We start from the raw sequence: 242,853 nt of genomic DNA, 5'->3' as shown, positions 1-242,853 counted from the left end.
GCTCACTCTTTGGGTCTGTGCCACCTTTAAGAGCTGTCACACGGTGAAGGTCCACGGCTTCATTCTTGAAGTCACCGAGACCACAAACCCACCAGAAGGAACCAACTCTGGACACAGTACCTTGATAGGAATAATGTTTAGGCTGGGTGTGGTGGCTCACACCTCTAATACTAGCACTCTGGGAGGCCAAGGGGGGCGGATCACCTGAGCTCAGGAGTTCGAGATCAGCCTGGGCAAAATGGTAAAGCCCTGTCTCTACTAAAATACAAAAATGAATCAGGTGTGGTGGCAGGCATCTGTAATCCCAGCTACTCAGGAGGCTGAGGCAGGAGAATGGCTTGAACCTGAGAGGCGGAGGTTGCAGTGAGCCTAAATTGCACCATTGCACTCCAGCCTGGGTGACAGAGGACTCTGTCTCCAAAAAATAAATAGATAAATAAATAATGTTGAATCTGTAGATTGCTTTTGGCAGTATACCATTTTAACGATAATGATTTTTCCAATACATGAGCATCGAATGTTTTTCCATTTGCTGGTGTCATCTAAGATTTCTTTTTTCTTTCTTTCTTTTTTTTTTCAGATGGAGTCTCGCTCTGTAGCCCAGGCTGGAGTGCAGTGGTGCAATCTCGGCTCACTGCAAGCTCCACCTCCCAAGTTCATGCCATTCTCCTGCCTCAGTCTCCCGAGTAGCTGGGACTACAGGCGCCCTCCACCACACCCGGCTAATTTTTTTTTTTTTTGTATTTTTAGTAGAGATGGGGTTTCACCACATTAGCCAGGATGGTCTTGATCTCCTGACCTTGTGATCGCCTGCCTCGGCCTCCCAAAGTGCTGGGATTACAGGCTTGAGCCACCGCGCCCGGCCTTTTTTTTTTTTTTTTTGACATGGGCTCTCACTCTGTCACCCAGGCTGGAGTGCAGTGGTGCGATCTTGGCTCACTGCACCCTCCACCTCTTGGGTTCAAGTGATTCTCCTGCCTCAGCCTCCTGAGTAGCTGGGACTACAGGTGTGGGCCACAATGCCTGGCTAATTTCTGTATTTTTAGTAGAGACAGGGTTTCATTATATTGGCCAGGCTGGTCTCAAACTTAGGACCTCAGGTAATCTGCCCACCTCAGCCTCCGAAAGTGCTGGGACTACAGGCATGAGCCACTGCATCTGTTTTTTTTTTTTTTTTTTTTTTTGAGATAGAGTCTCACTCTGTCACCCAGTCTGGAGTGCAATGGCATGATCTCGGCTCACTGCAACCTCCGCCTCCCATGTTCAAGCAATTCTCATGCCTCAGCCTCCTGAATAGTTAGGATTACAGGCACATACCAACACACCCAGCTAATTTTTGTATTTTTAGTAAAGATGGGTTTCACCATATTGGCCAGGGTGGTCTTGAATTTCTGGCCTCAAGTGATCCACCTATCTCGGCCTCATGAATTAACTTTTTGATGTGCTGCTGGATTCAGTTTGCTAGTATTTTGTTGAAGATTATTGCATCCATTTTCATCAGGGATATTGGCCTGTAGTTTTCTTTTCTTTCTTTCTTTTTTTTTTTTTTTTTTTTTTTTTTTTTTTTTAGACAGTCTCACTCTGTCTCCCAGGCTGGAGTGCAGTGCTGCGATCTGGGCTCACTGCAACCTCCACCTCCCAAGTGCGAGCGATTCTCCTGCCTCAGCCTCCCAAGTAGCTGGAACTATAGGCATGCACCACCACACCCGGCTAATTTTTGTATTTTTAGTAGAGATGAGGTTTCACCATGTTGGCCAGGCTGGTCTCGAACTCCTGACCTCAAGGATCCACCTCCCTCAGTTCTCCCAAAGTGCAGGGATTACAAGCGTGAGCCACCATACCCAGCAGTTTTATTTTTTCATTGTTTTTGCCAGGTTTTGGGATCAGGGTGATACTGGCTTCCTAGAATGAGTTAGGGAGGGGTCTCTCCTCAATTTTTTGGGAATAGTTTTAGTAGGTGATGTGGTTTGGCTCTGTGTCCCCACCCAAATCTCATTTTGAATTTTAATCCCCATGTGTCAAGGGAGGGAAGTGATTGGATTATGGGGGCAGTTCCCCCCATGCTGTTCTCCCAATAATGAGTCTCATGAGATCTGATGGTTTTATTTATTTATTTATTTATTTTTATTTCTTTTTGAGATGGAGTCTTGTTCTGTTGCCCAGGGTGGAGTGCAATGGCATGATCTCAGCTCACTGCAACCTGTGCCTCCCAGGTTCAAGCAATTCTCCCGCTTCAGCCTCTCAAGTAGCTGGGATCACAGGCATGCATCACCACGTCTGGCTAATTTTTGTACTTTTGTAGAGACAGGGTTTCACCATGTTGGCCAGGCTGGTCTTGAACTTCTGACCTCAGGTGATCCACCCACCTCAGCCTCCCAAAGTGCTGGGATGATAGGCATGAACCACTGTGCCCAGCCTGATCTGATTTCTGGTTTTAAAAGTGGCAGTTTCTCCTATGCTTGCATTCATTCTCTCTCTCCTGCCACCATGTAAGATGTGTCTGCTTCTCCTTCTGCTATAAGTTTCCTAAGGCTTCCCCAGCCTTGCAGAACTGTGAGTCAATTAAACCTCTTTTCTTTATAAATTACCCAGTCTTGGGTATGCCTTTATAGCAGTGTGAGAACGGACTAATACAGGAGGATTAGTCTTAGTCTTTGTACATGTAGTAGAATTCAGCTGTGAATCCATCTGATCAGGGGCTTTTCTTGGTTGGTAGACTCCTTTTAATGATTCAGAATCATAACTTGATATTGGTCTGTTCAGGGTTTCAATTTCTTCCTGCTTCAAAATTGGCAGATTGTGTGTTTCCAGGAATTTATCCATTTCCTTCAGATTTTCAAGTTTGTGTCCATAGAGGTGTTCATCTTGAGGATCTTTTTTAAATCACTGTGGACTTGTTGTAATGTCATTTCTGATTGTGCTTATTTGGATATTCTGTCTTTTTTTTCTTCGTTTTTTAAATTTTTTTATTATTATTATTTTTATTATTTATTTATTTATTTATTTTAGATACAGTCTCACTCTGCTGCCCACGCTGAAGAGCAGTGGTGCAATCTTGGCTCACCACAACCTCCACCTCCCAGGTTCAAGTGATTCTCCTGCCTCAGCCTCCCAAGTGGCTGGGATTACAGGCGTGCGCCACCACACCCAGCTAATTTTTGTATTTTTAGTAGAGACGGGGTTTCACCATGTTGGCCAGGCTGGTCTCGAACCCCTGACCTCAAGTGATCCACTTGCCTCGGCCTCCCAAAGTGCTGGGGTTACAGGCATGAGCCACCACACCCAGCCTCTTTTTTTCTTTGTTAATCTAGCTAGTGGCCTATCGATCTTGTTTATCCTCTCAGAAAACCAACTTTTGGTTTCATTGATTTTTTGTATGGATGTTTGTGTCCCAATTTCATTCAGTTCTGCTCTGATTTTAATTATTTCTTTTCTCCTGCTAGCTTTGGGGCCATTGTGTTGCGGGAAGTCAGGGACCCCAAACGGAGGGACCCGCTGAAGCCATGGCAGAAGAACGTGGATTGTGAAGATTTCATGGACATTTATTAGTTTCCCAAATTAATACTTTTATAATTTCTTATGCCTGTCTTTACTGCAATCTCTGAAGATTTCATGGACACTTATCACTTCCCCAATCAATACCCTTATGATTTCCTATGCCTGTCTTTACTTTAATCTGTTAATCCTGTCAGCTCGTAAACCAAGGAGGATGTATGTCGCCTCAGGACCCTGTGATAATTGCGTTAACTGCACAAATTGTAGAACATGTGTGTTTGAACAATATGAAATCTGGGCACCTTGAAAAAAGAACAGGATAACAGCAATTGTTCAGGGAATAACAGCGATAACCTTAAACTCTGACCACCGGTGAGACGGGCGGAAAAGAGCCATATTTCTCTTCTTTCAAAAGCAAATGGGAGAAATATTGCTGAATTCTTTTTCTCAGCAAGGAACATCCCTGAGAAAGAGAATGCACCCCTGAGGGTGGGTCTATAAATGGCCCCCTTGGGTGTGGCCATCTTCTGTGGTCGAGACTGTAGGGATGAAATAAACCCCAGTCTCCCATAGCACTCCCAGGCTTATTAGGAAGAGGAAATTCCCCCCTAATAAATTTGGTCAGACCGGTTGATCTCAAAACCCTGTCTCCTGATAAGATGTTATCAATGACAATGGTGCCCGAAACTTCATTAGCAATTTTAATTTCACCCCAGTCCTGTGGTCATGTGATCTCGCCCTGCCTCCATTTGCCTTGTGATATTCTATTACCTCATGAAAGACGTGATCTGTGACCCACACCTATTCGCACACTCCCTCCCCTTTTGAAACTCCCTAATAAAAACTTGCTGGTTTTGCAGCTTGTGGGGCATCGTGGAACCTACCGACATGTGATGTCTCCCCCAGATGCCCGGCTTTAAAATTTCTCTCTTTGTACTCTGTCCCTTTATTTCTCAAACCAGCGGATGTTTAGGGAAAATAGAAAAGAACTTACGTGACTATCAGGGCAGGTTCCCCAATAATTGCAGTTCCTCTAGGTGGGATGTTACCTCATTAATTTGAGATCTTTCTAACTTTTTGAGGTAGGTGTTTAGCACCATAAACTTTTCTCTTAACACTGCTTTTGCTGTATCCCAGAGATTTCCGTATGTTATGTCTCTGTTTTCATTTATTTCAAAGATTTTTTTACTTCTGCCTTAATTGCACTATTTACCCAAAAGTCTTTTAGGAGCAAGTTGTTTAATTTCCATGTAACTGTGTGGTTTAAAGAGATCTTCTTGGTATTGATTTCCATTTTTATTCTACCGAGGTCTGAGAATATGGTTGCTATGATTTAGGTTTTTTTAAATTTATCGAAACTTGCTTTATGGCCAGGCATGTGGTGGAATGTGTTCTATGTGCAGATGAGAAAAATGTATATTCCTGTGGTTGATGGGTGGAGTATTCTGTAGATGTCTATTAGGTCCAATTGGTCAAGTGTTGAATTTAAGTCCAGAATTTTTGTCAGCTTTCTTTCTTCTTTCTCCCTTCCTTCCTTCCTTCCTCTTTCTTTTCTTTCCTTCCTTCCTTTTTCTTTTTCTTTTGTCTGAGACAGAGTCTCGCTCTTTCATCCAGGCTGGAGTGCAGTAGCGCAATCTTAGCTCACTGCAACCTCTACCTCCCAGCTCAAGCGATTCTCCTGCCTCAGCCTCCTGAGTAGCTGGGAACACAGGCGTGCACCACCATGCCCACCTAATTTTTGTATTTTACAAAACAGAGATAGGGTTTCACCATGTTGGCCAGACTGGTCTCGAACTCCTGGCCTCAAGTGATCTGCCCACCTCAGCCTCCCAAAGTGCTGGGATTACAGGCATGAGCCACTGTGCCCAGCCTATTTTTGTCAGTTTTCTGCCTCAATGATCGGTCTAGCAGTGTCAGTCAGGTGTTGAAGTACCCTACTATTATTGTGTGGCTTTCAAAGTCTTTTCATAGGTCTAGAAGGACTCATAAATCTGGGTGATCCAATATTGGGTATAAATATATTTAGGATATTTGTCTTCTTATTGAATTGAATTCTTTATCACTGCATAATGCCTTTCTTTGTCCATTTTTATTGTTGTTGGTTTAAAGTCTGCTTTATCTGATTAAGAATAGTGACCCTGCTCTTTCTTGTGTTCTGTTTGTGGCTAGATCTCTCTCCAATGCTTTACTCTGAGCATATGGGTGTCACTACATGTGAGATGGGTCTCTTGAAGACAGTAGATGGATAGGTAGTGTTTTTTTTAATCCAACTTGACACCCTGTGCCTTTTAAGTGGGGCATTCGGACTATTTACGTTCAAGGTTAATATGGATGTATGGAGGCCAGGCATGGTGGATCATGCCTGTAATTCCAGCACTTTGGGAGGTTGAGGTGGGTGAATCACTTGAGCTCAGGAGTTCAAGACTGGCCTGAGCAACATGGCAAAACCCTGTCTCTACAAACATACAAAAATTAGCCAGGCATGGTGATGCATGCCTGTAGTCCCAGCTACCTGGGAGGCTGCCCGGGAGGCTAAGCTACCCAGGAGGCTGAGGTGAGAATCACCTGAGCCTGGGGAGGTTTAGGCTGCAGTGAGCCATGATCATCACATCATAGCATTGTAACCTGGGCAACAGAGTAAGACCCTGTCTCAAAAATATACATTTTATAATTATTTTAATGCTGGTAGAATTTTTTCTTTTTTTCCCTATAATTTTTTTTTGAGTCTCTGTGGCCCAGGCTGGAGTGCAGTGGTGTGACCTCAGCTCACTGCAACCTCCGCCTCCTGGGTTCAAGCGATTCTCCTGCCTCAGCCTCCCGACTAGCTGGAATTACAGGCACATACCGCCATGCCCAGCTAATTTTTGTATTTTTAGTAGATACAGGGTTTCACCAGGTTGGCCAGGCTGATCTCCAACCCCTGACCTCAAGTGATCTACCTGCCTCGGCCTCTCAGAGTGCTGGGATTACAGGTGTGAGCCACTGCACCCGGACTCCTATAATTTTTTTTTTGTCTTTTTTCCCTTTCATCTCCCCCATAGGGGGTGTGACTGTAGAGAATGCTGGGTAAGCTGGTGTGGTGGCTCATGCCTGTAATCCTAGCACTTTGGGAGGCCAAGGTGGCCAGATCACTTGAGGTCAGGAGTTCAAGACCAACCTGGCCAACATGGTTGAAATCACATCTCTACCAAAAATACAAAAATTAGCTGGGCGTGGTGGCGTACGCCTATTTTCCCAGCTACTCAGGAGACTGAGGTGGGAGAATCACTTGAATCCAGGAGTCAGAGATTGCAGTGAGCCGAGATTGCACCACTGCACTCCCACCTGGGCGACAGAGCGAGACTCCGTCTCAAAAAAAAAAAAAGTGCTGTTTTGGGCTGGGCACAGTGGCTCATGCCTTCAATCCAAGCATTTTATGAGGCCTAAGCAGGGGGATTGCTTGAGGCCAGGAGTTGGAGACCAGCCCAGGAAACATAGAGAGACCCTCCCAATCCCCCAAATCTAAAACATATTTTAAAAATTAGACCAGGCGCAATGGCTCACGCCTGTAATCCCAGAACTTTGGGAGGCTAAGGCGGGCGAATCATGAATTCAGGAGTTCGAGACCAGCCTGGCCAACATGGTGAAACCCAGTCTCTACTGAAAATACAAAAAATTAGCTGGGCGTGGTGGCAGGCGCCTGTAATCTCAGCGACTCAGGAGGCTGAGGCGGGAGAATCACTTGAACCTGGAAGGCGGAGGTTGCAGTGAGCCGTGATCACGCCATTACACTCCAGCCTGGGTGAGAGAGCAAGACTCCGTCTGGGAAAAAAAAAAAATTAGCTGGATGTGGTTGGGTGTACCTGTAGTCCTAGCTATCTGGGAAGCTGATGCAGGAGGATCGCCTGAGACTAGGAGTTGGAGACGAAGTGAGCTAGGACTGTGCCACTACACTCCGGCCTGGGTGACAGAACAAAACCCTGTCTCAAATTTAAAAAGAAAGAAAGAAAGAGAAAGAAAGAAAGAGATAAAGAAGAAAGAAAGGAAGGAAGGAAGGAAGGAAGGAAGGAACTATTTTACCTTCTCTTCAGTGTGAAATACTCTACACTATAAAAAAGATATCCATGCATAGCTATTTAAACTTAAAAATAAGGCGATTGGCTGGACGCGCTGGCTCACGCCTGTAATCCCAGCACTTTGGAAGGCCCAGGCGGGCGGATCACGAGGTCAGGAGATCAAGACCATCTGGCTAACAAGGTGAAACCCCATCTCTACTGAAAAAAACACAAAAAATTAGCCGGGCGTGTTGGCGGGCACCTGTAGTCCCAGCTACTCGGGAGGCTGAGGCAGGAGAATGGCGTGAACCCGGGAGGCGGAGCTTGCAATGAGCCAAGATCATGCCACTGCACTCCAGCCTGGGCGACAGAGCGAGACTCCCTCTCAAAAAAAAAAAAATAAAATAAAATAAATAAGGCGATGGCTGACGCCTGTAATCGCAACACTTTGGAAGGTGGGGGTGGGCGGATGGCTTGAGCCCAGGAGTTCGAGACCACTGTGGGCAACATGATGAAACTTTGTCTCTACAAAAAATACAAAAATTAGCCAGGCACACACCTGTAAGTCCCAGCTACTAGGGAGGCTGAAGTGGAAGGCTTGCTTGAGCCTGGGAAGTTGAGGCCATGGCACTCCAGCGTGGGTGACAGAACGAGACCCTGTCTCAAATAAAGTAAAATAAAAATAAACTTAATAAAATTAATTTAACTTATTAATCAATTAACAAGTTGATAAAATTAATAAAATTCAGTTCTCCAGTTGCACTAGTGACATTTTAGATGCTTAATAGCTAACTACGTGGGGTTGAAGATTTCACCATAATGGAGGGTGAAGATACAGATATTTCCATCATTGCAGAAAGTTCTATTGGAAAATGCTACTCTTTGAAAACTTTTAGAGAAAGTATCATGAGAACAACCTTCTCTCCATGCTTACATATTTGGAAAATGTTTGTGGCCTGCCTGCCTTTGTATGTGAACAATGATTTTCCTGGGTACAGAATTCTAGAATGACACTACATTTTATTTTATTTATATAAAATATTAAATATTATAAAGGCATTAACATAATCATTTAGTATTCAACATTGTTATAAACAATTCTGAAGCCAACTTTTAAAAAACTAACTGATATATATTCTAGATACATATTGGTCAATATTGGTATATATCAATACATCAACTCATATTGGTATATATTCTGGATACAAATACTTTTTTTTTTTTTTGAGACGGAGTCTCGCTGTCGCCCAGGCTGGAGTGCAGTGGCGCGATCTCGGCTCACTGCAGGCTACACCCCCCGGGGTTCCTGCCATTCTCCTGCCTTAGCCTCCCGAGTAGCTGGGACTACAGGCGCCTGCCACCTCGCCCGGCTAATTTTTTGCATTTTTAGTAGAGACGGGGTTTCACCGTGTTAGCCAGGATGGTCTCGATGCTGGATACAAACACTTTATCATATGTATGAGTTGCAAATATTTTTTCCCTTTCTGTGTTTTTTTATTTTTATTTATGTATTTATTTATTTTGAGATGGAGTCTCACTCTACCACCCAGGCTGGAGTGAGTGGCATGATCTCGGCTCACTGCAACCTCCACCTCCCGGGTTCAAGCAATTCTCGTGCTTCAGCCTCCCAAGTAGCTGGGATTATAGGTGTGTGCCACCATGCCTGGCTAATTTTTGTATTTTAGTAGAGATGGTGTTTCACCATGTTGGCCAGGCTGTCTCAAACTCCTGACCTCAAGTGATCCGCCCGCCTCGGCCTCCCAAAGTGCTGGGATTACAGGCGTGAGCCACCGCGCCCCACACCTCACTTTCTTAATGATATTATCTGCAGCATAAGACTTTTACATTTTGTCCAGTCCAATTTATCTATTTTTTTCTTTTGTCCCTTGTGCTTTCGGTCTCATGTCTAAGTAATGATTGCCTCACTGGAGGTCATGAAGGTTTACTCCTATGATTTATTCTAAGTGTTTTCTAATTTTGTCTCTTACAAGTACACCTGTGATGCATTTGGAATGTTTGTAGATGGTATAAGGAAGGGTCCAAGTTCATTCTTTTGCATATGAATATTCGGTTGTCCCAGCACCATTTGTTGAAAACACTTTTGTTTCTTTCTTTCTTTTTTTTTTTTTTTTTTTGAGACAGAGTCTTGCTCTGTTGCCCAGGCTGGAGCGCAATGGCACAATCTCCACTCACTGCAACCTCCGCCTCCCAGGTTCAAGCGATTCTCCTGCCTCAGCCTCCTGCGTAGCTGGGATCACAGGCACCCGCCACCACTCCCGGCTAATTTTTATATTTTTAGTAGAGACGGATTTTCGCCATGTTGGCCAGACTGGTCTCAAACTCCTGACCTCAGGTGATCTGCCCACCTCGGCCTCCCAAAGTGCTGGGATTACAAGCGTGAGCCATCGCACCTGGCCTATATGTCTATTTTTATGTTAGTACCACACTCTTGATTATTGTAGCTTTTTGTTTATTGATCTTGTGTCCTCAAACCTCGCTGAAATCATTTATTAGTTGTAATATTTTTGTATGTGCGTGGATTCCTTAGGATTTTCTTTACTTATATATATATATATTTTTAGGTAGAGTCCTGCTCTGTCACCCAGGCTGGAGTGCAGCGTGGGACTGTGGATTGTGGCTTACTGCAGCCTCAACTTCCGGGTCTTAAGAGATCCTCCCACCTCAGCCTTCTGAGTAGCGGGGACTACAGACGTGCACCACTACACCTGGCTTGCTCCTTCATTCATTCTTTCATTCATTCAGTAGAGATGGGGTCTCCCTATGTTGCCCAGGCTGGTCTTGAACTCCTGGGTTCAAATGATTCTCCCACCTCAGCCTCCCAAAGTGCTGGGATTTACAAGCATGAGCCACTGTGCCCAGCCATGATTTTCTTCATACAAGGTCATGCCGTCTGTTAATTGACAAAGTTTTATTTCTTTCTCTTCAATATGGATATTTTTTATTTCTTTTTCTTACATAATTACCCTGTCTAGGGCTGGGTGTGGTGGCTCATGCCTGTAATCCCAACACTGGCTCACGCCTGTAATCCCAACACTTTGGGAGGCTGAGGCGGGTGGATCACCTGAGGTCAGGAGTTCGAGACCAGCCTGGCCAACATGGCAAAAACCCGTCTCTACTAAAAATACCAAAATTAGCTAGGTGTGGTGGCAGACGCCTGTAATCTCAGCTACTTGGGAGACTGAGGCAGGAGAATTGCTTGAACCTGGAAGGCGGAGGCTGCAGTCAGCCAAGATTGTGCCACTGCAATCCAGCCTGGGTGACAGAGCAAAACTCTGTCGAAAAAAAAAAAAAGGCTAGGTGCAGTGGCTCACGCCTGTAATCCCAGCACTTTGGGAGGCTGAGGCAGATGGATCACGAGGTCAGGAGTTCGATACCATCCTGGCTAACACGGTGAAACCTTGTTTCCACTAAAAATACAAAAAAATTAGGCAGGCGTGGTGGCACGTGACTGTAATCCCAGCTACTCAGGAGGCTGAGGCAGGAGAATCACTTGAACCTGGGAGGTGGAGGTTCCAGTAAGCTGAGATCACGCCACCGCACTCCAGCCTGGGCGACAGAGCGAGACTCCATGTCAAAAAAAAAAGAGAGAGAGAGAATAAGCACCACTGATCCTCCTGAGTGCTTCTGGGAGTCATATCACAGGGGAAGAAAGTACACAGGAACCAGGAAGCGAACCTACCTCTTCTTATGCCTTACAGGGCAAAGAATAATAGATTTCGAGCTGAGGGGTAACAGATTGTGCATGGGGCACACCCTCTACATTTCATGTTGTCTTATGAGCCCCAAGTTCTGTCTCAGGACCCTTCAAGCCAATAATGCTTTCACTTTTTGCCACCTGAATTGTGTGTGGGTTGAGGAACAGACTCAGTATAAAACTCATAAATCTCACCAGGATCACTTCTGTCTTTGAGGTAGGATCCCGGGTGCCCCCACCCCTGGCCCCCACTCAGTTCCTCCTTGCCATTTTGTAGGGGTCCCTGGAGCTCCTGTGTACATTTTGTAGTATGGCCAGCCAGCCAGGAATTTAGGCAGAGTTTATACTCAGATTTTGAATCCAACCCAACTGTGACTTTCTCATTTCTAGAATTGATCCTTTAAGTTTCTAGCTGCTCCACTGTTTTGAACTCCTTCATCTGCCATGTCCATCTGGTAAGGCTGTGGTATTCTGCATGGCAAGTTGAGAGGGTTCAGAAAGCTACAAAGTTGCTGTTCTTATCTGACATGATAACAGTCTTTTTAAGAGTTAACTCTTCTCTTGACCGGGCATGTTAGCTCACGCCTGTAATCTCTGCATTTTGGGAGGCAGAGGCGGGAGGATCCCCTGAGGTCAGGAGTTCGACACCAGCCTGGCCAACATGGTGAAACCCCATCTCTACTAAAAATACAAAAATTAGCTGGGTGGTGGTGGGCACCTGTAGTCCCAGCTACTCGTGAGGCTGAGGCAGGAGAATCGCTTGAACCCAGGAGGTGGAGGTTGCAGTGAGCCGAGATCACGCCATTGCACTCCAGCCTGGGTGACAAGAGTGAAACTCAAAAAAAAATAAAATAAAATAAAATAAATAAATAAATAAATAACATTATCTTAAAATAAAGTTAAAAATAATAACGAATATGTTTTGAGGGATTTCTATTTACAGACACTGTGCTAAGCACCTTAAGTGAATGAGCAGAGGTTTAATAGGCAAAAGAAAGAGAAAATAAAACAGCTCTCTCTCTAGTGAGAGAGAGGGGACTTAACGAGAGGAAAAGTCTGGCCAGCAGCAGATGTGCTGGATTTTATAGTCTGGCTTGAGGAGGGGGTGTCTGATTTACATGGGGCTCACAGATTGGTTCAATTAGGTATGATATTTACACAATGTGCGGGGAAGGCTGGCCGCCCCACCCTAATCTCATTATGCAAGCGAACTGTCCCCTTGGCCAGTGCCATCTTGTCTGCTCCTTACTGTACACGTGGCTGGCAGAGAAGGGAAGAGGGAGCCGCCATCTCGAACATGATTGGCACAACTGCTGGCATGTATGTCTGCAGCTCAATTTTACAGGCTGTTCTTTGTTAGAAAGGAAAATGATTTGGGGCTGTTTTTCACTAAAAGGAAAACCTTACTGAAGACTTCCATACCCTCACTATCTGCCTAAGTAATTTCTTCTTAACTCCTGTATCATTCCCCCGCTCTGGAGTGGTGTAACCCTAACTATTGTTAGCGGGTGTTGGATAAAGACTCTTTCCGGCTGCTTCTTGCTGAAAAGGGGCACTGCGTGGGGAACAGCAGCTAGGGCTCCTCCTGGGGCCAATCTAAGGGTCCTCGGAAGAAAGGCGTGTCCATGCGTGGTTCTGTCTGAAGCAGCGTTTGGAGTTTGACTGCTGTCAGCCACTCTGATGGGTTCTAACACTGGCTTGCCTCCACCAGATGTTGCTGAAATGTTAATATAAAAGCAACATTCCTTTTTCTTTTTCTTTTTTTTTTTTTTTTTTGAGATGGAGTTTTGCTCTGTTGCCTGGGCTGGTGTGTAGTGGTGCAATCTCAGCTCACTGCAACCTCCACCTCCCAGGTTCAAGCAATTCTCCTGCCTCAGCCTCCCAAGTAGCTGGGATTATGGGCACATGCCACCATGCCCAGGTAATTTTTAAATTTTTAGTAGAGATGGGGTTTCACCATGCTGGCCAGGATGGTCTCAAAATCCTGACCTCAAGTGATCTGCCCACCTTGGCCTCCCAAAGTGTTGGGGTTACAGGCGTGAGCCACTGTGCCTGGCCAAAAAGTAAAAATAACAAAATAAAAGTAACATTCCTTTTAGGATAAGTGGCACTGGATTTGGGTGGCTAGGGTAACTTTAGTGTTAACTTTGGCTAAATCTTTCCTGCATAATTCCTAAATTATGAATCCCTTCATGACTTCCACAGACCATCTAAGACATGCTTAAACTTTCCGACTTGTCTTGAACATCCTTTTTTTTAAACAACGAGGCCAGGTGTAGTGGCTCACACCTATAATCCTAGCACTTTGGGAGGCTGAGGCGGGTGTATTACTTGAGATCAGGAGTTCAAGACCAGCCTGGCCAATATGGTGAAACCCTATTTCTACTAAAAAAAAAAAAAAAAAAAAATTAGCTGGGCATGGTGGCACACGCCTGTAATCCCAGCTACTTGGGAGGCTGAGGCAGCAGAATCGCCTGAACCTGGGAGGTGGAGGTTGCAGTGAGCTGAGATTGTGCCAGTGCACTTAAGCCTGGGCAACATAGCAAGACTCTGTCTCAAAAAACAAAACAAAACAAAAACAACCAACTATTCTTTTTAGGACGAGTATTTACCATACAAGGTCCTTTCTTACATAAAATCTCTTTCTTTTATAACCTTCTTTGCATAGCCAGGGTGTGACATATTACCAAACCCAATAAGAAGTTCTAGCAGACTCAGTGATAGTAAAATTTTCATGCTTCCTTTTTGTTGGTAACTATTATCCCTGCTATAGGTATAATAATTGAGCAAAACATGGCTGGGCATGGTGGCTCACACCTGTAATCCCAGCACTTTGGGAGGCCAAGGTGGGCAGATCACTTGAGGTCAGGAGTTTGAGACCAGCCTGGCCAACATGGTAAAACCTCGTCTCTACTAAAAATACAAAAATTAGCCAGGCGTGGTGGCAGGTGCCTGTGATCCCAGCTACTCAGGAGGCTGAGGCAGGAGAATCACTTGAACCTGGGAGACAGAGGTTGCAGTGAGCCAAGATTGTGCCACTGCACTCCAGCCTGGGCAACAGAGCAAGACAACGTCTCAAAAAAAAAATTCAATTAGAAAGTGCTACTGTTATATAGCTCTACTACAAATAGTAGAGTGAGAATAGCAATTCCTGCAAGGGTGGCATAGTAGATTATTTCCATCTAAAATTTTACTTGCCAAGATATAAAAATTTTCCCCTGGGGGTTATGAAGTTACTTGGTTTTATTTTCCAAAACAAAGAAACCTCCAGGTTATGGAGACCCTACTCACTTTCATTACCTGGCAGAATTTGCAGGATAATTGTCCGGAACTAGTATATTGATCCAGATTTTTACTACCCATCCCTTTTTGTTTCTTCCAGGCTGCAGGAGATCACCCCTTGATTCACAGGAATAAGCAGCGTTCATCCAAAATGTTGGCAAAAAGTTTACAAACAGTCCAGACGCCGTGGCTCACATCTGTAATCCCAGCGCTTTGGGAGGCCGAGGTAGGAGGATAACTTGAGGTCAGGAGTTCCACACCAACCTGGTCAATGTGGTGAAACCCCGTCTCTACTAAAAAACAGTTAGCTGGGCATGGTGGCAGGTGCCTGTAATCCCAGCTACTCGGGAGGCTGAGGCAGGAGAATCACTTGAACCCGGAAGGCGGAGGTTGCAGTGAGCCGAGATTGTGCCCCTGCAGTCCAGCCTGGGTGACAGCGTGAGACTGACAGAGCCAAAAATCCTTTAAAGACTCTAGTCCTTAAAATATTTTGTCTTCGAAAAAATGCTCATGGCCTTGTGGAACATTTAATGGGGCTAATGTCGTGACCCCAAGAACTCATGTAAGCATCACAGGACATGGACTGTATAATTTAGCCATACTGAACTGGATTTTTTTGTTGTCGTTAGAGACAGGCATCTCAATTTGTTGCTTACATTGGTCTCTAACTCTTGGGTGTAAGCAATCCTCCCTTCCTGCCTCGGCCTCCCAAGTAGCTGGGATTACAGGTGTGAACCACAATGCCCAGCTCTAAATTGGAACTGTATTGTATCTTTTTTTTTTTTTGAGACGGAGTCTCGCCCTGTTGCCCAGGCTGGAGTGCAGCGGTGTGATCTCAGCTTACTGCAAGCTCTGCTTCCCAGGTTCACACCATTCTCCTGCCTCAGCCTCCTGAGTAGCTGGGACTACAGGCGCCCGCCACCACGCCCAACTAATATTTTTGTATTTTTAGTAGAGACAGGGTTTCACCGTGTTAGTCAGGATGGTCTCGATCTCCTGACCTTGTGATCATCCTGCCTCGGCCTCCCAAAGTGCTGGTATTACAGGTGTGAGCCACTGCGCCCGGCCTGTATTGTATCTTATTTATTTTTTCTTTCTTTTTTAAACTGGAATCTTAGAGGTAAAGACACCTGACTTAACTTCTGGGACTAAGACTGGAGGCACAGTCTGCCATAGGCAAAATTTTATGGCACAATAAACCTGTGACATCCTGATACCATCATAAATTCCCAAATAGCCCTAAATAACATAATGTTCCCCCCCAAAAAATCACTAAAGTTCAACTGAAAATTTAAGTTGAACATTAATGGGAATTAGTGCTTAAATGCCAAGAAGAAAGTTTGGATGAAGAGTGACTGGCTAACTTCATTTACTAAGCCAAGTGATCCTCCTTCCTACCCATCAATCTTCTAGGTCACAAAATTAAATTCCTACCTTAGTAAAATTACAAGCAACTACAAATTACTGCTAATAAGCAGTTAAACTACAAATATTAAGAACCAACTTCTATTATGATGCCTGCAATTTACTTTAAAAGATTTTAGCAAAGATGGCGTGCATTGTTTTATTAGAAAATTCAGGCCGGGCGCAGTGGCTCGCGCCTCTAATCCTAACACTTTGGGAGGCCAAGGTGGCTGGGTCACTTGAGGTCAGGAGTTTGAGACCAGCCTGGCCAACATAGTGAAACCCTGTCTCTACCAAAAATACAAAAATTCGCTGGAAATTGCTTGAACCTGGGAGGCAGAGGTTGCAGTGAGCTGAGATTGTGTCACTGCACTCCAGCCTGGGCAACAGAGCGAGACTCTGTCTTAAAAAAAAAAAAAGAAGAAGAAGGCCGGGCACGGTGGCTCACACCTGGAATTCCAGCACTTTGGGAGGCCGAGGCAGGTGGATCATCTGAGGTCAGGAGTTTGAGACCAGCCTGACCAACATGGAGAAACCCCATCTCTACTAAAAGTACAAAATTAGCCGGCATGCCTGTAATCCCAGCTACTCGGGTTCAAGTGAGCCTTGAGGAGGCTGAGGCAGGAGAATTGCCTGAACCTGGGAAGCAGAGGTTGTGGTGAGCCAAGATCACACCATTGCACTCCAGCCTGGGCAACAAGAGCAAAACTCCGTCTCAAAAAAAAAAAAGAAAGAAAGAAAATTCACACATAAGGGTAGCCAGTGTCTAGTCAGAAAGGTTACTTACACACTAGAGGCAGCTACTACTGGCACTTTTTTTTTTTTTTTAAGAGATAGGGTCTTGCTCTGTTGTTCCAGACTGGAGTGCAGTACTGCAAGCATTTCTATTATCTACATCTCAATCAACGCCTGAGGCTCAGTTAACAAGCTGAGTGATGATCAGAAATAGATTTTTTGGCTGGGTGTGGGGGTTCACACCTGTAATCCCAACACTTTGGGAGGCCGAGGCGGGAGGATCACTTGAGCCTAGGAGTTTGAGATCAGCCTGAAACCGCTATTGCAAAATTGTAACTGAGTCAGTGAAAGAGATCCGACCTAACCGACTCCATCTTGCGTCTAACCTCCAAGCTGCCCTTGTTCATTCCTGGGCGTAGGCTGAACTAACTTGGGGGGAAACTTAATTTATAGTTTAAAACAAAGACGGTAACAGCCCTTTCCCAAAGCAGACCTCCTTCTTGCCGGGGGACTAGACTAACATTAGTCACAAGATTAGAAATGATGGTTTAGGAGCCATGCAGCTGGAGGCTACAAGATTCTGACCCTCCCTACACTGCTCCTAAGATCAGCGCTTGAGATACTTTGCAGACTCCACACTTGATGGATCAGCTGGCACCACCCAGATGGATAAACTGGCTCATCTGATCTTGTGGCCCCGACCCAGGAACTGACTCAGCGCAAGAAGACAGCTTCAATTTCCCATGATTTCCTCTCCGGCCCAACCAATCAACACTCTCTCACTGGCCTTCCCCCACCCACCAAATTATCCTTAAAAACACTGATCCCCCAATGCCTGGAGAGACTGATTTGAATAATAATAAAACCGCGATCTCCTGTACAGCCGGCTCTGCGTGAATTACTCTTTCTGTACTGCAGTTCCCCTGTCGTGAGGTATCAGTTCTGCCTAGGCAACGGGCAAGGGGAACCCATTGTGCAGTCACAAGCCTGGGCAACATAGTGAGACCCCATCCGTACAAAAAATAAAAAAAGTAGCCAGCTGTAGTGGCGAGCATCTCTGCTCCCAGTTACTCAGGAAGCTGAACTGGAAGGATTGCTTGAGCCCAGGAGGTCAAAGCTATAGTGAGCCATGATCACACCACTGCCCTCCAGCCTAGGCAGCAGAGCTAGACACTGTCTCGATAAATAAATAAATAAATGGAAAAAGAAATGGCTGTTTCCTGATGAACTGAGTTGCTTGTTAATTGGTAATGAGGTCATCAGTGGGCTCTCATCAGTGAAATGAAAGGTGTTCGGGATCCTTCCATTGGCTAAAGTTATTTGAGAGACTCCTGCTGCCTTTGCATAAACAAGGTGTAAGAATCTAGTGAGGTCAGCAACGCGACCCCTTAGGAATGGCCCTCAGGGCTCCATCGTTACATAATCCTGTGACCAGCCACTAGTTAAGAGGATGTCTGGTTACATGATGCCATCTTTAAGGGTAACAGAATCCTGGCCCCTGGCACGTTTCCCTCTCTGCCTCAAGTGAACTTTTCATGCAAAGTTGTGGACAGAGCATTTGGGACAGAGAGCATGGATTATAGTGAGCTACAGGATAGGCTGAACAAACACTTTTGCTGACAAATGTTTGCTTAAATGAGCTTTCAGGTGTGTGACAAGATTTGGTCTGCGACTTGCTTTCATTATAATCTGGCAGGGGGGTTGTCAGAAGTTAGTTAACCCTCACCACCTCAAACTCCATAGGTAGCTATAACTTTACAGAAACAACCTAAGCATGTCCGGGTGAGGTGGCTCACACCTGTAATCCAAGCACTTTAGAAGGTTGAAGCGGTGGATCACTTGAGGCTAGGGGTTCAAGACCAGCCTGGGTCACATGGTGAAACCCGTCTACAAAAAAACACAAAAATTAGCCGGGTGTGGTGGCTGTAGTCCCTACTTGAGAGGCTGAGGTGTTAGGATCACTTGAGCCTGGGAGGTGGAGTTTACAGTGAGCTGAGATCGCACCACTGCACTCCAGCCCGAGTGACAGTGTGAAACCCTGTCTCAAAAAAAAAAAAAAAAAGGAAAAAAACAACCAAACAAAAATGAGGCATGATCAAACCTGGCTTAGGTTCATTTGCAACAATCTGCAGACCACGTTTTTCTTTATCCCTTTGTCAGAGGTGTTTGAACCGGAGTGACTCCATCTTGAATAAGGACTGGTTAAAATAAGGCTGAGGCCTGGAGGTCAGCACAAGATACAGGTCATAAAGACCCTGCTGATAAAACAAGATGTGTTACCAAGCCAGCCAAAACCCACCAAAACCAAGACGGCAATGAGGTGACCTCTGGTGGTCCTCACTGTTCATTAGACGCTAATTATAATGCATTAGCTGCTGAAGGACACTCCCGCCAGCACCATGACAGTTTACAAATGACATGGCAACGTCAGGAAATTACACTGTATGGTCTAAAAAGGGGAGGAATCCTCAGTTCCGGGAATTGCTCACCCCCTTCCTGGAAAACTCATGAACAATCCACCCCTTGTTTAGCATAACTGTAAGTATATTCAGTCAAGCAGCCCAAGCTGCCGCGCTGCCTATGGAGCAGACGTGCTCTATTCCTTTCTTTTCCTTTTTTTTTGAGACGGAGTTTTGCTCTTGTGGCCCAGGCAGGAGGAGCTCAATGGCACAGTCTCGGCTCCCTGCAACCTCTGCTCCCGGGTTTAAGTGATTCTCCTACCTCAGCCTCCCGAGTAGCTGGGATTACAGGCGCATGCCAACACTCCCAGCTAATTTTTGTATTTTTAGTAAAGATGGGGTTTCACCATGTTGGCAGGATGGTCTCGATCTCTTGACCTGGTGATCCGCCTGCCTCGGCCTCCCAAAGTGCTGGGATTACAGGTGTGAGCCACCCCGCCCGGCCCTATTCCTTTACTTTCTTAATAAACTTGCTTTCAGTTTACTCCGTGGACTCCCCTGGAATTATTTCTTGCATGAGGTCCAAGAACCCTCTCCTGGGGGATTGGGTCCCTTTCCATGAACACCTTTCTACCTCTTCTCCTTCCAAAAGTCCAGAGTTTACTCAGCCACAAAAGCTCCTCAATATAAAGTCTACCAAAGGCCAGGTGCAGGGGCTCACACCTGTAATCCCAGCACTTTGGGAGGCTGTGGCGGACGGATCACAAGGTCAGGAGTCCAAGACCAGCCTGGCCAATATGCTGAAACGTCTCTACTGAAAATACAAAAATTAGCCAGGCATGGTGGTGGGCGCCTGTAGTCCAGCTACTGGGGAGGCTGAGGCAGGAGAATCGCTTGAACCTGGGAGGCGGAGCTTGCAGTGAGCCGATTACACCACTGCACTCCAGCCTGGGTGACAGAGTGAGATTGCGCCCCCCACCCCCCAAAAAAAGAAAAAAATAAAGTCCACCAAACTCTGCAATTCTGAAAGAGGCCAGTCTTCAAAATTGCCTTTTGTGCCTCATTTCCCTATCCACTAATTCAGACACACAACAGGCCCTCAGCATGTTTAGGAGTTATGACTGAAGAGCATCTGAATGGCGAGTATTAAAGTTTGCACTAAATTATCCTGAAAAGGAGGCAAAGGGGGTATACAACGTTCATTCATCTCTATTGGATGCCTTTTTTTCTTCCTCCTAGAAGCAGGATCCCTGAATTAGGATAGGCTGAAATTTATAGGCTTCCCAACTATTCTCCTTTTTGAATATTATTATTATTATTATTATTATTATTATTATTATTATTTTGAGATGGAGTTTCACTCTTTGTGCCCAGGCTGGAGTGCAATGGCATGATCTCAGCTCACTGCAACTTCCACCTCCTGGGTTCAAGCGATTCTCCTGCCTAAGCCTCCCAAGTAGCTGGGACTATAGGAGTGCGCCACCACACCCGGCTAATTTTGTATTTTTAGTAGAAACAGGGTTTCACCATGTTGCCCAGGCTGGTCTTGAACTCCTGACCTCAGGTGATCCACCCACCTCAGCCTCCCACAGTGCTGGGATTACAGGCATAAGCCCCGGTGCTGGCCTCTACAGGCTACTTTATGGCTTCTGTAAAGTGTCTCTTTATACTAAAATTTAGAGGACTATGTATTTCTGACTTTGAACCAATGTTTCATTTATCTGGCTTAAATTGAATTAAATTGTTTCTCTTTTGAAGTGCAATTTCAACTATCCATAAAATAGTTTCCAATCCAACATTTAAAATCTTTCAGTAAAATCCTCCCTTTTTGTTTATTTATTTATTTTTTGAGACAGAGTCTCACTCCATCACCCCAGGCTGGAGTGCAATGGTGCGATCTCGGCTCACTGCAACCTCTGCCTCCTGGGTTCAAGCAATTCTCCTGCCTCAGCCTCCTGAGTAGCTGGGATTACAGGCGCACGCCACCATGCCCAACTAATTTTTGTATTTTTGTAGAGATGGGGTTTCACCATGTTGGCCAGGCTGGTCTGGAACTCCTGACCTCAGGTGATCCAAAGTGCTGGGATTACAGGAGTGACCATTTCTAGGTACTTTGTATTTTTGATCTGTTATAAATGGTAGATTTTTAAGATTATGTGTTCTATTTGTTGCTAGTGCTTAGCAATATAATAGACTCTTGCACACTGATTTTGCATACAGCAAACTTGCTAAATTTCTTAATTTTAATAGTTTATCATATCAACCTTATCTGAAAATAATGAGATTTTATCTTGCTTTCCAATTCCTTTTTTTTTTTTTTTTTTCGAGACCAAGTCTCACTCTGTTGCCCAGTCTGGAGTGCAGTGGCGTGATCTCGGCTCACTAAAACCTCCACCTCCCAGGTTCAAGTGATTCTCCTGCCTCAGCCTCCAGGATTACAGGTGCCCACCACCACGCCCGGGTAATTTTGTATTTTTAGTAGAGACCAGGTTTCACCATGTTGGCCAGGCTGATCTCAAACTCCTGACCTCAGGTGATCCACCTGCCTCGGCCTCCCAAAGTGCTGGGATTATAGCCGTGAGTCATTGTGCCCAGCCATTGCTTTCAAATTCTTTTTTTTTTTTTTGAGATGGAGTTTCGCTCTTGTTGCCCAGGCTGGAGTGCAATGGTGTGATCTCGGCTCACCACAACCTCAGCCTCCCGGGTTCAAGTGATTCAGTTCACTCCTGGCTGGCACAGTGGCTTCACTGTAATCCCAGAACTTTCGGAGGCCGAGGCACGTGGATCACCTGAGGTCAGGAGTTCAAGACCAGCCTGGCCAACATGGTGAAACCCCGTCTCTACTAAGAATACAAAAATTAGCCAGGTGTGGTGGCTCACACCTGTAATCCCAGCTACTCGGGAGGCTGAGGGAGGAGAATTGCTTGAACCTGGGAGGCGGAGGTTGCAGTGAGCTGAGATCATGCCACTGCACTGCAGTCTGGGCAACAGAGCAAGACTCTATCTCGGAAAAAAAAAGTTCACTCCTAATTTGCTAAAATATATATTTTTAATCATGAATTGATACTGAATTTTACTAAATGCTTTTTTTTTTTTTGAGATGGAGTTTTGCTCTTTTTGCCGAAGCTGGAGTGCAATGGAGAGGTCTCAGCTCACTGCAACCTCTGCCTCCCAGGTTCAAGTGATTCTGCTGCTTCAGCCTCCCGAGTAGCTGGGATTACAGGTACATGCCACCATGCCCGGCTAATTTTTGTATTTTTAGTAGATACAGGGTTTCACCATGTTGGTCAGGCTGGTCTCGAACTCCTTACCTCAGGTGATCCACCCACCTCGGCCTCCTAAAGTGCTGGGATTACAGGCGTGAGCCACCGTGCCCAGCCAATGCTTTTTTTTTTTTTTTTTTAAGAGACAGTGTCACTCTGTCATGTGGGCTGGAGTGCAATGGTGCAATCACAGGTCACTGCAACCTTGAACTCCTGGGCTCAAGCCATTCTCCTAGCTCAGCCTCCAGAGTAGCCAGGACTATAGGTGTGCTACCATACCTGGCTAATGTTTTTTTATTAGGTTTTTTAGAGACAGGGTCTCACTATGTTGCCCATGCTGGTCTTGAGCCTGGCCTCAAGTGATTCTCCTGTGTTGTCCTCTCAGAGTGCTGGGATTACAGGTGTGAACCACTGGGCTCAGCCACTCTCTTTAATCTGTTGAGATGCCCAGATAATCTACTAATACTGTAAATTATCTTGATTTTTACATGCATAAGCCTACTTGTTTAGGATGCACTACCTCTTTCATACATTGCTAGATTCGGTTTGCTAGTAATATATTTAATAATTGCACATTTGTATTTATGAGATTATCCTATACTTTTTTTTTTTTTTTTTGAGACGGAGTTTTACTCTTGTTGCCCAGGCTGGAGTGCAACGGCACGATCTCGGCTCACTGCAACCTCTACCTCCTGGGTTAAAGTGATTCTCCTGTCTCAGCCTCCTGAGTAGCTGGGATTATAGGTGCATGCCACCATGCCCAGCTAAAGAGAGGGAGTTTCACCATGTTGGCCAGGCTGGTCTTAAACTCCTGACCTCAGGTGATCCACCTGCCTCAGCCTCCCAAAGTGCTGGGATTATAGTTGTGAGCCACTGCGCCTGGCCTATCCTATAATTTTCTTCTTCAATTATTTTGGTATCATGGCTACTCCATCCTTATAATAGAATTTGGGGAATGTTTTCTATATCCTCAAATACTTTGTGCAGGATTGGAATTTTTTCTTTGAATATTCTTAGAACTCATTGGTAAAACTGCCTGGGTGTTTGCTCTAAATTTCATCCAGGGAATGGGGAAGAACTACCCCTGTAAAATGGGTTAGAAGAGAGGGAAACAAACATAAATTGTCTTTGATTGCAGCCTTCAAGAACTGCTTGGTCTACAAAACTGACCAGTATCTAGGTATAATGCAAAGAGAAAGGTCTGAAAAGATGGAAACTAGTAAGAGATTTCCTTTGGAACGGGGACTTGGACTGGGATTGAAGAGGCTTTCTTTTGTCTGAATGGCTGAAATTTTATAAATCAGAATGTATTTCTCTATTATGTAGTTACTTTTTTTTTAAGAATAAGAATTATTACAGGGAGCCAGGCTCTCTGGAGCACTAGGAAGTTGGGGAGACACCCAGACTTGTTTTCTCTCCCTATGAGAATGTAGCTTTGCTGATACCAAGTTTGACTCAAGAACCAAAAGAACTCCATGTTTCTGAACAGTGAGACTGCTTGTAACATTGAATAATGTTACATTTGAGTTCTTCCAGAATGGGACATAAACCCGAGGATAGCAGGGCAATGGCAGGAATTGGGCTTTCACCTCTGGCAGGCTCCATCTTTGAGGAGCATGACAGTGGGAGCAGCACCCCCTAGAGGACACTTAGGGGCCAGGAACACCCATGAAGGACTATTTGCTCAGGGTCACCTAGGCTCCTGCTAAACTAAATCAATCAATTGCTCAATCAGGAATTTGTAGCAGATACTTGTGGTCTCCTCCCACGATGGATCACTAAACTTGCAACACTGCCAATTACATTTAAACTGCATTTATGACTTCATAAGCAATTACGTTTCTTCAAAACTAGCTCTCTAGCTGAGATGAGGCCTAGAGAGTTGAAAAGTTTCCAGTTCCTTAACCCAGAAGAGCTGAAATTCTACCTGGATAACACTGAAGAGATTAATGCTCTAGCCCCTTTTCTCATATCTAAAAGTGAGCACCCCATCAACCATGTAGTATCAAAGGAGTCAACAGACGGGGCAGTGCTCTGTAGAAATAGTAGGGGAAGAGCTACAAAAAAATTCCAATAGAGCAATTTTCACACTCAAACTATAGTAGTCACAATTATATACTATTTCCATCCCTCCTTCTTCACTAACGAGTCTCATTTTATCTGGAGAAACACTCTTCCCTAGACTCTCTTGCAGCTATGAGGTGCCAAATGACAGTTCTGGCCAGTGGGACAGAAGTTGAGGGTTTCTGGGAAAATTTGTGTTCTCTCGATATAAGCACTACTCCCTTGTGCTTTCCACGTTGCCTTTTGCCATCTCTCTTTCTCCTGCTTGACACCCGGACAAGAGGTTGGAGGTGCACCAGCCATCTAGTATCTATGTTGCAACAGGCATTAAGGATACAGGCCTACATGCTAAGAATGATAGAGTGACAACGTGGAGTCCCAAGTGCTGGTGGGGTTGCTGGACTCCCTGGTTGTCCCAGGACAACCCCAGACTGACAAACACTGAACTTCCTGTTACATTAAAGGTACTAACACTTTGGAACCTGTGGTTTACAAACTTATTTCTAATAGATACATAAAACAATTCTTGGCTGGGTGTGGTCGCTCATACCTGTAATCCTAGCACTTTGGGAGGCCGAGGCGGGAGGATCACTTGAGTTCAGGAGTTTGAGACCAGCCTGGGCAACATAGTGAGACCTTGTCTCTATTTAAAACAACAAACAAACAAAAACTTCAAAAACCAATTCTTGAATTAAATTTTTTTCTTTGCAATCTCTCTTCAGGAAAGTGATTATCCAAACTACAATGCACAGTCTCATATTGCCAGCTATGCAATACTGTAAAATACACAATTTCACAATGTGTGGCCAAATAGGGATGTACTGGGGGCCTTCTTTGTGTAAAGCTCTGTAACAGCTGGGTGTGGTGGCTCACGCCTGTAATCCCAGCATTTTGGGAGGCTGAGGTGGTGGATCACTTGAGGTCAGGAGTTCAAGACCAGCCTGGCCAACAAGGTGAAACCTTGCTTCTACTTAAAATACAGAAATTAGCTGGGTGTGGTGGCTCACTCCTGTAGTCTCAGCTACCTGGGAGGCCGAGGTAGGAGAATTGTTTGAATCCGGGAGGCGGAGGTTGCAGTGAGCAGAGATCATGCCACTGCGTTCCAGCCTGGGTGACAGAGTGAGACTCTGTCTCAAAAAACAACAAACAAAAACTTCAAGAACCAATTCTCAAATTAAACTTTTTTATCTGCAATATCCCTTCAGGGAAGTGATTATCCAAACTACAATGCACAGTCTCATATTGCCAACTATGCAATACTGTAAAATACACAATTTCACACTGTGTGACCAAATAGGGATGTACTGGGGGCCTTCTTTGTGTAAAGCTGTGGAACAGCCAGACGTGGTGGCTCACGCCTGTAATCCCAGTACTTTGGGAGGCTGAGGCGGGTGGATCACTTGAGGTCAAGAGTTCAACACCAGCCTGGCCAACATGGTGAAACCCCGCCTCTACTTAAAATACAAAAAATTAGCTGGGCGGTAATGGCACGTGCCTGTAGTCCCAACTACTCAGAGGCTGAGGCAGGAGAATCGCTTGAATCCAGGAGGCAGAGATTGCAGAGAGCCGAGATTGTGCCACTGCACTCCAGCCTGGGCGACAGAGTGAGATCCTGTGTTAGAAAAAAAAAAAAAAAAGCTGTGTAATATTTGCAGCATAATTTCCATAATGCATCCATTTTTTAAATACGAGAGATGGGAGAAAAGTGCAAATAGCTCTGTGCAGCATCCTGTTACTTCTGCATCTGCTCCCGCAATATCAGAGGGGAAAAAAGCAATGAGAGGAGACTACATTTATCAAATGTTGACTTTGTGCTAGACATCATTCTAAATATTTTATTTGAAATGAATGAATTTAACCCTGAAAACCCCCTATGATGTAGGCCCTTGTATTATCACTCAAAACAAAGCACAGAAACAAGCCCACCAATTCACATTAACCGTTTTTGTGCACATTCTACTAGAGAGGGCTGTTACTAACTTCAAAAAGCGTAAGGAGTCCTCCCCCTAGCAGCAAATCTCAAAATTAAACACAGTTTCATTTAAAAGAAACTCACAAGTTCAAATGTGACTCTAAGATGAAACTAAGTAAAAATAAGCTTTCATACAGTTCTGTGTCTTGCTTAGTGACTGGATGGGGAACGTGCAGCAACAAACACTCGTGCACTCAGACCCATGATAACACCTTGACCAGCTGTGCTTTGTCATAAAAAAAAGACACTACGGAAATGGGACAGAGCAGGCGCATAATGGAACACCGTTTATCCGTGGTAAAATACGCAGGGCTGAAGGGAAGTGGAAAAGTATTTGCTGACAATGCAAGTTATATGAAAGTAGCTGATCCACATATCCAACAGTCCATGGCCAAAGGTCACTTTCAATGACACCACAGTCTTACGGCATGCTCCAATAGAGCATGAACAGATGAACAAATGAGATGGTCATTTACACTCCTACAGCACCAAGAGTGTGAACAAAACAGTGACAGTATCTATACTAAAACCTCAAATGATTAAGATTTTTAGTTTACTGAAAAACAGCTCAACAAAGATACTAGCAGCAAATCGTAAAGTGTACTAAAATGTAAGGAATATTGAATGTGACTAAGATGTCTTCTAGTTTCAATCCTGAAACTCCTTAAAGATTTTACTGACAATATATTAAAGCAATCACAGTTGGATTGTACTGTTAGATATTACTTAATTTTATGGCCGTGATCAACTAGGTTTTGAAAATGGTACACTTCTATTTTATTGAGACGGAGTCTCAAAAAGCTGTAGTGCAATGGTGTGATTTTGGCTCACTGCAATCTCTGCCTCCCGGGTTCAAGCGATTCTCCTGCCTCAGCCTCTTGAGTAGCTGGGATTACAGGCGCCCGCCACCATGCCCGGCTCATTTTCTATTTTAAGTAGAGACGGGGTTTCACCATGTTGGCCAGGCTGGTCTTAAAACTCCTGCCCTCAGGTGATAGATACACCCACCTCGGCCTCCCAAAGTGCTGGGATTACAGGTGTGAGCCACTGCGCCTGGCCCTATACTTCTATTTTAAATATAGAAGTCAAAGTGAAGTAGTTTATTAAGAATTGGAGGAAAATAGTTTTTTGGCAACGCGTTGATGATGCTGTGCTGTACATACCTACAGGTCTAAGAATGAAAAACAGAAATGTATGGCACTGTCACTCTATCTGGCACTGTCACTCTATCTGGCCTGTTACAGCACTACGAGGGTGAGACGTTTGCATCTGCTCCAGAGCAAACTGGGACGGATGAACGAGGGAATGCAACGGGCACCTTCTAACAACTATCCAGAGATGACGTATCCACGGGCGTCATTCCTTTCAAGATCAGGAGTCTCTTTTTTTTTTTTTTGAGACGGAGTCTCGCTCTGTCGCCCAGGCTGGAGGGCAATGGCGCGATCTCGGCTCACTGCAACCTCCGCCTCCTGGGTTCACGCCATTCTCCAGCCTCAGCCTCCCGAGTAGCTGGGACTACAGGCGCCTGCCACCACGCCCGGCTAATTTTTTGTATTTTCAGTAGAGACGGGGTTTCACCACGTTAGCCAGGATGGTCTCGATCTCCTGACCTCGTGATCCGCCCGCCTCGGCCTCCCAAAGCGCTGGGATTACAGGCGGGAGCCACCGCGCCCGGCGAAGATCAGCAGTCTCTTCACGTAACTCACAAGTTTATATAAATGCTGTCATTTTCTGAACAAATTGTTTCCCAGAAATGCAGCATTTTTAGTCTTTTTCCCTAACCCCAAACTAAGATGTATGGGTAAAACAGCTATAATCAGGATTATTGAGACTATAAAATTCTCTTTATAGAGATATAGGCAATTACCAACTCTTTTTTTTTTGAGACAGGGGCCTTGCTCTGTCACCCAGGCTGGAGTACAGCGGCACCATCTTGGCTCACTGCAACCTCTGCCTCCCAGGCTCGAGCCATCCTCCCGCCAAGCCCTAGAGATAGAGCTTCTGAAATTAACCACAGGCTTTTAAAAGTTTTCTTAGGCAATGCTTTGAGCATTTGCTATTAGTTCAAAGAAATATAAATGTTAGAACAAGACGAAACAGCCATATAGTGTAACAAATACATTTCAAAGTCATTGCCTCCCCTTCTCACCCAGAATATATATATATATATATATATTTTTTTTTTTTTTTTTTTTTTTTTTTTTTTTTTTCTTTTTGAGACAGGAGTCTTGCTCTGTCACCCAGGCTGGAGTGCAATGGCATGATCTTGTCTCACTGCAACCTTCACCTCCCGGGTTCAAACAATTCTTGTGCCTCAGCCTCCCAAGTAGCTGGGACTACAGACATGTGCCAGTACACCTGGCTGATTTTTTTTTGTATTTTAGTAGAGATGGGATTTCATCATGTTGCCCAGGCTGGTCTCCTGCCTGAGCTCAGGCAATCCGCCAGTCTCAGCCTCCCAGTGCTAGGATTACAGGTGTGAGCCACCACGCCTGGCCTTATTTTATGCTTTTTGATAGTAAACCATTATTGTGGCTGTTCCCTATGTTAGGGTACCTAAGATTCCAAATTAATTCACATAATGAAGTGATGCCTTACGACGTATTGCACTCTAAAAGGTTTCTTGGTTCACTTAACACAGAAATTCTGATCAGGTTTTTATTACTCCAGCAAGGTGTGTGTTCAAATCAGAACTGTTTCCCTGGGTCTGATAGAGAAACATTGATAAAGAAAATTATTCTGAACTTGATTTAGAAAGGGAAAACTTCCCCTAACTACTCAGGAGGCCGAAGCAGGAGAATCACTTGAACCTGGGAGGCAGAGGTTGCAGTGAGCTGAGATGGCGCCACTGCACTCCAGCCTGGAAGAAAGAGTGAGACTTGTCTCAAAAAAAAAAAAAAAAAAAAAAAAAAGGAAAACTTCATGTTTACTGCCCACACATTTCTAGAAACCTTCCTACTTTGGAGCTTTGTAATAAATTCAAAATGATGGCACAACACCATTAAAAGGTTTAAAACATTTATCACTAAAAATACTAAATGTTCTTTGAAAACCTATTAAGACATTTAAATATTCTTTTATGCTATCAAAAGACATTAAAATATTCTTTTACGCTGATCAAAAGAAAGAATAAAAGTTTAGGAAAGGGAAAAATGCACACTTTTTTTAAAAAGTTTATTTCTAGCCCTGAAAGAACAAAATTATTGAACAAAGTCAAAATACAGCAGTTAATGTCAATGTATAACAATTAAATAATTGAACGGGATTAAATTAAAAATAAAAGGCATAAAATTTGAAGACAACAGAAAAGACAAAAACTACTTTTGCTTAATTCCATTTCTATCAAAACAAGAAAAAAAAAGCCAATGCGTTCCAACCAAAGATGTTGAATTCCACACGTAACTGTTTCTCTTATTACTTCTGTTCTCTTAGAAACACTTCTAAGTTCTAAGAGAACAGAAGTGTGCTTGACAGAACTATCATCCATTTCTTTCTGCCTCTGTCTTGGCAGCTTTCTAGAGAAGTGAATGGGAAAGACTTCGGTTCTTTCAAGGCCAGGCCAGCGCTTGCTTCTTCTTTCGAACTCCAACCTCATCCACCACAGCATCTTTGCCAGAGTGTTCAATCAATGTGTTGACTGAGAAAAAAGAATGTGTGTATCTATTTTTTCTTATATACACACACTATCAAAAAACTGATTTTACCAGTTTCAATACCTACTGTGGGAGCAGCGGAGACAGGAAGACAATCTGCTTTTTGTATTACTATGAAGTTCCACTATAAAAAACCCCAAATGAGTATTAATCTGGATTTTAGCTATAATCTATAATATTTTGACACTGACATTTCACTAGATGTGGATCTCAGTATATTTTAAAAGATTTAGACTCAAAAATGGATGCAAATTCTTTAAGCATCTATTTTGTTTTTTTCTAATTTTAGCTACTACCTGATCAGATCTAAAATTATTCTGGCTAGAATACAGTATATACAAACATGTATTTAAGTGAGCCCTAAAAGAAATACTCATAGGTGGTTTAGAATCGCTTGTTAGAGGCACAGGTTCGTTTACAGTTGCTGGTTACTAGACTGTACGCAGCTGGACACTTCTATGTTAAAGGGAAGAGAATGAATACTATGTGCCAGGCAGTCAACACATGAAGACAGAGTTGTATTAGCCTCAGTGTCTTATGCTTCACAATTACTCGTTTACTTTCAGGTAGGATAAAATGTTCCATGTTTCATAGTTTCCCAGTTTTAATTGTCCCTAAAAGCAGCAGAAGAAAAAAGAAAAAGAGAAGATAACTTTAAATCTAAAATAAAATAAATAAGTACTATAATAATACTGTCCTAATAACACAAGAGGACTATTAAGGTAACTTTCAGATTTAAATGGGAATTTTCATTCTAAAGTGATGACAAAAAGGGTAAATATAAAAGGCAATTATTTAAAAAACATGAGGCCAGGTGCAGTGGCTCACGCCTGTAACTGCAGCACTTTGGGAGGCCAAGGTGGGCAGACTGCCTGAGCTCAGGAGTTGGAGACCAGCCTGGGCAATGTGGTGAGACTCTGTCTCTACTAAAAATACAAAAAAATAGCTGGGTGTGGTGGCGGGTGCCTGTGGTCTCAGCTACTCAGGAGGCTGAGGCATGAGAATTGCTTGAACCCAGGAAGCGGAGGTTGCAGTGAGCTGAGATCATGTCACTGCACTCCAGCCTGAGTGACAGAGTGAGACTCTGTATCAAAAAAAATAAAAATAAAAAACATGAATCTTGATTCAGATATAATTTTTCTTTCAACAAGTTCTGAATGTTTTAAAATTAATAAATCACAATTCTGTATTACTTTTAAGATTGTTTAAAAATGACACATTTCAAAATTAACCAAAGTATATTTCTGTTAGAGGTTAGTTTATCCACGTAACTTAAGAATAAACCACAGCGTAGCTCCCTTAACCAAAGAGCCAGGTTTTAATGACAAGTCAGTTGCCAGCAATGGACGTGCAGGTAACTATCGAAGAAGTCGCAACTACAAATCCCAAACTGCTTCTATCAATGGAAAAGCCCTTTGTTGAGTCACAAGCCTGAAACGAGGCGTTGGCACATAGTCAGTGAGGATGGTCTTTGACTTAGGAGGGAAGTGCCTCTGAGTACATGAGGATCACAGTCTTCTCATCTCGTTGGTTTTCTATTTCATTGGTAGCATCTTCTTTATCATAATCCATCCAACTGTTTACAAAGAATGGTAAAATTTGGAACTCAGGTGGCACTGCAGCTTTCTGCCAGAAATAAACCAGTTTCTATAATTCAGTAATAGCTGTAGAAGGCCAATATATTCCAGAGAAAAATGAAATCAAGAATTATATTGAAAACAGAGACCATTAAGTGCTCTAAATATGTTTCATTAATTATTTTACTCATTTTTCTGAAAATCTTGCCTTATCAATAAAAAACAGTCACTTCTCTCCTTATAATTGCATCTTATCATAGATATAGTGGAAATAAAATAATGGAAATAAAACCTGCCAGTTTCTCCAATGTATACTACAACAGCAAAATTATTTTTTATTCATGATTTATACTACTGCAGGATGGCAAGCAGGGGGGAAGTTAATGGGGGAAGGGGATGGTGGGAACAAAATGCCAGAACCAAACCACAGATACTTGAACAACACCCACTCCAAAAGCAAAACAATGAATAAAGGAGAAGAAGAGGAGAGGAAAAAAGAGAAGAGAAAAGGGAGGGGAGGGGAGAAGGGAGGGCACTCAAATAATTAATGCTACAGGTCTCAGACCTTTTAGAATCTTTAAAAGAAACAAATTATTGCTATCAACACGCACATTTCATTTTCCTTTCTCGTTTTTTACAATAGTCTCTACTTATTTGAAAAAACAAAACAAAACTAAACTAAAGTAACTCAACATCTCAAATGATCTATAAATTCATCAAGAAATACTCTGTCGCTCAAGTTCTCATAGATAATACCACACTGCTGACGACCTGGGGCAATGCCACCGCCGCCAAGTCTCTACAGTCGATTTGCTATCGGCTGCTTCTCTGTAACACTAACATTCTCTTTCATGAGTATAATCTCTTCTCACTGTATCAGAGCTCACCAAGGTTCACATCTCTTACTGCCTCTGCTGCTAGTCCCAAATATTTTTCTCCTTTAAGTGGAAAAAAGCTAATTTTTAAATTCCTGAAAATTCACTGGTTATTATATTATTTGCCATGGGAGGGGGTATCTGTGAGGTGAGAGAGGATTAATGAAAAAGAAAAAGAACAAACCTAAACCTAAAATTGCAACATATACAGAAATTTATTTCCAAATTGAAGGGGGAAAGGAGGGAAGAAGGTAGTGGCACTAACCAAAGTCACAAAGCCCAGGTTGGAACAACAACAAATCACTTTGGTTCCTAGAGCCAAGCCTGAAGGGGAAACAGGCAGAAGGGAAGACAAAATGGGAAGAAGTCTACAGTCAATGGGAATCTTTTTCTATCTCAATGATTTAGTTATAAATAGAGATTATTAGTCTTCTCTCTATACATGTAACAAATGCCGAACTTACTACCACGAAATTTCTAAAACTGACTTTTTCACATTTGTTAAAAAAGGTAAAAATCACATACTTTTCTTCCCTTCCTTCAGGTCAAGTTCTGAACTAAAATATTACATGTAACAACAGCTGGTCCTAACTTTTATACAAAGTGAAACTATATAGAGCTCCTTTGCCAACATAAGGAGCTACATAATTTCTATTACACTTGCCTAGGCATGAGAAACGCAAAAGCAACTCAAAAGGAGCAAGTCCAGGAAAAGAAAAGCTATGAAGGAGAGAAAGACTAGCAGATGAAACACATACTCTGAAAAACTCCAATCTGCCATTCAAGTATTGGAAATACCCCAAAGGGGACAATGAATGGGATCTATTACAACAAAGTCAGCAAAGTAAAATGCAAATCTCACACATGATAAATGGCCCTGATAGGCTGTTTGCTGAAAGACCTAAGGCTAGTGATTCAGTCCACAATTCCTTCTGGACCCTAAAGAAGGGGTTCATATAAAAGTCATACTTGTCTTTTTGCAATTTTCTCTTGGTTGTCTTCAGAGAATAGTCATTTGCTTCTTTCATTCAGGTTATGCAGACCATTTCTTTAAACCCCAAAAAGAGTAATAATTTTCATATACTAAAAGGCTTCTTGTAGAAAATGGAAAAAAGAGTATGAGGCCACAGCAGTGATGTTAACGGTTACTCTTCATTGCTTCTTTAGCTGCCATGATCAGTGGTGTCAAGCTAGATAACGGTTTGGCCAGTTTCAGGAAAGGATGCTGCCAGAAAGAAGGGGAAAAATAAATGTATAAGTGCCATTCATCAGGTTAGAAACAAAATAATTTTGTTCAATTAAGCCCCAAAGACTACTTGTCGATCATAATTTAATAAACTAAACACATATTAATACCTTCATAAGACTAACATAATCAACGCATTACTTTCAGAGTTGAATGAAAGCAGAATCATTTTAGTTTGACAAATATACACACAACAGCAATAAACAGGTCTGAGGAGTGATACGATGCACAAACTGTAAACAGGTCTGAGGATTGATACGATGCACAAACTGTAAACAGGTCTGAGGATTGATACGATGCACAAACTGTAAACAGGTCTGAGGATTGATACGATGCACAAACTGTAAACAGGTCTGAGGATTGATACGATGCACAAACTGTAAACAGGTCTGAGGATTGATACGATGCACAAACTGTAAACAGGTCTGAGGATTGATACGATGCACAAACTGTAAACAGGTCTGAGGATTGATACGATGCACAAACTGCACATTACGGTTTTGTCAGAATTTTATTCACAGCAGATGAAACCCTCACTTTTTTTTTTAATACTTTAAGTTCTAGGGTACATGCGCACAACGTGCAGGTTTGTTACATATGTACACATGTGCCATGTTGCTGTGCTGCACCTGTTAACTCATCATTTACATTAGGTATATCTCCTAATGCTATCCCTCCCCACTCCCCCCACCCCACAACAGGCCCCGGTGTGTGATGTTCCCCTTCCTGTGTCCAGGTGTTCTCATTGTTCAATTCCCACCTATGAGTGGGAACATGCAGTGTTTGGTTTTCTGTCCTTGCGGTAGTTTGCTCAGCATGGTAGGATGAAACCCTAAATTGCAGCAGCTGCCATACCGCTGGTGATCAATGAGTAGTGAAATCTACTTATTAGCCCTAGGAAAGCTTTCTGTCGGTTACCAAAAAAGTCAACTATTCCCCCAAATGAAATCATTTTTAAATTTACCTGTAATAATTCTTTGGCTGAACCCCTTTTTTCCACATCCATTTCCAAACATCGATTTAAGAAATCCCGAAATATTGGGGAAAGTTTCTCTGGATTCTGAAGTTCTGGGGTTCCATTAGTTGCTATTAGGTACAAGGCCTAAAAATAGAAGAACATCTTTGATCCACTTAAGATAGCTCAACACGGTCACAGAGCACTCCATAAAGTCTAAGGGATTCTTTCTTCTTTAAAGAAAATCACCATAAATACTAAACTGGGGTTATCATTATCCCATTTAAATTTAGATTTGATACTTTCCTCTTATTTTTAGATGTTACATTTCCTTAAGTTACTTTTCTGAAATCAGATTCACCTTTGGTTTTTCTTCGGTTATAAATGCAATACATATTGCTTTTGTTTTGTTTTTTTTTGTTGAGACGGAATCTTGCTCTGTCACCCAGGCTGGAGTGCAGTGGTGCAATCTTGGCTCACTGCAACCTCTGCCTCCTGGGTTCAAGTGACTTTCCTGCCTCAGCCTCCCGAGTAGCTGGGATTACAGATGCATACCACCATGACCTGCTAATCTTTGTATTTTTAGTAGAGGTGGGGTTTCATCATATTGGTCAGGCTGGTCTTGAACTCCTGACCTCAAATGATCCACCTGCCTCGGCCTCCCAAAGTGCTGGATTGCAGGTGTGAGCCACTGTGCCCAGCCCATATTGCTTTAAAAAATAAAACAATGTTAATAATTAAAAATAACCACAACCTCACCATTGACCATCCTGTTTAGGTTTCTCAAATTTTTTTCAAGTCATACATATCATTAAAAAAAATGAGATTTGTTAAAACTTAAAAAACAAAAAACAAAACAAAAAAAAACCAAGGCCGGGCATGGTGGCTCACGCCTGTAATCCCAGTACTTTGGGAGGCTAAGGCGGGCCGGTCACGAGGTCAGGAGATTGAGAGCATCCTGACTAACATGGTGAAACCCTGTCTCTACTAAAAAATACAAAAAATTAGCCGGGCGTGGTGGTGGGCGCCTGTAGTCCCAGCTACTCGGGAGGCTGAGGCAGGACAATGACGTGAACCCGGGAGGCAGAGCTTGCAGTGAGCCGAGATTGCGCCACTGCACTCCAGCCTGGGCGACAGAGCGAGACTCCGTCCCAAAAATAAACAAACAAACAAACAAACAAAAACAAATTAGGCTGGGCATGGTGGCTGATGCCTGTAATCCTAGCACTCTGGGATGCTGAGACAAGTGGATTGCCTGGGCTCAGGAGCTCGAGACCAGGCTGGGCAACATGGCAAAACCCCATCGCTACTAAAAATACAAAAAAAAAACAATTAGCTGGGTGTGGTGGCACATGCCTGTAGTTCCAGCTACTCGGGAGGCTGAGGCAGGAGAACTGCTTGAATATGGGAGGTGGAGGTTGCAGTGAGCCAAGATTGCACCACTGTAACTCCAGCCTGGACAAGACAGCAAGACTCTGTCTCAAAAATAAAAACCAAAAAAACAAATTATCCCAGGTCATCATTACTAATAACTACCTAGATCTATAAAATTACTGTAATGGCTTAAGTAAATATTGCCTTATATGAATGTTTCCTAATTTAATCAACTCCCTTTAGAAAATCCTTACATAGTTCTAATTATTTCCTTTACATTTCTATAAATTGAATTTTATTTATTTATTTATTTATTATTTATTTTTGAGACGGAGTCTGGCTCTGTGGCCCAGGCTGGAATGCAATGGCACGATCTCAGCTCGATGCAACCTTCACCTCCTGAGTTCAAGCGATTCTCCTGCCTCAGCCTTCCGAGTAGCTGGGATTATAGGCGCCCGCCAAAATGCCCGGCTAATTTTTTGTATTTTCAGTAGAGACGGGGTTTCACTGTGTTGGCCAGGCTGGTCTTAAACTCCCAACTTTGTGATCTGCCCGCCTTGGCCTCCCAAAGTGCTGGGATTACAGGTGTGAGCCACTGCATCTGGCCTATTTATTTTTCTTTTCAGACACAGTCTCGCTCTGTTGCCCAGGCTGGAATGCAGTGGCATGATCTCAACACATGGCAACCTCTGCCTCCCGGGTTCCAGCAATTCTTGCAGCTCAGCCTCCCGAGTAGCTGGGAGTACAGGCATGCACCATTACGCCTGACTAATTTTTGTATTTTTAGTAGAGGTGGGGTTTCACCACATTGGCCAGGCTGGTCTCAAACTCCTAACCTCAAGCGATCTGCCCACCTTGGCCTCCCAAAGTGCTGGTATTACAGGCATGAGCCGCTGCGTCTGGTCCTAAATTATTATTTTTAACTGACTAATTTTTTAGAAGTTTTAGGTTTACAGAAAATTGAACAGATAGTACAGAGTTCCCACACGCAACCTCCCCAATGTGGAGTTTTATTATTGTCTACATTATTATACTATGGGACATTTGTTACAAATGAACCAATATTGATACACTTCTATTAAATTAAAGCCCTCAGTTTACATTAGGGTTCACTCTGTATTACATTACACAGTCCTATGGTCTTGTTTTTTTTTTTAATGCATTCTCGATATGTTGCCCAGGCTGGCCTTGAACTCCTGGGGTCAAGAGATCCTCCTGCTTCAGCCTTTCAAGCAGCAGGGACTACAGGTGTGCACCACCGTGCCTAGTTGTTCCATGGGCTTTGACAAATGAATGCTCTCCAGTGTCCGCCATTATAATATCATACAAAGTAATTTCACTGCCCAAAAAAATTCCCTGTGCTTCACCTACTCATCCTCTCTACCCCCGATCCCCTGCCAAACCCCATAACCACTAATCATTTTTACTCTCTACAGTTGAAATAATATGTAGCCTTTTTAGACTGGATTCTTTCACTAAGCAATATGCATTTAAAGTTCTTACAACTGAAATGCAGTCGTGAGATTGTTTTAATGAACTTCTGTCCGTTCCAGTTGCCTGGAAGTTTTTCTCATTATGGGCTGCATCTGCCTGCTCCTTTGCCTGTCTGGTAAACTTTGACTGATGTCTGGGTGATTGCTGGGTCCTGGCTATTTCTGTATTCCTACCAATATGCTTTTTCCCCCCATCAGGCAGATAAAATCTTGTTGTATTTGAATGACTGGATCTATGTAATCACCAAGATCCACTATGTACAGACGAGAGAGGGAGACCTTTATTTCTTAGTTTCTTCCTCCTGGGACAGTCTTAATGATTTTCTCTTGGCCCAGAGGCACTCTCCGTGGAACTACAGTGCTTTCCTGGTCTTAGAGCCATGTGCCCTGGCCTGGTCAATGAGAAGCTTCTTGAGGCCTTGTCTATCTTCAGCTTGGAATGAGTTCCGAAGAACCTGCTTGTTTCTGAACACGTCCCCCTTCACTTCATGTACAGGCTCTGATACACGTGAAGGTCAATCTCGGTAGATTCATAGTGTCTTCTGAGCAGCTGGGGTGGAATTCTCATCTTCCTCATCCAGGCTGCCTTTTTGGTAATGTGTGCATTAGCAGTTATGCCCATATGCCTGTGGGCCAAGGTGTTTTTTTCTTTTTTTTTTTTTTTGCGACAGAATCTCTCCCTGTCGCCCAGTTTCAAGCAATTCTCCCACCTCAGCCTCTCGAGTAGCTGGGAATACAGGTGCACGCCACCATGCCTGGCTCATTTTTGTATTTTTAGTAGAGACGAGGTTTCATCATGTTAGGCTGGTCATGAACTCCTGACCTCAAGTGATCTGCCCACCTCGGCCTCCCAAAGTGCTGAGATTACAAGCATGAGCCACCGTGCCCGGCCCAAGGTGTTTTTTTTGTTTGTTTGTTTGTTTGTTTGTTTGCGGGGATCCAGCCTGGGAATGGATAGTCACAGGCTTGCAGATGATCAGCCCATCTTTGATCAGCTTCTGGATCTGCTGATAGGAGCTTGGCGCTGGTGATTTTACCGATCTCACTGAGGTTCAAGTAGACCTTTTTGCCACAGTGAAGGCCACTGGAGGCGAGCCTCTTCTGAAGCCTGAGCGTACTCCTGGCTATAGACGCAGCCCTGTAAGACTCTTCAGCTTTGTACAGGAATGCAGTTGAGTTACTTGGGAACAGATCCCGTTAGTCTTTTCTCTCTCATGTAGACTCTTCTTTCAAAATACATCCAGACTCACACCACTTTTTCCCACCTCCACTGATACTGCCCTGGTCTAGGCCATCATCACTGCTTGCCTGAATTATGACATCAGCCTCTTGACTGGTCTTCTGCTCTGCCTTTGCCTTCCTCAGGGATCTCTCAACAACGCAGCCAGGGAAATCCTATTAAAACTGAAGGAGACCACTTTGCTTCTCTGCTCAGATCTCTCTAACAGTTTCCCCATTTGGCCTCCAGTAAAAGCCAGAATCCTTCCAGAGCTCTCATAAGGCACTACGGTCTGGCCTGGTTTCTTCGCCGATCGACCGCACCTCTCGCTGTTTGCTCAGCGTACGCCAGCTGTGCTGAGGTCCAGAATCATCTCTCAATACACAAGGAACGCTCCTGCTTTAGAGCTTTTGCACTTGCTGTGCCTTCTGCTTAGAATGCTTTTCCCTCAGGTAAGTATCACGCTCTTACTTCCTGTGTCCAAATGTCACCTCAGGGAAGCCCTCCCTATGCACGCTTTTGATTTAATTTTACATTTTATTTTTATTGTATTTTTTTTGAGACAGGTCCTAGCCGTCACCCAAGCTGGAGTGCAGTGATGTGATAACAGCTCACTGCAGCCTCATCTTCCTTGGGCCCAAGTGACCCACGCACTGGGGCAGGATGATGGTTCCAATTAGCTGTGACTACAGGCACACACTAACATGCTTGGCTAATTTTTAAATTTTTTTGTAGAGATGGGGACTCACTATGTTGCCTAGGCTGGCCTTGAACTCCTAGGCTCAAGCAATCCTCCCACCTTGGCCTCCCAAAATGCTGGGATGACAGGCGTGAGCCACTGTGCCCAGCTCTCTAAGCACCTTTTGAAAGTAAACACCCTAACCTCCTTCCTGCCAGTCTCAGTACTCAAGAGTCCATTATTCAATGTATGACACATTATTCTGATTTATTTTGTTTTTCTCTTTTCCCACTAGAAGACAAGTTCTGTAAGAGCAGGAATTTTTGTGGGTTCTTTTAGACAGCATTGTGAATAGTGCTCAGCGCATGGCAGGTACCCAAACCAATACTGGCTAAATGAATGAATAACATTAGAGGGCTTTAATGTCATTCTGAAAAGTGGTCTAAACTAATCACCTCTATAGAAGTACTTTAACGGCCCACATAAACTGGAATCTTTGGCAACTGGATGAAAAGCATTCAGGAAACAGACGGTCAGAATCTGCTGCCATCTGTTGTTCGGCTTCTTTCACTTAGCACAGTACTCTCAAGGTTCAATGCTGTAACACGGATTGGCACTTCCTTCCTTTCTATGACCAAATAATATTCCACTGTTCACCAGGTTTGAATTATTTCCACTTCTGTGGCTGCATGAAGGTTTCTGTATGGATGTATGATTTTAATTCTCTTGGCTCTGTACCCAGCAGAGGAACCGCTAGGTCATCTGGTAATTCCGTATTAACTTCACACAGAATTGTCAAGTTGTTTTCCAAAGCAGATGTACCATTTTATATTTTGCAATGAACGAGATTTCTAGTTTCCTTATCTTCTCACCAACATTTATTTATTTATTTATGGAGACGGAGTTTCGCTTTGTCGACCAGGCTGGAGTGCGATGGCATGATCTCGGCTCACTGCAACCTCCGCCTCCTGGGTTCAAGTGATCCTCCTGCCTCAGCCTCCCACGTAGCTGGGATTACAGGCACCCACCACCATGCTCAGCTAATCTTGTATTTTCAGTAAAGATGGGGTTTCTCCATGTTGGTCAGGCTGATCTTGAACTTCCAACCCCAGCCTCCCAAAGTGCTGGGACTACAGGTGTAAGCCACCGCACCCGGTCACCAATATTTATTAATTGTCTTTTTGAGTACAGCCATTCTAGTAGTTGTGAAGTGTTATCCTGTTGTGGTGGGGTTTTTTGTTGTTTTTTGCTGAGACAGAGTCTCACCCTGTCGCCCAGGCTGGAGTGCAGTAGTGCTATCTTGGCTCACCGCAACTGCCACCTCCTGGGTTCAAGCAATTCTCTTGCCTCAGCCTCTGATTGTTGAGGTTTTGATTTACATTTCCTTAATAACTGATAATGTTGAGCCACATATGGTAATTTAAAAAAAAGAGAAGTGGCCAGGTGCAGTTGTTCACACCTGTAATGCCAGCACTTTGGGAAGCCGAGGCGAGTGGATCAACTGAGGTCAAGAATTTGAGACCAGCCTGACCCAACATGGAGAGACCCCGTCTCTATGAAAAGTACAAAAATCAGCTGGGTGTGGTGGCACGCACCCATAGTCCCAGCTACTCAGGAGGCTGAAGTAGGAGGATCGCTTGAACCTGGGAGGTGGCGGTTGCAGTGAGCTGAGATTGCGCCACTGCATTCTAGAATAGGCAAGAGAGTGGGACCCTGTCTCAAAACATCTTAAAAAATAAAAGAAGGAGAAGCTTTAGAGACAGGTGCTCCAAACTTCCTACGTAAAATACAAAACAATACAGCTTACTACTAAAAACCTACAAAGTCTTCACCTAACACATTAATTTGTAACTCAGAGAGCAAATGATTTCTAGATGCAGAGTTAGGGGCAGAGATTAGGTTTTATCAACCTTCTACTTTAAATTCTTGGACAGTGCCAGGCACGTGCAAGTTCTAAATAAGAGTTTCAAAGAAAAACATTGAACAAGGCTGGTGTTTAACTCATCTTACCCTCAAGGGATTTTCATTGAGGTATGGAGGCTCTCCTTCTACCATCTCAATAGCCATGATACCCAGAGACCATATGTCGACTTTAGGGCCATAAGCTTTCCGTGTAACCACCTCTGGTGCCATCCAGTATGGCGTTCCGACCATGGTACTGCGTTTGCTCTGCTCAGGGGTGATCTGGGCACAGAAACCAAAGTCAGCTACAAAACAAAACAAAACAGAGTTAATGGCTTCCATGGATGGTTTTAGCAGAAGAGTTCACTTCAGATTATGTAATTAATTATATTTTGACTATTAGGCCTCTTGTTTTTAAAGATTTCATTAATAAAGTAAACCAGAATGAGTTTAAAAATATTTTCATGATGTAACACACTCTCACATTTTACTTTTACTTGCCACAGAGTCCAAATTATCAGGAGGCCTTTTATTCTGAATAATTCATTCTATCCTAAAAAATTTAATAAAACTGAAAGAGGTCTACGAAAAAGTAAAGCAAAAGTAGACACCAAAACTAAATGCAGTGAATCAGGTAAAGGTCAGGTCATGGAAACTACTTTGTCTTTTAATTTTGTTTAATTTTTAAAATTTTTTGTAGAGACAGAGTCCCCCTGTGTTGCCTAGGCTGGTCTTGAACTCCTGGGCAACATGGGAGGGATCTTCCCACCTTGGCCTCCCAAAGTGTTGGGATTACAAGTGTGCGCCATCACACCCAGCTGTAAACTATTTTTGAATAAAACAAACAGAAGCCAGAATCACTAAACATCCATCATCTCAGCAGAGAGCCTAAGGTCGCCACCAGCATTATCTTCTCAATCTCACCTGTAATGGAGGTGCAGGATGCCTAGTGTAGTACTCAATGTTCATTTAGTGGAAAAGTCAGGATTAGTATTTAGAATTCTTTCTTATACTGTTAAACCCATTCCATTTCATATGTGACTACTGTTAAAATTTAGGTTTGTAAGCTTTAGACTGTTGGTTATGCATGTACATATGCATGAATAATATCTATGAACGGTTTGGTTTGTATTACCAATCAGGATACTCTGTAAACTTTGGTAAAACCATTTCTTGAGATCTTTCCATATTAGTACATCTGCCTATTTAAAAAATTTTTTATTTTAAAATTTTTTGTCACAGGGTTTCACTCTGTTGCCCACGCTGTGTGCAGTAGAGCAATTTCGGCTCACGGCAACCTCTGCCTCCTGTGCTCAAGCCATCCTCCTGCCTCAGCCTCCTGAGTAGCTGGGACTAGAGGCGCCTGCCACCACGCCCGGCTAATTGTTGTATTTTTAGTAGAGATGGAGTCTTGCCATGTTGCTCAGTCTGGTCTCAAACTCCTGGGCTCAAGCAATCCACCTGCCTCGACCTCCCAAAGTGCTGGGATTACAGGCGTGAGCCACTGCACCCGGCCTCCCTCATCTTAAAAACTATACAGAATATAAAAATATAATAATCCATGTAATTATTCCCTTACTGCTCAACACTTAAGATAGTTTTGGTTTTTCTTTACAATATTGCAGAGAACATCCTTGTACTTACTGCGGTATGTAAGTTCAGAAATTCTACAGGAGAGAATTCTACAAGAGTAACAGTTAGGTCAAACAATATTTATAGCTAAAATGAGTACTTAAAACAATCCAGATACTGTTTAAGTACCTTATAAGAATTAAAATATTTAATCCGCATGGTAACCCTATGAGAAAGGTACATTTATTATTACAATTATTCCCATTTTACAAATAGGAATACTGAGGCATAAAGACAACTTATCCAAGGTTATTCACTTAGTAAATGGCAGAGCCAGAAAAAAAAAATGTCATCCAAAAGTTTAATTCATTTTCATGTGTATTCACCAAAAATGTATGAGAGCTTCCCCATTAAGATTACTTAAAAATAAGCAATCATGGCCAGCCGCGGTGGCTCACGCCTGTAATCCCAGCACTTTGGGAGGCTGAGGCGGGAAGATACCTGAGTTCAGTAGCTAGAGACCAGCCTGACCAATGTGGAGAAACCCCGTCTTTACTAAAAACACAAAAATTAGCTGGGTGTGGTGGTGCACACCTGTAATCCCAGCTACTCAGGAGGCTGAGGCAGGAGAATCGCTTGAACCCAGGAGGCGGAGGTTGCACTCCAGCCTGGGCAACAAGAGCAAACCTCCATCTCAAAAAGACAAGACAAGACATTACCTAATAATGTCTTATCTAGTGGTAATTATTAGGTAATGTCTTATCCAGCGAGTCCTTTCTCTGGCACTGATTAGTTAAAACCCTCAGAGGATCACTCAGTTTTCAAAGGTCTCACCTCTTCCTATATTAAATCATTATTAATCCTTGCATTGGTCAAGAAAAGTTTTTAATTAAACAAAAGGCAGAAAATTATAATAAATGATTGTGAATTGTCCATTTGTTACTCACTGAGCTTAACAGATCCTTCCATTCCCAAAAGTACATTGTCACTTTTGATGTCTCTGTGGATCACTTGATTAGCATGTAAAAACTCCAATGCCTGTAAACACTGAACAGAAGAAAAACACCTATTAATGAAATAGTCCCTGAAAAGACACAGGGAGGCACATGCAGTAGCTATGGCCTGAGCATTGCTTCCAGTGCCCAGCAGAAGACCCTCCAATACTTTTATTTATAAAGAAAAAACATCCTCTCTTATATACAAAGTTATGAAAAGTAATTAGATCTCCTCCTTAAAGTTTTATATAAGAAAATAAAATTTTTTAAAAAGTCAGTAGATCCGCTCCTACCCTCTGATCTTACTCAGAGACATTGTTTAGCTGGGTCTGTATAATGTCTTGCCTCCTGGCCGGGTGAGACAGGCAGATCACTTGAGGGCAGGAATTCAAGACCAGCCTGGCCAACATGGCAAAACCCCATCTCTACTAAAAAATACAAAAATTAGCCAGGGGAGGCCAGGCATGGTGGCTCACTTCTGTAATCCCAGCACTTTGGGAGACCGAGGCGGGTGGATCACCTGAGGTCAGCAGTTCGAGACCAGCCTGGCCAACATGGTGAAACCCTGTGTCTGCTAAAAATACAAAGAAAACAGCTGGGTGTGGTGGTGTGCACCTGTAACCCCAGCTGCTCAGGAGGCTGAGATAGCAGAATCGCTTGAACCTGGGAGGCGGAACTTGCACTGAGCCAAGATCGCACCACTGCACTCCAGCCTGGGTGACAGAGCAAGACTCCATCTCGAAAAAACAAAAAAAGACGGACAGAAAGAAAGAAAAATTAGCCAGGTGTGGTGCCTCAGGCCTGTAATCCCAGCTACTTGGGTGGCTGAGGCAGGAGAATCCCTTGAATCCAGGAGGCAGAGATTGCAGTAAGCTGAGATTGTGCCACTGCACTCCAGCCTGGGCGACAGAGCAAGACTCAGTCTCAAAAAAAAAAAAAAAAAAAAAAAAAATTGCCTCTTTCAGGTTTAAATGCCTAAAGGTATACAACACTTGGTAAACATGCACAGGCTCCTCAGAAATCTTTTCAACAGTAATGAAAAAACCTTGATCATTCCCATTTGAACATGAGATACTCAGAAGGCTAATCAATGTGAGCCACTGAGAAGCGGGTAAGATTCTGGGTGGCCTGGTTCCACTTAGCTGTTCATCAGAAAGAAGATGTTCTTCAGTGCCCGATTTTATATTAAGCTGTATCTACAACTTGGACATGAATGATGCAAGAATAACTTTCCTCTTATGCCATATTTCAGAGAGCACTGAGTCACAAAGTGGGGGTAAACTACTCCTTTCCTTACAAACGAGAACGAGATGACGTTTTAAAAATCTGCTCACTCTTGTGTTTTTGAACTACGGGTGTAAGTTAGCTGTGCTTTTATTTCTTACTCCCATCAGAGGAGAACAAAGTCTGTACAACTAAAAATCTCATCCAAAATCTTCTACTATTCATTCAAGGAAAAACAGATAAATTGGGTGTTACCGCAATACATTTACCAGGCAATCATCAGATTCAAAGCTCCAGAAAATACTTGTACAAATAAATAGAAACAAACTCGTCACAGTTTAAAAGTTCTGGCACACAAAAGAAAACCCAAATTAGAGGAACTTCCAAAATTAATTTTTATATCAATTACAAAGAAATGTATTAGAAAAAACAAAATTAAGTATAAATAGGTAAATTCTTGTTTTTATCAGCTTTTCAGTGACCAAGCATGCATTGTTAAGGACTATCATATTCTATTAATATTCTATTCAAGAGTTCTTATTTCCTCCCTTCTACCAAAGAGGTACTATTCCTCAGGTAGAACACAAATCAGAATTAAAATTTTAATATTTTTAACACCTTAATGACAGATGGAAAAGGGAAATATATATGTATCATCCTTACATGAACAAAGTTTGTAATTCACATGTCACTGAAGAACTGCTGAAAGCCAAATCATAGAAAACACAATATAGTCTTATAAACTTAAAGTTTTGCCCTTTGTGACAGTGATTCCTATGACATTAGAAGTTTCAATGACAATAAGCAAACCATTAGCCCAAATCTTATCTGTAGAAAAAGCTCAGATATAGGTGGAAAAAAGAAGGCTTATTTTTGGCTTAAATTGGCAATTTGGCAGAATTCTACTGGTTTAAGCTAATAATATGTCTAGAAATTCATTAATGAATATAAAGAAATAACCGGTTTCTTCACCATTAGTGAACTCAATGAAGCCAGGCACAGACTTATTGATACTGAAGGCAAATAAGTGTCCTGCTTGACCTGAGATAGTTCTAGTTTCCACGGTTGAGTGGCGTATTTCTTTCTCTTTTTTTTTTTTGAGACGGAGTCTTGCTCTGTCGCCAGGCTGGAATGCAGTGGCACGATCTCGGCTCACTGTGACCTCCGCCTCTTGGGTTCAAGCTAATCTCCCGTCTCAGCCTCCCGAGTAGCTGAGACTACAGGCGCGTACCACCACACCCAGCTAATTTTTGTATTTTTAGTAGAGACGGGGTTTCACCGTGTTGGTCAGGATGGTCTCAATCTCTTGACCTCATGATCTGCCCGCCTCGGCCTCCCAAAGTGCTGGTATTACAGGCGAGAGACACTGTACCCAGCCTCTTTTTTTTTTTTTTTGAGACAATCTTGCTCTGTTGCCCAGGATGGAGTGCGGTGGCGCAATTTTGGCTCACTGCAATGTCTGCCTCCTCAGCTCAAGCGATTCTCCCGCCTCAGCCTCGCGAGTAGCTGGGATTACAGGCGTGCACCACCATGCCTGGCTAATTTTTGTATTTTTAGTAGAGATGGGGTTTTGCCATGTTTCCCAGGCTGGTCTCAAAACTCCTGACCTCAGGGAATCTGCCTGCCTTGGCCTCCCAAAGTGCTAGGATTACAGGCATGAGCCACCACTTCCAGCTAAGTGGTGTATTTCTTTTTCTTTTTTTTTGAGACGGACTCTCGCTCTGTTGCCCAGGCTGGAGTGCAGTGGTGTGATCTCGGCTCACTGCAAGCTCCACCTCCCAGGTTCACGCCATTCTCCTGCTTCAGCCTCCTGAGTAGCTGGGACTACAGGTACCTGCCAACACGCCCGGCTAATTTTTTTGTATTTTTAGTAGAGACAGGGTTTCACCGTGTTAGCCAGGATGGTCTCGATCTCCTGACCTTGTGATCCACCCGCCTCGGCCTCCCAAAGTGCTGGGATTACAGGCGTGAGCCACCGCGCCCAGCCTGAGTGGTGTATTTCTAATGATATATACCCTTTTACTCTCAAAAGTGTCCTGTTTGGATGGTAAATGATCATCATCACTCTACCAGAATTTCCTTGTGAATCTGGATCTTCAAAGGTCCACAATTCATTCCCAAATTATCTTATACCTGAAGGAAAGGGCTGAAACTCCTGTGTAGGATGAAATGGCACGGAGATGGAGTAATTTGCAGAGAATGTATACAGAGAAAGCACCTCCCACAATAACAATTACCTGTGCAGAAAAATTTCCTTTTGTTCACTTCTTGCTAACCACATATCACCATAACATATCAAGAAGGAGGCAAACCTACCTCTCTGCATACAGCAGCAATCTGTGCTTCATCCATGCACGTTTCTGTTACCACATCAGTGAGTGACCCCCCAGCAAGGTATTCCATGACCACAAACAATTCATCTCCTACCAGGTAACTAAAAATACAACATACCAAATACAGTCACACTTTTATTTTTCCTAAACACATGGTATTCTATGTTGAAGAATTCAAATATTAAACACCCTAACAATAAAACTAGAGCTGGTAGCTTGAGAGTTAGGAAGAAAACTGGAAAGCTGCTACGTAACAGCACAGAAAAATAACTGAAGTTATGATCCTGAATCATTTTAAAGTTACAGTTTGCCCACAACTGTAGTTTGAGTATGCACATAGCTCATTCTGATTAAAATAACCCTACAATATAGAAATTACTAGTCCTGTTTTAGAGATAAACAGACAAAGGCTTGGAGAGGTGAAGTGACTCATCCAAGGGCACACAGCTATTAATAGGAAGTGACAGAACCAGAATATGAAGCCAAGGATCAACGATTCCGAAGCCCCTGGCTTATCTTAACCACCACACTATGCTGACTTGAAATGTTATTTTAAAAAGCAGGGAACTGTACCTGAAAAGTTTATTTTTTATTTATTTTTTTGAGACAGAGTCTTGCTCTGTTGCCAGGCTGGAGTGCAGTGGCGCGATCTCGGCTCACTGCAGCCTCCACCTCTTGGGTTCAAGCAATTCTCCTGCCTCAGCCTCCTGAGGAGCTGGGACTACAGGTGTGCGGCACCATGCCCAGCTAATTTTTGTATTTTTAGTAGAGACAGGGTTTCACCACGTTGGCCAGGATGGTCTCGATCTCATGACCTGGTGATCCACCTGCCTCGGCCTCCCAAAGTGCTGGGATTACAGGCGTGAGCTACCGTGCCTAGCCTGAAAAGTTTATTTCTATGAACATGTTCTCCATAACTAGGGATAAAGTCTCTAAACATTATTTTTTCCTCATTCTAAACAAATTTAAATATGGAAGAAAATCACCTATAATCACCTCTATCTTCAATAAAACCACTGTTATCATTTTCAACGAATCTTCTCTCATGCAGTTGTAGTAATATACATCATTTTCTTTTCTTTTTTTTTTTTTTTGAGATGGAGTCTCATTCCATTGCCCAGGCTGGAGTGCAGTGGTGCGATCTCGGCTCACTGCAACCTCCACCTCCTGGGTTCAAGCAATTCTCCTGCCTCAGCCTCCTGAGTAGCTGGGATTACAGGTGTGAGCCACTGCACCCAGCCAATATGCATCATTTTCTATTCTGCTTTTTGGTCTGTTATTTAACATTAATTCCTCAACTAAATGAGGTTTTGATAGACATATAAATTTGTCCATGAAGGATAGCATTTGAAATAAAAATTGATCCACAAGTTTAAAAACCATGTAACCAGTCCCCTCTGTCAGTCAAGACACGAATCACAGCCAACCATTCATGTGTTCGCTTCAGGTCGTTTGCGATGAGTATAAACACCACCAGCTATGGCCTTCAATTAACTGCCTTCTCTCACCTGCCAAGTGATGTCCTTGCAGAGAAGGACCTTCTAAAACTGCACTGTGCTATTTTTACCTCTCCTCTTCTTTCTTCCATCTTATTTCTCGGCACTGACAGTTTATTCCAAAGTGGCCAGCCCCACCCCCGAAACCATGAGACTTAAAATTTCTACATTTTCTCCCGGTGTTTAAGGAATAGTCATACTTACCTGTCCAAAAAGTTAACGATGTTGGGATTTTTCAATTCTTTCATCACCAGAATCTCGTTAATGATCAGTTCCTTCTTTGGCTGTTTCTGTAAATTAATTTGTTTGATAGCAACCTATAATGAAAACAGGATTGAAAAAAACCAGGTTTAGGAATTCTCTTAGAAAATTACAAACCCCAAGCAGTTGATAACTCACGGTACGTGTACTGTATTACACCATGCTATTACTCCCAGGTGGCACCTTGCCTTGCACACTGCCTGTGCACAATGCTTTGTAATGTTTAGAACCTAGTTTTAGATTTATCTTGAAGTTGATTAATACACCCACAGTCAGTCCAATACTAAGAATTAATCCTCTTTTCACTTCAAGCTGAGGAAACAATTTTTAAGTATTTGCTTATTTATGACATTGAACTCATAAGTCCTTCCCCGCCTTACTGACAGAAGTGCTATAAACATACGTAGAGCGATTCTTACAACGGGCTCAACTTAAAAGAGGTTCCTATTGCTTCTTCCCAGCTTCATCTAGTTTCCACCTATATGACAAAATAATGGTAACACCCAGGATTACAACAAAGTAACTACCTCCTGTCCCAGTGCAACGTCAGTAGCAGTGAAAACTGTACCAGAAGCCCTAGAGGGAGAAAACACACAACCAGATTTAAGGTTGATAAATCACTAGCATTTGCAATATCCAAAGACTTTACACTTCAAGCAATTGAAAAAGAATTAAAGAACAGGATGACCTAACGTGCTTAAAAGGAGTAAAAGCAAAAACCTGAGGAAAGGGGGTGGGGGAAGAAAGAGACAATCCTTACGGCAAAACTTATGTGTGAAATATTTCAGACCTACAAAAATGTAGGGAAAAAAGAGCAGGAAAAAAATTATATAACATATACTTAAGGATACACTTCCCTGATTAAGATACAAATAACTGTAAATAATTTGAAGATTCCCATAAGCCCTTTCCGACAGCAGTCTCCTTCCTCCCAAAGGTGATCTGTATTTGGTGTTTATCCTGTATTTGGTGTTCATCATTTTCATGCATTTCTCCATACTTTTAACTACAAAGGACGCAGATATGTATCCCTATAAAATATACTTTGTCTAATTTTTAAACGTCATATAGTTTCATTTCACATATTATTCTGCAACTTGCTTTTGTGACTCAACACTGGATTTGTGATGGTCATCCATATGGATAGGTATTGCTTGTTCATTCATGCTCAAAAATAGTAAGATAATCTTCAATTCTCTTTCATAAAACCAGTGCTGCAATTGAATTTAGCTGTTAGGAAGAAATTCAGGCCTGGTGCAGTGGCTCACACCTGTAATCCCAACACTTTGGGAGGCTGAGGCAGAAGAATCGTTTGAACCCGGGAGGCAGAGGTTGCAGTGAGCTGAGATTATGTCACTGCACTCCAGCCTGAGTGACAGACTCCGCCAAAAAAAAAAAAAAAAAAAAAGGGAAGGAAGGAAGAGAAGGAAGGGAAGGGAGGGAAGGAAGGGAGGGAAGGGAGGGAAGGGAAGGAAGGAAAGGAAGGGAAGGAAGGGAGGGAGGGAAGGGAGGGAAGGGAGGGAAGGGAAGGAAGGGAGGGAGGGGAGGGAGGGAAGGAAGGGAAGGGAAGGGAGGGAGGGAAGGGAAGGAAGGGAGGAAGGAATTCATATGGAAGTTTTCAAAAATGGCTTAAGCCCTCACTCTAAATTCACAGAATGCTTTCCAGAGTTTAATAACATTAAAAATTTAGGTGTTTATTTGCTTCCAAGCAACAGAAAAAAGGAGTTTAGTTAGTATACTTTAAAAATACAAATTACACAACAAAATCAGAAGATCAGTAGACTCAAAAGTCAATACACAATGACATGATTTAAATGCATTTTTTATTGCTTATAGTCATGCAGTAAATATTCTTATTGTCTTTTAAATATATTTTATGGGCAATTCTTCCCTCTAATTATCACAGATGGGAAATGACACTTAAGAAAAAATAATGATACACAGTCATTGCTAACAACTAGTACAGTTTTTTAACAGCATCTACAAATAACTGCATTATTTATTTACACAAATCCCCCAAGGGTACCACTCACAGAATACTATATAAGTACTTGATGTCGGCAGGCAAAATAAACATCATGCTATAAAGCCAGGAAATACTGAATACTGAATATTATCGTAATACAGTCACAAATACTTACCCTTGTCCAATTTTTTCATATCTTGTATATTTTTTCTTAGGGTCACCTATGCTCACGATAGTTCCTAGAATAAACAAAAAGCTGGAAGCTCAGTCAAGCATTTTAAGTGTAAATTGATTGTGATATTATTATTCCTTTTAATGAACTCCACTGTTTTTATAAGTGATTTTCAAACATAATACTAAGTTCCAAAAATAACAGGTTTCAAACACAAAACACTAAAGAAACTTAAATACATAATAAAAGTTTAAAAGTATCAGAAACAAGACACATTAAAAGTTTAAAAGTAACAGAAACAAGAAGACACATTATTTCCATTAGGTTAGACCTCCTAACTAATCATTTGCTCAATAATGGTCACATTTTGAAAAGACTGTACCAGTTTGTCAGAGATTAATTAGGTTCTCAGATGTTCAGCTTTAGAATCAGGTAATCTCAAGAAAATAGACATATTTGAATATAAAATAGATATATTTGAATATAGAAATAGATATATTTGAATATATCTATTAATAGGTAAGTTTGAGACTACTTAGTATTATAAATAATAAAGGCTATCTAAACCCTAAATGGTCTTTCTGACTCTTCCAGTATACATTTCATCTTTCAATATATTTAGAAAACCACTTATTACCATAAAAATTACTATGCTCTGACATAAACTAATCATATGTTTGTTTTAGGAAAGTTCAAAGTCACAAGAAAGAGGTTTTAAAATTAGGAAGTTGGACATAAAATCCTAACTTATATTCTTATTACTAGTAAGAAAAACCACATTAAACTTTCACTTGCTCAAGGTAAAAAAGGACAGGACCATATCAAGGAAACTGACATAAATAGTTTTATGTAGGTACCCAACCTCAAGTCAACAAGCAAAGAAACAGGATCAATAATAAGAGGCTAAGAACAAAAAGATACCAAAAAGACTGGGGATGTGACAGCTAAAGGTCACAACTAAATGATGACAATTAGGATTCTAGTTAATTTTTTTTTTTTTTTTAAGTAGCAGCTCTCCTAAAATAATTCTTATATGCTCATAGAGTAACAGAGCAGGCCAGGTGTGGTGACTCATGCCTGAGGTCAGGAGTTTGAGACCAGCCCAGCCAACATGGTGAAACCCCATCTCTACTAAAACTACAAAAATTAGCGGGGTGTGGTGGCGCACACCTGTAGCCCCAGCTACTCGGGAGGCTGAGGCAGAAGAAACGCTTGAACTGGAGAGGCAGAGATTGCAGTGAGCCACGCCACTGCACTCCAGCCTGGGTGACAGAGCGAGACTCTGTCTCAAAAAAAAAAAAAAAAAAAGATAATAATAATAACAGAGTAAGAGCCAGGTTTATACTTGAAAGCACTGAGAAATCAAAACCAAATAAACATGGGGCATATAAACATTTGTTTATTTTTTAGAGACAGGGTCTCACTCTGTCACCCAGGCTGGAGTGCAGTGGCGCAATCACAGCTCACTACAGCCTTGAACTCACGGGCTCAAGCAATCCTCCTGCCTCAGGCTCCCAGTCAGCTGGGACTACAGACATGCACCACCAGGTCTCGTTAATTTTCTTTTTTTCTTTTTTTTTTGAGGGGGTGGAGTCGGGGTCTAAGTTGTATAGTTCGGCCTTGAACTCCTGGACTCCAGCTATCCTCCTATCTTGGCCAGCCAACGTACCGAGATTATAGGTTTGAGCCACTATGCCCAGGCTTTATGTTTAAAACAATCCTTCCATACAGTATTTTTCCTTGAACCCTCTAGATTAGCATTCTTTAATTGTTAATTTTATTTATTATTATTTTTTGAGACTGAGTCTCGCTCTTTCGCCCAGGCTGGAGTGCAGTGGCACGATCTCGGCTCACTGCAATCTCCGCCTCCCAGGTTCAAGTGATTCTCCTGCCTTAGCTCCCCAAGTAGCTGGGATTACAGGCACCTGCCATGACACCTTGCTAATTTTTGTTTTTAGTAGAGATGGGGTTTTGCCACATTGGCCAGGCTAGTCTTGCTCCTGACCTCAAGTGATCCACCCACCTTGGTCTCCCAAAGTGCTGGGATTATAGGCATGAGCCACAGTGCCCGGCCGGTTCGCTTTTTTTTTTTTTTTTTTGAGATGGAGTCTCACTGTTGCCAGGCTGGAGTGCAGTGGCGCGATCTCGGCTCACTATAACCTCCGCCTCCCGGGTTCAAGTGATTCTCTTGCCTCAGCCTCCCAAGCAGCTGGTACTACAGGCACATGCCACCATGCCCAGCTGATTTTTGTATTTTTAGTAGAGGAGGGGTTTCACCATACTGGCCAGGATGGTCTCGATCTCCTGACCTTGTGATCCGCCCACCTCGGCCTCCCAAAGTGCTGGGATTACAGGCGTGAGCCACCGCGCCCAGCCCAACGACGCAATCTTGGCTCACTGCAACCTCCACCTCCTGGGTTCAAGTGATTCTCTTGCCTCAGCCTCCAAGTAGCTGGGATTACAGGCACATGCCAGCACATCCAGCTAATTTTTGTATTTTTAGTAGAGACGGGGTTTCACCATGTTGGCCAGGCTGGTCTTGATCTCCTGACCTAGTGCTGGGATTTAGGGGTGAACCTGGTGACATCACCAGATTGTAATTGAAGCTACTGTTGCTATAAGGAAACAATTTATTCTTTATACTTTAAGTCACAATGTAAAGTGTAAGTTAAAATCCATCTGGGCCAAATGTTTTAAGAGCCGTGAACAATTTAACAATGATGTAAAATGTAGATAACATACTTAATTTCTCCATAATCTCTTCATCTGTCATCTTAGTCTTCTTTTTCTGTTTGTCTAAAGACTTGGCAGCACCATCAACATGTGAATCACCAACTGGTGCAGGAACAGGGTCAATTACAGACCGTGTGTAAATCTGTGGAGACACAGTTCATTACCAAGGTTTGAGGAATAATGTTTTCAGATATTCTTCCTGGCAAACTAATTCAGTTCTTTGATTTTTAACCTGAACTAAGTAGTCTTTTCCATTGTTCTAAATAATGAGAACACTATTTTCAGATATAAAAGATGTGTAACTAAGAAGAATAAATGTGAAACATTTTTCTTTGGCATAGCATGAATATATTTGAAAAGCTGTCTAGTAAAACAGCAGGTCCATGAATGAAATTTAAGTGTGACCAGGTCTAAAATGGTATAACAATGTATCAAAAAGCACGGTTTAAAAATCATGTTTTTACTACAAATGGTAAGTAAAATGCAAAAGAACAGAAACCTTGATGTTGAAATAACTATTATTAATTCCCATGAAAGTTTTTACACAATTATAATGCCTACCACCCATTTCAAACAGCCAGATTGAAAGGCTAAAGAAAACGGAGTCCTCTGCCATCAGCTTGGCATCCAGAGGCTGTCTCCTGAGCTCTGCCTGCCCGCTGTGCCAGGAGCACAGCCCATTCCACGGCACAGCACCTTCCGCACACTCTACCTGCAGTACTGAAGGGAGCAGAATGGTAACCGCAGTCATTCCTCTCTTCCTGGCTCCATTTAAGGTCATCATTTTTAAAATTCTCCCTTACCTGGTTAGGAATTTCATTCTCAACTGCCTTTTGAATGACAGCAAGGCGCTGAGAGTAGTGTAAAATGGGAGATTAAAATGCATAATCTGGGTAAGAGGAAAGCTCTAAGTTTTAGATTTAGTCGTCATCTACATTGAGATAAACAGAGAAAGCTTGGGAAATAGACGAACCCTCTGGAAAAGGTGTACTATACAAAGAAAAAAGCCCAGTGAGGTGAGTGCGTTAACTTTTAAAGACATCACATTTTAATCTTCAGAAAACTAGTTTTAGGTGAGTGGTCTTTGGGTACAGATTTCTTGGTTAAATTTCCCCATACTAAACGATTTTAAACTTGAGGGCTTTTTAAAAGCAATCACTGAAAGTCAAATACAAACTCTGCTATTTTTTAAAACACACGTGCACACACACAGCCTAGATCACCGATGGAGACTCACTGATTTCGTATGATCCGGTCGCGGGGCAATAACGGGAGGAGCAGTCTCTTCATCATCATCCTCCTCCTCTGTCACTACTGCGGGTGCTTCTGTTCCCTTGGCATTCAGCTGCATTGATGATGAGCAAAGTAAGGAAAACAAGTCCAATAGGCTTAAATGCGACTATCGCCCTTTATGAACGTACTTCAAAAAGTTTGCTTCTTTGATAGCTCATTTCAAAACCACTAAATCTCATTAGCTCTTAGATAACTCAATAGAATTATAATCTAACATAATAAGGCGATTCTATGAATCATGAAAAAGTTTATGAAATATATATATATGGTGAGTACCAAATATTTTAATAAAGTTACCCTAAGCATACATATACAATGTCCTGAAAGTAAACAATGTTACTTGTTAAGACCAAAATCAAAGATCCTCTGGGCTTTGTTATGTCAGAGACATCTGGTGACATTTAAAACAGTCAGATTTGGGGCCGGGCATGGTGGCTCACGTCTGTAATCCCAGCACTTTGGGAGGCCGAGGTGGGTGGATCACAAGGTCAGGAGATCAAGACCATCCTGGCTAACACGGTAAAACCCCGTCTCTACTAAAAACACAAAAAATTAGCTGGTCGTGGTGGCAGGCGCCTGTAGTCCCAGCTACTCGGGAGGCTGAGGCAGGAGAATGGAGTGAACCCAGAAGACGGTGCGTGCAGTGAGCCAAGATTGCGCCACTGCACTCCAGCCTGGGCGACAGAGCGAGACTCTAACTCAAAAAAAATAAAAATAAAATAAATAAATAAATAAAATAAAATAAAATATAAAAAAATAAAACTCCAGGAGACTGTTTCCTCCCAATTGAGAAACTGCAAATAAAACGACTGTTTCCAAAAACTGACTGTGTTTATGCGATAACTTAAGTTTCAGATGACTCTGAAGACTGACAAGGTTCAACTGTTCAGCACCTTTCCACAGTCTATATTCAGTAAAATAGTACCAGAAGGAAAACTGAGGGATGGAGAGGAAAATATATGCTAGCAAGTTCTTTGTGTTCACGTTTGTATATGTTAACATTACCAAAACTAACTAAACTGTTCTGAAGGTCATTATAAATTTTAGTTACATTAAGTATCACATCAAGGAATTTCTATTTAATACGGCTTCTTCAACTAATCAGGTGGCTAGCTAAAAACACCTATTGAGTAGTTATTTACCTCTGATGGCTGTAATTTATTTTAGAAAGCAAAATAAAAACTGAGATTTGTCTTGGGTAACCTAAATTAGAACAAGAGATACAAGAAATAATATAATTAACTTACTGCTGGTGTTCCAGAAGGAAAGCCATCTTTCTCTGAATATGAAACAAAACATAACATTAGCAATTCAAGAAACAGCACTTTTATATGATAAAAGGAAAAAAAAAAAGCAGAGAAAGTGAAATGTTCTTAAACTGATTTCAAGTTGAATTAACTCTTGAGAAAAATGAACACGCAAGTAGTCAAATAAGAATTTATATAAGACCAAGGTAAGAAATCTGAAATCTACATGAAACTATAAATTTAGTAAAAATCAGTGAATTATATATTTAAAATGGGTGAATTGTATTGCATGTAAATTATACCTCAATAAAGCTATCAAAATTTAGTTTGAAAGTATACCTATCAATCTGTATTTATTAAAACAAAACAAATTTATTGATAAAGATACTTTCTCCAGAAAACTGCTGACTGAGGAACTTAATGCAACAATTAAGACAATGACAATTGTGCAAAGTAAAATTCTGACATTGTTTTGTTTTTCTTTTAAAAATGCCCAGAGACATACATATATGTGTGTGTGTGTGTATATGTGTGTGTGTATATATATATATATATGTGTATATATATATATATATATCACACACACACACACATATCACATATTACATACGCACAGGCCGGGCGCGGTGGCTCATGCCTGTAATCCTAGCACTTTGGGAGGCCGAGAGACAGGCAGATCACCTGAGGTTGGGAGTTCAAGACCAGCCTGACCAACATGGAGAAACCCAGTCTCTACTAAAAATACAAAATTAGCCAGGTGTGGCGGCGCATGCTTGTAATCTCAGCTACTCAGGAGGCTGAGGCAGGAGAATTGCTTGAACCCGGGAGGCGGGGGTTCTGGCAAGCCGAGATTGTGCCACTGCACTCCAGCCTGGGCAACAGAGTAAACTCCAGCTCAAAAACAAAACAAAACACACACACGCACGCGCGTGCGCACACACATATATGTATGTATGTGTACTAGGTGAAAATAAGCTACCATTTTGTGGTCAAACATTGGTTTTTCAAAAAAATTACTAATTTACACACAGACTTACTGGTTGATAGAAAAGTTCTAGGAGCAAGTGTGACCTTTTCCTAACGGTGTACTAGACTCAACAAAAAAAGGTCAAGATCACTTGAAAAAGATTTCTATTTCTCCCTTGCACATGGCCTTTGTTTCTGTGAGGATGCAAACAGTAAGTAAAATCAATTAAAACCACATGTACGATTTTAGCTCCATCATATTGCTTTTGAAAACCACATGTATGACTTCAGAGACAGACAAACATATTGAAAAATGACATCCTGAGGATGTAGTGAGCAAAATCTAAACTGAGGGAAACAGGACAAATGATCTTGTTTCTGTAATAAATAAACGTCAAGAAAAGACAGCATGAACCAGTGTGTGGGAGGGGAAGCCTAAAGATCAAAAGAGATTCAAGAGATGTATCAACCAACTGCGTTGTATGAACTTTATTCTGATCTTTATTTGAACAAAAACTATTTTTAAAAATCCACTACACCAACTCTTACACTATATACCAATTCACTGGTTCTCTCATAGGTTAACGGTATATCTCAGATACTGAGCAACTTGGAAAACAAAGTACATCAAACCCCATTTCCATCCAGCTATATTCATCCAGAAAGTAAAATTTGCATTACTGTGACTATGTAGATGATATTCCAGATATTCCATTTCTGAGGTATAAATCCTTTTAGTTCTAACGCTTCTTTCGTATATGATTTATCTGTTTTATATATTAAAATACATATATTCTATTATCTGCACACTTGCGAGTTTCAATTTTTTGAGTGGACCTAAACATTTTTTAGTTCAACCTCCTCTTGTCCCGCTAACAATAAATGTGTTTCTAGTATGAACATGTCTATCAACCAGCGTCTTTTCCTTTGATTGCTGGAAGTCATTTAAAAGCAGTGAAGAGTGAAAAATGAAAACAAAAACACAGCAATGAGGAGAAAAAACCAAATAAACAAAAAGCCAAAATATCCATCAACTCCCGTTTCTGGCAAACCTATGAGATTACTATAATTCACAGATCCAAATTATGCTTCAGAACTGCCCTGGATCAGTCTACAAAAGGTAGAATCTATCCAGGGAAAAACCGTTATCAACAAGAACCATAGTTTAGCTTTTCATTTTTCCAGGAGTAATCTTTTTATCTAGAAGTGCTTCACAAATCTCCATCTGATCCAGCCTTATGCCACTCTCTTACCAGGAGGAGTAAAGCTCAGATATTTCTGCTTCACTGTGTTGGAGTCGTAGAACTTTAGGACATCCAGCACAGCCTGAGGATTCTTCTTTTGCTCTAGTTTGGTGATATTGGAGGTCTGTAGTAATCGAGCCCACTGTTCTGGCATGCCCTAACAAGAAGATATTCAGAAATTAGTTATGGTTTAAATTGATGCAATAAAATTAATTTCCAGAGATAAATGACAAAATACACAAAACAAACCAATCTTTTGAGTGTAGGTTTGAGTAAATTTTAAAAGATCTCATTTTCTAAAGGTCTATTTTTTCTTTTTTCTTTTTTTGAGACAGAGTCTCACTCTGTCACCCAGGCTGGAGTGCAGTCGTGCGAGATCTCGGCTCACTGCAAGCTCCACCTCCCGGGTTCAGGCCATTCTCCTGCCTCAGCCTCCAGAGTGGCTGGGACTACAGGTGCCCGCCACCACGCCTGGCTAATTTTTTGTATTTTTAGTAGAGACGGGGTTTCACCATGTTAGCCAGGATAGTTTCAATCTCCTGACCTCGTGATCCACCCGCCTCGGCCTCCCAAAGTGCTGGGATTACACAGGCGTGAGCCACCGCGCCCGGCCTAGGTCTATTTTTTCTAAGTCTGTTTTGCATAACTATAATTAATAGGCTCTGCTCTCTAGGAAAACGATATATCCAACCACTAACACTTTTATAAAAAGCAAAAAGCAGTAAGAATTCATAGTTAACGTATAGATAGAAATGTTAATTTCCCTTTTTTTGAGACGGAGTTTCACTCTTCTTGCCCAGGCTGGAGTGCAATGGCACAGTCTCTGTTCACTGCAACCTCCATCTCCGAGGTTCAAATGATTCCCCTGCCTCAGCCTCCTGAGTAGTTGGAATTACAGGCATACACCCCCACGCTTGGCTAATTTTCTTGTATTTTTAGTAGGGATGGGGTTTCACCATGTTGGCCACACTGGTCTCGAACTCCTGACCTCAAATGATCTGCCAGCCTTGGCCTCCCAAAGTGCTGGGATTACAGGCGTGTGCCACCGCACCTGGCCTGAAATGTTAATTTCAAATTTAATAATGAAGGAAAATGTTTGAGTGCTATTTTAAACGTTATAAATGGGCCCGAACTAGGTTAACTTACAGTGAATTCTCCAGTAACAGCATCAAAGCCAACATGGATGGTGTGCTCAAAATCAGATGGAGGAGAAATTTCTGGCCGTTCCTTTTCTTTCTTTTTACTTCCTAGGGGGCATTAGAAAAAAAGAGAAAGAATCAGCCTATTTAAACAAGACTAGTAAAGGCACTTATAATTTTATTTTTTGTCTTTTGTTTTTTTAAATGGAGTTTCGCTCTTGTTGCCCAGGCTGGAGTGCAGTGGTGCAATCTCAGCTGACTGCAACCTCTGCTTCCCGGGTTCAAGCCATCCTCCTGCCTCAGTCTCCCAAGTAGCTGGGATTACAGGTGCCCACCACCATGCCCGGCTAATTTTTGTATTTTTAGTAGAGACAGGGTTTCATCATGTTGATCAGGCTGGTCTCAAACTCCTGATCCACCTGCCTTGGCCTCCCAAAGTGCTGAGATTACAGATGTGAGCCACCGCATGCCCGGCATATTATGTTTATATTTTTCCTAAAACATATTAGGATCAAAGTTATTCTAGAAAACACACTAGAATCAAAGTTATTCTAGAAAAGATTTCCCCTAAAAACTGGCTGATAGGAAACTAGTAAATGAAGTAAAGCAGACTGTCCTGCCATAGAGTAGGGCTGGACACAACCAAACACTGAGGAGGCACATGGAGTGACCAACGGCAGGCCTGAGTAACAGAGCACAGGCAGAAGAGACACCCCCTTCGGGCACCAGCTCTCTCACAAAGGGCTACATCTCAGATGCTGAGCAATGTGGACAGCAAACACAGCAAACCCCATTTCCACTCAGCTACATTCATCAGGAAGTCAGATTTGCATTACTGTGACTCCGCAGATAATACACACTGTCAAGACAAGTAGTTGACAAAACCACCTCTCCTTTTTTGTGCAAGCATAATCCTTTTTTAGTGGAGTTACTAATTGCCACATTTTAAAACTATGCAGTTTTTCTATGGTCCGATTGTAAATTATTTCTGCAACATTTCTGCCACACACCTATCAATAATGTTCTCTGTGAACTCCAACACATCAGTTCCTTCCCCCTACCCCCTCCCTCTCAGCTCCTCCTGCTCTAATCTGCAGTAGCTCATGCCTACGCTTCCTGCAGTTACCGTCCATGACATCCCTTCACTCCTGCCCTGTATGTGCTGGAATCTATTTTCTGGATCTTACGTTTTCCTCTTGATTTATCCCTTTAGTGATAGTTCTTCACTAATTTTATATATATATAAGTTGGAACCCTCAGCATTTCCAGTGTTGCCATTTAGAAGGCCAGCGCCATTTTGGTTCCTGTTTGGAGCCACTGTTGAAAGTCAATTGTCTGTACACGTGTGAGTCTATCTCTGAAGGCTCTGCTCTGTTGCAATTATCTGTTTGTCTGCCTTTATGCCACTATCAGACTGCCTTGATTATTTTATTGCCATTTTGTAATACGCATTGAAACTATGTCACATAAGTCTTCTTTTTCTTTTGTCAAAGCTGTTTGGGTAATCGAGGTCCTCTGCATTTCCCTATTAATTTTAGAATAAGCTTATTAATTTCTACAGAAAGCCTGTTGGAATTCTGACTAGAATTGGAATGAATGTACATACAGATGAATTTTAAGGAGAATTTCTTTCTTTCTTTCTTTTTCTTTTTTAACAGGGAGTCTCATTCTGTCGCCCAGGCTGGAGTGCAGTGGCGTGATCTCAGCTCACTGCAACCTCTGCCTCCCGGGTTCAAGCAATTCTCCTACCTCAGCCTCCTGAGGAGCTGGGATTACAGGCATGCACCATCATACCAGGCTGATTTTTATAATTTCTGGTAGAGATGGGGTTTCACCATGTTGGCCAGGCTGGTCTCAAACTCCTGGCCTCAAGCGATCCATCTGCTTTGGCTTGCCAAAGTGCTGGGATTACAGACATGAGCCACTGCACCTGGCTGAGAATTTATTTCTTGATTTCTTAACAACACCGAGTTTTCTGATCCATGAAAACAGCAAATCTTTTCATTTATTTAGGTCTTTAAAAATTTCTCTCAGCAGTGTTTGCAGTTGTCTTCATCCGTTCGGTACGCTTTATCAGAATACCACTGCCTATGCAATTGATTAATATAAACATTAGAAGCTGGCTGCGAGCAGTAGCTCATGCCTGTAATCCTGGCACTTTGGGAGACTGAGGTGGGCAGATCACATAAGGCCAGGAGTTCAAGACCCATCTGGCCAACATGGCAAAACACTGTATCTAAAATGCAAACTTCAGCCGAGTATAGCGGCACAAGAATTGCTTGAACCCAGGAGGTGGAGGCTGCAGTGAGCCGAGATTGTGTCACTGCACTCCCCAGCCTGAGTCACAGCGTGAGACTGCCTCAAAAAAATAAAAGTTCATTTGGCTCACAGTTCTCCTGGAGGCTGGAAAGTCCTCCAGGTCAAGGACCAAGAAGCCACACCTGGTGAGGGTCCTTCTTGTTGTGTCATAACGTAGCCGAAGGCATCACATTGCAAGAAAGAGAGCAGGAGAGGGCCAAACTGGCTTTTATAAGCAACTCGCATCCACAATAAAGACATGAGTCCATCCGTGAGCACTCGCGTCGCCTCTTGAAGGTCCCATGTCTCAACACTCTCTTACTGGGGCTTCAGTTTCTAACACATGAACTCTGGGGGACACTTAGAAACAGAGCAGTAGTTATCAGTGCAGAGCGCACACTGTTTCATCAGATTTCTGCCTCGGTATTTCCTGGTTTTGATACTATTGCAAATGGCAGTTTTAAAATTCCCTTTTTAATCATTCATTGCAGCCATAAAGAAACACAGTTGTTTCTTGAATACTAATCTTATATCCTGAAACCTTATTACACTTACTTCCACTAGTATTTTTGTAAATATACAATTTTGCTACAAAAATTCAATCATGTTGTCGGTGAATAAAATCAAGTTTACTTCTTTCCAATCTGGATTCCTTTTATTCGTTTTCTTAAAAAAAATTTTTTTTTGCCTTACTACATTAGCTAGACCCTTCAGTACATTGTTGAATAAAAGTGGATGAAGAGAAATTTTATTTTTCCTGATCTAAGAGGAAAAACTGTCATTCTTTTTACCCTTAAGTTTAATGCCAATGGTAGGTTTTTAAAAGATGTCCTTTATGAGGCTAAAGGGCATTCTCTTCTATTCCAAGTTTGCTGAACACTTCTATCAGCAATGGATACTGGGTTCCGTCAAATGCCTTTTCTCCATGTATTGAGACAAACCCATGGCTCATCCTTTCTATTGTGTTAATACAGTAAATAACATCCATCGATTTTCAAACTTAAACCAACGAAATCCACTTGGTCATGATGTATTACCCTTTTTATACACTGCTGGATTCCAACTGCTAAAATCTTGCTAAGAATTTAACATTGGCCAGGCACAGTGGCTCATGCCTATAATCCTAGCACTTTGGGAGGCTGAGGCAGAGGGATCACTTGAGCTAAGGAGTTCAAGACCAGCTTGGCCAACATGGTGAAGTCTCGTCTCTACTAAAAATACAATAATTAGCCGGGCGTGGTGATGCATGCCTATAATCCCACCTACTAGGGAGGCTGAGGCAGGAGAATCACTTGAACCTGGGAGGTGGCAGTTGCAGTGAGCCAAGATCGCACCACTGTACTCCAGCCTGGGCAACAAAGCAAGACTCCTTCTCCAAAAAAAAAAAGAGAAAAGAAAAAAAAGTTGGTACATATTTGTTCATACCATCTTTTTAATATCTGTAAAATCTGTAGGGGTGCCACCACCTCTCTCATTCTCAATATTGGTAATGTGTCTCTCCTCCCCATCCACTGCCCCCTGTCAGTCTGGCTATAGGTTTATCCATTTTATTGACATTCTAAATGAATCTACTTTTGGTTGCAGTGATTTTCTCTGCTGCTTTTTCCCCCTATTTCATTTATTCCCATTTTGCTTTTTATTATTTCCTTTCTTCTACTTACTTTGGATTTCATCTGCTCTTCCCTTCTAGTTTATTAAGATGGCTTAGCTAAAGTCATTGATTTAAAATCTTTTCTTCTAATATGGTGTTTAATACTATAAGTTTTCCACTAAGTACTGCTTTAGCAGTATCCTACAAATATTGATGTTTTGAATTTTCATTCGGCTTAATATATTTTCTAAATATCTTTTTATTTGTGAAGTGCTTTCTTTACTTTCCAAATATTTCCAGAGACCTTCTTGTGACTGATTTCTAATTGAATTATATTATGATCACAAGAACACACTTTATATAATTTAAATCCTTTATTTATTTTATTTTTTTTTGAGACAGAGTCTTGCTTTGTTGCCCAGGCTGGAGTGCAGTGGCACAATCTTGGTTCACTGCAACCTCCGCCTCCTGGGTTCAAGCAATTCTATGCCTCAGCCTCCCAAGTAGCTGGGATTACAGGTGCCCACGACCACGCCTGGCTAATTTTTGTATTTTTAGTAGAGACAGGGTTTCACCATGTTGGTCAGGTTGGTCTTGATCTCCTGACCTCATGATCCACCCACTTCGGCCTCGCAAAGTGCTGGGATTACAGGCATGAGCCACTGCGCCCAGCCTATTATTTTGAGAGGGAGTCTCGCTCTGTCGCCCAGGCTGGTGTGCAGTGGCGCAACCTCAGCTCACTGCAGCCTCTGCCTCCCAGGTTCAAACGATTCTCCTGCCTCAGTCTCCCAAGTAGCTGGGATTATATGCGCCTGCCACCACGCCCAGCTAATTTTTGTATAATTAGTAAAGACGGTTTCACCATGTTGGCCAGGCCGGTCTCGAACTCCTGACCTCAAGTGATCTGCCCGCCTCAGCCTCACAAAGTGCTGAGATTGCAGGTATGAGCCACCGTGCCTGGCCAACATTTTTGAGAATTTTTAAAAGTAGACCTCATGTGTCTTTAAAGAGAATGTATATTCTACTGTTATTGTGTGGAGTGTTCTATAAACGTCTATTAGGTCAAGTTGGCTGATAGTTACGTTCAAATTTTTTATATCCTTAGCGATTTTATGTCTACTTTTTCTACCAATTACTGAGAGAAGTTTTGGAATCTCCGATTATAATTGAATTTGTCTGTTTCTTCTTGAAATCCTCTCAGTTTTTGCTTTGTGAATTTTGAAGCTGTTATTAGGTACATAAATATTTAGTTCTATTATATCATCTTAATGAACTGGTCCTATTATCACGAAATAACAACCTTCCTTATTATCACTGATAGTATTTTTTAGCTCTAAACTCTAGTTTGTCTGCTGTTTATACAGCCAGTCCAGGTTTCTTTTAATTGTTAACACACCTTTTTGTATCCTTTCATTTTGGCCTATTTTGTGGCTTTATGTTTTAAAGTAGATTTCTTGTAGGTAGGTCTGTTTTTATCAATCTTTTCTGCCTTCTTCTGGACTAAGTATTTTGAGATTCCCTTTTATCTACTCAGTTGTTTCTTAAGCTAGAACTCTTCATATACTATCATGTTCACCTGTTGAAATTGTACACTTCAATGGGTTTTAGTATATTTAGAGTTGTGCAATCATAATCACAATCTAACTTTAGAACATTTTTATCATACCCAGAAGAAACCTTGCACCTAATGGCAATGACTCCCCATTTCAGCCCTTGCCCCACCCCAAACCTCAGGCAACCACCAATCTACTTTGTCTCCATAGCTTTTGCCTGTTCTGCTCATTAATATAAATGGGACCAAACAATATGCAGTCTTTTGCGAATGACTTTTGTTACTTAATGTTTTTGGGATTCATCCATGTTACAAGGTGTATCAGTGCTTTGTTTTCTTAAAAACTCAAAACAATTATCTTTCAAAGAAATTTAGATAAGAAAGAACGCATACCACAAGGGTCCCCAGCCCCCAGGCCACAAACTGGTACCAGAGTCCGAGGCTTGTTAGGAACCGGCTGCACGGCAGGAACTGAGTGGCAGGTGAGTGAGCATCACCGCCCGAGCTCCGCCTCCTGTCAGATCAGCAGCCGCGTTGGACCGCATAGCGTGAGCCCTACTGTGGACTGCACACGCGAGGGATCCAGGTTGTGCGCTTCTTATGAGAATCTAATGTCTGATGACCTCAGATGGAACAGTTTCATCTCGAAACCATTCCCCCGCACCACTGGGTCTGTGGAAAAACTACCTTCCGCGAAACCAATCCCGGGTGCCAAAAAGGTCCAGAACCACGGAGGTGCCACATCCAGTGCTTTTCATTCTTTCCTGTGAGTCCACATTTCCATCTGACATCACCTTCCTTCTGCCTGAAGGGCTTAGTTTAACATTTTTTGTAGTCTGTCTGCTGACGATACACTCGTTCAGCTTTTACGCATTTAAAATTCTGTGTCCTCCTTTGTTTTGGAAAGACACTTTCAATAGTATAGAATTCTAGGCTGATAGATTTTTTTCCCTTTAAATACTTTAAAGATGTTGTCCCTTGTCTTCTGGCTTGCACTGTTACTTAAATAAAGTCTGGGATCACTCTATCTTCGTCCTATATATATAATGAGTCTTTCATTTTTTTTCTGGTAGCTTTTAAAATTTTCTCTATCACTGTGTTTTTGTTGTTGTTGTTGTTTTTGGTTTGAAACAGGGTCTCGCTCTGACACCCAGGCCGGAGTGCAGTGGTGCGATCTCAGCTCACTGCGGCCTCAACCTCTGGGCTCAAGCAATCCTCCTGCCTCAGCCTACCAAGTCCTGGGAGTACAGGTGCACACCACCCTGCCCAGATAATTTTTCTTTTTTTCTTTTTTTTTTTTTGTAGAGATGGGATTTTGCCATGTTGCCCAGGCTGGTCTTGAACTCCTGGGCTCAAGTGATCCTCCCACACTGGCCTCCCAAAATCCTAGGATTGGAGGCATGAGCCACTGTGCCCAGCCCTAACACTGGTTTTAAACAATTTGATTACAGTAAGCCTTGGTGTAGTTTTCATGTTTCCTATGCTCAAATGTTGTTAAATTTCTTGAATCTGTGGGTTTACAGTTTTCATTAAATTTGGAAAATTTTAAGCCATTTTTCAAAGAAGTATGAGGATATTTAGTCTGGTTTTTATTGGATATGTTTGCTTAGAGAGTCTCTGTAATTTACCTGTTGATTTTCTTTCTTTTCCTCACCCCCGAGCCTAGGTTGCTGCCTCCTTTCCAGCACTAAATGGCACCATAAGCCCAGGTTTGCCTGGGTTCTAGCAGAGTGCAGCCCATCCTAAATGGGAGAGAGGAGTCCCCAAGGGGATATTCTGGTAGCAGTACAGGAAGGGTGGCTCAGGGTTCCTGCCAAGGGTCCTGTGGAATAAACCTCCTACAACATGGTGTTGCTGAACAGCTGCTCTATTTGGCATCCCCTTTGGCTGAGTTATACAGCAGGGTTTCCAAGGCTGGGAACAGTAATCCCGCCTCCCTCCTCTGCCTCTGGCTGTCCTCAGGGTAGCTCTCCCTATGCCACCTGTGGGCTAAGGCAGGGACAGGCCTCCTGCCAGGGAACCCAAGATGGTGGAGAAGGTGGCTGTCTTCTTCAATCTCACTTTTTCCTGTGTAGACACTGTGAATTGGGGGAGATTTTCCCACACTTGGCGCCAGGCGGACAGGGGGAACGGGTGTTGCAGATACGGAAGTCCGATTCTTACAGCATGCCTGGAGTTCTTTCATTTCTCTGTGCCCCTGGGAACTGTCTCCTTCTCATATCTGAGTTCTTGGATGTTGCTGGTGATCATCTTAGTGCTGTATGTTCTTGGTTTTCTGTGGTGGCAGGGCAGAGTGAGTGAAGCCAGTGTGCTTCTACACCACCATTTTAGAGCTAGAAGTCACTATGTCCTCCACTTAATTGTCATTAGTCAGATCTTTTAACTGTTATCTTTTCTCTCATATTTTCCATCTTTGTATTTCTGTTTAATTCTTTGAGAGAATTTTCTTTTCTTTTTTTATTTGAGACAGAGTCTTGCACTGTTGCCCAGGCTGGAGTGCAATGGCGCAATCTTGGCTCACTGCAACCTCCGCCTCCCAGGTTCAAGTGATTCTCCTGCCTCAGCCTCCTGAGTAGCTGGGATTACAGGTGTACGCCACCGAGCCCAGCTAATTTTTGTATTTTTAGTAGAGATGGGATTTCACCATGTTGACCAGGCTGGTTTCGAACTTCTGATCTCAAGTGATCCACCCACCTTGGCTTCCCAAAGTGCTGGGATTACAGGTGTGAGCCACCGCTCCAGCAGGGAGAATTTTCTTGATTATCTTCCACTCTTCTTTCTATTGCTATCTTTTGTTTGTTTTGGTAATTTTAAATGTTGATATTCCAAGAACTGTTTTCCATTGTTCTCTGATCATTCTTTCTCTGCGAACTCTTTTCTTGTTTCATGGATTCCTCTATCTCCTCTCTTTGACGATTATACAGTATGTGTGTATGCACAGGCTGCAGTTTGGGGTTTTTTTTCTCCTTACACTGTCTATTTCTTTTAAGTTCCTGTTTTTATCCCTATTGTTTTGGACTCTCCCTCTCATTTATAAAGGGTTTTTCATAAATGTCGGGTGATCCTGTACTGTCTACTCATATAGAAAGTATTAAAAAGCTAACTGGGAGTTAAGCCAACCTTAACACTAAAGATAAGGACAGCATGCATGCAAGGTACCTAAAGTATTTTTTTCCCCAGGCCATTGTTTATCCAGAGAAAAATCTTCCAATCTCCTGTCTGAGGCTGTGAGTCAGGCTGCAGGTATTCTGAAAGCAGGATGGGGAAAGGAGTTGAAAATGCTGACTTGCATGAAGTCACCTGCTTTATTCTGGTGCTTCAACTTTTCCTGACTCCCCTGATAAGAACAGAGGCTTCTGTGGTTTAAATTCTCTGGAAATAAATGTAAATCCCAGTTTATTCTTTTTTCCTTCCGGAGGATGGGGATAACACTTACATGGATGTGTGGGGTGTAAAGGAGGAGTCCTGGGGGGCCTTTGACACTTTCGATGTTGATTTTCAACTAATCCCCCTTCTCCTCAGCATGTGTAGTGCATCCTACCCCCACTCCGACACAGTGTCGTGTGCCTCTAAATCTTGAGCTTCCAGAATTTCTACAAGGGAAACTTGTTTCCCTTCTCACAGATTCCCCTCTGCAAACGCTTAGGTTATGTGTTTCTCTGTCCTGCTGAGTCAGGTGCCAATTTTCCACCACTTCTGCCTTCCAAATGTGTACTGAAGCCTCTTTCACAATACTGTCTCCTCTCTTTTTCTCTTTGACCGTGTGTGTGTGTGTGTATATATATATATTTTTTTCTGTCATTTTAGTTGGGTCTTGGGAGGGAGAGTAAATAGAATGCTTCTGTATGTGGTCAACATGCTGTGTTTAACCAGAAGATTCTTCTAATATCAAAGAGTTAAAAATCATGCTGTTTGATAAGTCTATACATATAAGACTGGAAATGTTACCGTATGCTCTTCTTTGTTTACAAAGATACTACTAGTTTAGTATTGGTAGGAAACACAATAATACTTATTTAACTAGTAATGAGGGATTTATGCTCAAATGTCCATCTCCTCTCTAGGCATGTAACTTAAAAGAGATCTGGTCACAGTGAGAGGGAAGGGAATGCTGGTTATGGACAGGAGCAGAGGGAAAGGAAACTGTTAAGCCTGGATTCTCTTTACTGAAACACAATTATTAATACGTCTATCATAAATTACCTCTCTCTCAATTTTCACTAGACTTTGAGTAATTTGAGGTCGTGCACTCAACATTTCTTTATGTCCCTTGGCTTCTAACGGAATACCCTACATACAGGAGAAATTATTTATTAGTTAACGATAAACTAGTAGTTTACAATTTAATGTACTATGATTATATGTGTTCTTTCTTTTAAAAAAATCTGCTCAGCATCCTACTTTTGGAAACTTCCCTCACCTTTCCTCTATGCAGATAGTTGGGAAAGATGCCATTTTCTTACACGACTATGGTCACAGATGACTGGTCCGAGGTGGGCACCTAACTCAAGCCAGGTCAGCACAGCTTCCCACACACCCTCCAGCAACTGGTGCAGGGGCAGCCACCTGAGCAGCTAAGCCAGACTCGGCTCCCTGAGAATCAGTCTATCACTAGTGTCTGAAGTTGTAAGAAACTGAGCCCAGGAATTCTATTTCTTTTTTTTTTTTTTTGACGGAGTCTCGCTCTGTCGCCCAGGTTGGAGTGCGGTGGCGCGATCACAGCTCCACTGCAAGCTCCGCCTCCTGGGTTCCCGCCATTCTCCTGCCTCAGCCTCCCGAGTAGCTGGGACTACAGGGGCCCGCCACCACGCCTGGCTAACTTTTTGTATTTTTAGTAGAGACGGGGTTTCACCTTGTTAGCCAGGATGGTCTTGATCTCCTGACCTCGTGATCCACCTGCCTCGGCCTCCCAAAGTGCTGGGATTACAGGCGTGAGCCACCACGCCCGGCCCAGGAATTATATTTCTTAACACATAAAGAAAAAACATTCTGAAATAAGAAATATAAAATAAGAAAAAAATATAAAAAGAAGGGTGAGAGATAACATATCTAGCAAGAGTATTCCTGGTTCCTGTTGTGTCTAAGGCCTAGTCATATTCTTCAACTTGGAAACGTTAAGAGTTTAGAGAAATATATTAAAGTTTCATATATGATAGGAGTATAGAGTAAAAAGTTAAAGGAAAAACACAAAAACGATTAAGCAGAACTTGAGATAGAGCCACATTAGATCATTCAAAATAAACATAAAATCCTAAAAATCTGTTCAATGCCATTTGTTTTTACATAACACACATACAGGTACTCTCTGTATTTTAATAGTCTCAATGGGAAAAGGAAAGGATATTAGAAACAGTGTCTAAAACAAAAAGATACTAAAGCATGTCTGGAATTGAACAATGTGCTGGAAAGATATTGCTATACCAACAGAATGTCTTTAATACTCTTATATAACGACTCTAGAAGCCCAGAAATAGAGGGCCAATCACAATAAATTTATGTAGATGTGGGGGTTCAGTCAGGATGGCAGAAGAAATTATAGGAATAGAAAAAAGCAAACCTGCTTGGAAGGCCGGGGAGTTTTGCATAGCTTCAAAGTTTGGCTGAAGGTAGCCAGATTCTCTTTTCAGGAGCCAGAGAGCTTAAGGTACAGATACAAAGGAATATAAAGTAGTTTATCTAAAGAGCTTGTTTACTCATGTGGTCCTAAGACTAACCTTTGATCATTGGTGGGCAAGATGGCCCTCTCCAGGGTGGGGGCGACCAGGTGAATTACCCACAGGTGTGTTGACTCAAGCCTTTGTCAATTAATCTATACTAAATAAATGCAAGCTTCCTTGGCTAGTTGAGGCCGATGGTTGCAACGCTTTACAGCACTCTCCTGGGAGTCTGTAAGTGGCCCGGACTCTCAGCTGGACTGACAAGCATAACATCTGTGTCAGTGTAAGTTATTCATCCGTCATTGGGTCAGGGTCTGCGGGACGGACCCCTACATGTTACACCTTAGCTTTGGAGAAATCTGAAATCTGTTCATGTTTCATAAAATGAAAGGAGGTCAACTTCCCACTTCTGCTTATCAAACACAACCATCTACGGGAGGTTCACCAGGCAACCAGATCACTTGATGGGAAGTAATAGACCAGGGCAAAAAACTTATTTTAATAAAATAAACAATTTAACTAGTGTCCTAGGAGAAAAAAAGATTCTTAGAATCATTTTCCAACTTCATTAGACAACAAAACAGCAGCAGCAGGCAGGCAGCAACCTTCAGCCAAGAGGCAGAGACCCTGAGTCACATGTTGACAAAAGGTACTGAAAAGAATCCTAAGTAGGCTACTGTCACATTCTCTAGGGCACTACCTTTTAGACTGCTTTCAAGCTACATCTAAGGCTAAACAAACAAATAAAAGAAACCCTTTATCTGTTTAAAAGGAAGACTCTTCTGTTTCTAGTCTAACCATAAGTAATTCCTCCTTTGTTCTTTTGATGTGTAATAGCTTCAAATTCCATGACACAGCAGAGAATTCTCTAGGAAAGGTGTCCCCAGCCCCAGGGCCGTGGACCAGTACAGGTCCATGGCCGGTTAGGAACTGGGTGGCACAGCAGGAGGTGAGCAGTGGGGAGTGAGCACCACCGCCTGAGCGCCACCTCCTGTCAGATCAGTGGCAGCATTAGATCCCCATAGGAGCGCAAACCCTATTGTGAACTGCGCATGAGAGGGATCTAGGCTGCACACTCCTTATGAGAATCTAACTAATGTCTGATGATCTGAGGTGGAAGAGTTTCATACCGAAACCACCCCCCCGTCAGCCCCACAGAAAAATTGTTTTCCGGCCAGGCACGGTGGCTCACGCCTGTAATCCCGGCACTTTGGGAGGCTGAGGTGAGCAGATCACCTGAGGTCAGGAGTTCGAGACCAGCCTGGTCAACATGGTGAAACCCTGTCTCTACTAAAAATACAAAAAAATTAGCTGGGCGTGGTGGCGTGCACCTCTAGTCCCAGCTACTCGGGAGGCTGAGGCAGGGGAATTGCTTGTACCCAGGAGGCGGAGGTTGCAGTGAGCTGAGACCACGCCATTGCATTCCAGCCTGGGCAACAAGATGAAACAAAAAAGAAAAAAGAAAAATTGTTTTCCATGAAACCATTACCCCAGTGTCAAAAAGGTTGGGGACCACTCCTCTAGGAAATAGGCAGAGAAGTATGGGTTACTATTATTAATCTCAGAATTCATTTTTTTAATCAGAAAGGTTGTTTACAGATCTAAGTCATAACCAACCAGAAGTGAAGGTGCTTATAGGTTGAATAGCTAGATGTGAAAATTGCTTTAGTTAATAAAGACAATACCATCCAACTCTAGCTGTATGAATAAAGCTTATTTTAAAAAGTCAAATGGCTCACTGACATTTTCATTATTTAAACTAGTAGACTAGTTAGGCCATTTCTCACTTGGGCTACAGCAAAAGCCTCCTAACTAGTTTCCAACTTCACTCTCACACTTCGAACAAAACCTTTTTTCTATATACCTACCATTCTCTCCTAACTAAAACAGAGAGATGGCCAGGTCTTTCCCCTGATTAAAAATCTGTAATGGTTCCCCAGGAAACAGGATAAAATGTGAGCTCTGTAGCATAGAATACAAGGCCCTTTATGACCTGGTCACTGCCTACCTCTTCAGCCTCTTCTGCTGTCTGTAGTGCCTACATACACCCTGCTGTAATTCTCTGTCCTTCCCTCTCTGCTTTCCAGTAACACCGGGCGGCACTCAGCTCCATGGATGTGCTCTGATCCCTCCTGTAGGTGGGCCACTGAAACAGGCTCTTCCCGGGCATGGAACACACTTTGTAACTATCGTTTCCCTTACCCATCCTGCAGTCTTCAGCTCTATTATGACCTCCTTAGGAAGCCTTCCCAGACACTGCAGATTGGACACATGTTGTGCACTGCCTCTGTACCACTTTTCATGGCTTGTAATTCTATACCATGGTTTGAGATTGCTGTCGTGGGAGCAGGGACACTATCTGCTTTATCACTCATCTCTGATTATTCACATAGTACACACATTAGCAAGCATGGAAAAAAGATCTGTTCTGTCAAGTTGCCTTAAAACGGCACGATCCAAAAGGATAATTTTCGAGTTTTTTGGTGATACCAATTAAAACCAGTAATTAATAAGTGAAAACATCCTAGAGTCTTTATTTTCTTTTTATAAAAATATTAGCTGTTTTTTTAGTAAGGAAAGCAGTAAGGGATGTAAATTTTTTAGTGGAATAAAATGAATTATCTCTAGATCAGGCCTTACATTAGAGATGGCAAAAGTCTTAAGGTCATTATGATTTTTAAAAAATGGAAATACAATTGTTTGCCTTTTAGACTCTTCTGTTTCAAGATGATGTACTGAGCACATACTGAAGTTCTCTCCCTTCTACACCAAAACCGAGTGTTTCACAGAATAAAATCCACGAGGAATGCTCCAGAATGAAAAGCAATTAGCATAAGACTAGCGAGAGAAGCAGCAGTTAGGATGTCAGTGGGAAAATGCTTCTGCAAACTGCTGCAGGTGGCTGAAACTAGAAGCAAGGTGGGTGGAAATGAGCGGACCCAGAGGCAACCACTAGGGTGATGAACGGGATAATCCAGTGAGAGCAACAGAGCAGGTTATTTCTATGTTTACAAAAGCACGGATGTGTAAACACACACAAGGTTCTCCCTCATTCCTAATGCCGAAAGCTGGGCCCCAGTGACTGGGCTGTGTTTCAGCTTCCAGGTAGGAGCAATAAGTGTAAGAGGAAAGGGAGGTAGAGCTCCAGGAAACAGGAGGAATCAAGAAGCATCCTACCCTCCAAACATTCCACACATCTCTGTCTCTCTGAGACTGAAAACGACATGCAACTAAACTTCCCTGTAAACAGGCTACACAAAGGCTCTGCAGATTCCCCACCCTCAGCTACAAAGGTGGATGCAATTCTCCCCTATTTGCCCTACAAAGTCTATACAATTCTTTTTTTTTTTTTTTTTCTGAGACGGAGTCTCGCTCTGTCGCCCAGGCTGGAGTGCAGTGGCGCAATCAAGGCTCACTGCAAGCTCTGCCTCCCGGGTCCACACCATTCTCCTGCCTCAGCCTCCAGAGTAGCTGGGACTACAGGCACCTGCCACCATGCCTGGCTAATTTTTGTATTTTTAGTAGAGATGGCGTTTCACCTTGTTAGCCAGGATGGTCTCGCTCTCCTGACCTCGTGATCTGCCGGCCTCGGCCTCCCAAAGTGCTGAGATTACAGGCATAAGCCACGGTGCCCGGCCCAAAGTCTATACAATTCTAATCAAAGTAGCCACAGGTTTTTTTTTCTGTTAAAGTACATGATAAACAGATTCTAAAATTTATAGAAAGATGCAAAAAGCCAAAGCAATTAACAGGATTCTGAAGAAGAATCTGGTTAAGAGATTTGTTCCATCAGGCATTAACAATCAATATAAGAGCCAGGTGTGGTGGCTCGCGCCTGTAATCCCAGCACTTTGGGAGGCCAAGGCTGGCAGATCGTTTGAGCTCAGGAGTTTGAGACCAGCCTGGGCAACATATGAGAGCCTGTCTCTACAAAAAATACAAAAATTAGTTGGGCATGGTGTTGTGCACCTGTAGTCCCAACTACTTGGAAGGCTGAGGCAGGAGGATCACTTGAATCTGGGAGGTGGAGGTTGCAATGATCCAAGACATATCACTGCACTCCAGCCTGGGTCACAGAGTGAGACCCTGCCTCAAAGAAAAAAAAAAAAAGATTGTAAGATATAGTAATCAAGACAGGGTGCTACTATTAGCTCAGGTACAGACAAATAACCTAATGGAATAAAGCAGAGAACACAGAAACAGACTCTCACATGGAAACCTGACAAATAATGGTGGTCTAGGTCAGTGGGGAAATAGAAGACTCAATAAATGGGTCTGGGATACTATCCAAGTTTAAAGAAAAAAGTGAAAGTGAATCTTTTCACAAATATACAAAAATAAAATCCAGCTAGCTCAAAGATTTAAAGTGTAAAAGGCAAGCTATAGAAAAAATACAGGAAAATGTCTTTATGACCTCAAGTAAGACAAAAATTTCTTAAAAAACAAAAAGCTCGAACCACAAAAAAGAGAAATTGAAGACAGGCACGGTGGCTCACGCCTGTAATCTCAGCACTTTGGGAGGCTGAGGCAGGTGGATCACAAGGTCAGAAGTTCAAGACCAGCCTGGCCAACATGATGAAACCCTGTCTCTACTAAAAATACAAAAATTAGCCGGGCGCGGTGGCAGGCGCCTGTAATCCCAGCTACTCGGGAGGCTGAGGCAGGAGAATTGATTGAACCCGGGGGGCGGAGGTTGCAGAGAGCTGAGATTGAGCCACTAGACTCCAGCCTGGGTGACAGAATGAGACTCCATCTCAAAAAAAAAAAAAAGAGAAATTGATCAAATCCACCATATCAAATTAATAACTTCTATTCATTAAAATATACTACTGAAAGGGTGAGAAGGCAAATCACATCCTGGAATACTATCTTTAACATCATATAACTGGCAAAGGATTAGTGTATAGACTACAAGGAATGTTTATTAATAGAAAACGAAAAAGCTAACCACCAAGTAGAAAAATGGATTAAAGACCTTGATATGGTTTGGCTGTGTCCCCACCCAAATCTCATCTTGAATTCTCATGTGTTGTGGGAGAGACCCAGTAGGAGGTAACTGAATCATGGGCAGGTCTTCACAAGATCTCCTGGTTTTAAAAGGGGGAGTTTCCCTGCACAAGCTCTCTCTCGTTGCCTGCTGTCATCCACGTAGGACGCGACTTGCTCCTCCTTGCCTTCCGCCATAATTGTGAGGCCTCCCCAGCCATGTGAAACTGTAAGTCCAATAAACCCTTTTTCTTGTATAAATTACCCAGTCTCAGGTATGTCTTTATCAGCAGTGTGAAAACAGACTAATATAGATAGTGAACAGATATTTCTTTCTCTTGAACAGATATTTCACAGAAAGCACACAAGAATGGTCAATTAACCCGAAAAGATGCTCAGTTTTTTGAGTAATCAGGGAAAGGCCAATTTAAAACACAATGAGCTAGTATTTCACCCCTCCCAGAGTTGCTGAGGGTGCTCAGCAATGGGAACGCTCATCTTCTGTGGGTGAGAATGTACACTAAAAACTTTTAGAAAACAATCTGACAAACCTAGTCAAGTCACACACGGGAACAGCCTGTAACCCAGCAATTCTAATCCTAAATATACATCTCTGAATGACCTTTAAATCTTTGGTCAGGACCCACACCAAGAAATACATTTTATATCCTGACTCAGTATACACATAACTAAAACAAACTGTTTCATAAGACAACGTTTTCACTGTGTGCACAACACTCTGATTATATTATTCTAGCGCATTTAGTGTCGTCCACTATACAGAGTTCATAACCCACCAATGCATTGGTTTTTAATATGAGCTGCACATCATTATCATCTGGGGTATTTAAAAAATTAAAAACAGTGCTCGCTTCAGCAGCACATATACTAAAATACGAACGATACAGAGAAGATTAGCATGGCCCCTGCGCAAGGATGACACGCAAATTCGTGAAGCGTTCCATATTTTTCACTGGCCATCAGAGAAATGCAAATCAAAACCACAATGAGATACCATCTCACACCAGTTAGAATGGCAATCATTAAAAAGTCAGGAAACAACAGGTGCTGGAGAGGATGTGGAGAAATAGGAACACTTTTACATTGTTGGTGGGACTGTAAACTAGTTCAACCATTGTGGAAGTCAGTGTGGCGATTCCTCAGGGATCTAGAACTAGCAATACCATTTGACCCAGCCATCCCATTACTGGGTATATACCCAAATGACTATAAATCATGCTGCTATAAAGACACATGCACACGTATGTTTATTGCGGCATTATTCACAATAGCAAAGACTTGGAACCAACCTAAATGTCCAACAATGATAGACTGGATTAAGAAAATGTGGCACATATACACCATGGAATACTATGCAGCCATAAAAAATGATGAGTTCATGTCCTTTGTAGGGACATGGATGAAATTGGAAATCATCATTCTCAGTAAACTATCGCAAGAACAAAAAACCAAACACTGCATATTCTCACTCATAGGTGGGAATTGAACAATGAGATCACATGGACACAGGAAGGGGAATATCACACTCTGGGGACTGTGGTGGGGTGGGGGGAGGGGGGAGGGATAGCATTGGGAGATATACCTAATGCTAGATGACGAGTTAGTGGGTGCAGCGCACCAGCATGGCACATGTATACATATGTAACTAACCTGCACAATGTGCACATGTACCCTAAAACTTAAAGTATAATTAAAAAAAAAAAAAAGAAAAAAAAAATTAAAAACAAAACCAAAAACAATGCCAGGGTAAGCCCCTAAAGATGCTGATTGCTGATTCAACTGGAATGAAATGGAGTTTGAACACAGATTTATTAAGCTTCCCAGGTGATTCTAATTAGCAATTCAAGAACTAAACTAACAGATCACCTGAAGTTTGAGAAGCTTTGCCCTACACCCAGTAAGATGTACATTCAACATTATCCATAGCAACACTATTCATGAAAACAACCCAAATGTCTACAGATAGGAGACTGGCCAAATAAACTGCAGTATATTTACAGTGTAGCAATACACAGCAGTGAAAGTGAACAAACTACACCACATACATCAACAAGTCTCAAAAGCATAAAGCTGAGTGAAAAGTATGTGGAAAAAATGCAGACAGCATAATTCCATTCATAAAAGGTTCCCAAACAGGCATGCCTAAACCATACATATTTGAGGGTGACTAGATATGTTATAAAATTACAATAAAAATGCAGAATGGTGGATATTGGGGACGAAGAGAAGGTTAGGATGGGGTATAGCAGATGGGGACTTCAGAGGTACTGATAAAATTCTAGGCTGGGTGGTAGGTACAAGGATGTTTTATATACACATATATATACGTACACTTTTTTTTTTTTTTTTTGAGAGAGTCTCACCCTGTTCCCCAGGCTGGAGTGCGGTGCCACGATCTTGGCTCACTGTAACCTCCACCTCCCGTATTCAAGTGATTCTCCTGCCTCAGCCTCCCAAGTAGCTGGGATTACAGGCACGAGCCACTGTGTCTGGCCCAGTGATTCTTAATTGGAGTAATTTTGCCCCCAGGGGATAGGTCCCTGCAACAACAAATTATTTGGCTCCAAGATGTCAATAGTGTTGAGGTTGAGAAACCCTGAACTAGACATATATTTTGCTGAGGACACATCAGTCTGTGAGTACTGAGGCTGCCTCCGACACTTCTGAGGGCATTATAGAACACCTGGTAAAAGACAGTATTTACTACTCAAGAATCACAAAAACTCTTAATTCCAAAACACAGTTGGCTCCAGGGATTTCAGACAGGGGACTGTGGGCCCTATCTCACCATTCTTATAATAGCAGGTCTCCCTCAAGTGTCACAAATCTCATTAAAATATGGCCAAGGTCTCAGAAAACAAAGGAGATGAATATAGAAATTCATTGGCCATAACAAGCAGGGTGAGAAACAAATTTACATTTTATTCTTTTAAAAATCACAATTTAAAATAAACTAGTCTTTTTAATAGTGCCTGTATATTAGCACCGATTGTTTTCATGATCTGTTTTAATGTTCTCACCATAAAAGTTATCAACATGGGTAACATACAATAATAAACCAATGCTGAGACTCTGAAAGCCAGAAGCGCTATTTACCTTTCTCTGTGCCTGAGAATATGGAGATGATTTTATGCCTGGGCTTTTTCTCTTCTGGAACAGAGGGCAAAGGTTTCAAACTGTGATTGGCTGACAAAGGGTCTTTGCCTCCAGTGCTAAAGATGGTGCTGCTCATTCGCACAGGAGGTGCTGGAGGCTTATCTTCCAGTTCTCCGTTATCAGACATGATTCAGAATTATGAAATGGCCTGGAATTGGAAAAAATACAATTAGTAACAAAGTAAAAAATAGCACGAACAAGCAAAAAACAGTAATAACTACCCCTGCCACAACTCCCAATTAGAAAATATTATCCATTTATAGTGACATTTGCAAAATCTGGAAAAATCAATGTGTAAAAGATGTAACTCTCTTGAGTTTACCCCCAACAAAGCTGGTAATGGTCAGCTGAAAAATGTTTGAAAAGTCAAATGGAAACATCATGGTACTACCAAAAGCTACTGGTCTAATCAATGGATTCTAAGAGACCTTCTCAATAGAAAGACAGACAACATGAAATCTTTTTTTTTTTTTTTAATTCCAAAGAGGAAAAATATGTTCTGACCAGCAAATTATAGGATATCTTGGGGAGGTGCACCTCTAGAGCAGAGACAGATGCTTGGCTATTAAGGGTATCAAACAGCACCCCTCCAATCTGATTTCACTCCAACCTTGTAGTTACAACTTAGCCTTCACAGTAACTTTCCTAAAAAATTCTTATTTATTTTCAAGATGGAGTCTCGCTCTGTCACCCAGGCTGGAGTGCAGTGGCGTGATCTCAGCTCACTGCAACCTCTACCTCCCAGGTTCAAGCAATCCTCCTGCCTCAGCCTCCTGAGTAGGTGGAATTACAGCCGCATGCCACCACTTTCGGCTAATTTTTTTGTATTTTTAGTAGAGACGGGGTTTCACCATGTTGGCCAGGCTGGTCTCGAACTCCTGAACTCAGGTGATCCGCCCACCTTGGCCTCCCACAGTGCTGGGATTATAGGTGTGAGCCACGGCATCCAGCCTAATCTTTGTATTTTTCGTAGAGATGAGGTTTCACTACGTTGCCCAGGCTGGTCTCGAATTCCTGATCTCAAATTATCCACCCGCCTTATCCACCCAAATTGCTGAGATTATAGGCGTGAGCCCCCACGCCTGGCCAAGGAATCTTGAAACAATGCACTGCTGATACAGTATTTGGTCTCTGAAAATTTGACATCCTAATTTACACACATTAGTCTTTTGAGTTTTGCAGATAATCACAAAGGAGCTTGACGAATCTGGATATACTGACAAAATTAAACACAGAGCATGGCTGAAAGGCTGAGTGTGGCCACATCCCTCAGGTTCTGTGACACCTGTAAATGCCCTGTCCAGGCAGTTGGGTAATCTGTCTTAGCTACATGGCTAATTCAGTGAAAACTTCAACCCTGCTACCCATACTTCTAGGTTTAAGTCTTTAAAAAAGTAGATGACACATACTTGAAATCAGCAGTAAAAGGGAGAGGATCCGTAACTTATACATATGAGTTCTGATACAAAACCATATGTTAGAAAACAACATATTTTCCCACTAAACATGGTTTTCATTGGTAACTGGATCTTAATTTGATTCTAAGATTATTTAATGCATTTAAGCAAACAAAACCTTGCATATATACAATGAAAAGAATGCTAACTGTTCAGAACTTAAAAACAAATTTTTTATTTCATTTGAATGCTTATACCTGAAGAAAAGTAGGTATAAGTTGAGAAGATTAGCTGGGCACGATGGCTCATGCCTGTAATCTCAGCACTTTGGGAGGCCGAGGCGGGTGGATCACGAGGTCAGGAGATCGAGACCATCCTGGCTAACATGGTGAAACCCCGTCTCTACTAAACACACAAAAAGTTAGCCAGGTGTGGTGGCAGGCGCCTGTAGTCCCAGCTACCTGGGAGGCTGAGGCAGGAGAATGGCGTGAACCCGGGAGGCAGAGCCTGCAGTGAGCCGAGATTGCGCCACTGCATGCCAGCCTGGCGACAAAGCAAGACTCTGTCTCAAAAAAATAAAATAAAATAAAATAAAAAAATTTGAGAAGCTTATACCAAATCTTACAGCTTTTATTTTCCTTGATGGGAGTGTGTCACTAGCACTATGGTATATTTTCGCTCTCAAAATGATTATTTTTTCATTCTACAAAAGAGAAAGAATAAAAAAAGGTAAAGGAGCAAAAACATTTCTGGGAGTGATATGGTTTGGCTGCATCCCCACCCAAATCTCATCTTGAATTCCCACATGTTATGGAAGGGACCTGGTGGGAGGTAAATGAATTATGAGGGCAAGTCTTTCCTGTGCTGTTCTCCTGATAGGGAGTACATCTCACGTGATCTGATGGTTTTAAAAAGAAGTGTTTCCCTGCACAAGCTCTCTCTTTGCCTGCCACCATCCACGTAAGACGTGACTTGCTCCTCCTCGCCTTCCGCCATGATTGTGAGGCTTCCCCAGCCACATGGAAATGTAAGTCCAATTAAACCTCTTTCTTCTGTAAATGGCCCGGTCTCAGGTTTGTCTTTATCAGCAGCATGAAAACAGACTAAGAGAGGGGGTAACTAGCTAGAGAAGGGCTGGGAAAAGGGAGTGAAAAAGATCTCTATCTTTGTGTGCAAAAGGCTGTCTGGTCTAAGGAAGAAATGAGGGCAGGATCTAAGGCAGTGCTGACAACATGCCCTAAAATGATTCTTCCTAACCAGCTCATGACATCATGCGGGATTTGTTTTGTTTTGGGGTAGGATGCAAGCAGCATGCAGCTGGCTATTCCTAAGTATGGGCTACTACCAGTGTGCATTACAAGAGGGGCCCTGTCTTGCTACAGACAGAAGAAAGACAAAGCTTAGTAACAACATTGCGGCTGGGCGCGGTGGCTCACGCCACACTTTAGGAGGCCAAGGTGGGCGGATTGCTTGGGGTCATGAGTTCGAGACCAACTTGGGCAACATGGTAAAACCCTGTCTCTACGAAAAATACAAAAATTAGTCAGGTGTGGTGGCGCACGCCTGTAGTCCCAGCTACTCGGGAGGCTGAGGCAGAGGAATCACTTGAGCCCGGGAGGCAGAGGTTGCAGAGCTGAGATCATGCCATTGTACTCCAGCGTGGGTAACAGAGTGAGACATCATCTCAAAAACAAAACAAAAAACAACAACAACAAAAACAGGGCACAATAATTAGTGTAAAGTGCTATAAATTCTTTCCTCAAGGCTCCCACATAGATGGAATGTGAGTAGAAACTGCCAATGCACCTTCAATAATAATAATAAATCAGCTGCATGTTATCCAGTTTTTTGGTTAACAGCATATGTTCCAGAATCAGACTGCTTTGCATGGAATCCTGTTTCCACCACCGACTTACACTTCACCACGTCTCATGACTCCTTGAAGGAATGGCTGACTCTAGGCATGGGAAAGGGAAAATGGAAGATGAGCCCAGAGCACGCTGTAGTGTCAGAAGGCAAGGGAGCACTTTAAAAGGATGAGGAAATGCCAAAGGGACACAGGAAAGATTTTCCATAGGCCAATGCTGGGATGATTTGAGCAAATTAGTATACTATTAGATTACGACCCAAAGTATCAAATAAGTATGTTATTCCATACTGACATAAATAAATGAATAAGTAAATAAATGGGAGAAAAGGAACAAATCTTTCTTACAGAAGAATTGCAAATAAAATAGGTAAATATGTCTCCCTCTAGGAGTTTCAGCTTAATCCTTGTCTCCTCTTGAGTGAAGGCAGGACTTAGTGACTCACTTCCAAAGAACAGTGTATGGCAAGGGAAAAATAACTTTGCAGTGAAAAAACCTGGCAAACATGCCTTATTAACCAAGTGACCACAGTTAACATCACCAGCGACAAGTCATGACAATATTACTTATCCCCTAATCTAATGTGATGGGACGCACACTTCACCTCTGTGGTATTCTTCCCCCAAACCCACAGCCCCAGCCTAATCACGAGAAAAACACCAGACAAACCCCAGTTGAGGGATATGCTACAAAACTCCTGACCACTACATTCCTCCAAACTGTCAAGGACACGAAAAACAAGACTGAGAAACTGTAACAGATCAGAGGAGACACAACCATAAACGCAACGTGACACCCTGGATTGGATCCTGGAACAGAAAAGGGGCACTGGTGAAACAACTAGTAGAATCCAAATAAATCCTAGAATTTGGTTAACAGTGAGGTACCAATGTTGGCTGCTTTGTTTTGACATACGTATCACGGTTATGTAAGATGTTAACATTAGAGGAAGCCGGGTGATAGGTATACAGGAAATCTACTATCTGTGCAATTCATCTGTAAATCTAAAATTATCCCCTAATAAAAACTCTATTAAAAAGGGAGTTAGTAAGTTCCTCAAAAATTAAATATAGAGCTACTATGCGACCCCGCAATTCCACTCCCAGGTATATAGCCAAGAGAACTGAAAAACATGTTCACGCAAAAACTTTGTATGAATGTTCACAGAAGCATTCATAACAGCCAAAAGATAGACACAACCCAAATATCCATCAACTGATGAACGGATACACAAAACGTGGTGTATCCATAAGATGGAATATTGTTTGGCCGCAAAAAGAAGTACCGATACACGCTGCAACATGGATGACCCTCGAACACTAAGTGAAAAAAGCCATAAAAGGCCACATATTGTAGGATTCCGTTTCATATGAAATGTCCGGAACAGGGGCATCCACAGAGACAGAGAGGAATTTAGTTCATAAACACGGCTGATTAGTGAGTGGTTGCTAAGGAGTGAGGGAAATGAGATGGGGCTCCTAATGGGTATCAAGTTTCTCTGGGGGACGCAAATGTTCCGGTATGAAGACAGTGGAGATGGCTGCACAGCCCTGTGAATACACTAAAACCACTCAATTGTACACTTTAAAATGGTGAATTTTTGGTTATGCAAATTATATCTCACTATCTACTCACAGAATAAAGATTAAATGAGCTAACAAAGATTAAAAGCTGCTGCAATTGTTATCATCATTACTATTTATAAGACTCTGTGCTAGACATTAGAGAAAATAAAAGACGACCTGAGTCCTCTGTAAGAGTTCATAACCTGGAGAAAGACCAACACGTACTTGTTTTAAGTTAGGTCAGGCATTCCCTTTATTGGTATCTGCTCTCAACACAGGCATATTAAAGCTACTCAGCTCCTTCAAAGTAGCCGTTCTCAAAACATTTTGGCCACAAGACCCTTTACACTTGTCAACATTAATGAAGAGTCCAAAGAGTTTTTGTTGATGAGGGTTATGTTTATATATACTTACTGTATGAGAAATTAAAACAAGTTTTTGGCTGGGCATGTTGGCTCGCGCCTGTAATCTCAGCACTTTGGGAGGCCAAGGTCGGGGGATTACTTGAGGTCAGGAGTTCGAGACCAGCCTGGCCAACATGCTGAAACCCCGTCTATACTAAAAATTTAAAAATTAGCTGGGCGTGGTGGCGCGTGTCTGTAGTCCCAGCTACTCGGGCGGCTGAGGCAGGAGAATAGCTTGAACCTGGGAGGCGGAAGTTGCAGTGAGCCAAGATCATGCCACTGCACTCCAGCCTGGGTGACAGAGTGAGAATCTGCCTCAAAAATACAAAACAAAACAAAAAAAACCAAGTTGTTTAAATAATTCATTTAAAAATAACAACAAACCCATTACATGTCATACATTTTTATGAAAAATGACTATTTTCCAAAACAAAATAAGTTGAGTGAGAAGACTGATATTCTTTGACATTTCTGCAAGTCTTTTTCATGTCTGGTGTGGTAGAAGACAGCCAGATGATCAGATCTGCTTCTGCATTCAATCTGTTGTGCTGAGTTGTTTTAGCTGAAATTTACGAAAAAAATCTTGTCTTACGCAGATACCCACCTGAAAACGGAGGAGCATTTTAACAGCTTTCACATAATTGTGGATTTTCTTCTTTGGTATTACACTAAACCTGACCTTCCTAAAAGGTTCATTGTGGAATCTGAAATCACAGCAATGAATCTTCTTGTACCCTATTACATTAAACCAATTGACTCTCTTGAATTTTGAATGAATCTGTTACCCATGCAGAAGTTTTACAATGTCATGAATTGGTTTTTGGAAAATATTGGTTCCCTGGGTTTTGAAGATACTCCCAATGTTGACACATCTCGTTATGCAGTAAAAATAAAACCACATTCATTAATATCACCATCTATGTCATCAGAGTAAGTCAAGCGCTGAGAAACTGCTAAAATCAACATAGTGGATACAAGTTTTCTAAAACTCTGATTTTTGATTGAAAGCCTAAATTGTGTCAGTAGCAACAAATTCTGTCACTATTTTTGAGGAAATGTCCGCAAAATACGAAGTCTGAACAACCGGAATTTGTGGGTCAGTTGTTCTTCCAAATAAAAAAAGGTGTTGCATGAAACAGAGGGCTAGTTTAGCTCTCTTGCAGAAGTGGTTATCTCCAAGACAACGGTTCATACTTTGGTACGCAGAAGTACCTTATGAGTACTTCCCATTTTGCTATATAGAATACTTGATCAATAACTTTATTGTTCCATTAAGTATATTATTACGTGAAACTGGCACTTTACTGCAAGCACTTGGCCATGGCCTTGGTATGGGTTAAAGTAACGAGCAATTTGACCCACTTCTGCTTTTGCCCCATCAATCCGTACGTCAACACAGTGTGAAAGCAAATAATGTGTTAAGAATATTCGGAAAAAGGTTTTGACATCAGACTCCCCCACGGTATTGCAGACCACACTTTGAGAACTGCTGCTTTAAAGCGTACTCCATCTTTACCCTTCACCTACATACCCCAAATGCTTTGATGTTTTACGGAGGTGGCAGAAGACTCATATTTATTTCATCTTATACTCGACAGAACACATTTTAACAGAACAAATAAGCAACAGCTAGATTTCCAAGCTAGGGTACAGAAACCTCTTCAATCCTTAACATGTTGAAAACCCAAATGCATGCAATGGTATTTACCATACTGCTTTTCATTACAGTATCAGAAAGGTCAGAAGGCTTTTTCACGGCTGAGCCAGAGAGACATTTTCATTCATGAGAAGCAATGCTAAATTCTAAGCAAATGACATTACACAGCAACTTTCAGAACACAGCCTTTCCTTACATTTTGGTTATCCTTCGGTGGCTCACGCCTGTAATCTCAGCACTTTGGGAAGCTGAGGCGGGCAGATCACAAGGTCAAGAGATCGAGACCATCCTGGCCAACATGGTGAAACCCCGTCTCTACTAAAAATACAAAAATTAGCCGGTTGTGGTGGTGGGCGCCTGTAGTCCCAGCTACTCGGGAGGCTGAGGCAGGAGAATTGCTTGAACCCGGGAGGCGGAGCTTGCAGTGAGCCGAGATCGTACCACTGCACTCCAGCCTGGGCCACAGAGTGAGATTCCGTCTCAAAAAAAATAAATAAATAAATATTTTTTCTACTGTTCAATGTTAGTATACTATGCAGTAACTTATGTTCTGTACATACTCAGTCTAATAGAACTAAAGAGGAACCACAGCGTTGTGTTTTTCGGAACTTTTTAGTGACTACACACTATCATGCTGAATGAGCTGTCTCAAGGAAATTCCAATTAACATGACGTACCCTTTAAGCAATACTTGCCTGAACAAAACCCTAATTTAATAGTAAACTTGAGTCAGAGATGTCCCTAATGAAATTATTCAAGATGACAACCATGCCGCCACAATTCTAATATACCACGAGTGACTAGATCTCAATAAATATAAGCATGGCCTTGGATACAATACTGATGCCTCTACCAGCTGCTTAGCTGGGGATTTACCACATCATCTCTGGATTTCTCTCAGTCTCTATGTTTTCAGTTGTTGTTGAGTGGAAGAAATTCTATTAGGTTGGTGCAAAAGTAGTTTCTATTACAAGTAATGACAAAAACTGCAATTACTTTTGCACCACCTAATAACTAGCTCCCTAGAGGGTTTCTCTGTGTTCAGTTTTTTTGTTGGGAGAAAGAAGTCAGAATTGGTTAAATATACCTTAATTATCATGCAGAAGTTGACTAAAGGTAACAAGTGCTATGACTCTCCCTGGCTACACATCGTCCTGACTAGCTGCCCATAACCTACAGACTGAGGACTAAACTCTGGCATTAGGGCCACTGAACTCTGAACTGCTGAGTCAATTTCATCTCACGTGACTGCACCATGTCAATCCTATGCCTCATATTCCTCAAATACACCAAAGACTTTCCTGGCCTAAATAATTTTTATGTATCTATTTCTGCATTCTTAGCTTTTCTTTTTCCTTTTATCTACCCAACCAAATCTTTCAAGGCTTAGTGAAAATGATTTCCTTCCTGAGGTCAGTCCTTGCCCAAAAAGATCCCTCACATCCTCTAAACTCGAGTTACACAGGAAAACAAATTCACACGGTATTAAGATTGTAAAGGATTAAGTCATCTAGTCCATCTGCCTTGTTTTATATGTGAAAAAAAACCAACTTACCCAAAAGTAAGTGGTTAGCCTAAAGGCACATAAATCTAATTACTAACAGAACTAAGACTAGAACTCAAGTTTCCTAACAACTCTGAATCTCAGGCTCTTTTTTCTTACTTATGCTAATATACTGGGCCATTCTTCGGCAATGAATTACAACTATAAACCCTTAGTTATTTTATCTGCTTTTCCTACCTAAGACCTCAAGCAATTCAAAGGCAGGTACTGTGCATGTATTAGGCAATGTTTACTGATTTATGGTACCATACTGTGTCCACAGATTTTTTTTGTTGTTGTTTTTTTTTGAGACGGAGTCTCGTTCTGTCCCCAGGCTGGAGTGCAGTGGCGTGATCTCGGCTCACTGTAACCTCTACCTCCTGGATTCTCCTGCCTCAGCCTCCCGAGTAGCTGGGATTACAGGAGTGCGCCACCACGCCCGGCTAATTGAATTTGTTGTTTTGTTTTGCTTTTTTTTGAGATTCTGTCGCCCAGGCTGGAGTGCAGTGGCGTGATCTTGGCTCACTGCAACCTCTGCCTCCTGGATTCAAGCAATTCTCCTGTCTCAGCCTCCCAAGTAGCTGGGAGGCGGATACCACCACGTCTGGCTAATTTTTGTATTTTTGAGTAGAGATGGGGTTTCACTATATTGGTCAGGCTGGTCTCAAACTCCTAACCTCAGGTGATCCACCCACCTCGGCCTCCCAAAGTGCTGGGATTACAAGCATGAGCCACTGTGCCCGGCCTGAACTTGTTTTCTTAATCAAACAGCACTAGACAACATCAACTACCCCATATTAACAAAAATATATTTAGAAAGATTTATACTTTTCCCCTCACAGCTGATTCATGACCTTCAGTTCTCTTTTCCATAAAACAGTATTTTTTGTGTGTGAATTGCTACTTCTGACAGTGTCAAATGCCTGAAAAGTACCAAATGAGACTGTGATAAGGTTCCTTATGTTCATCTTATATGTTAGCCAAAAACAATATTAGGTATAAAAATAATTCATGGTAAAATACTGATTTACCTTATGTTTTGCTTAACCATTAGTAACAAATGTTTTACAAAAAAAAGAGCAAACGGTAAGTAGTGCCTCTCTCTAAATCTGTTCAAACACTTTTTGCTACTTTTCAGTGAAAAACAAGTAGGCGAAACAAAAAGTGTGCCCAAAACACACTGTACTCTTCTAAGAGGCCCACTGTTTAACTGTGACACGACTCAAACACAAACAATTCCTCAATTGTCTGCTGAAGGAGACTAGGGGTGGCTAAATATACAGCAGAAACGAACAGCGGAGTGGTATCTGGAACCGGTCAGCCCAAATAGTGGAGATTACTAAACTTACTATTATCTGCTGGGATCAACTACAGTACTCCAAGTGTAAACCATCTATTACTGAAAAACACAATGATTTAAAAAGCATTTTTATTTACTTTTTATATAAATAACAAGTGAGCCTTAATTTTTCAGTACATTATGAATGCAGTAACACTAATTAATCACCCAGACTTTCAACAATCTCTCAATAAGCTGCAAGAGCCCAACACCAGTGGCCCTTCCCTCCCCACCTGCCCCGTCAAAAACACAAAAGAGCCTCAGATGTCTTTGAGAGCAGAAGCATGAATGAAAACATTTCCAAATCACCTGAAGATGACAACACACACTCTAAACAGAAGGTTCACAACTCTGAAGCAAGAGTGTTCTCATGTGGTGACGGTGACAATGGCCATAACATCAGTCCCACTAGTAGCAAATCCAGAAAGAAAAGAGGGAAAGCGAGAAAAGAGATGCAGAAAACACAATCTGGAGGCTGGTAAAAAAGAAGGAAACTAAAACTTCGCTTCAAACTCTAAGATAAAGGTCTGGATAACGTATCAAGTCTTTTTAAATGCATGGATGGGCTAGTAAAATAAGAGGGATGATTCCATAGAGCCCAAACCAAAGCAAAACCAGGAACTCAAAAAGAGTAAGCAATTTACTAATCTACTTATTCTCGAGGGATTCTGACTAAACCCCAGAGACCTCATGCTTCCACTTTGATGGCTGCCACAGGGGACAGGTAGTAAAACCCAGTCTGCCTAATGTTGAAAAATTAACAGGCGTCCCTCCCACATAAGGCTAGGCCTGAAAAAGGCTATAATGCACATAACAACCAATCAGGAATAAATCCCTCTGGACAGAAAGGAACAAGAGAACCTTTAGCATTTTGAAAATGGTGATGGCAAGAGGAGGAAAAATCTCTGAAAAACACAGATATGGAATGCTGTGTCAAAGGACACATAGAAGCAGCTTGAAAATAAAAGCAGAATAGAGCGAATATGAAAACACCATACAGAACTTTCAATAAGAAAAAATAAATGAAAGCTAAAACTCAACATTTGAAGTAAAAAGCAGCATAGACATAGTGTTAGACAGAATTAATGAACAATGAACTAATGAACTCATTGCAGACAATGAGATAGAAAATATGAAAGAGGAGGCCGGGCATGGTAGCTCACGCCTGTAATCCCAGCACTTTGGGAGGCTTAGGCGGGTGGATCATCTGAGGTCGGGAGTTCGAGACCAGCCTGACCAACATGGAGAAACCCCATCTCTACTAAAAATACAAAATTAGCCAGGCGTGGTGGCAAGCACCTGTAATCCCAGCTACTCAGGAGGCTGAGGCGGAAGAATTGCTTGAACCTGGGAGGCAGAGGTACAGTGAGCTGAGACTGCACCATTGTACTCCAGCCTGGGCAACAGAGCAAGACTCTGTCTCAAAAAAAACAGAAAAAGAAAATATGAAAGAGGAGATGAGTAGATTAGATGGTCTAACATACAACTACTTGGAGTTCCAGAAGGTGGTAGAATGAAGGACTGGTCCACTGAACAAATTAATAGCTGAGAAATTTCCAGAACTGATAAAGAACACAAATCTGTAAGTAGAAGTCTAATGAATCAAAAGCAGGATAGAAAATTATCTACAAGTAGACACATCGTAGTGATATTAATAATATCAAAGACAAAGAATTCCTAAAATTGGCCAAAGGAGAAAAAAAGACAAATTTCACAGAAGCAGTAATTGAATGGTCAGCTTACTTCTTGATATCAACAATGAAAGCAAGAAGACAGTGGAGTATCATCAGTGTGTTGAGACAAGAAGCTGCCAACATAAACTGCAAACTCAACAAAACTATTTTTTAAGAATGAGGTAAACAGAAACATTGAGACAATTGTTTTTTTTAAAAGACCAGAATCACTACACACTCTTAAAGTCAATTAAGTTTAAAATAACAAAAAGATAACTAGGAAAGAAATACATGTTTAGAAATTTGAAAACACCTCCAACAAACCCCAGTTAAAAAAAGACATAATGAAAATTGAAAAATATTTAGAACTGAATGGAGATTTAAAGACTATATATAAAAAACTCAGGCCAGGCATGGTGGCTCATGCCTGTAATCCCAGCACTTTGGGAGGCCAAGGTGGGCAGATCACTTGAGGTCAGGAGTTTGAGACCAGCCTGGTCAACATAGTGAAGCCCTGATTCTATTAAAAATGCAAAAATTAGTCGGGCGTGGTGGCATGCGCCTGCAATCCCAGCTACTCGGGAAGCTGAGGCAGGAGAATTGCTTGAACCCGGGAGGCGGAGATTACAGTGAGCCGAGATGGTGCCACTGCACTCCAGCGTAGGAGACAGAGCTGGACTCTGTCTTTAAAATACAATACAATACAATAAAATAAAATACTATATATAAAAAACTTGCAGGATTGAATAAACAAAATGTGGCATATATACACACAAACAATTCTTTTTTTAAGAGATGGGGTCTTGCCGTGTTGCCCAGGCTGGAGCACAGTGGCTACTCACAGGCATGATCAGAGGGCAGCACTGCAGCCCTTCAGCTCCTGAACTCAAGCAATCCTCCCACCTGATCCTCCCAAGTAGCTGTGCTGAGACTACAGGTACATGCCACCATACTGGCTCAGGAATGAAATTCTGATATATATTATTAATAAAAATGAACTCTGAAAATAATATGCTAAGTAAAATAAGCCAAACACAAAAGGACAAATACTGTATATATATACTTTTAATGGAGATAGGGTCTCACTCTGTCACTCAGGCTGGATTACAATGGCATGATCAGACCTCACTGCGGTCTAAACCTCCTGGGCTCCAGTGATCCTCCCACCTCAGCCTCCTAAGTAGCTGGAACTACAGGTGCATACTACCATCCCCAGCTAACTTTTAAACTTTTTAGCAGAGACAAGGTCTCACTATGTTGCTCAGGCTGGTCTTGAACTCCTTAGCTCAAGCTATCCTCCCACTGTGGACTCTCAAAGTGCTGGGATGACAGGTGTGAGCTGCCATGTCCGGCCTAACAAACACTGTATTAATTTCACTCAAGTGAGATACCTTAGTCAAATTCATAGACAGAAAGTAGAATAAAGGTCATTAGAGACGGGGCAAAGTGCAACATGCAGAGTTACGGCTTAATGGATGCGGAATTTCTTTTTCTTTTTCTTTTTCTTTTTTGAGACAGAGTCTCGCTCTGTCGCCCAGGCTGGAGTGCAGTGGCATGATCTCAGCTCACTGCAAGCCCTGCCTCCCAGGTTCAAGCAATTCTCCTGCCTCAGCTTCCCCAGTAGCTGGAACTGCAGGCGCCTACCACCACGCCCAGCTAATTTTTTGTATTTTTTTTTTTAGGAGAGACGGGGTTTCACCGTGTTAGCCAGGACAGTCTCGATCTCCTGACCTCGTGATCCGCCCGCCTTGGCCTCCCAAAGCGCTGGGATTACAGGCGTGAGCCACCACGCCTGGCCGGGATGCGGAATTGCTGCTTGGGATGATGAAAATGCTCTGGAAAAGGATGGTGGTGATGGTTGTACAACATTGAATATACTTAATGCCACCAAATTATACACCTAAAAATGCTTAAATAATACATTTTATGTTATGTATATTTCACCAGCAGCACAACAAAAAACTAGGATACGAAGCCCTTACAGCTCTGAATTTTTATTTATATTATTTTTTTGAGACTCACTGTCACCCAAGCAGGAGTGCAGTGGTGCAATAACGGCTCACTGCAGCAACCTCCTGGGCTCAAGTAATCCTCCCACCTCAGCCTCCGAGTGGTTGGCACCACAGGCGTGCACCATCACGCCCAGCTAATTTTTGTATTTTCTGTAGAGAAAGGGCCTCCCTATGTTGCCCAGGCTGGTCTTGAACTCCTGGGCTCAACTGATCCATCCTCCTTGGCCTCCCAAATTGCTGGGATTATAGGTGTGCACTACAGTGCCCAGCTAGCTCTGAATGTTTACATCAAAAAAGGAGAACTTCCAGCCTGGGTAACAGAGCAAGACCCTGTAAAAAAATAAAAGTAGGCCGGGCACGGTGGCTCACACCTGTAATCCCAGCACTCTGGGGGGCTGGGCGCGGTGGATCACTTGAGGTCTGGGAGTTCGAGGCCATCCTGGGCAACATGGTGAAACCCTGTCTCCACTAAAAATACAAAAATTAGCTGGGCATGATGAGACGCGTCTGTAATCCCAGTTACTCAAGAGGCTGAGGCAGGAGAATCGCTTGAACTCATGAGGAGGAGGTTGCAGTGAGCCGAGATTTCACCCCGTATTCCAGCCTGAGGGACAGAGCAAGACTCCATCTCAAAAATAAAAATAAATAAAAATAAAGAATTAGCTGGCCATGGTGGCTTGCACTTGTAATCTCAGCTACTTGGGAGGCTGAGGCAGGAAGATCACTTGAGCCCAGGAGGTTGGGGTTGCCACTGCACTCCAGCCTTGGCAACAGAGTGAGACCTTGTTTCAAATAAATAAATAAATAAATACATACATACATATATAAATAAAATAAAGGAGAACTAAAAATTAACGAGTTAAGCATCCAACCTAAGAAGTATAAAAAACAGTAAAATAAATCCAAAGAATGTAGGAAGGAAATAATCAAGATAAATCAGAAATTACTGAACAGAAAACTAATATACAAAAAGGACTATCAATAAAGCCAAAAATAGTGTCTTGGGCAAAACTAGTAAAATATCTCGGCAAAATTAATCAAAACAAAGAGAGTAAAAAATAAACATGATTAGGAATGAAAAGCAGTTCTGCTGGCATTCAATGAGCAGGGACCACAGGTATCCGATGTTTTGCAATGTGCTCACAACTCCTCAGTGTCCCACCACGTGTTGATTTATCATTTTAAAACTTATAATGATCTGAACTGAGGACAAAATTCTATTTCACATATGAAAATATTTTTCCAGTTTTAGCATACACTGAATTTTCCAGATATGCAACCACTATGTGAACCAAGAGGAGCTTGTACTTTGGCTCAGACTTCACCAAGAAGTTTATTCACAATTTTGGAAATCATGTCACTAGCAATACTGTGCTCATGCTGGTTGAGTCACCAACAGCAGAGTCCATATGATGAGACCGCACTGTGGTCACCCCTATGTATAGACACAAGTCTCTGGTCACTGCATAATGGCTTTTAGTATAGTTGTGATCAAGTATTTACAAATAAAAACATGTATTTCAGCCGGGCACGGTGGCTCACGCCTGTAATCCCAGCACTCTGGGAGGCCGAAGCGGGCGGATCACGAGGTCAGGAGATCGAGACCATCCTGGCTAACATGATGAAACCCCGTCTCTACTAAAAGCACACACAGAAAAAATTAGCTGGGCGTGGTGGCGGTCACCTGTAGTCCCAGCTACTCGGGAGGCTGAGGTAGGAGAATGGCGTGAACCCGGGAGGCGGAGGTTGCAGTGAGCCAAGATCATGCCACTGCACTCCAGCCTGGGTGACAGAGCAAGACTCCGTCTCAAACAAACAAACAAACAAACAAAAAACATGTATTTCATTATAAATTGCTCGCCTTTTCTTTTTTTCTATTATAGTCAGGGCATTAATTGATTTTTTCCTCCTAAAATTCTGTGAGGATAGGTTTAATAATCTACAATTTTCAAGTCATAGGAAAGCAATATAACACAGTGTTTAGGAGTACCGACTACATATATACCTTTTGACCCATATATCCCGTTTCTAAAAATCTATCCAAAGGATATACTCACAAAAATACAAAAAGATATATGCACTAGGCTGTCACTGTAGCATTATCAGTAACAGCAAAAGACTGGAAGTAACTCAAACAGCCATAAATAGGGGAATGGCTCAACTAACTACAGAACATTCTACACTAAATAATTTTGAAGCTATAAAAACAAATGAGAAAATAGCTCCATATACTGCCATGGAGTAATCTCCATAATATATGAAGTGAAAACCAGTTGGAAGAAAAAAATATATATGGGATGCTATCATTTACCAAAAGAGATGGGGGGAAGGTGTATCAATACACACACACACACACACACACACACACACACACACACACACACGGGGTGTACTTGTTTCTATTTTTTTTTTAAATGGAAGAACCATAATTTTTTCCCAGCTTTACTGAGGTATAATTGACAAAATTGCATATATTCAACATGATGATCTGATATACATATATCCTGTGCAATAATTATCACAATCAAATTAAGACATCCATCACCATCCATAGTTACCGCATGGGTCGGGGGTGGGGTTGGCGGAGGAACCAAAATTTTAAAAAATAGTTACTTTGGGAGAGATGGGACCAAGTTAAAACCTAGATTTCTCTGAATATATATTTTTGGTATATTCGCTTTTGGAACTCCGTAAATTATATAAAATCACCAGCTTATGAAGAATGAACAATACTGCTTGTAGTAAGATAGCCATCCACTGATCACTTAAGAAAATCCTTGTACTTTTTTGCTTTGTAGACGACATATGCACCTTATTTGCATTTACAATTAAATGAAGACCAAAATACGGAACAGAATTGAATGTAAATTGGCACTGGTTCTGTTCTTACATCTTTAGAGATTATGGTATCTATAATGGTAACTTTTTGTATTATATGTATTACACAGTTAGCAAACACTCATTAACCAGATTATGACCGGGTTATTAGCTCTATTATTTATAGGTTATGCCTCTATTGTCAGCTACCATGATGTATCATATTTCCTCTACTGAACTCTACTCTTTGTGAGAAGGTACTAAGTTTTGAGAAGAAAATATAAAAATAAAAATTTAAAAAAGAGGCCAGGCATGGTGGCTCATGTCTGTAATCCCAGCACTTTGGGAGGTCGAGGCGGGCGGATCATGAGATCAGGAGTTCGAGACCAACCTGGCCAGCATGGTGAAACCTCATCTCTACTAAAAGTACAAAAACTAGGTGGGCATGGTGGTGCTCACTTGTAATCCCAGCTACTCAGGAGACTGAGGTAGAATCGCTTGACCCCGGGAGGTGGAGCTTGCAGTGAGCCGAGATCATGCCACTGCACTCCAGCCTGGGCAACAGAGCAAGACTCCGTCTAAAAAAAAAAAAAAAGAAGATACTAATTTTATAGCTCTTTTTATTCTCAAGGAGCACCTAGCAAAGTGTTATATACATCACAGAAACTCAAAATGTGTTTTTCAAATAAACAATGTTAGCCAGTCTAGGCAAATAAACTACTGCCACTTATCAAGTTGCATACTGAAAGCCAAATCACTCTTCCTTTTAGTCCCTTTATTTAACCACCAATATAATGGAGTAATACCTGTATTATCTATTCTCACAAGTGATGACAAATAATGAACACATACATAAGAATATGTCCAACCTCAGACATTAATGAAATGTAAATTAAGGCCTCTAGCAGATACCATTTTACACCTTCTACATTGGCAAAAAACAAGAAGGCTGATTCAAATCAAGTGTTATCAGGAATATGGCACAAAGAGAATTCTTATATACAGCTGGCAGGAGTATAAACTGGCAAAACTACTTTAGAAAATTTGGCAGGCTGGATGCGGTGGCTCGCACCTGTAATCCCAGTTACTCAGGAGGCGGAGGTGGGGGATTGCTTGAGGCCAGGAGTTCGAGCCCAGCCTGGCCAACATGGCAAAACCCCGTCTCTACTAAAAATGCAAAAAAATTAGATGAGCATGGTGGTGTGTGCCTGTAATCCCAGCTACTCAGGAGGCTGAGGCAAGAGAATCGCTTGAACTCGGGAGGCAAAGGTTGCAGTGAGCTGAGATCACGCCACTGCACTCCAGTCTGGGTGACAGAGCGAGACCCTGTCTCAAAAAAAAAAAAAAAAAAAAAAGGCCGGGCACGGTGGCTCATGCCTGTAATCCCAGCACTTTGGGAGGCCGAGGCAGGTGGATCACGAGGTCAGAAGATCGAGACCATCCTGGCTAACACGGTGAAACCTCGTCTCTACTAAAAATACAAAAAATTAGCTGGGCGTGGTGGCGGGTGCCTGTAGTGTCCCAGCTACTCAGGAGGCTGAGGCAGGAGAATGGCGTGAACCCGGGAGGCGGAATTTGCAGTGAGCCGAGATCGCACCACTGCACTCCAGCCTGGGCAATAGAGCAAGACTCCGTCTCAAAAAAAAAAAAAAAAAAAGAAAGAAAAGAAAAGAAAATTTGGGGTCGGTGCAGTGACTCACAGCTGTAATCCCAACATTTTGGGAGGGTGAGGCGGGAGGACTGCCTGAGCCCACTAGTTAGAGACCAGCCTGGGCAACGTGGCAAGACGCTATTTTAAAAAATTAAATTAAATTAAATTAGAAATTGGGTATTAGCTTTAAAGTTGACTTCTATCTGTATTTATTTATTTATTTTTTTTTGAGACAGAGTCTCGCTCTGTCACCCAGGCTGGAGTGCAGTGGCACAATCTCGGCTCACTGCAACCTCCGCCTCCCAGGTTCAAGTGATTCTCCTGCCTCAGCCTCCCGAGTAGCTGGGATTACAGACACCCGCCACCATGCCTGGCTAATTTTTTGTATTTTTAGTAGAGATGCGGCTTCACACCATGTTGGCCAGGCTGGTCTTGAACTCCTGACCTCAAGTGATCTGCCCGTCTTGGTCTCCCAAAGTGCTGGGATTATAGGTGTGAGCCACTGCGCCTGGCAAGAAAAAATGGACTTCTAAGATACGATGTTCCATCAGAAAATCTCTTCCTAAAGGTCACTTGAAGAGCGCTAAAATGTTTATTTGACAAACTTATCATAAAGAAGTTATGCAAATAAACTTCACAGTTGAAATACCAAAAGTAGGAAGTTTTTCCCAGTGTCTGTTTATAAAGTTTAGCATTATTACACCTAAAAGCCAATTGTTTTCTGCAAAGATACAAAAGCAGCAGCAGGCCGGGCGCGGTGGCTCACGCCTGTAATCCCAGCACTTTCGGAGGCAGGTGGATCACCTGAGGTCAGGAGATCAAGACCATCCTGGCTAACACGGTGAAACCCCATCTCTACTAAAAATACAAAAAAAAAAAAAAATAGCCGGGCGTGGTGGTGGGCGCCTGTGGTCCCAGCTACTCTGGAGGCTGAGGCAGGAGAATGGCATGAACCCAGGAGGCAGAGCTTGCAGTGAGCCGTGATCGTGCCACACCACTGCACTCCAGCCTGGGTGACAGAGCCTGGCCAGACACCTTTTATCAAGCAATTAACACTGGATCTCTTTGTAGACAGTGATCTGAGTGCCTTTCCTTTCTTTCTATAGAAAATAGACAATAATACTTGTCTATATTCTATTTTTTCTAAAATGCAGATACTATTTTGCCATGAAAACGTAAGCAATCTTCAATTTAAAAATCTACTCATCTTCTAAGCTCTTTCTCAAATACTTCTTTTACTGTCATGTGACCTCTGCTCCGTCTCTGAGCTCCCGCAGCAGTTAATACCATTCTCCTGCCAGTTACTGATCTAGTGCCTCTCCATTCCAAATTCATCATTTCTGTCCATTCCGAAAACGGATCTGAGGCCTTCAAGCATTTTTCCTTTGCCGGGACACGATGCTAAGCTTTGTCGATATAGGGCGCTGGAGAGACATCACAGAAGAAAAGGAGTTTTGCTTCCTGGTTCCAGTTGTCACAAGACTCCTGATGGGCAGGCAGCTCCTCCAGCATCAGACTCCAATAGGGGAAGGTGGCCAGCAGCACTGAGTCTACTGCAACAGGGAGCCACCCCACATACTCTTTTTGAGCAGTTTTGTATCAGAGTTAATAATTCTCCTTGGCACCCTAAAGGGCAGATGTCCAACAACTATGGCCAACAAAGAACCATTAAATGGCAGAAACATCTCTGCCATTCAGTGATTTACAACCACGCTCTCTCCAATAAGGTCTGGATCTCAGCTCTGGGAAAAGGAATAGCTCTTTCCCAGGCAGGGGGTGGGGGGTCTATCTCAGCCCTAGGGGAAGTAGCTGCTTCTTACTTTTGCTATTCCAATGTTCTTTAGAGCTCTATTTTTTTACTGGCTAATCCCTCATTACTCAATTACCCTGTTATAGTCAGTCAATTATGTTTTTTCATGTTCAAATTACTGTATGGCTTCTCTCTCCTGATTGGACCCAGAATGATACAGTCCCATCCATCCATATGGTACTTGCACACTTCCTTGAAATTCAGTCACCTGGCTTCTAACTTTTCTTCTTTTTTTTTTTTTTGAGACGGAGTTTCACTCTCGTTGCCCAGGCTGGAGTGCAATGGCACGATCTCGGCTCACTGCAACCTCCGCCTCCCCGGTTAAAGCGGTTCTCCTCTCTCCCTCTCCCTCTCCCTCTCCCCACGGTCTCCCTCTCATGCGGAGCCGAAGCTGGACTGTACTGCTGCCATCTCAGCTCACTGCAACCTCCCTGTCTGATTCTCCTGCCTCAGCCTGCCGAGTGCCTGCGATTGCAGGCATGCGCCGCCACGCCTGACTGGTTTTGGTGGAGACGAGGTTTCGCTGTGTTGGCCGGGCCGGTCTCCAGCCCCTAACCGCGAGTGATCCGCCAGCCTCGGCCTCCCGAGGTGCCGGGATTGCAGACGGAGTCTCGTTCACTCAGTGCTCAATGGTGCCCAGGCTGGAGTGCAGTGGCGTGATCTCGGCTCACTACAACCTCCACCTCCCAGCCGCCTGCCTTGGCCTCCCAAAGTGCCGAGATTGCAGCCTCTGCCCGGCCGCCACCCCGTCTGGGAAGTGAGGAGTGTCTCTGCCTGGCCGCCCATCGTCTGGGATGTGAGGAGCCCCTCTGCCTGGCTGCCCAGTCTGGAAAGTGAGGAGCGTCTGCGCCCGGCCACCATCCCATCTAGGAAGTGAGGAGCGTCTCTGCCCGGGCGCCCATCGTCTGAGATGTGGGGGACGCCTCTGCCCCGCCGCCCCATCTGGGATGTGAGGAGCGCCTCTGCCCGGCCAAGACCCCGTCTGGGAGGTGAGGAGCGTCTCTGCCCGGCCGCCCCGTCTGAGAAGTGAGGAGACCCTCTGCCTGGCAACCACCCCGTCTGAGAAGTGAGGAGCCCCTCCGCCCGGCAGCTGCCCCGTCTGAGAAGTGAGGAGCCTCTCCGCCCGGCAGCCACCCCATCTGGGAAGTGAGGAGCGTCTCCGTCCGGCAGCCACCCCGTCCGGGAGGGAGGTGGGGGGGGGTCAGCCCCCCGCCCGGCCAGCCGCCCCATCCGGGAGGGAGGTGGGGGTCAGCCCCCCGCCCGGCCAGCCGCCCCGTCCGGGAGGTGAGGGGCGCCTCTGCCCGGCCGCCCCTACTGGGAAGTGAGGAGCCCCTCTGCCCGGCCACCACCCCGTCTGGGAGGTGTGCCCAACAGCTCATTGAGAACGGGCCAGGATGACAATGGCGGCTTTGTGGAATAGAAAGGCGGGAAAGGTGGGGAAAAGATTGAGAAATCGGATGGTTGCCGTGTCTGTGTAGAAAGAAGTAGACATGGGAGACTTTTCATTTTGTTCTGCACTAAGAAAAATTCTTCTGCCTTGGGATCCTGTTGATCTGTGACCTTACCCCCAACCCTGTGCTCTCTGAAACATGTGCTGTGTCCACTCAGGGTTAAATGGATTAAGGGCGGTGCAAGATGTGCTTTGTTAAACAGATGCTTGAAGGCAGCATGCTCGTTAAGAGTCATCACCAATCCCTAATCTCAAGTAATCAGGGACACAAACACTGCGGAAGGCCGCAGGGTCCTCTGCCTAGGAAAACCAGAGACCTTTGTTCACTTGTTTATCTGCTGACCTTCCCTCCACTATTGTCCCATGACCCTGCCAAATCCCCCTCTGTGAGAAACACCCAAGAATTATCAATAAAAAAATAAATTAAAAAAAAAAAAAAAAAGCGGTTCTCCTGCCTCAGCCTTACCGAGTAGCCGGGATTACAGGTATGCACAACCACACCCGGCTAATTTTGTATTTTTAGTAGAGACAGGGTTTCTCCATGTTGGTCAGGCTGGTCTTGAACTCCTGATCTCCATCCGCCTCAGCCTCCCAAAGTGCTGGGATTACAGGCTTGAGCCACTGTGCTCAGCCCTAACTTTTCTTTTTTCTACAAGATTATAAACTGGCTGGCAGGTAACACTTTCCATACATCTCTGTACCTATCTGACACTATCTAACATAATGCTTTTAACACGGAGGCACCAACAAACGTTTAAACTCACACTTTGAATCACGACTCATAAATATCCTATACACCTTCAGTAGTTTAAGGCCGTTATAAACAAGTAAACACTTTCTAATGACACACCTTGTTTCAGAATCTTCACCAGCAAAGCACAAATAATTTGGATAGCATAAGAATGCATCCTTATGCATTCAAACTGCTCAAACTCACAGACCGGTCATGGTTACAGGCCCATAATGCGGCTGCACATGGATGATGCCTACTTATCACTGTAGAAATATGAACAATGAGGTAAGAAATCATACTCAGAGTCCAGGCTTGGTGGCTCACACCTGTAATCCCAGCACTTTGGGAGGCTGAGGCCGGCGGTTCACCTGAGCTCAGGAGTTCGAGACCAGCCTGGCCAACATGGAGAAATACTGTCTCTACTAAAAATACAGAAATTAGCTGGGTGTGGTGGTGGGCACCTACAATCCCAGCTACTCAGGAGGCTGAGGCAGGAGAATTGCTTGAACCCGGGAGACGGAGGTTGTAGTGAGCTGAGATCGCGCCAGTGTGCTCCAGCCTGGGCGACAGTGCAAGACGCTGTCTCAAAACAAACAAACAAACAAAAAACTGAAAATAACCCAGGTGTGCACCATCCCAGCTACTTAAGAGGCTGAGGCAGGAGGATCACTTGAGCCCAGGAGTTCAAGACTAGCCTGGACAATATAGAAGACCCTGTCTCTTTCACCCATACAATGGAATACCATTTGACTGTAAAAGGAATGAAGTGCTGAGAGATGCCACAGCATGGATGGACCTTGAAAACACTGTGTTAAATGAAAGAAACCAGTCACAAAAGACCACATATTGTATCATTCCATTCATGAGACAAAAAATAGATTAGTGGTATTTGGGGCCGGCGGGGAGATGAAATAAGGAGTCACTGCTATTCAGTGCAGTATTTCTCTCTGAGGTGGTGCAAATATTCTGTAATTAGATAGTGGGGACGGCTGTATAACTTTGTGAGCACACTTAAAAAACCCACTTAACTGGCTGGGCACAGTGACTCACGCCTGTAATCCCGGCACTTTGGGAGGCTGAGGCGGGCAGATCACGAGCTCAGGAGTTCAAGACCAGCCTGGCCAGTATGGTGAAACCCCATCTCTACTAAAAATACAAAAATTAGCTGGGCGTGGTGGTGCGTGCCTGTAGTCCCAACTACTCTGGAGGCTGAGGCAGAAGAATTGCTTGAACCTGGGAGGCAGAGGTTGCAGTGGGCCGAGATCACGCCACTGTACTCCAGCCTCCAGCCTGGGTGACAGAGCAAGACTCTATCTCAAAAAAAAAAAAAAAAAAAAAAAAAAAAAAAAAAAAAAACAAAAAAAACCACTTAACTGTATACCTTAAAGGGTGAATTTTACTGTATATGAATATCTGTTTTTTTAAAATTTAAGGAATTTTTAAGGAAAAGAAAGAAACCAATTGGGCCAAACATAGATGCAGAGAGCAAGAGAAACTGACCTGAAACAGAGGCACAGGCAAGGATGAAAAGTTTGCCTCTGGTGAAGAAGAAACTCTGAAGAATATGCCAGAGGCTCCCAGGGCAATGCAAAAAGAAGAGTTCTAGAAATAATCTGAAGAGTGGAAGCATCACTGGGATAATCAGGCAGTCTCTCAATGGGACTACTTCAATGGTGACAAAAACCATTTATAGTATTTGCTGTGTTCAGGAAAAGATCACTTCAACGACCTCACAGCCATGCCTCCTACCTTCTATGCTTACTCTTCATGTCTGACAAAAAGGCTGAAGACAGGCATCTGGATTATTTACTCTGCTAGTAATGTTTCTATCCAGTGACAGAAAAATACGAGAATAAAAATGTGTAAGTTTTTCCCTTTTTAAGAAATTAACATCCTTGGACGGGTGTGGTGGCTCATGCCTGTAATGCCAGCACTTTGGCACACTGAGGTGGGCAGATCACTTGAGGTCAGGAGTTCAAGACCAGCCTGGGCAACATGGTGAAACTGTGTCTCTACTAAAAAAATATAAAATTTAGCCAGGCGTGATCATGAGTGCCTGCTGTCCCAGCTACTCAGGAGGCTGAGGCATGAGAATCGCCCGAACCAGGAAGTGGAGGCTGCTGTGAGCTGAGATCATGCCAGGGTACACTCCACCCTGGGCAGTAGAGCGAGACACTTTCTCAAAATAAAATAAACTAAAATAAAATAAAATAAAAATACTATCACTTCATCCTCCCACTTAAAACCTTCTCATGGTTCTTAGGTAAAGCCCAACAGTGCGTGCATCATCAGGCTCCTGTCTAACTTTCTAGACTCATCTCACTTTAGTCTTTCCCTCTTCAGGCTTTAAGTTTTTTCTATTCTTACTGTTTCTTTAATTGCCATCTGAAGCTTTCGCACATGACCTCCCCGGACACGGGACGTGTCGTGCTAAAACCAGGAAAGCCGTGGACAAACCAGAATGAACTGATGACTCTACTTTCTGCCCACCACCTCCACCTGGCAAACACCTACTTCAAGTACTAGCTTAAATGTCATTCTCTCAGGAAACCTCTGATACCTCTTCACTGCCACAAGTATTGGTTTATTTCCTTTTATCTCAACATTCATCACACTGGATTTCTTCTTTTAATGTCTGTCTTCTCTAACTACGTATAAACTCCACAGGCAAGGACCCAGTGAGTATCTATCTTGTTGACCATTACATCACCATCACACTGGACACTGTGTTTAGCCCAGAGTAGGTGATGAGTCATTATTTCTTGAATGAATAAATCAGTGAATGAAAGGATTTCATCTGTGACAGCATCAGAATTAAAGGGTTTTTTCTTCTTTAGGCTAGTGGAGACCCAGGCAAGTTTGAAGATACATTCACTGTTCTATCTCTTTTAAGGTCACTATTCTAGAAGCTAAGACAAATGCTCCATTTATCTTGTTCATCACAACCAATAAAACTGACCCAGAAACCTCATCCCTTAAGCACCGTATGTTCAAGATGACACCCCAGGTCGTGAGTCTAAACTCTCACTATTCAGTATCTAACGCGAGTATTCTCGGTATTTATCGCAGATCATCTTCCTGACCAGAAGACGGGATTCCAGGCAACAGGAACATAAGTACCACGTAGCTCATGAGACAGCAAGGAGATCACAGGGCACAGCTGGCAAGCAGTGGGAAATAAAACTAGGCTGAGTGGGGCCAGAATGGTGCAGGGTCTGGGCAACAGGAAGCGCCTGGAAATTTGAGGGGTTTGGGGTTAATTTTTTTTTATTCTTATATAATAAAAGTAGTACATGATGATCACAAAAACCTCAAACCAGAATAAGGTCTAAAAGAAAAGAAGAATAAGCCTAAGTCCACTTCTCAGAGATACCTGCTTTTGATATTTTCACACTAGAAGTTACTAAGCAGGGAAATGACGTGGATGGAAAAAATAACAGAAACTCTTTGTAAATCTCTCCTGTTGGATACAGTGAGTTCTAGATTTCTCTTCAAAGAACCAGTATTGCCCTCCATTTTAAAGTTTAACTTCAGCGTAGTTTCACTAAACAACCTTTTCCACCAGTTTTCATCAGTAGTTCACATCTGTTCCCCCAGTCACCTGCTCTGTCCTGACTCATCCCAGTCACCTGCTTTGACCTGAGTCACCCCTGGTCACCTGCTCTGACCTAAGTCACCTTGAGTTACCTGTTCCTAACCGTCCTTCCCACTAAACTACTCAGCCTGCCACTCTGGCTCATACCCCCTGGTCTCTTTAAAATAGCCAATCGGAATTAGCTTAGACAGTGCAGTCCAACCCTAGCCAACAGGGGAATGACACAACAATAGGGGCTACCTGTGTCAGGAATAAGAACCCCTTCCCCTCCCTTGTTCAGGTGTGCTCTCACCATTGTTCCATCTGCGAGGAGCACCCTTTATGCAGCAAGTAAAACTGCCTTGCTGAGAAAGTTAAATTTATGCTGAGTGCTATTTCATTGCAGCACCAAGGAATAAGCATTTTGTTTCTTTCTTTCTTTTTTGAGATGGAATCTTGCTCTGTCACCCAGGCTAGAGTGCAGTGGCACAATCTCAGCTCACTACAATCTCCTCCTCCCGGGTTCAAGCGATTCTTCTGCCTCAGCCTCCCGAGTAGCTGGGACTACAGGCGCGTGCCATCACGCCCAGCTAATTTTTGTATTTTTAGTACGGACAAGGTTTCACCATATTGGGCAGGCTGGTCTTGAACTCCTGACCTTGTGATCCTCCCAGCTCGGCCTCCCAAAGTGCTGGGATTACAGGCATGAGCCACCACGCCCAGCCCAAGCATTTTGTTACTAATACTCCTAATTTATTCATTCATTCAAATATTTATTAAGTGCCTAAAAGAGTTAAGTCTCAGTTTGGAGCTCACAAATAACAACTACTCTGAAATGAGTTAAGCTGCTGACAGGGCCCAGTGGAACGCACTGGAAAGGGGGACCCGGAGCTCCTGTTTAGATGAGAGTAATTAGGCAAAAAAAACCCAGAATTGCTTTTTGAAGGATGAAAAGGAATTTGTCAGGCAAAGAAAGAGAGGAAGGTATCTATATACAGAGGACACAGGGAGTGTAAAGGCATTTTGTAATTCAAATGTGACCCTTTTTTCTCTTTTTCTTCTTCCCCTTGGCTTTCACTCAATCACCACATTAAAAAACTGAAACAATGACAAAGCGTAAAGGAAGTCAAGTGGCGAGGCTCAGAAAATGCTTCAAAACTGCCTGACGGTAGGGAACAGGGAGACAACAAGTCAGCAACAAGAAAGATTACTTAAAAAGTTGGAAGGGGCCGGGTGCGGTGGCTCACACCTGTAATCCCTGCACTTTGGGAGGCCAAGGCAGACGGATCATGAGGTCAAGAGTTCAACACCAGCCAGACCAACACAGTGAAACCCCGTCTCTATTGAAAATACAAAGATTAGCCAGGCATGGTGGTGCTCGCCTGTAACCCCAGCTACTAAGGAGGCTGAGGCAGCAGAATCGCCTGAACCCAGGAGGCGGAGGTTGCAGTGAGCCAAGATCATGCCGCTGTACTCCAGGCTGGCAACAAAGCGAGACTCCGTCTCAAAAAAAAAAAGAAGAAGTCTGGGTGCAGTGGCTCACGCCTGTAATCCCAACACTTTGGGAGGCTGAGGCAGGCGGATCACCTGAGGTCAGGAATTCGAGACCAGCCTGACCAACGTGGAGAAACCCCATCTCTACTAAAAATACAAAATTAGCCAGGCGTGGTGGCACATACCTATAATCCCAGCTACTCAGGAGGCTAAGGCAGGAGAGTCACTTGAACCCGGGAAGTAGAGGTTACAGAGGGCCGAGATTGTGCCACTGCACTCCAGCCTGGGCAGCAAGAGCCAAACTCCATCTCAAAAAAAAAAAAAAAAAAGTCGGAAGAAGAAATGCGTAAACACTCTGAAGTCTAGTTTTTCCTAATTTTGGCCATGAACCCCAAATAGCAATTCAAAATGGAAAAATGGGGAGGGAGGGTCCATAGACATAGGAAAAATTTTCAGCCTCACTAGATTTATCAAACAGATGCAAAATGGAACAAGATACCATTCTCCTACTACCAAAGTGAAAATCTATCAATCTGAGGTAAAATCTTTTATTAAAAGATGAAGGTCAAGACTGATGTTACTACTTAAGTGATTACCTAAGTTTCAAAAAATTGGAACAGGTTTACTCTAGTAAATAATGCTATCAAATCAGAAATCTCCAACGTAGTCTGTCCCAAATCTCCACCAATACAATTTATATGAGATCTTTGAAGGATTTCAATTAGCTTTAAGGTCAACTGTACTGCAAAAAGACTCGTGACCCAGCCATGCTCTGCCTCATAAAACAAAGTTCAATCATCTGCCTAAAAGAACTATGAAGATATCTTGTCTCTCCCTACTAGCCATCGCTTTATTTGGAGACTCAGAGTCGGCTTTGAAGAATCAAAGCAGAATCAAGAATTGGTCAGCCACTCCTTGCTACACAGAGGCAGTTTTTGTGGCAGCCACAGTTCCTTATCTTCTGTGATCTCTCAACATACATTCAGGGAGATTACCAGGCGCAAATTCCAGAAAGCAAACCAGGAAGTGTGTGTCTGCGCCCGTGTGCAGGTAAGGTTCCAGCGGGGCTGTGTAAGGGCAGGAAAACCCGAATGGACACACTGCTTCCTGGGAGGTTTAGTGAAGTAACAAGGAGAGTGTTATGTTGTGGGTGTAAGATCAGAATCAGAAAACCTGTAACAGCAGCACATGCTAGAAATGAGGGCCACTCTCATACATCATCAGTTCAGACTCACAAAGACAGAAACAGGGTAGGGTAAGATCCTACTACCCTAGCCCAGAATACCATATGAAGAGGAATGTCTGTTCATCACTGGAAATCAGGCCGGGAGCTGTGTATTTATCCCTCAGAAATACATCTGAGAAGCGGTTTCATCAGAACTCCAGTCCCCTGGAGAGGCAAGGAAAACACACACACATCTCTGACAAATGCACATGAGACAGGACATAACAGTTACTGTTCAATGGTAAGTAGGCAGTAAGAAATCCAGCACTGATCCTAATAGCAAAAGAAAACCACAAGGAAGATTACCCTTCACACAAAAGCAGAACCTAACTTACAAGGTAAATTACTTCAGGAACTTCCAGTCACAATTTAGCAAATGACACAAAACAGGAGTATATGGAGAGAAGAAACCAGGATGAGATAAGATAATTTAAGAAAAGTGAGATAAATTTTAAAAGGATACTAAGAAATTAAGATTGCAATAGCAGAAATAAAGCCAACATTAGAAGTGAAAAAGAAAAATCAAACGAGTGGTAAAAAAGGGCAAACTTTTGAGCAGTTCACATAGGGGACAGAAATGGTGAGCCAACCTAATAATTACATGTGTTTTCAAGGAAGGAAACAGAACAATTGAAACAAAAGTAATCACCAAAAGTATTATTGGAAATTTTTTAAAAAGCACCAAGTACAAAGATCATAAGGAACTAATGTTTCAGGCAACATTAGTGAACATGTACAAGACAGAATCTGTCAAAATATTTTTAAAAAAAGAAAAAGGAAAATTCCTACCACCATCCAGGCACAGGAAAAAAACAAAATGATTAATGCAAGGCGATAGAACAACATCAACAGAATTTCTGAGGGAAGTTAGCAATCTAAATCATTAAATGTGGCTTCCAGGTACTCCTAGTGAAAATACTAGCTGAAAATGTACACTAGATGGTATACATGACTAATGAATTTAAATGTAAAACAGAAAGCTGGCAATGAGCAATGAATTCACATAAACAAGGTTTCAATAACTTGTGTTAATACTAAATGTAATTAGCGAGATAAAAGAAATAATTAGGCCAGGTGTGGTGGCTCTCACCTGCAATCCCAGCACTTAGGGAGGCTGGGGCAGGAAGATAGGATCACGTGAGCCCAGAAATTAGGCGGGTGTGGTGGCATGTGCCTGTAGTCCCAGCTACTCAGGCGGCTGAGATGGGAGGACTGCCTGAAAGACTGCAGCAAGCTGAGGTTGCACCACTGCACTCCAAACTGGGCAACCTTCTTATATCTGAAGATTATAAGATTTTTTTCTCAGGCCCGGCGCGGTGGCTCACACCTGCAATCCCAGCACTTTGGGAGGCTGAGGCGGGCGGATCACGAGGTCAGGAGATCGAGACCATCCTGGCCCACATGATGAAACCTCGTCTCTACTAAAAATACAAAAATTAGCCAGGCGTGGTGGTGGGTGCCTGTAATCCCAGCTATTCAGGCCTGAACTCGGGAGGCGGAAGTTGCAGTGAGCCATCGGCACCACTGCACTCCAGCCTGGGTGACACAGGGAGACTCCGTCTCAAAAAAAAAAAAAATTTTTTTTTCTCTTAACCCATTCTCACGTTACCCTCTTTTCACCTCCATGGTGAGCTTGGGACAAGAGCGAGACCTTGTCTCAAAAATAAATAGGCCAGACGTGGTGGCTCATGCTTTTACTACCAGCCCTTTGGGAGGCCAAGGCAGACGGATCACTTGAGGCCAGGAGTTTGAGACCAACACGACAAAACCCTGTCTCTACTAAAAATATAAAAATTAGCCAGGCGTGGTGGTACACGCCTGTAATCCCAGCTATTCGGGAGGCTGAGGTCAGGAAAATTGCTTGAACCAGGGAAGAGGTGCTTGCAGTGAGCTGAGATTGCGCCATTGCACTCCAGCCTGGGCAACAGAGTGAAACTCTGTCTCAAACAAACAAACAAACAAACAAATAAATAAAACAAAATTACCAAAAGAAGATGGAATTAGAAACATGAAATATACAAAAAATACATTAACAATATTCTGTGTCCCAAGCTCACCACGGAGGTGAAAGGAGGATAAAGTGAGAAAGGGTTAAGAGAAAAAAATCTTATAATCTTCAGATATAGGAAGAGTCAAAACAATTTTCTTTTTCAGGCTTACAGATCAGAAAATTTTTTTTCAATTTAGATTTAGACTTGAATTCACTTAAGCTAATATACTTTAAAAACAGGATGTATACATTCCAAATATCTGAGATAAAAGCAAACCAAATACAATTTACAAAGCAAAAAAAGAAAACATTGATAGGTGAACAGATAAACAAAAGTGGTATAATACATAGAATGGAGTATTACTCACCCTTAAAAAGGAATTAAGTACTACAGGTTGAGTATCCCTTATCCAAAATGCAAAATGCTTGGGGCTAGAACTGTCTCAGAGTTCTAATACTGGAATATTTGCATACACATAATGAGATATGTTGGGGATGAGACCCAAATCTAAATATGAAATTCACTTGTGGCTGGGTGTGGTGGCTCACACCTGTAATCCCAGCACTTTGGGAGGCCGAGGCAGGCAGAACACCTGAGGTCAAGAGTTCAAGACCAGCCTGGCCAACATGGTGAAATCCTATCTCTACTCAAAATACAAAAATTAGCTGAGAGTGGTGGCATGCGCCTGTAATCCCAGCTACTCAGGAGACTGAGGCAGGAGAATCACTTGAACCTGGGAGGAGGAGGTTGCAGTGAGCTGAGACTGCGCCATTGTACTCCAACCTGGGCAACAAGAGTGAAACGGTCTCAAAAAAAAAAAAAAAAAAAAGAAATTCATTTGTGTTTCATAAATGCCTTTTATATATAGCCTGAATTATATATATATATATATATATGTATATAAATAAATTTGTGTGTTTTTTGGGGGGACAGTCTTGCTCTGTCACCCAGGCTGGACTGCAGTGGTGTGATCTGGGCTCACTGCAACCTCCGCCCTCTGGGCTCAAGAGATTCTCATGCCTCAGCCTCCCGAGTAGCTGGGATTACAGGTGCGTGCCACCACGCTGGCTAATTTTTCTATTTTTAGTAGAGACGGGGTTTTAGCATGTTGGCCAGGCTGGTCTTGAATTCCTGGCCTCAAGCAATCTACCCACCTTGCCCTCCCAAAGTGCTAGGATTACAGGAGTGAGCCACTATGCTTGGCCAATATTTTAAATAATTTTGTGCACGAAACATGGTTTGCATTAAGTACTTACATATGGAATTTTCCACTTGTGATGTCATGTCAGCACTCAGAAAGTGCTGGAATTTGGAGCATTTCGGATTTTGGATTTTCAGATTAGCGATGCTCAACCTATACTATATGCTACAAAATGGATAAACCCTGAAAATACTGCGCTACATGAAATAATGAGCGAGACACAAAAGGACAAACATTGCACGATTCCAGTTATAAGAAATATCCAGAAGAGGCAAGTTCATTGAGACAGAAAACAGATTAGAGATAGGCTACTGGGGGCTGGAGGTAGGGAATGAGGAGTTAATGTTTAATGAGTACCGAGTTTCAGTTGGGGAAGATGAAAAAAATTCTGAAGACAGATGGTAGGGAAAGTTGTACCACAACGTGAGTACTTAATGCCAAAGAACTGTACACTTAAGAACGTTTAAGATGGTAATTTTATGTTACATGTATTTTACAACAATTAAAAAAAGCAACAATTAATCATTAAAAAACAGAAAGCATTAAATAAAATAACAGAAACATACCAGAAAGCATTTATTATAATAAACATGTTTTGGTTTTTTTTTTTTTTAAACTTTATTTTAGGTTTTAAGCATTCATTTTTAATGCTTTAAGCATTAATATGTTTTAAGCATTCACTTTGGAATAAAGCAAAAATAAACTACACGCAATTTTAAAAAGACACAACAAAAAACAGCAAGGAAAGATAATGTTGAATAATTTATTGAACAAAAAACAAAGTACAACAGGAATTTAAGACAAGCAAAATATAAGATGCAAAAATGTTAAATCATGATCGTACAGGACAATCATTTTCATGGATGAGGTACAATTCATAATGAAGATCTTGAGCAGTGTAGAATTTACACACGTACCAAATAATACTGAATCAAAACATGACAGAAATCATCAGAGTTGGGAGAATGAGAACTTAAACCACAGACTTAGAAAAAAAATATCTGCAAAAGAAGTATCTACCAGCCTGCGCAACAGAGTGAACCGTCTCTACAAAAAGATTTTAAAAATTAGCCAGGTATAGGCCAGGCACGGTGGCTCACGCCTGTAATCCCAGCACTTTGGGAGGCAGAGGTGGATGGATCACCTGAGCTCAGGAGTTCGAGACCAACCTGGCCAATATGGTGAAATCCCATCTCTACAAAAAAAATACAAAAAATTAGCCAGGCGTGGTGGCAGGCGCCTATAATCCCAGCTATTTGGGAGGCTAAGGCATGAGAATTACTTGAACCCAGGAGGCGGAGGTTGCAGTGAGCCCAGATCATGCCATTGCACCACAGCCTGGGCGACAAGAGCGAAACTCTGTTTCAAAAAAAAAAAAAAGAAATAGCCAGGTAAGGTAGCGTATCTGTAGTCCTGGCTACTCTGGAGGCTGAGGTGAGAAGATCGCTTCAGCCTAGGAGCTCGAGGCTGCAGTGAGTTCTCATCGTGCCACTACATTCCAGCCCAGGCAACAGAGCAAGACTCTATCTCAAAAAAAAAACAGAAAACAATGAAACACTACTACCTATTGGAATGGGTAAAATCCAAAACAATGATAACATGACATGCTGGAAAAGATGTGAAGCAACAGGAACCCCCACATCCATTGCTGGTGGGAATGCAAAATGGTACAGCCACTTTGGAAGAAAGTTGAACAGTTTCTTACAAAATGAAATACATTCTTACCATACACTCCAGCCATCATGCTCCTTGGTATTCACCCAAATCAGCTGAAAACTTATGTCCACCCGAAAACCTACACATGAGCACTTGAATAGACATTTTTTCAAAGAAGATATACAAATGGTCAATAAGTACATGAAAAAATGCTCAACATCACTAACTGCTAGAGAAATGCAAATCAAAACTAACATGATACCACCTAATACCCATTAGGATGGCTACTATTAAAAACAACAACGGTTGTGTTAAAAAGGATGTAGAGAAACTGAACTGCTGTGCGCTGCTGGTGGAAACGTGAAGTGATACAGGCGCTGTGGAAAGCAATACGGTAGTTCCTCAAAAAATGAAACACAGAATTATCATATGACCCAGCAATTCCATTCTGGGTATGTACCCGAAATAACTGAAAACAAGGTCTCAAAGAGGTATTTGTACACCCATGTTCGTAGTAGCATTAATCTCAGTACCTAAATTACGGAAGCAATCCAAGTGTCTACTGATGAATAAATGGACAAGCAGAATAAGGTAAATACACACATGGGAATACTATTCACCCAAAAAAAAAAGAAAAGAACTTCTGACATGCTACAACACAGATGAAGCTTGAGGATAAGTGAAATAAGTCACAAAAACACAAAATATGATTCCACTTACATAAGGTACATAAGAGTAGCCAAAATCATGCAGACAGAAAGGAGAATGAGGAGTTATGGTTCAATGGGTATAGAATTTCAGTTTTGCAGGATGGAAAGTTTCGGAGATGGATGGTGGTGATAATTGCACACTATAAATGTATTTAGTACCACTGAACTGTATACTTCAAAATGGTTAAGATGGTAAGTTCTGTTACATGTATTTTACACCACAATAAAAAACTCCACACATCAATGTTTACAGCAGCTTTATTCATAATCACCAAACCTGGTCCTTCAATAGGTGAATGTACATCCAGACAATGGAATATTATTCAGTGCTAAAATGAAATGAGCTATCAAGCCATGAAAAGACACGGAAGAACCTCAGATGCATACTGCTAAGTGAAAGAAGCCAAGTTGAAAAGGCTACACGCTATATAATTCCAACTACGGGACATTCTGGAAAAGGCATTGCGATGGAGGTAGTAAAAGGATCAGCGGTTGCCAGGGGTTGCAGTAAAAGTGGGAGGAACAGGTGGAGCAGAGAGTTTTAAGGTGCGGAAACCAGTCGGTATGATACTGGTGGAGACATGTTGTTATACATTTGTCAAAACCCACTGAATGTACAATACCATACGAGCAAACCCTAACGTAAACTGTGGGCTTTGGGCAGTGATGATGTGTGAATGCTGGTTCACTGACTGTGCCAAATATACCACAGTGATGCAGGATGTTGATGAGCAGGAGGCTTGGAGAAGAGGGGCATGAGGAGCATGGGGTATATGGGAACTCTGTACCTTAGGCTCAGTTTTGCTGTGAACCTAAAATGCTGCAAAGTCTATTAATTAAAATGAATAAAAATTTCTAAAAATCATTAGAAATAAGAGAGTGACACTCAACCAACACATACTTATTTCATACCTATTTGTTCAAAGCTCTGTAAAACAGAATAGTATATTAAAGAAAACCAAATAAATGAAAAAGAAACTTCAGATGGAAGTGCTATAAAGGAAAATAAACACACTGAAGGGCAGGAAGTTAGATGCGGAGTGGGGGTAGGCAGAGGTGATCATGAAAGATCTCTTTCAAATATGGCCTCAGTGACATTCAGGCAGAAGAAATAAAAATCTAAAGGTCCCAACGTGAGAACAAGCTTCTCAGAAACAATGCTACCTCTTTGTCTTTGGCAGATTAGGAAGATTTTTACATTAATAAGAATTATTAATAACGACTATAGTTCTTACTAGGACTAATAAAGACTAAGTCCTATATTTAGTAAGAACTATTTATAAAAACTGGTAATTCATACAAATAATCTTAGTCATTAAATTTAATCAATAGGTTATGTATAAAACTCTGTATATTACCAACAGAAAATGTTCTAAGTTTTCATAGAACATTTTCCAAAATGGATTATGTTTTAAGTCACAAGAAACACTCAATAAGTTTAAAAGATATTTTAAAAGATTATAGAAGCTGACAACAATGAAAGAAAATATGAGTGAATAGAATTATCCTAAATACCTCCTGAGTCAAAGAGGAAATCAAAACTAGAACCACCAGCTATTTGGAAAATACTGAGCAGAAGAACATTGTCCATGTAAATTAGAATGTGCAGCCAACGCTGCATTCAAAAGCAAATTAAGAACATTAAAGGTTTTTATTATTAAAAGACATTAAAATGAACTAGCTTTGCACAGTGGCGGTATCGTAGCCAATGAGGTCTATCCGAGGAGCGATTACCGCTCATCGAAAACACATTAAAGGAACTAAGAATTCATTAAGAATTAATAACATTAACATTAACTTAATGTTAACATTGTTAACAACAAAAAAAAAAAGCAGGAGAGCAAAATAAAGAGAAAAGTAGAAATCAGGCATTCAGAAAACAAACAAAAAAAAACCAATACAATAAGTAAATCTCAAAGCTGGTTAGTAAAAAAAACCACTAAGTAGACAAACATTTGGCAAATTCAGAAAAATAGTGAAATCACTAATAAAAAAAAGGAAATGAATACCACAGATCTTAATGACAAAAGATTATACACACCTATATAGTAACAGATTTGAAAATCTAAAAGAAATGATCTAGGAAATACGAATTATCAAAAGTGACTCATGAATAAGGATTCCTGAATAGGTTATAGAAGTTAACTACAGAAGTTATCATAAAGGCCTATCCTTTTTTTTTTTTTTTTTAATGAGACAGAGTTTCACTTTTGTTGCCCAGGCTGGAGTGCAATGGCACGATCTCGGCTCACTGCAACCTCCGCCTCCCGGGTTCAAGCGATTCTCCTGCCTCAGCCTCCCGAGTAGCTGGGACTACAGGCACCTGCCACCACACCTGGCTAATTTTCTATTTTTAGTAGACACAGGTTTCTCCATGTTGGTCAGGCTGGTCTCAAACTCCAAACCTCAGCTGATCCACCTGCCTCGGCCTCCCAAAGTGCTGGGATAACAGGCATGAGCCACTGTGCCCGGCCTATTCTTATTAATCTAAATTTATATGAGATTCTCCTCTAACCTTTCAATAAATTCCGTACGCAGGACTAATATGAGTGGGATTTTGGTTATTCACGATATATACCTTGTGATACCTTTGATTAATAGCAAATTTACTATTACATATCCTCAGCAATAGTTAAAAGAAGAAAACCATATCATCATCTAAATGTTACAATAGCATCTCATAAAATTCAGAAGCCATTCCTATTTTTTGTAAAGCAGAAACAGAATAAAATAATAATCTTTCTCTAAATCCAACAGCTGCCATCATCCCTAACTGTAAAAATATTAATACCAGAGTCATTTCAAGACAACGACACGTCTCTTGTTTAACCAAGTCTTGGAACTTCAGGCCAATGTAATAAAGACCTAAAACAGGGTTAAGGGCTGGGCACGGTGGCTCATGCCTGTCCAACACTTTGGGAGGCTGAGGCAGGCGGATCACGAGGTCAGGAGATCGAGACCATCCTGGCTAATACGGTGAAACCCCGTCTTTAAAAAAGAAAGAAAAAGAAAAAAAAAAAAGGTTAAATATTGTAACCATAGAAAAGTGACTGAAGTTACTATTATTCTCAGATAAAACAATGAACCTGGAAAACAAAATAAAGACGTTTACTGAAGTCCAGTAAGATAATAAAAATACCAATGAACAGAAAAATCTAGTTACTACTTCTTCTTTTTTTTTTTTTACTTAGAGATGGAGTCTCGTTCTGTTGCCCAGGCTGGAGTGCAGTGGCTTGATCTCAGGTCATTGCAACCTCCGCCTCCCGGGCTCAGACAATTCTCCTGCCTCAGCCTCCGGAGTAGCTGGAACTACAGGTGTGCACCACCACACCCAGCTAATTTTTTGTGTTTTCAGTAGACACAAGGTTTCACCACGTTGGTTAGGCTGTTTCCAACTGCTGACATCAGGTGATCCACCCACCTAGGCCTCCCAAAGTGCTGGGATTACAGGCGTAAGCCACTGCACCCGGCCAAATATTTTTATACCTGTATTTTATTTCTGTAGCAAAACTATTTTAAAACTCTTTTATCCCCACCAGGCATGAAAAAATTCCAGAAAGATTAAGATTGAAACACAATGGGCTGGGCACGGTGGCTCACGCCTGTAATCCCAACACTTCGGGAAGCCAAGGCAGGCAGATCACCTGAGGTCAGGAGTTTGAGACCAGCCTGGCCAACATAGCAAAACCCCGTCTCTACAAAAAAAAAAAAAAAAAAAAAATCAGTTGGGTGCGATGGTATGGTGCCTGTAATCCCAGCTACTCGGGAGGCTGAGGCAGGGGAATCACTTGAACCCGGGAGGCGGAAGTTGCAGTGAGCTGAGATCCAACACTGCACTCCAGCCTGAGTGACAGAGTGAGACTCTGTCACAAAAAAAAAAAAAAGATTGAAACACAATAATTATTAAAAGTACCAGAAGAAAACACATAAGAATGTTTTTTGTAAAGGTGGAATGAGGAAGATCTTAAACAGAAGGCAATAGATTAATATCTATTACATGTGAAGAGCTTCTACAACTCAATAAGGAAATATACATTACAAGTCTTTTTGGAATGCAATTCAAAAAAAAAAGAAAAAAGAAATTTAAATGCACACTTACAAGTCGTTTTAATGGAAATACTTATCTACATATGCATGTGCACAAAGACATACGTATAAGTTCATTAAGGCTCTAGTTTTAGTTGCTCAAAGTTAGAAATAACATAAATGATCACAAATAATTAAAGTACTACCATACAGCATAATATCTAATGACTTAAAAAGTAGAGGTGCCACTATATGTCATGATATGGAAAACAATACTTAATGATCAGATTTTTTATTTTAAAATCAACATAAAAAGTATCCGACACACAAAAGGTACTACTTATTTCTAACTCAGTAAGTAAAACTATTAACAGCGGGTAGGTACTTCTAAGGAATGGGACTAAAAAGAGAAAGTAATTTTCACTTTTTAAGAATTTTATAAGACAGGGTCTTGCTCTGTCACCCAGGCTGGAATGCAATGGTGCAATCATAGCTCACTATACCTCCAACTCTTGAGCTCAGGTGATCCTCCTGCCTCAGTCTCCCAAAGAATTTTCACTCTTTAAATATTTAATTGACTTGTTTGAACCTTTTATAATAAATATGTACTGCTTTTAGAATTTAAATTTAAAATAAGGAACAAAACCACTGTTCCAGTTTGTTACAATGGTTCTGCCAGCTGAGACTAAGGTAATTTTGTCTTAAAAGTTTTTACCACTTTCCAAATTTCTTATTTAATATTTTTTTCTACTTTTATTTTTGTCTGATTTAAGAGATGGGGTCCCCCTGTATTGTCCTGGCTGACCTCAAATTCCTGGACTCAAAGGATCCTCAGCCTCCCAAGTAGCTAGGACTACAGGCACCACCAGCCACTGCCCACTTTTCAACTTTTATACAGGAAATATGCATATTTTTAAATCTGAGAAATTTGTGTTCAAAAACCCTATGTTTTATTTCAGTGGTGAAACTATTACATATTTTTTCTCCTGAAAAATTACATTTTATTCATCCAAAAGTAATTTTTATTTTTAGTTACGGTCTCAGAAACTTCGTTCTTTTAGAAGGCAGTTTTTTGTTTGTTTGTTTGTTTGTTTTTGAGACGGAGTCTCACTCTGTCACCCAGGCTGAAGTGCAGTGGCGCAATCTCAGCTCACTGCAGCCTCTGCCTCCTGGGTTCAAGCAGTTCTCCTGCCTCAGCCTCCTGAGTAGCTGGGATTACAGGCGCCCGCCACCACGCCCAGCTAATATTTTTATTTTTAGTAGAGAATACTAAATTCTCTACTAAAGAATAGTAGAGAATATAGGTTTCACCATGTTGGCCAGGCTGGTCTTGAACTCCTGACCTCAAGTGATCGGCCCACCTCAGCCTCCTAATGTGTTGTGATTACAGGTGTGAGCCACCGCACCCGGCCTAGAAGGCAGTTTTAATTCTAAGTTTAGGAGTATCGACTCTACAGCATGTAAGAACAGACTATTAACTAACGTTTATTAAGACCTATAATTACAGAATCCTTTACCTGCATTCCCTCATTTGATCTAAATATCCCTGTGAAATTGGTATTATTATTATTATCCCCATCTTACAGGTGAGAAAAGCAAGTCTTGAAAAGAATGTATATCTTGCCCAGGGTAAAGTAGAACAGCAAGAATTCAAACGCAGGACTCTAGCTCCTAACCACATGGGATACATGGAGTAAGTACTAAAGAAACTCAGAGATAGTAGGCTGGAACACTGAAATCCTGAATGAATGTTCAGACTGACTACCCTTAACCAGGCAGGTGACCCTAGAAGGGAAGAAGTGATGAAACTCAACTCTGATCACAGAAGAAAACAACCAGTATTTTATTTTTTGGGGGCAATGAGGGATTTTTTTCCTTTCCTATTCTGCTCTGTTAAGGCACAAAAAGGATACTAGGAAGAGCTTGGACACACAATTTGCAATTAACACCCTCCCTCTGATTAGTCTGGAAACTCAACTCTTATACCAAACTGATGGAAACCTTTACGACTTAAAGTCTTGAAGTTGACCCAGTTTCTTTTTCTTTTTCTTTTTTAATGAGACGGAGTCTCGCTCTGTAGCCCAGGCGGGAGTGCAGTGGCGCGATCTCGACTCACTGCAAGCTCCGCCTCCCGGGTTCATCACGCCATTCTCCGGCCTCAGCCTCCCGAGTAGCTGGGACTACAGGCGCCTGCCACCAAGCCCGGCTAATTTTTTGTTGTATTTTTAGTAGAGACGGGGTTTCACTGTGTTAGCCAGGATGGTCTTGATCTCCTGACCTCGTGATCCGCCCGCCTCGGCCTCCCAAAGTGCTGGGATTACAGGCGTGAGCCACCGCGCCCGGCGAAGAAGACCCAGTTTCAAATTTTAACCAAAAGTGTAAAAGTCAGAAAGCCAAAAGAAATATACTCAAATATTATTATAATAATAATCGATTTTGATGGATAAAAGGAAGAATCTAACAATTCCTACTCATTTTATCCTTGGCTACTTGAAGTTCTTAAATATTAGAAAAGTATAATTGAAAGTTTATCTTTAGCTACCTGAACAAGTTCTAGTCTCTCTTAAAAAGTATAATTGAAATAGAAACTGTTGGTGGTGTGCCGTGGCTCACGCCTATCCCAGCATTTTGGGAGGCTGAGGCGGGCAGATGACCTGAGGTCGGGAGTTCGAGACCAGCCTAACCAACACGGTGAAACCCCATCTCTACTAAAAATACAAAATTAGCCGCGCGTGGTGGCGCGTGCCTGTAATCCCAGCTACTCAGCAGGCTGAGACAGGAGAATCGCTTGAACCCAGGAGGCGGAGGTTGCGGTGATCGCACCATTGCACTCCAGCCTGGGCAACTGAAACTCCGTCTCAAAAAAAAAAAAAAAAAAGAAATATTAATTGTTAACCGCATCTACTTGGGAACCTGTCTATCATAAAGATCAGAGAGCCCTATCGCCTGTATACTCGAACTATAAACTTAATTTTGAATTTGGGTTTGCAAGGTTAGTATTAAATAGCACGGAGTCCAGAATAGTATCTCTCTCTGAATGAGAGTAAACCATAAACCAAGGCCCTAAGGGAAGTGAAATACCCAGGAACTCTTCCTTCATAAAAATATCTGCTGATTAGAAGAAACTGGCAGAGAAGCCAACATCTACAGACCAAGTTTCAAACTCCAACAAAACTCCAACCTTTCTACACCTTAATCCCTCAGGCCAATAAAACATCCATTAAGTTAAGGACAACTGATACTACTATTTAAGAAATGATGACAGTATTGAAGCTGAGTATTGGAGCCACTTTTTTCAGAGCCTTGCTGGAGGGAAAGGTAACAATGGGCTACTTAGTGAAAACACAAAATACACTGAATTTAGGTCAACCTGTTACCAAATCGGAAAGTTGGTTTAAGACCTACATCTATTACAGGTTCACTTTCCGTAATAAGTGTCAATCAATGTGCTTGGCTAATAAGTAGCTCGAAAGATTTAATAGCCGAGGATGACACAGTGAAAAAGTTGCCTGAAATCCATACTCCTAACAGAACATGAAAAAGGCTCTTCATATATACACGAGCATGAGTGGGCTTTACAGAAGCCACAGACCTTCTGGCAAAGTTGACAAGTTTTAACCTGCTTTAAAAATTACTATTCACTGCCTTCATCCCAATGTAACTTTACTGAGTGTTATTCTATTGGACAACCCTACAAAAACAAAATCCCCAGAGCAAATTCTTGTACATTTCAATATCCTGCCTACTTATAAGAGCGGAAGAGTCGAACACAGCAGGGGAAAAAACGTGACGTGCACAACCTTGATCCAAAACACAGCTCTTCGTAGTTTAATTTTAGGCCTAACCATTTTGTCTTTTTATAAAGGTTAAAAAAGAAAACAAAGAAAGGACACATCGCCTGTAACGCAGAAGTGAGATAATGATATCAACCGGAGTTCGTTATTTATCAAGGGACAACAAATCACGCTCACACTGCCCAGGGAGAGTACTACTAAAATTAAGATACAAGGATGGGTACAACCTCACACCCACTGACGATGACACGCTTCTGTTCTTGGATGACTTATCTTTAAAGAATTAGTTAAAAGGTTGAGTGGCAACGTTTTGTGTTTGTGCGTGCGTGTGTTTCCAAGAGAGCCAAACATGGTGAAAAACCAATCTTAACTTCACCTAAGTTATCTAAAGAAGCAAATTTCACCCCTAGGCTGAAGCTCAAACAGGAGCGAGGAGAAGCTCCGAAAGATCAGTTCGTAAGCGGTGGCCCTCAAGCGCCCGGGACGCTCTACGTTTTTACCAATGTGGAATGTGGAAAAGAGGTTACAGGCTGGAGCTGAGAAAACAGTCAAGCTACTCGCGACAATATTCCTGAGCAGTGAAACGGGTGAACAGAGAGCGAGCAAGCAGGGGCTGAGAATCAGTGAGAGGAAAAATCAAGGAACAAAACCGGAGAGTCTGGTCCAGCATTAAGAAAACGGAGCAAAGGAAGAGGGTGAAACGCGAGGGGAGGGAAGACCGAGAGTCGGCAGAGACCGTGGTGCCGCGAGGTTCAGAGCAGGGCTGGGTCCAGGAAGAGTCAGACCTCCGCAGCCCAGCGAGCTTCCCATTTCTGGCTAAAGCCAGCGAAGAAAACGGCCCTGGGGAGCAGACAATGAGCCACCGCCCCAGGAGCTGCGGCTCCCAGCACGCAGGTGGCGGCTCCCCGGCCCCGCGCGGGGCAGGTCGGCCGTCCCGGGCCGCTCCCGCCCGCCAGGCCACGGAGAAGGAAGGAGGAGGAAGAGACCCGGCCTGCGTCCCGCGCCGGCCGGCCTGTGTGCACTTACCCCGGGCAAGGCAAGGTCCCCGCCCCAGCGAGGCGCCTCGGTCAGAGCTCCCGGCGGGCTGCGGAGCCGCCCCGGGCTAGCGCGCGGTGCGGGGAGGGGAGGGGAGGGAAGGGGAAGCGGGGCGGGAAGAGACGCCGCGCTGGAGCAGCCGCTGCTACCGCTAGGCCCAGCGGCGGCGGAGTCCTGCGCACGCCAGGGAGGGGAGGGGAGGGAGCCTTCGGCAATGGCGACGGCCCGGGCCGGAGGGGAAGCGGAACAACCGCCGCCGCTGCGCGTGGCCACAACCCTGGGGGAGGAAGACGGCGGGGAGCGGGGCGGGGCGGGGCCAGAACCCAGAACCCCTCCCGCCCCGAAGCCGGAGCTCCCCGGGGCGGAGACGAGCGCCACCTCCCATGGGCAGGCCCGCGCGGGGGCCGCTGGGAGTAGTAGTTCGGTGATAGACGTTGCTTTTATTCCTTGGGTAGTCTTTGTATTGAGAGGAGCAGCCAGTCCCTCATTTAATTCAGCATTGTCTCCAAGCAGGTCTCTGCCGACGGAAGACGCTGACAGACGATTGCTGTTATACACATCTGCTCCGCGACATTTGTTTCTGGGAATTCATCCGTTATCCATTTTGCTTTTTTGCTTACAAATTCTTAACTAAAATTTTGCTGCTAAATTAAGTATCACCTCCTTGCAAATTAAGACTTCCCTATTTTATCCACGGAGGAGTTCATCAATGTTTCACTTATTCTACAAATATTTGAGTGTCTGATATGGACTAGACACTGTTAAGCATCAGAAATACAAGGGTGGTTCAGGTGCGGTGGCTCACGCCTGTAATCCCAGCACTTTGGGAGGCTGAGGCAGGCGGATCACCTGAGGTCGGGAGTTCGAGACCAGCCTGGCCAACACGATGAAACCCCGTTTCTACTAAAAATACAAAAATTAGCTGGGCATGGTGGCACGCATCTGTAGTCCCAGCTACTCGGGAGACTAAGGCAGGAGAATCGCTTGAACCCAGGAGGAGGAGGCTGCAGTGAGCCAAGATCGGGCCACTGCACTTCAGCGTGACAGAGTCGTCATGCCTCAAAAACAAAACAAAAAACACAAAAGAAATGCAAGGGTGAACACGATTCACCAAGCCTTTGTGGAGCTTATATGAGGACGCAGTAATTAAAGTAGTCACACCTGGTATAAGAAAAAACTTGGCGAGGTTACTTTGGATAGGGTGGTCGGAGAAGGCCTCGTTAAGGAGGTGACACTTAAGGCAAGAACAGAAAGAGACAGCAATAAGAAGCACCCAGAGAAAAGCAATACAGGCAGGAGAAGAAAGAAAAGGGCTTGCTACGGTCAGTTAAGAAGGCCTGTGTAGCTGGGGCCTAGAACAAGAAGGCGGTACTATTAAGAAAACACTACAGCAGACAAGATTCAGGTCATGAAAGATCCTGAATGCCATGGTAAAAAGTCTATATTACAAAAAACCATTAAAAGGCTTTTTTAAGCAGGAAAGCGATGTTACCTGGCTTACACTTTAAGATCACTAGACTGCAATGTGGATAATGGAGTATAGAGATGCAAGAATAGAAGGGAAATAAAGTAGGAAGGCAGTGGAAAGAAAGAGGAATTGTGCTTCTCTATCAATGTAGAGCAAAAAACTCAATTGATGCAGTGGGTACAGGAGAGAAAGGAATCAAGGAGCAACATGGCACAGTAAGAGATAACCTGAAAAATGCTCTGATTATTAAACACACAGAAACACTGGATAAATAAGACATCCTTTCAAAGGCATAACTTGCAAGAATGAAAATAGAATGTTTCTGACAGTCTTCCAAATTTCACACTCAACCTGAAGAAGGGGCAGGACACCAGAGTGGTAAGCAGGGCAGTGAAGCCATGGTTGTGTTGAGGGCACCTACTTATCTCAGAAATCTCTAGAGTTTTAATAGGTGCACAGGAAACTAAAGACAAGGACTTGGGCCTATACAAGAAGTCAGGACTGTGATCCTGCATAGGACTGGAAATTCAAGGCGCTATACCCTCCAAGAACAGACTGGGGGGAAAAAAAACCCTATGCTAGCCCAGGGAGACACACAGGACATTTGTTTACTTTGGCCTGCAGTGGGCTTGCAGGGCAGAAGAAAATTTTCCCTTTAGAATTAATAACCCTTTAGAATTTTCCCTCACTAAGGTTTTAAAGTTCAAATTTGTCAAGAAAGTGGTCCCAGGCTGGAGTTCTGGGGGGCCTGGAAGAAACAAATACAAATCCTGACTGCACAGGTGTACCCTCAACCTCGGTCTCAAAGGATTTCACAGATAAACAGGATTTCCGAAGCCAAACATGAGCACCCGAAATACAATACACCTGAGGAAATAAGCAGCGATGAGTGAGTCAATAGAAACTACAAAGAACATAATGAAACCCACACAGACTTTAGCTGCTGGAATTGATGGCTACAGAATATACAGTACGCCTATTTAAATGATTAAAGAAAGTAAGACAGGAGCTAGAAAACACGAGCAAGAAACAAGATGCTTTTTTTTTTTAACGACCAAACAGCTTTGAAAATGAAATAAGTAGGCCAGGCGCGGTGGCTCACACCTGTAATCCCAGCAGTTTGGGAGGCCGAGGTGGGCAGATCACCCGAGGTCAGGAGTTCGAGACCAGCCTGGCCAACATGGTGAAACCCCAGTCTCTACTAAAAATGCAAAAATTAGCCAGGCGTGGTGGTGGGCACCTGTAGTCCCACCTACTCAGGAGGCTGAGGCAGGAGAATCACTTGAACCTGGGAGGTGGAGGTTGCAGTAAGCCAAGAACATGCCATTGCACTCCAGCCTGGGCAACAAGAGCAAAACTCCGTCTCAAAACAAAAACAACAACAACAAAAGAATTAAGTAGAATTTCTAGAAACAAAGAATAACTGAAACCAAAGCCAATGTTTGGTTAAATAGCAGATTACACACAATTGAAGAGAAAATTAGTAAACTGGAAGACAGACCAAAAGAAATTACTGAGAACAGCCTAGAGACAGGAAAAATGAAAGCAAGCTTAAGAGACATGGGGATAGATTGTTAAGGTCTCTACCATACTCCTAATGAGAATTCCAGGAGAGAAAAGAGAAAAACCAAGAGAGGCAGATAATGATGAGATAATGGCTGAAAAATTTCCAGAATTGATTAAAGACAGGAATCTTCAGATTCAGGAAGCAAACTGAATACCAAGCAGGATAAGTAAAGAAATTTCAAACACATGAAAATGAAACCGCAGAATACCAGAGATAAAGCAACCAGAGAGAAAAGACATTCTGTACAAACAACTATTACATTCATAGCAGATTTCACAACAGCAAAACGGGTGCCAGTCAATAATGGTATATTTTCAAAGTACCAAGAGAAAATAACCAAGCTTAGAAGTGTACAGCTACCGGCTGGGCACAGTGGCTCACACCTGTAATCCCAGCACTTTAGGAGGCTGAGGTGGGCAGATCACCTGAGATCAGGAGTTCAAGACCAGCCTGGCCAACAACGGCAAAACCCTGTCTCTGCTAAAAATATAAAAAATAGCAGGGTGTGGTGGTGTGCGCCTGTAGTCCCAGCTACTTGGTAGGCTGAGGCAGGAGAATCACTTGAACCCAGGAAGCAGAGGTTGCAGTGAGCAGGGATCACACCACTGCACTCCAGCCTGGACGACAGAGCAAGACTCTGTCTCAAAAAAAAAAAAAAAAAAAAAAGTGTACAACTACCTAAATTATCCATCAGATGAGTGAGGATGAAATAAATATATCATCAAACATAAACAAGCTACCAACAGAGACACACTAAAGGAACTCCTTAAAAGGTATATTTCTTTCTTTTTCTTTCCCTTTTTTTTTTTTTTTTGTGACGGAGTCTCACTCTGTCGCCCAGGCTGGGGTGCAGTGGTACGATCTCGGCTCACTGCAACCTCTGCCTCCCGGGTTCAAGTGATTCTCCTGCCTCGGCCTCCCGAGTAGCTGGGATTACAGCCGCATGCCACCACTCCCGGCTAATTTTTTGTATTTTTAGTAGAGATGGGGTTTCACCATGTTGGCCATGTTTACAAGATAATACAAACAAAACCAGAAATGTTCTGTTATACTAAAAGTGATGTCATCTGCAACCATTTATCTAAGCAAGAAGAGTTATATCAAAGTTTTCTTCATTCACATTTTTATTACACTTCTGAATATTTGTATAAGTGAGTAAATGGCTGAACCACATTCCAAGCCACAATCTTAAATATTTTAAATACTGATGAAACCTGGTTGTGATGAGCAAAAACAAAAACATTCTGTATACACATACCCCCACATACTCTTAAGATGTTAAACAGTACCGTGTTCCCTCCCCGTCTAACCATATTCCAAAACGTTGCCTGTCAATCTAACCATATCCCAAAACAATGCCTGAATTGTAGCTGACATATATAATTCCATTTCAGTGTCATATTATTAATCCCATAGTGAAAGAAATGTTTCTAAAACATGAAATTCTTTCTTACGAGAAAGCATGAAATAGGTATGAAACTATACTGGGTTGAAATTTTAGTCATTTTAAAGGTCACTGTTTCTGCTTTATGGCACTGGGTTACCTTTTCCAATATTTAAGTCTCAAATACACGTTTAAAAAGAACTGTTAGGACTAGTCAGGTCATACATGTCAAATTATACAAGATGTAGTCCCATGAAAACACCAAAATACTTTAGGAAATGGAGCAGTGATGGCATATACAAAGGTTTATCACATCTCAATACTCTACATAAAATAAATAATGCCAACACACCCTGGTTTGATGTCTTCTGTTTTGGAACATGCTTGCCCTAAGGTTTTATTTACTTTTTTTTTTTTTTTTTTTTTTTTTTTTTTGAGACAGAGTCTCACTCTGTCGCCCAGGCTGGAGTGCAGTGGCGTGATCTCGGCTCACTGCAAGCTCTGCCTTCCGGGTTCATGCCATTCTCCTGCCTCAGCCTCCCGAGTAGCTGGGACTACAGGTATGCACCACCATACCCGGCTCATTTTTTTGTATTTTTAGTAGAGATGGGGTTTCACCGTGTTAGCCAGGATGGTCTCAATCTCCTGACCTCGTGATCTGCCCGTCTCGGCCTCCCAAAGTGCTGGGATTATAGGCGTAAGCCACCGCGCCCGGCCAAGGTTTTATTTTTTAATTAGCCTATGGCACTTACTTTATTTTCTAATTTTTTTCCAATCATAACAGTAAATGAAGAACCTTTGTTTAAAAAAATTACCTGATGATTCCAATTATTGTTCATGTACAACTTTATTTAAAATGGCAATCTGAGTTGTCTTCCTGACATACTCTGTACCAAATCTTAGTACTCAGTTTCATCAAGTCCTTTGCCAATTCATATATTCAAAAGAAACATGATAAAATGTAAAAGGAGAATGGAGTGCGTTAAGGAATAATCAATAATTTAAGATTATCAATAATTTTGATATTAATATTAATTTCTTAGCTGTCCTACTTTAATGATTTTCATTGAAACTCTGGCACATCTTTAATAGTCTCATGACATTACTATTTAAATAAACATGATTTTCATCCAAATTATTTTATTCTTCTTTTTTGTTTTTCCTTTGGAGACAGGGTCTCGTTCTGTCGCCCAGGCTGTAGTGCAGTGGTGCGATCTTGGCTCTCTGGAACCTCCGCCTCCCAGGTTCAAGCGATCCTCCCGCCTCACCCTTCCAATTAGCTGGGACTACAGATGCCCACCACCAGCCCCAGCTAACTTTTGTATTTTTAGTAGAGACAGGGTTTCACCAAGCTGGTCTCAAACTCTTGACCTCTGGTGATCCGCCCACCTCGGCCTCCCAAAGTGCTGGGATTACAGGTGTGAGCCACTGTGCCTGGCCTATTTTATTCTTATTTATAACGGTTTTCTCAATTTGTAGCTTAAATTGAAAGTACTTGCAAAATGAGAATAATTTGTCTCTACTACATAAAGAAATAATTTTTCTACCCCAAATGAAGATAAAGTCACTTCTCACAAAATAAACATTAATTTAGCAGAATTAAGTTTCCCCTTATGGCATCTGATGCTTGAGGATTACCAAGGATCCATGCAATAGAGCACTACATTTTGGAATTAGCTGAGAATGATCCCAAATTTCCTCTAGTAAACATAATTTTGGCCACAAATGAAGACAAAAGATAAAAGTAATTAATTCTAGAAGAACACCTCTCGTCAGAAATTAATAGATCTTATTTAGGTTTCTAGGAAGCATTTAACTACATAAAACTTATAGGGAAAAATGGCCATATTTGAAAACTGCTACAAGGATCAATGTAGAGCACAGGATTGTAATGAGCAGAGTCACAGAACATACTAGAGAGGTATGTACAGTCAGTCCCACTGGAACTTGTAGAATCACATTCTTATATACCTATGGAGAGAGAGAGAGAAGTTAGACATTGAAAATGCATGTCATGGGCCCGGTGTGGTAGCTCATGCCTGTAATCCCAGCACTTCGGGAGGCCAAGGCGGGCAGATCGCTTGAGGTCAGGAGTTCAAAACCAGCCTGGCCAACATCTCTACTAAACCATCTCTACTAAAAATACAAAAATTAGCCAGGTGTGGTGGCAGGTGCCTGTAGTCCCAGCTACTAGGGAGGCTAAGACAGAACAATCACTTGAACCCGGGAGGCGGAGGTTTGCAGTGAGCTGAGATCGTGCCACTGTACTCCAGCCTGGGAGACAGAGGAAGACTCTGTCTCAAATAAATAAATAAATAAATAAAAATAGTAAAATAAAATAAATGTCATAAGGTGAGACCACTATTTCTTTGATTTTTAATTGGATATTTTTATTTCCTTTTTCTTTTAAATATATTTCAGCCAGTGCTACACTACATGTAATATTATTGGTTTGAATGACTTTTGAATCTAACATTTCATTTAATGTTACAGAATCAGACTCAATTCCCACAATAATTTGTTAAATCTCATTAGTTCTGATTTTTCTGCTTTTTACATAAAGTATATTATTTTAAGAAAAGCTATATCCCAGTGTCACCTCTGTAATCAATATAAACATTTACTTCCTCTTACCATGTTTCAAATTAGAATACAGAATTCTCTCTAAATTGAAGACTTAGAGGAAAAACATTAAAACAACAAAAAACTAAATTATTCTTTCATTCCCATTTGCCTTTCTCTCCCCAGATAGCTTTTAAAGCCTTGTTATTCCCATATTGTACAGCTGGATGTGGCCTTTACTATGACTAGCAATGGAAAAGCTCCTACATTCAACTCAGTTTCTATTTTCTATTTGGTTTTGAAGATAAAGTTCAATGAAAAACACTGGGAAAGTTTATACTTTAAAAATAAGTTTTAAAAAACATTAAAATGTACGTAACTTGGGAATACTTTTTCTTTTTGTAAATACCTGAATTATGATTTCACACCCCAAAAAATACAAGTAACCAACCCAATCTGCAACAAAGTGCTATCTGAAAACCGTCATTCAAAAAAATGACATCTTCAACAATCCTTGGGATGGAATACCACCTTAGTAATGGCCACCTATTTTTCTGGTATATATGAAGATGAAATATATATAAAGTTGGCCGGGTGCAGTGGCTCATGCCTGTAATCCCAGCACTTTGGGAGGCTGAGGCAGGCGGATCATGAGGTCAGGAGTTTGAGACCAGCCTGGCCAACACAGTGAAACCCTGTCTCTACTAAAAATACAAAAATTATCCAGGCATGGTGGCACGTGCCTATAGTCCCAGCTACTCAGGAGGCTGAGGCAGGAGAATGACTTGAACCCGGGAGGCGGAGGTTGTGGTGAGCCGAGATCGTGCCACTGCACTCCAGCCTGGGCAACAGAGCGAGACTCCGTCTCAAAAAAAAAAATAAAATAAAAAAAAAAATAAAATAAAATAAAATATATATATATATATATATATATATATATATATATATATAAATAATATATACATATAGTTAAAAGCTATATTTAAAGTGTTAAATTATTATGACCTCTTATGGCAAGTTACAGAATTTTAAAGGCAACTGAAGTCAGGTGTGGTGGCTCACGCCTGTAATCCCAGCACTTTGGGAGGCTGACGGGGGTGGATCACCTGAAGTCAGGAGTTTGAGACCAGCCTGACCAACAAGGTGAAACCCCGTCTCTACTAAAAATACAAAAATTAGCCGGGCATGGTGGCAGGCGCCTATAGTCCCAGCTACTCGGGAGGCTGAGACAGGAGAACTGATTGAACAGGGAGGCGGAGGTTGCAGTGAGCCAAGATTGCACCACTGCACTCCAGCCTGGGCAACAGAGCGAGACTCTGTCTCAAAATAAATAAATAAATAAATAAGGACAACTGAATTCAAAATGTTTTAAAAGGGTCACTACTTATCTTGTAGCAATACACACTAATTTGCTAAATCAATAAATCATAAACACTAAGCATACTCTTCATTGACATAATCAATCAAATGCAGGTCTCCAGATGTATTTTAGAGTTTGAGAAAAATTTTCAGGTACCATATGGCAATGGCAACCTACTCAAAAACAACTCTACACTGCATAAGATTGCAGAGTCATCCATCTTCCCAACTGTATGTTCAATGAAAGTTCCCCAACAAAAAACAGCAGTGCTTTGTAGTAACCCTTTGCTGTAAGAAAAAACAGCTTTCTATATTAGAAAATGCTAATCCCAGCTGGGCACGGTGGCTCATGCCTGTAATCCCAGCACTCTGGGAGGCCAAGATAGGCGGATCACCTAAAGTCAGGAGTTTGAGACCAGCCTGGCCAACAGGGTGAAACCCTGCCTCTACCAAAACTACAAAAATTAGCTGGGTGTGGTGGCGGGCACCTAGAATCCCAGCTACTTGGGAGGCTGAGGCAGGAGAATCACTTGAACCTGGTAGGCGGAGGCTGCAGTGAGCCGAGATTGTGCCACTGCACTCCAGCCTGGGTGACAGAGCGAGACTCCGCCTAAAAAAAAAAAAAAATGCTAATCTCTTAAATGTGGCAGGAACATTACAGAAAGAGCTTTAAATGAGGCACATGATCTAAAAAACAACATAAAACATTAGCTTACTGATTTATACTTCATCTTGTTCCATTGGCAGATATCCTCATTCTCCAAAGCACAAGGGGCTGCCACTTCTGAGTGAGCCCAGCATTTCAAAATCGGGAACTCTGAGAAAAGTGGTAGAAAATGATGTCAGAAAACCTGTATTTGGACTGAAAGCTAGGCTTGTATTAAACCTCAATAGACAGAAGTTGTCAAACATTTTAATACATTATGTATATGATCTGGACCCATCTATCACATTCTGTTATTTTAGCATCCTTTTTTATGTGAATGCCTAAGAAATTAGAAAATCACAAAAGTATTGCAAAAGTTGAACATGACTTCTTTTTTTTTTTTTTTTTTTTTTTTGAGACAGAGTCTCACTCTGTCACCCAGGCTGGAGTGCTGTGGTGCAATCTCGGCTCACTGCAACCTCCACCTCCTGGGTTCAAGCGATTCTCCTGCCTCAGCCTCCAGAGTAGCTGGGATTACAGGTGCCTGCCATTGCACCCAGCTAATTTTTGTATTTTTAGTAGAGATCGGGTTTCACCATCTTGGCCAGGATGGTCTTGAACTCCTGACCTCGTGATCCACCCACCTCAGTTTCCCAAAGTGTTGGGATTACAGGCGTGAGCCACTACGCCTGGCCAAACATGACTTCTTAATGAATCTCATTGTACTCAAATTTGGGGCTGCTCTTAAAAATTTAATGTAAACTTATTTTTGAAGCATCACTCAGAAAAGTGAACATATCGTAAGTGCAAAACTCGATAAATTTCCATATGAAACACACCCATAAAAGAGCATTCAGATAAAAAGACAGAATATCAGAATCCAGTTCTCTCAGGAGAGGAACTTTTTCAAACTTTATTTATGCTAAGAGGTACCTTTAATAGAAACAGAAAACAAGGTTGGATGAACAAAGGTAATATAATTGAACATTTTTAATTTTCTCGTCATGAAAGGTATGACGGTAACAAATGTAGTATTAAAAACTTCCCATCTGTCGGTTTTTAGTAACAGTGCTACTAACTTTTTTTTTTTTTTTTGAGACAGTCTTGCTCTGTCTCCCAGGCTGGACTGCAGTGGCGCGATCTCAGCTCACTGAAACCTCCGCCTCCCAGGTTCAAGTGATTCCCGTGCCTCAGCCTCCCAAGTAGCTGGGATTGCAGGTGCATACCACCACACCTGGCTAATTTTTATATTTTTAGTAGAGACAGGGTTTCACCATGTTGTCTAGGCTGGTTTCGAACTCCTGACCTCAACTGATCCGCCTGCCTCGGCCTCCCAAAGTGCTGGGATTACAGGTGTGATACACTGCACCTGGCCCCAGTGCTACTAACTTTTATAAACATTCTAAATCAACCCAAATTTGAAGACACAAAGAACCAAAAACTGAAAGGGGCTTCGTAAACTAAAGAAAATGTCTTGGCCAGGTGCTGTGGCTCACGCCTGTAATCCCAGCACTTTGGGAGGCCGAGGCGGGTGGATCACGAGGTCAGGAGTTCGAGACTAGTCTGGCCAACATAGTGAAACTCCGTCTCTACTAAAAATACAAAAATTAGCCAGGCATGGTGGCGCAGCCTGTAGTCCCAGCTACTCAGGAGGCTGAGGCAGGAGAGGCGGAGATTGCGGTAAGCCGAGATTGCGCCACTGCACTCCAGCCTGGGCAACAGAGCGAGACTCCGCCTCAAAAAAAAAAAATAAGAAAGAAAGAAAGAAAACATCTTGAGAAGACTGCAAACTGCAAAAGCTTTTTATTTTTTTTATTTTATTTTTTTTTTGAGACGCAGTCTCGCTCTGTCACCCAGGCTAGAGTGCAGTGGTGTAATCTTGGCTCACTGCAACCTCCGCCTCCTGGGTTCAAATGATTCTCCTGCCTCCGCCTCCCAAGTAGCTGGGATTACAGACGCCCGCCACCTCTCCCAGCTAATTTTTTGTATTTTTAGTAGAGACGGGGTTTCACCATGTTGGTCAGGCTGGTCTCGAACTCCTGAACTCATGATCCACCCGCCTCGGCCTCCCAAAGTGCTGGGGTTACAGGCGTGAGCCACCTCGCCCGGCAGCAAAAGCTGATTTTTCAGTTTACCCATTCCCACATAAAAACAGAAACGACAATTATGCAGCAAAATTAAAAACTCACAGACAAAATCTGCAACAAAACTAGGTGATAAAATATCTTCCCAAACATCAAAATACATGCAAGTAGAAACAAAACATCAAAAGCCAGAGTCCTGCAATACTGATAACAAGAAACAAAAAGCAACAGAGGGGTAATGTGGACCAATGGCTGCAAAAAGAAACACATAGTACATGCCTACTAATATTAAATGGCTACTGAGAAGAGAACACAGCACTGACCTATAGTTTTGTCAAAGGAATCAAACCGGAATCTGATCATTCTTCTGGAGCCAGCTGCCAATTTCCAGTAAATAAAGAAGTATGAGGAACATGAGTCCAATTAGCAAAACCCCAGCTATGACCAACTACAGGTCAAATGGCCCAGGTTCTTTCAACAGATCAGTGTTGAAGAAAGGAAAGGGATAGAGAGAAACCTGTACATTAAGAGACTTAATGGAAATAATAGATTTTTATAAATGGACAAGACCTTAGTCTTGGTATAGTGTCTTGGAATGCCCATCTGGATGATAAACATATAAAGAAACATAAGGAAGTATTTAACAGTCAGGATGGTGGGTTCGTCTTAGAGGGAAGGAGATGACAGTTGGGGCAGCGCAGTCAAGGACAGGGATGGCAGATGCATGTTTCTTTTTAACTTTTTTATTGTAAATTAAAGCACACACATAAAAATCTACTCAAATACATAGTTTAGTGAATTATTATAAGGCAAATAAATACCCTTGTAACTACCACCTAGGTCAAGACATAGGGCCTTGCCAGCCAGCCTAGCAGAAGGAGGACTTGCCACCATACCTTTATTCTGATGTTTCAACCCTTAGAAAACACTTGCAGCCCTCACCTTGGTCACAAAACATCAACAAATCTGGGTTATTGACCACAATCGAGGCTTCTCCATCTTCACTGTGCGGCCGATGATAGCGGCAGTGCACAGGCAAAAAGGCTTGAAAACAGTCAATGCACTGTGAATCTCGTCTGGCATAAATGAGAACTTCAGACTCCTTGGACAAATAGTTAGGGGCCTCTATATCAAAATTTTCTGAAACCATCACTGCCTGTTCAAAAAGAAAATAAATATTAATCAAGAAGAAATGAATGAGGAAGATTTTTAAAAAGTTAAAACCAGAAGACTATATACAGATACACAGCAGTGTCAAATTTGCCCCTTTTATAAGCAATTTCCATTCCCCTTCCATCCTCAATTTTAAGGAGAAAAACACAAGACCAATTTATGCTTAATAAAAGTCTGCTTACTAAAAAAAAACTGGGGAAATTATATTCTAGGGTACCAAATTTCCCCATAATAAAAATTATTCCTGTAATATTTTCTTATTAGTCTTTGCTTAGGTGACAAAATAGGTACCTAAGACAGAGAAATTTTGTGAATATAGCATTATTCAATAAGTACACAAACTGTGACAAAAGGTTAAACCTGTATTGAGTTAAAATGATTGGTATCATTCTGACAATTTCCTGTTCTTCAGAGAAGCAAGTGAGATGGCAGTGAGTAAGAGCACTGCGGTCAGGAAGTCAAAGCAAAGGTCAGCACTCTTTCTAGAGACGGTATAAACAGTTAATGGAAAAAATAGTAAATGATTGCTTAAAATAATATGGTAAAAACTATTTTATAGAAAAGTATAGTATTCTACACCAAAAGTGAAAATGTACATGTGGCAGAAATTAGACCTAAGTTATAACATGTATATTTATTTATTACACATATATCCACATATACATACATATTTATGTACACACACTCACATATATCCACATACACACACAGGCATTATATACGCGACCTATGTGTATATGTATGGATGTACACACACGCACAACTTCTCTTTAGATTGTCCATGCAAAACCCTGGTATGCATTAACTCCTTCCCATCACATCAAGCATCCTAACTTTCCTCTGACAGTGACACCAAGTGCTATGTTTTCTTTACATGTTGTTCCTTTTCAGTTAGTCACAGCAGGAACAGAACTCATTGGCAAAAGTCAAGGAATTATATCATCTCATGAGTCATGAGGGACTTTGGAAGTAATAAAATTAAACCACTGTCCCAACAAAGGTATTTTTCAGGTATACCGCCACTGCTTGAATACCTTCAGTGACTGGAAGGAAGCTCATTACTATAAGTCATCTCGATCTATCTACTGTTATAAGGTTATTTCTTTTTCATGAGTAGAAACTGTATGTACTAACCTATAACATTTACCAGTTGTTCTTGCTTACAATGTCTGCAATAAATTCGTTCCTTATTCCACTAGGGATCCTTCAATTATCAGAAGGCAACCATAGCCGCCGCCATGAAGTCTTCTCCTGACAAGGGAAATGTTCACAGTTCTCCTGGGTTCTCATGACATGGTTTCCAAATCATTCATCATATTAGCTGCATTTGAAGTACTCATAGAGTACAGGAGCAATATTACCTTCTTTAGGCAAAACTTGCATTAGTTTTTTGGCAGCCTTATCTCACTATGCTTTATATGTACTACTATTTTATTTTTTGAGACGGACTCTCACTCTGTCACCCAGGCTGGAGTGCAGTGGCACAATCAGGGTGCACTGCAGCCTCAAACTCCTGGGCTCAAGTGATTCTCCTGCCTCATCCTCCCAAAGAGCTGGGATAATAGGCATGAGCTGCCTATTCTTTTTTTTACCTAGCCTCTTATTTTCTCTTTTTAAGACAAGGTCTCACTCTGTCACCCTGGCTGGAGTGCAGTGGCATGATCATGGCTCACTGAAGTCTCAACCATCTAGGCTCAAGCAATCCTTCCACCTCAGCCTCCCAAGTAGCTGAGACTATAGACACACGCCACCATGCCTGGCTAATTTTTTGTATTTTTAGTAGAGATGATGTTAATTCTAACATCTGGGTCAATTCTGGATTGGTTTTAACTGATTGATTCACCTCCTCATTATAGGTCATTTTTCCCCCCATCCTTGCCTAGCTGCTAATTTATTATTACAGTCAAGAAATTGCTAATTTGATCTTGCTGGATATGTCTATATCCCTATACATATTCTTGAGCTTTGTTTGGGATGCAGATAAGTTACTTAGAAAAAGTTTGATATTTTTTTAAGGTTTTGTTTTTAAGATTTGTTATGCAGGACTAAAGCAATGTTCAGTTTGTGGCTAAGTATTCCCTGCTACTGAGTAAAAGTTCTCTGTTTTTCCATTGTTCAAGAAATTATAAGGCTTTTCTCAGTCTGGTTGCTGGGACGAGGTACTACTCCTGTCCCTGTGTGAGTACCAGACACTGTTACCGCTCATTTTGTCAGATGGCTCTTTCCCTGGCATCAGGTAGTTTCCTAACATATACACACTGATAAATACTCAGCTACATACTTGAAAGGAACCTTCTGTTATTTCTGCAGTTCTGCCTCTATGACGTTCTCTCCCCTCTGGTACACTGTCCCGTGAATTCTAGTTACCTTGGCCTGCCCAGCATCTCAACTTTATCTCCTCAACTCAAAAAGTCCACTAGGCTCTGCTTGAGTTTCTCCTCCCTGCATTAAGCCTGAAAATATTCTCAAGGAAATAAGCTGGATGACAGTAGGGCTCACCTTACTTACTTCCCTTCTCTCGGATATCTCTGCCCTTCATTGCCTGATATTCAATGACTTTTTTCATTATTTCATATATTTTGTCTATTTCTTGCTTGTTTCAAGTAAGAGACTAAATTTGTTACCTGTTCTCCACTTGACCAGAAGCAGAAGCCTTAATACTACATACTTTGAGTAAAACTTATGGTTTCAAAAACTGTTTCCATTTTGACCCACAAAACAGCAATTTTATACGTTTCAATCTAATATTATACTGCTTTCAAAGAATCTAAGAGACTTCTGATGAAAAAATATGTTTAATAACCCTACCTAAAAAAGTGAAATGAGGTTTATTTGATCTGCCTTATCCTTGGTGAACCTACTTAAGGCTTGCATTTATTTTCAAATTATTCACAAACCATCACAAACTCCTTACAAAGCATTTTGCTGGCACACCACTCATTTAATCTGGGCCCACAGTTCCATTTGTTGCAGCCAAAAATTTTATTTCCTGGAGCAGAGTCAAGACATTAATCCAGGTATACAAGCATCAATCAGTCCCTACATATAAATTCCTTCTACCCAGTTACACTTATTATATAATAACACTTAGCATAACAAAGTTTCTCTGTACGAGGAATTGGGCCATAATCTCAACTAGGCAGAAGGAATATGTCAGGCATCAAATTCCATATATTTAAACGTCACAAATGTAACATCTATTTTTCTAGAAGTTTCCAAAATAAAGAAGTAAATACACTTACAAGGCTTATAATTATGGATTAGAAGATTAGAAAGCAGAAAATCAAGATCAAGATAAACTTGTTAATCAATCTATAATGGCACTCTCTACCTGTACCCTTTTCTTCTAACAGTCAACCTTCAAACATCCAAATCTCATCCCCATCCAAAGATATGAATTTTTGGGTAACCCCCATCCAAAAAACTTTGATTTTCTTAGAACACGGTAAGTGATTTTATTAAGTAGATTTAAATATGATTCCAACCCATATCCTTACAAGCCAAAAACTGTGTTGAAATTTGAAATCTATTATTTTAAATTTGAATAGCCTCATTTAGAATTCATAATTCATTGAAGAAAAGAAATGAGATCCTTCTGGCCGGTGGCTCATGCCTGTAATCCCAGCACTTTGGGAGGCCAAGGTGGGCAGATAACCTGAGGTCAGGAGTTCGAGATCAGCCAGGCCAACATTGTGAAACCCCACCTCTACTAAAAATACAAAAATTAGCCAGGCATGGTGGCATGCACCTGTAATCCTAGCTACTCGGGAGGCTGAGGCAGGAGAACTTGAACCTGGGAGGCAGAGGTTTCAGTGAGCCAAGATTGTGCCACCGCACTCCAGCCTAGGCAACAGAGACTCTGTCTCAAAAAAAAAAAAAAAAACATTAAATTAAAAAAAAATGAGGTCCTTCCATAATTGTATGTGTATGTAAACTGTCATACATACACAAAAAACTGAGAACACACTTGCTGATTAGTGGTTGACACAGGCAGAATGTTATCATTGCATACCTTTTTATATCTACTCAATGAACCCATGAGAATGTAATTACTTATTCAAAAACAATTAAAATAAAATAAATGGATAAAGAAACTGGCCTAAACCACGATTAGAAATAAACTGCCATCATGAATAACTATAGATGCATCTATTTTACAGTTTTAAAAATTCGTAAGTAGATTATAATCTTATCAACTAAGACAGTGTCTCCCAAAATTTCTTAACAGAAATCACCTAGGTTACATATACCTACTGCGTACCCACAATAATTAAAAAAAAAAAAAAAAAGAAATCATCTGGGTTCTTCAAACCAGATTTTGGGGCCCAATCTAGGCCTACTGAATCAGGATTTCCCTGGAAGGCAATACTCTGTACAAAAGTGCCCCCAGGGAATTCTTACCAAAGTTGGGGAAACTTTTCTAACTACGGGGTAAGATTCAGGTCCAACAAGGGCAACAACATTACAACTAGACAATCTTGGATCCATTTTTTGGCTCTTCCAATTATCTATGTGATTTTGGATAAGTTACTTGGCCTCTTTGCGCCTCAGTTTCTTTTTTCTTTGAGACAAAGTCTCATTCTGTCACCCAGGCTGGAGTGCAATGATGCGATCTCGGCTCACTGCAACCTCCGCCTCCCAGGTTCAAGTGATTCTCCGGCCTCAGCCTCCCAAGTAGCTGGGATTACAGGCGCCCACCACCACACCTGGCTAATTTTTGTATTTTTGTAGAAACAGGGTTTCGCCATGTTGCCCAGGCTGGTTTCGAATTCCCAAGCTCAGGCAATCTGCCTGCCTTGGCCTCCCAAAGTGCTGGGATTACAAGCGTAAGACGCTGCACCCAGCCCTCAGTTTCCCTATATATAAAATGGAGATTCCACCTCCAGGGTTGTTATAAAGATTAATTTATGTAAAGGGTGCAGGACACGATCTTTCTTTTTAAAAGAAAATGAAGATATCTGGCATATAGACATCTATTAAATATTAGTTTCTTCTCCTCACATATCAAACTTACCCAGATGTTGGGGTATATGTCATTCTCATTAACAAAGTTACTGTTGAGGCACTATTTATTAATCATTAATTTTCTCAAGACATACACATACACCCAGATAATTTTCTTAGTCACTGAACTATGAACCACCTTAAAAAGCATTTAACTAGCTCAGTTTAGTTGGCTTATTCCTGACAAGAGTCACTCACTTGTCAAAGACTATGCCCAGTCTATCTCTAAAAATGTCACTTTATACACTTTAACAAAATGAAAAGAAAACCTACTATTTTTCCTTAATCCAAACTACAGCACCCCTAAATTAATTTCTCTCCCAAAAAATCCCCTAATAACTGTACCTCTGTTATGTTTCTCTCTCGTAATGAAGCCAACTCATACGGATCCACATAAAGTCCTGCAGGAATGTCCTGTTTAATTAAGAGACGGCAGGTGTGCAAGTCCTCAATGCTTTCCCCAAACTTCACTTTGATTAAAAGGTCTCTGTAAGACAAGTACATTGAAAGTAAATCTCTTCATTCAACTGTTAAATGAGATAACATAACACTGTATTCCTATTAGTGAAAACACTGTATTTCAAAATTCATTTTCCAAAAGTAGATTATAAGGTCAAATGAAATATTTATAACATGTCAGAATCATCCATTAGATCTTTCATAATTCATGTCATAAGCCACTATAGCATTATTGTAAAAATAGACAAAGATCAATGAAAAGGAATGGAATCCAATAACATTCACACAATTTTCAATAAAGGTACCAACGTAATTTAATGGGGAAAGGATAGTCTTTTCAACAAATGGCACTGAAACAACTGGATATTTACACAGAAAAAAACAGGCCAGAGGGCAGGCATGGTGCCTCATGCCTATAATCCTAGCACTTTGGAAGGCTGAGGCAGGTGGACTGCCTGAGCTCAGGAATTCGAGACCAGCCTGGGTAACACAGTGAGACCTAGTCTCTACCAAAAATACAAAATTTAGCCGGGCATGGTGGCACATGCCTGTGGTCTAGCTACTCAGGAGGCTGAGGCAGGAGAATCTTTTGAGCCTGGGAGGTGGAGGGTGCAATGAACCAAGATCATGCCCCTGTACTCCAGCCTGGGTGACAGAGCAAATCCCCATCTAAAAAAAAAGAAAAAAGAAAAAATAGGCCGGGGATGGTGGCTCATGCCTGTAATCCCAGCACATTGGGAGGCTGGGATTCAAATGATGCAGGAGGATCATTTGAAGCCAGGAGTTTGAGACCAGCCTAAGCAATATGGAGAGACCCCTGTCTCTAAAAAAATAAAAAAATTAGCCAGACATGGTGATGTGTGCCTATAGTCCCAACTACAAGGGAGGGTGTGGTAGGAGAATCTTTTGAGCCCAGGAGGTCGAGGCTGCAGTGAGCTCTGATAGCGCCATTATATTCCAGCTTGGAGGACAGAGACAAGACCCTGTCTCAAGAAAAAAAAAAGAGAGAGAGAGAGAAGATATTTTTTAAAAAACTAAATGCAACTTTAAGAGATGAAGAATATAATTTCCGAAATAAAAACTTACCCAGATGTAATTAAAAGCCATTAGATGCTGAAGAAGAAAAGATCAGTGACTTGGAGACACAGCAACAGAAACTACCCACACTGAAGCACAGAGAGGAAAAAAGACCAGGGAGAAAAAAGGAACCGCCTCCATGGCCTTTAAACAATATCAAGTAGTCTAGTATACATATATTTGGAGTTCCTAAAAAAGAGAAGAGAATGTAACAGAAAAAAAATGAAGATATAATGGCTGAACACTTTCTGAATTTCATAAAATTATAAGTCTACAAATCCAAGAAGCCAACCAACCCTAAGCAGGATAAATACAAAGAAAATCACATCAAGGCACATTATTATCCAGTCAATGGAAAACAATCTTAAAAGCTATCAATAATGATGGAGAGATTAACAAAGATAAGAATAAGCTAGAAGATAATGGAGCAACTTATTTAAATTACTAAAAGAAAAGAGGCTGTCGATCTAGAATTTTATATCCAGGAGGAAAATCCTTCAAAAATAAAGGCAAAATAAAGATTCAGACAAACACAAACTAAGAGAATTTGTCACTGCAAGAAATGACAGAAAGTAAATGATACTAGATAGAAACATAAATCTATAAGAAAGAAGAGATCAGAAATGATAAGTATGTGGGGGAATATAAAAGACTTCTTTCTCATGTTTTAATTGCTTTCAAATATGATTGCTAGACAAATTGGAGCCCTTGAGCATCACTGGTGGGAATGTAAAATGATGTGGCCACTACAGAAAACTCTATGACAATTTCTCAAAAAATTACAATAGAATTATCACATGATCCAGCAATTCCACTTCTGGGAATATGAAGCAGGCATTTAAGAGACAACCGTAAATCCTGTTCACAACGGCATTATTTGCAACAGCCAAAAGGCAGGAGCAACCAAAGTGCCCATCAACAATGAACAAATAAGCAAAATGTGGTACAAACATACAATGGAATATTACTCAGCTTTAAAAAGAAGGGAAATTCTCACATACCCTAAAACATGAAGGAACTGTGAGAACATCATGCTATGTGAAATAAGCTTCACAAACATTATATGATTCCACTTATATGAGGTACCCAGAGGAGTCAAATTCACAGAGACAAGCATGCTGGTTGCCAGGAGCTGGGAGGAGGAGGAATGAGTAGTTATTGCTCAATAGGCAAGGAGTTTCAGTTGTACAAAACGAAGAGTTCCATAAATGGATGGTGGTGATGGTAGCACAATAACGTGAATGTACTTGATGCCACTGAATTGCACACTTACAAATCGTTAAAATTAGGCCGGGCGCGGTGGCTCACGCCTGTAATCCCCACACTTCGGGAGGCCGAAGCAGGCGGATCACGAGGTCAGGAGATGGAAACTAGCCTGGCCAACATGGTGAAATCCCATCTCTACTGAAAATACGAAAATTAGCTGGGTGTGGTGGCAGGCGCCTGTAATCGGGAGGCTGAGGCAGAAGAATCACTTGAACCAGGGAATCGGAAGTTGCAGTGCGCCGAGATCGCGCCATGCACTCCAGCCTGGCAACAGAGCGAGACCCCATACCAAAAAAAAAAAAGTTAAAATTGTAAATTTTATGTTATGGGTATTTTATCACAATTAAAATAAATAATGTGAAAAGTGACTGCTTAAAGAAAAACCAGTAACAATATATTGTGGGGTTCATAACACAAGTAAAAAATAAAGTAAAATATGTGATAACAACAGCATAGAAAAGAGAAGGAGATGAAGCTATCCTGATAAAACAGTATCTGTGACATGGAATAAAATTATTTGAAGGTAGACTGTGATAGGTAACGATTGCAGGTTGTAAACCCTAAAGCAACAAATTAAAAACAGAGAGGTATAGCTAATCATCCAAAAATTGAGATAAAATAGAATGCTTAATAAGTACTCAATTTAACCTAATGCTAAATGACGAGTTAATGGGTGCAGCACACCAACATGGCACACATATACATATGTAACAAACCTGCACATTGTGCACATGTACCCTAGAACTTAAAGTATAATAATAAAAAAATAAAAAATAAATACTCAATTTACCCAAAATAAGGCAAGAAAAGAAGGAGAAGACTAGATGCAACAAAGAGAAAAACAAATAGATAAAAAAGTAGCTAGACAGATTTAAACCAGACCAACCATATTAATATTTACATTAAAAATAAACGGTCTAATCACTCCAATTAGAATGCAGAGACTGACAGATGGATAAAACAGCAACTCCTTTCACAAGGTCTTGGGATTTGGAAAGAAAAAAATTGGCCACCCTGAACTATATGCTATCTACAGGAAACACACTGAAGATAAAGACGATAAAAGTAAAAGGATAAAAAAGATATGCAAATATTAATAATAAATATGGGATGGCTATATTAATATTAGAATAAGGTGACTTCGGGACAAGGAATATTGTCAGTCATAAAGAAAGACATTACACAAAGATAAAAGGGTCAATTCATCCAATTCATCAAGAAATTATCAAGAGCATCAAGAACAATCCTAAATGTAGCACACACACACAAAAACAGAGCTTCATTGTTAAATTCTATTAAACATTAAAGGAATAAATAATACCAATGCTACACAAGCAGAAACTAGAGAAGAAAATGTTTCCCAAACTATTTTATAAGGCCAAGAATACCCAGACAGTGAAACCAGAATAAGGCATCACAACAGAGTCATGGGCCAGTAGCCTTCATGAACATACAAGTAAAAATACTAAGCAAGTTATTAGCAAAACATATCCAGATATATTTCAAGAAGATAATATCGCATGACCAAGGAGTACGTTCACTACTGGAAACATCAATGTACTTCATCATATTAAGAGAATAAAATATAAAAATTGTATGATCCTCTCAAAACAGAGGAAGAAAAGGTATCTGACAAAATTTAACACCCAATCATGAAAGAAAACTCTCAGGAAACTAGAAACTTAAGATTAAGTCCTCAACTCATAAAAAGCTATCTACAAAAAACCTAACACAAATATACTTCATGGTGAAATAACTATACCCTTCCCCCCCTTTTTTTTTTCTTCAGACGGAGTTTTGCCTCGCTCTGTTGCCAGGCTGAAGTGCGGTGGCATAATCTCGGCTCACTGCAACCTCTGCCTCCCGGGTTCAAGCGATTCTACTGCCTCAGCTTCCTGAGTAGCTGGGATTACAGGCGCCCACCACCACGCCTGGCTAATGTTTTGTATTTTTAGTAGAGATGGGGTTTCACCGTGTTTGCCACGCTGGTCTCGAACTCGTGACCTCGTGATCCGGGGTCCTCGACCTCCCAAAGTGCTGGGATTACAGGCATGAGCCACCGTGCCCAGCATAAAAAAATTAAAAAAAAATAAATGAATCAGAATTTACATATTAAGTATCTGAGAATCATTTCAAAATAATCACCTTGCGAAGCTTCAGTTTGGGCAAGTTTTCTTAAGGAACAGTTTCCACACCTTTTTACCAGACTTTTAAAGATCTTCAATATGGGCAAATATTCATCTTTTGAAGATAATTTCTTTTTTGGAAACAGCTTGGTCATTTAGAATCAACTGTAGTAAGACATAGTGATTTAGAGCAGTGTATCATAGTACTTGAGATGGCTTTGAAGTATAATAGTACTAAGCTAGAGTCAGAGCTCTATCACCCTAATTTCTACCAAATTATTTAAATTGTTTGAGCTCTACCTCCCTCATCTGAAAAATAAGAAAAAATCATCTATCTCATGCCACTGTGAAGATTAAATGGAATATTGTATATATAGGCACTAGTTGTATATATATAACAACCTCTGTATATGAGAGGGTGTGTGTAGGTTCTATACAAGTACTATGCCATTTGATATAGGGAACTTGAGCATCTGAGGACTTTGGTGTCCTCAGGGGAGGTCCAGGAGGAACCAATCCCCTCAGATACCAAGGGACAACTGTACGTGGTAAACAATACATACTTGTTTTCTTCTTTGCTCCACTCAGTTAATCATTATTTCAAAGTGTGAACCACATATGCCATCACTGAGTAACTTTGAGGAAGCAAGTGATTTTTCTTTTTTCTTTTTTTGAGACAGAGTCTCACTCTGTTGCCCAGGCTGGAGTGCAGTGGCATGATCTCGGCTCACCACAATCTCCACCTCCCGGGTTCAAGTGATTCTCCTGCCTCAGCCTCTGAAGTAGCTGGGACTATAGGTGTGTGTACCATCATGCCCAACTAATTTTTGTATTTTTAGTAGAGACAGCGTTTCACTATGTTGGCCAGGCTGGTATCAAACTCCTGACCTTGTGATCCGCCTGCCTCGGCCTCCCAAAGTGTTGGGATTACAGATGAGAGCCACCGCATCTGGCCTGATTTTTCAATTTATACAAATTTCAACCATCAATTTTTTGCTCTCAATTATATGACACATTATTTTAATAGAAATAGAAATCAACAGGCAACTTACCTGTGGAAACCATCTTTCAAAACTTCTTGCCTCAAAATAATTTCAGAACACATGGCCCTTATGCCTATAAGAACCAAACGATTTTTTTTTAAAAACAAAAGCACTGAATAAAATAATATTTAAATAATTATAAAAGAGTTATTTTAGTAGGCTTTACTTGCCTAGAAAATCTAACCAACCTAAAAACAAAACCTTTTAAAATTTAAGCAATTTGAAATATATATATAAATCTACTTCCAATATAGCACTGTGGTTAAGAACAGTGACTCTGGAGTTAGATTGCCTGATTTCAAATCCCAGTCTGTAACTTAACAGCTGTGTTAACTTTGGGCAAGATAGTTTATCTCTCTACTAGCTGTCGTAAGAATTTAATGTAAGTAGAAGCACTTAGAACAGTAGTAAGAATACATATTAAGTGTTCTATGTAAGTGTTTTTTATTAATATTACTTTATTCAGGTGATCCCAAGATACCAAAAAGGAACAGGATGGCTAAAGAGCCAGGAAATCTCCATTTTAATCCTTGTTCACTGAAACTGTGTATCAGATAGATACATACTGGCAACTTCTATATTCTAACATCCATGCCTACAAAACCAGGAAAATGGTACATTTATGCCTTGTGGAGATGCTGGAAGGTTTAAAAAAAAAACAAAAAGCAAAGCTGGAGGCACGTAAAGGTTCAACGGGTTCCACTGTAAACTTAGAATAAGCACAAATCTCAGTATACTGACTTCATCCAGATTCCAGACACTCAAGCTGTTACTCTGAGCCAGGTGTGCCAGCTCGCACTTGAGGTGGGAGGATTGCTTGAACCCAGGGGATGGGGGCTTCAGTGAGCTATGATTATACCACTGCACTCAAGCCTGGGTGACAGAGAGAGACCTTGTCTCTAAACACAAAAAAAGAAAACTATTACTCAATGTAAGCATCTTAAAACTGAAAATTCAGTTACTATTGACCAGCAACTCTGCCAGGCATTTGCTATGGAACTTTGTCCCATTTCAAAAGCTGTAAATCTGTGGGAAGAACATTTAAAAAACACACACAAGCCTGGACAACATAGCAAGACTCCATCTCCATTAAGAAAAATACAAAAATTAGCTACTTAGGAGGCTGAGGTGGGAGCATGGCTTGAGGCCAGGAGGCAGAGGGAGGCTGCAGTGAGCAGAGACTGCACCACTGCACTCCAGCCTGGGTGACAAAGCCAGACCTTGTCTCAAAACAAACAAACAAACCCCAAACACATACAGAAAACTATATATTATTTACATAATCCTGTTATTATCATTGAATATTGCTGAATCCATTAGATGTATTTCTGAAAAGATGCATTAAGAAAAATGATGTGAAGGTGAAACTATTTGAAGGAATGAAAAAAGAATAGAAAAAAATAACTGGTTAAATAATATCTAACATGCTAGATCCTCTACTTGGTGCTTTCATATGTGTTTTAACTTTCACGATCTATAGCAAAATAAGCAAAATCACTGCCATTTGTTTGCAGGAGGAAACTTGAACTTCTAAAGCATTAGTAAATGGCCCTGGGTCATACAACTAACTACGTGACCGATTAGAAGAAAGGTTTGCCTGATTTTTAAAGCCTAAGATACTTCCACTTTCAACACTAAAATTGAATGAAATTTTAGTGTTACAGCTCTTCGAGAATTTGTCTAGTTACATTTCACTGAAAAATCTCCAGCCCTCAAAAAAGAAATTGTATTTGCTTTGGAGAAGCATATGATCTTTTCCTGAATAAACAAATCCCCAAATTCCATATGTATCTTGTACCAATCCAGATTTTTATTTGTTCTTTTTTTATTTTTATTTATTTATTTATTTATTTTTTGAGACGGAGTCTCACTCTGTTGCCAGGCTGCACTGCAGTTGCACGATCTTGGCTCACTGCAACCTCTGCCTCCCAGGTTCAAGCAATTCTCCTGCCTCAGCCTCCAGAGTAGCTGGGACTACAGGCACGCGCCACTACGCCCGGCTAATTCTTGTATTTTTAGTAGAGATGGAGTTTCACCACGTTGGCCAGGCTGGTCTCGATCTCCTGACCTGGTGATCTGCCCACCCTGGCCTTCCAAAATGCTGGGATTACAGGCATGGGCCACAGCGCCCAGCCGAGCAAGGCTCTGCCTCTTAAAAAAAAGAACAAATAGCCTGGGTGCAGTGACTCATGCCTGTAATCCCAGCACTTTGGGAGGGGGAGGCAGGCAGATCACAAGGTCAACAGTTTAAGACCAACCTGGCCAACATGGTGAAACCCCGTCTTTACTAAAATACAAAAAATTAGCCGGGCGTCGTGGTGTGCACCTGTAGTTCCCGCTACTTGGGAGGCTGAGGCAGGAGAATCGCTTGAACCTGGGAGGTGAAGGTTGCAATAAGCCGAGATTGCGCCACTGCACTAGCCTGGCAAGAGAGCAAGACTCCGTCTCAAAAAAAAAAAAAAAAAAAGAGACAGGGCCTTACTCTGTCACACAAGCTGGAATGCAGTGGCATGATCACAGCTCACTGCAGCCTTGAACTTCTGAGCTCAAGCAATCCTCCCACATCGGCCTCCCAAGTAGCTAGGATTATAGGCCCACGCCACCACACCTGGCTACTTTTAAATTTTTTTGCAGAGACAGGGTCTTGCTATGTTTTCCAGGCTGGTCTTGAACTCTTGGCCTCAAGCAATCCTTCCACCTCAGCCTCCCAATGTGTTAGAATTTCAGGTGTGAGCCACTGTGCCCAGCACAAATCCAGATCTTTCTTCATCCTGTTTAATTTTAATGGGGGTAGGGTGGGAAGTGAGGACTGCTATCCAACTATAAATTAAATTAGAAGAAAAATTATGAACAGGCTTAAATTCTACTGGTATGTACACCAGACAGCAGTTGATCATTGGGACCGGAGAAAGGCTAATTTACAAATAGTACAGCAAATACTAGAATGTCATGATTTTAAAGGCAAAAGTACCATTTTTAAAACGAATTTGTTGAATGTGAATTTACCTTCAACATTTTTCCTCTTAACTATTACTTTGGTAGTGGTGAACTGGCTCTGGAAATTGACTTCTTTTTCCTTTTTTTTTTTTTTTTTGAGACAGAGTCTCCCTCTGTCACCCAGGCTGGAGTGCAATGGCGCGATCTCGGCTCACTGCAACCTCCGCCTCCCTAGTTCAAGCGATTCTCCTGCCTTAGCCCCCTGAGTAGCTGGGACTACAGGGGCACGCCATCACGCCCCGCTAATTTTGACCCCTTTTCAATTATAAAATGCTAACGTTGGAAGCCTCTACAGATTACCAAATCCAACTGTTTAAAAATTCTTCTGGCCGAGCATGGTAGTTCACACCTGTAATCCTGGCACTTTGGGAGGCTGAGGAGGGTGGACCACCTGAGGTCAGGAGTTCAAGACCAGCTTGACCAATACGGCGAAACCCCGTCTCTACTAAAAATACAAAAAATTAGCTGGGCATGGTGGCGGGCACCTGTAATAATCCCAGCTACTTGGGAGGCTGAAGCAGAAGAATTGCTTGAACTTGGGAAAGGCGGAGGTTGCAGTGAGCCGAGATCGCGCCATTGCACTCCAGCCTGGCAACAGAGTGAGACTCCATCTCAAAAAAAAAATCTTCTTGGCCTCATAATCCTTTGTTTAGATAAACTTGAAAACCCAATATGTAAACACACAAGCAGAACTGCACTGATTGACAGATACTAAACGGATCTAAATGATACCAAGGATGACAGAAACATCCTCATTTTACAGATGGAGAAACTTGTAGGGTTTGTGCTTTCCTCCCATCAAACCTTACCCTTTATTGTAATTATTCCCGCACTTGCCCGTCTCAGTAGTACAAGCAGTTTGCCAACTACTACTTGCACGAACAACTAGCAGTTTGCCACGGAGTCCTACATTCAGTTTGGGGATTCTCAGGCCTCACAGGGCGCTAAGGCCTTGCCTGGCCCCTTGGTGATCAGAAGCTTCGTGCAGCTCAAGAGCATCCCAAGACGCTTGACGGCTGACTTTCCTTCTCAGAACTTTAGTAACAGGGCGGCCAGTCCAGCCTGGGAACCGCAGGGCCCGAGCCCGACTCTCCCGGAGACCCGGGATCCGCCGCAGAGCAAAGCGCACGGGAGGGAAGGAGGGCACACGGCTCTAGTGTCTGACCTCCTCCGGCTCGCCCTACTGATCTAGGTCCCGCGCCGGGTCCCCACATCCCCGCAACCCGCCGAGAGGCCCGGGAGCCGGGACCGCTCCCACGCTCTGGCCCCCCAAGCCCCGCCCCCCTTACCGGCGTCAGAGCGCGCGGCGGTGAAGGCCGCGGCGGGCCCGCGCGTGAGCCCGGTCGCCGCCCCGAGGAGCAGCCAGGCGGCCGCCCGAACCGCCGCCACCCGAGCCGCCAGGACGCCGGAAGCCGGACGCCCGAGAGGGGCGCGCGGGGCCAGGTGCGGACGCAGGAAGGGGCCTGGCCGCCCGCAGCTCCTACCGCGCGCTGCCCCAGATTTATCGGCTGGGACCGAGTGCTGGGTGCGCGCGCCTAGCGCCCGCGGTTCCCAGCTGCCTGCAGCCCCGGCCCCCAAGGGTTCCCGCGCGGCGTGGGGCGGTCGTCCCCGCCCAGCTGTTCCTTGCTCCGCCCACCCGGGGGCGGGCGAGGAGCTGCGCACGCGCGGGGACGCGCGCCCGGCCTGTCGCTGTGGAAACCGCTAGGCCAGCGCTCGCCGGGACCTGGAATCCCTGTACGCCGAGGTGGGAGCCGGTGGACCGGTCCCCCAGCCGGCCCCCACCTCCGCTTCCCGGTGTTTGAGGGTTCGGGCCTCCCGCCGGGGAGTTCACCCCTCGGGCTCGTCAGTAGGGCTGTGGCTGTCGCCTCTTCCTGCAGCGCCAGGCTCCGCCCGGTCTCACAGTCGGCTTAGGGGCTTTGCGTGCACTGCGGTTGGGTGGAAAAACCCACTCCTGGTTGTTTAGACGTTGGCCTGCAGACGATGTCATTTCTGTATTCCTCTAAGGGTAAGAAAGCCAGCCTTGCACTAGTGGAGACGTGAGTAGGGAGAGAATCGTCTACTCTTTGGGGACATTCGTACCCTTAGGTGCTGTGGGGCTTCCTAACAAGATTGTGGGCAGTTACTGATCTCTGGGGAGAGGAGTATTCGTGTCCAGGAAGAATAATTGGATAAACGTGCCGTCCTTCTTCCTAAACAGAGTGGAATCTGTAAGCAGGCCAAGAGAGCATCCAGGCGGCTTGGAGTGGAATAGAGGGCTCTAGAGCGGGTGTCTCAAAGAGGAAACAGAGTGTATGTCAAAACATACTATCCAAAACTGAAAATAGCCGGGCAGGTGGCTCACGCCTATAGCCCCAGCACTTTGGGCGAATCACCTGAGGTCAGGAGTTCGAGACCAGCCTGGCCAAGATGGCGAAACCCCGTCTCTACTGAAAATACAAAGATTAGCTGGGCATGGTGGTAGGCACCTGTAATTCCAGCTACTCGGGAGGCTGAGGCACGAGAATCGCTTGAACCCAGGAGGCGGAGGTTGCAGCGAGGGGAGATCACGCCACTGCACTGCAGCCTAGGCGACAGAGGGAGACTCTGTTTCAAAAGAAAAAAAAAAACTGAAAATGGTAGTATAAGCATGTTTCTTAAGAAATGGAGAGAGAAATTTTGGAAGATATGCCTTTTAAAATTCAGTCTGGCTCCCTATGAAGAGGAGTAGGGCCAAGGACGATAGTTTGTTGTTATAAGCCTCATAGAATTATTTTATATTCCAAATACAAACATTACTTTAGCAAAAATTAAAGTTAAATTTTAAAAAGAGTCTAGTAAAAAAAAAACTACATTATTTGAGTACCAACTGCATACATCTTTGACGAGTACAGCCATTGCTTCAGTGTGTGGAGTTTATATGTGCCCCGTAGGTTGTAGTTTACTAACATCAAATTTTAGTTAGGTGAATTGGGAATAGTATTCGTTAAAAAAAAAAAAAAAGCAAGAAAAGAGAAGGAAAAGAAGGAGAAATGGTGTGAGCTCATTGCATCAGATTAGAGGTAGAGCACAGTAATTTTTTAAAGTAGTTTTTTTTTTTTTTTTTTTTTTTTTTAAGAATAGGCGTATCATGCTTTGGAGAGGCTGTTGTGCAGTGGCACCATCTCAACTCACTGCAGCCCCAAACTCCTGGGTTCAGGCGATTCTCCCACCTTGGCCTTTGGTGTGGCTGGGACTACAGGTGCATGCTGCCATGCCTGGCCAATTTTTAAATTTTTTGTAGAGACATGCATGGTCTCGCTGTGTTGCCCAGGCTGGTCTCAAACTCCTGGCCTCAAGGTATCTCCTCTCCTTGGCCTCCCAAAGTGTTGGGATTACAGGCCTGAGCCACCACACCTGCCTCCATCTTTTTGAGATGGAGTCTTGCTCTTGTCACCCATGCTGGAGTGCAGTGGTACCATCTCAGCTCACTGCAACCTCCGCCTCCCAGGTTCAAGTGATTCTCCTGCCTTGGCCTCTCGAGTAGCTGGGATTACAGGCACCTGCCACTATGTCCAGCTAATTTTTGTATTTTTAGTACAGACGTGGTTTTCACCATGTTGGCCAGGCTGGTCTCGAACTCCTGACCTCAAATGATCTGCCCACCTTGACCTCCCAAAGTGCTGGCTGGGGTGAGCCACTGTGCCTGGGCTTATATGTGATTAATTTTCTAAGAGTAAAAATTCTCATGCCCAACAATAAGTGGTGAATAATATGATTATAGTACATCCATAAAATAAAACATTTAGCAGTCATATAAAATGTTACATTGTAGTAAAACATTTGATGACAAAATAATAATATATGTTGTTAAATTTGAACGTCAGGAAATAGCTTGTATGATAAGGTATGTATGAAACATACTATAAACTATATGCCTAGAAAAAAGACTGGACACAATCAAGGGTGATTATTTTCTATAGGTTTCCCCTCTCCTTTGCCCCCAGTATTCTACAATGACGTGTATAATCACTGCTAAGTATTTAATAAAAAGTATGTTCCTAATAGTGATTCTCCAGCAGAACTGAGTTCACGAAGATATCATCACCCTATGCCACTTTACCTCAATGTTTCTTGACATTTACAAATCTTTCTGGGAATGTCACAGTCACATCAAAAGCAGTGCTTAGGGTTAAGTGTATTCTTTGGGCACTGAGGGTGGGGAAAGGAAGAGAGAATAGTAAGTATTCATCTACAAATAGCTGTTTCTTGTAGCTAGAAAATTATCATATAGTGAGACACACAGGCCAAAATAAAAGCCCTGCAGACATTACTGACTATTGTATATGAAGAAGCTGAGATATGTGATGTATATGATGTAGCTGCAGACGTTACTGACGTGTATATGAAGAAGCTGATTCTGCAGCAGGTCTGCTTTTTGATCAGGCTTCTAGACTGTAAATGCTTTCAAAAATGTACAGGGACCATCATGTTAATTCATAGCATTAAACAATGTATGGAATGCCCACTACGTTCCAGGTATTATGCTGAGATATTGTGGTGGAAAATGAATATGCCCCCCACCCTCATGGAGCATATTGACTAGAAGGGAAGATAGATGATTAAATAAATAATGACAAAAAACTCTAGTAAAATAATTGGGAAAGTACAAAGGAGACAGTTCTGGATTGGTGAACCTCTCAGGACAAAATGATTAAGGTTAAAAAACTTACCTTATCATAGTACCTTGATACCGAGGATGCTCGATATGCCCTTTCTTAATTGATAAATAGTAAAGACCCTATAGGTCAGCTATTGGGCTGACTTAGGGGTTCATATTCGATCTTCAGTAAGAGTGCAGTACACTAAGAGGTTCAAACTGGATTGCATCCCCAGATTCACATATGAACAAGTCTATATCCTTGAAAAAACCAGATCTTAGGGATCCAACAGGTTGAAACTAACCCAGGGCCAAGCTGAACTTTCAGGGCAGTTCTCAAAATAACTGAGCTTTGTGGTCGTTCCCGCGCACATACCCCACAATTGGAATGATACAGAGAGGATCAGCATGGCCCCTGCGCAAGGATGACACACAAATTCATGAAGCAGTCCGTATTTTAATTTTAAAAAAAATGAGTTTCACAGGCTGAGCGTGTGTGGCCAGAGCCGGACTAGAACCAGATCTTCTGGGGCAAAGGGGCGAGGGGAATGAATGACATTTATCCAACACCTAGTTGTTTTTTCCCTTTAGCAGGAAGTCATTATGCAACTTACACATATTCATCAGATTTCCTCTGACTTACCCGGACATGTACATGGGAATGATGTGCACTGCCAAGAAATGTGGGATTAGGTTTCAGCCTCCAGCTATTATCTTAATCTATGAGAGTGAAATCAAGGGGAAAATTCGCCAGCGCATTATGCCAGTTCGAAACTTTTCAAAGTTTTCAGGTACCTCATGTCTTATCTTGCCTCCTGTCTTAAATATTCTCTAAATACAGGTTCACATCATGACTCTGTCAGGGACTGGATGTGTGACACTGGATGAATTACTTACTCTCAGTGAGCTTCAGTTTCCTAATCTATAAAAGGGAATTGTAGTGTTTTTTTCCAATCTGATAATTAATAATCCTTTTGGGATTGCTGCCTAGGTTAAATGATATAGCATTATTCAATAATATTAATTCCCTTCTCTCATTCCAAATGTTTTTTATTTGTAGTCTTAATATTTTATTAATACCACTACTGCTATCTAAAAGCTATAATATCACTTTTCTTCTCAGACATATTCTCCAGTTGAAAGTGTTTAATATCTCTACAAAGTGATTTTTAAGTTAAAGAAGTCAAAACTGTATCTGTCCTTCTCCCACCACACTGAAAGCTCAATATAAAGGAATGGTTCTACAAAGTAATTCATTCCAATCAAGCCATTTAGCTACTTGACTATAATGGAGATAATATTTTCAGGGTTCAGAGTTTTTGTTCTGTTTTGGCTGTTGCAGTAGTTTATGGCGTATATGATGTACGTGGTACGTATGTGGTATATAGTTTTCTTCTCTCTCCCAGATTGCACCAGAGCTGCTGAACAATTAAAGAATAATCCGCGACACAAGAGTTACCTAGAACAAGTATCCCTGAGGCAGCTAGAGAAGCTATTCAGTTTTTTACGAGGTTACTTGTCGGGGCAGAGTCTGGCAGAAACAATGGAACAAATTCAACGGGAAACAACCATTGATCCTGAGGAAGACCTGAACAAACTAGATGACAAGGAGCTTGCCAAAAGAAAGAGCATCATGGATGAACTTTTTGAGAAAAATCAGAAGAAGAAGGATGATCCAAATTTTGTTTATGACATTGAGGTTGAATTTCCACAGGACGATCAACTGCAGTCCTGTGGCTGGGACACAGAGTCAGCTGATGAGTTCTGATACCAAACACTCAAAACATGCATTGGGCTAGCAGAATATCCATGTTTATTACCAGACTGGTTCTGGAAGAAGCTGTAAAGAATACTAAATATGTTGGGTTATAGGGGATTGACCATGTTACTTTTCAAAACCAGGACATTTAAAGCATCTACTATGTAGGTGCATGAGGAGTATGGGAAAAACAGAATAAAGGAATCTGCCTTTAAGGAGCTTACAATCATGCCGGGTGCGGTGGCTCACGCCTGTAATCCCAGCACTTTGGGAGGCTGAGGCGGGTGGATCACCTAAGGTCAGGAGTTCGAGACCAGCCTAGCCAACATGGTGAAACCTCGCCTCTACTAAAAATACAAAAATTAGCCAGGCGTGGTGGCGGGTGCCTGTAATCCCGGCTACTCAGGAGGCTGAGGCAGGAGATTCGCTTGAACCTGGGAGGCTGAGGTTGCAGTGAGCCGAGATCGCGCCATTGTACTCCAGCCTGGGCGATGAGCAAAACTCCATCTCAAAAAAAAAAAAAAAAAAAAGCTTACAATCTGACTGGAAGATGTCAAAACCTGTGAAAAGCTAATTAGCAGTATTAAGCAACACAAACATTAGTGCCAAATGCATGATAAAGGCTAAAGAAGGCCAGAGCATATATTACTGTAGAGTAGAATAGTAAGGGAAGACTTTGTCCTTTAGTAAAGAGATAGGAGGTGGCCTGGCCCTTGAAATAGTAGTGTTTAGGTAGATGCTTGTGTAGGATTCCTGATAAGAGCAACTGAAAAGAAGGAGAGGGGAAGTAGTAAAGGGACAAGAAACAATTTTTTTTTTGAGGAACCATAAGCAAATTATAGTTTGACAAGACAAGATTGGGGGACATATATGGTTACCAGGGAATTACCTCTTATGTGTTATATCTTTATATTATTTATCTCTGGAAAAGAGTACCCTGCAAAATTCCCTACAGCTGCAAGCAGATGTCACTTGATGGACAGAGGGGGAATTCTGCCCCTCCGGTATCGGGAAATACATACTAAAGACATTGCGAAACGCTGAACCTCTTCCCATAAATAAAAGGTTTGTTTGTAAAATGGGAAATCCACCCATAATAAATGAACAATAGGCACTGCCAGTTTAGGCCTGTTCATGAATGGATCTGCAAGACAGCATCTTCGTTTAACAACATTATCTGTGATTTGATACATTTATCCTTATTACAATATTGTTTAGTTGGTAGAAATTCTATGTTTTCTACAAGGAAATTGATGTTTATTAAATAAAACTGAAAATAATTACTCAGTGTTTCTACCTGTTCACTTCCACTCTCCTTACCATTAAGCACTTCATTAAAAGGGAGCTCATTCTTGTAGTGATATCACCAGAGTTTTGAAATAGTCAGATCTCATACATACAGTAGCCAAAGGGAGCCAAATAATTTTCTGAATTAGAGATCTTTCCATATCTACATAGTATTCCTTTATTCTTTATTGTATAGATATAGGTAGTTTATTTTTTATTTGAGACAGGGTCTCACTCTGTCACCCAGGCTGGAGTGCAGTGGCATGATCACAGCTCACCAAAGCCTCAACCTCCTGGGCTCAAGTGAGCCTCCCCTCTCAGCCTCCCAAGTAGCTGTGAGTACAGGTGCCCACCACCACACCTGGCTAATTTTTGTATTTTTTGTAGAGACAGGGTTTCACCATGTTGCCTAGGCTTGTCTGGAACTCCTGGGCTCAAGTGATCCACCCACCTCAGCCTACCAAAGTGCTAGGATTACAGATGTGAGCCACTGTGCCTGGCTATAGGTAACTTATTTTAAAATTTGTCCTTGGGTTGCTGGGCGCAGTGGCTCATGCCTGTAATCCCAGCACTTTGAGAGGCTGAGGCGGGCAGATCACGTGAGGTTGGGAGTTCAAGACCAGCCTGACCAACATGAAGAAACCCCGTCTCTACTAAAAATACAAAATTAGCCGGGTGTGGTGGTGCATGCCTGTAATCCCAGCTACTCCGGAGGCTGAGGCAGGAGAATCGCTTGAACCCGGGAGGTGGAGGTTGTGGTGAGCCGAGGTCATGCCATTATTGCACTCCAGCCTGGGCAACAAGAGTGAAACTCTGTCTCAAAAAAAAAAAAAAAAATTTATCCTTGGGTTGTTTTCTCCTTTCATGACTACAAACAGTGCTACAACAAATAACCTTGTACATTCTCTGTTTTGCACATATGCAAGGATATCTATTAGATAAATGCCTAAAGGGGAATTACTAAGTATGTGCATTCTAAGTTTTAATAGATACTAAGTTGTCACCAATAGACGTTCATTCATTCATTATTTGTAGTTAATAAGCACTTACTACATTCTAAGCCTGTACTGTTCTGGAGTTTGGGGTTACAGCAGTATATACAGCAAAGTCCTGGGTTTACAGTTGGAGAGCAGAGACATAAATGCATAGAATAGTGTCATCAGATGGTAAGTGCTCAAAATGGGATGAAAAGGAGAATGATAGAGGGGATGGGAGCCACTGTTTTAGATCACATGATGAGCAAAGGCCTGAAGGAGGCAAGGAAAAATTGGTATGCATTTCAGGATTAGCGGGGAAAGGTAAGTGTATTAGCCCTGGGGCTGGAGTGTGCCTTGCATGTTTGAGGAGGAGCAGGAGGCCAATGTGGCTAATACAAATTGTGCAAGAGAAGAAATGGTAGGAGATGAGGTTGGAGTGCATTTTACCAATGCGTAGTACTTACCACGAAGGTTGTACCAACTTAAACTATCAGCAATACATTTGAGTACCCATTTCCCCCATATACTCATCAATGGAGAATGTTATCAAACTTTTTGAGTTTTGCCAATATTCTAATATAAAAATGGTATCTTATAGTTTTGATTTGCATTTCTCTTATTTTGAGGGGGTCTGAGTATCATATATTTAAGAACCATTTTTTTTTTTTTTTTAGACTGAGTCTCGCTCTGTCGCCAGGCCAGAGTGCAGTGGTGCGATCTCAGCTCACTGCAACCTCACTGCAACCTCTCAGCTCACTGCAGCCCTCCTGGGTTCAAGCAATTCTCCCACCTCAGCCTCCTGAGTAGCTGGGACTACAGGCATGCACCACCATGCCAGGCTAATTTTTGTATTTTTAGTAGAGACAGGGCTTCACCATGTTGGCCAGGATGGTCTTGATTTCTTGACCTCATGATCCGCCCACCTCGGCCTCCCAAAGTGCTAGGATTACAGGCGTGAGCCACCGCACACGGCCAAGACCCATTTTTTATGAAATAACTTAAGTCCTTTGTTCATTTTTTTATTGGGTTGCTGGTCTTTTTCTTACAGATTTATAAAAGTTGTTTATCAAGGAAATTAGTCCTTAGTCTATGAAATAAGTTGCAAATATTTCCACCTTGTCATTTAAAAAAATTTGATATTTTTTCCTGGTAGAATTGTTTAATGTGGTAAAATTTATGAATATTTTTCTCTACACATCTGCACCTTTTGTCATACGTAGAAAGGCATTCCCCACAAGATTTTTCTTTTCTTTTTTTTTTTTTTTTGAGATGGAGACTCACTCTGTTGCCCGGGCTGGAGTGTAGTGATGTGATCTTGGCTCACTGCAACCTCTGCCTCCCAGATTCAAGCGATTCTCCTGCCTCAGCCTCTCCAGTAGCTGGGACTGCAGGCGCCCGCCACCACGCCTGGCTAATTTTTGTATTTTTAGTAGAGATGAGGTTTCGCCATGTTGGCCAGGCTGGTCTCAAACTCCTGACCTCAGGTGATCCACCCGCCTTGGCCTCCCAAGGTGCTGGGATTACGGGCATGAGCCACTGCACCCGGCCATGAAATATTTTTTTTTAAAGCAGCTCTATAGAGACAGAAAGCAGATGAGGGCTGCCTGGGGCTGCGGATGGGAATTGATTATGGCTGCCTGGGGCTGGGGATGAGAATTGATTATGGCTGCCTGGGGCTGGGGATGGGAATTGATTATGGCTGCCTGGGGCGGGGGATGGGAATTGATTATGGCTGCCTGGGGCTGCGGATGGGAATTGATTATGGCTGCCTGGGGCTGGGGATGGGAATTGATTATGGCTGCCTGGGGCTGCGGATGGGAATTGATTATGGCTGCCTGGGGCTGGGGATGGGAATTGATTATGGCTGCCTGGGGCTGGGGATGGGAATTGATTATGGCTGCCTGGGGCTGAGGATGGGAATTGATTATGGCTGCCTGGGTCTGGGGATGGGAATTGATTATGGCTGCCTGGGGCTGGGGATGGGAGATGATTTTTTGGAGGTTGATGCAAACACTTTAAAACTGGATTGTGTCTTGTTTTCACAATTCTATAAATTCACTGAATTGATTTGTGCACTTAAAAACAGGTAAATGTTATGGTATATACTGAGCTATATAAATTATGTCTCGATAAAGCTGTTAAAAAATAGAAAACAAATGTCTGCAGACCATTGTTTGAAGACTGAGCAAGGGGGACCAAAAATACATGTAAAAATTCCTTGCGCCCACACAAAGGTGGAGGTTGAAAAAGGCTGGAGAAGGGACAGAATAAATGCATTTATTCAGTAAACACTTTTGAGTATTTACTCTGTGGAAACTCCTCAGGATGTCTGGAAACAGACAGCTTTCAAGGAGAAGGAAGAACAAGACAAAAGACTGATGTAGTTATGGTCAGGTCAGTTTATGATGCCGACAGCAGGTTGAGGTTAACGATTTCTGTGTTCCCCTAAATGGCGCAAGCAGAGCCATGGGATTAGAGCGAGATGGGAAGAAGCATAGGAGAGAGGGAGTAGTTAGGGTGAAAAGAGCAGGTGAGCAGAGGACCTTTTTTCAGATGCAAGGCTAAGGTTGGATATGTTCAACATAGATGGAGAAAGTATATTCTGGGGATGTCAAACAAAAATGGATAATCCAGGAGTTACTTTTTTTTTTTTTTTTTTTTTTGAGATGGAATCTAACTTTGTCGCCCAGGCTGGAGTACAGTGGTGAGATCTTGGCTCACTGCAACCTCCACCTCCCAGGTTCAGTGATTCTCCTGCCTCAGCCTCCCGAGTAGCTGGGATTACAGGCACCCGCCACCATGCCTGGCTAATTTTTGTATTTTTAGTAGAGATGTGGTTTCACCATGTTGGTCAGGCTGGTCTTGAACTCCTGACCTCAAGTGATTCGCCCGCCTCGGCTTCCCAAAGTGCTGGGATTCCAGGCGTGAGCCACCGCACCCAGCTAATTTTTTATTTTTAGTAGAGACGTGGTTTCATGTTCGTCAGGATGGTCTCAAACTCCTGACCTTGTGATCCGCCCACCTCGGCCTCCCAAAGTGCTGGGATTCCAGGCGTGAGCCATTGCACCCGGCCAGGAGTTAGAAATTAAAAAGAATCTCCCCCATCCTCACCATCTCCCCTGAAAAAACAACCGACAAACTAACAAAAGAACTTCCCATGGTCAAATTTACAAGAAGAGACCGTTAATGGTTAAATTAGCGACCTTCAAGCTGAAAAGTGTTTATAAAGTCTTCCTCTCAATGGTCCACCATTTCACACTATAGCAGATACTGCTGATTACCTACTCAACATCCTTAATCTCCTTCTTTATTGCCTGCAGAAGTCCAATTTTGTTGTTCAAGTATAAGCCTCCCACACAAGTCTCAGATCCGGAGGCAAATCCTGACTGATCTAAATAAATCTCTGGGCACGGTGTGCTCATGCCTGTAATCCCAGCACTTTGAGAAGCCGAGGTGAGAGGATTGCTTGAGGCCTGGAGTTCAAGACCAGCCTGGGCAATATAGTGAGAGTGCTCCCTGCCCATCTCTACAGAAATTTTAAAAAATTAGCACACCTGTAGTTCCAACTACTTGGGAGGCTGGGGCAGGAGGATTGCTTGAGCCAGGAGTTCAAGGCCGCAGTGAGCTATGATTATTCCACTGCACTCCAGGCTGGGTGAGAGACAGAATGACGCTGTCTCTAAAAGAAATAAAGAATAGGCCAGGTGCAGTGGCTCATGCCTATAATCCCAGCACTTTGGGAGGCTGAGGTGGGCAGATCACCTGAGGTTGGGAGTTTGAGACCAGCCTGACCAACATGGAGAAACCCCGTCTCTACTAAAAATACAAAATTAGCCAGGCATGGTGGCACATGCCTGTAATCCCAGCTACTTGGGAGGCTGAGACAGGAGAATCGTTTGAACCTGGAAGGCAGAGGTTGCAGTGAGCCGAGATCGTGCCATTGCATTCCAGCCTGGGCAACAAGAGTGAAACTCTCTCTCAAAAAAAAAAAAAGAAAAGAAAAAGAAATAAATAAAGAATAAAATTTAAAAATGAATAATAAAGAAATACCAGTGATCCCATTCCATTGTCTGTGATTTGTTTAGAGATGGGCACATTACCTGTTTCTGACCAATGAGATGTGAAAGCAGCATCTATGAGGACTTGTGAGAAAGATGTTCTAGATTTCTTCTCTGCCTTTCGGCTGAGATCAACTGTAGAAAGGTGTTCTATATTTGTGGGAGAAAAGAAAAGGCCTCTCTGCTTCTCTAGACGTGGTTGTGTCTGAATGTGATATTGGGAAATACTGTGGTCGTTTTGTTGCCAGCCTGAGGATGACAGTCATCATTAATGAGGGCAGAACAAAGAGAATCACAGAAAGAAGGATACAGAACCCTGATATGCTGCACATGGAGGCTGCCCTACCTCGTTATATGAATTAACAAATTTCCCATTTTATTGATTGATTGATTGATTGATTGAGACAGAGTCTTGCTCTGTCTCCCAGGCTGGAGTGCAGTGGTGCGATCTCGGTTCACTGCAACCTCCACCTCCCGGGTTCAAGCGATTCTCCTGCCTCAGCCTCCCGAGTAGCTGGGACTACAGGCGCCCGCCACCACGCCCAGAAATTTTTGTATTTTTAGTAGAGATGGGATTTCACCATGTTGGCCAGGCTGGTCTCAGACTCCTGACCTTGTGATCTGCCCGCCTTGGCCTCCCAAAGCGCTGGGATTATAGGCATGAGCCACTGCACCCGGCCAAATTTCACATTTCAAAAACCAATTTAGGCTGGACACAGTGGCTCACACCTGTAATCTCAGCACTGTGGGAGGCCAAAGCAGGCGGATCACCTGAGGTCAAGAGTTCGAGATCAGCTTGGCCAACATGGTGAAACCCCATCTCTACTAAAAATACAAAAATTGGCCGGGCATGGTGGAGCATGCCTGTAGTCCCAGCTACTCAGGAGGCTGAGGCAGGAGAATCGCTTGAACCTGGGAGGCAGAGGTCGCAGTGAGCCCAGATTGCACCATTGCAGTCCAGCCTGGAGACAGAGCAAGACTCTGTCCAAATAAATAAATAAATAAAGATAATAAAGATAAAAAACAATTTAAATTGGTATTTTTCTGTTTCTTGCAGCAAAAAATTCCATTAACAAGGGAATAAGCCTCTTCCATTAGCCTCTCCCATCTCTGGACACAATGTGGACCAACTGTCTCTCAAGAATAGGCCGGGAGACCTCCGGGAAGAGACTGATACAGTGGACAGAGCAGGCATCAGGGACTGAGGAAGGCCGGGAAGCTGGCAAGGGCAGCGCAAAGCAGTGGAGCTTGGAATCTAAGGCTGGATAGAGTCCTGTGGAGCCAGCAGACAGCGTGTAAAATGACAGGGGCTGACTCGTTGCACAGGGCAGTTCTAGCAACTTGTGGCAGGTTTGCTTGGGAGAAAATAGGTAAAGCAATTGGGTCATAGAAGGGGAATGCTGAGTAAAGAGATCTCAGAAGTTTAGAAGCCCTGGTGCTAATCAGATCCGGCCTCTTCACATTCCAAACCAAGACAGATAGAGAGGGAAGTACAGGAAATCAAGAAAGTTACAGAGTCCTGTGAAATCGAGGAGTCTAAAGGAGCAACAGCTCAGATGTTGAAAGATCCTGGGAACATTGATGAGTGGCAAAATGGAGAATAAAATCAGCCAGATCCTAAAGTCACTTGGGTGGGTACAAAATGCTTACTATGGTATTGGCAACTGCACCAACAATTTGAAGAAGAAAATGTAAAAAGATGGAATTATAGTAGATAATATATATATAGTAGATAATATATAGTAGCTAATTCCTATAGTAGATAGGAAAAAGGGAAGAAGAAGTACAGAGAAGAGAAGTGATAAAAGATTAGGAAGGTTAGGCTGGGCGCGGTGGCTCACGCCTGTAATCCTGGCACTTTGGGAGGCCGAGGCAAGGGGATCACCTGAAGTCAGGAGTTCGAGACCAGCCTGACCAACATGGAGAAACCCCATCTCTACTAAAAATACAAAAAATTAGCTGGGCGTGGTGGCAGGTGCCTGTAATCCCAGCTACTCGGGAAGCTGAGGCAGGAGACTCACTTGAACTTGGGAGGCGGAGGTTGCAGTGAGCCGAGATTGCGCCATTGCACTCCAGCCTGGGTAACAAGAGCGAAACTCCATCTCAAATAAAATAAAATAAAATTAAAAAGATTAGGAAGGTTAGATTTAAAAATATATATATTTTCCATTTGTAAAAAAATGGAAAAAAAATTTCCACACACACATATATGTATATACACATGGTCCACCAAAAGGAAAAAAATGGTGGTACATGCTCAAGACAGATAGGGCAGTCTTCAAATGGAATGAATGTTCCTTGGGCCTAACTTAAACGTGGACGCCTAATCCAGGAACCTTTTAAGGCTGCCTTCTTCTCCCCTCCGTGGCCTAACTGTAGCCTTGTGTAGTTGGGCCAGTAAGATTGCCATATGCCTCTCTACTGAGAAGCAAATTTTAGCCACAGCCAAGACATCTGTCATCACTACTATTAAATATTTCTTGATTCCATTCTCCCTCTTTCCTGATATTATATACTGGATACTAGATAATTTTCACATTTTTGGCCAGAGGCCTTCTCTGCCCTCAGGAAACTTAGAGGTATCTGTTATTTCTAATAATGAACAATAGAAATAGAATGGATACATTAAACCTCATTATATATAATCCTCAAAATTCATTTAACTCAAAATTTTTTTTTTTTTGAGACGGAGTTTCACTCTTGTTGCCCAGGCTAGAGTGCAATGGCATGACCTCAGCTCACTGCAACCTCTGCCTCCAGGGTTCAAGCAATTCTCCTGCCTCGGCCTCCCGAGTAGCTGGGATTACAGGCATGTGCCACCATGCCCGGCTAATTTTTTGTATTTTTAGTAGAGATGGGGTTTCTCCATGTTGGTCAGGCTGGTTTCGAACTATTGACCTCAGGTGATCCGCCCTCTTCGGCCTCCCAAAGTGCTGGGATTACAGGCATGAGCCACTGCACCCAGACTTTTTGTTTTGTTTTGTTTTGTTTTTCCTTTGAGACGGAGTCTTGCTCTGTCGCCAGGCTGGAGTGCAGTGGCGCAATCTCGGCTCACTGCAAGCTCCGCCTCCCAGGTTCAAGCGATTCTCGTGCTTCAACCTCCCAAGTAGCTGGGATTACAGGCGTGCACCACCATGCCCAGCTAATTTTTGTATTTTTTTTTAGTAAAGACGGGGTTTCACTATGTTGCCTAGGATGGTCTTGATCTCTTGACCGCGTGTCTGCCCTGCTCGGCCTCCCAAAGTGCTGGGATTACAGGCATGAGCCACTGCGCCTGGCCTAACTCAAAACTTTTCATCTCTTCCCTCACTTTTCCTTTTTTCTCCCCACCCTGAAATTAGAATTGTCAACTAGTAACAACAGAAGTTTTCAGAGATTTACATTTTCTGTTTCTCATATCCACTGTTTAATTTGAGAAGTACTAACACACTCCAAAACAGGGAAAGACTAATAGAAGAAGGTAAGACGTTGAAGAATACATAAACTTGTGTTAACTATCCAAAACTACCCAAAACTTACAATAAGGCAAAAATCAGGGCCACATGTCTTTTCAATGTCATACTGGGGCATTATTTAAAAGCTTCCACAAGGGTTAATTTTCTAGAACAATGTAACTGTTTGACTTTGCTATTTACTATTTGATTAGAGCCTAGACATGGTGCAGCTGCATATTAACTTGAAGATTTCTGCACACTAAAAAATATAACTGTGAAGGTTATTTTCATTTCCCTAGAGGACATTAACCGCTTTTTTTTTCCCTTGAGACAGCGACTCACTCCATTGCCCAGAATACAGTGCAGTGGCCGTATGCTGGCTCACTGCAGCCTCCACCTCCCAGACTCAAGTGATCCTCCCGCCTCAGCCTCCCAAGTAGCTGAGATTACAAGTGTGCACCACCATGACTGATAATTTTTGTATTTTTAGTAGAGATGGGGTTTCACTATGTTAGCCAGGCTGGTCTCGAACTCCTAACCTAAAGCGATCCACCCACCTTGGCCTCCCAAAGGATTACAATTGTGAGCCACTGCGTCCAGTCCATTAACCACTATTATATCTAAACTAACAGTCTTATTTTAACATCCCTTTGTGAATGCCTGTAAACATTCTTTGAACTAGCTTTACATCTTACTGGTCTTCTTCACCAATGGGTTAATAAGTCTTAAACATGGATTCATTTTCTATTTATATGAGAATTATGTTTTTTGAATTTTGAAAATTATACTTTGGCACTGATAGCCTGTATGATAAACAGATTAACATCTTTTTAGGGCCAGGTGCAGTGGCTCATGCCTGTAGTCCCAACACTTAGGGCCAGGTGCAGTGGCTCATGCCTATAGTCCCAACACTTTGGGAGTCTGAGGCAGGAGGATCAGGTGAGTCCAGGAGTTCAAGACCAGTGTGGGCAAAAAGTGAGACCTCATCTCTGAAAAAAATACAAAAAAATTAGCTGGATATGATGGTGTGCACCTGTGGTCTCAGCTACTAGGGAGGCTGAGGTGGGAGGATCGCTTGAGCCTGGGAAGTGGAGGCTGCAGGGAACTGAGATTGAGTCATTGCACTCCAGCCTGGGCGACTGAGCAAGACCTTGTCTCAAAAATAAATAAATAACAAATTTAAAAAAATCTATTAGCCTTTTATGGCATGCTTGGATGCTTTTGCGTTTTGTTTTGTTTCGTTTTTTGAGGCAGAGTCTTGCTCTGTCGCCCAGGCTGGAGTGCAGTGGCACAATCTCAGCTCACTGCAACTTCCACCTCCCAGGTTCAAGCAATTCTCTTGCCTCAGCCTCCCGAGTAGCTGGGGCTACAGGCACCCACCACCACGCCCAGCTAATTTTTGTATTTTTAGTAGAGATGGGGTGTCACCATGTTGGCCAGGCTGGTCTCAAACTCCTGAGCTCAAGTAATCCACCTGCCTTGGTCTCCCAAAATGCTGAGATTACAGGCATGAGCCACCACGCCTGGCCTCCCTTTTAGGGTATGCTTTTGATGCATCGGACTAATATATTTTAGATTTTCCACATTTCTACCTATGAGAGGAGCTGATAACAGGAAGCAGGAAAGAGCAGCAAGTTGGAGGCAAAAAAAAGAAGAGGTCAAGTTGAGAAGCCAGACAGAATAAAGAACAATTGCCATGTTACGGGTTACCCGCCTCTGGATCCCAGCTGGCGCAAGCAAGCAAGCTGTGTCACTATCTTCCTGACACTGCGTCTGGACAGGCCCACCCTAGCACTGCCAAGTTAATCAGTGGGGTTCTAGAATTTCTATATAAGAGAGGCTAGGGCTGGGCCTGGTGGCTCATGCCTGTAATCCCAGCACTTTGAGAGGCTGAGGTGGGTGGATCATCTGAGGTCAGGAGTTCGAGACCAGCCTGACCAACATGGTGAAATCCCGTCTCTAGTAAAAATACAAAATTAGCCGGGCATGGTGGCGGGCGCCTGTAATCCCAGCTACTCAGGAGGCTGAGGAAGGAGAATCGCTTGAATCCGGGAGGTGGAGGTTGCAGTGAGCCAAGATCGCGCCACTGCAGTCCAGCCTGGGCAACAGAGTGAAACTCCGTATCAAAAAAAAAAAAAAAAGGCTAGGGGCAGTAATGTAGTTGGAAGGTTGGGGTGTGTGGGTGTATGGGGTGTGTGGGTGTGTGGTGTGTGGGTGCGTGCGTGTGGTGTGTGTGGGTGTGTGGTGTGTGGGGTGTGTGTGGTGTGTGGGTGTGTGGGGTGTGTGGGTGCATGTGGGTGTGTGGGTGTGTGGGTGTGTGGGGTGTGTGGGTATGTGGTGTGTGGGTGGCGGTGTCCAGGGTCTGTGGGTGTGGGTGTGTGTGGGTGTGTGTGTGGTGTGTGTGGTTGTGTGGGGTGTGTGGTGTGTGGGTGTGTGGGTGTGGGGTGTGTGGGTGTGTGGTGTGGTGTGTGGGTATGGGATGTGGTGTGTGGGGTGTCTGGGTGTGTGGGTGTGCAGTGTGCGAGTGTGCAGGTGTGTGGGTGTGTGGTGTGTGTGTTTGGGTGTGTGGGTGTGTAGATGTTTAGGGTGTGTAGTGTGTGGGTGTGTAGTGTTTGGCTGTGCGGTGTGCAGGTGTGCGGGTGTGGGTGTGTGGGTGTGTGAATGTGGGTGTGTGGGTGTGTGTGTGGGGTGTGGGTGTGTGAGTGTGGGCATGCGGGTGTGTGTGGGGTGTGGGTGTATGGGTGTTGGGTGTGGGTGTGTAGTGTGTGGGTGTGCGGGGTGTGGTGTGGGTGTACGGGTGTTGGGTGTGGGTGTGTAGTGTGTGGGTGTGTAGTGGGTGTGGGGTGTGTAGTGTGTGGGGTGTGTAGTGGGTGGGTGTGTAGGTGTGTGGGTGTGTAGTGGGTGTGGGGTGTGTAGTGGGTGGGTGTGTAGGTGTGGGTGTGTAGTGGGTAGGTGTGTAGTGGGTGGGTGTGGGTGTGTAGTGGGTGGGGTGTGTAGTGGGTGGGTGTGTAGTGGGTGGGTGTGTAGTGTGTGGGTGTGTAGTGGGTGGGTGTGGGTGTGTGGGTGTGTAGTGGGTGGGTGTGGGTGTGTGGGTGTGTAGTGGGTGGGTGTGGGTGTGTGGGTGTGTAGTGGGTGGGTGTGGGTGTGTAGTGTGTGGGGTGTGTAGTGTGTGGGTGTGTAGTGGGTGGGTGTGGGTATGTAGGTGTGGGTGTGTAGTGTGTGGGTGTGTAGTGGGTGGGTGTGGGTGTGTAGGTGTGGGTGTGTAGTGTGTGGGTGTGGGTGTGTAATGGGTGGGGTGTGTAGTGTGTGGGTGTGTAGTGGGTGGGTGTGGGTGTGTAGTGTGTGGGTGTGTAGTGGGTGGTAGCTGAGAGAATTATCCTGGACTCAGATGGCAAAGCACATTGTGCATCTTCTTGTCCCTCCCACTGGCTCTGCCATCGTGGGCAGCCATAGTTTGGTATTCAGGAAATGAGGATGTTTATTGCTGCTAAAATTAAAAATTAAAAAACTACTACCATCAGAGGGCAGTATTTGTTTTTTATCAAAAGGTAGCTCTGGCTTGGCACTGGGTATTAGCAATTTTTTCTTTTTCTATTTCTTATCCTTTTTTAAAATTTTATTTTATTTTTATTTATTTATTTATTTTTTGAGATGGTATCTTGCTCTGTTGCCCAGGCTGGAGTGCAGTGGAGCAGTCTCGGCTCACTGCAACCTCCCCCTCCCGGGTTCAAGCGATTCTCCTGCCTCAGCCTCCTGAGTAGTTGGGATTAGAGGAGTGTCAGGCTGGGCTTGAACTCCTGACCACAAGTGAACCGCCCGCCTCGGCCTCCCAGAGTGTTGGGATTACAGGCGTGAGCCACCACGCCTGGCTGCAATTTTTTCTTGTAATTTAAACGTGACTACCTCCACATCTAGAGTGAGCCTTGCTCAGAATTTACACTGTTTTTAAATCATCTTTTAAAAACGCTAGGTTGTCTGTGCCATACATAGACCCATTCTTTAATTATTGATCGAATATGTCTGAAGCACTTCACAGGTGCCAAGCACTGTTCTGGGTAACAGGTATACAGAGAGGAAAAGCCAGGACTTTTCTTTCGTGGAGCTCACATTTCTGTCGGGGAGCAACAGTCAACAAGAAAACGTGTCTTTTTCCAACAAGAAACTATAGGCAAAAAAAAAGAAAAAGAAAAATATCACACGGTCATAAATGCTGTGTAGATAGAGTAGACTGTGTGGGGTTCCTCCTTCACTCAATCCATTCCCTCCCGCAAAACCAAAAAAGGAAGTCAAGGCCGGGCGTGGTGGCTCACGCCTGTAATTCCAGCACTTTGGGAGGCCGAGGCCAGCGGCTCACGAGGTCAGGAGATGGAGACCATCCTGGCTAACACGGTGAAACCCCGTCTCTACTAAAAATACAAAAAATTAACTGGGCATGGTGGAAGTCAAGGAAGAAAAAATATTTCATCCTGATAAAGCCACTGTATCCAAATATCAGGGTCTTACATCCAAGACAACTGCATGAGCAAGCACATTTTATAGCATTATATGCTCAATAAGCTTTATTTTTAAAATCCAGCTTTAACTGTTTTTCATTTTCTTGGTCCATTCCTATGCCTGGCCCCACTTTCTTCAAAAGGTGGATGAGGTGTCACCCTAGGGAGAAGGAACCAGGAGTGAGTTTTTCTTCTGCTCTCGCTCCCGTGGTTCAAGCCTTTCATCCGGTGCTGAGCCTAACTCTTCCCTTAGGACTGCTGGGTGGGGCTTAAATGGCTGTGTGTGTAGAACATCTCCCTGCTCAGTCATCAGCCGAAAAGACCCTCAGAAATCAGGATACATTCATCTTTGTTCCTTTCCCCAGTTTTCTCATTTGTAAAATGGGACGTTAATACCTGTTTCCACTGGGCCAGCGTAAGGAGGAAGTTAGATACCATATGCATAGTACAGCATCTGTCATGGAGTAAGTGTTCAATATGTGAAAGTTTTTTTAAAAAGTCTTTTGCCAGCCGGGCGTGGTGGCTCATGCCTATAATCCCAGCACTATGGGAGGCCGAGGTGGGTGGATCACTAGGTCAGGAGATGGAGACCATCCTGGCCAACATGGTGGAACCCCGTCTCTACTAAAAATACAAAATTAGCCAGGCGTGGTGGTGCACGCCTGCAATCCTGGATACTCGGGAGGCTGAGGCAGGAGAATTGCTTGAACCCAGGAGGCGGAGGTTGCAGTGAGCTGAGACTGCACCACTGCACTCCAGCCTGGGCAACAAGAGCAAAACTCCATCTCAAAAAAAAAAAAAGAAAAGGAAAAGATCTGTATTTTATAATATTTTGAGTGACTGGACTAACACCTACAGGACAAGATATTATGGAGACACAAGTAAAGTCCATGACTTGCATTAAGAAATGCCAACTGCAAGAGCACAGGACAGGAAACAGTTAACCTAAAAACAACGTGAAACAGACAGAGGGCATCCAATTGGCAGCAGTCGCAGTATGAACACTCTGTGGACTGGCTGCCCAGAAAGCTAATGTAAGCCTACGCTACATTAATTGAGGGTTAGTGCTCAGATGGGGGAAAGGTCCTGATCAGATCCTGTCTGGAGCCATGTTTTCTTCCAGGAGCCTCATTTTAAAAGATGTTGACAAACTGGAGTGTGTCCCACAGAGAGTGACCATGTCACATGAGAATCCTTTGCAAGAAGTGATGAGATTTTTGCCTGGAAAAGGCAAAAGTTAAAAGATTGCTCTTAAAGCTCTTTAGTTCTTTACAGATCTTTCACGTAGAAGAATATATTACTACTTCTAGAGGGAAAAACTAGGCACAGTGATTGGAAATTTAGGGAGCAGCTCTCACCTCAAGAAAAGACAGAACTTTCTGGCCAGGCGCGGTGGCTCACGCCTGTAATCTCAGCACTTTGGGAGGCCAAGGAGGGTGGATCACTTGAGGTCAGGAGTTCGAGACTAGCCTGGCCAACATGGTGAAACCCCGTCTCTACTAAAAATCCAAAAATTAGCTGGGCGTGGTTGTGTGCACCTGTAATTCCAGTTACTCGGGAGGCTGAGGCAGGAGAATCACTTGAACCCAGGAGACAGAGGTTGCAGCAAGCCCAGATCACGCCATTGCACACTCTAGCCTGGGGGAAAAGCATAAAACTCCGCCTCAGAAAAAAAAAAAAAAAGAAGAAGAAGAAAAAAGAAAAGACAGAACTCTCTGAAGATCAAAACCGCCAGCAACGGGAAGGGTGACTTTGTGAAGCAGTGACCCCGCTGTCCCTACAGCAGCCCAGCAAGGCACCAGAGAGGTTAACCATTGGCGTTTTTCAAGCTGCCTTCTGTGGAGCAGCATCCTGGGGAGCTAGGGTTGGGGTCGGGTGTAAAAGTGGTCATTGTTCTGAGTGATAAAAAGAATAAGGAGGTGGGAACTGGACTCCTAATTTATCCACAGCAGCTCAATTCTTACATGTTGAAGTTTTTCCCATTTCAGAGTTCTACTTGAGATCTTCATTAAGGGTTCTGCTATGAAAATCAAACCTGCAAACCACCAGAGATGATGGCTTTCTTCGCTATCTCTTTTCTTTTTTGAGATGGAGTCTCGCTCTGTCACCCAGGCTGGAGTGCAATGGCGTGATCTTGGCTTACTGCATCCTCTGCCTCCCGGGTTCAAGCGATTCTCCTGCCTCAGCCTCCCGAGTAGCTGGGATTACAGGTGTGCGCCACCAAGTCTGGCTAATTTTTGTATTTTTAGAAGAGACAGAGTCTCACCACCTTGGCCAGGCTGGTCTTGAACTCCTGACCTCAGGTGATCTGCCCACCTCGGCCTCCCGAAGTGCTGGGATTACAGGTGTGAGCCACCGTGCCCGGCCTCTCCACCGTCTCTGGTGGACACAACACCCCGTCTCTTAGGTGCCTGATTCTCAGACAGGACTCAGGAGCAGAGACCAGATAAATCTCAGATTTGTCTGAGCTTATTTACTTCTGGAGTTTTCTAAATAGCTCTCTCTCTTCCCTGGGGTGGGTTGCTTTTTTTTTTTTTAAGGCAGTTTTTTCAATCTTTTGGGTAGTAGCTCTTGAGTCTGTAAAGCCTGGTAATTTTCTAGAGGTAATTGGCATTAACCATCAAGACTCTCCTCACATGCTCCCTTCCCACTCTGGCACCCTCCTCCCACAGGCCTTCCTCCCGTCCTGCTGCCTCCATCAGTCTCTTCCTCTGGCAGCCAAGGGTTGCCTCTCCAAGTGGTCCCAGGAGAGAAATCCTAGGGCCACGTATCAGTCAGAACACTAGTCCTGGACACCTGTGTTTCTCCTGCCCGCAGGCAGACCCTTCGGGAGACACTTGACCAGCGCAGGCCCTTGGGGGGCAGCTCGCCAGGTAGGACCCCTCCCTGCCAGCTGGGGTTTCCCAGCTCCCCACGCTTGAGTTCTCCTACCTAGAATCTTCTTAGGACTACTTTTAACAGCTGCAGTCCTCTCTGCTTGCTTTACGCCTCCCGAGACTCGTTGTTGCAAAAGTCTTTCTGTGCTAGAGACCCAAACTTTGAATCTCTACTCAAGCTAGTGGTTCTTAGACTTCAGCATGCACCAGACTCATCTGTGGGACTCACGATAGCGCAGATTGCTGCGTTCCACCCCCAGAATTTCTGATTCAGTAAGTCTGGGGTGGAGCCTAAGAATTTGCATTTATTTTCCTTTTTCTTTTTTTAATTTGTTTGAGATAGAGTCTCGCTCTTGTCACCCAGCCTGGAGTGCAGTGGCGCAATCTCAGCTCACTGCAACTCCCACCTCCCAGGTTTAAGCAATTATCCTGTCTCAGCCTCCTGAGTAGCTGGGATTACAGACGTGTGCCACCACGCCTGGCTAATTTTTATATTTTTAGTAGGGACAGGGTTTTGCCGTGTTGGCCAGGCTGGTCTTGAACTCCTGACCTCAGGTGATCCGCCTGCCTTGGCCTCCCAAAGTGCTGGGATTACAGGTGTGAGCCACTGCGCCTGGCCAAGAAATTGCATTTCTAACAAGCCCCCAGACCACACTTTGAGAAGCGCTGTGCGAGGCTTTTGCTTTCCTTCACTGTTGCTGTGGGTATTGGTGTTCCAACCCACAATTCCCTTTTGCTCATACTAGCTTCAGTATATTCCAGTGTCTCTCTGCTTATAGGCTTTTTGTAATAATCTTATTTCTATGGAATTCTGATATACTATGGCCTTTTTTTTTTTTTTTTTGAGACGGAGTCTTGCTCTGTCGCCCAGGCTGGAGTGCAGTGGCACGATCTCTGCTCACTGCAAGCCCCGCCTCCCAGGTTCACGCCATTCTCCTGCCTCAGCCTCCCGAGTAGCTGGGACTACAGGCGCCCGCCACCACGCCCGGCTAATTTCTTGTATTTTTAGTAGAGACGGGGTTTCACCATGTTAGCCAGGATGGTCTCGATCTCCTGACCTCGTGATCCGCCCGCCTTGGCCTCCCAATATACTGTGGCCTTCTATTTTAACTATCCTACGACCACTGGCTCTGTGGGCCAGGGTTTCACCCTCACACAGGTGCTATGCACTTAGAAGGCATTCTTTTTTTTTTTTTTTTTTTTTTTTTCAGATGGAGTTTCGCTCTTGTTGCCCAGGCTGGAGTGCAGTGGCGCCATCTCAGCTCACCACAACCTCCGCCTCCGCCTCCCGGGTTCAAGTGATTCTCCTGCCTCAGCCTCCTGAGTAGCTAGGATTATAGGCACACACCACCACACCCAGCTAATTTTGTATTTTAGTAGAGACAGGGTTTCTCCATGTTGGTCAGGCTGGTCTCGAACTCCCGACCTCAGGTGATCTGCCCGCCTCGGCCTCCCAAAGTGCTGGGATTACAGGCATGAGCCACCGTGCCTGGCCTAGAAGGCATTCTTGCTGAAGAAATTCGGCGGAGGGAAGGATTCATGCAGGCTGGAGCAACAGGGAAAGCTTCACAAAAGGAGTTGGAGTTGAGTGTGTCCTCAAAGGGAGATTTGTCTGTGTAGAAGGGAGAGGAACGAGCATTCCTGACAATGGCTCCTGGACATAGGAGCATTTGTTGGGATGACACGGAGGAACAGACTCTCACTGGAACACACATCTCTTCAATGAGGTGGTGAAATACATCATGGGAAGGAGCCTGTCTGTACCAGAACTCTTACAACCTATTAAGTGCAATTAGCCTCGCTGTAGCCAAAGGGATGTTGATTTTGCTCAGCAGATTGTTATTCAGGATCCCCAGGGACAGTGGTGCTGTGTGGGCAAAGCAGCGTGGGCAGCAGCAGCGTGGGAATGGGTGTGTTCACTCCCGAAGCCCAGGACAGATAACTCCACTTCTTGTTTCTGTAGAAAGAAGTGTGGCAAGAGCTGACCCGAGGAAGAAGCTTTGCTCAATAGGAAATGAGCTATGATGATGAAATGAGGAAGCCCTGCTGGGCTTCAGCTTGATGGTTCTGAATTATAAAGAGAAAAGAATGTGCAAAAAGCGAATATGATCGTGGAAAACTGGAAACACTCCAAATATCGAAAACTGGAAACACTCCAAATATCCATCAATAAGACATTGGTTAAGTGAATTGCGCAGTGTCCATGCTGCGGCATACTATGAAACCCTTAGGCAGAAGAAGGTAGCACTGGGCATAGTGACCTGGAAATAACTCCTAGCTACATGGTTAAGTGAGGAAAACAAGTTGCCAAATAGTATATTATAATTCTTTGATTTAAAAAATATATCAGTAAAAACTCTTGAATGAGGCCAGGTGCAGTGGCTCACACCTGTGATCCCAGGACTTTGGGAGGCCGAGGCGGGCGGATCACCTGAGGGCAGGAGTTTGAGACCAGCCTAACCAACATGTAGAAACCCCATCTCTACTAAAAATACAAAATTTAGCCGGGCGTGGTGGCGCATGCCTTTAATCCCAGCTACTCGGGAGGCTGAGGCAGGAGAATCGCTTGAGCCTGGGAGGCAGAGGTTGCAGTGAGCCGAGATCACACCATTGCACTCCAGCCTGGGCAACAAGAGCAAAACTCAGTCTCAAAACAAAAACAAAAACAAAACAAAACTCTTGAATGATGTGTGCAAAGTGACTGTTAACAGTTTGCCTGTGGAAAGAGGAGTGGGGTTAAAGTGGGAGATAGAGAGCTTAAGTGACTTTTCATTTTTTATTTTTAAAATTAAATTTCTGAATGGTTTAAATTTTTTCAAACATGCAATTGAAATAAATTCCAGCTAATGTGTACTCAGTGCCAGACACTGCTCTAGGTGTTTTAGGCCTATTATTTAATCCTCCCAACAAACCTCTGGAGATAGGTATTATTAATCTCCCCCATTTTGCAAATTAGAAAACTGAGGGCCGGAGCAGTGAAGCAGCCTGTCCAAGGTCACACACTAATAAGTGGGAGAGTTGAAATTTGAACCCACGTCATGTGGCTCCAGCATCTATGGACTGACCCTCTCACTGCAAGGCCCTCGATGGACCATGTTGGTCCATGGGATGGTAACTGTAACTGTAATAAGATTCCAGTAAAAACCGCACAAAAACTATGTGCATAGAAAAAGCAATGGGAGTCTCTATAGTTGTCCCTTTAAAACATGGATCCAAAGATTCACTCTGAATTCCAGCTCAGACAGGCTAATTCAGGCATGAAATATAGTGATTTCAGAACACAAGGAAAGCCTCACTTCTCCCTCCTACCCCAAACTGTTGGTTAACATTTCTTGAACAAGGACTAACTTTTTACCACCCAAATAGCGATCAAGCTTAATATGTGAATATTTCTGGACAAGGCGTAACTATCTCAAATTTAATTGTGTATATCTCTGATTTAATATTATCAAGGTGTAAATAGCAATCACATACAAAAAGCAGGTTGTGATAAGAGATGGGGAAAAGGCAGGAAGGAGGGACTCAGAGCATGATAGGGTACATATGGGGAAGGCAGACGGCAGCAGACTATCATATACTAGTTATCAATGATACTTCTTTACAGTGATAGAAGCCTTCCCTTTCCTAAGAACTTCCTATGTATTTACACATTTGATCTTGACAACTTATGAACTAGAGAAGACAGATTTCTTCATTTTATTGATAGGGAAAACCAGGCTCCAGGAGGCTGTGACTTGGTAAATTACCAAGTTGGAACCGGAACCCAAAACTCCTGATTCTCCCTCGAGGATTCTTGAATTACACCCAGACACTTCAGCCACATCACAACTTCACCCAGCATTAGGTCTGAGTCAGCATCAGTGTAAGAAAATGTAGCAGACAAAAGCTCCAGAGGTTAAAGGGAGCAATAGGACCCTGGCCAGGACCCACTAAAGGACATCCAGGTGGAAGGACAGAGGAAGAGCCCAGGTCAACATAGGGGATGCCAAGGTCACAGGCTGGGGGAATGGCCCCAGTGCTGACACCAAGCAGCTAGGAAACAGGGCAGAAGTTTTGATTGTGGCATCTATATGCCAGGACTTTGCTCCCACCACTTCTCCCATGCTGCCCCCATTTCTAGAATCTTCCTCCTATTTCTTTCCCTTCATTCTTTGCTTTCCTCTCCCACTCTAGCTCCAAACTCGCATTTGCAGTTGTATAAAGGGGGGAAATACATGAATTTTTAGAAATAAAATTTGTCTTACCAATGGGATTGGAATTGTAATCCCATTCTCTTAAACTCATTTTAAACCCCTACTAAATCTTTGAACCTTTTCTACTTTATCACATGGTTAGAATGGGTGAAGTTCCATTACTCAATTCTTTCATCACTTAATTAAATCCAATTAATCTATTGACTGCTTTGCTCAATCTTTTTTTTTTTTTTTTCCAGACAGAGTCTTGATCTGTCGTCCAGGCTGGAGTGCAGTGGCACAATCTCGGCTCACTGCAACCTCTGCCTCCCGGGTTCAAGCGATTCTCCTGCCTCAGCCTCCCGAGTAGCTGGGATTACAGGCATGTGCCACCACACCCGGCTAAATTTTTTGTACTTTTAATAGAGATGGGTTTCACCATGTTGGCCAGGCTGGTTTCTAACTCCTGACCTCAGGTGATCCGCCTGCCTCGGCCTCCCAAAGTGCTGGGATTACAGGCCTGAGCCACCGCGCCTGGCCAATCTGTTTAATCTTGAATTCTCTTCATATTCTTTCTATGACTAGTGCTACAGCGGTGCTGGATGTTTAAGTGATCTTCAGCTGAATTCCGCATCTCCCATGGCTTTGACTCTGTAGTCACCTCCCCTAAAAGTCATGCTGATGACCTGAAGACATGGACACGCTCCACAATCCATGCGATATAGAGGAGAAGGAAAATAAGAATGAAAACAAATACTAAACACTATCATTCCTCTAGGGTAGGGGTGTCCAATCTTTTTTCTCCCCACATTAAAAGAAGAATTGTCTTGGGCCATACATTAAAAAATACACTAACACTAATGATAGCTGATGAACTAAAAAAAAAAAAAGTCACAAAAAAAAGCTTATCAATTTGTGTTGGGCTGCATTCAAAGCCACCTGGGCCACATGCAGCCCGCGGGCAGCAGGTGGGACAAGCTTGCTCTAGGGTAAGTGGATGACTCCTGGAACTTCCTGCAATGTGTGGTTGGACCACTGATAGTCGTGGGCGGGAGAAAGCACTGAGGAGGCAAGACAATGAGCGATTCGAACGCGGCTGTGCATGACAAGGAAGACACTGCGTGGTTTTTGTTTTACACTTTGCACATTTTATTTTTAGCCTCGCCACTGCCCACATGGTTCTAAAAATTACCACCAGGGGGCAGAAGGGTGCCAATGTCCATTGTCTCTGCTACGTTTGGGTTTTCCTTTCCGAATTTCCTCACAGAAGAATTTCTGATCCTATTATACAGATTAAGAAACCAAGGAGCAGAGTGAAGTAAGTGGTAGGCAATCCAGCATTTTGTGAGTGGCAGTGGCAGGAGTTAAACACTGGTTTGGGTAAATACAAGGACTAGGCACTTTCAGAGCTCACCTGAGTTTAAAAACATTTTACAATCCTCTTTGATTAAATGCAATACATTAAGAAAACTTCAAACAGGCCAGGCGCGGTGGCTCACGCCTGTGATCACAACACTTTGGAAGGCCGAGGCAGGCGGATCACCTGAGGTCAGGAGTTCGAGACCAACCTGGCCACCGTGGTGAAACCCCATCTCTACTAAAAATACAAAAATACGGGCATTGTGGTGAACACCTGTAATCCCAGCCACTCAGGAGGCTGAGGCAGGAGAATCGCTTGAACCCGGGAGATGGAGGTTGCAGTGAGCCGAGATCGCACCACTGCACTCCAGCCTGGGTGACAGAGCAAGACTCCGTCTCAAACAAAAACAAAACACTTCAAACAATGTTACTGTAACTCCTTCTATTTTCCTGTTTTGTGTTTCACTTATCACCAGTTTTTGTCACTCATAGTCTTTTCAGCTCTGTGTCCATTGTAAAAGAGGGGGACTTGCCCCTTTCGACTAATATCGACTTTATGTCCCTCCATTAAGAAAACCTTGGCCAGGCGCGGTGGCTCAAGCCTGTAATCCCAGCACTTTGGGAGGCCGAGACGGGTGGATCATGAGGTCAGGAGATCGAGACCAGCCTGGCCAACATGGTGAAACCCCATCTCTACTGAAAATACAAAAAATTAGCCGGGTGTGGTGGCGGGTGCCTGTAGTCCCAGCTACTGGGGAGGCTGAGGCAGGAGAATCACTTGAACCCGGGAGGCGGAGTGTTGCAGGAAGTCACCAGCTGAAGCCATGACAGAAGAACGTGGATTGTGAAGATTTTATGGACATTTATTAGTTCCCCAAATTAATACTTTTGTAATTTCTTATGCCTATCTTTACTGCAATCTCTAAACATAAATTGTGAAGATTTCATGGACACTTATCACTTCCCCAATCAATACCCTTGTGATTTCCTATGCCTGTCTTTACTTTAATCTCTTAATCCTGTCAGCTGAGGAGGATGTATGTCACCTCAGGACCCTGTAATAATTGCATTAACTGCACAAATTGTACAGCATGTGTGTTTGAGCAATATGAAATGTGGGCACCTTGAAAAAAGAACAGGATAACAGCAATTGTTCAGGGAACAAGAGAGATAACCTTAAACTCTGACCACATGTGAGCAGGGCAGAACACAGCCATATTTCTCTTCTTTCAAAAGCAAATGGCAGAAATATCGCTGAATTCTTTTTCTCAGCATGGGACATCCCTGAGAAAGAGAATGCACCCCTGAGGGTGGGTCTATAAATGGCCCCCTTCGGTGTGGCCCCCTTAGGTGTGGCCATCTTCTATGGTCGAGACTGTAGGGATGAAATAAACTCCAGTCTCCCATAGCGCTCTCAGGCTTATTAGGAAGAGGAAATTCCCGCCTAATAAATTTTGGTCAGACCAGTTGATCTCAAAAGCCTGTCTCCTGATAAGATGTTATCAATGACAATGGTGCCCGAAACTTCATTAGCAATTTTAATTTCACTTTGGTCCTGTGGTCCTGTGATCTCGCCCTTCCTCCACTTGCCTTGTGATATTCTATTACCCTGTTAAATACTTGATGTCTGTGACCCACACCTATTCGCACACTCCCTCCCCTTTTGAAAATCCCTAATAAAAACTTGCTGGTTTTTGTGGCTTGTGGGGCATCACGGAACCTACCGACATGTGATGTCTTCCCCAGATGCCCGGCTTTAAAATTTCTCTCTTTTGTACTCTGTCCCTTTATTTCTCAAGCCGGCGGACGCTTAGGGAAACGAGAAAAGAACGTACGTGATTATCGGGGCAGGTCCCCTGGTAGCAGAGGTTGCAGTGAGCCGAGATCGTGCCACTGCACTGCAGCCTGGGTGACAGAGGGAGACTCTGTCTCAAAAAAAAAAAAAAAAAGAAAAAGAAAAGAAAAGAAAACCTTTCTGGGCTGGGCACAGTGGCTCATGCCTGTAATCTCAGCACTTCGGGAAGCCGAGGCGGGCAGATCACCCAAGGTCGGGAGTTCGAGACCGGCCTGACCAACATGGAGAAACCCTGTCTCTACTGAAAATACAAAAAAAATTAGCCAGGAGTGGTGGTGTGCACCTGTAATCCCAGCTACTCGGGAGGCTGAGGCAGGAGAATCGCTTGAACCTGGAAGGTGGAGGTTGCAGTGAGCCGAGATCATGCCATTGCACTCCAGCCTGGACAACAGAGCAAGACTCTGTTTCAAAAAAAAATAGTCTTGGCCCTTTGAGTTTGACAAGAGGCTAGCTGGATCCTCACTGGAGACTAGCGTTTCATTTGTGTCAAGTGAAATGGAGTAGTACCGAAAAGGTCGGAGATCTGGGGCTTCGTCAAGTACACAGAACACATTTGAAAACTGTTCCTGTACCTGCCTGATAGTAAACATGATGTGCATATGGCTCTGTCTGGGCTGAGACTTGCTTCCATCATGCCATGATGTTTGGGTCAGGACATCTGTGGACCTCATCTGTTATCTACCAACGATTATAAACGGACAAATTGCCTTAAGTTGGTTTCACAGTATTTTGTTTACATCCCACTTCAGAGAAAATCCCTCCAGCAAATATACCTGCATCTCCTTCCTTCCTCCGTGAGGGAAAAGTCCAGGTGTGGGAGTTGGGGAAGAGTCACCTCTGTCCTCTCTCCAGGTTTCCCACTAGCTGGAGGAAACATCTCCCTCCTTTCTTTAATTTACAGGTTCATTTCCTGAGGCTCCTTTCTGGCTTTCTCACAGAGAGTAGCGTGTTTTCCACACAATGTGTGTTTGCTAAAGAGACCTGCAAGTTTTTCCAAGCTAGATAGTAACACATAGGCAATTCACTTTTTGAAAACGACTGATACAAAATGCGTAAAACAACAATATCCTTTAAAATATAAGGGCTGGGCACGGTGGCTCACACCTGTAATCCCAGCACTTTGGGAGGCTGAGGTGGGCGAATCATCTGAGGTCGGGAGTTTGAGCCTGACCAACATGGTGAAACTCCGTCTCTACTAAAAATACAAAATTAGCCAGGCGTGGTGGTGCATGCCTGTAATCCCAGATACTCAGGAAGCTGAGGCAGGAGAATCGTTTGAACCTGGGAGGCGGAGGTTGCGGTGAGCCGAGATTGTGCCATTGCACTCCAGCCTGGGCAACAACAGTGAAACTCCATCTCAAAAAAAAAAAAAAAAAGATAAAATTGCAAAGAAAAAAAATCTATGTCATCATTATAGGGTGGTAACTTTTACACTTATCTTTCTTTCTAAGGAGATTCTAAGTCCTGAAGAGTCAGTCTCAGACATTACGATCCCCCTCCTCAGGTGCTTTGGACCAGGCTTTCGTCATATGCTGTCTACAGTATTATCATTGTCTAGATTGGTTGCGATTATTCCATAGTCATTTTTATTTAACGGACGTACAGCAAAGTGCATCAATTTGAAGTGTACAGTTCAATGAACGTTGACACAGATGTACACCCCTGTGGGCACCAGCACACGTCTCCAGCACCTCCAAAAGGCTGCCTCATCCCCTTCCTTGTCAATACCAAACCCCCAAAAGGGTGAACCACTGTAACTTCTACCACCTTAGATTGCTTTCGTCATCTTGAATGTAATTGAATAAAACAGTATATACTTGGCCAGGCGCGGTGGCTCACGCTTGTAATCCCAGCACTTTGGGAGGCCGAGGCGGGTGGATCATGAGGTCAGGAGTTCAAGACCAGCCTGGCCAAGATGCTGAAACCCCGTCTCTACTAATAAGACAAAAACAAAACAAAAACAGTATATACTTTTTGGCATCTGGTTTCTCTGCTCAACGTGGGGCAGTGAGATTCATTGACTCTGTGGCATAAAATGGTACTTTCTCTTTTGTATTGCTGTGTGGTATTTCTATATATGAATATATTACAGTTTGGTGATTCAGCCCTCTGTGGATGGGCTTTTAGGTGGTTGTCAGTTTTTTATTACTGTGATAAAGCTGCTAAAAGTGTGTACATGTCTTTTGGGGGATTCATTTTCCTTGGATAAGTACTAGGAATGGAATTGCTGGGTGTTAGTATAAATGGTGTCTTAAAGATTTTTATTTTCTAGTTGATTGTAGAAGCATGTACAAATACAGTTGGTTTTTGTATACTGACCTTCCTTCTAGCAACTGTGCTAAATTCATCTGTGAAATCGCATCATTTATTTGCAGATTCTTTCAGACTTTCTATGTATGTCGTCACGTCATTTGTGAATAATGACAGGTATTTTGCTTTCCAGTTTTTATTCCTTCCCCCCCTTTCTTGACAGTAATGGCTAGAACCTCCAGTACACTGTTGGGTATTGGTGGTGATGGTACATATCATTACCATGTTTCTGATGTCAGGGGGAAGTATTCAATATTTCAGCATTCAGTTTGATGATACCTATACCTAATTAAAATGTTCTTGTGTTTTAGAATAATTTCAGAGTCACAGAAAAGTTCAGAGTCACAGAAAAGTTCTGCAAAAAGTGCTTTTTGCAGATGGATACTATTTTTGCAGTATTTCGCAAAAACCTTTTGCAGGTGGATACTATTTTATTATTATTATTTGAGATGGAGTCTTGCTCTGTTGCCCAGGCTGGAGTTCAGTGGCATGATCTTGGCTCACTGCAACCTCTGCCTCCTGGGTTCAAGTGATTCTCCTGCCTCAGCCTCCTGAGTAGCTGGGATTACAGGTGCCCCCCACCACGCCCGACTAATTTTTGTATTTTTAGTAGAGACAGAGTTTCACCATCTTGGTCAGGCTGCTCTTGAACTCCTGACCTCATGATCCACCTGCCTCAGCCTCCCAAAGTGCTGGGATTACAGGTATGAGCCACCGCACCTGGCACAGATGGATACTATTTAATGAATTAAAAAATCTTCTATTATTGGTTTCCTGAGTGTTATTACATTAACAGGTATTGAATTTTTTCAGGTGCTTTTTTGCATATTGAGATGATTACATGATTATTCTTTTAGTCTGTTCATGTAAAATTTGTGTTGATTGACTTTCAAATGTTATACTAATCTTGCATTACTAGAATAAACCTGGCATTACTGAGCAAGGTGTGAAGTCTTTTTGGGGTATATTGCCAGATTTGCTTTGTTAATATTTTGTTGAGAATATTTATATCCAAGCTCATTAAAGAGGTCGTCCAACAATTTTCTCTTTTTGCAATGTCTGGTTTTGAGTCTCGATATCAGGATTTTGCCCACCTCATAAAACATGTTGGAATATATTAACTTTTCCTTTTTTTTTTCTTTTTTGAGACAGAGTCTTGCTCTGTCGCCCAGGCTGGAGTGCAGTGGCGCGATCTCAGCTCACTGCAACCTCCGTCTCCCAGGTTCAAGCAATTCTCCTACCTCAGCCTTCCGAGTAGCTGGGATTATAGGCATGAGCCACCATACCTAGCTAATTTTTGTATTTTTAGGAGAGATGGCGTTTCACCATGTTGGTCATGAACCTCTATCGTTTTAAAAAATTTCTGAAGAATATTAATATTTTTCTTTCTTCAATATTTTGAGTCATTCACTAGTAAAGCCATCTGGACATGGAGTTTTCTTTGTAGAACGGTTTTAATTACAAATCTAACCTACAGGACTATTCAGATTTTATTCTTTCTTCTCATCTCATATTTATTTACTTGTATTTTCCAAAGCCTCTGCTGATTTCATCTAAATTATTCAAATTATTGTGCAAAGATAGTTACAACATCGTATTATCTTCTATTGTTGTAGGGTCTGTAGCAATATTCTCATTTTAATTCCTGACATTGGTAATTCATTTTTTTCCTCTTGAGAGTTTACTAAAATTTTTTTGTTTTAGAATAATTTCAGAGTCACAGAAAAGTTCTGAAGATACTACAAAACGTTTCCATATACCTCTCACCCAATTTGTTTATCCAATACATTTGTCAAAACTAAGAAAACAACATTGATACATTGCTATTAATAAACTCCAGACTTTACTCATAGTTCACCAGATATTTTCATTAGTGATCTTTGTTTCTTCCAGGATCCAATCCAGAATACTGTATTGTGATTAGTTATTACTTTCTTAGGCTTTCCTTGTGTTTCATGACCTTGATAGTTTTGAAGAGGACTGGTCAGATATTTTGTAGAATGTATTTCAGATTGGGTTGTCTTGTATTTTTCTCATTATAGGACTGGGGTGATGGGTTATTGGAAGGAATACCAGAGGTGATGTGCCGTTCTCATCACATCGTATCAAGGGGTACATACTACTTGCATGACACCATTGGTGATGTTAACCTTCATCACTCGGTTCAAGTAGTATCTGCCAGGTTGCTTTACTGTGACGTTACTATTTTTGCCTCTCCATATTTTATTTTTTGGAAGTACATCACTAAGTCCAACCACACTCCAAAGTTGAGGGAGGGCAGCAGAGGAGGATAAGATTCACTTCCTAGAATGGAAAGAATCTACACACATTATTTATAATTCTTCTTTCCCACTTATTAATTTATTTAGACATTTATTTATATCAGTATGGATGGATACAGAGCAAAACAGGAAAGGGTGGAGAAGGGATCTGAAAGTAAAGAGGCAACTGACTGGCACTAGGGCTAAGCCAATATTACTTGTTTTCTAGTTTCTTTGAGATTCTGAGCCCAGAGTCTGGACTAATGTGTCTGTTGGATGATTAGATATGTGGCAAACTGATGTTCTGTGTCATCCAGCTTTGAGACTAAGAACAGAAATGGCCTATTGTGTTATAGTATGTGGCAAATGCATGGGTGACACAGGAAGAGAAACTGATTCCTCTTTCAGGAGCACATTAAATTAAGAAAAATGAAGACACAGAAAACAGCTTATATGATACATATGCCACACACCCTTCTTGTCATTGTCCAAATGCAGCACAGAGAACCTTGACCCAGTGCTGACGGGAGTAGTTCAGCACTCAGCTCTCAGGATACTTGGGGGAGTCAAGAACAGTGGAGGGATGGGGGATGGAAGTGAAGAAAAGTAACTTGTAAGTGACAACCAATGAATTAAAAATATAGCTTTGTATGTATCCCCAGAGCTAAGCAGTGCCTGGCACAGAGCAGCAGCTTGGTAAATATTTGCTGAATAAATGAATGTCTTAGGGATTTGCTCAAACAAGGAGTAAGATTTCTGTGTATTTGGACTTTAAATAAGCCTCAAGCAAATAAATGCATCTTTCTAGAAGTGAACAGACCTAAAAGGTTTATGATGTTGAAATCATAAGGGAAGACCGAGCTGTAATTCCCTGATTAGGACATCAGATTTGAGGATGTGGGGGTGGGTGGTGAAGCTCTAGTTTATTGATACCAAGAAACCAGTGGGCAGTTCCCAAGCAGAGTGCCCTTTGTCAGCTTAGAAACATCTAAACTTGTCCTGATGTTGCTGTCAGCTGGCTTGAGGGGTGGGGGGCAGATTCCAGCCTATTTTAGGGGTGTTAGGAAAGAGATTCCTGGTCAGTATCTCACAGGTAGGTGCTGGCACCTGGATGAGAAAGAGAGCTGAGACATACCCATCTTAGAGGGCTCAATAGCCCTCTAAGTCCAATAGTCCAATGACTTTGTGGCTATGAGTTAGCTGAAACCCTCAGTGATAACAAACAAAATCCACATAGGTGTTCTCACAGACTGGAAGCTCACAGTTATAAACAATCAGATAAAGGTTGTGGGGACAGGAAGGGAAGGCTGCTTCCTCATCACCTCTGGGCCACGGGCAAACCAAACACCTCCACATTGCTCCCTTTCTTAACTAAGCTGACCCCTCCCACTCTTTCTAATTTTATTTACAATCGATATTTTATTTATAAATATTTCTAATATCTGTCTAATTCACTCAGATAATCTAACAGAAAGCTCTTAGAATCACAGAACATTAGACTTGCAGGAAACAGTAGAAATTATCTAGTTCAACCTCCTTATTTTGTAGGTGAGGAAAGTGAAGCCCAGGAGGGCAATGCTTAGCTCAAGGGCATGTTTCGTTAGAGTCAACCTAGGACTGTAACCTCAGTGCTAACGCCCAGTAGAAAGCCATCTCTGTTATTCTGGTGCTGCTCCTCCACCTTGAGTAACCTCAGAGTGGATGCAACAGCCAGACCGCAGGCTGACCTACCTTTCCACCTGCGGAAGCTCAGGAACTGACAGTGGAAAACTTAACAACAATAAAAAATAAAAACGGGGCCGGGCGCGGTGGCTCCCGCCTGTAATCCCAGCACTTTGGGAGGCCAAGGCAGGCAAATCACGAGGTCAGGAGATCGAGACCATCCTGGCTAACATGGCGAAACCCCGTCTCTACTAAAAACACAAAAAATTAGCCGGGCGTGGTGATGGGCGCCTGTAGTTCCAGCTACTTGGGAGGCTGAGGCAGGAGAATCACTTGGACCCGGGAGGCGGAGCTTGCAGTGAGCCGAGATCGCGCCACTGCACTCCAGCCTGGGCGACAGAGCAAGACTCCGTCTCAAAAAAAAAACAAAAAACGTTGATTTTTAAAAATCATGTATCTAGCAAAAGGCTTCTTGGGATTGGGAAAAACAGTATGTTCCACAGGAAGATAGAAATTGTGAACTGGCGATGACTTAAAGGATTGATACCATTCAACCAGCAACCCTCCCTCTCTTGATACAAGTTCCCAAAGTAGGCTATACTCCATCATCTCAAAAAAGGTGATGAGCCCTGTCATCTACTACCAAAAATTAAACAGGATCTAGAATTTAACATTGAATCCCAGTAACATGGCAACATAGTAGTAACGCAACATTAAAATGCCCTCTGAGAATGAACAAACCTCACAACATCAAAACCCAGGTACCGCTTAAGGCTTAACAAAGAAGCCGTGGCGGTCGCCATCTTGGATACCACGCGCCGGGAATACAGCTCCTCAAGTGACTGAGTGATGAAAACCGCAAACTCGGCCAGGTGGTGGCTCACGCCTGTCATCCCAGCACTTTGGGAGGCCGAGGTGGGCGGATCACCTGAGGTCAGGAGTTCAAGACGAGGCTGGTCAACATGGTGAAACCCCGTCTCTACTAAAAATACAAAAAATTAGCCGGGCGCGGTGGCGGGCGCCTGTAGTCCCGGCCACTCGGGAGGCTGAGGCAGGAGAATGGCGGGAACCCGGGAGGCGGAGCTTGCAGTGAGCCGAGATCGCGCCACTGGATTCCAGCCTGGTGACGGAAGAAGACTCCGTCTCAAAACAAGCAAACAAACAAGCAAAAAACCCCACAAACTACAAAAGTAAACAACAGTAAGTGAAACTTTTTTTTTTTTTTTTGAGACGGAGTCTTGCTCTGTCGCCCAGGCTGGAGTGCAGTGGTGCGATCTCGGCTCACTGCAAGCTCTGCCTCCCGGGTTCCCGCCATTCTCCTGCCTCAGCCTCCCGAGTGGCCGGGACTACAGGCGCGTGCCAACATGCCCGGCTAATTTTTTGTATTTTTAGTAGAGACGGGGTTTCACCGTGTTAGCCAGGATGGTCTCGATCTCCTGACCTCGTGATCCGCCCGCCTCGGCCTCCCAAAGTGCTGCGATTACAGGCGGGAGCCACCGCGCCCGGCCAGTAAGTACAACATTTTGCAAGGACTGTGGAGAGATTCACAAGCTAAGAAATCAACACTGGAAAACTAAGCCCCCCAAAAGAAGTAAAATTTGTTCATGAACTCACAAAAATACACCCAAGAAGGACACTTGAAAATGAAATGAAAAAGGACTGAGTGGGTACAAATTGGGAGAAAAAAAAGATTAAATAAGTCAGGAAGGGAAAAGACGATAAATTCAATGATGGGCTAATGGAATTTGATGGCAGTCACCAGAGGCTGAGCTGCTCAAGCAAGTATCAGCTCTTTTCTTCCTTTGAAGCCTGAGAAACAAATTGTGCCTATTTATAAGATTTTAAATGCCAAAAAGAGGAGACTACTAGAGTTAATAGCCATCGAAAGAAAAAAAAACTGAGTTGTTAAAGTATTTCACTGTTGGTCTAAATAAACTTTGAAAGTATGAACAAGGATGTCCTACCTGCTGGGTGCTGGAGCAGGGTTGACAGGGAGGAGAGTGGGAGACCCAAAATACCCATAGAAAGGTGAATAGCTGCAGAACTGCGCCCACCATGAGAGCCTCAGTAGAAGCACTAGCAATCAAAAGTAAATAAAGCACATTTTAAAAAAGACTTTGTACTTTCATACGCAGAATTATATTTCAGCCACTGAATTAATATATGCCACTTTCTTATTTGTGAACACATGCGTTATGCAAAGAGTTCTTTTATTTTTAAACGTAACTTTTAAAAAAAAGTATTTGGGGCCGAGTGCAGTGGCTCATGCCTGTAATCCCAGCACTTTGGGAGGCCGAGGTGGGCGGATCACCTGAGATCAGGAGTTCAAGACCAGCCTGACCAACGTGGTGAAACCCCATCTCTACTAAAAATACAAAATTAGCCGGGCAGGGTGGCGCATGCCTGTAATCCCAGCTCCTCAGGAGGCTGAGGCAGGAGAATCACTTGAACTCGGGAGGCGGAGGTTGCAATGAGCCGAGGTCATGCCATTGCACTCCAGCCAGGGAAACAAGATCGAAACTCCATCGCTCGTTCTCTATATATACATATATACATATACATATACATATATATATACAAAATATACAAAAAATTAGCAGGGCATGGTAGCGGATGCCTGTAGTCCCACCTACTTGGGAGGCTGAGGTGAGAGGATCGCTTGAGCACGGGAGTTTCAGGCTGCAGGGAGCCGAGCTCATGCCACTGCACTCTAGCCTGGGCGACAGGGTGAGACCCTGTCTCAAAACACACAAACAAAAACTAAAAATAGAGCTAGCATCTGATCCATCAATCCCACTGCTAGGTATATACCCAAAAGAAAGGAAATCTGTATATCGAAGAGATACCTGCCCTCCCATGTTTATTGCAGCACTATTCACAATAGCCAAGATTTGGAAGCAACCTAAGTATCCATCAAAAGATGAATGGATAAAGAAACTGGTCCATATAGACAATGGAGTACTATTCAGCCAAGAAAAAGAATGAGATCCTGTCATTTGCCACAGTATGGATGGAACTGGAGGTCATTGTGTTAAGTCAAATAAGCCAAGTACAAAAAGACAAACTTCACGTTTTCATTTATTTGTGGGAGCTAAAAATAGTAAAACAGTTGAATCCCCGGAGATATAGAGTAGAATGATGGTTTCCAGAGGCTGGAAAGGGTGATTGGTCAGAGAGAACTGGGATAGTTAATGGGTACAAAAATACAGTTACAAACAATGGAGCAGGCGCGGTGGCTCACACCTGCAATCCCAGCACTTTGGGAAGCCGAGGTGGGCTGATCACATGAGGTCAGGAATTTGAGACCAGCCTGACCAACATGGTGAAACCCCATTTCTACTAAAAATACAAAATTAGCCAGGCACGGTGGCGCATGCCTGTCATCCCAGCTACTCGGGAGGCTGAGGCAGGAGAATCGTTTGAACCTGGGAGGCAGTGGTTGCAGTGAGCCAAGATCGCGCCATTGCCTTCCAGCCTGAGCAACAGGAGAAAAACTCTGTCTCAAAAAAAAAAAAAAGAGAGAAAAAGAAACAATGGGCTGGGTGCAGGGGCTTATGCTACTAGCGCTGTGGGAAGCCAATTTGGGAGAATGATTGAGCCTAGAAGTTCAAGACCATCCTGGGCAACATAGTGAGACGCCATCTCTACAAAAAATTTAAAAAATGGCCGGGCTCCGTGGCTAACGCCTGTAATCCCAGCACTTTGGGAGGCCGAGGTGGGCAGATTGCCTGCGGTTGGGAGTTTAAGACCAGCCTGGCCAACATGGTGAAACCTTTTCTTTACTAAAAATACAAAAATGAGCCTGACATGGTGGCGGGCACCTGTAATCCCAGCTACTCGTGAGACTGAGGCAGGGGAATCGCTTGAACCCAGGAGGCGGAGGTTGCAGTGAGTCCGGATTGAGCCACTGCACTCCAGCCTGGGCGACAGAGTGAGACTTCGTCTTGAAAAAAATAAAAATAAATAAAAAATATTAGCCGGGCGTGCTGGTGCACGCCTGTAATCCCAGTACCCAGGAGGCTGAGGTGGGAGAATCATTTGAGCCGAGGAAGTTGAGAAGGCAGTGAGCCGAGATCCGGCCACTGTGCTTCAGCCTGGATGACAGAGCGAGACCCTGTCTCAGGGGAAAAAAAAGAATGAATGAATAAAATCTAGTATTTAATAGCAAAATAGAGTGACTACAGTCAACAGTAATTTACTGTATATTTTTAAATACCTAAAGGAGTATATTTGGATTGTTTGTAACACAAAGAAAAGATAAATGCTTGAGGTAATGGGTACCCCATTTACCCTGATGTGATTATTATACATTGTGTACCCGTATCAAAATATCTCATGTACCCCATAAATAAATACACTTTTCTGTACCCACAAAAGTTAAAAATAATAAATTAAATCAGGACAGTGGCCATAAAGAAATAAAAGAAGAAAAATTAGTTTCCTGTTAGGACAACTGTAGGAAGCGGAGCTGGGGAGGCAACACTGACTTGCATTCAAAAGGAAAGCATGACTTTTTTTTTTTTTTTTTTTTTTTTTTTTTGAGAAACGAGTCTCACTTTGTCGCCCAGGCTGGAGCGCAGTGGCGCGATCTCGGCTCACTGCAAGCTCCGCCTCCCGGGTTCACGCCATTCTCCTGCTTCAGCCTCCCGAGTAGCTGGGATTACAGGCATCCACCACCACGCCCGGCTAATTTTTTGTATTTTTTAGTAGGGACGGGGTTTCACCATGTTAGCCAGGATGGTCTCGATCTCCTGACCTCGTGATCCGCCCGTCTCAGCCTCCCAAAGTGCTGGGATTACAGGCGTGAGCCACTGCACCCGGCCGAAAGCATGTGACATTTTTGAAAAGTTAGAGAATTGAAGGGCATTTCCTTTTCTAATCGACTGTTACGATCAAAGTGGAATTTTTGTTGTTGTTATCGCTCTTTCAGAGGAAGGATGTTCTACAAAGTGAAACACAGGCAGTAGAGGAAGATGATATTGTTCAAGAAATCTAGATCAAGAAAGTCAGGGTTCGCTTGAAACTTTTAAGAGAAGTTTCTTGTATAATCTGAAAATTTCAGGAGAGGTGTCATTAGCAGAAGACGGTTTAAACACAGTCCTTCGCACAGATTTCTCAAAGACATTATCTAAGAAGGGGGTGTGGGGAAGGCAAATGGCCAAATAAAATTTGAATGGAGCTATATTGGCTTTTTGAAAATAGAAGAAAAAAGTTTGTCAGTGAAATGCCAGCCAAAGAGAGGCTATTTTCGTAAGTGGTAAGCTGTATGGTAATGTTAAAAATAAATGAATGTATGTATATTAATGATGGTGATATAAATAAATAAGTATATGAATACCGGGTGACCTGTCAGGACTGCCTGTGTACTCTACCCTGGGGGCCAGGATGTTTCTGCTACATCTCATGAAGTATCTCATAGGCAGCTAAGATGCTCAGAGCAGCAAAGCAATCAAACAAAATCTGATATTTAAATGATTCTTTCCAACACTACAAACCCTTGGGGTAGATTCTCACAGAATGGAAGGATTTTGAGGGCATTAAACAGGGGGTGGGTGTATTTCTTTGGCTGTATCTCATACACATATCTCCTTAGTCATCCTTTTAGGACTTTCAACTCTGTTGTTTATTCTGCTGTTTTTCTTGTCTTTTCTTTTTCTTTTTCTTTCTTTCTTTCTTTTTTTTTTTTTTTTTTTTGAGACAGAATCTTGCTCTGTCACTCAGGCTGGAGTGCAGTGGTGCGATCTCTGATCACTACAACCTCTGCCTCCCGAGTTCCAGCGATTATCCTGCCTCAGCCTCCCGAGTAGCTGGGACCACAGGTGTGCACCACCACACTCGGCTGATTTTTGTGTTTTTAGTAGAGATGGGGTTTCACCATGTTGGCCAGGCTGGTCTCAAACTCTTGACCTCAGGTGATCCTCCCACCTCAGCCTCCCAAAGTGCAAGGGTTACAGGCTTGAGCCACCGAGCCCGGCCAAAAATGCCCTTTTTATATAGAGAGATTATTTTCTGAATCCTGATTGATTTGAGAAACAACTCACATGTGAGGTGTGCCTCTTCCTCTGCATCTCCGGGGAAAAGAAGTGAGCTGAGTTTCCTCCTAAAGGCTGGCGTTCCGATCTAGCCAGGAGAGCTTCCCATTTTTTTCCCCTTTCCCCCTTTTTGCTTTATTTCTAACTTGCATTTTACAGCGTTGGTAAGACAACAGGAAGCACTGGGCTTCCTCTCCAGGGCATTCAGCTGAAGGGATTTGCTTACCACACTGAAAACAGTAGCCGGAAAAGAGAGCACACACCCATCTTCCAGAGCATGACCTCTCCCCCTCCTCCTTGCTCTCTCTGCCCTCCCCATGCCGGCCCCACTTCTCCCTCAATGACTGGGAGGCCCCACTGGGGTAGCAGTGTGCAGGCCCCCGCAGTGTCCATGCCAGCTTTATCCCCACTGAGATTTGATGTGGCTGTATGTGTACCTTCCCATGTTCTCCTAGACAAAGGTTTTGGAGGTCTGTGGGAAGACTGGTTTTGAACTGTGATCTGCCAATACCATCTCTCTTAAGATTATGAGATGATGCAAGAAACTTCTCTCAGTCTCAGCAAGATAAGATGCTGTTATGTAAAGTTACTAAGGGTTAATCAATCAAATCAATCAGGGTTAATCAGTCACTGAGACACAGACTCACTTAGTGTCAGAATTGCTCTGCATGTTCTTATATGTAAAATGGTTTGCTGTGTTGCCATTTATAAGCTAAACACCCTTGAAAGAAGCAAAGGGAGGGAATACTGGTTGCAAACTCAGTGTGTACAGGGTTAAGAGTTTTAAATATGATGCAAGTTTTTAATTTTTTTAATTTTTCTTGACATGGAGTCTAACTCTGTCAGCCAGGCTGGAGTGCAGTGGCAGGATCTCAGCTCACAACAACCTCTGCCTCTTGGGTTCAAGCAATTCTCCTGCCTCAGCCTCCCGAGTAGGTGGGATTACAGGTGTGCCCCACCACGCCCAGCTAATTTTTGTATTTTTAGTAGAGACGGGGTTTCACCATGTTGGCCAGGATGGTCTCGATCTCTTGACCTTGTGATCCGCCTGCCTCAGCCTCCTAGAATGCTGGGATTACAGGCGTGAGCCACCGTGCCTGGCTGCAATGCATTTCTTAAATGTATTTGATTGAAGTCTCCTGCCTCTCTAAAATGTATAAAACCAAGCCGTGCCCTGACCACCTTCGGCACACGTTCTCAGGACTTGTCATGGGCCATGGTCACTCGTATTTGGCTCAGAATAAATCTCTTCAAGTATTTTACAGAGTTCTATAAGTCTCTTCAAATATTTTATAGAGTTCTGGCCAGACATGGTGGCTCACACCTGTAATCCCCAGCACATTGGGAGGCCGAGGCAAGTGGATCACCTGAGGTCAGGAGTGCGAAACAAGCCTGGCCAACATGGTGAAACCCCATCTCTACTAAAAATACAAAAATTAGCCAGGCATGGTGGCTGGCATCTGTAATGCCAGCTACTCGGGAGACTGAGGCAGAGAATTGATCGAACACCAGAGGCAGAGGTTGCAGTGAGCCGAGATCGTGCAACTGCACTCCAGCCTGGGGGACAGAGCAAGACTCTGTCTCAAAAAAAAAAAAAAAAAAAAAAAAATATATATATATATATATATATATATATATATATTTTTTTTTTTTTTTTTTTTTTTTTAATTTTTTTCCAGAGTTTGACTGTCCTTCGACAGAACCAACTTTGGACAGAAGGTCCAAAAAGCTGCTGAGGACAGTCATTGCACCGATTGCACTGGGAGGAAGATGGGACCTTGAACAAAAGCCGTGTCCCGAATGAGTGAAAGTCACAGAGGCTCTTGGGACCAATTACAGAGGACCCTTTTTTTTTTTTTGGAGACAAGAGTCTCACTCTGTCACCCAGGCTGGGGTGCAATGGCGTGATCTCTCGGCTCACTGCAACCTCCGCCTCCCGAGTTCAAGCAATTCTCATGCCTCAGCCTTCCTAGTAGTTGGGACTACAGGAGCCCGCCACCACGCCTGGCTAATTTTTGTATTTTTAGTAGAGACGGGGGTTTCACCATGTTGCCTAGGCGGGTCTCGAACTCCTGACCGCAGGCAATCCACCTGCCTCAGCCTTAAAGAAGACCATTTTTAAGGAGCCCTGAGAAGTATAATTTGAGAGTGACTCCTTGGGGAGTCAAGGTCTGTGCCTTGTGATCCTCCTCTTCCAGTCTTTCCTGGGGTTTAGCTGGCTCTCATCCTTCCACCACCTACCATTCTTGGTAAAGCTGAGAACAAGAACCAACTGCTTGAGCTCTCAAGGTCCTGGAGTGAATGAATCAATGCTTCAACAACTACTAAGTCTCTGAATGAGTAGTCCATCTTGGTATTTAGCCTAATCTTTCTTTCTGCTTTTCTTCCTTCCTTCCTTCATTCCTTCCTTCCTTCATTTCTCTCTCTCTCTCTTTCTCTTTCTTTCCTTCTTTCTTTCTTTCTTTTATTTCTTTCTTTTTCTTTCTCTCTCTCTCTCTTTTTTTTTTTGACGCAGTCTTGCTCTGTCGCCCAGGCTGGAGTGCAGTGGCATGATCTCTGCTCACTGCAACCTCCGTCTCCCAGGTTCAAGCAATTATCCTGTCTCAGCTTCCCGAGTAGCTGGGACTACAGGGGCACGCCACCAAGCCTAGCTAATTTTCGTATTTTTAGTAGAGATGGGGTTTCACCATATTGGTCAGACTGGTCTCGAACTCCTGACCTCAGGTGATCCACCCACCTCGGCCTCCCAAAGTGCTGGGATTACAGGCATGAGCCACTGTGCCCAGTCTTTGCCTAGGCCCAGAGAAATGACATCTATAATTGGGTTCTACGTTTGAAAAATTTGGATCAGGTGATTATCTCAGAAACAGTTTCCTCCCTGGCAAGATGGTTTTCCTAATCAGTGCCCACACCCACCATGAACCATTAAAATCATGGTGAAAACCAGGGTCCCCCTACATCAGCCTTTGATCCTGACTGTTCAGCAGGAAGATGTTGCTTGGCTGAAGGAGGAAGGAATTGAGTAAGGTTCCTCTGTTGTTAATTACCTCCAAGCTATCACTGCATCATGCTGCTGCCTTTGAACAGTCTCAGTGGAAGTGAGTGATCTTCCATCACTATGTGCTTCGTCACCTGTACCCCATACGAACCTTCTCCACGTCTGCCATTTCATTAGCAAACGTGCTGTTCCGCAGCCACTAACCACTATCGGCTGACAGTCTGATAGACTTGATAAAGATGACAAGTTGTTGATGCTGTTTGCTCTTCTTTGCGTAATGTTAACATCTTCACCACAGTTCTTGGGCAAATCATCTTTTTTTTTTTTTTTTTTTTTTTTTTTGAGAGAGGGTCTCATTCTATTGCCCAGGCTGGAGTGCCATGGTGCGATCGTGGCTCCCTGCAGCTTCCACCTCCTGGGCTCAAGTGATCAGCCTCTCGAGTAGCTGAGCCTGCAGGCGCATGCTACCATGCCTGACTAATTTTTGTATTTTTTTGTAGAGATGGGGTCTTGCTCTGTTGCCCAGGCTGGTCTCAAAATCCTACCCTCAAGTGATCCTCCCACCATGGCCTCCCTAAGTGCTGAGATTACAGGCATGAGCCCCCACGCCCAGCCACCTTGAACAAATCTTAAGCGCTCTCAGCCTAGAGTTTTCTCCAAGATTAAGCGAAATTATCCACATAAAGCACTTAGCACAAAATAAGTGCTTGGTACTTGTTGATGAGGATGAAATAGAAGATGACTAGTTGGTGAGAAGTGTTTTTTTTTGTTTTTCGTTTTTGTTTTTTTGAGACACAGTTTCGCTCTTGTCACCCAGGCTGGAGTGCAGTGGCACGATCTTGGCTCAATGCAACCTCCGCCTCCCGGGTTCAAGAGATCCTCCTGCCTCAGCCCCCGCAGTAGCTGGGATTACAGGCATGTGCCACCACGCCGGGTAATTTTTTGTATTTTTAGTGGAGACGGGGTTTCGCCATGTTGGGCAGGCTGGTCTCAAACTCCTGACCTCAGGTGATCCGCCTGCTTCAGCCTTCCAGAGTGCTGGGATTATAGGCATGAGCCACTGCACCCGGCCGAGAAGGATTTTTTTAAATAACACTTTTTTTTTCCCCAGCTCCATCATCTGTTTGCTTTGGTCATTGCAACACCCACACTCTTTTAAAGAAGGTCTCCAAGGCTGGAAACTTCTCCCACTCTAATTTGGGTAAAATATGAATATGTTTGTAACACACTGAGGCGTGCCATCTTCCTCATGTCCACCTTCTTCCTCATGTCCACGCATGGACTCCATGGAAATCAGGGGACTCCATCTTCGGGAGATTTGCTTTCCTAGCGCTGGCCGCGCATCCTTAGCACTCTGTGGCTCCCTGACACAAGTGCTGGAATCTCTCGGGCTCAGGATTACTAAATGAGTAGCCAGCTGCGTCATGCAGGGACCCAGCAGGAACCAGATGGCACGTTCAAACAAGGACAAGTCAGGAGGATTTACAAAGGGACGATTCACAAAGCGGTGGAGAGGGGAGGGCAAACCGCAAAGGATAATGCAATTACACGAGCTGGTGAGGCAGAGCTGTTACCCATGCTAGGCCCAGAGAAGAGAGCCAGGGGAGTGAGTGGTTCCTAGATACCTAAGGCAGAGATTCGTGTGCAAAGAGCCGCCTTGAGACGAGTGTGAGTTTGGTTGATAGGTGCAGCCAGTTTGAGACAAATCTACAGGGAGGAGTCAGGAGAATAAATACTCTGACCTCACTTTCTTCCTCCCCTGTGATTTGCCAAACCTCCTTCTTAGCCAAATACCACTGGAAGCCAAAGGGCAAGGGAGCCCATTGAGGCCAGCCTCCTGGGGCAGGGTGGAAAAGAGTGGGAAGTAGATCTGGAGGGGCAAATGGAAGTTATCTGGCACATTAAATAAATAAAAAGTGATATGACCAGTGATACAAACCAAGGATTAGAGTTTGTCCAATTGCTTGCAACTGGGGTCGTTTAAAAAAAGAAATCAGCAGGCGCCGTGGCTCAGCCTGTCATCCCAGCACTGTGGGAGGCCGAGGCGGGCGGATCACAAGGTCAGGAGTTCGAGGCCGGCCTGGCCAACATGGTGAAACCCCATCTCTACTAAAAATACAAAAATTAGCTGGGCGTGGTGGCAGGCACCTGTCATCCCAGCTACTCAGGAGGCTGAGGCAGGAGAATCGCTTGAACCCGGGAGGCGGAGTTTGCAGTGAGCCGAGATTGCGCCATTGCACTCCAGCCTGGGTGACAGAGCAAGACTCCATCTCAAAAAAAGAAAGAACGGAAAAAAATCAATTGATCCCTAACTTAAATGCCTCCAGAAAAACCTTCAGCTTTTGTTTTATGACTGGATTTCCAAAATCTAAGTTACTGTTACTCATGTTCACAGACCAGTCTCTGACATGATTTATCTGTGATTCTGAATATCCTCCTGTGTGAATATTCTGGCATGTGGCAACCGGAAATGGCCCCCTACTGCCCACCCACTGAGGAAGAACCACGTGGTGCCCCACCTGGCTGAATGGGAGCTCTTAGGCAGACACCATTCTGGCCCCACCGAAGAACTCTGGTAACAGGCTTTGTGGGTCCTTCCCTCGCCAGTAGGTTCTCCTATGGGTCCAGGTCGGAGTGGGAGAAGCAGGGAAAGGGGACAGAATTTGCTGGGGGAACCATAGCTGAGCACTGAAGGCAGAAAGCACCTTCCCTATGTAACTTTCCGCATACTGAGAGAAACCTAGAAAATCATCCTTTTTTTTTTGAGACGGAATTTTGTCTTGTCGACCAGGCTGGACTACAGTGGCGCCATCTCTGCTCACTGCAACCTCCGCCTCCCAGGTTCAAGCGATTCTCCTGCCTCAGCCTCCCGAGTAGCTGGGACTACAGGCACACGCCACCACGCCCAGCTAATTTTTGTATTTTTAGTAGAGATGGGGTTTCACCATATTGGCCAGGCGGGTCTCGAACTCCTGACCTCAGGTGATCCACCCACCTCAGCTTCCCAAAGTGCTGGGATTATAGGCATGAGCCACCGCACCCGGCAGGAAATCACCTTTGGATCCTTGTGATGGAAAACACTAGGAAGGAAAGCCCACAGCCTTCTAAAGTCACAGTCACAGGCAGGGCTGGGGCTCAATTTGTCATCCTCCCGGGCTGGACCCCAAGAACAGAAAGAGTGGGTGGTCAGCTACATGGTGTGACTTGAGGGGCTTCAAAAGTCCTGCTGAACCCCAAACTATCTCCCCGACTGCCCTGAGTTTCTGTCTGAAGTTTCCATCATTTGAGTCATTTCTTTGTGCTAAGAATTTGCTTCCAGAAGTTGCCTGCTAAAATGTACACGCTGCCTGGGCGCGGTGGCTCACGCCTGTAATCCCAACACTTTGGGAGGCCACAGTGGGCGGATCACCCTGAGGCCAGGAGTTCAAGACCAGCCTGGCCAACATGGTGAAACCGTGTCTCTACTAAAAATACAAAAATTAGCTGGGTGTGGTGGCGGGCGCCTGTAGTCCCAGCTATTCAGGAGGCTGAGGCAGGAGAATCGCTTGAACCTGGGAGGCAGAGGTTGCAGTGAGCAGAGATCACGCCACTGCACTCCAGCCTGGGCAACAAAGCGAGACTCAGGCTAATAAATAAATAAATAAATAAATAAATAAATAAATAAATAAAATGTACATGCAGCCATAAAAGGATACGGGACTTACTTTTCATTCATTTTGTTTGCTCAACGTCTCACTTCCTTTCTTAGGTTTCAAGAACTCTGCCCCCTCATAAGAATTTGGAGGACACGGAGCCTATCTTCTGCCATAGACACCTCGCCAAGGGGTACAGCATTGCCGTGCCAGTCCTTCTTGTACTCAGGGCAGGGGCACATGACCACGGTCAGGAGCTGGCGATGCAGCAGAATTTGGGGAGCATTTATTTCAGCAGAAGGTGGCAGGGGTGGCTGCAGCCATGCTCCCACAGTTACTGCTCATGGCATGGTTTGGGCTGAGGTCAGGAGTTCGAGACCAGCTGGTCCCAATTGCTACACAGCATCTTCTGTTCCTGCCCATTTTCCAAGCCTGTTCCTCAGCCTTCCCGAGAGTCCAGAGCTTACTAATATTCTCTTACTAAATGCGTAAGCTACTTAAATCAGACAGAACCGTCTTCAGTTGCATGAGACTAAGAACACTGATGGATACCAGAGGTGACGCATTAACTCAAGAGAAGCCGTCAGTGCACCAGCCACAGATAGATGCATTTGTCTAATTAGCTAGTGTTCACATTAGGAAACAGCAGGACCCCAGAGAAGGGTTTTGTTGATGGGGAGAGGAAATCAGGAGAGTCTGGTCTGATGTTGCGTTGGCTGATGGGACTTGCCCGGAAGGCTTCAAGGCAACCTGAGAGACATCCACGACACTAGGCTGGGCGCAGTGCAGGAGGGAACGGTGGGGTCATAGCAAGGGCAAAGCCCAACAGGACCTGCCGCTAACGCTACTGAATGTGGGGCCTGAGATGGCAAAGCCTAACAGGACCTGCCGCTAACGCTACTGAATGTGGGGCCTGAGATGGCCTTGTTCAAACCTCTGTAGAGCATCCAAGGGAAGTTTCTGCTGTGTCAGAGTAAGACCACTGATTTTATCTCTTTGATTTGCCTAAATATTTCTGCTGACAGTTAGTCTGCATGGTAATAGCTATCAGTTTGTGGGATTTCTAGCCTCTCTCCCTCCCCATCCCTCCCCCATTGCGTTTAATTCCTTTATGATTTAGTAAGCAGGGATTAAAAACTTTGAGGACAGTGTAAATTCTAAACTACCAGAGGACGGGGGCTGTGTCCTTGTTATCTTTTCTCTCAGAGAGGAGCACAGACATTGTTCGTTAGTCATTGAACAGAGGGAGAAGGGAAGCTAAGAATCTAGTGAATACAGATACTGAACATCTGCTATGAAGTTGTAAGCAATTTTTTGTGAAGAGTTAGGAGGGTTCACAAGTGAGCAGAATTCATTCCTTTCTGCATTCCTCTTTACTTCCCTTCAGAACGAGGACTGTCTCTGGCAGTCGGCTTACTGACTGGATAAACTCGGGGCCAGTTATTATTCTCTTGGTTTCTCCATGGAAGAGTCATGTCTGTCTGCCAGAGACTCCGGGTATGAAGCCAGGGCACCTGGAGAGGGCCCAGCTAGAGGTCCATTATTTTATTTATTTGTTTATTTTTTGAGACGGGGTCTTGCTCCATCGCCCAGGCTGGGGTGCAGTGGTGTGATCTCGGTTCACTGCAACCTCCGCCTCCTGGGTTCAAGCAATTCTCCTGTCTCAGCCTCCCAAGTAGCTGGGATTACAGGCGCCCGCCACCACACCCGGCTAATTTCTGTATTTTTAGTAGAGACGGGGTTTCACCATGTTCGCCAAGCTGGTCTCGAACTCCTGACCTCAGGTGACCCGCCTCAGCCTCCCAAAGTGCTAGGATCACAGGACCGTTCTGACGGCGGTGGCCAGTCACGCAGCAGGTGAGAGGCCTCATCTTATGATCTTATGTCAGACCCTCCAGCTGTGCTTTGAAATGCTTTGTTGTCGTCGTCCTGCTATGAAATCCTTGTGTCGTCGTCCTGCTATGAAATCCTTGTCCCTGTTGAGTCCCCAGGGCACTGACTCACCATCTCTAGCACCTGCTCTTGGAGTTCTTTTTCCAGTAGGTTGCATTGAATTGCTACCCTCGGCTCCATGGATGTCACCAAGGGGAGGACACTACAAAATAATCCAAGGGAAACCAAGGAACAATAAAAAAAAACACAAGCTGCATTTAATTTAAAAAATATTTATGAGACACGTTGCCTTTTATTTCTGAAAAAGTCACTTAATAAATATTTTACCAAGATAATGAGGATGAATTATAATGATGGAAAAAGAACTTGGGCGGTGGTGGGGGCGGGGGTGGGGTGGGCGATGAGGAATGGAAACATATTAAATTTTAATTGAAACTTCAATTCGTCAGACTTGGCCTCTGCATCACATCTTGAAAGCTGGCAGAGAAAGTGTCCTGTTGTGTGCGGACCGAATTTCGAGTCTTGGCACACAGCCAGGTCAGTAAACGGAGGACCAGTGGCAGCGGCTCTTGATGACCTGAAGCAGAGGCTTCTTAAAAGTGAGGACGATGACAGTGCAGGCCACCAGCAGGGTGAGGCAGCTGGGGAGGATGAGCACGAGGTAGAGCAGGCCCAGGTCCAGCCGCTCCCACTTGCAGTCCCGAGGCACACCTCCGGGCAGCTCCGTCACGCGGATGATCTTGGAGGAGAGGTTGCAGGTGACCATGGCCCAGTCGGCCACCGTCTGCCCATGCTGCAGGGCCCCCCAGCCATCCACCCCACAGCAGTCATATGGATTCTGACTGAGGTAGATGGTCCGCAGACCTCTCGAGAGCTGCTCAGACACAGCCTTCTGGGGAAGGGCTGTGAGCGAGTTTCTACGGAGATCCAGGGTCTCCAGGGCCAGGCTGCCCCCAAACCTTGGGAAGGTGGTCAAGCAATTCCCCGACAGATCTAAGTCCCTGAGATTCCCAAACCCAGAGAAGTCCAACGCCATAAAGCTGGAGTGGAGGCCCATGTTCCTGAGAGACAGGACCTGTAACATGGGGGCAACATCCTGGAGTGGGGCGAGGCTCCCATTCAGAACCCCCCAGTTGCTTGAGAGGTCTAAGTAGGTCAGGGAGGTCCCTTGGAATGGGCAGTCTGGCAATGCCCCCAGGCCACAGCCCTCCAGAGACAGGCTCCTTAAAGATGCCATATTCCTGAAATCCACACAGCTAGGGGGGCCCACCCGGTCCGAGGCAGCTGGCAGGGGACAAAGTGAGATCTGATTGTGGCTCATGTCAAGTGTAGTGATGTTCCTAGCATTGGCGAAGAGGCCAGGGGGGACGCCCAGGAGCTGGTTGGAGCTCAGGTTGAACAAGCGCAGGCTGCCCAGGCAGCTGGCCAGCCCCGGAGCCAGGTGCAGCTCCGACAGCTGGTTGTGGCTCAGGTCCAGCTCGGTGAGCGCTCCGGGGGGCTCGTGCTCCCGAATGTGAAGCGTCATCAGGCAATTCTGGTGGAGGTTCAGGTGGGAGAGGGAAGGCATTTTCCTCAGGAAGCCGTCTGGCAGGTACTGGAACTGGTTCTGGCTCATGTCCAGGAAGCGGAGATCTGCGAGGTCGCTGGAGGAGAATTCTTCCCAGAGGCTGACGGTGGTGATGTTGGTCACGTTGCCGTCCACGAGGAGGAACTGGGCCACCATCTCCCTCGGCGACGAGGTGTTGTACAGGTCCCGGTAGAAGCCCATGTTGTTGTCGCGCAGCAGGAGGGTCCGCAACTTGCTGTACTGGGGCAGCAGCGGGAAGAACAGCAGCTGGTTGTGAGACAGGTCCAGCGTCTCCAGCTCGAAGGCAGCCTCTCCCCCGGTCGCGAGGAACCACTCCAGGACGTTGTAGCTGACGTTGAGGACCCGCAGCCGCGTGAGCCCGAAGTCCACGATGCAGGGGAGGTTGTTGAAGGCCAGGTTGAGGTGCCTCAGCTCAGCCAGGCCGTCGAAAGCGCCGCCCTCGATCTCGAAGATGTAGTTCCTCTGCAGATCCAGCTCCCGGAGACGCTCCAGGCCCTCGAAGACGGAGTCGTCCAGCCGCATGATGGTGTTCCCCGCCAGGGACACGGACCGCAGCGAGGAGAGGTTCTGGAGCATGAGGGCTGCCATGTCCTCCGTCAGGGCGTTTCCTGACAAGTCCAGCCTCCGCAGGCCCGGCAGGGCGTGGAGGGCGGCTGCCGTCTCTTCGTAGTTCTCTGAGAGGCAGTTGTCCCCCAGGACCAGGCTGCGCAGGTGACCTTGCTCCTGGAAGGCGCCGCGGCTGATGCGCTCCAGGTGGCAGCTGTGCAGGCTGAGGCTCTCCAGGAGAGGGTAAGGCTGGAGGGAGTGATTCCACAGGGTCTTGAGAGGGTTGGCATCCAGGGTGAGCATCCGGGCGTGGGGCGGGAGGCTGCTGGGCACCGAAGCGAGGCTCTGCCCTCGGCAGTCAGCGGCTCCACCCACCTGCGGCCAAAACCACACCGGTCAGCAGCGAGGAGGCCCAGAGGCAAGCATTTATGCATAGAAACTTAGTTCACTTATCAGACTGTCCCTGCAACCGCCGGGGATGGCTCTAGAGATGTTCATTTTAAAAATAGGATAGACAAGGCCGGGCACGGTGGTTCATGCCTGTAATCCCAGCACTTTGGGAGGCCGAGGCAGGTGGATCACTTGAGGTCAGGAGTTCAAAACCAGCCTGGCCAACATGGTGAGGTCCTGTCTCTACAGGAAATACAAAAAACTAGCCGGGTGTGGTGGTGGACACCTGTAATCCCAGCTACTCCGGAGGCTGAGGCAGAGAATTGCTTGAACCCAGGAGGCAGAGATTGCAGTGAGCCGAGACTGCACCACTGCACCACTGCACTCCAGCCTGGGCGACAGAGCAAGACTCCATCTCAAAAAAAAAAAAAAAAAAAAAAGGACTTGAGAGCTTTCACCATCCTGAATTGTACAGGGAAGTAAAGTGGGTCTGGAGGGGAGAAGTGAAGAGCCAGTGGCTGTGCCGGGACTGGAGCCCAGGGCTCTGAATGCCCAGTTCAGTGCTTTTCCTAAACAGGGCTCTACTCTGATCATGCAGAATAAGGAGGCGGGAGGGACGAGGCCACCCTGGTCGCACTGCAGAAAGCACACGTGCAGGATACTTTAATTCACCCCACGCTTTGCAAAATTGGCAAAAACAACCATCAGCCATAGGATGTTATTTAGGTGTCTAGGACAAAAATGGTTTTTTTGTTTTTTGTTTTTTTGAGATGAAGTCTTACCCTGTCACCCAGGCTGGAGTGCAATGGTGTGATCTCAGCTCACTGCAATCTCTGCCTCCTGGGTTCGAGCAATTCTCCTGTTTCAGCCTCCCGAGTAGCTGGGATTACAGGCACATGCCACCACGCCCAGCTAACTTTTTTTGTATTTTTAGTAGAGACGGGGTTTCACCATGTTGACCAGGCTGGTCTCGAACTCCTGACTTCAGGTGATCTGCCTGCCTCGGCCTCCCAAAAGTGCTGGGATTACAGGCGTGAGCCACCGTGCCCGGCCAGAAAGAAGTTTTAAGTGATAAGATAGAGGAGCAATGGCATTCGTTTGCACAAGTTTATCAGTAATACAAGGGCAGTGGTTGCCTACAATTGTGGGTTCAATCCCAGAGGGCAAGTGCAGCACGGCAACAGAAGAGGAAAATCCCGAGAGAGAGGTTAGAAGAAGCACAGGTTTGGAGGACAGACTCAATCTGAATCTCGGCTCTACCACCACTAGCAGTGGAATTTCTTGGCCCCTCGGGTTCTTTATCTGATAATTAAAATAAAACCTTCCAATAATTAAACATTGATACTGTATTGACATATGGAAACCTCAACTCTTCTGTCACCTCCGCCTCTCTCTCAGAGAAACACCAGTCACCTTCTGTTCCATGTCTTTCTGGATCTTTCGTAAGATATTACCTACCTTTGTCTAAAAAACAAAAATAAGACCATACTGTGCAAACTGTTCAGTAACCTATTTTTCTCCCCCTGTCAATAAAGTATGACGGACTTATTGCCTTGGCAGTACAAATAAATGTGATCATAATCTTTTTAGGAAGCATATGCATTCATCTCATGAATAGCACAGTGGCTGAGAGCAAGAGTTCCAGGGCCAATGCTTCGTGGCTCTGCTTTTGATCAAATGGGTGACCTTTGGATGGTTACGGAACCGAAAGAGACCTCCATTACCCTGCCTGTAAAACCGAAATTATACTCGTCATTTTCGCATAGCGTTTTTTTTCAGGATCAAGTGTGACTGTTGAGGTGAAACACATTTACTGTGCTTAATAAATGTGAGCTATAATTATTAGGATGATCTAATTAATCATCTCCTATTGTTGAGCATTTGGGTTTCTCTAATTTCCAGACGAACGTTAGAAAGGATTTGCCAAGTTCTTTCCACATCCCCCTTCCCTCTTTGGTATTTTGATTGGGATTGCATTATAATTACAAAGTACTCTGGAAGAGAATTTTTATCTTTTTTTTTTTTTTTTGAGACAGAGTCTCACTCTTGTCGTCCAGGCTGGAGTGCAATGGCGCCATCTCTGCTTGCTGCAACCTCTGCCTGCCGGGTTCAAGCGATTCTGCTGCCTTAGCCTCCCACGTAGCTGGGATTACAGACTCACACCACCACACCGGGCTAATTTTGTATTTTTAGTAGAGGCAGAGTTTTGCCATGTTGGCCACCCTGACCTCGGGTGATCCACCTGCCTTGGCCTCCCCAAGTGCTGGGATTACAGGTGTGAGCCACCGCGCCCGGCCAGGTGTGTGTCTTTATGTGAGTGGGTGTTGCGCTCCTCCCTGCGTGTGGACTCACTGGAGAATGTTGTGGTCAGGGGCTTTCTTCACGCTATGGGGTGCTGTTCCACCACAGCTGCTGCAGTCGTGGGTCACACCTCTGCAATTCCCTGTGGCCCCGCTGAAGTGATGTAGAAGGACCATATGGCCATCCCAGAAAAGCTTACCATGTCCACTTTCTTTTTCTTTTTTTTTTTTTTGATACGGAGTCTTGCTCTGTCGCCCAGGCTGGAGTGCAGTGGCGCGATCTCAGCTCACTGCAACCTCGGCCTCCCTGGTTCAAGCGATTCGCCTGCCTCAGCCTCCTGAGTAGCTGAGATCACAGGTGCCCGTCACCATGCCTGGCTAATTTTTGTATTTTTAGTAGAGACGGGCTTTCACCATGTTGGTCAGGCTGGTCTCAAACTCCTGACCTCAGGTGATCTGCCTGCTTCGGCCTCCCAAAGTGCTGAGATTACAGGCGGGAGCCACCGCACCTGGCCAACGTCCACTTTCTAATAAGGTCAAATGGATAATGTGATGAGGGCCAGTGGAGGGCACCCAGACTCTCCAATTCTCAGTCCTCAACTCGGAAGAGCCACAGGAAACCCACTCTTTGGGCTTCCTGGCAGCCAATTCTCTACTCCTGCCCACTGGGCCAGAAAGTGTCAAGCAGAGGGCCTTGCCTGAACTCTGAAAGGCTGTTCATTTATCTCTCCTCTTCCTGTGCCTGGTAACCCCTGAATAACTACTGTGTAGTTAATCCTTTATTGCCTCTGTAAGAGAATGCTGGAGGTCAAACATAGCAGAGATTAATAATAATATGAGTGATAACGGATAAAACGCGTAGCACTGACTACCTACCAGGCACTGTCCTGAGTGCTTTACATGTATTAACCCATTTAATCATCAGTCAACACAGCATGATGTTATTGGTAGATATTATTATTACGTATATATTCTACAGATGGAGAAACTATGACCTAGAGTGACCCCAATGTCACCAGCTAAGGGTGGGGCTGGGTTTAAACCAGGCCAGTCTAGCTTGTAACCTCTATGTCATATTGGAATAGACTCTAGCACAGTGGTTATAGGTTCCTACTAAAAGAGGTTAAAAACCATGACAGCTATGCTTTAAGAATACATACTTGAATGTAAGTGTTAGCCCTGACATCCAATTTGTCTTCCCAACGCCTAGTATATAATATGGCTCAAGAAATGTTTATTAAATATGTGTTTCATTTTTTTTTTCTTTTTTGAGATGGAGTATCACTCTGTCACCCAGGCTGGAGTGCAGTGGCACGATGTCAGCTCACTGCAACCTCTGCCTCCCAGGTTCAAGCAATCTTCCTCAGCCTCCCGAGTAGCTGGGACTACAAGCATGTGCCACCATGCCTGGGTAATTTTTGTATTTTTAGTAGAGACGGGTTTTTACTATGTTGGCCAGGCTGGTCTCGACCTCTTGACCTTGTGATCTGCCCGCCTCGGCCTCCCAAAGTGCTGGGATGACAGGCGTGAGCCATGCACCTGGCCTAAATATGTGTTTCTTGAGCAGACTTTTGATATCATTGTTATATAGATGAAGGGGAAAATTACTGGAAATTTCTCAGTTTGGACCCAAGTCTATTTTCACATCTAGGCTGAAAGCCCTAGAGGAGGCTTGGGTATCCACGCTCCGGGTCTTCTTAGCCTGAGCGTGGTCCGGGCTGCCGCTCTGCAGAGTGGCATGGCAGCAAGTCCTCCCCGCAGCTGTGTAAGCCTTAGCGGTCAACTCGTCCACAAACTCCGAGGCAGGCTTCTCCAGCTCTCAAGCACCTCACCCGGAGATTCTCATACCATCGGTGCAGCTCAGTCATCCAGTTTTTTGTTTTGTTTTGTTTTTTTCTTTTTTTGAGAGAGTCTCACTCTGTCGCCCAGGATGGAGTGCAGGGGTGTGATCTCGGCTCACTGCAACCTCCGTCTCCCGGGTTCAAGCGATTCTCCTCCTTCAGCTTCCCAAGTAGCTGGAATTACAGGCATGCACCACCACGCCCAGCTAATTTTTGTATTTTTAGTAGAGACGGGGTTTCACCATGTTGGCCAGGCTAGTCTCGAACTCCTGACCTCAGGTGATCCGCCGGACTTGGCCTCCCTAAGTACTGGGATGACAGGCGTGAGCCACCGCGCCTGGCTTTTTTTTTTTTTTTTTTAAAGACAAGGTCTGGCCCCATCACCTAGGTTGGAGTGCAGGGGCATGATCTCAGCTCACTGCAACCTCCACTTCCTGGGCTCAAGCCACCCTCACATCTCAGCCTCCCAAGTAGCTGGGACTATAGGTGTGTGCCACCGCACCTGACTGATTCTTGTATTTTGTAGAGATGTGGTTTCATCATGTTGCCCAGGCTAGTCTCCAACTCCTGGGCTCAAGTGATCTGCCTGCCTCGGCCTCCTAAAGTGCTGGGATTACAGGCCTGAGCCACTGCACCCGGCCTGAATCATCCAGATTTTTAACAAGTTGTTCTTGTTCCGGGAGGATGCCCTAGGCTGGTCTCGGATGCCTCCTATCCTCAGCAGGCGTGAGAACGGCGGGGCAGGGACTGCCTGGCTCTTCCCAGGAAGCATCTTAAAATCCTGTGGTTAAAGGGCAGCTGCACATGCCCCTGTGCTAGGCAGGCACAGAGTGATGCAGGCTCCTTCATTCTCTGCCCTTCCTGATGGACAATCTGTCAGCTTTCCAAATGGACCAAGCCTTGTCAGGACAGGAGCAGCCGACAGATCAGGGTTCAAGGGAAACTCACCAACTTGCAGACTCCTTGGGAGGCTGCTGTGGCTGTTCCGCTTCTGTTCCTCCAGCCCACGGTCAGGAAGTGAAAACCCAGGCAGAGCCAAAGAGGCAGCAACTCCATCTCAAGGGCAGCCCTGTGGACAGAGAGCAGGGAAGAGGTAAGTCAGAGAAGGACATCCCAGAGGGCTGTTTGTATTATCGGCAGAAGGAGCCAGTTCCAATTCTATGTGGTCTTGGAGCTCTGTGGAGCTCCATAGAGGTGCAGCCCACAGGATACTCAGATACCTCCATTTAGCCAAGACTTCCGGCCTTTCACTGAAACTGTTGACAAGAACTCAATTTCATTTTGCCTCTACCACTTGATGGACGGGTGGCTGAACACTAAACTTCAGCGAGTCCAGCACAGAAGGGAGAAGCAAAAAGCTTGAGTAACCAGGCCTCCAGTCACCTGGAGTTTCCCATATTTTGTAATTCTGCTGAAGTTTTCCTGCCTCCAGCTCCAATCGGTCTGATGCATCCCCTGAGCTCAGTAAGTACTTGCTGAGTGAATGAATGAACAACTGGAGAGTGGACGGAGACGGAAACACGGATGGGGGCCTCTGTCCCAGAGTTACTCCTCAGCTGCTGATGTGGGGCTGTTACAAAAGCGTTGATCTCTTTGGTTCACTCATTTGACTATGACCCTTTGAAAAAAGAGGTTTGATATTTTGCTTGGACGGGGGAAACACGGAGGGAAAATGAAGAAGCAATCTTTGGGTAGAATAAAGGTGGTTAACGAAACGTGGTTGCCAGCCCGCTTGCCTGGCCAGTGCACAGAGAACAGCAATAATGAGAAGGCTTGAAGGTATACACGCACCAGCAGAGATTCAGAACTAAGGGGAGCCATAAGGGAAATGCAATATACTCATCACATTTGCCAGGTGAACAAAGGCCCAGAGATACTACTCGAGGTTGTGGATGAACTTAGTGGCAGGGCTAAGAGCAGCCCCGCCTCGCTCCCCGAGCTCCGATGAGTGAGCAGGGCAGTTTCTCCCAGCAGCGAGGCTGCACTCACTGCTGCCCTGCTGGGGACCTGACGCCCAGTGCATGCCCCCAGCTCTGCATTCTGCAGACCCAGAGGCAAGAGCTGGCCCCAGCATTCCATCTGCCCATTCCTTGACACCTACCGGAGGCCCAGTGTCTGCCCTCCCATCTTCTCCTGGGCCAGCGGCACCAGCTCACCCCACCTGCTCGCTCCAGCCACTCAGGGGCCTCCTCTTTCCTTTCTTCAAATGCATTTAGGGATCTTGAAAGCTCATTTTACCTTCTTGATCAGATTTGAATGCTCACCAGTGCAAACAGACTAATTGAAGAGCTCAATGAAACCGGGTAAGCCAGCTTTCACTTCAGGCCAGGCCAACTCCCCTTACTACAGAGAGAACCTCCAATGCAGAATTTACCAGAACTTGCCAGACACTGGGAATCCCCTTCCAGACCCATTTCTGCCTCTGCACCCACACAGGAGTCATTGCCTTGTGGCCGGCACAGGGAAGAGAGGGCAGAAGCAGAGGTGTACGGGTTCCTGACCTCAGGATCCCCCCAGCACCCTTCCCCGCCCCTGAAACCTGGGATCACCACCACTGCCCGCCATGAAATAAGGCTGCATAGTTGCAGATTTAGTAAATTACAAGGCATCATTTCAATGCTAGATACATCCTTATACTAACAAATTGTTTATCTGACATTCAAACTTCACTGGGCATCCTGAATTTTACTGAGGGGAGATGGGGAGGTAAGAACCCTCCCTTCCTCCCTGGCCACCTCTTGTCAGGTGTGGGGTGGTACCTGCTGCTGTGACTCCAGTCTCTCTGGAAGAGCCAGCCCTGCGTATCGAAGAACTGAATCTAGACGTGTAAGGGGCAAGAGTGCAGGTCCCTCAGCGAAAAGGCAACCTTCAGACTGGAAGGCAAGCCAGGCCTTGTGTCACACTCAGGAGGGGCATTTTAATTTATGGGTCATCAAGAATTTTGCAAGTTTAAAACATATCCTCTCCTTCCTCCTAAACTCAGCCAACCAGCCCAGAAAAAAACTCTTGTTGTGGCCCTGGCAGGAAGCAGCAGGATATCATGGGAAGATCATGGAATTTGGAACCAAGCAGACCAGAGTTTGAATTCTGCCTCTGTTATTTGTTATTTGTCCTTTAGGAATTCAGACAAAGTCTCCAAGACTCAGAGAATCCGTCTACAAAATGGGAGTAATAATAACTATTCCAGAGTTGCATGAGAATAACCAGTCTCATGAATGTGAAAGGGCTTCATGGCTGTAAAGGTAGCAAGTAACACAATTATTAATTATTACTTGTGAGTTCCAAACACCAGTGAGTTGACTGAGTGCTGGTTATTCCTGTGTAATCTCCAAGGTAGTTCAACAGCTACACAAAGTCTAAAATAAAGGCCTGAGTAATGTGGCTGGAAGGATGAATTATACCAACTAGATATGTAAAACATATGCAGGAAGGTTCAATTAAAAACTCTGCATTCATAAATTGCAGAGCAAGGCTAGCCCTGAGCACAGATGACTATGCTGGCTGACAGCGGTTTGTCCCCAGAGCTGCGCCTTCCCCTTCCCTGCCCTCCTCAGTGTGGCAGGGCTCTGACTTCTGAAGGTTCTGAATCTCAAACTCTGCTGTCACCTGGCCTCAAACTGCTGTCACCTGTCACAAACTCTGCTGGTTTAGTCAATGGAAGACACTCCTCCTGGGAGGTCAGACAGTAGAGGGCAGAAAGAATCCAGCATACTTCTCTCCCTTCCTCTCTGCCTTGGACAGAGACATCCTAGAGTTTCTTCCGCTGACCCCTAGGCTCTGGTGACACCACCTCCTCCTCTTTGTTTTTGTTCGTTTTGTTTTGTTTTTTGAGACGGAGTTTTGCTCTTGTTGCCCAGGTTGGAGTACAATGTTGTGATCTCGCCTCACTGCAAACTCCACCTCCCGGGTTCAACAATTCTCCTGCCTCAGCCTCCCAAGTAGCTGGGATTACAGGTGCACGCCACCACGCCTGGCTAATTTTTGTATTTTTAGTAGAGATGAGGTTCCACCATGTTGGCCAGGCTGGTCTCAATCTCATGACCTCAGGTGATCTGCCCGCCTTGACCTCCCAAAGTGATGGGATTACAGGCGTGAGTCATGGTGCCTGGCCCACCTTCTCCTCTTGTCCTCACCCTACCTAGGTGAGGATAAGAAGCTTCCTGAAGCTGCTCGTCGCTGTGTTGACTGTTTATTTGCTTTCTCAGCCTTTTCCACCATGTGTTGCCACTTTCTTGCATTAAATATCCTCTGTCTTAAATAATCTGGGCAGTTTCCGTTTCCTGGTTGGACCCTGACTAATACAATCATGTGAGAATGGCCAAGACCCAGTGCTAAATTAAAAGTATGTAATGACTGTAAAGAAATAAAAGGCTTTCAAAATAGTGACCATTGAGGTTGAGAAACACTCTTCGTAGAGTGTGTAGCTGCAGAGAGCTTCCTCAGAGCCATGGCACTGCAAAGAGTCCAAGATAAACAATCCTCTTGCCATATCTCTCTGCAAAATCCCGTGACTCATCCCCTGCATGCACAGGACTGCTTCCTCTCCTCCCACATCCTCAGGGCTGAGGACCACGCCACAGCATCTGCAGCTGTAAGAGGGCATCTAAGCCAGAGTGTGCCCAGCATGCAGGAACAGGTGGAAAGCCCAGCCGCTTCCCGAGGGGCTGCCAGCTGGTGAGTGTTCCTGGGACCCTGAGCTGCCTGTTGCTCCTGTCTGGACAAGGTTTGGCCCATTTGGAACACTGCTGCATTCTAACTAGTTATCATGGAATGCTGTGAGTCTACTCCATAGCCAACCTTGTCTATGAAGATGTGGTGTTGCTTTTTAGGCAGAGAAGACAACGTGGTTTTCTGCCTCCAGACCTGGTCATAGTAAGAAAGTGGTAAAAAGATTCATTCATAAAAACAACATGAATGGAGGTTGTATTCTGCAACAAGAGAATGCTGACAGTGAGGAAGAAGAACGTACAGCCGCTGCAAAGAGTCTCCTTTGTTTTAGAAATTATGTTTGTTGCGAACAGGTGCGGTGGCTTACGCCTGTAATCCCAGCACTTTGGGAGGCCAAGGAGTGGGGGGTCACTGGGTCTCAGGAGTTCGAGACCAGCCTGAGCAAGGTGGCAAAACCCTGCCTCTCTAAAAAAAATACAAAAATGGCCGGGCGCAGTGGCTCACTCCTGTAATCCCAGCACTTTGGGAGGCCGAGGCAGGTGGATCACCTGAGGTCAGGAGTTTGAGACCAGCCTGGCCAACCTGGTGAAACCCTGTCTCTACTAAAAATACAAAAATTAGCTGGGCGTGGTGGCGGATGCCTGTAATCCCAGCTACTCGGGAGGCTGAGGCAGGACAATCGAACCTGGGAGGTGGAGGCTGCAGTGAGCAGAGATCTCGCTATTGCACTCCAACCTGGGCAGCAGAGCGAGACTCTGTCTCTAAAAAAAGAAATGCTACAGAGTAGCTCAGATCTGAATTTTGCTATTGTTTTGTTTTTAGAAAAGGATGCTGGATTTCTACTATTCAGGTGCACGCTGGATATCTGAATTGTTATCCCGGCCAGAGTGACGGCCTCTCCTTGTTGGAGCTGCTCGGACACCTTACCGTCCCCACCCCCACCTCCCCTGACTGCTACTACGTGAGCAGCTGCTGCCAGAGCTGGGACCGGACCCTCTCCGCTAAAGGGGCTCTGAGCAAGTGCCATACGTATGTTACCACGTAGTTAAGAATTTTCTCCTCAAAGTAATCAGAGAAGCTGAAAAAGCTTTACGGAAAGAGGTCTCCTGGAGAAAGTGGGCAGCTCTCGGGGCACTCTGTGCTAGAAACAAATATTTTGGCCGGGCGCAGTGGCTCACGCCTGTAATCCCAGCACTTTGGGAGGCCGAGGCGGGTGATCACGAGGTCAGGAGATCGAGACCATCCTGGCTAACACAGTGAAACCCCGTCTCTACTAAAAATACAAAAAATTAGCCGGGCGCGGTGGCGGGCGCCTGTAGTCCCAGCTACTCGGGAGGCTGAGGCAGGAGAATGGCGTGAACCCGGGAGGTGGAGCTTGCAGTGAGCCGAGATCACGCCACTGCACTCCAGCCTGGGCGACAGAGCGAGACTCCGTCTCAAAAAAAAAAGAGAGAAACAAATATTTCTCCCTGGGTCTGGGGGAGGGCTCTCCAGAGGCAGAGTGCGCACAGGTGCAGTGGTAAATGTGTGACAGTGACACTCATGGACACACAAGGGCACACGGTGCCGGATGGAGGCCTCCACAAGAAAGGGAGTCTGCCTTTGACTGCAAGAAAAAGAGCAATTGCACCTGGGATCTGGGAGAATGGGAAGGGCAGCTGGTCACAGACCACTGAGAACAGATGATACAGAACAAAACCAACCCCCAGTCTGTGACCATTTCCAACAGTCCCTTCTCCAGGAAGCACTGGGAAGTCTCAAGCAAGCAGCTCTGGTCCCTCTGATTCTTAGCAAAACATTAGGATGACCTCAACTTTCACCAAATGTCCAAACTCAACACCCCCGTGGTGAGAGCTCCTGCCATTCTGAGCCTCTGAGTGTGATGACTTAGGAAACAGGGTACTGTCCTGGTGGAACGCCTGCCAGAAACACTTGCCCTGAATCCAGTCATGAGGAAAGCCTCTGACAGATCTGGGCTGTAAGACGTCCTGCAAGGTAACTGGCCTGGACTTCTCAAGAGTCAGTCTTGAAAATCAAAGAAAGGCTGGAGTGGGGCTGGGGGTGTCTGTTCTAGATTACAAGTGACTAAGAAGCATTTAACCAAGTGCAGTGAATGAACCTTGAGTGGATGTTGGAATTTTTTTTTTTTTTTTTTTTTTTTGAGATGGAGTTTCACTCTTGTTGCCCAGGCTGGAGTGCAATGGCATAATCTCGGCTCATTGCAACCTCCGCCTCCCGGGTTCAAGTGATTCTCCTGCCTCAGCCTCCTGAGTAGCTGGGATTACAGGCATGCACCAGCATGCCTGGCTAATTTTGTATTTTTAGTAGAGATGGGGTTTTTCCATTTTGGTCAGGCTGGTCTTGAACTCCCGACCTCAGGTGATCCACCCAACTCAGCCTCCCAAAATGCTGGGATTACAGTCGTGAGCCACTGAGCTTGGCCGGATGTTGGATTTTAAAGAATCTCTAACAGAAAAGTATGAGACAATTGGGGAAATTTAAATAGGCACTAAGTGATGAGTTTTCAGATGCACAGATGATATGAGGTCTGCAGGTCGGATAACAAGCCTGTGGTTATGTAAGACATCGCCTCTATTGTTAGGAAATGCATGCTGAAGCACTTACAGGGAACTTTCATGATGTCCGTAATTTATGTAAACTACCTTCAAATGGCTCAATAGAGACAGTAAAGCAAAATATTACTACTCGGTAAATTTAGTATTGTACTTTCTTGTAAACTTTTCTGTAAGTTTTAAAGTACTCACATTTAAAAATGAGGAAAATGAAATAAGTGTTCCTGAAAAGAGATGTTAAATTATGGTAATCTCTGTCCCCATATTTCCAGGAATCATTAACATACCTTTTTCAAACACTCTTCTCAGAAAGGTGCTCAGGAAACATTTGTTATGTTAAAAATGGAAATACAGGCTGGGCACAGTGGCTCACACCTGCAATCCCAGCACTTTGGGAGTCCGAGGTGGGTGGATCACCTGAGATCAGGGGTTCGAGACCAGCCTGGCCAACATAGAGAAACCCCGTCTCTACTAAAAATACAAAAATTAGCCAGGTGGCTGGGCGCAGTGGCTCACGCTTGTAATCCCAGCACTTTGGGAGGCCAAGGCCAGCAGATCACCTGAGGTCAGGAATTTGAGACCAGCCTGACCAACATGGTGAAACCCCGTCTCTACTAAAAATACAAAAATTAGCCGAGCATAGTGGCAGGCACCTGTAATTCCAGCTACTCGGGAGGCTGAGCCAAGAGTGTCATTTGAACCTGGGAGGCAGAGGTTGCAGTGAGCCGAGATCATGCCATTGCACTCCAGCCTGGACAACGAAGTGGGACTCTGTCTCAAAAAATAAGCAAAAAGCAAAGAACCGATTGTGATCTTTGGTAAATTAACACATTCCTATATTTTGAAAAAGTAAATATTCAAATGGTGGATGCATTAACAAGAACTTGAAATTGAGGATTAGAACAACAAACATTTAGAATTGTGATGTGTGAATTCAGAGCTTGTGATTTGCTTCTCTAGCTTTCTCTTAATAATGAATTTGTCAAAATATAGACAATACAATTGTTTTGACTTCTCCCCCCCTAAGAACTGTCTCACACCCTGCAGGTAGAACAGAAAATTGGCACACTTTTTCTGAAGAACAATTTAGCCAATTTATCAAAGACCTTGAAAGTCTGGATTCTTTTTGATTCAATGACTCAAGTTCTAGGAATTTATCCTAAGGAAATACAATGTACATAAAAATATTTTAAAAGAAATATTCATTGTAACATTAGTAAGAATAATAAAAAAGTGGAAACCATCAAAAGTCCAATAATGGAAGCACTGGCTAAATAAGTTATGGTAAAACTACATGATAGGAATGACGTGGTATGATAAAAAAATGCTTTGGTAGCAATATATTGATTGACGCAGAAAGACGTTCATAATAAAATAATATCAAGGAAAGGAAAGTGTAAAGCAGAATGTGTAGTATAATCCCCAAGTTTGCTAAAAGAATATGCAGGCCAGAGAGGTGAAAAGAGAGGCACGCGGCGGCTCGGCGAAGGCAGTGCCATGGTTCCCAGCACTGGTTCAACTCAGATCTCCGGTTCCCACCCGGTTCTCCGGTTCTCTGGTCAGCCTGCGCTGTACCGGGGCTCGTGGCGAGAGACTCTCTGGGAATGGATGAGGCTCTGCCTCCATCGGGGGGGGATTCAGAGGCCCCAGCAACCCTTCTTCCCCTGGGCCCTTCCCACAGCGACTCCAGACAGCCAGTGTGAGGAGCCCGCTTTGAGCACCTCCCTGCTCAGCCCTCACTTCCTTAGGGCCACGAATAAGCCAACTGGCTTCCCTACGTGGTCAGCGTCGGCCTGGTAGAGCCATCAGAGGTCAGCCCACCTCGTCCTGTTCCATGCCCACAGGCTGCCATCTGGCCACAGGTCTTAATAAATGCAAACCTGCTCCCACTGGGAGGTGACACCTCGCCCTTGCATGCTGGTGGTGGCTGGTGGTAGGTCCTCGGTGTCACCTTTCTATAGGAGAGACCCACATAATCTCTGCTGATAGGCGCTCAACCGCATAACGCATTAGCATCTGATTTCCCTTCAGTATCACAAGTTTGTTCCCTCTGGTCACTTCTGAGGGAGTGGCTACCTGCCACCGCCCTTCTCGATAAGAAGGAGCAGGTGGGACCTGTGTAGAGGAAGGGACCCTGGGCTGGGGAAGGAGGCCTGGGCCCAAGCCTGGCTCCTTCACTCTGGTGGTGACCACGGAGGACAGCACTTGCCTTGATGGCCTCACAGGGTTGTGTCGAGACTGAATGGGACAGTGTGTGTGAAAAGGCTTTGTCGATGTAAGGGAATGTTCGGACTTCACGTTTAGTGGGCGGGGGACCCCACCAAGCCTTCCAAGGCCTGCAGGAGGACACGCCCCCACTGGAGGGGGACAGACGCTTTCCATAGTGAGACAAAGAGGTGTATTAATCAAAGGGAAAGCAGAGTTCCTCTGTGCAAACAGCAAGCTGGTGTTGAGGGAAATACAGTGAAGGAGAAGGAGCTTTCGTCCCTTCTCCCACCCCTGGGAGCTGCAGCGTGTGGACCCTGGGATGTCCAGGGGAGAAGCGAGCACCCAGGGTCCACGGTAGACTGTGGGCAGGGGTTTTTTATGGGTGATGACAGCGGCTTAGTGGCCCCAGTGGGAAAACAATGAAAATATATCCCCCCACCCCGACTACTTGGTTTCCTTGAGAAAGTGTACGATTGAAGAACGAAAGCATATGGATTCCTGACAAGAGGCCGATTCAAAGGTCAATTCAGTGGTGTTCGAGGTCTGCATAATCACTCCCAGATTCTGTCCGGGCTCTTCACTGTGACAGCTCATGCTTACTGAGTGCTCACCTTGGAACACGGGCTATACCGGGTACTTTACATATAATTCCCACAAAAATCCTAGCAGGTAAATGTTGTCATCTCCATTTCACACTTGGTCAATGGCGGCTCACATAGGTTTAGGCTGTACAGCTAGAGAATGTTAGAGCCACAATTCAAACCCAGGTCTGTGACTTCTGCATCAGCTCAACCTCAATACCACAAGCCCCAGCCACCCTGGGATGCCTGCGACCCTTGACTAAATCACGCATGCCCACACGCTCTGTCCTCTGTGGGAAAGGCTCTTTTGCTGGTCTTGTTCACCTGCAAAGCTCTTACTCATCCTGCAGGCTCAGTGCTGGTATCACCTCCTCATCACAAGCTAAAAGTTGAGTGGAGCAATAACCCAGTAATTCATATGGCAGTGTATTATAGGTAGCTACATTTCCTATGGAAGTTTTCTAATTTCTTATTATTTGATTTTTATGATCATGACAAGGAATGTGAACAGTTACTAGGTACTGTTAGTCATTTAACTTTTCCCCAACAACATACATCTATCCATCTATCTATCCTTCTGTCCATCTTTCTTTCTCCTTTTTTTTTAGAGGTCTTGCTATGTTGCCCAGGCTGGAGTGCAGTAGTTATTCACAGATGGGATTGTAGCACACTACAGCCTCAAGCTCCCAGCCTCAAGTAGTCCTCCCACCTAGGGCTACCGAGTAGCTGGGGCTACAGGCACACAGCACCACCCATGCCACCTTTCTTTCTTTCTTTTTTTTTTTTTTTTTTTTTTGACAGAGTCTCACTCTGTCGCCAGACTGGAGTGCAATGGTGCGATCTCTGCTCGCTGAGATCTCTGCCTCCGGGGTTCAAGAGATTCTCCTGCCTCAGCCTCCCAAGTAGCTGGGATCACAGGCACCAGATCACTACAGATCACCATCACACCCGGGTAATTTTTGTATTTTTAATAGAGATGGGGTTTCACCATGTTGGCCAGACTGGTCTCAAACTCCCGCCCTGGCCTCCCAAAGTGCTGGGATTACAGGTGTGAGCCACTGCACCCAGCCTGATCGTGCATTTCAAAGTACATTGCAGTCATTGATATACTTTCCTTTAAATATTTCAGAATGCATATCAAGTGATTTAACTTTTTTTTTTTTTTTTGAGACGGGGTCTCACTCTGTTACCCAGGCTAGAGTGCAGCGGCGTGACCTTGGCTCACTGCAACCTCCGCCTCCAGGGTACAAGCAATTCTCCTGCCTCAGCCTCCCAAGTAGCTGTGCCATGCGGTGCCTGATATTCTGAACAGCACCCCTGAGTGTATCATGGGACCATGGCCTTCTGTGGAGACAAAGCAAGACGGGGGCTGTCAGAGGCCTTCAAAATGGCTCTAACCTTCTCTAGCCAGAGAGCCTAGAAGAAAACTGGGGATTTGGAAGGAGATGAGAAGCTGAATGGAAGCATCAGTTTAAGGACCTGAGGAAGGGCCCAATAACCTAGAACAAGAGAACGGCCGAGGCCCATGAGGAGGTCTCAGGGTGTCAGGCTGGCTGGTGACAGGGAGACCGCTAACTTGCTGAAGTTGAAGGAGGTGGTCCAGGGCCAGGCAGGGAAAGCCCTGCTCCCCACTGAGCCTGCAGGGCCAAGGGAAAAGGCTCAGCCTTGGTGTCTGACGACCACAGAGGGGAGACACTGCAGGGCCGAGGGAAAGGGCTCAGCCTTGGTGCCTGAGGACCACAGAGGGGAGACACTGCAAGGGTAGAAGAGACCTCAGGGATCAGGGCTGGAGCAGGAGAGGAGTGAATGACAGTAGGGAGGATCAGCAGGAGTCCATGTCCAGTTGACATCTGAAATGGAGTGACATGAGCTTAGGAGAACACGATGTGTACCCATGGGTGGGCCCCTGCCAGGCACTGTGGGTGTGGGGTTGCCTTAGACACTTAGGTCCTGCTTGAGAACAGACAGGTGAAAAGACGGAGCGTTATGTGCTCTCTCTCCTGGGAGAAATCCCCTCCCGGTCCTTCTCTTTCTTGGAGGTGGCAGCAGAAAGTTGCTTGGTGCACATGGCGCAGCACCTGCCTTAGGCAACCTTTTGGGTTGGGGCTGGAGGAGGGGAGTCCCTGTGACCTCACCAGGCTTTGTGGCCACATTGAGCCTATCCAGTACCAGCCTGCTCCTCGCGCCCACCTCGTGGGTGAGGACCATGACGAGGTTCCACTTCCTCCTTTCTTCACTCTGTTCACTCTGAAATCCCTCAGGCATTAAAGTGAGAAAAGACACATTGGCTTGGGGTCAGCACCTGACTCCGTTCGCTCTGGAAATTGGTTGGTTTCGCCTACTCACTCACATTCGTTTCTCCTTCTGGTAACAACCCCTCAATTCCCCTTTGAGAAAATCACCCCCTTTCTTTCCTTTTTTTCTTTAGAAAATGTTTAATTGTAGTAAAATACACAAAACATGAAAGCGATTATCTTTTTTTTTTTTTTTTTGAGACAGAATTTTGCTCTTGTGGCTCAGGCTGGAGTGCAATGGCACAATCATCTCGGCTCACTGCAACCTCCGCCTCCAAGGTTCAAGCGACTCTCCTGCCTCAGCCTCCTGAGTAGCTGGGATTACAGGGACTCACCACCACACCCAGCTAATTTTTGTATTTTTAGTAGTGACGGGGTTTCACCATTTTGGCCAGGCTGGTCTCAAACTCCTGACCTCCTGATCCACCCGCCTCGGCCTCCCAAAGTGCTGGGATTACAGGGATGAGCCACCGCGCCCGGCCGAAAGTGACCATCTTAACCATTTTTAGGTGTACAATTCAGTAGTGTTAAGTACCCTTACGCGGCTGTGCAACCAACCCCCTTCCTTTCTTCAAAAGTCTGTGTGTTCGGGTCTGATCCCAGCTCCTGGTTCCAGGGCGGGGCCTATGAGTAAGGCTGGGCCCGTGAGAGCACTCCATTTTCCTAACAGGCTCATCATAAAAGCCAAGCCCATGAGAATCAATCCACGGGCAGTTGCTAGAACTCATGGAAAGGAGACTTGCTCTTTCTGTTTCAGATGCCAAACCAGTAGGAATATAGTTGGAGCTGCAGGCAGCCATCTTTGCCACCAGCTCCGGGACTTGCCTGGTAAAGAGGCCCACAGAGAGGAAGGCAAAGCTGAGGAAAGGAGACAGATGGATTCCTGGCAATGCCATTTGAGCATCTGGACTCAGCCATGCCTGAAACTATTGCCCATACACTTTTCAGTTATTTGAAACAATAAATCCTTTTTTTTTTTCTTTTTTGCCGAAGCATATTTACGTTGGTTTTTTGTCATTTGCTACCAAACCAATCTATCTAAGAATCTGATTCTTGAACTCGGGTTTATTGTTGCACGTGAGGCTTATAAGAGCTAAGATCCAAGCACTGATGTCCTTTTTCCTTCACGTCTCTGAGCTTTCAGAAATCATCACCTAACCTAGCCCTGAGCCCCATCACAGAATGACCACATGACATTTGCTTCATGATGAAGTTGAGAAAAATGGTTTGGGAGGAAAGTGAGTATAATAAAGAAGTTCCACCAAAGGCAAAAACATGACAAATGTTTGTCACTGATGTGCGATGACACATCAACAAGCATCAGTGAGCACAGACATCTGTAAGTGTGTCATACACACAGCATGTCCTAAGAAAGACAGTGTTTTCAGTCGTGGTTGAAAGTCCACCCTCTCCTGACTTCTGAGGCTCTAAAATGGATCTGCGCCTGATGTGAGGGACAGTCATTGTCCATACGAGAGTCTGGTGCACACTGTGCAGTGTGGACGCACACCGCAGCCAGAATGCAGGTTGTCATCAGTACTAGCATCTCTCTTCCAAAAGAGTCAAGACTGGAGACAGACAGGTCAATGTACTCTTAATGCACACCCCAGAACAAAGATACTAGGCGTCTGCTCTCTGTTTTGGAGTCTACCAGGTATGTCTCATCATCAAAGAGCAGGAACTCTTGGATGATGAATTTAAAAACTATAAGAGAATGTGTTTTCATGAAGTTCCCATGAGGGCACTCATTACATGAAAGCTGGGGGCGGTGACTCACGCCCACACTCCCAGCACTTTGGGAGGCCAAGGCAGGAGGATTGCTTGAGCCCAGGAGTTTGAGACCAGCCTGGGCAACACAGCAAGATCCTGTGTCTACAAAAAAATTTTAAAAATTAGCTGGCATGGTGGTGTGCACCTGTTGTCCTAGCTCCTCAGGTGACTGAAGCAGGAGCATTATTTGAGCCCAAGAGTTTGAGGCTGCAGTGATCTGTGATCGTGCCACAGAACTCCAGTCTGGGCAACAGAGCAAGAGCCTGTCTCTAAAAATAAATAAATAAATATATATATTTTTAAAAAGTGCCTTCTTTGTGAAGCTGAGTTTGTTTTGTTTTGTTTTGTTTTGTTTTGTTTTTTTAACCTAAAGGCAGGAGTTAAGGTTTTTTCCTGGGCCCATGATTCTATAATCTCCTTTAGGGACTCTCGGGCACACACACACAAACCTAAGAGGTGTGTGAGGAGAATAAATACGTATTGTAAATGTAAAGCCCAGCAAACCCTCAGCATCCACAGAACAGTCTGTGTGTCACAGCCGGCAGGTGAGGAGCACACAGGAAAGCATGGAGGGCCACAGACGCTGAATGTTTCTAGCACCCAGACTCCTAACGGGCTGTGCCCATCATGAAGAAGCCTCCGGTGGGGTCCCCTCAGCCCCTAGGGAAGCACAGCAGCCCCGACCAGCCCTGTCCGGAGAGGCTCCATTCCTAGGACCCCCGATCCGGCCTCCTCCAGTCGCAGCCACCAACTGGCACGTGTCCACCTTCTCTCAGAGGCAGCACAAAGCCACACCAGTGGCTCCTTACTTCTTTCCGTCTAGCTCCTGGGTACGTGGGGAAGTACGCTGACCCCTTCAGAAGCCGGCCCACATGCAGGGGCCACGAGGGCTACGGAAGAGCGTCCGAGTCTTCGTCGCCCTCCTGTTAGTCTCCCTCTGATAAGCCATGGATCTAAGTCTAGGCTAAGATCCAAGTCACAGAGCCCCAGTGAATCTCCCAAGGACAAACGTTCTGTGGGAGAAGGGGCTTTGCACATTTTCACAGCTGTATCCCCAGGGCCTTGGACAGGCCTGGCACGTGGACGGCATCTGTGATAGGTGTTGCTGTTAACCAGTCTTAGTGTCTTCATCTATGAGATAGTGGTTCTCAATCCACGTTGTGGGACAGGAAAGGAGAGCCCAGTGCTCAGCATGCTGAGTGTGCACAGAGCGGTCTCATCATATCCAGTCGCCCAGCCCAGGGAGGGAGCATCTCTGTTCCCATTTTGCAGATGAGAAAACTGAGGCTCAGAAACCTTAACTGTCTGCTCACATGCTCCCTGCAGAGCCAGGACTCAAACCCACGTCTGAATCTGAAGCCCTCGTGGTTTCCACTACGTCGCACCACCTTTCTCAGCTCTAAGTGCTCCTGGAGGGAGGTATTTCCACCTCCACCCAGAGCTGCAGCCCCCACGCCCAGCACAAAAGCGGCGGCGCTTGGACGCAGCAAGCCACAGCTTCCTCGTGAGCCCTGAGCTGCGGGCCGCGGACGCTGACCTCCTACCACCCAACCTCGCTCGAGCTCGCCCACCTGGAGAAGGGCCCCGGCTGTGCCCCGGGGACGCCCCCACGCGGGAAATACTCACGGCTCCCGCAGGCGCAGGCGGCTGCGCGGGGCGCATCGTCTCCGGGGGCTCCGGCCTCCTCGAGAGCAGCCGAACGCGGGGCTGGGCTACCTCCTTGCTGTGGGGCATCAGATTATTTTAGCACCAGCGGAAGGAACGGACGGAAACTGAAGTCACATGGAGAGCGGGCTGCTCGGCGACTCAGCACAGGCTCACTCAGACCCGGCCTCTTAGAGGGAAGCGCGGCGCGGGCGCGGGGGTGGGGCGGGCCGGGGGAGCGGGGCCCGAACACCTGCCGGCCTAGCGGCCGAGCAGCGGGGATGTTTAGACGATCTTCCAGCAATGCGACCGAGGCTCCCCCGGCTTTCTTGCGTTGGTGCCTTGGCAGGGCTGGGGGCGGCCAGCTAGGGGCCCCTTGCCTATGAGGTCTGCTGACCCAGAAACTTTGCTACGAGCTTCCAGCCAAGGACCAAGCTGAGGCCGACTTTGGGAACGGCAGCACCGTGGTAAAGAGGCACAGCCTGTCGTCTGGCAGGGTCAGCCGCTCAGCCAGTCTGTCTTCTTATCCACTCAGCCGGTCCTTGTGGATCATCTCCTTTACGGACCCTGTGTTAGAAAGAAGGGGAATTGCTTTGTCGAGGACTGTCAGAGAGTGCCAAGAGCTTCTTGATCTTAGACTGCGCGGATGGGTTTTTTTGTACCTGATGTGTACAAAGTTCCCTGCCAGCTCTTGCCAAGAATTCAAAGGAGTAAGAATAATTGATCATATAGCCATCATTGAAGCAGCGCCAGACACTGTGCTAAGAGCTTCATATGCATTACCCCAGCGCTCCTGTTCTCGAGGAACTACTGTCGTCTAGAGAAGGTGAAATATTTACAGTGCCTGCTGCGTGTGGAGTGACGTGGACCACCATAGTCGGGGGCTCAGACAAGGGGCCTCCAGTTCTGATCTCTCTCACTCCCCTTCAAATCTGAAACGTTGAACTGTCCTGCAGGATTGGGTCACCTCTCTTATAGCCTGTGATTTGGGATTGTGTGTAGCATTGTCCATCCTAAGAGAACAGGAGCCAAGTCCTTTTCACTCCAAACATCTGGCACATTGTCTCTGCTTTCTACAATATTCACTCATGGCCGGGCACAGAGGCTCAGGCTTGTAATCCTAGCATTTTGGCAGACCAAGGCAGGTGGACCGCCTGAGTGCAAGACCAGCCTGGGCAACATACTGAGACTCCATATGTACAAAAAATTTAAAACTTAGCCAGACCTGGTGGCACGCACCTGTAGTCCCAGCTATTTGGGAGGCTGAGGTGGGAGGATCACCTGAGCACAGGGAGGTTGAGGCTGCAGTGAGCCAAGATCACGCCATTGCACTTCAGCCTGTGTGATAGAGTGTGACTCCGTCTTTAAAAAAATAAAAATAATTTTAAAAATAAAATATTATCTCATAATGGTAATAACAATCACACCAATGAAAAAGCTAAATAAAGATCAAATTGTTGCAAACCCAGGTGCTTGATTCAGGCCTCTTTCTCTCTTGTATGCACATTCTCTACTTCATGTCTTTTGTGTCTACCAATCAGTTGGTAACTCCCCAATTTTAATTTCTAGCTCCAACATTCTCTTCCACGAGAGAAGATCCAGACTTGCATTTTTAACTGTCTACTGGTCAATCAACTGCTACATGTCCCAGAGTCACCATAACATGATGTATCCCAAACTCAACTCTCTCTCTTTTTTTTTGAGACAGTCTTGCTCTGTCACCCAGGCTGGAGCAGTGGCGCAATCTCAGCTCACTGCAACCTCTGCCTCCCAGGTTCAAGTGATTCTCCTGCCTCAACCTCCCAAGTAGCTGGAATTACAGGCGCCCACCACCACGCCCAGCTAATTTTTGTGTTTTTAGTAGAGATGGGATTTCACCATGTTGGCCAGGGTGGTCTCAAACTCCTGACCTCAGGTGATCCGCCCACCTCAGTCTCAGAGTCCTGGGATTACAGGCATGAGCCACTGTGCCTGGCCCCAAACTCAACTCTTATCCTTTGTCCCAGCAGTTTCTCTCCTGTATGGCTGTCACACTTTACGGTATGTTTCAGCCCAGGCAGTCCAGCCCTCACAGACTTCATCCTTCATATCTAATTGACCCCCAATTCCTGCTGATTCTAACTCAGAAATGTTTCTGGAATCCAACCTGCTTTTCATCCTTAGGCTGTTGCCCTGGGTCTAGACCTCATCAGCTCATGTCTGGACCACTTTCATAGCCTCCTGAAACTCGCTCCCTGCCCCTAATCTCATCCCTGTCCAATGTCAACTCCACCTAGCTGCCACGGGCATCTTTCTAAAATGTGTATTGGGTCATCTCACTCTCTGCTTAAAGCCCTTTTACAGGGTTCAGCAGGTTCAAGGGTTCCTCATGAATGCCTAAAGACTGGCAGGTGGGATCCAGGTACCCCATTCCCTCCACATCCCAAGAATTCTACTTTGATATGTTTTATACATTGGGAGATTCTCTATAGAATTTCTTTTGAGAAAGGCAGCTGCTACCCCTAAAAAAAAAATCTAGTAAACCAATGGTCTTTTTTTTTTCTTTTTAATTCTTTTTCTTTCTTTTTTTTTTTTTTTTTTTTTTTTTTTGAGACAGGGTCTCACTCTGTTGCCCAGGCTGGAGTTCAGTGACGCAATCAAGGCTCACTGCAGCCTCGACCTTTGGGATCAGGTGATCCTCCTACCTCAGCCTCCTCAGTAGCTGGGACCACAGGCACACACCACCATGTCTTTTGTATTTTTGGTAGAGACAGGGGTCTCACCATGTTGTCCAGGCTGATCTCAAACTCCTGGGCTCAAGCAATCTGCCTACCTTGGCCTCCCAAAGTGCTGGAATTACAGGTGTGAGCCACTGCACCCGGCCCCAGTGCTCTTGATGGATGTGTAGAGACAAGCCAGTTGGTTGGCAACACCAGCAGCCCTCCCCTAGGCTAGCAGCACGCTGCCTCAGTGGGTGGAAGCCTGGACGTCCAGCTGAAACCAATGCAGATTTCAGCTGAAAGGAGAACGTGCCAGCACGGCTGGAAGCCCGACTGCACAGCTCAGCATCCTCCAACTTGGTTGGGCTCCCCCCTCACTATGCTTTTCGAGGCAGAGGAGACCAGGGTGCTTCCTCTCAGATGCAACCCTGGTGCATCCAGGCCTGGTTGCCCTGACCAAGCTCACCCCTCCACAGGATCATGAGAATTTCTGGGGGGCCATGTGCCTCTTGCTTTGAGCCTGCTCCACCTATTGGGGTGTTTGCTGTATTCCACTCAACAGGAATAAAGCAAGTCTAGTGTCAAGCAGCGCAGCAGCGTCTCTGATCCGAAGTGAAAGCAAGAACCCAGGCGGCTCCCGGCTGGAGGAGAAAGTCCATTCGGCCTGAGCTGCCTCCAGCCTCTCTTCACGACTACCGCCCATGCTTCATGATCACTGCACACATGGCCTGCAGGTGGGTTCACCCAGCCCGGGCTGATCACGATTTTCCCAAACACAGAACAAACGCTCCCCACTCTCTACTCTCTCTGGCAGAGGGTTCCCTTGTTTGGAATGGCCTCTTCTGCCTACCCCAACCCTCCCCATCCCAAAGGCATGGCTTGGACTCCCCTCCTCCATGAAGCCTTCCCCACTGCAATTGCCACCTTGTCCTGTGAACACATGGTGCCAGCGTTCCCATAATCCACCGACCTCATGACATCTCTTGTGTTGTGATTTAATTTTTTGGACTTCTGCCTTTTTTCCACAACTACACTACAGACTTTTTTTTTCTTTTGAGACAGAGTTTCACTCCCGTTGCCCAGGCTGGAGTGCAATGGTGCCATCTCGGCTCACTGCAACCTCCGCCTCCTGGGTTCAAGCAATTCTCCTGCCTCAGCCTCCCAAGTAGCTGAGATTACAGGCGCCCGCCACCACTTCCAGCTAATTTTTTGTATTTTTAGTAGAGACGGGGTTTCACCATGTTGGCCAGGCTGGTCTTGAACTCCTGACCTCAGGTGATCCGCCCGCTTCAGCCTCCCAAAGTGCTGGGATTACAGGCGTGAGCCACCATGCCTGGCCCACTACAAACTTTTGGAGGCAGGGTCATGTGTTATTCCAAAAAATATACTATCTTATGCACATAAAGGGGCTTGGTGACTATTTGCTCAAAGAAAGGAGGAGGAGGCCGGGCGCAGTGGCTCACGCCTGTCATCCCAGCACTTTGGGAGGCCAAGGTGGGTGGATCACCTGAGGTCAGGCATTCAAGACCATCCTGGCCAACATAGTGAAACCCCATCTCTACTAAAAATACAAAAAATTAGCTGGGCGTGGTGGTGCATTCCTGTAGTCCCAACTACTCAGGAGGTTGAGGCAGGAGAATTGCTGGAACCCGGGAGGTGGCAGTTGCAGTGAGCTGAGATCGTGCCATTACACTCCAGCCTGGGCAATAAGAGCGAAACTCCATCTCCACAAAAAAGAAAGAAGGAGGAAAGAAACGAAGAGAGGGAAGGAAGGAATGATGGCGGTCAACCCACTTTGTATAATTCTCTAGCTGTTGCCCTCTGAGGGTGTGGGGATCTCTTTTCTTTCTTAAACTAAGCTTCATAAGAGTTTGTCACTTGTGGGACTTCTCAGCCTCCCAAGGAGATCAAAGGGAGCCTTGGCTTCTGCCCTCCACCCCGACCCCTGACTGCTTTTCCAGATGGCAACCTATTCAAGACCAGGGGAGGGGGCTACAGCTGGCCTGTGAGAGGGGACACAACTCGGTGTGCAAGGGAGCCATGGGAGGAGCCAGGGCTGCTCCCCACTCCAGACAGGTCTGTGAGAGAGGAGCACAGGGATTGCACCTAGCAGTGGAGCCATGGGGACCTGGAACTGGCGGCTCACCCCGGGCAAAATCATGGTCCTCTTGCTCCTGCCTCTGGGGTTCTCCGCTGTGCTGTGGGCTCTCAGCCGCTGGCCACAGACAGGCCCTTCACCTTGGTGGCGGAGCAGTGAGCTAGATAGAGCCTCCCCAACTTCTCCCAGCCCCCACTTCTCCAGCCCCCACTTCTCCAGCCTCCACTTCTCTAGCCCCCACTTCTCCAGACCCCACTTCTCCCAGCCCCCACTTCTCTAGCCCCCACTTCTCCCAGTCCCCACTTCTCCCAGCCCCCACTTCTCTAGCCCCCACTTCTCCCAGTCCCCACTTCTCCAGCCTCCACTTCTTCAGCCCCCACTTCTCCAGACCCCAGTTCTCCAGCCCCCACTTCTCCCAGCCCCCCCTTTCCAGCCCCCAGTTCTCCAGCCCCCAGTTCTCCTAGCCCCGACTTCTCCAGCCTCCACTTCTCCTAGCCCCCACTTCTCCAGTTCTCCAGCCCCCACTTCTCCAGCCTCAGCACATGGCAGGGAGGGGATTTCCTTTGGGGCCTTAACTGGGAATTGTTCTCTTGCCCCACGTCAGCTGGCTGCTGGGGGAGAGTGTTCAGTAGTTTCATTTCCCTCATTTGGAACGGAGTTTTTAAGAACCAAGAATTAAAACCGGAAAGAGGAGAGCCCACCGCCCACATTGGTACCACTCAACGCCTCATGATGCCCATCCTGGAAAAGCGGAGGGGTCAATGCAGAGGCTGAAGGCAGTGCGGGGGTGGGGTGGGGCTGGGGGCTCTTCCCCGCGTGTTTCTCCTCCTGGAGGAGGTGGCGGTCTCCAATCCTGAGATCAGCTCCTCTAGCTCCCTGCTGCCCATGGCCTCCCGCAGCCACTGACTCCGGTGACTGACCTCTGTGGGGACACTGCCTCTTCCTGTCCTGAAACACCGACAGTATCAACATATGATCAAAGAGTCCAGGTGGTGCAAAGATAACATGGAAGTGTCCTATCAGTGCCAGGGCGTGGAGTGGGACAGCGAGGGGAAGGGGCACCCATAACTAACCATGGTCTGGTCCAGGGCCGAAAGGACCTTGGGGAAAATGGGCACGCGGTGCTGGGAGAGTCCTGGGAGCGGGAGAGCACGAAGGGCACAGCCGCTGGGACAGTGCAGCCCAAACTTTCTGGAAGTGTGAACTGGACCCTCCTGGGGTGGGACCTGGCATGGGGTAGGACACTAGGGATCCAACAAGGAAAATAAGGCCATGCCAAGGAGGAGGCTGCAAGGGGATGGCTTTGTGGCTGACTCTGTCCAGCGTTTCCCATGGGGCGTCCCAGCTCATCTTTGCAGTTTTGCCTTCCCCCTGGACAGTGAGTCCTGCCAGGCAGGGTCTCTGGCTTGTTCACATTTGTATATATCCCCAAGAATACTTGGTCTAGCACCTTGTAGGGGCTCAGCACAGGCTAAAGTGTCATTTGCTCTAGAGCTGTTGGAGAGGTTGAGGACTTAGTCATTTGTGGTCATTGATAAGTCCTCTTTCTTTTCTTTCTTTGCTTTTTTCTTTTCTTCTTCTTCTTCTTCTTCTTTTTTTTTTTGACGGAGTTTCGCTCTTGTTGCCCAGGCTGGAGTACAGTGGCACGATCTCGGCTCACGGCAACCTCCGCCTCCTGGGTTCAAGCGATTCTCCTGCCTCAGCCTCCCAAGTATCTGGGATTGCAGGCATGTACCACCACGCCTGGCTAATTTTTGTATTTTTAGTAGAGACAAAGTTTCACCATGTTGTCCAGGGTGGTCCCGAACTCCTGACCTTAGGCGATCCGCCGGCCTCAGCCTCCCAAAGTGCTGGGATTACAGGTGTGAGCCACCGCGCCCGGCCGAGAAGTCCTTTCTCATAATTGGTGAATATAAATCCCGGAGTCCTCACCACAGGCTCCGGGCCCTGCATGATCCGGGCCCCGCTGGATTCGGCCCCTTCTCTGCTCCCTCTGACTTCACGCCCTATCACTCTGCTCCTCACTTCCTCTGCAAAAAGCCTAGCACCCTCCGGCAGCTCCTCCTTGGAGCCGGCTCTGGCTCCAAACAAAAGATACCCAAACAAAGGCAAGAAAGTGGTGAATTCCTAGAACCGGGAGGGCGCGGGCTCGGGGGCCAGCTGCAGGTTCCTGAGACGTGGGAGAGGAGGAGGAGTGAACACAGACCGCAGGCCAGTGAGTGGAGCAAGGTGCAAACTGCCAGAGAGCGGAGGCCCGGCCCGAAGACCCCAGACTCGCCTCCCGCCCACCCGCCCCCACGTGAAAAGGCACCAGATCCTAAGCGCTAACAGCGAAGGGCGGGACCGGCAGAGGGCTCCCTGCGGCGCCTCTCGAGGCGCGAGCGACCGGAAGGAAAGGCGGGAGGCTCAGCAGCGCGGCGGTGGGAGGAGCGCGCCCTTGCTGATTTCATGGAGGCCCGGGGCCGCGGGCGCTGTTCTCCTTCCTGTGCCGAGTGTGGTTTGCTATCAAGCGGTGGCAGTTCAGCCACAATCAGGGGCAGGGGGAGGGAGAGGCCCCCCGAAGAGGCAGAGGCCCTGCCTCGGCCGCCCTGAGCCTGGAAGGTGATTGGCTAGAGCGACTCCCGGCCGGGAGCGGAATGAATGGCGGGGACCGGGGCCTCTGGGTGGTGCGAGGTATGTTGGGAGGTGCGGGTTTTAATCGGCAGTTGGGCAGTTTAGCCACACGGGCCGGGGGCAGGGTGGGGCTGGCAGAGAAGGGAAGCTGGTGAGGCGGAAACAGGGAGGAGTAGGTTTTTCTTTCTTCTCACACCGGCAAACCAGAGGAAGCTTAACCTATCGGAACCAATTACTAGCATGAACCTAGCACTGAGCTCAAAGGCTGAATTTTAGACCTTTCACTGCTCCCATGCACACCCTGCCTGGTCACGGCTTCTCACCGTCTTTACCAAGATCAGTCACACCTGTGAAGCCCTGCTCATTCATCTCGCCAATTCCCTTCTACAGGACCCAGTGCCCAGACGCCACTACCCAATTCCCCCAGCCTTGGAATCTCCTCCTCTCTGCCAGGTCCTCACCACTGTGTTCTTGGCGATTTCACTAAAGATTCACCTCCTCAAAACTGGCCCCAATTAGTCCCACCCTGTTCAACCTACTATCTCCACTTAACGGCAAATGGCACCTGACACCCTCAGAAGTCAGACTCCTGGCAACTACAATTACCCAAAATACGGCAGAAAACTGTCTCGAAGCCCAGGCAACTGATTCTTGGGAGAAGCTGACTCATGCTTGGCCTCTACCTAGAGAAATAATTCATATTTAGAGCTGTGAGAATAGATAGCAAAGAGAGAGTAAGAAAAAAGATGCATAAATATGTACTAACACGTTTTTATAATTGCTTTTGTGTTCTTCCTGACAGCATCATGTTGCCTTTTAATATGGAGCATGTGCCATAGCTCTCCAGGAGAACCCCTCTGTGTCACAGCGAACCTCAGTCACTGACACTCAAAAGAAGGAATTATTTCAACTCAATAATAAACAAATAACCCTATTTTAAAATCAGCAAAGGGTGTTACCACATTTCCACAGAAGGTATACAAATGGCCAGTAATCATGTGAAAAGATGCTTGATATCATTTGTCATCAGGGAAATGCAAATCAAAACTGCAATGAGAGGCCAGGCGCTGTGGCTCACACCTGTAATCCCAGCGCTTTGGGAGGCTGAGGCAGGTGGATCGCTTGAGCCCAGGAGTTCAAACCCAGCCTGACCAACATGGTGAAACCCCGTCTCTACAAAAAAATACAAAAATTAGCCGGGCACAGTGGCCTGTGCCTGTAATCCCAGCTACTCAGGAGGCTGAGGCAGGAGACTCACTTGAACCCAGGAGGCAGAGGTTGCAGTGAGCCGAGATTGTGCCATTGCACTCCAGCCTGGGTGACGGGAGTGAAACCCTGTCTAAAAAAACCCCAAAAACAAAAACTACAATGACATATCACTTTATATGCACTAGGATGCCTAGCATCAAAAGGTCAAATAAAACAAGTATGTGGAGAAACTGCGACCCTCATACACTGCTGGTGGGAATGTAAGATGGTGCAGAAACTTTGGAAAGGAGTCTGGCAGCTCCTCAAAAGGTAAAAGCATGGAGTTATCAGGTGGCTCACAAATTCCATTCCTAGGGACCTAAAAGAAATGAAGACATGCTATACAAACACCTGAAGACATGCTATACTAACACCTGAAGCCATGCTATACTAACACCCGAACATGAATGTTCAGAACAGCATCATTCATGATTACCAAGAAGTGGAAAAAACCCAAATGTCCATCAACTAACTGACGAGTGGATACAGTATATCCATGCAGTGGAATTTCTTTTTCTCTTTCTTTCTTTCTTTTCTTTCTCTTTCTTTCTTTCTTTTTCTTTCCTTCTTTCTTTCTTTCTTCTTTCTTCTTTTTTTTTTTTTTGATGGGATCTCTTTCTGTCACCCAGGCTGGAGTTCAGTGATGCTATCTCAGCTCACTGCAACCTCCTCCTGGGCTCAAGCGATCCTCCCACCTCAGCCTCCCCAGTAGCTGGGACCACAGGTGCCTGCCACCACACCCGACTAATTTTTTGTATTTTTGGTAGAGATGGGGTTTCTGCCCAGGCTGGTCTTGAACTTCTGAGCTCAAGCGATCCACCCGCCTCAGCCTCCCAAAGTGCTGGGAATACTGGCTTGAGCCACTGCGCCCAGCTATGCAGTGGAACATTTCTCAGCCATAGAAGAGAATAAAGTACTGATACATGCTACAACAGGGACAAACTTTGAAAACATTATGCTAAGTGAAAAAAGTCAGTCACAAATGATCACATGTTACATGATTTCATTTACATGAATTGTTCAGAGAAGGCAAATCTGTAGAGAGAGAAAGATTAGTGGTTACCTAGGTCTGGGGGTTTGGGGGAAAATGGGAGTGACTGGTAATGGGTATGGGGTTTCCTTTTGAGGTTATGAAAATGTTCTAAAATTGTGGTGATGGTTTCATGAGTATGTGAACATGCTAAAAGCAATTGCCTTGTACACATTAAATGCGTAAATTATATGGTAGATGAGTTATAGCTCAATAAAGCTGTTCTATAAAAATAAACCACTGGGCACTGTGGCTCACGCCTGTAATCCCAGCACTTTGGGAGGCCGAGGCAGGCAGATCACCTGAGGTCAGGAGTTCGAGACCAGCCTGACCAACATGGTGAAACCCTGTTTCTACTAAAAATACAAAATTAGTTGGGTGTGGTGGTGCATGCTTGTAATCCCAGCTACTCAGGAGGCTGAGACAGGAGAATCACTTGAACCTGGGAGGTGGAGGTTGCAAATGAGCCGAGATCACGCCAGAAAAAAAGAATAGGTTAACATAGACTCAGTATACAAGAAAGGGAAGTGTGGCGGCTCACATCTGTAATCCCCGTGAAGTGGGATTTGTTTAACATTTTTTGAAAATCAGAATAAAAAAGATTAGTGCTTAAACTGATACTCTCTAGTTATTTGGAAAATACATTTATGTAAAACATGTGTTTTCCTATTATAGTCTAAATTAGAACATTGGAGCACCTAGCAACATCTTAAAGCTAGTTAAACAGAATGACATCATATTTTGACCATACTGTTTTGAAATTGTGCAGTTTCTCTTTGTATCTCTAGAGTGATTCATGAATATGTATTTGGCTTCTCAAATTAAAAATATTTCACTGCTATTGAACTATTCCTTTAATATCTGTATAAATGTTTTTAAGTATTATATTTTGAGGATTTTGAAGCTTTAGGTTTCTTATTTAAAATACAATTATCGGCCAGGCATGGTGGCTCACACCTGTAATCCCAGCACTTTGGGAGGCCGAGGCGGGTGAATCACAAGGTCAAGAGATCAAAACCATTCTGGCCAACATGGTGAAACCCCGTCTCTACTAAAAATACAAAAAAAGTTTAGCCAGGCGTGGTCGTGGGCACCTGTAGTCCCAGCTACTCAGGAGGCTGAAGCAGGAGAATGATGTGAACCCAGGAGGCGTAGGTTGCAGTGAGCTGAGATCGCACCACTGCACTCCAGCCTGGCAACAGAGCGAGACTCTGTCTCAAAAAAATACAATAATAAAATAAAATAAAAAATAAAATAAAATATAGAATCATCTGGGCCAGGCACGGTGGCCCATGCCTGTAATCCCAGTACTTTGGGAGGCTGAGGTAGGTGGATCCCTTGAGCTCAAGAGATTGAAACCAGCCTAGGCAACATGGTGAAACCCCATATCTACAAAAATACAAAATGCAAAAGAATTAGCCAGGCATGGTGGCACGCGCCTGTTGTCCCAGCTACTCGGGAGGCTAAGGCGAAAGGATCATTTGCACCCAGAAAGTCGAGGCTGCAGTGAGCCAAGATTGCGCCACTGCACTCAAGCCTGGGTGACAAAGCGAGACCCTGTCTCAAAAACAAAACAAAATTTTAAAATTGCCACAATTATCCTTAATCTTATGTTGGAGATGATTACTAGGGAGATCATTAATATATAAAATATATTCTACTATATTAATAAATTATATAACATATTAGTATAATGTATTAAATATAATTATATTAAGAATAATATAAATATTTTAAAATTATATAATTTATATAAAGTAACTAGATAATGTTAAATATCAGGAAACTGCAGGAAGTTGGTATTCCTTGTTAAGAAGAAAGGTGCACTCATCCCTTTGAGAGCAGAAATGACTCTTCTTCTGTTTGAGGATAAAAGGACGATGTCCCCAGAGCTGGAATCTATAATAGTCAGTATTTGCAGGGGTTGTGTTTGACGGGTGCTCAGCGTCTGAACCTCTTCACGGCTAAGAGGAGCCTTTTCTTGCGTGGCGTTGTTTGGAAACAGAGGCCTATCCCTTGGAAATTAGGATTTGGTTGCATGATCTGGGCTCAACCATCGGAATGTGTGCTAAGAAACCTGGGCATGGAGCAAGTATGTGAGGAAGCTGCCTCGCTCCAGGGGTGGCAGCCGCAGCCTCTGATGTCCCAGGCAGTCACAGTGACACAGCCTTCCAACCAGGCCGCCCCCTGGCATGACCATGGCTGTGGGTGCAGCTGCCCACCTCCCCTGCTGCTGCCATTTGCTCACCTGCGTCTCCAGCCTTCGCACTGACATTTACCCACTATCCTTCCAATAAATTCCTTTCCTGCTCAAGTGAATCAGAATCAGTTTCTGTTGTTTGCAGTTAAAAACTCTGACTCATGGGCCGGGCGCAGTGGCTCACGCCTGTAATGCCAGCACTTTGGGAGGCCGAGGCGGGCGGATCACGAGGTCAATAGATCGAGACCATCCTGGTCAACATGGTGAAACCCTGTCCCTACTAAAAATACAAAAATTAGTTGGGCATGGTGGCCCGTGCCTGTAATCCCAGCTACTTGCGAGGCTGAGGCAAGAGAATTGTTTGAACCCAGGAGGCAGAGGTTGCAGAGAGCCGAGATCGTGCACTGCACTCCAGTCTGACGACAGAGCAAGACTCCGTCAAAAAATAAAAATAAAAAATAAACAAAAACAAAACAAAACAAACAAACAAAAAAACCCTGACTCATTCTCCATGTAGGAAAAAAAATGCAAACTAAACCCCTCCAAGTTGAGAAAGGTGAGGAGAAAAGGAGGAGAGACAGGGGAAGAAAAGAGGTACTGGGATTTGGAAAGGTAAAATAAGTTTTTTCCTGGAATTAGCAGAAAGCAATGACAGCAAGTCTTGCCAGAGTAACCCGCTGCATTACCCACAGCTATGTGCAAAGCTGCCGGGCTCCCAGGGAAACCAGAGCTGCAATTCAATTGGCAAAAGTCAAAAATGACAGTCTATTACCCCAGTGGGAACTGAGTCACTTGAGTGACAGAGTAATGGAATTATTTACAGAGGCAGTAGTGTCTGATATTCTGAGATGATGTTTCCTGGTGGGCTATACTTTAGGGTAAGTTAGGTCTGGAAATGCCTAACAGCATAGGAGTTAAATGTTAGCCAAAACTGCATAACAAGATAGAAAAAACTTTATTTGCAACATGCTCAAAATATTAGCGGAAACGTTAATAGACCATAAATGTTTATAGGTGAAGTAATCTCAAACCAAACTTAAAAATAAGAAATTGATAGAACTGACTTACAGTCGGTTATGTGAGAAGAATATTTGCAGTTTGGGTCAAATTACTATTTAAGCTATTCTGAAATTACAATTCTACATAATTATAATAACAAACGTGATAATTTAAATTACTGACCAGAAGCTAATAGATTCTAAGTATATAGTGGCCTATAGGTGAAATTTGATAATACTAAATTTGAAATCTTTCTTTCTTTTTTTTTTTTTTCTTCGTTGAGACGGAGTCTCACTCTGTCCCCCAGGCTGGAGTGCAGTGGCGCGATCTTGCCTCACTGCAACCTCTGCCTCCTGGGTTCAAGCGATTCTCCTGCCTCAGCCTCCCGAGTAGCTGGGATTACAGGTGCCCACCACCACACCCAGCTAATTTTTGTATTTTTAGTAGAGACAGGGTTTCACCATGTTGGCCAGGCTGGTCTCGAACTCCTGACCTGATGATCTGCTGCCTCAGCCTCCCAAAGTGCTGGGATTACAGGCGTGAGCCACCGCACCTGGCCTAAATTTGAAATCATTTCAATGAAATGATACTTCTTTCAATCTAGGGTCCTCTTGATCACATGGATTGGCTGAAAATTATTAATAGAAAATTTGTAAAAGAAACAGACTCACATAGACTTTGTTCTATGAGCAAAAATGCCCTGTTCAGCAGTGGTGTGGCCTCTCTGTGCCTCCATTTCCACATCTGTAAAATGGTGATAATAATAGTTGTTGTGAACAATGAAACAAATCAATCCTGTAAGCCCTTAGACACAGCGCCTGGTGCATATTAAGAACTCTGTGTTTATTGTTCTAACTGTGATTGCAGGTTTTTATCATGTGGGGCAAAGGGAGATGTATTCTCAATGACCATGGAAGGGAAAGCAGCCTTGGAGAGCCATTTAGTTAAAATGAGATTACTTAACTCAGAAAATGTGGCATTCCCAAAACTTATTGAAATTTAGGGGGGGAAAGAGCAGAACTCTCTTTCCAACGTCTCAAGCCATGGTTTAGAGAGGGATCCACAGAGAACTATTCCACTTGGGAACCCACCACCAGTCCCAGATGCGGGGCCACCATTATCCTCCTGCCAGCCACGTCTACAGTGACTGTAAGATGGTCCACAGGCGGGGCCACCATTATCCTCCTGCCAGCCACGTCTACAGTGACTGTAAGATGGTCCACAGGCGGGGCCACCATTATCCTCCTGCCAGCCACGTCTACAGTGACTGTAAGATGGTCCACAGGTGGGGCCACCATTATCCTCCTGCCAGCCACATCTACAATCAGTGTAAGATGGTCCACAGGCGGGAAGAAGCAAAGGTGTTTAAGAAAAGCCTGTCTGCACGAATCGTCCGGGGAGAACATGAAGACATCCTGGAAGTAACCAAGAAAGCCCTATGAGGAGTGGAGGGGGTGTGCTGTCATAGGTCACAGGGATAGAAGGCTGAGGGTGGAAAGCAAGGAGAGATACCAGAGAGGTATCTCTGTCCACTGCATTGGGAGTTACCCAGCTCCCACAACCAGACTCAGGAAAGAGACCACAGACCCCTCCCTATCACAAAGGCGACCCCAAGGTGGGGAGATGCTGATGGGAGATCTTCACATCCTCGGACCTGCTGAAAGTCCATCCGGCGGAAACCAGAGTCTTTGACAGGCGCGTAGAGCGAGAAACAGAACTTGGGCTCTGGAGTCAGACCCTGGCTCGAATGCCCACATCCCGCCACCTGCCAGATGGATGAACTTGAGCAAGACACTCAGCATCTCCGTGCCTCCGCTTCCTCATGGTAAAGGCGCCTTTGGCACAGAAAGAACTCGGTAGGCGTCAGCTATTATTATTGCATGCCGACAATTTCATCTTCCAGAGAGTGGAGAAGTAGTAAGCGGAACTGCCACTCTGAACTAAATTTGGCCAAAAGGAGGAATTGGTTGGCAGAGTGGAAATGACAGGAAGCTTGGGAGAAAGCAACTGTGTCTTCTTCAAGTATATAATAGCGAGAGAAATGGCAGGGCCCAGTTAGACGTGGTCCCTAGATTTTACCAATTAAAAGAACATACCATGGCTTGAGACGCTGGAAAGATGCTCAAGAATTGAGTACTTCCTAAGAACATTCACTGTGCCCGTGAAATCTCAATTCAGTGAAAAAGGAGGAAGGGGCTTAAAGAAACCCTAAGGTTGCAGATGTTTGTGATGTGATTGTGGGAGAAGGTGAGCCTGAGCTGAACAGGGGGTGCTTTCGCCCGCAGAGGAACGTAAGGTGGAACAAATGGCAGCATGCTTCTGAGAAAGTGAAAGCCCCACGTGAATTGAGGCCCGTACAAGGGCTTCATAAAGTCATATTCAAAGCAAAAAAGGGGATACGCTGTTTGCGGTCAGTGTTGTCATGTTGGTGGGTGACAAGAGAAAGCAGAACTCCTCAATGTGTATTTTGCTTCTGTTTTTCCCTGTCAAAGGGAGCATTCTTAGAACTGAAACGCCCGGAGGAAAAGTTAACCCAAAGTGGCAGAAAAAACTGTGAGAGACCCCAGTATCTGTATATGAATTCCAGGAATCTGACCAGAACAAATGATTTTCCAGAGAGTGGGGAGTTTTGCAAATAATTTCCCTCCATGCATTGTCTAAGGGCTAAACCTCTTAGGGACAAGCATTTAGTACAATTTTCAAAAGAGTAAAGACACTCAGTTCCACACGCCTCAAGCCATTTTGTTTACTGAGTCCAAGAATCAAAGCCACTTATTAATGAGATGGCGGTGGTCACTAGGAGTCCCTGTAGGGAACTAAAGAACGTTTTGTTCTAAAGAACATGTTTTCTGGAACAAACTCACACAGTCAGTTGAATTCTTTGGTCATCTTTCCATGACACTCATTTGAAACATTTCCATTTTTGTCTATCTTTATTCCACTGAAATCTTTTTCACTAGGATCAATTATTTTTCATTTAATTTTTTTTTTTTTTTGAGACGAAGTTTCTCTTTGTCAGGCTAGAGTGCAGTGGCATGATCTCAGCTCACTGCAATCTCCACCTACCGGGTTGAAGCAATTCTCCTGCCTCAGCCTCCTGAGTAGCTGGGATTACAGTCATGCACCACCATGCCCAGCTAATTTTGTATTTTTAGTAGAGATGGGGCTTCTCTGGGTTGGCCAGGCTGGTCTCAAACTCCCAACCTCAGGTGATCTGCCCACCTCAGCCTCCCAAAGTGCTGGGATGACAGGCATGAGCCACTGCGCCTGGCCTAATTTAAATTTTTAAATTCAGTTTTGTCCCAGTGCGTGGTCCAAAAGTGCATCCAGTTGTGCAGGATGGGATCAGAGAGTGGAACTGCAGAGAGAGTCTATGTTGGCAGCAATCAGGAAGGGAGGTGCCGCCTGTACTGGGCCTGGAAGATGGCCCTGGCAGCTCAGCTTCCTCCTTCCCAAACAGGCCCTGGGCTGGGAGAGCCTCTTACTTGTTTCTGCCTCAACTCTAGTCTCTGTGCTTCTGCATCCACACCAAAGTGGAGAGAGATCCCCGTCTCTCCAAAGGCTGGGAAGTGCCCTGGTAACCAGGATCCTTACAAGAATTGTGAAGCAAGGCAGTGCCCTTCTCTGTTACCCCCTGGGAAGCCCAGACAGCTGGTTTGGTCTACAAGGGAATCTTTGTTTTTTTCAAGATGGAGTCTTGCTCTGTCACCCAGGCTGGAGTGCAGTGGCGTGATCTCGGCTCACTGCAACCTCCGCCTCCGGGGTTCAAGCAGTTCTCCTGCCTCAGCCTCCCGAGTAGCTGGGATTACAGGAGCCCGCCACCACACCTGGCTAATTTTTGTATTTTTAGTAGAGACAGGGTTTCACCATGTTGGCCAGGCTGGTCTTGAACTCCTGACCTCATGATTCGCCCTCCTCGGCGTCCCAAAGTGCTGGGATTACAGGTGTGAGCCACCGCACCTGGCCTACAAGGGAATCTTAAACTTGACTTGCCACACAACCCTCTGGTACTCTGGCAACTCCTGTGGACTCCTCAGAATCACGTTTTTAAATGTAGAAAATGAAATACATACTCAAGGAGAAGAAATAGACTACATTGAAATACAATTCTATCCATAGACCCCTTGAATCCATGGACTCCAGGTTAAAACGTCCTGAGAGGGCAGCAGATAGTAGTTCAGAATTCAAATGAAAGAGGTAAATGTATTATATAAGGTGAATGTTTTCAGAAGGGCCAACTAAGGTGGAAAATGAAAAGCTAACCTAAGTTTTATTTATATTCAAAATTTCATTTATTATTAAACATAAAAATTTCCAGATCAGCTCTAGTCCATTTACCCCTCTCACATCTTGATATTAACCTCAAAATTCAGGTTTCCCTGGGTGACTTAAAACTCCTTCATTTGTGTATTTAAAGCATTTTGGAATTGATTTTTACTTTCAAATTGTACTGCCTCTTAGAGTAATGAATTTCGTGAGTGTACAACCTTCTGCACGAGGTAATACTCCATTTTATTTATTTAAAGCATATCTCCAGGTGTAAGATGTCCTCCCTTTACTAACATTCTAGTCTATAATCAAACCGATCAGTTATTCATATGAAGATTATAAGTTCAGGCATCACATTTAATCGGTCCCGATATGACTGTTCTAGCTCACACTCCCAGCTCTTGATCTCTTCACTTCCCCTCCTTTAGACTTTGCCTGCCTTGCTGTTTTCTTGAGGCTGAACACTCACAATCAAAGGTAATTTTCCAAATGTGGACATAGAATGTGCGTTGCGTGGCCAGGCACGGTGGCTCACGCCTGTAATCCCAGCACTTTGGGAGGCCAAGGCGGGTAAATCACCTGAGGTCAAGAGTTTGAGACCAACCTGGCCAATATGGCAAAACCCCATCTCTACTAAAAACACAAAAATTAGCCTGGCATGGTGGCGAGTGCCTGTAATCCCAGCTACTAGGGAGGCTGAGGCAGGAGAATCGCTTGAACCCGGGAGGCGGAGGTTGCAGTGAGCGGCTGAGATTGAGCCACTGCACTCCAGCCTGGGCAACAGAGCAAAACTCTGTCTCAAAAAAAAAAAAGAACGTGCGTTATGATATATTATGTCATATCATAGGAAACAGTTGCCATCTGCAAGTTAGGCAATTTGAGGAGAGTTTAATAAAGGGACTAGTACCCAGTGTGGTCACGGCAAAGCGGGAGCCCAGGACTTGCCCCAAAGGGCTGTTACTTCCCTAGGTCTGGGGGAGGCAACAATGATCAGAGCCCAAAAGGTGAGAGTCCACAGGCGCCTGGAGAGGCTACTGGAGAAGCCCTGTGACCCCTGATCTAGGGAAGCAGCTCCCCGAGGAAGCCCTGCAGGAGGAAACCAGGGGAGCAAACACGCGACCACTCTCCCCTCCCTGACGGGGATCCCTGTTTAGGGACCCCAGCTAGAGGACAAAGGACACAGGTCTGCTGAGCAGAGAGCAGGGTGGGAGAGGGTAGACAGTGGATCTGGAAGCTCAGACGGAATACATCCGGCCCGTTGTGATTCTATGCAACAGTGGGATGAATGTTACCTGTTGGTTTTGTTTGTTTGTTTTGTTTTGTGTTGAGACAGATCCTTGCTGTGTCGCCCAGGCTGGAGTTCAGTGGTGTGATCTTGGCTCACTGCAACCTCCGCCTCCCGGATTCAAGTGATTCTCCTGCCTCAGCCTCCCGAGTAGCTGGGATTACAGGCGTGCACCACCACCCCCCGCTAATTTTTTTTTTTCTATTTTTTAAGTAGAGATGGGGTTTCACCATGTTGGCTCAGGCTGGTCTTGATCTCCTGACCTCGAGTGATCTGCCCACCTCGACCTCCTAAAGTGCTGGGATTACAGGCGTGAGCCACTGCATCTGGCCACCTGTTTTTTTTTGTTTGTTTGTTTTTTTAAACGTTGTCACCTGTTTTACTTCTATTATACTTTTCTAATATGTTATGTGCAGTAGCATCTTTGCACTGAATGTTCTTAAAGAGCCCTTAATGACTTATTCTTTGCCTTGCAATGTGTCATACTAGAAATAGAACTTAAATTATTATTTCCCGAATGTGTGACCAGGCATTTACTTACACCAAAACCTAGTCACTTTTCTTACTGTTAACATAGCTTCACACAATTTCCCCACAGAACTATTCCCATCAGTTTGACTTTTTATTACCTAAAATAACTTAATATTAGTCTCACTATTTATAGCCTATTATTTTTATACTCTCCTCCAGATAATGTATACAAGCAACTTAAAGTACAATCTGGACTAATGAGGACTCTTTTAATCACTAGTGATAGAAACCCAACTCAAACTGGTGTAGCAGAGGAATTGATCGGTTCATGTTACTAAAAAGTCTGATTTAAAGCAAGACTGGATCCACGCGCTCAAACAATGCTTTCAGGAATCTGTGTCTCCAACTCTCAGCCCTGCTCTCCCCTGACTCTACCCGGGTGGCATCAAGGGTGCGTTCTGGCAGTTTCGGGCCCATGGCCTGCTAGTCTAGCAATACCAGGGGGAAAGAGGCCTCTTTCAAAACAGTGCAGCAAAAGTCCCAGGACGGAACCCCCTTGTGTGACCTGGGGTCAAGTGCCTCTTCCGCAATCAGTCACTGTGGTTGGCGGGTGGGATGTGCCTATTTTTCTGGACTGACTCATATGCCGATTCCTGAAGCTCCACCCAAACGACATGGGCTCCTGTTGATGGAGTAGGCCCTAAAGAAAAGCAGGTGCTTTCATCAGAAGAGGGGTAGAGGTTGTACAGAGAAAAATCATGCTCATCTTCTTCCCAAGGTTAGTACTGATTCCTTAGAAGAGTTACTGTTTATACTTCATCCACAGAAGACCGTTGGTCTCCATCCCTCATTCCTGGTTTCTAAGCAACTCCCCGTTTACCAGAAAACAGCACTTGCAGTCCTAGAATATGTGTAGTTGCTTTTAGAAAGTAAAAAGGTTTTTGAAAGACTTTTCATTTTGTTCTGTACCAAGAAAAATTCTTCTGCCTTGGGATCCTGTTGATCGGTGACCTTACCCCCAACCCTGTGCTCTCTGAAACATGTGCTGTGTCCACTCAGGGTTAAATGGATTAAGGGCGGTGCAAGATGTGCTTTGTTAAACAGATGCTTGAAGGCAGCATGCTCGTTAAGAGTCATCACCACTCCCTAATCTCAAGTACCCAGGGACACAAACACTGCGGAAGGCCCCAGGGTCCTCTGCCTAGGAAAACCAGAGACCTTTGTTCACTTGTTTATTTGCTGACCTTCCCTCCACTATTGTCCTATGACCCTGCCAAATCCCCCTCTGCGAGAAACACCCAAGAATGATCAATAAAAAAATAAAATAAAATAAAATAATTACCAAAAAAAAAAAGGTTTTTGAAAATGTAAATAGATTACCTATAACAAACACACACGTTTCCCCATAACAGAGTTTCAATAGAATAAAATTCCCTCTTAATAGCCTGGTTGTCTTTTCCTGTAATTGCTTGTGTTTCCTGAGGAGTTCATTACAAAGACCAGCTGACTTGTCGAGTTGCATCGCAGTGCAGAGAGCGCCGGAAGGAGAGAGAAGCTCACACTTTAGATCCAGCTCTGTTGCTCACAAAGGGCCTTGTTTGTCCATGAGTAAAATGAGGTTGGACAAGAATTCCAAAGTTGATTCCAGCAATAAGAACTTAGAGTTCTATTCTGAAATATGTATCATCAAAGAGATAGGAGGGCAGGCATACCACTCATTTAGGACAGAGAGGTTAAGGTCCTCAGCCTGCAGCCATGGGCCACAGATGGGAGGAAGAGTTGCAACC

The 242,853-nt window shown here is 44.1% G+C and overlaps 4 protein-coding genes, 1 long non-coding RNA gene and 3 pseudogenes across 12 annotated transcripts, besides 27 other annotated features; 5 read left to right on the top strand and 3 right to left on the bottom strand.

Annotated features, from left to right (window-relative positions):
• Window positions 19,859-20,013: a silencer, noted in NCBI's record as "fragment chr3:196568870-196569024 (GRCh37/hg19 assembly coordinates)". NCBI's record gives its function as "represses an EF-1alpha promoter that drives an FKBP-Casp9 reporter gene in an ReSE screen in HepG2 liver carcinoma cells {active_cell/tissue: HepG2}" and the evidence as "EXISTENCE:reporter gene assay evidence [ECO:0000049][PMID:32094911]".
• PAK2 (p21 (RAC1) activated kinase 2) lies at window positions 29,365-122,155 on the bottom strand. Of its 4 annotated transcripts, none has more exons than NM_002577.4 (15): window positions 121,855-122,155; window positions 79,179-79,386; window positions 59,985-60,085; window positions 58,848-58,995; window positions 56,629-56,660; window positions 55,326-55,433; window positions 54,098-54,230; window positions 51,359-51,422; window positions 49,745-49,793; window positions 49,161-49,273; window positions 47,444-47,561; window positions 43,856-43,955; window positions 41,445-41,641; window positions 34,679-34,816; window positions 29,365-33,693 (listed from the first exon to the last, which is right to left on the bottom strand). In NM_002577.4, the coding sequence occupies exons 2-15, from the start codon at window positions 79,363-79,365 to the stop codon at window positions 33,607-33,609; spliced, it is 1,575 nt and encodes a 524-aa protein (NP_002568.2). In that variant the 5' UTR covers window positions 79,366-79,386; window positions 121,855-122,155; the 3' UTR covers window positions 29,365-33,606. The 4 variants fall into 4 exon arrangements, with proteins under 4 accessions (NP_002568.2, XP_011511172.1, XP_047304174.1 ...); XM_011512870.3 differs by lacking the exon at window positions 121,855-122,155 and adding an exon at window positions 95,973-96,088; XM_047448218.1 differs by lacking the exon at window positions 121,855-122,155 and adding an exon at window positions 95,905-96,087.
• Window positions 74,406-75,112: an enhancer, noted in NCBI's record as "H3K27ac-H3K4me1 hESC enhancer chr3:196513771-196514477 (GRCh37/hg19 assembly coordinates)". NCBI's record gives its function as "activates a minimal SCP1, AML or CMV promoter by ChIP-STARR-seq in naive H9 embryonic stem cells {active_cell/tissue: H9 hESC(naive)}" and the evidence as "EXISTENCE:reporter gene assay evidence [ECO:0000049][PMID:30033119]".
• Window positions 76,926-77,031, top strand: RNU6-42P (RNA, U6 small nuclear 42, pseudogene; annotated as a pseudogene).
• Window positions 89,134-89,390: a silencer, noted in NCBI's record as "fragment chr3:196499493-196499749 (GRCh37/hg19 assembly coordinates)". NCBI's record gives its function as "represses an EF-1alpha promoter that drives an FKBP-Casp9 reporter gene in an ReSE screen in HepG2 liver carcinoma cells {active_cell/tissue: HepG2}" and the evidence as "EXISTENCE:reporter gene assay evidence [ECO:0000049][PMID:32094911]".
• Window positions 114,688-114,820, top strand: RNU4-89P (RNA, U4 small nuclear 89, pseudogene; annotated as a pseudogene).
• Window positions 116,183-116,682: an enhancer, noted in NCBI's record as "H3K27ac hESC enhancer chr3:196472201-196472700 (GRCh37/hg19 assembly coordinates)". NCBI's record gives its function as "activates a minimal SCP1, AML or CMV promoter by ChIP-STARR-seq in naive H9 embryonic stem cells {active_cell/tissue: H9 hESC(naive)}" and the evidence as "EXISTENCE:reporter gene assay evidence [ECO:0000049][PMID:30033119]".
• Window positions 121,575-122,364: a silencer, noted in NCBI's record as "silent region_15072". NCBI's record gives its function as "represses an Ori minimal core promoter by ATAC-STARR-seq in GM12878 lymphoblastoid cells {active_cell/tissue: GM12878}" and the evidence as "EXISTENCE:reporter gene assay evidence [ECO:0000049][PMID:35858748]".
• On the bottom strand, window positions 126,005-149,635 carry PIGX (phosphatidylinositol glycan anchor biosynthesis class X). Of its 2 annotated transcripts, NM_001166304.2 has the most exons (7): window positions 149,368-149,635; window positions 145,091-145,154; window positions 139,456-139,597; window positions 133,876-134,089; window positions 133,257-133,310; window positions 130,920-131,020; window positions 126,005-128,253 (listed from the first exon to the last, which is right to left on the bottom strand). In NM_001166304.2, exons 1-7 carry the CDS (start codon window positions 149,477-149,479, stop codon window positions 128,110-128,112), a joined length of 831 nt encoding a protein of 276 aa, NP_001159776.1. In that variant the 5' UTR covers window positions 149,480-149,635; the 3' UTR covers window positions 126,005-128,109. The 2 variants fall into 2 exon arrangements, with proteins under 2 accessions (NP_001159776.1, NP_060331.3); NM_017861.4 differs by lacking the exon at window positions 133,257-133,310.
• Window positions 149,236-149,865: a silencer, noted in NCBI's record as "silent region_15071". NCBI's record gives its function as "represses an Ori minimal core promoter by ATAC-STARR-seq in GM12878 lymphoblastoid cells {active_cell/tissue: GM12878}" and the evidence as "EXISTENCE:reporter gene assay evidence [ECO:0000049][PMID:35858748]".
• Window positions 149,236-150,012: a biological region, named in NCBI's record as "ReSE screen-validated silencer GRCh37_chr3:196438871-196439183".
• Window positions 149,700-150,012: a silencer, noted in NCBI's record as "fragment chr3:196438871-196439183 (GRCh37/hg19 assembly coordinates)". NCBI's record gives its function as "represses an EF-1alpha promoter that drives an FKBP-Casp9 reporter gene in an ReSE screen in K562 erythroleukemia cells {active_cell/tissue: K562}" and the evidence as "EXISTENCE:reporter gene assay evidence [ECO:0000049][PMID:32094911]".
• CEP19 (centrosomal protein 19) lies at window positions 149,762-155,735 on the top strand. 4 transcript variants are annotated; one of them, NM_001379470.1, is made up of 3 exons: window positions 149,762-149,822; window positions 153,285-153,484; window positions 154,100-155,735. In NM_001379470.1, exons 2-3 carry the CDS (start codon window positions 153,355-153,357, stop codon window positions 154,459-154,461), a joined length of 492 nt encoding a protein of 163 aa, NP_001366399.1. In that variant the 5' UTR covers window positions 149,762-149,822; window positions 153,285-153,354; the 3' UTR covers window positions 154,462-155,735. The 4 variants fall into 4 exon arrangements, with proteins under 4 accessions (NP_001366399.1, NP_001366398.1, NP_116287.3 ...); NM_001379469.1 differs by having other exon boundaries at window positions 149,762-150,083; window positions 153,288-153,484; NM_032898.5 differs by having other exon boundaries at window positions 149,762-150,083.
• Window positions 153,048-153,153, top strand: RNU6-646P (RNA, U6 small nuclear 646, pseudogene; annotated as a pseudogene).
• Window positions 178,472-178,973: an enhancer, noted in NCBI's record as "NANOG hESC enhancer chr3:196409910-196410411 (GRCh37/hg19 assembly coordinates)". NCBI's record gives its function as "activates a minimal SCP1, AML or CMV promoter by ChIP-STARR-seq in naive H9 embryonic stem cells {active_cell/tissue: H9 hESC(naive)}" and the evidence as "EXISTENCE:reporter gene assay evidence [ECO:0000049][PMID:30033119]".
• Window positions 194,598-195,259: an enhancer, noted in NCBI's record as "H3K27ac-H3K4me1 hESC enhancer chr3:196393624-196394285 (GRCh37/hg19 assembly coordinates)". NCBI's record gives its function as "activates a minimal SCP1, AML or CMV promoter by ChIP-STARR-seq in naive H9 embryonic stem cells {active_cell/tissue: H9 hESC(naive)}" and the evidence as "EXISTENCE:reporter gene assay evidence [ECO:0000049][PMID:30033119]".
• Window positions 195,260-195,922: an enhancer, noted in NCBI's record as "OCT4-NANOG-H3K27ac-H3K4me1 hESC enhancer chr3:196392961-196393623 (GRCh37/hg19 assembly coordinates)". NCBI's record gives its function as "activates a minimal SCP1, AML or CMV promoter by ChIP-STARR-seq in naive H9 embryonic stem cells {active_cell/tissue: H9 hESC(naive)}" and the evidence as "EXISTENCE:reporter gene assay evidence [ECO:0000049][PMID:30033119]".
• Window positions 195,580-195,874: a silencer, noted in NCBI's record as "tiled region #363; K562 Repressive DNase unmatched - State 8:EnhW". NCBI's record gives its function as "represses a minimal TATA promoter and a strong SV40 promoter by Sharpr-MPRA in K562 cells {active_cell/tissue: K562}" and the evidence as "EXISTENCE:reporter gene assay evidence [ECO:0000049][PMID:27701403]".
• Window positions 195,923-196,585: an enhancer, noted in NCBI's record as "OCT4-NANOG-H3K27ac-H3K4me1 hESC enhancer chr3:196392298-196392960 (GRCh37/hg19 assembly coordinates)". NCBI's record gives its function as "activates a minimal SCP1, AML or CMV promoter by ChIP-STARR-seq in naive H9 embryonic stem cells {active_cell/tissue: H9 hESC(naive)}" and the evidence as "EXISTENCE:reporter gene assay evidence [ECO:0000049][PMID:30033119]".
• On the bottom strand, window positions 200,008-222,318 carry NRROS (negative regulator of reactive oxygen species). The gene is made up of 3 exons (NM_198565.3): window positions 222,137-222,318; window positions 207,365-207,485; window positions 200,008-202,260 (listed from the first exon to the last, which is right to left on the bottom strand). Exons 2-3 carry the CDS (start codon window positions 207,470-207,472, stop codon window positions 200,290-200,292), a joined length of 2,079 nt encoding a protein of 692 aa, NP_940967.1. The 5' UTR covers window positions 207,473-207,485; window positions 222,137-222,318; the 3' UTR covers window positions 200,008-200,289.
• Window positions 201,763-202,338: an enhancer, noted in NCBI's record as "H3K27ac-H3K4me1 hESC enhancer chr3:196386545-196387120 (GRCh37/hg19 assembly coordinates)". NCBI's record gives its function as "activates a minimal SCP1, AML or CMV promoter by ChIP-STARR-seq in naive and primed H9 embryonic stem cells {active_cell/tissue: H9 hESC(naive and primed)}" and the evidence as "EXISTENCE:reporter gene assay evidence [ECO:0000049][PMID:30033119]".
• Window positions 210,495-211,260: an enhancer, noted in NCBI's record as "H3K27ac-H3K4me1 hESC enhancer chr3:196377623-196378388 (GRCh37/hg19 assembly coordinates)". NCBI's record gives its function as "activates a minimal SCP1, AML or CMV promoter by ChIP-STARR-seq in naive H9 embryonic stem cells {active_cell/tissue: H9 hESC(naive)}" and the evidence as "EXISTENCE:reporter gene assay evidence [ECO:0000049][PMID:30033119]".
• Window positions 213,559-214,324: an enhancer, noted in NCBI's record as "OCT4-NANOG-H3K27ac hESC enhancer chr3:196374559-196375324 (GRCh37/hg19 assembly coordinates)". NCBI's record gives its function as "activates a minimal SCP1, AML or CMV promoter by ChIP-STARR-seq in naive H9 embryonic stem cells {active_cell/tissue: H9 hESC(naive)}" and the evidence as "EXISTENCE:reporter gene assay evidence [ECO:0000049][PMID:30033119]".
• Window positions 218,100-218,339: an enhancer, noted in NCBI's record as "active region_21101". NCBI's record gives its function as "activates an Ori minimal core promoter by ATAC-STARR-seq in GM12878 lymphoblastoid cells {active_cell/tissue: GM12878}" and the evidence as "EXISTENCE:reporter gene assay evidence [ECO:0000049][PMID:35858748]".
• Window positions 218,470-218,519: an enhancer, noted in NCBI's record as "active region_21100". NCBI's record gives its function as "activates an Ori minimal core promoter by ATAC-STARR-seq in GM12878 lymphoblastoid cells {active_cell/tissue: GM12878}" and the evidence as "EXISTENCE:reporter gene assay evidence [ECO:0000049][PMID:35858748]".
• Window positions 219,964-220,023: an enhancer, noted in NCBI's record as "active region_21099". NCBI's record gives its function as "activates an Ori minimal core promoter by ATAC-STARR-seq in GM12878 lymphoblastoid cells {active_cell/tissue: GM12878}" and the evidence as "EXISTENCE:reporter gene assay evidence [ECO:0000049][PMID:35858748]".
• Window positions 220,044-220,393: an enhancer, noted in NCBI's record as "active region_21098". NCBI's record gives its function as "activates an Ori minimal core promoter by ATAC-STARR-seq in GM12878 lymphoblastoid cells {active_cell/tissue: GM12878}" and the evidence as "EXISTENCE:reporter gene assay evidence [ECO:0000049][PMID:35858748]".
• Window positions 221,562-221,681: an enhancer, noted in NCBI's record as "active region_21097". NCBI's record gives its function as "activates an Ori minimal core promoter by ATAC-STARR-seq in GM12878 lymphoblastoid cells {active_cell/tissue: GM12878}" and the evidence as "EXISTENCE:reporter gene assay evidence [ECO:0000049][PMID:35858748]".
• Window positions 222,132-222,231: a silencer, noted in NCBI's record as "silent region_15070". NCBI's record gives its function as "represses an Ori minimal core promoter by ATAC-STARR-seq in GM12878 lymphoblastoid cells {active_cell/tissue: GM12878}" and the evidence as "EXISTENCE:reporter gene assay evidence [ECO:0000049][PMID:35858748]".
• Window positions 222,252-222,681: a silencer, noted in NCBI's record as "silent region_15069". NCBI's record gives its function as "represses an Ori minimal core promoter by ATAC-STARR-seq in GM12878 lymphoblastoid cells {active_cell/tissue: GM12878}" and the evidence as "EXISTENCE:reporter gene assay evidence [ECO:0000049][PMID:35858748]".
• Window positions 226,405-226,942: an enhancer, noted in NCBI's record as "H3K4me1 hESC enhancer chr3:196361941-196362478 (GRCh37/hg19 assembly coordinates)". NCBI's record gives its function as "activates a minimal SCP1, AML or CMV promoter by ChIP-STARR-seq in naive H9 embryonic stem cells {active_cell/tissue: H9 hESC(naive)}" and the evidence as "EXISTENCE:reporter gene assay evidence [ECO:0000049][PMID:30033119]".
• Window positions 229,003-229,757: an enhancer, noted in NCBI's record as "NANOG-H3K27ac-H3K4me1 hESC enhancer chr3:196359126-196359880 (GRCh37/hg19 assembly coordinates)". NCBI's record gives its function as "activates a minimal SCP1, AML or CMV promoter by ChIP-STARR-seq in naive H9 embryonic stem cells {active_cell/tissue: H9 hESC(naive)}" and the evidence as "EXISTENCE:reporter gene assay evidence [ECO:0000049][PMID:30033119]".
• Window positions 229,425-230,508, top strand: LINC01063 (long intergenic non-protein coding RNA 1063). Its single transcript, NR_132101.1, has 2 exons — window positions 229,425-229,624; window positions 230,367-230,508. It is a non-coding gene; the product is annotated as a long intergenic non-protein coding RNA 1063 (long non-coding RNA).
• Window positions 229,534-229,613: a silencer, noted in NCBI's record as "silent region_15068". NCBI's record gives its function as "represses an Ori minimal core promoter by ATAC-STARR-seq in GM12878 lymphoblastoid cells {active_cell/tissue: GM12878}" and the evidence as "EXISTENCE:reporter gene assay evidence [ECO:0000049][PMID:35858748]".
• Window positions 241,729-241,798: an enhancer, noted in NCBI's record as "active region_21096". NCBI's record gives its function as "activates an Ori minimal core promoter by ATAC-STARR-seq in GM12878 lymphoblastoid cells {active_cell/tissue: GM12878}" and the evidence as "EXISTENCE:reporter gene assay evidence [ECO:0000049][PMID:35858748]".

Source organism: Homo sapiens, chromosome 3, assembly GCF_000001405.40.
Source record: "Homo sapiens chromosome 3, GRCh38.p14 Primary Assembly".
NCBI classification, from domain to species: domain Eukaryota; kingdom Metazoa; phylum Chordata; class Mammalia; order Primates; family Hominidae; genus Homo; species Homo sapiens.
This window is presented reverse-complemented; position numbering and strand designations above follow the sequence as displayed.

Bases quoted from the DNA above. Each gene is read 5' to 3' on its own strand.
- PAK2 (NM_002577.4), bottom strand. From the start codon at position 79,365: ATGTCTGATAACGGAGAACTGGAAGATAAGCCTCCAGCACCTCCTGTG. The intron at 54,231-55,325 runs GTGAGTCTCCAT...GTGTCTCCACAG, and splicing joins GACCGGATCATACGAAATCA to ATTTACACACGGTCTGTAAT. The intron at 51,423-54,097 runs GTATGTTATCTA...TGTTTATTCTAG, and splicing joins AGAGATTATGGAGAAATTAA to GAACTATCGTGAGCATAGGT.
- CEP19 (NM_001379470.1), top strand. From the start codon at position 153,355: ATGATGTGCACTGCCAAGAAATGTGGGATTAGGTTTCAGCCTCCAGCT. The intron at 153,485-154,099 runs GTACCTCATGTC...TCTCTCTCCCAG, and splicing joins AAACTTTTCAAAGTTTTCAG to ATTGCACCAGAGCTGCTGAA.
- NRROS (NM_198565.3), bottom strand. From the start codon at position 207,472: ATGGAGTTGCTGCCTCTTTGGCTCTGCCTGGGTTTTCACTTCCTGACC. The intron at 202,261-207,364 runs GTGAGTTTCCCT...TTTTGGCCGCAG, and splicing joins CCCAAGGAGTCTGCAAGTTG to GTGGGTGGAGCCGCTGACTG.